Raw genomic sequence first — 260,101 nt, 5'->3', positions numbered from 1 at the left:
GCATGAAGATGTTTTCTTAGCAGCTCCTGTGCCCTTTTACATCTGGGATTGTCTGGGAGAACTGGTAAAATAAATAAACTTCTTCGAAAAGGGCCCAGCCCTTCAGCAAAAGTGCCTTGGGTTGGGTCTGTTCGCACTATTCAGCCCTTGTCCTCAAGCAGCACTGGCACCCCAGCACCCCATTTGTGAACAACCCCATGGATGGTCCCACAGCCCGTAGGGTAAACAGCTCCAGAGAAACCAGCATCAGCTCATGGGCAAAATGACTGCATGCTCCTGAACTACTGGAGCAGCTGCTGCACAAAACAGGGAAGCTGTTTTTTTTCCTGCACATTTTGCCAGCAAAAAGGAGGCATCCCCAGCAGCTTCAAGACACATGCCTTGGGGCAGCCTGCTTTGGTCTGCAGCATTCTGTCCAAAAAGATCTACTGCTTTCTAATTAGCACCAGAGCTTTCTAGAGGAAAGCTGACTACAAGGGAAACCAAACCCTCCCCGTTGCAGTGGCTCCTCAGCTATCCGTAGCTCGACCACAGTATTTTCCCCAGGGAAGAAGAATGCCAGATGGTTTGATAAATGCCTATTTGACCTGTTCTGTGAACTAAATTCAATGAGTTTGGATTTCCAGGCTATTTATGAATCCATTAATCTTCTTAAGTGCTAAATTCATCTGTGTATTATAAAAGGCTGTTTTTCAAACCTAGTCCAGCCCAATGCTGTAGAGGCATATTATGTTAAGGGTGCCTTTAGAGGGGCAATATTTCATCCTGTCAGGGATCAATAGGCTTGGCACAGATGGTAGGATATTGGGCACAAATAGTTGTATTTCAGTTCCTATAAGTAGGGATTGTTTGAGTGAATTGTTTTTATAACCCACATTTTCATTTTCTGTGCTGAAATACATTAAAGCTGAAGATCGTCTTACTGTGCAATTGTTGAACATGGCTTTCAAGTTAATTAGTGCTTCAAAGATGCTTCTGTTTTATCTGCAAGAATGGCAGATCTGAATGTGAAGCATCTTAAAATGTAGTTTTTAGCAGAGATGGCGCGGTCAGGTGACAGACAAAGGGACTGTATATCATACTTTACTGTGTGACAATGGGGCCAGTGACCTTGGGCATCAATGATTTAAAAATCTCTTTAGTCAAATGCCCTAACTGCTTGCCCCAGAAAGCTTTCCCTGTGCTGCTGTAACAGAGCTGTGGCTGCCTAGACAGTGCGTGGCTGGCATCGTGCTGCATGTAATGGGCTTTCAGCTTCCCTGCAGTAATGGGGACAGACTTCATGCTTGCCTGCTCTGAAATCCTGCTCTTCCCTCTGAGCCAAGAGATCAGCAATGTGTGGTTCCAGCAGGACAGAGCATCTGGCATGTGAGTGCTCTGAGTCAACCAGAAGTCCGTGTGTCTGTGCATTGCTCTCTCTTTGCTCCTCTCTCCTCTGTGTTGCTCTTTCCTTGTAACTCTGCTCAGCTTGGGCATTGTCTTTAGCATGTGCTTACCTCGAAAAGCAGAAGTATTCTGGGAAGGGCAGCGAAGTACAGCTGCTCAAAAGCTGTGGCAGGACTTCCAGCACCACAAAAGCTTGTATTAGTCTAGAAGTACCTGGTTCATTTTCATGATCCTGGTTTCTAAGCTCTTAGCAAAGGGCTTCTTGTTTCACTGAATAGATGTGTAGATGCCTCATAACCTTTTTTTCCTTAATTTTGCATCTCTTGATTAGAAAACAAGTTAAATTAGGGATCTACCTTTTGCACGAATATTTTGTTTTCTTAGACTAGACTCCTGCTCCAAATTGTGCTTCAGCTGGTAAACTTAAACCAGCTGTTAGTTACAATTCCATGGCACAGCAACCCTTCACAAACCAATTCTGTTTTCAAAATCTGCCCCTGGACTGAGACACCTCCAAAGATGTCACAGAACTGCAGGTCAAGCCCTGCCGAGATGCCAGTCTCAATGATGGGGGTGCTCTCTACTCCTGTCCTCAGCGTGAGATGCTGGGAATTTACTTGAAGCGGTGGGGATGGATGGTCATAAGTTGTCTGGTGTTAAGATACACTTCATAACTGAAGTTTATGGAGAGCTTGTATTCCCCAGCTGAAGCATTTGAGGTCCTGGGAGAAGGCAATTTGTTTTACTGTATAGTACCTGTTAACGTGTGCTCTTCACTGGTGCAGCTTTTTTTTATGCTTTACGACAATTGCTACTAAGTTAGAAGGAAGAAGTAGTCAAAGTAAATAGAAAACAGAAATTATCTGATTTTGGATATCATCTCCTGGTCTCGGAATTCTGCCCCTGATGCATTCCTAGGGGTCCTACTTGGTGTTTAACACTGCTTGGTTAAACACCTACTTGGTGTTTAACACTGCTATGCTCCTTTTCTTTTTTCTTTACATTTATAGTTACTGCTAGTAATCTCCTGTGAAATGTAGCTATTGTCTGTTTTGCTAATCTTGTGGAGTCTTACATTGTTTTTCTGCTTTGGAAAGAAATATGAACTCCAGGAGGACTCAGGAATCATGGTAAATAAAGATAACTTTTGCTAGAAAGGCAGCAGATAGTGACCAGTTGAGACTCGGGAACTGTTATGTATTTTAGCTAATTCTTGTCTTTATGACATCTGGCTGCTAGCTCTTAAAACCCCTAAATCTTGATTTGTTGAGTTTTCCCTTGATAATTTTTGTGGTCACAAGTTCAAGCAGAACCACATCCACTTAGTTAAAGTTTCTTATTGCAGAAAACTGCTGTTCCTCCTTTGGAGTATATGAAGCCTTGCAAGAAAATAACCTGCAATGATCACTGCTGCCCCAGTGTGAACTTCAGAAGACAGGGCTAGTTTGGGCAAGAAAAAAATACTTTCTAGGTACATGAAGCATACCTTTCTCAATGCCTGCTTTTGTAGATTCAAGGTATGGGTTTGTTGCACAAACACTAATAATATTGGTCCTTATTTTCCCCCCACTCAAATCTGATAGAGACCCGTGGAGTTTGAAGAATCTGCTGCAGTGACTTCCAAAACAATTTTAAAAGAGCTTTATGGAAAATGTCAACCATAGAATAAAGACCACAAATAATAATAAAAAACATATCACAAGTATTACTTTAAGGAAAAACACACAGTTTTGCTATTTTTATTAGCAGAACAAAATAATGTTAATGCTGAAAATGTGTAAGGTCTAAGAAGCAGCTGTGCCAAGGGACACTACCAAGTGGCCAGCTGTCGGGCAAACTTTAGATTTTACATGATGAAGAAGCACCTACAGGTCAAAACCTAAACATGCACAAAATCAGCACCGAAAGGTCTCTTTGTCTTGGAGCAAAGCTGGTCTTTAATACAAAGAAGAATACAAATATGGCAAATAAATACTTCTGGACAGAGTAGATCTTGCCCAAAGCCTGATGTTGTTGACCCTGTGGTTAGTTGAACCAGTCTGATCTTGTACTCTGTGGTTAGTTTTTGCCTTGAATGCAGAACGTTCATTACTTTGGCAGTTTTTCTCACCTTTGACCTTCACCACATCCTTTGATTTTTATTGTACTTCCCTCTTCACCTCTCTCTGTTTTAAGGATGGATTTAGAGTTAATTCTTAACTTGCACAGCATCAATCTTATATTCTCTATGAAGAATCCCAAGACATTTTAAATAGATCTAAAATTTCCATTACCTTTACTATACTCACTCATCCCATAGTTTACGTACATATCCTATTTATTTACTTATTTAGATTACCAGCTAATTTTAATCTGTGCTTGTTCAGCATCTAAGACAGGGGGTTTGACCTGTGTCAGGAGCTTCTTGTTGTAGCTATAGGTTTACAATGAGACAAGCTTAAGGTGTTTTTCTTCTGCCCCCTCGTTTTCCCCCGTTTTCCTGTTCCAAGCCAAAACTTGCCTGTGCCCTCGTTGCACTGTTGCAGCAGCGCTGGCTGTGCTTGAAACTAGATCACCAAAATGTCCCAGTTGAAACCAACAGCTGTCCCCTCTGCTTTTGGGTTAGGAGCCCAATTATTTCCCCTAAAATTTTATGAGCCAGGTAGGGCATAAGTGGGCTAAACTGGGGATAATAATAAGAAATTGCCGAGGTGAGTATCTCCAGAGAGGACGCCTTTAACACCGGAGCGGCGGGAAGCACAGCGTCCAGGAGCCTCAGTTCGGAGCGGCAAGAGCCACCGAGGGAGCCTCAAGTCCTCGACAGGACTTGCCCAGGAGCCGGCAGCTCAGCTGACGCGAGCAGCTGACTCACAGGGGGCGGCGCCAGGAGTGACGGCACCAGCCCTCAGTGGGGAAAAACCCATCCCAGGGAGCGCGGCGAACAGGGCGGGCAAACAGGGCGTGGCGCGTCAGTCAGGGCGTGGCGCGGCGTGGCGCGGCAGTTGGCGCAGGCAGGGCGAGCGGGCAGGGAGCGGGATGGTGAGCACTCGCCTCAGGACTAGGGCCCGCTCTGGGAGCTCTACCCCGGCGGTGGCCAGCGTAGGCACCCAGACAGAGCCGATGAGAGGGGAGGCTGCGGCGCAGACCTCGGAGTGTAGAAAGTGCCTCGACTGGTCTCTTGGGGCGAGGGTGCGCAATGGGCAGGGCTGCACTCGGTGCGCCCTGGTGGAGGTCCTCCTGCAGCAGGTGGCTGAGCTGCGGGAGGCTGTTGGAGAGCTAAAAGATGCCAGGGAAGCTGAGAGGAAGCTGGGCTGCTTGCTCCAGGCCCAAACTGTGCAGGGGCTGCAAACATCCAGCACTGCTCATATAGGAAAGAAGGAGGGCAGCAACCCAGGAAGCTGGGAATTAGTTACAAGAAAAACTACCAAAAAAGGAGGAAGAGGACAATTAACAACAAGGGGCTTCCTCCTAAATCTGATGTCCCCACCCAGAACCGCTTCGCAGTTCTGCAGGGGGCTAATGAGAAAGCACCCACCACACCTAATGAGCATCCTGCTGATGCACCAGTAAAGAGGATCACTACTGGTGCCTCCAGGAAAAAGCGGAGGGTCATACTAGCAGGGGACTCTACTTTGAAGGGCACAGAGGCACGCATCTGCTGGCCTGATCCAGTCTTGAGGGAGGTGTGTTGTCTGCCAGGGGCTCGGGTCAGGGATGTTGCTGAGAGGCTGCCTGCTCTAGTAACTCCTGCTGACTATTACCCCCTTCTAGTGGTCCATGTGGGTGCTAGAGATATAGATAGCAGTAGCCTGGAGAACATGAAGAAGGACTACAGAGCCCTGGGAGAGGTGGTTAGGGGCTCTGGAGCTCAGATAGTTTTTTCATCGATTCTCCAGGACAAAGGGGAGGGCCTTAAAAAAGCTAAGTGCATTTGACAGGTTAATAAATGGTTAGAATGGTGGTGCCATAGTCAGGGGTTTGGCTATTTAGAACATGGGGCTCCATTTGGGAGGCCAGGTCTGCTGGAAGCTGGTGGAGCTGGTCTGACAAGGGGAAGAGCTGCTTTGGTAGGAGACTTGCCAGGCTGGTCAAGGCAGCTTTAAACTAGATGTGTTGGGGGAGGGGAGCATTGATCCATCCCAACACTCCTGGTCAGTTGCCAGCACCTGTAATAAGTGCTTGGAGCGATGTAGAGATGTTCCAGCTGCTCCAGCCATTGAGTCGGCTTCATTTGGAGCTCGGCTAAGGTGCCTCTATACAAATGCCCGTAGTATGGGGAACAAGCAAGAGGAATTAGAGATGTGTGCAAGGCTACGGGAATATGATGTCATTGGTATCACAGAAACATGGTGGGATGGCTCCTATGACTGGAGTGTCGGAATGGAAGGTTACAGGCTGTTTAGAAAAGAAAGGCCAGGCAGACGGGGAGGGGGCATTGCTATTTATGTCAGTGATAGGCTGGAGAGTATGGAACTCTGGGGATGGGTGATGAGTTAACAGAGTGTTTGTGGGTCAGGATCAAAGGGAGAACAGCGATGGGGGACATTACGGTGGGGATCTGTTACAGGCCGCCTGATCAAGAGGACTCTGTGGATGAAGCACTCTACAGACAGGTAGGAGCAGCCTCACGCTCGCAGGCCCTTGTCCTCATGGGGGACTTCAACCATCCTGACATCTGTTGGAGGGACGGTATGGCCCGGCAGAAGCAATCCAGGAGGTTCCTCGATTGTGTGGAAGACAACTTCCTCTTTCAAGCAATAGAGGAGCCGACAAGGAGAGGTGCCATGCTTGACCTCATGCTCACCAACGGGGGGGAGGGCTGGTTGGGAATGTGATGCTCCAGGGCAGCCTTGGCTCTAGTGATCACGAGATGGTTGAGTTTGAGATCCTCAGGACAGTGAGAAGAGCATGCAGCAAGCTCACTGCCCTGGACTTCAAGAAAGCAGACTTTGGCCTCTTCAGGAACCTGCTTAGTAAGGTTCAATGGGATATAGTCCTAGAGGGCAGGGGGGCCCAAGACTGCTGGTCGATATTCAAGGATCACCTGCTACGTGCTCAGGAGTGTTGCATCCCGACTAGAAGAAAGTGCAGCAGGAGGGCCAGGAGACCTCCATGGATGGACAAGGAGCTGCTGAGGAAAATTAGAGGGAAAAAAGAAGCTTATAGAAGGTGGAAGCAAGGACAGGCAGCCTGGGAAGAATATAGGAGCATTGCCCGGGAAGCTAGGGACCAGGTTAGGAAAGCTAAGGCCCAGCTAGAATTAAGTTTGGCAAGAGATGTGAAAGATAACAGGAAAGGATTCTATAGATACGTAGCAAATAAAAGACAGACTGGGGACAACGTGGGCCCTCTCCAGAAGCTATCGAGAGAACTGGCTACCACGGATTTGGAGAAGGCTGAGATTCTTAATGACTTCTTTGCCTCAGTCTTCACCAGCAAATGCTCTGACCACACCACCCAAGTCTTGGAAAGCAGATGCAGGGGCTGTGAGAATGAAGACCTTAGGCCCACTGTAGGACAGGATCAGGTTCAAGACCATCTTAAGAACCTGAACGTGCACAAGTCCATGGGACCTGATGAAATCCATCCACGGGTCCTGAAGGAGCTGGCGAATGAAGTTGCTAACACCACTGTCCATCCTATTTGAAAAATCATGGCAGTCAAGTGAAGTTCCTGATGACTGGAAGAAGGGTAATATAACCCCCATTTTCAAGAAGGGGAAGGTGGAAGACCCGGGGAACTACAGACCAGTCGGCCTTACTTCACCTCACCAGGCACCTCACCTGTGCCTGGAAAAATCTTGGAGCAGTTTCTCTTGGAAAACATGCTAAGGCACATGAAAAACAATGAAGTGGTTGGTGACAGCCAACATGGCTTCACTAAGGGGAAATCCTGCCTGACCAATTTGGTGGCCTTCTATGATGGAGCCATGGAACTGATGGACAGCGGCAGAGCAGTTGACGTCATCTACCTGGACTTGTGCAAAGCGTTCGACACTGTCCCGCATGACATCCTTGTCTCTAAATTGGAGAGACATCAATTTGATAGATGGACCACTCGGTGGATCAAAAACTGGCTCGATGGCCGCACGCAAAGAGTTGTGGTGAATGGCTCGATGTCCAGTTGGAAACCTGTAATGAGTGGTGTCCCTCAGGGATCGGTGTTAGGACCAATCTGTTCAACATCTTTGTCGGCGACATGGACAGTGGGATTGAGTGTGCCCTCAGCAAGTTTGCTGATGACACCAAGCTGTGTGGTTCGGTTGATACGCTGGAGGGAAGGGATGCCATCCGGAGGGACCTGGACACGCTTGTGAGGTGGGCCGATGCCAACCTTATGAGGTTTAACCAAGCCAAGTGTAAGGTCCTACAGCTGGGTCAGGGCAATCCCAGGCACAGCTACAGGTTGGGCAGAGAAGAGATTCAGAGCAGCCCTGCAGAAAAGGACTTGGGGGTGTTGGTTGACGAGAAGCTTAACATGAGCTGGCAGTGTGCGCTGGCAGCCCAGAAAGCCAACCGTATCCTGGGCTGCATCAAAAGAAGCGTGACCAGCAGGTCGAAGGAGGTGATCCTGCCCCTCTAGTCTGCTCTTGTGAGACCTCACTTGGAGTATTGTGTACAGTTCTGGTGTCCTCAACATAAAAAATACATGGAGCTGTTGGAGCGAGTCCAGAGTTGGGCCACGAGGATGGTAAGAGGGCTGGAGCACCCCCTATATGAAGACAGGCTGAGAGAGTTGGAGCTGTTCAGCCTGGAGAAGAGAAGGCTGCGTGGAGACCTCATAGCAGCCTTCCAGTATCTGAAGGGGGTCTATAAGGATGCTGGGGACGGACTCTTCCTTAGGGACTGTAGTGGTAGGACAAGAGGTACTGGGTTCAAACTTAAACAGGGGAAGTTTAGATTAGATATAAGGAAGAAGTTCTTTACAGTGAGGGTGGTGAAGCACTGGAATGGGTTGCCCAGGGAGGTTGTGGATGCTCCATCCCTGGCGGTGTTCAAGGCCAGGTTGGACGGAGTCCTGGTCCACATGATTTAGTGCAAGTTGTCCTTGCCCATGGCAGGGGGGTTGGAACCAGATGATCTTAAGGTCCTTTCCAACCCTTACTACTCTATGATTCTACTATTCTATGATTCTATGAAAATGTAATTGCTGCATCTGCACCGCTAGCCAGGCTGGCTCCTGCACCATGCCTGGGGAGCTGCCTTGCCTCCCCTAAGACCTCTGCTCCTCACAACCCTCCTGGATGTGAACAGCCCTTGTGTCTGCCCAAGGTGGGCAGATAGAGCAGCAGACGATAGGCAGAGAAGTCTGGATCTGGCATGTGTTTGCTCTAGCTCTGGATGGGTAAGATGGGATTTTGATGGGAGGTCTGTAGGACCTGCCTGTAGCTGAGAGGACATGGGGACTGTGGGCATTAATTCTTGAGTAATGGTTTTATTTTTTTGTTTCTACATTGCTTAGACTGAAGGTTGACTCACGGGCACAGGAATATTGGGCAGTAGGGAGGCTTGGGCTCTGCAAGAGCAGACAATGGGACAAGCAGGGTTTCCTTGATGCAAGCAAGGAGGCACTGCATGCCTGGTGGGATGAAGATCTGCTGGACTCAGAGCAAACAGCATGCAGGCAGGTGTAAAAACATGCATAGCTTGGTGGGGTTTTACTTCTAGGCTCTTGATGCTGAAAACAAGGCTGAGTGCACAGTGCCAGGAGTAGGCAAATGGGCAAACATGATAAATCAGTAACAAAGGACAGCTAGCTGTGTGCTTATAAATTGGGATGGAGTTGGCAGCAGCAATTCCTCACCATGCTGAAAGATTATGTCTCAATGTGCTGTGACATTAAGATAAATATCAGACACTGTGCAGATAGGCCCTTTCTTGATGTGTAAGACTGGCAAAGAGTCAGAAGACAAAGTATAGGAAATAAATGATAAACTTGCAGTCAGACAAAGCTTGTTGTAAATATCTGTGCTGAAACAGGTGATTGATTCTTTTAATAGGCAAAAAGTAGTGCTGAAATTTGCCAACACAGAATTTTTTTAGGCCAGCAGAGCTTAAAGTAGGTTTTGATGAATTCCAAATTACTTGAAAGCCAGGTAATTTGGAGCAGTGTGATAGTTAAAATAGACGCTGACATAATGACATACAACAAGGTCATTTGCCGAGGTGCGCGGCTCCAGAGAGGACGCGTCCAGGAGCCTCAGTTCTGAGCGGCGAGAGCCACGGGGAGAGCCTCAAGTCCTCGAGAGGACTTACAGGAGGCGGCAGCTCAGCTGACGCGAGCACCTGACTCGCAGGGGGCGGCACCAGGAGGGACGGCGGCAGATTTAAACCCGTCACCGTCGGCCACTATCGGTCTTTGCCGAGGTGAGCGGCTCCAGAGAGGAGCCTTCAACCCCGGAGCGAGAGGAAACGCCGCGTCCCGGAGGCCCAGCTCTGAGCGGAGGGAGCTCCGACCCCCGCCGGGCCCTGCCCAGGAGCCGCAGCTCCGCTGCCCCGCGCAGGGACTCACCGGGGGCGGCGCCAGGAGGGAAGCACCGCCCGAGCGGGGAGAACCCGCCCCGGGGAGCGCGGGAGCAGCGCGGGGCGCGGCAGGTGGCGCCGGCAGCGCGGGCGGGCAGCGGGCGGCGCGGGGAGCGCTCGGCTCAGGGCAGGGCCCACTCCGGGAGCTCTGCTCCGGCTGCCCCGGCGGTGGCAGCGGCGGCACCGGACAGAGCCGAGGCGAGGGGAGGCTGCGGCGCGGAGCTCGGGGTGACAAAGCGCCTCCACTGGTCTCTTGGGGCGAGGGTGCGCAATGGGCAGGGCTGCGCTCGGTGCGCCCTGGTGGAGGTCACGGTCAAAGGGAGAACAGCGATGGGGGACATCACTGTGGGGATCTGTTGCAGATCGCCTGATCCAGAGGACTCTGTGGCTGAAGCGCTCTACAGACAGATGGGAGCAGCCTCACTCTTGCAGGCCCTCGTCCTTATGGGGAACTTCAAGCATCCTGATATCTGCTGGGGGGACGGTACGGCCCGGCAGAAGCAATTCAGGAGGTTCCTCGATCATGTGGAAGACAATTTCCTTTTGCAAGTGATAGAGGAGCCAACAAGGAGAGGTGCCATGCTTGACCTTGTGCTCACCAACAGGGAGGGACTAGTTGGGAATGTGACGCTCCAGGGCAGCCTTGGCTGTAGCGATCATGAGATGGTCGAGTTTGAGATCCTCAGGACAGTGAGAAGGGCGCGCAGCAAGCTCACTGCCCTGGACTTCAAGAGAGCAGACTTTGGCCTCTGAAGGAGCCTGCTTAGTAAGATTCCATGCGATAAAGCCCTAGAGGGCAGGGGGGCCTAAGGTTGATATTCAAGGATCACCTGCTCCAAGCTCAGGAGTGTTGCGTCCCTACTGGAAAGAAATGCGGCAGGAAGGCCAGGAGGCCTCCATGGATGGATAAGGAGCTGCTGAGGAAACTTTGAGGGGGGAAAAAAGCTTATAAAAGGCAGAAGCGAGGACAGGCAGCCTGGGAAGAATACAGGGACATTGTCTGGGAAGCTAGGGACAAGGTTAGGAAAGCTGAGGCCCAGCTAGAATTAAATCTGGCAAGGGATGTGAAAGATAACAGGAAGGGCTTCTATAGGTATGTAGCAAACAGACAGACTAGGGACAATGTGGGCCCTCTCCAGAAGCTATCGAGAGAACTGGCTGCCATGGATTTGGAGAAGGCTGAGATTCTTAATGACTTCTTTGCCTCAGTCTTCACTAGCAAAGGCTCTGACCACACCACCCAAGTCTTGGAAAGCAGATGCAGGGACTTGAGAATGAAGACCTTAGGCCCACTGTGGGAGAGGGTCAGGTTCGATATCATCTTAAGAACCTGAACGTGCACAAGTCCATGGGACCTGATGAAATCCATCCATGAGTCCTGAAGGAGCTGGCGAATGAAGTTGCTAACACCACTGTCCATCCTATTTGAGAAATCATGGCAGTCAGGTGAAGTTCCTGATGACTGGAAGAAGGGTAATATAACCCCCATTTTCAAGAAGGGGAAGGTGAAAGATCTGGGGAACTACAGACCAGTCAGTCTCACCTCTGTGCCTGGAAAAATCTTGGAGCAGTTTCTCCTGGAAAACATGCTAAGGCACATGAAAAACAATGAAGTGGTTGGTGACAGCCAACATGGCTTCACTAAGGGGAAATCCTGCCTGACCAATTTGGTGGCCTTCTATGATGGAGCCACGGAACTGATGGACAGGGGCAGAGCATTTGACGTCATCTACCTGGACTTGTGCAAAGCGTTCGACACTGTCCCGCATGACATCCTTGTCTCTAAATTGGAGAGACATCAATTTGATAGATGGACCACTCGGTGGATCAAAAACTGGCTCGATGGCCGCACGCAAAGAGTTGTGGTGAATGGCTCGATGTCCAGTTGGAAACCTGTAACGAGTGGTGTCCCTCAGGGATCGGTGTTAGGACCAATCTGTTCAACATCTTTGTCGGCGACATGGACAGTGGGATTGAGTGTGCCCTCAGCAAGTTTGCTGATGACACTAAGCTGTGTGTTTCGGTTGATACGCTGGAGGGAAGGGATGCCATCCAGAGGGACCTGGACACGCTTGTGAGGTGGGCCGATGCCAACCTTATGAGGTTTAACCAAGCCAAGTGCAAGGTCCTACAGCTGGGTCAGGGCAGTCCCAGGCACAGCTACAGGTTGGGCAGAGAAGAGATTCAGAGCAGCCCTGCAGAAAAGGACTTGGGGGTGTTGGTTGACGAGAAGCTTAACATGAGCCGGCAGTGCGCACTCGCAGCCCAGAAAGCCAACCGTATCCTGGGCTGCATCAAAAGAAGCGTGACCAGCAGGTCGAAGGAGGTGATCCTGCCCCTCTAGTCTGCTCCTGTGAGACCTCACTTGGAGTACTGTGTGCAGTTCTGATGTCCTCAACATAAGAAGGACATGGAGCTGTTACAGCAAGTCCAGAGGAGGACCATGAGGATGATAAGGGGGCTGGAGCGCCTCCCATATGAAGACAGGCTGAGAAAGTTGGGGCTGTTCAGCCTGGAGAAGAGAGGGCTCTGTGGAGACCTCATAGCAGCCTTCCAGTATCTGAAGGGAGCCTACAAGGATGCTGGACAAGGACTCTTCATTAGGCACTATAGTGATAGGACAAGGGTTAATGTGTTCAAACTTAAACAGAGGAAGTTTAGGTTAGGTATAAGGAAGAAGTTTTTTACTGTGAGGGTGGTGAGGCACTAGAACAGGTTGCCCAAGGAAGTTGTGAATGTTCCACCCCTGGCAACATTCGAGGCCAGGTTGGACAGAGTCTTGGGTGATACGGTTTAGTGTGTGGTGTCCCTGCCCATGGCGGGGGGGGTTGGAACCAGATGATCTTAAGGTCCTTTCCAACCCTAACTATTCTGTGATTGTATTCTATATGTAAGGTAATATCTATCAGAAGACAAAATCTGAACTCCTCACTAGCATGGCTGGGCTCTTGAGAGAAGAAAGACCTGGGAATTGCTGTGAAGGACTGAACTGGCATAAACCAAACAAAAATGCTGTAAGTAACAAAGTGGGGATTGGGACAGGAAAAATAGCAAATGATAATGCAATAGGCTATTGTGACTTTTCGTAGTACATCCTGATCTGGAACATGTCCAGCTTATGTCTTGCCACCTCAGAAACAATGTAGCAGAAATAAAGATTGGTGACAGAAGTAAATGAGATAAGTCATGAAACTAAGATTTCGCAGTAGCAAGAGTAAAAAAAACCAGCTTTGTTTAGGAGAGACCTAGAAGGTACTAAGTCTTGTTTTAATGGAGATACCTAGAAAGTGGTAAGTGTTATGGGAGCTAGGAAGCTCCCTTTGTCTCCTCTGAAAGCATCTGTGAGCAAGCCAGTTAACCAACTCTGCCCAGATCACAGGCAATGTGGGACACAAATGATCACAAATTCTAGAGACAAGCGAGACATCTCTGCTCTGTGCCACAGAGCACAATGACCTTCACCAGAGTATTCCATGGGGATGTGGAGGTTCACTTTGATTCCTGAGGCTTTTCTACTTTCTTCATCCTAGCTGTTACTTTTAAGAATGGAGCTGGGTTTCCCTGTTCTTGTCTCAGACCTTTTCTGTGATGGGTCCTCCAGTGACTGCTGGCAACCATTATAACTGAGTCTCAACTGTGGACACTGTTACACCTGAGGTCCAGCTCAGGACACATTTGACCCAAGATTCGCGGAGCACAGAAGGCAGTCTCACTCCCAAGGGCCTGCGTCAAATCCTTGTCCATCAGGGCTGTAATACTTGCCCATCTAATCACAGAATACCAGGTTGGAAGGGACCTCAAGAATCATCAAGTCCAACCTTTCTTGGCAAAAGCACCATCTCGACAAGATGTCTCAGCACCTTGTCCATCTGCTCTTAAATATGTCCAGTGTTGGGGAATCCACAGCTTTTCTGGGGAGATTATTCCAATGGCTGATTCTTCTCACTGTGAAACATTTTCCTCTTGTGTCCAGGCAGAATGTCCCCAGGAGTAACTTGTGCCTGTTACCCCTCGTCTTTTTCATGTGGTTCATTGTAAAAAGGGAGTCTCCATCTTCTGTGTAGCCACCCACTGGAAATGGTGATAAGGTCTCCCCCGAGCTGCCTTTTCTCAAGGCTAAGCAAACCCAGTTCTCTCAGCCTTTCCATATGGCAGGCTTCCCAGTCCTTGGGTCATCTTTGTGGCCCTTCTCTGGACCCTCTCCAGCCTGTCTGCATCTTTTTTGTAGAGTGGGGACCAAAACTGAACACAACATTCCAGGTGCAGCCTGACAAGTGCTGAGTAGAGTGGGATAATGACATCGTTATCTCTGCTGGTGATGCCCTCATTGATGTAACCCAGCATCCTGTTGGTTTTCTTTGCTGCAGCAGCACACTGTTCACTCATACTGAGCTTGCTGTCCACCAAGATCCCCAGGTCCTTTTCCACAGAGCTCCCCAGCCAAAATAATCCTATTGATGTATCTAAGTAATTTATTTGGCTAATATTGTTCAATCCTCCCTGAGAAAGTAGACAAGTGTAACAGACCACCAACTGTTTTTAGTCAGGTAATGACATAAGAAACATCTACTCTTACTACACTGGTATGAACAAGTTTGCTTATCCATCAGTGTGATGGCTGAAACAGTGTCAGGAATACAGATTTCAAGCAGAAATAAACTTACTTTTGCAGCTCCATTCAAAGAAACTGGACCTTTCCAAGAGTGCCCTTTGGGTGGGAAAGAAGGTGCTAGAAGAGCAGGGACAACTTTCTAGTGCACTATGTGCTGCTGTCATAATGGGTTAAAAATCCCATCTCACGAGGAGCTCAGCAGAAGACCATGAGCAGCTCTGGCTGAAGTTTTGTTTCCAGAATTCCCCACTGCCTCCCAAATTCCCTCTTGCATGGATGGTTAGCCTTAACCCAGGCTCTCTGCCCTTCTGCTGAAGCTTTGTGTGCAATGCTAGGTGCACAGCCCTTGTGCTGGCTGCTGGCACAGGAATGAATTTTGCCTTTAACAACCAATTCACAGGATAATGATCTGCATATATATATATTTAATAATGCCTACCTTTTTTGGATTTCCAGGCACTCTGTTTTCATTCTAATCTTATTTTTTTAGTGCAGTTGGGTGTTTTGATCATTTACTTCAATCTCAATTCACCCAGACACCTCACCTTCTCTTTCTGAAAGACTTAGTCTTTTCCGTCAGTTGTCTTCTCCTTGTCAGGCTATGTTAAATTTGTGAAGTCTTATAGCAATAAACCCATAATTTTATGTGAATTCATATGCTTTTATGATACAGTTCAATAAAAGGCCCCCAAGCTTTAAAACACGGCTTAAATATTTAAAACTTTGGACTTACTTAAACCCAAGATTTACATGTAAAGTTTCAACAGTTTGGTATTTATGGCAACATCAACCAATAAAAACCACCACATAGCCTTCAAGTATGTCATATATGGAACTGACCTTTTTGAGAGGGAATTTTTTTTCATTAAATCATTAAAACGGGACAAAGTTTGTCAGAAACACTTCGGAAAACAATGACAACCAGCCAGGAGGCAGATGCAGAGACTGTAGGAGAAGGAGCATTGCAACTGGTGGAGAAGACAAGACAGTTTAAAAAAACAAGGCCCAGAGCCCCAAAGCTGGAAATAAATCACAAAATGCTACAGCTATAAAGTTACCTACATCCCACAGACTATGAAGTCCCAGATTTTAAGCTCTGTGAGCAGTTTCCTTGGCGCAATGAAGCCTTCCTGGTGAGTGTCTACCCTGAGCCAAGAAAACCCTCTTCCCTTTTTCCAACCCAGTGGATTTCTCATGTCTCAGTCTGTGGTCAATGGAAGATCTTACACAGGATGCTGTCTGTGCAGCTTAGTATTAGAAGAGCTAGTGTTTAATACCTCTGATTAAAGTACATCTCATGGTGGAAACCTGCCTGTCCTTTGGGCACACAGTGAACATCACACCTGTATCTACAGCACCTACTGAAATACATATTTGAGCATTGAATGTTACTGTGATGGGGGATGAAACCCCAAGTTGCTTTACATAGGGCGTGCCTGCAAATGCTGCTCGGGGGCTGGGGAACGTTCAGCCTCACCATCAACTTTAAGCACTGGAAGAGTCGTTAATACCTGTGTGTTCTGGTACCACCTTGCAGCCTTCCTATACTTGACACTAAAGCACGTGGTGAATGTCAGGTCCTTATCCACATAGCTTGCAACCTAAAAAGATAGCAAGCACGATGCAGGAGGTACATGCAGGGAGAAATGCAGTGGCTTACCCTGTCTTGCACAGCAGATGACTCCTGGAGTCCACCACAGTTCTCATGTTCTCAAATCTGCTGCTCTGTTTCTCAGCCTTTGTCTGTTTGTTTTCTTTGTAAGCGACTTACTCTTGTCTTTGTTCATGCAATCCTCATGTTTAATTTCTATTGGCAGGTACCTTACAAATCCAAATAGGGTTGGGTATGAACTCTTAAAGAGAGCATGTGGATTACTCAAGTAAGGTTTGGGGATTTTCAAATGACGAGGGAAAAACGAAGGGCAATTAAAGCCTAAGCTTAGGCTGCCTTGCTCTGTGGATTGAATTTGGTCATTAACTATCACGTTGTTTCTGATTGCTGGAGTCCAGAAAGATGCTTAATTTTATTTAGTAAAATGTTTTCTGTTGCCATTTAAGTTTTGGGCTTTTGCTGTTGACTGTTGCCCTAGACTGGGGTCGAAAAATTAAAGCTTTTGATATATCCCCTGCTTTGTTAATTGCGACATTCAGCATAATCCACATGTTATTCCTGCTCTTTTCAGGACTTGGCCCACCACAACCATCTAGTGAAAAGCAGTGAAGAAGTCTGCATCTGGATGGCCAGCCATGGAGAAAAACAGACTCATGTTTCAGTTCCAAGATGAGTTACAACAACCAAATACCCTTCCCCTTTAGTATTTTCTTTATGCAGATAGATAGAAAAATTAGCTACTGATAAGGGAAAATTTGGAATTACTTTGCTAACACTCAACATGAACTCTTGCAAGGACACAGCGTGGAATGTGCTACTAGTTCAGTTCTCTTCCACAACACAAACCCAGGCTCAAGTTACACATTAATCATAAGAACATATGGTAGACAGGTGGCCAGATTCAGTTTGCTTGTTTCTGATCTTCCCATGGCAGTTGCTAAAAAGACAAACAGCAGAATGCCTGAACATGCATATACATCCCCCTCTCCCCTTTATTTTTTTCTTAGAAAGGTGTTAAGACTACATGTAAAGCAATTAACTTTCTAGCTGCCTAAAATCTTAATTGGATTACAGCTACGGGAAACATATTTCCGAGGTAAGAATTAGTTATTTACGTAACGTACAGGTCTGGGAAAGAGGCTTTAAAAGCCTTTAACTCTGAGGCTAAATCATAAGAAGTCAAAAAGATTCTGTATTTGCTTCAGTCCAGCTTTCACTGAATTGGAGGACTGCTAAAAATCACTTAAGGGGGAGAAAGTAAAAATGACTGTAGGTGCACTAACTTGTGTATCAGCAAGTAGAAAATCATGGTATGCACACAAGGCACAATCACTCATGAGAAGTTACTTCTGCCCTGTTTGTCTATGATATATTTCCTGTTGTGCAGGACTTTAATTTATATGTGACTATTTGACATAATGTGCAGCAGTCTCCTTGGTAAGAGTTGTGGGTATTTCTTAGCTCATTAAAAGAAGTGAAGAAACTAGTCTGAGAGACCGGCTTATTAAGAAAATGAATGTGCTTTACATAAAGAAAGCAGACTTTTTGTAGTATCTATCTGCTTTACCTCATACTCTGTTAATTTAACTTACAAAAACAGATGACTCTTATTCGAGACAGTCAAGAAATGTACTTTTCCTTTAGTTTTCACAAATCCTCTTCTACAAGTATTTTAAAGCCCGAAATTGAGTTCTAACTGCCTTCATTAAAGATGTTGAGAACTAATTGCAGTGGAAGAGAATGGGCTCAGAACTGCTTGCATCTTATATTTCAGTCTAGATTTGCAGAAAATCATGAGCTTTGGCAGTATTTCCAAGTATTTGTTTAAATAATAAATAATTTACTTAGAGAAAAGAATAAAAATGGAACAAATACTGAAGTTAACCTGTGCATTAATTTTCCCTAATGGCTCTGGTATCAAGTTCTTGAAGTATACACTCCAGTTCAGTGCTGCTCGTGCATCCTCGTCTATGTTGTCATTTCAAAATCAACTGAGTAACCTTACTAATGAAGTTTCTGTAGTAGGTAGCAGTATTTTTCACTTAGAGGCTAGTGGCACAGCATCTTTCTTGACCCAAATCAAATAAAAAGATAACTAATGCTAAAACATACTGAAGAATTCAGTTTTGGTGATGAGATTAAAAATGTCCCTCTGATTTTAAATAGTTGCATGACAGTGTCCAGGATTGTTTAAACTAGGTTACCTTTTCCATACAATAATCTTATCACTCTGAGACATTGAATAACCTAGTATACTTTTATTAAGAAAATGGAAGCAGAGGTTGATGAACATTTATTGGACTAACTTTAACACCTCGAAATCACAGGCATCAGTCAGACTGAGGCAGCATACCGATAAGACCAAGTTTTCTTTACAAATCTATGAACCCCTGTACAAAAATAAAGTATAAAACGGGCAAACAGAAATATTTGTTTCTTCCCAATCCCAGGGCTGCTTCTGAGGTCACATTTCAGCATGAATTTAGAGAAGTCCAAGAGATGCTCTAAATTATGCAGTGATATTTACAATACTAGGAGGACCCTTCTCCAGTTGGGGATTGGAAAAAAATTAAATATCATAACAATAGCTCTGCACCTGCATGAGTCTTCCCTATGCAAGTGAAGCTTCCAGCAGAATTTATGGCAGCCTTTTGCCCTCTACACACCACACAAAAACCAGAGATGCATCAGAAGGGTTTGGGCAAGGCAGGAGGGAGAGAAGGCGTTCATCGGGCAGACTGAGTCGTCCCTGGAGTTGCTCTGTGCTTTCCTGGGACTGTGCTGAAACCAGTTCACAGAGCTCACTGGGCTGCCTGGTTAAGCCGCAGTTAAAGCGTAGTGGGGGTTCCAAGTTAATCTTTTGCTACTGAAGGTTCCCACAAGGAAAACAGTCTATGGTAAAGAGGAGGCAGGACAGTATGCTAACTGATGTGCTTTACAGTTTTTGTCCCTTGATAAAAGGCTATACATGGGAATAAAAGAAACAGAGCTCTCCAAGTTAGTCTTTCTACTGTGTAATATTAACTGAATGGTAGCTCCACTTAAGAGAAGAAAAGCGTATTAGTTACATTGTATCACTACTTATTGTCATCTACATAAGGCAGAAGCACCCTCATGGGAATTATGAGTTTTCTTTCTTATAGGATGGGTACACAGAAACTCCAAGAAATTCACTTTGACAGAGTCAAAAGTGTGTAGTCAAAACATTTATGGTGGACTATACCCCAATTATAAAAATTATTTACCTGTTTAATGTCATAAACATTTCAGAAGAAGAAGGTGTCATTGAAGTCATATACCAATGCTTACCAGAGAAGAAGTTTGTATTTCTAACATCAGAAACACTCCACTGCTTGATTTTCAGTAGTAGGTTGTCCCACCTTTGTGCTTTACTGGGAAAAGAGGTAGTTTTGAGAATGAATGAATCTGTCACTTCGATGAGCTCAGCTAGCATGTGATACTCCTATTGTAACAGCTGATCTACAGGAACACCCAATAAGGTTCGTCCAGGACTAGAGTGACATGACACAACTACTTGAAGAAGTACCTCTTGCTCACTAAATAGTTCACAGTTTGCACCTATCCCCTTTTTTCAGGGGCTAAATTCAGAACACGCAAGCAGCTAGTATTACTCCCATAGGTTCCCTGTTACATGCTGGCTTGCTTACACAAGGCTCACACAGATTGTTTCTCATCAATTAGTTTCCAGCACTTCACAAACCACAAACTCAAGGACCTGGTTACAGTACTTGCTTTGAGATGCAGTCAGGTGGGGTAAAGTGATGGACCAACTTCCCTTCTGCGCTGCAGGCTGCAAGCTGAACTATGGGTGCTGCACAAGATAAACACCTTGCCTGACCTCGCTGGCTAGGAGGCTTAGCTGGACCTAGACTTTGCCTAAGGATTTTGCAAGAACAGAGATTTGACCACCCAACCTGCAGTAGGAGTAGGCAGAAGATTAGCAACCTATGTGCTATATGATGATAGAATCATAGAATGGTTTGGGTTTGAAAGGACCTTAAGATCGTCTGGTTCCAACCCCCCTGCCATGGGCAGGGATGCCTCACACTAGACCATGTTGCCCAAGGCTCTGTCCAGCCTGGCCTTGAACACTGCCAGGGATGGAGCATTCACCACTTCTTTGGGCAACCTGTTCCAGTGCCTCACCACTCTCACAATAGAGAACTTTTTCCTTATATCTAACCTGAACTTACCCTCTTCAAGTTTAAACCCATTGCTCCTTGTCCTATCACTACAGTCCCTAATGAAGAGTCCTTCTCCAGCATCCTTGTAGGCTCCCTTCAGGTACTGGAAGGCTACTGTGGGGTCTCCAAGCAGCCTTCTCTTCTCCAGGCTGAACAGCCCCAACTTTCTCAGCCTGTCTTCATACGGGAGGTGCTCCAGCCCTCTTATCATCCTTATGGTCCTCCTCTGGACTTGCTCTAACAGCTCCATGTCCTTTTTATGTTGAGGACACCAGAACTGCACACAGTACTGCAAATGGGGTCTCACGAGAGCAGAGTAGAGGGGCAGGATCACCTCCTTTGACCTGCTGGTCACGCTTCTTTTGATGCAGCCCAGGATGCGGTTGGCTTTCTGGGCTGTGAGTGCCCGCTGCCAGCTCATGTTCAGTTTCAGATAATTAACCCTATTATAAAGGTTCAACTGTGAGAACTTTTTCTGATTACATGTGCAGCAGTGCCAAACAACTGGAGCAGCCCACAGATCAGTTACAGCTGACAGTTCAACTCTGAGGATAAATCCTTTGAGAACACTGTATCATTTCAATATAAGCACTAAACTTCATACTACACAACAGCACACCAACCGAGCCTTGAAGATAAATCATTTGAAGGAACACTGCATTTCTGACACCTAAAAAAGAGGTGGCAATGCTTGCTCCTGTATCCATTTTCAGAAAAAAATGCAAACCACCTGGGCCAGTAAGCACATGAAGAAGGGAAACAAAACACCAGGTCAGCACATGGTTAAATTTTCTTACTTGGCTCTGCTCTAATTCTAAATTAGTTTAACTTGTGCTTGTACAGGTGGAGCAGAGCCCCTGGAACACGCTACAGGCTATGCCTTTCCAAGGGCCTTCCCTTAACAGACTGTAAGAAACCTTACTGCACGAGCCGCTGATTTGTTCTTGAAACTCCCTGCAATGAAATGAAGGACCCAAAAGCATTTAATTGTTGAACACATAAAAGGAAGTATATTTAAAATAAAAAAAATTGGTCAGACTGTAGAGTCAATTACCATTTTTAAAGGAATTTACAGGGCTGTTGTAGATGAGTCTTTTGGAATAGTCAGTTTATCGCAATGCCTAAACTGGTTTCTTCATTGCACAGTATTTTCTTTTAAAATGTGTGCATTTTTAAACAATTACATACATATTAAAAATCAGCATTTCTTTGCTTAAACTTAATTAAAACGTTAATACTCTCAGACAACACGGATCTGAAATGGTGAAACCAGTAATTGCCCCCTCCCACCTTACAACAAATTAAATTGAGACAAAATTACAAACACATTTCACTACATGATTATTATTAATAAAAATCAGTTTTGTTTTTTTTTTCTTTTTTTTTTATAAAGTTGCCCAAAATGCAAGGGATGTGCATAGGTTTACAACTTAGTCAGAATAATATTTTACTTTATTCCCTTGGGTACGTGTTCCCATGAACGGAATGTACTTTGCTGTAGATTACAGGTTTTATCAACACAGATACACCAACGGCATGAACGCTTGCGACTGTCCACATGCATTAAGAGTCAAGACCCAATTTCAAATTTCTAAAAGTTTTACAGAGTTCTTCAAAGAGACAGTATCACATTATCTGGATGTTACACAAAAGTACTTAAAAATGCTATCCTAGGAAAAAAAAAAGCGTGAAAAAAGGCCTTTAAAATTTATGAATTTGTTTCGTAACCACTAGACTAATTACTTCAAATAAATAAAGGAAAGCAAAGTATTCCAATCCATAAAATCAGACTCTAAAAAGAATGTAGTGTTCCACCCCCAAGTTAAGGTAACAGAATCATATTATTATTACTATTAAAATAGATTATAGAAAGCAGCATCTATTTTGTGCAGTTTTTAGGGGCCCTTGAAATAAAAAGCTATGATTTCCAAAAATATAACATTCCAAAGGACTGAATAATACATATATTTAAAGATACATTTTATTAAAGTTTAGGAGAAATGATTAAAAAAAAGATACTGTCTCTTTAAATTAGTGTTTGATTTTTTTCCCCCTCCTCCTATCTATTCGGACATGACAATAATTATATTTTAGGTCACACTACATCTAGGTAGTCTCTAGGGGCCAAGACCTGTTGACATAAGGTCAATAACGAAGAGGTTTTCCATGTATGAGGTGGTTCCCAGTAATGACAAATTTTTTCTTTTCAATTCTCTCATGACTGGTCTAGTAAACCCAGGAGACTGGGACCCACTGTGAGGCTGTACACACAAGCTCGATGGCTTCCTCCAGGTGCCTGATAGTTTCATCAATTTCATTGTTGATAATTGTTAGGTCAAAGTAGTGTGCATATGTTCTCTGTAAGATTTCAGACTCCTTCTGCAGGCGCTGAAGAGATTCATCCTGTTCGGGGGGTCAGAAAAGAAAATGAGAGAGAGAAGTTGGATCCTTTTGTACGCTTCTAAACCAGCTTTCTAACTGTTACTTACGGAGAAGGAAACGGGCAAAAAAGCCTTAGGGAGGCCTAGGTGGTTTAGATCCCCCACCTCAATCTATGGAAATTGCACAGGAGAAATGGCACAATCTCTCTCTTGAAGCTGACATTCAAACAGCACTCAGATATTAATACTGAGACAAAAAACAAGTCTACTGTTAACAAAGCAAGGCAGAGGATGGAAGCTTAGAAAAGCAGCACAGACATGAGCAACAGAGACCATATATGAATAAAATGTTTGAAGTGCAGAAGTATGAGCACAAGTTTGACCTATGTCCAGGTAAGAACATGAGAAACAGGATGAGTATATCGTCAGGTATCAGCTGTTCCAGATTTTGGCAATGTTTTCTGTTCAACATCAGTTTTCTGGGCCTACTTCCTTTAATAATCATTTTCTGATAAGGAAGTTTTCACTCCATATTACTTTGTGGTTCCTATTTCAGAGCATGCCATTCCCAGCATCTCTTAGTGTGAGATCGTGAAGATGAACCACACAGCCCATTCTCAAGAAGGGCCAGTGACAGAAGACTGCTGCTCTCCATGGCTTGGTGTCAATGTCTTTACAGAAACAAGCGCATCCTACTTTGTGGGTGTGCTACGAGACTCTGTGCAGCCAGCAACACTACAGTGATGGGCTTTGTTAGTGAGGTCTGCCTTTCTGAGAGAGCAGGATTGCAAACAGCTTCTTTCTAATGCTCTGCAACAATTATAAGTTTGAATTTTCTTCCTTCAAATTTCCTTCAAAATTAAAAAAAAAAGAAAAGAAAAGAAAAGAAAAACAAAAAGAAATAATTTGCTGCTTTCATGAACCTTGAAATAGCCACAGGAAAGTGATCAAGTCCGTTCTGCCCCACAGGTTTGGGGTGGATATGGGAAAAAATTATATATGAATATTATAAACTCCTGCTGCTCTGTATTATCTGTTAGGCCATCCTACTTGATCAGTCAATTGGGATACACTTCATTATAACAGAGTTTTAGGCTGCAGGAAGCACAGGCACAGTGCCTGTAGCTGTTTTCACAAGAAATTATTCTGGGAACAGACTTCTATCCATCTAATAAGAAATTCCCCTCCTCCCCTTTTTTTCTGTTTTAGCTTCCCAAGTATCTCTAATTACAGTGACAAGTAGCTGTGGAACAGTGGCTTTCAGGTCCTCTGAAGGGAACAACCTGCACTGAGACAGTTCTCCTTTCCTATAGCAATGAAACCAGCCACTTCTGGAGGAGAAGTTCTGCACTAAAGTTAACAGTTCTGCTTCTCTCCAGAAGCTGCAGGCTCAAATGAGGGGAGGGGGGATATGTCTCCTTCACGTGATAATCACTACAAATTTCATTCCAAGTTAGACAAATATTCCTTGTACTCTGTACAAGGGATGCTCCTTATATGGACAATTATGCATCGCCAGTGATGCCTGGAACTTCCGTAGAAAATACCAGTGCATGGAAATACGATTTCTTCTGTTAAGAAATTGGACAATATGGATCAATACTAATATTAAATATTTTTGTGGAATGTTTCATATGGCTCAGTGTCATTAAGCCAAAAACCTAGTTAGGTACACTGCCAACTTCTCGTGGATTCCGAAAGAGACATCAATTTGTATCAGCAGAGGATCTAAACTTTTTTGCTTAAATTAACCTACAAAGAAAAAAAATCATACTTGTCAAGCAGAATATTTTCAGTGCTTTAAATATATGTAGCTAAGATTTATTTTATATTTAAAGCCAGTCTTCACAAAGTCATATTGCACCTTTAAAAGAGTTTTAATCTCATGGCACAAGGCTAACAGTACCTGAAACCCCCCCATGAAGCCTTAGAACTCTTAAGTCCTATGTAGCTTTTTAACCGCTATTCAGATTTCCTTTGCCTACAAATATGAGAATGAGCTTTTCTCAGTAAAGCATCTATCTTACTGTGACTGACAATAAAAATCTGAAAAACTTACATTTTAAAAAAACCCCAACTAGAAGATAAAGAAGAATGAATACGAATTTTTACCTTGTACATCTAGATGTCACAAAACTAAGTGTTTCAAAAACTAATTGAATTTTAATATTACTCTGTCTTAGATTCTCCTAGATCTAACTTTATTTTGGAATATCTAAATTTCCTAGTCTGTTGGAAATGTAAAATGTTACTTCTTTCGTAAAGTTCCAGCAGCAGTAATAAGTTTGAGAAAGGCCATTGCAGCAGTTTTCAAATAGGTTCAAACTTTCTCAAGTTTTGCAAAAAGAGATTACAGTTCTTGATTTTTGTTTTTATTCTGTGACCAAATCTCATATGTGTTTGTGTTTTGTGAGTATCTATTTGTACATTCAAAACCACATCAGACTTTGCTGTTTCCTCTGTGTCTGTAAGTCTTAAATGCCAAAATGCATCTTTGAAGTTAACACTTCCTCCAAATTTTTGCTGTAGTAAGATCCTCTCAATTTCTCTAAAATTTCTGAATTAAATTTTGAATAGTGAACACCTCAGATTATTCTCCAAGAATACTCTCCATCAGTTGTACTCTCAATAGTGTCAAGAAAGAAGATATTTATTGAAATGTTCAGCTAGCTGCAGACAGACAAATGAGTGGCCACAACTTCATTAATTCCACATTTGAGAGCAGAACATCTCTGTCTTTTCTTCTTTCCTCAGCTCTCATGCAACAGGCCTTTTATGTGGGTTTAGTTGCACTGTGTCTGTTATTGGAACAGACTTTTCTTCCCTATCACTAGAATTCAGCTCACTTTCCTAATCTCCCTCTCCACCATAGCTGGGACAGAAAGGAGTGAAACATGGCTTTTATCCATTAAGTCTCTCCCATGTACATAATGGCCACAGGTAGTACCTTTAGTATCTGAGGGCTGGTTTTGGTTTTGTTTTTTTTTTTTTTGGCCTTAAAGTACATAGAACAATAGCTGCCACTTGTGACAGCCAAAGCACAGCCTACAACAAATCACTAATATTCCCTTCTAAGGCTGTGAGTAATGTATAAACAGACCATTAGGCCTTTGCCAATTTTGCTCCAACAGAAAAAAATTCTCCTCAATTTAAACAGCTGGTGGACTGCACACTTCTTGAGAAAAAAATACTTTTATTCTTTGGCTGTAGGAAGGGAGGATGCATAGCTAAAATTCAGAACAATTTGGCTCAATAAAGATTTACACATGGCTCAATAAAGATTTAGATCAAAAAAGTGGAGCCTGTCAACTCCTCTTTGCTGCTGCCTGGGCAGTGTGAGGTAGAAAACAGCTGGAGGAAAGAGGAACTACTCCATTGTTTTCTGATGTCCTCTCTTCTCTCTCTGTTTTAGCACTCAAATAATCTGATTTACATTTCCTTTGTGATTAGACAGGTGGGTACACTCTGGGAGATTTCCTGTATGATTTTTATTGGTTTCGTGCTTTGCAGAATCGCTCACAGTGCACTGCTATATTCAGTTGGAAAGCATAATACTTTGTCTCCTACCTCTTGCTGTGTGGTCCTTGGTTACTGAGATATTTTTTGTGGTCTCTGACAGGCTAAAGTGTCTCAAGAGAGATACTTTTAAGATCAGGCCTCTGCACTGATTTTACCACAAAGTTCAGATGTACAGCTGTAAAAGTAGAAATTTTACTCTCTAGTTTCTTTTTCACCAGCAGATAATTTTACTGCAGGTATCTGAAGTCATCATTACATTGAATTTTTATTCCAATGGTGAAAGTAACGTTGAATGGGAACAAGCATATCTACATTCTAAAACTACTGAAATAACCACGACTACCTTATCAGCCCCTAGCTGGTACTTACAGGCAATTTTCTGCACCATTTTGGCAGCTATGTACGATTAGTACAAGTGCAGGAAAATGAAAAGAAAAGCAAAGATGAAATTTAAGAAAACATAAGGGGGGAAAAAGGACAGTCATTTACAGAAGTGTTCTCAAAAAGCGTAAGTAAAACAAACAAAGCAGGATAAGAGGATAAACAGAAAGGGATACTCATTATGCAAATGAACCTTTTCATAAAGGAAGCATGAATGGGAAATATGGAACACACTCTCCGCCTTTGTTTGCTGCCTTGCAGGCTGCTCACACACAGACACAGTTTGCGTATCTCCTTCATGCAGCCCAGTAAACCTTGGAAAACAGGATCCTGTATTTGGGTAAGGTCTGTTGCTATTATGATTTCCTGCCCCTCCCTTTCCTTAAATTTAATTGATCCATAAATTATCATGCTTTATAAGCGTGGCCTCAGTTCAGCAATTCACGTGCCTGAGTGAAACCCTGTTTGCAGAGACTTTAGTCACAAAAGCTTAAAATAAAGACAGTCTTACAGCATGAATGCAAGTATTTAGAACATAATACTTCTACTAATATTTCTTTGGCATGAACAAGTAGTTCCCCACCACTACTATAAAAGGTACATTTCTGTCCTCTTCCCAGTGTACCATGGAAAACATTTTCTGCCTCATATGAGCTGCCCCAAATATCTCTATATTATATCCTACAGCTGGAAGATTAAAAGTTAAGTACCACTGGCAGATAAGTGAGGACAAGGAATACTATCTGGGAGCTGAGACACATGTATGGAGGCAACAAATCCAGGCAATTAGATAATTCCACAGGGTACCTGGCTGCCTGAGCATTGCTATAAGCACAATGCTTGCCTGACACATCCTAAGAACAGTTCCTTTTTTTAACTGCTGCCATGCCATTTGCTTGCACAAAGGCAAAGTCAGTGTAAAATACAAAATTTTAGTATTTTCTCATGATCGTACAAATTTACAGCATACACCAACACCAGCGGTTAGACAAACTGTCATTTCACTAACGCTGCAAATTGTGATGTTCTGAGAGATCTTCATCTGTACACTCATGATGTTTACCAGTTAGGGTATGGGTCCATAAAACACAGCGAAATGACGTAACTTACTGCTTTAAAAGTTAAAAGATCCTTCTTCCCCCTCTCCCCATCTTTCCACCTCTTTTCCTGGCTATATGCTTTCACTGCTTGTTCTGGCATTTGTGTTTGTCAGAGTCTTCATGAGATGCTTCAAAACTAACAAAAATCCAATTTAGAGCTAAAGTATCTCACTAAAGGATCTGATAAGTGCCATCGCCAGTGAAGACTGGCACTATGTGTCCCAGAAGCAAGTTGGAGAGAATCAGTCCCTTCAGCAACAGTGAACTAGTAGAATGCCTCAGCTGCTAGTAAAATTGCAGCTCAAGGCCAATGTTCTTCACTCTCCACTTGCTATTTTAACAATCATTCAGGGCACTGGCATTTAAATATGTTTGTCTTGTTCCTTATTTTCTTGCAACCCTCTGCATTAATGTTACAGTTTCATACTGTAATTACATTGCTATAGAAACTGGGCTTCTGAGTTTATTTTTGCGTGAGCAAGGAGCCATGTAGAAGATTTGGAACAGATTCATGGTCAAATCCAATTGATTAAATACCTTAATATCATAGTTTAAGAAAGGCTGAGCAGATAAAGTGTTCGTATAAATACTGTTTTCCCTGTTTTACTGTTGTGAGCTCTAAATCCAGAATTACTTGATAACATCTTTGAAATCAGTAGTAATCTGCAGAGTGGATACTCTAGAAAAACAATGTAGGAAATTCAGGATGTGGACCTCCATGAATACTTGACGTTGTTCTAGAAGCAACTAACCCTTTATTCAAAGCTTCCAGTTCTTAGAGAACAGTCTCTGAAATTCATAAGCCTATTTCTCATACATAAGTTTGCTGTATAGAAAAATACTAAAGATAAAGGTGGGATGACAGCACAGTCATGCGTGTCCATTTCTTCAGTTCAGGCCAGTTGTAATTTAGTGCTAGCATTGCAAGTCAGAATTGAGTAATTTGTGCTAATAACTTGTCAAGGATTTGGAAATGGATCTCTGAGATAGGGAATGAAATAAAAGAATATTTATTTTTAGAATACATCATATAGGTCCTTTAACTTGAAGTTCGAATGTCGAATTACAAAAATCTGTTACTAAACAATAAATACATCTCAATCAACTTAATAATGCTGCCATACAACTGTCTTTCTGCCTCTCAATTTACAGACAAGGAAACAATTAAAGAGGCTTATCTGCATACTTGAATCTCATCCTTAATTCTGTCTCTGATAAGACATTAGACTGCAATGTGCCATACCTCATTAATGCCTGGGGTAATCGTAGGTGCAGCAATAAAAACAACGAAAGGAGCAAACTCTGCAGTTCTCAGGACCTTCAATGCCTAGATGAAAAAAAAAATAATCAGATAGATACTTCAGAAGAATCCCTCAGCAATCAATGTGAAACAAGGTTAGTTGCACAAGCAAAAGATATAAAATCATGATTTACCAACACTGGTATTTGTTTTTAACTGAAGAAGAATCAAGACCTTAGTAATACGGACACTTAGCTTATTGCATTATTTTACATTTTTGGTGGTTGAACTGTATATTTATCCTTAATTTAAGTGAGTTTTCAAGACAATAAAAGCTTTAGCATTTTCAGAGAGGTTTCTCCCATACAGTCTCAAAGAGTAAGAATTCCGTTTGCATTTAAACTGAATGATTAACAAGTAAAGAAACTTAGTCATGCCATAAATGGGGAAAAGAGCCAACTGTATTTTAGAATAAGTACTGATTAGAATATAATTTTTTCTACCATTTTTTCTCGAAGTTTTTCTACTAACACTTCTTGATTATTATTTTCTGAAACAAATGAAAATGTGATGTGAGTGGTTTGAAGTTTTTAAAAAGTGAGCATAGCACTAAAGCAGTAAATGCAGCACCAATCCCCTGAACCAAATCTATGCAAAAGAAAAGAGTTATCATTAAAAGTTGACTTAGTAATAATTTACTCAGTGACACTTAGAGCTGCCATACGTAAAACTTTGGTACAGATCCAAGCTAGACTGAAGTGCAGGAAAAGAAACAAACATACGTCAGCTGAACTCAAATGGATGGTCAAGATAAAGTCAGTCTAAAGGCCAGACTTTTTTTGCTCCTTTTACTTCCTGTATTTTCCAAAGTTTGTTTTCTTTTTAAAACAAGCAAACAGAACCCACAATCCATCCTTTTCTCAAGCTAAAGAGGTTTTCCTCTCTGCTGCTTGAAACTGACCTATGTATATTATCTATGCCAACCTCCTCAAAACAAAGAGATAAATCCCATATATGAAAGTCAAGAAAACTCACATAACTAAGAGTACCTAAGGGAAAAAAGGCAAGTGGTGTAAGATAACTAGGAATATGTCCACAGACAGGCTGGTCTTAATAAGCTAAGATGGATGCATGAGGAAGCTAGTTAAGAAAGAGGCTTCCTATACACATGGCAGAGGAAGTGTACCAAAGGTGGCTGTTACCAAATGTAAATATATGCTAAGAAAGATTAAAATGGCTTCTGAGAATTGTAATGCTTATGAATAATGCAAGTTGAAAAGGTTTATCAAGAAAGTTTGCTTTTATCAGCTGCTCCATTTCAAGTAAGTATAAACGCTGCTCTCCCTGAGAACTGTTAAACATGGGATTTTGTTTTTCAGAACAGCAGCATACCAGCATACTATGTGAACAGTCCTAAATAATTTAGTCAGGTATCTTATTTCTGTTATGAAATTGTTAAAGAATTTGAACTTCTTGAATCCATTCACAAAAAAGAAAGAAGGCAGCAAATTTAAATAGGTAACACTGGTAACAATTTTAATTTGCCTTCCCTCCCATTTACTTCAATATCCTAGAATAATATAAACATCATGTTTGTCCATATTCATGTTGTTCTACCTAACAAAACATATAAACACATCCCTGTGAACTGAAAGTCATGACTACATGGATGTAACAAAGGAAACGTATCAGCATTTTCCACTGAAGATTTTATATAATGAATGAACAATCTATTAGCGTTTCTTAAGAGCCTGATTTTCCTTCCTGCCTTCTTCTGAAAAGTCTAATATTGCAACACAGAAAGGAGTTTATAAAGTAACAACACTGATCTGGTCACTGTGCAAACAGGATCAATATCAGTGATTGAACACAAATGTTTCTGATCATGCTCGATAGTGATATGGAGTCAAGAGTCAGTCAGGAACAAGATTACCATCTATAACAGCATCAAAGAGAAATTTTTGAAATACCAAAACATTACTCCTAGTAGGCAATGACAATCACTTGTTTTGACACGTTTCACTGGACATGAGGCTAATACAGTAAAAAGTTACACGGTAAGTAGATTTTCAAGCTACAGTGGTTGCATACCAAGCTAAAGTATTAACTCGTTTCTGCTGTATGTTCTTCTAACCAGATGATTACCAGAATTCTACTTCACAAATTGATACCCTGGTGGTCCAGAGATGTTTGTTTCATATTACTGTACACATTACTTATCTACTGTGCAATCAATAAAGATAAATGTATCTCAATAAAATAAGGTTGATTTGTGATGAGTCCATTTTCATATACTTCTCATTAGTTACCTGAGGTTCTACATCAAGTATTGCGATTAGTCCCTGCTCATGGATCTTTCGTATTGTTTCCAGTTTTGTCCCATACATTGCATCCTCATGGCTGCCATATTCCAAATATTCATTGTTTGATATATCCTGCATCATTTGGTCATGTGATACAAAGTAGTAATTTTTCCCGTTTTCTTCATCTTTCTTTGGAGGTCGGGTTGTATCTGAAAATACAAAATATTTTTAGTACAAAAGCAATATTAAGCTTATATATGGCGTTTTGCTTTATTTATCAATATTTATTTGCTGAATGATGACCTGTCAAATCACATATAGAACCATGAAGCATGAGCTTGAGGTAGGCAGAATGACAGGGGCTGGGTAAAGCAGGAGAATAAGGGATGTGGAAAAGGTAAAAATGAAAAGGTAACAGAGGAAGAATAGGTGGTCATAAATAACCTTTCCCTGATCAAGACTGTAAGATCCTATCAGCTGCTTTCAATAGCAAAAAAGGCCAAATTGCACAGTTTTTACAGTTTCTAATCAATTCAATTAACATCTCCATTTTATCCCAGGGGCCAGTACTGGGCCCAAGCCTGTTCAACATCTTCATTAAAGATCTGGATGATGGGGCAGAGCGCACCTGCAGCAAGGATGCCGATGATACAAAACTGGGAGGAGTAGCTGATACACCAGGCGGTCGTGCTGCCATCCAGAGGGACCTTGACAGGCTGGAGAAATAGGCTGTCAGGAACCTCATGAAATTCAACAAGGGGAAGTGCCAAGTCCTGCACCTGGGAGGAACAACTCCATGCATTGGTACATGCTGGGGGCTGACCATTTGGAAAACAGTTATCCAGAGAAGGCCCTGAGCGGGGTTCTGGTAGACACGCAGTTGAACACGAGACAGCAATGTGCCCTTGTGGCAAAGAAGGGCTAAAGGTATCCTGGACTGCATCAGGCAAAGTATTGGCAGCAGGTGGAAGAAGGCAATTTTTTCCCTCTACTCAGCACTGGTGAGGCCACACCTGGAGTGCTCTGTCCAGCTCTGAGCTCCTCAGTACAAGAGATACATGGACATACTGGAGAGAATCCAGTGAAGGGGCACTAAGGAACTGGAGAATCTCTCCTATGAGGAAAGGCTGAGAGAACTGGAACTGTTCAGCCTGAAGAAGACAAGGCTCAGGAAGGTTATCATCAATGAGTACAAACATCTAAAGTGAAAGTGTAAAGAAGATGGAGGCAGCCTCTTTTCAGAGGTGCTCAATGACAGGACAAGACGGCACACACTAAAATATGGGAGCTTCCACCTGAATGTAAGGAAACACTTTTTCACTCTGAGGGTGACTGAGCAATGGCGCAGGTTGCCCAGAGATGTGGTGGAGTTTCTATCCTTGGACATATTCAAAAGCCACTTGGAGATGGTCCTGGGTAACCAGCTCTAGGTGGCCCTACTTGAGCAGGGGGATTGGACCAGATGATTTCCAAAGGTAGGGATCTCAACCATTCTGTGCTTCTGTAGGCCATCTGCTTCTCTTTTCCACACAGGCATGCTGATATCCACTTGCTTCTTTTTCTTCTAATATTCCCTCACAAACTGATTTACTCTCATATTTTTCCACTATCATATTTATGTCAGTGACATATCTCAAACACCACATCTCTTACCAATCTAATCCCACATCTTCCAACAACCCTATCATAATTTCAAACAAGGTATCAAAAAATTGAGCTCATCTTCTGTTTTTAATTATACCTATTATTGTACTGAGGATTAATTAGCATATTTCGAAGATGAAAAGTTCTATAGACATATTATAGATCACAGTTATTTTAAGGAATTCAAGAACAATGGATTATATAAACCATATAATATCACTATATTACTCACTGCTGCCCTAGGTCTACTGAACTTATATACTCTTGTATTTCCTTCACATCCTTTTCTTTTGAAGAAAAAAAAAAAAAAAAAAAAAATCAAAAAAACCCCCCTGTATTTTCCTTTTTTTTTTACTTAAATTTTTATGAGGTTTTCTTCTTCAGAGTGTGAAAGTATAAGTCTAAAAAGTGGGTGAGGGCCTAATTACTTGCGGTCGAGAGAGATGAAAGCTACTTAGCAATAATATACTTTTGAATATATTGCTTCTGCAGACCTATGTAGTAAGAGATGTATGGCCTACTAATCCTTTTAATTAAATACTATTGTATGCGACATGATTTTTACAATCAGGTTTTCAGTAGGTACATATTTTCTTCATAAAGTACTCCCCAAACCTCCACACCCAACTTAAGGCTTATCTCAAAATCTACCTACTCCTAACACAGTTTTGTAAAAGAATGCAAAAAATGCAGTTAAATCCATCCCTGAGAGTTGTAGAGAATAAATTCAATTACCTAGAGTCAGCTGAAAGACAGATCAGGTTCCCATAATACTTAAAGGGTGTGTGATATATTTTATATGACCTATTTATACCACTAACATAACGAACTAATTTGGGTCTCTAAACACCAGCATAAAGTGCTATTTCAAATGCCCTAAATGCCGTAAGTCTGAAATATACATATAGGCACTATTAGATATAACACAGGAGTTAAAGGAGGCCATTGCTCTTCTGGAGTGGGGCTGGAAGTCAGGTGATGTTTAAAACAAGCATCTAAACATCATACTGATGCTTAAGCACCTGAATTTCATGCTGATTCGCAGTCTAGTCTCTTTAGCGTTATATAATCAGTGAAACAATTTCAGTGATACCACAGAGCAAGCAGGAACCTAGTGCAGGCAATCTAAGGCATGGTTGTCACAGTTTAGGCGAGTCCGTTTTAATAGGTATTTCAAGGTAAAGTCACTAGTTCAGCTTCTACCTCCTCACAGCAATACAGTTAGTACTTGAGAGAGACTGGATGAAAAGCATACTGTAAAGCATTTATTACTCTTTGTTTTAGTTCTTTGAAATGGAGAACATATTTGCTGGGTTACTATTCCCTTCCCCCCATATAATCTTGTCTACTGAATTAACAATAGGTACAACATTATGGAATACTCCTAGATATAAACAACAGTGCAACAAACAGTGCACTTTGACATTGCTGCTGGGGTGATCCAATGGCTCATGCTTTTAAAAGGGTTAGGTTTTTCTGTTTTCCTTCTGCTGGCGCTGGTCTTTGTCTAACTCCTTAGCAAGCAAGCCTGGGGAACTAAGATCAGCAGCCAACTAATCCTTTTCCCCTTCCAAATAGGTTTGCAGATAAGTTCTTAAAAATAATATTTTTTAGCAACAACAAAATCCTTATAGGTAGAGAACCACCCATGTGCCATTTCAGACTAAAGCACTAACCGAAGGTATAAAGAAAATCAAATTAATAGACAATAGTCATCAATGTCACTTCTGAGCCATGTATGGTGTCTCTGAAGTCAGCCTGAAACAGAGTGGACAGATTAAGCTGCTGGAACACTCTTGTTTCAGAATGCCTAGCTTGAGGCAAAAGAGTGCATCTCCAAGAGATTATGTAGTAGGATATGCAATTCCTGCCGTTGTATTGATAGAGGTTGTCATGAAAGGAAAACACCCCAGTGCTCTTCATAACAACCCACTTGTAAATAGTGAAGTTAATTGAGTTTTCTTTTTCTTATTGTCATCTCTGGAAACTTGAAGTTATTTTAGTGTAATACCAGTCCTCAAGGCTAGGCTGTGAAAAGTAGTGTAAAACATTCAGATAAGGTACACATAAAATCCTTGAAATCCAGTTTATATTTCTTCTCATGGGAACTATCCACAGTTTTAAATGTCAAGGCTGTTCCAGTCTTACCTAAACTGTAAATATAAAATTAGCACAAAAAAAAAGAAAAATGGTTTAACCTTCATTCTAAATTAACAAATCTTTATGTTAGAGAGACATAAGCTTAACAAGAACGTTTGTGAAGATTAAGAAACATGAGATGTAGAAGTGGTGCTACTTACTACACTTCCCCCTGAAAAAAACGAAGGAAGAAATATACCCAGTCCTATCATAGTTCCCACTTCTAAGACAGGATTCGTCTCAGCAGAACTGAACACATGTAGCAGTACAACAGGAGTGTTGTCAAGGATGATACAAAGAATTTTGCAGTACATTGAACATTGCTACTTACGAGGAATGGGGTAAGCAAATCTGTCCGGGTGTTTTGTGATGAGTGTGTTTTTTATGTGTCTTCTTCCAACACCATGTGCACCTAATCCACAACACAAAAATGAATTATAAATTTTACACCAGAAAAGATGCAAAACTATGCTATTGTGTTCAGAATAATAACTCAAAATTACCTAGTAAGACTAGCGTTTTCCTTTTGAATGCTGGCAGTTTTACTACTTCTTCGTATGTGACGAGATCTAATTGATCAAACACTAAAATACAAGAGAAACCCCCATAGGGATAAGAAAAAAAAGGCATATTAAAGGTAATAATTAATTGTACTACAAATTATAATTTTAGCAAGTTTTAGATTTACAATACAAAGTAATGTATTATGGAAAATAAAACCATTTCATTATGCAATTTTAACAAAATTATTCATTTAAAAAAACTGTTAAAAAGTAATAAAAAAGGTACTGAAATGCTCAGGAAAGTTTGCATGTCCTTTCATGCAGCATTCATCAGACCACAAAATTAGCTAAAATGGCATGCCATTCATGTTTGCATTCCTAAGAAATTGCAGTACTAAAGAAAAATCAGTAGACAGTGACCAACATGAATACAATATGAGAACATCTATTTACACTAAAGATAGAGATATTTTCATAATCATGTTTTAACAAGATTTATGAGAAATGTATAGAGAAGAGTGTTAATACTTTGTGGTATTTATTCTTCAAAACTACCACCATATTAATTGTAATTAGAGTTCTCTTTAAACACGCGTGCTAGTTAAATGGACATGCTTTAAAACTTGTGACAGAATGAAGAATTCTAATGAAAAGTGATGGCATTACATAAAAGAACCTCCACCATATTTAGGGAAAAATTGTAAAAGTACAATTTCAGAATTTCAACTGTAGTTGAAATTGGATGAATTCCATCATGCCTATCAGCCTATTGTCAATTGCCAAAGTACACAAGGATTGACAAATCAAGTTTTGTTCATGAAAAACAGCTTATTCCTCCTGTGCCCCATAATACATCATCTTTGTTAATTCTTGAAGAATTCTAATGAAAAAAGAAGCCAGGAGGTTGTTAAATACATTTATAAAGATTACAGCAATCAGCAATTGTGAGCAGAATAACGAACGAGTTTTCAGTTCTGTATTTATGCATGCTATGAAAAGAAGGGAGGAGAGACTGCACCTGAAGTATAGGATCTCTGAGTGTTTCCAAGGCCTAAGCTGGTGTATTAACCTCAACTATATCCCATCCATCTTTTAGGATAAGCCTGGATGTATCCTTCTCCCCCTTTCCAAAACCCCTTAGGAAAGTAGTGGTGGAAGCTTTAGTTTGCTTGCTCTAGAAGTCCCCAGCCACCAAGATCAGCATTAAGACTGTGGAGCGTACCAGAAGGCGCATGCTTTTTGTACCAAAGTCCCAGTTAAAGCAGCAAAGGATTTGATTTAATGAATTTCTTTTTATAGGGCAGATTTTTCAATTCAGTGGCAGTCTTTTTACCAAAGAAAAAAGTATAACTACTTCAATTTGGTCAAACTGCAAATCAAGTCAATTGACACACTCAGCGTTAAGACCTTGAAAAGATACAGATACAAAAACTTCCTAGTCCATTTGAAGCATTTTGAATTTCATCCTAAAGAAAAATCTCTTTCAACCTTTCCCCAAATACTAAAAGCAAGAATTTAGTCATATTTTTCCTCCATTCCACATACATAGAATTCTTACTACAGTCCTTTTTGCAACTTCACAATATTTAAACTAATTAATAATTCCTTTCATATTAGAAAGGGCTAAAGATCTGCAACATGTTAAATAGTTTTACCATTCTAACCATCTAGGCCTGCAAATATCTTTTCCCATTAAAGAAAATAAATAATTTAAAAAAAAAAAAAAATCAATCCTTTATTTTCTTCTTGAACAAAACCACAGTATGTTAGAGACAAACAACCGGAACAAACAACAGAAATGATACATATTAATGCCTTCATCACAAACTAGCAGCATGGAGAAGATGTGTCTCAGTTGACATGGATTTAACTAATGATTGTAGGGTTTTCAAATGCAAAAGAAAAATGATTTTTTAATATACGCAAGATATGAGGAATACAGGGCACATGTAAAGACTGAAATTTAATGCTTCTGTGTTACTAGCTAATAAAGAAAAGGAGATCTTGATAGGAGACAGTAAGAAGCAAATAAAGAGGCATTGTCACTTGACAGGTTACTTACATGCACAGAGGCCATTGGGAGTAAGACAGCATGAAAAATGTACAGGGGTCATTGAGATATGGCTTGTAATATATTAGTAAAATAAAAAGTATATGCACAAAATAAACTTTACCATGCAATAGTCTAAACACAAGGCAAATAAATCACATTAAGAAATGATAAACATATTTTATAAAAGCTTGGCAATTTTCTACATTATGCATAATATGAAGCATAGTTCTAGTATGTTCTAAAGACTGTTCTTTTATGAAGTCCTGCAATAACACTTCAGTAAAATAAATAAAAAAAATATATCTAGATATCACTGCAGTATATCTCTAGAGCATTTATAAAAATGTCAGTGAGACTAATAATGAAAAACAGTTATTTTCTTTTTTTTCTGTGGGCTTTGGTTTAAAACTGACTTTACAATGATAAGATGCATGATTGTGAAACTGTCTCTTGAAAGACACAATACTTTAATACGAAGTTTGGAAGAAAGAAAACCAGGATATTTTTCCTGTAAAGGAGAATATATTTGCATTTAATTATAAAGAGTAACTGGAATATTCTCTTCTTTACTTCATAAACTATGCCTGATCTGCAGAATAATTTAATTTCTAGTTCCAGTAATATCCCAATATATCTCACCAAAATCTTCGCTCTCAAATCATTACCTGGCCACAGACAGTTGACTATGGAATATTGTACTAGATCATTTCTCAGTACCCCAGTTCAGTCTCATCTCTAAGACAAAAATAACATGGAAGTCCAAATAGATTACACACTGCTGAACAATTTATTGAATTTTATACTAAGATGTAAGGGAAATAAATTCTACTTTATTGTTAGAGAAACATTTTGACATCTTGATTAGACTTCTCGGAGCCAAATTAATCATACTTATTTTGGATCCAAGAAGAGAAAATCTGGCTTTTGTTCTGAGACAGATGCACTGAAAGCTTGCAAAAGCCAGTGTTGCTGTATTTCTGACTAACAATATCAGACATGATAAAAGTAGTTCAGAGAAGGCAAATTCAGTACCACCTTCATTAAACTTAAGCGAACACTGTAGCATTTCAGTGAACCTCTTTATATCCTACGTTTGGCATCATTCCCTGGAATATTACTGGCACCACCTTTAGCACCTCAAGGACATGAAGATCAATGAACATTTCTAAGAGAAACTGTGATTTTAATCAGTGCTTTCATTAACCTTTAGACTTTTGAGGGGGAAGGGAAGGTGTCAGATGGTATTTGGAAAAGAACAGTTTCTTTCATGGTCATTATCATAGTTTTTAATACTTATGTGTCGGACATTGGAACAGGCTTCCCAGGGAAGTGGTGGTATCACTGTCCGTGGAAGTGTTCAAACCAGTGTAGATGAGGCCCTTAGTGACATGGTTTAGTGGTTGACTTGGCAGAACTGGGGTAACAGTTGGACTTGATCTTAAAGGTCTTTTCAATCTAGTTGATTCTATGATTCCATGTTTCTAATTTTTGGCAACCACCGTGCTCTGATGTAAAGTGACTAACAGCACTAACGGTGAAAAGCACTAAGGCAGGCAAATTGTGCAACTCAAAGTGCTGTCAACCTTCTCCAAAATGCACTTCCTATGTCAGGACAGGGAAGTCGAGATTAGCTTCCTTTCAGGGTTAGCCCCAGCTGGCAACTAAGCCCCACACAGCACACAGGGGTTTAACTGATACAAAGTCTTTGAGCTAGTTTTCCTCCTGAAGTATTGCCTGCTCCTTCTCTGTCCATCCTCTTTCCTTTGCTTATTCCTTTGTAGCATGCTGTGCTTAGTCACACTGACATTAATAACTATATATCTGCACTGTGAACTATATTAAGAAATGTATCTGCCTTAAAGAAAAAGAATCAATGTTTTTTTTGTCGGGTGGTTCTTCAGTTAATCCAGTTGACAGCATGGCCACACAAAGTTATACTGCCACAACTAAAGGGAGCAGCAGCGCTGAGGGAATGTATGCTGGGAGCAACTGATAATACTTCAAAACCAGTACTGTCAAAGACTTTAGGTCATAGAATCTGATTTATTCTCAACACTTTTTGTTAAGGTCATAATTAGTAAAACATGATTTAGAGCTATTGCGATGGGTGGAAACATTAAAACAAGCAAGGTCAAACAGCAAAAGGAAGGAAACAAGTTAAAGCTTTCAATCTGTACTTATAAAGGTTTTCAGGGTAACAAGTAATTTTATATTTAACTGTGAACACCTTAAATGTGATGGTGAATTAAGGAATATAAATGACTATTACTGTTCTTTGATTTTCTTAGAATTTATTTTCAAATTACTTTTAAGGAAACATAAATTCTGTAGCACTGATACATTGTGAGCTCTGATGCTGCACAAAGATTGCACAGGTAAGAAGAAATGTGAAAATACAGTTTTATATTATTTAATTGGTGCATATATAGCCTATATTAGGCTATATTATGATGCATTTATTTTGTTGCTTGCCTCTCACTGATTAAGCTGTATGTTTAAATAGCAAAGAACAAGCAGAGTTATAATGTAATTATTAGAATTTTACTTATATTTTCCTAAGTGCCTCCTGAGGTTTATGTAACAGTGCCAGCTGAACAACTAGTGGCAAGGTTTAGATTGTGAAAAATTTAACCTGTCGAAGATACTTGCGTCTTTTTTTTCATACCTGCATTGTGCTTTGCCAAATATTTGTCTTTGTACTGCTTTTTTTTCTTTCCAAACCAAGTACAGCTGGCCTGTTGCTCCTGTTTGGTCTTCTCCATGGCAATACAAGCAACTCGCCTGGCATATGAAGGAGAAAAATTTTTTTTGTTGTAATCAATGATTTTTAAGAAGCCACATAGAATGAGTTAGAAAAATAAGACTTTTAGTGGTACAAGAGTACAGTAAAACCTTTCAAAACCTTTTTTAAATGATTTAAAACCACTTTGATATAAAGAGTATCTTCTTAGGGGTAGATAATTAAAGCTCACATGTGAGCATGGGAGGAAGAGTAGCTACTAAAATGGCCATAGACCACTTTGCAGCAGATCAGACTGGAAGAACATGAGGCCTGAAAAGACCACTATGGCCTAAATTACTTCAAAAGTAAGTTATGTTGTGGAAGTGTTCTGAGTTCAATCTTTAGGATGAAGTATTGCAGGTGTTCCTGTTGCAATGTGTACCAGTGTTTCCCCTATGTCAGGGCTTGCAAGGGAGCTCTTGAGATGGAATGTATAGTCTACCTCTATTTCTCTTCTAGTAAAATCTCCCTTAGCCAGTCCAGGTGGCACAGGTGCTGTTAAAGCCTTACAGCACTCAAATTCTTTTATGTAGCAAATCTTGTATGAAATATTTTGGGCTATATTCTCCATATTGATACACTTTCTTGATTTATAACCATAACTTTCATGGCCCAGTACTTGTTGCAGAGTTTGTGCTGATATTATTTCGAATATTTACTAAACAGCTTCTGCAAGAGGTTGTTTAAAGGCTCTGCATTGCTTTTTTGTACTCAGTGTCATTGCTGCTCATTGAATCTGTCATTCAGGAATCTTTGCACTGTGATTTCTTTCTACTTTTTATCTTTCACATGAAAAATGAAAAGGAGAGAAACCATAAAACTTCCTCAGTGACCTTTGTACTTGATGTCTTGCTAACACTTTATTCCTGCAGCACTTGTATGCAGTACTAATGAAAACACAGTTTAGAACCTAAAATAGAAATTAATTTGGTCCTCTTACATAAACAATTTGTATGTGGCCTTCAATCCTAGTTTCCTGTGGTATATCAGAAAGCGCAAACAATGTTTACTAACACAGGTGTTTATTTTTCTAATGTAACCACACATCTCTTACTGCATGTAACCCTTACTGCTATGCATGTACAAAAACCCCCAGAAAATCAATGCCACACAAACTGAAGCAATATAGACACTTTTTTTTCCTGAAAAAACAAAAAATTATACAAAACCAAGCTATACAACAATGAAAAGCATGGAAGACAGAAATAAAAGCAAAGCCAAAATAATTTTTTAAGAAAGCTTAAAGTCATACCATTCTTGAAGCTCAGGAGAAGGAATAAGACCTGCAGTACCATTTTTTGAGTTTTCAAGTTTACCCTGCCACCAGTTATGATCATCTTTGCTAATGATTTGGATAATATCGCCAACTCGGAATCTGATGCCAGCTTCTTTGCAAGGAATGAGGTCATCCTTTGCTGGATCATATTCAAATTGTGCTCTTACATATATCTATAAAAAAGAGTTTATAAAAGACACTGCGATATTATTACTGGTACAGTATTAAGAGTAACACGTGGAAATTTGTTCTGTGCATGTAGCTACACACACTGTTTGCAACAAGCAAAGGAAGAAACAGAATGGCAAAAGCATGAGTGATTGAGTGATAGCTGAAAATGAAACAACCCCCCCAGCAAACAATGGAGACATATGATGTTATTTTGAAAGCAGTCTTCTACATACTGCAAAACCTGACAGCAAAAATGAACAAGTGTAATAAACTGCTAAGAGTCCCTAAAATCAATATTGACTATCATGAAATATTACAGACTATAAGTCAGAACCTTACAGCTGAACTGTGCTGTACTTTCCAACTGAAGTCCCATGATTTAACAATTTGTATGACAGGAAATTTTATTGGAGAATATAAAGGATTTAGGCTACAGTACTGATCTTTAGTATTTAGACTGAAAAATCAGTACTTTTTCTAAGATTTAACATGAAGTCCTCTGTTGCACCTACCACATATAGTTACTTGGGAGGAATCTGGGAATTCTCTGCATGGGTTTTTCAGTAAAAGTCTACTCACATATAAATGAAAACTAACAATTTGAGTAAGTTATTATGTAAGGAACATCAACAGAAAGAATTCAGATTCTGTCTTGACAATTTAAAATAATATACCAATCCTTGCTTTGTGTGTTAGTGAGGTCTCAACTCTAGAAAACAAAAATTGAAGTGATCTCCAGTTCTGGTTGCTAATTACAGCCCTGATGCATCCAACGATCTTAAAACTGGAATTAAATCTTGTGTCCAAGATGGGTAATTTCTACTGTTCATGAACTTCAAACATCACCCTATAGCATCTCAGACGGCCATGTTTACTCTACTGCTGATTTTCTTACTAAAAATTGACTAGATTAAAAAAAAAAATTACATTGCAAAGTCATATCTTTCATTTAAACTGCAACTAACGCTTTTCAACTTTGCTCAAATTCTGCTTCAAAAAGAGCTATAACTATGCAGTGTTAGCACTATTCATGGCACTTAAAACGGTGAATTTTTATAGTAGTCCAATCTGCAACCCAACCTATGAATAAATTAACATGTAATATACTAAATCTGACCCTTGTTCTGCTATGCATTGAGTGTGTGAGTTCAAACAAGCAACCCAACTTCTTTTAGCTATCTGAAAAATAGGATCTTTTGAAACCAATTACTTTTATGCAGTAATTGGCTTTCTATTGAGTAATCAGTAATGAACCAGTCTCTTATTTCCCCTCAACCTTATCTAATATAGGTCTAGAAATGTAAGCAGTATTTTTACCATCTAGAAACTTCCTTGATTTTCAAGTCCCTGCTCCAGTTTGGGCCATTATCCACTATATATTGGCAGTTCATGGAATGTAACAGAGTTTTGTAAAAACAGCAATGTATCTGTTATCCAAGCCCTTACTTTCTTCAAGGAATCCAAGCTACCACAAAAATATGCTGGTTCAATGGGAAAAGACTCTTGAAAAAAACAGGTAACTGTAAATGGTATAAGTACAAGGAACACCATTATTCTGATATTGCCTTGAACAAAGTCTCTTTTCCTGAAAAAAACACCTTATGAGAGGCAAATGAAAACCTAAGGCTTTTCAGCTGGAAATTTCAGAAGACAACATAAAGTTGAAAAAACCATACAGCTGTAAGCTTTAAAAATGGGAAATGAAGTGAAAGCAATCCATTCTTGTAACAGATATTCCAGCCAACTTAACCAGACAGTAGTATAAAAAGATTTTCAAAGACAACAGATCATGGAGTTAATGGACTCTTTTGAATGGAATTGCAAGAGTTATTATTAAAACCCTTGCTAGATTAAGAGGCTGAGTCCACGGTTAAAGATTCAGAGGCAGATTCTGGAAGGGCTATATATAAATGGAGAAGTTACTGAAGATGAAATGCAAATCACTTGATGGTATGCAGTGATTTGGAGGCTGCAGTAAAAAAAAAAAAAATTACTAAAATTACAAAAAGAATCAGAGGAAATCCTCTGAAGAGCCTTCAAGGGCTTTCTTGGAATTCTCTGGAGAGGGAAGATCTTTCTTTGGTCCATGATGACATGTACTACCATCAGGTCAAGTTAAGGGACTTTACTGAATCTAAGCTTTAGGACTGAAAATTTAAGAGGCTGTCTTCAGACTTATCAACCATTGATAGAAACTGTCCTGAATGTTTTTCTTTGAAGAGCTTTGTTAATGTTAATGATTAGTTATGGACCAACTTAAGCTTTAGAATCTTTGTTGGTACAATGTTTTAGAGTAAAGTATTAGACACTTGCCCTACTTGTCTCCATTTCAGCTAAAATATAAAGTTGAGCTTTCCTCTAAGTTGAAAATCTGCACAGGTCACTGCACAACAGTAAGTCTATTAATGCATTCTGAACTAAAACGACATCTCTAGTTAAATTTACAATGATTTTGTAACTTTCACATATATGGACACATGAAAAAAATGCTATTTTGAATTAGCCACAAACAAATGAGTTAAAAAGAAAAATGAAAAAAAAAAAAAAAAGGAACAAATATTCCAAGCTAAAGTGTTTTAGTCCAGCACATAGAGAAAAAAGATAAGCAGGGATGTTCACTAGCAGCTAAGTTTACAAAAAATTCCCATGGAGGATATATCTATTCACCTGTCGTCCTTTTGGTTGTGTTGTCGATGGCAAGTCCTGCAGAATAAAGTCAACCCAGGAGAAGAAATTTTCATTTTACTTTTTAAGGGTATACAACACCATTTGTTAGTGATTCATACTACATTACAGTAAAATGGTAAGTCAGACAAAAGTATAAAGCGTTGACCCATGTTTAGAAATCTTTTTTTTTTTTCTTAAAGAAAAATCAAACCCAGGCTGTTTAGCAGCAAGCTGAAGAAAGCAGGTAAAAAGTTTAAGCAGATAGAGAATGTGCTTTTTAATAAATAATTCAGCATCTTCAACACAAAAGCACCTGCAAGTGAAAGAGGCTCTTTATGTGAACGCCTTTTCCACTTAATAGTTAGTCTTGTATGTAAAAGAGAAGGTTGGCTACTATAAATAGCAAAAAAGTATTAAAAATATATGATTTAAGTAATTGTGCTGAGGAATAAGATTATAATTACTAATCATGTTACAAATTAAATTTAATTCACAAAAATGTCTTAAATTTTTCAACTATTTCAATTATTTTTTATTGTATTAATTAATAAGCACTTTACCTTGTGGCAAATAAGTTGTAATTTTTTAATAGTCAAAGGAGTAGATACTCAGGTTTTTTTGGTTTGTTTTTTTTGTTTGTTTTTTTTTTTTTTTTAGCTAGAACCATGAACTCATGATATTGACAGCACTCATACTGAAGAAACTTGTGTGTATCATTACTACATTGGTCCAAACGATGACAAATGATAAAACAAGACAAATTTTAACATAAATATACTGTAGAAAACCAGCAGATCAACAGCACCTTTCTATCTGAATACATATGGAACAGAAGTACTTTGTGTTAAAGATGTGATGATAACAGCTTGGTTTGTAGTGCAGTTTAAAGCCACTTCCTTTTGCTTTTCATATCCAGGCAAGGCTTATATTTCACAAAGTATGTGCACGTACCACAACAGCAGAGGGCACACCAATTCGTTAACTCAGATAGCGGAAACCAGTACACGTTCCAGAGGTCTCTCAAAACACAAAACTTAAAAGTGCCTAAAATATCTTGAAATACCAACTGCACAGTTATTCTTTCTTCAAACACTGCTTCCAAAGTTCAGGATGGAAACAAAACTTCTACCTTAAACCTTTGCTCAGTTTTGAGGAAAATGCTAAGAATGATTTAAGGATGACTGTCACATTACAGTTATTAACATTTAATTCACTATATGGCTTTTAATGAGAAGAGTATGTTGGAAAAAAACCCCTTAAAAAACAGAAAACGGGGAATTACATATATAATAACCCTGGTTCTATCATCAGGACAAAATATTCCACTGACCACACAATAAGTATCACAGTAATGGCAGATGAGCACCAACAAAACTTTCACACTTTCTCTGTGTGGAACTGGAAATCTTACCGAAACAGAATTGTTAGTGCTGCTATGACCATTAGCTGGGGACTGTCTGGATGTAGAGGGGGAATCTCTCTGAAATAAGACACAAGGTTCATTAACAACACAACACTATCACAGGAACACAGATATATTTAAAAGAACAGTTACATCCACAGCCTTATAACCATTTGCTTAGCTGCTTTATTTGTGAAAGTTTCCACACCATGAACTCCAAAAATCTGATAAGTTTTTCCACAGTTTAAGATTCAGGTTTGACATTTTGATTTATCCTAGATATTGCCTTAGCTTTTTAATTACTAAATATCTGGGACCTCTTAGATCTCATGTGGCTGACAATGCTAAAGGCCATTGGTCATACAGGTGTCTTTGTCAAAGGTAATAACCATAATTACCTGAAAGTTATATGCTGAGTAACACATTGAATAGAATGAGGTACATTCTATGAGGTTCCATTTTAAAGACGTTTTTAAATTCTCTTTCAGCTGTTTGATGGTGGTCAGTGTTGACCGATTTCTGCTCTGTAAGACACATCTCTCCGCAGTGCCTCAAAGACACTGAAGCTAGCACCTGAGAAGGAAGCTGGATACTCTCTTGTCCCTCCTCATCCATTTTACAGCTCACAGGGGTTTTTTCCTCCAACATTCTTATAGGCTTAAATGTGTTAAACCTTGACAAAATATACCACTTTTAAAAAAAGCCACCTCTTACGACTCAAGACTCCAGTGTCATCCTACACTTCAGTGAGGAGACAGCAGATGCAGGGTGCATAGCAAGAAACTCTACAGAAAGGATAATAGGAATTTCTGGCTAGGTCTTGCATAGGCAAAGAAGTAACTTGTACAGCAATCTTTTTCACATGCCATTTTGATTGTATGATACTTTATTACATAAGATCAGGTAATTGAGCCACCTCTTCAGGAAATAAAATAATTCAATAATTCACTCATACACTGTGGGGTGGGAAAATCCCGTTTATCCCCAAAAGAATTTTGGAATATAATATTCCATGTCAAAGGTCAACTTAGGAATGTCTGGTAATTTTTCATAGTGTCAAGGTTAGCAGAAAAAAAGGGTTATAGCATTCTTCAAAGAAAACAAAGTTATCCCTGTCACATTTTATCAATATAAGTGCCCTTTGTGAAGAAATTAAAATCCAGAATTGGAGCGAAATTGTCCATAAATGCAACATTAGTCAGACGAGGGTTTTCTATTAATATTCTTGAGCTTATACTAATCACGTGATAGCACTCAGCTATTTTAAAGCATCAAGAAAAGTTAAAATGACAGGCCATACTTTATCCCTCTTGCTACCTGTATGCTTGATATACAACCTCACGTAGGACTTCTGCACTTTTTTGTGGACTCATTAGATATGATTTCATAGAAAGTTCAATATGCAGTTGTCTAGATACTTGGTTTGATTTTCGTACAGTTGAAGACATATCTGACAATATTATGGCTCTAAAATCATTGTGGTTCAACGTATGTAGGTCTGTACACTTCTGCTACATGCATAAGAACAAAATGCTCATTTGCCTCCCACAACTATTTGCAACATGCAATGACAGACTGGGGGAAATCATCTCTAATTCTATTTACAAAATCACTCCAGCATAACAAGTTTAAAATATTCAAATGAGACCAAATAAGCTATTCATTACTGGGGGAAAAAAAAAAAAAAAAAAGAAAAAAAGAAAAAAGAAAAGCCTAAAGGAACCATTATTCCTATTTCTTTTTGGGTACAGGATTATCAGCATCACCTTTGTCAGACAGCAGCTAGGAGATACTTTTTTCCAAAAAAGCAGTGGCTTCCTTCTTTTATAAAGGGAGTTTCTGCTTGCTTTGCAATTCTCTCTGTCATTTTCTTACTTTCAAGAGGTGAAAAATTAATTTTACCTTTTTTTTTCCAACCTAGTTTGTTATGATCTGCTACTCAAGAGATAGTTTAGCAAGAGAAAGCTTTGGAAAGTGATACAAGCACCCAAGTAATTTGGAGAAAAACAAGTTTAGAGTAATGTGGAGAATGCCACTATTTCTGGACTCTTGAAGGCTTCTCCCTTTGAAGGAAATTTTCTCGGTTTGAGAATGTTTTTATTTGTATTCCTCCAACAATTCTCAGCAGAATACAGGATATTACTCAAGGCAACTGTTCATCATAACATACTGAAGAAAATGCACATTTTCAGTGCTACTGGTGATGTCAGTACTAACTGTAAGAAATTAATCTATCAAGCTAGTCAAGAGGCATGTGTACAATTTTTAAATAATTAGGCAGTTCAGCCTGGATTTCAAAGGCATTAAGGTTCTTAATTTCCTAAATATCAGACTCAAAAGTTAAGAGAAAAACTGCATTGTGCACAATTTAATGAGACAAATCAATCAGTAGAGAGATTCCTGTAGAATGCTAGGACTGCTTAGAACAGGACTGGAAAACTTCAGTTCTGGTTGTGAGTTTGTTTCTCCACTATATCAGAAAAAGCCCTGGTGTTTGTTGCTGGGGAGAAGATCAGAGAAACACTCGGAGGATCCAACTTCTGAGTACTGTAGAAGTGTTATCATTGTATTTCTGCAATAACTTGACTAGAGAGAGACTTTTCAAAATTCTGAAAATACATTTCAATTTCAGCCTTGCTCGAGGAACCTGCCTGGCAGTATTTTTAATACAAATGTAGAAAAGGTTTACGACTATAAAAATCTTATAATCTGAGCACTAATGGAAACATTGCAAGACTAAAGGAAAAAAGCCATGGTGGTTATCACCAGATTTTTTAAATATCATATACATAAAAGCATTTCTTCTTAACGGAACAGCTTGAGTGTTTCACAAAGATGATCTGAAACAATTTTTGTTTTTGTAAAAAAGAAAAAAAAAGCACTTCCCTTACCATTCTCGCATATCTGACACTAGAAAAGGTTGCTTGGAGTGTTTTGTCAGTACAAAGTAAGAATGCAAATGTAGCTGAAGCAAAATGCTTACTCAGTTGGATAAAGCTGAAACAGCAAATGCAGTCATCAGCCATAAGAAGAATGTGTTGCAATAATTACTTAAGTTTATATTTATGTAACTCTAATTTCCTGGGTATCTGAAGCAGAAAACATCCTGGCCACTGCGTGATCTCAGTATCTGAGTGACTCAAGTCATTTGCCACACCAATGGCTAAACAGGTCATCTCAGAGTAGATCAGCCGATCAAATTTTTATATAAGGGAATTCGTAAGTATTATGTATTCAAGCAAAATCTACTCCATGAAATTCAAGGCCTGGTAACTGAATGGAAGGCATGGGTGCAGGAAAAGCGACAAATGCCTAAGACATTTGAAATTATTCAGTTGAGATTTTGGAAACTGCCTAGTGACACTGAAGTACCATTACAGTTTGGAAGTCTGAAGTACCAGACTATAGGGACAAGACTTCCCTAGATATGCAAAAGTGGTTTAATATTTAGAAAACACCACTACAACACTTCTCTTAAATGCCTACAAAAGAAGAAAAATATGGCAAGTGAAATGTAATTCTCAATTACTTATAAAAAAATAACATCCTGTGCCCCCCCCATACCTTTGTGTATAGAGGCATATAGACATTCTTTGTAAAAGGCAGATCACCTGTGATTCTACTATATATTTAGTCTTTCTTATTCAAGATTAACAAGACGTTTTGCAATCCAATGACGTGATCATGGTAGGAGACTCAAAAATCCCCAGTTATCAATTTTGTTTTATACTCCTCTTCTGTTAAACTATACTACTTGTGCACCAGTCCATGACTGAAGAGGGGAGGGTGAGGGGGGACGGGACACCAAACATAAATTTATACTAAAATATTGCAAAAAAATACCTTAACTAGTAAGATTATACTAACAAAGACCCATATCTCTGAATTTATCCTGCTAGAGAGCATGCAAAGCAGGCTTTCTGTGTCTTAGTAAAGTGTTTCGACATTCATTTTTAGTTTTGACAATGGTTAAGAATTTGATTCATCATCTGAATCACAATCCTGAAAAATTCTGTGAAAAAAAAAATCTATTTGTACCAAAGGATTAGTGATGCTTTAATAAGGTGATTTAAAAATGTTGGCTTTTTGTGTACACTTGTAACATTTGAAAATCTAGCCAAAGTCATAGTGTGGCTGAGCAGGTGGCACAGATTCAGCCACCTCTGATTAAATGAATGCTAAATGCCACAAAGTGTGATAATTAGACATGCTTCCCCTCCCCCGTATTCGATCACACATTTCTAGTTTTGCTGTTTTTTTCCAAAGGAAAGTAAGAGTCCATTTTTCCTTTTTCTGTGAAATAAATAGTCATGAAGAACCTAAGGGCACAAAGCTAAGAAAAAGAGATGACCGGCTACTACTAAAATGACACCTAATGGTATTAATTTAAAACTGTATGCTGAGTTTTTTTTTTTTTCAAATCATCATCTTCCCAGCAGGTCTATAGTTTCATCAGTTTCTGTATTTAAATATTGGGAAGTCAGATATCTTTTATTATTACTATTTACAGGACAAGAGTTAATACATAAATTTGTCAGCACACTCTAGAATTTCTATTTTTATTTTTTCTAAAGCTTTTGCATTTCATGAAAATCTTTTGCTTTCATATTTATACATTTTAAGAAAATCAGCCTCAAAGGCAAAAATTTGTCAAACCTTCTATCCCTAAAACCTTTTAGTTCTTTTACTTCTATTAGAAGTATAGACGGCAACCAAAAGGCAGTAATTTTTTTCTTGCAAACAGATTGTTCTGATAATCACAATAGCAGTTTCTGTGTGTTCTAGCATCTGCTAAGACACAAAAACAATTTGGGTGAAATCACAGCTCTAATTAAGATAAGGTGCTTGACTTCAACAGGGATTGTGATTTCACTCTCAGAATTCTAATTTGGGAACTGTTTGCGCAGTTAAGCATGTGGCACAGAAAGACTGGCATCATCTACCTACTGCATATGCCATCTGTATGCTTAAATTGGAACAGTACTCTGAAGTAGCATTTTCTAGAATTTAATTCCCTTCACTTGCAATCTGGAACATAACTTTGTGAGCAGAAGGGAGTTAAATGTTACTGTGCACAAACCATAATACCAACTTTCTAGTTCAACAAGAACTCACTCCAAATCTGGTTTTCTTCTGTAATGACAATACCATTTTTTCGTGGAAACATAATATTAAGCCACATGTAACTGTTACAGACAACCATCACAAATCTACCTCAACAGGGTTATACAGAAACAAATTCTTCAATTAACCCTTAACAGCCCAAAGCAGTAAAATAATGTTTAGTGTCTAAAAAAAGGATTGTTCCTCAGCTTAGGAACGTTAATAGACTTCCTGGAGAATAAGTTTAAACGGTAATTTATTTTAAAGGGGCTTAAGGGGCTTCCTAAAAGCATGAGTTGAGGATCCCCTTTCCATTTTTTTTTTTCTAATTAAAAAAAAAAAAAACCAAAAAAACAATCAAACCAAAACCCAGGCTGTAAAGAGTTAGTTAAGGTGCTGATGAGATGAATATGAAGGCAGGGCTGAGTAGGTAGGTGGGACCTACTCGTGTTCCGTTATCTTTGTTGTAAAATTGGTGTGCGTGATCTAACAGGACAGGCAGAAACAATTTCCCAGAAAGCAGTAACATTCAGCCATCAGCAGGCAGTTAGTTACAGGACTGAGGAAAAAATGGGATGGTTCATTAAATTCATTACCTCACAGGATGAAGATTGCGTGCGATAACTTGGCACAATCTTAAAGGTAATACTTCCACGCATTTCCCTCTGCGAAAAGAGAAGCACTTCTTTAGAGACTAAGATACTGAAGGTAGAATCACCAAATCTCTAATGCTTGAAAGGAAAGCATCATAGTTTGAGAGCAGCAGTATGTTTTGCTAAAGTAAATATTCAGAAAAGCTAAAATGCTATGGCTAATTTGCCATTTCACTTATAAAAAAACATTTAAATTTCCTCTCATTCATCTAAAAGATAAACAAACTTTATTAGTTTGTTAACCTGGACATATTTTGAATGCCTAGAACCTAGAGCTGTATTTTAAGGTGAGAGATTCAGAGATGTGTAGGTTTCTTCCATGTCAATCTTTTCTTTGTAGCTATATTCTTGTGATCCAGAGTCTTTGCTACTAAAGTGACATTTTCTTCCTTTTCATCATGCATTTTAAATAGCAAAAGCATATTCGCAGTTTCTGAAAAGCTGCATGTTACTGTACTAAAGGTAGAAATATAAGAAATAGTCTTTCATCAAAACAGAACATGGGGTCTGCTAGTTTGCATTTACTATAGTGTAAGAATATTCATAACAAGTAGTAACTGCAGAGTAGCAGCAGACTGTGGCAACATACTTGTTCAGCCATATTTTCTCAAATGACACAAGTGCCACAACATGCCTGACAATTGCAGGACTTGATCTGGGCAGAAAGGTAAGCAGATCACTTCAAATAATCTTGGAGTTTTTTCCGTTTCTCTCTGGCTGGCTTATTGTGAGCCAAAAAAAAAAATGCTTTTTGCGTGGACTCACTTAAGTTTGTCCATATGGTTCTGGACACAACAAAAGGATTAGTGATATTATCCAAGATCCCAACGTGAGGATTGCATGCAGAAAAAATTTGCAAGTGTTATGCAATATCAAACTTTACTAGCAAGGCCCAAGAATGAGTTTTCCTGCAAAAAGACAGACTGTCTGAGCTCAAAATATGTTGTATTTTTCTTTCTTTTTTTTTTCTTTGTAACATCAATAACTATCAGCCACAATAATTAGAAATTAAAAGAAGGTATGTTCCAGCTACATGTAAAGAATATATTTTTTCTCTATGATGATAATTAAGTATTGCAACAGGTTGCTCAAAGAGGCACCTGTCCTGTCAAATCTCTCTCCTTTGATATTTTCAAGGCTTAATCTCGCAAAGCCCTGAGCAACCTGGGCTGCATTCAATGTTGACACTGCTTTGTGCAAGAGATTGCACTGGAGACCTTCTGAGGTTACTTCCAACTTGAATGGTTCTATGATTTATGGCCCTTTTATCTGTGTAACAACTATATCAATAGTCAAGAAAAGCTTATTTTCTCTCATAGTATACTCAGTGACTACATTTGATGTAGACTGAAGATTTAAAATAAGGGCATGAAGTTTACAGACTATGTTGAGATGAGTAATAGGAGGAAAGCAGTATTTTTTTTCTGTTATGACCACCAGAGAGAAGAAATGAAACTGCTGCATTTCAATAAAGTAAACTCAGACATTAGAAAAGCCTTTCTAAAACACGCAAGAGTTGTACACTAAAGTTAACTGCCTGGAGACTTTGGGGAACCTCCATTACTCAAATTTTTTTTTATGAGCTGGTCACACATACATCTCTCAGGAATGATTTGGTATCAGCGATCTTTTCTGTGGGACTAAACTGAACAAATAAAATGACAACTGGAGGTGCCATTCATGGGTATAAGGTGCAAAAAAGCCACTACTAAAAAACAGGGGAGAGCCTGTAGAAGGCTTTAACAGCTGAACACAGGAAGACTTTGTGTTACATACATACGTAGACTATCAAGAAGAAAAAAGGATTTTATAATGAACATGAGAATGATTTCAAGCACTTACAAGCATTTTTTGTAGTTGTTCTACAGTTTGATTTGCCACACTGATTCCGTTTATTTCTCGGATCTCATCCCCTACATGGAGTGTACCTGCGGAGTTAACAAAATACACAATCACCACAAACATGTTTTTACAAAATGAGATAATTGTAAGACAGTACTAATATTCATAAAAAGGCATAAATATGAAACAACATTAAAATAAGGACTTCGGTAGCTATTACAAATCTGTCTTTCAGAGTGCAGTATTGATTGCACATCTCATCACACCAGCATGAGATGCGCAGGCACCCCATAAAGTACATGTGAAAGATGTAAGTCCCTTATACAAGGACACTGCAAAACCCCTAACAATGAAAAGAAAGTCACCTGCAACTGGTCAGCTGGAAAAGTTCAACAGAGATATTCAAGCAGTATTTTATCAGGTGACTACTTAATGCAGTTTGGTTTCTGGAGACAGTCTTACTATTATCTGTCAGACTGCTGTATTTTTTCATTTCTCTGATTTTGATTTACCATAGTTACAGTATGCATTTTCTGTATGTACACTTAACGTCAGCTTGAATGTAAATGATTGCTGTGACTACCTACAATGTCAGATGATGAAACAAATATCTACTTATCTTAGGCAAGTCATAAACTGACCTGTTGAAGCTGGGATGGGAATGGCATGCTACAACACGGCTCTAAGACACTACAAAAGCTAAACAAGGAGAGGGCAGTGAATGAATGAATTATCCTTAGGATTAAAAGCAACCTAGGAGGTTCTTTTTGGATTATAATTTCTGACTTGAGTAGGTCAAGACCACCCAATTCTCTACCAGTTCTCAAAAAAAAAAACTTCCATGGTTTATTACTAGCAAGAAGATGTTTTTCGTATATAATGAATCATAGAATCAACTAGGTTGGAAAAGACCTTTAAGATCATCGAGTCCAACCTTTACCCCAGTACTGTCAAGTCCACCACTAAACCATGTTACTATGGGCCTCATCTACACAGTTTCTGAGCACTTCCAGGGATGATGATTCCACCACTTCCCTGGGAAGCTTGTTCCAATGCCTGACCACCCTTTCAGTGAAGTTTTTCCTAATATCCAGTCTAAACCTCCTGTGGCGCAGCTTGAGACCATTACCTATTGTCCTATCACCTGTTACTTGGGAAAAGAGACCAGCCACTTCCTTGCTCCATCCTCTGTTCGTGTAGTTGTAGAGAGCCATAAGGTCTCCCCTGAGCCTTCTCTCCTCCAGGCTAAACAACTCCAGGTCCCTCAGCTGCTCCTTTTCAGACTTGTGCTCCAGACCCTTCCTTCACTAGCTTCGTTGCTTTTCTCTGGACCCACTCCAGCAACTCAGTATCTCTCTCGCAGTGAGGGGCCCAGAACTGAACACAGTATTTGAGGTGAGGCCTTACCAGTGCCAAGTACACGGGGACAATCACTGCCCTGGTCCTGCTGACTGCGCTATTTCTGATACAGACCAGGATGCCGTTTGCCTTCTTGGCTGCCTGGGCACAAGCCGGCTCATGTTCAGCGGCTGTCAATCAGCACCCCCAGGTCTTTTTCCAGCGGCAGCTTTCCAGCCACTCTTCCCCAAATATGACAAGACCATTTACTTCACATGCATTTCTTTCCACTGTATGATTTAAATGATTTGTCCAAGTACCCTTTTCTAAATACTGTACCTAATACAATTACTGTACCTAGTATAATTAATCTTACTTGGAAAACTAGCAACTGTTAAACATTTCCTAAACTAAAGCATATATGGTAAATTACCTGAAAAAAGTCAATCAATTAGAATCCTCAAAAATCCTTAAAATTCTTTCCTGAACCAAACCAATCAGTTTTTCCAGAGAATACCACGCAAGTAAAACTTTCAGCTGGACAAATGTATGAAAACCAAACTGTGTGCCTGCTAAACACAAGCACGGCCTGAACCAAAGAGAAGACTCCCGAAAAGCTCTGTTGCTATGATTTCCTTTGGATTCTCTTCTGCAAAACAGAAGCTCACTTGGCAGTGCTACAGGAGAGAGCTGAAGTTCACAAAAACTTTTGGTAGTCTCTCTCAAGAGTAAGTCCTTCAGCCACATTAAATGCTCCAAACAATTCTTTACGGGCTGATCTGCTGATAGTGAAATTTTAAAAAGGACTCATCACAATTTTTATCACAATTAATGTGATATGCAACAGTTCTGCATCTGAATTTCAAATTAATCTAGTTCACATCTAGAATACTAATGACCAAATCTCTAGTGAAACACTTTGAAAGTTCATTTTTTTCATGCTTTCTCAGGAAGCCATTAAATACCCAATTCTTACAAAATATTCTAAATAAATGAGGTTCTTTGTTGACTGTATCATGTCAAAATTAAATTGTGTTTGAATTGAGCGTCATTCTTATTAAACAATAATACTGAATAATACTGCCCTGGAATACTATTAAGATTCTTTAGCATTGTTCAAAATATAAATCTGATAGGATTAAATATTAGAATGAGAATCAGAGTCAGTAATATCCCTGTACCAAATTATTTCAACAGTGCACTTAAATGAATTCCCCTCTTCTGGAGTATTTCCCATTTCTGTTACTCTGACAGAAGTGAATACTGTTTTGTTCGTGTCTGGAATGGAGCAGTATACATAAAAATTGGGAATAAAGCATGGATATTTAGTAGTAGATGGTCATTCTGTTTTGGGGAGTAGATGCACTAGTAAACCATAAGAAGACATTTTCAATCTGAGGGAAGAGGCTATTATTTTTCTGCAGAAACTTATTACTCTTTATAAATATTCTTGTTGGAGAAGAGTATTCTTGACATCTTTTAATAATGAGTGTTCTGTATCATTTGCAGGTCTCATGATACCTTTGATTAGCCACATAATTTTGGTTGCTTTTGGTTGCTTTTGGTTCCTTTTCTATTGACAGTGCAGTGTTTCTTTAGAACTTAAACTATTCATGACTTATTGATGTATAATGCATTTGTAACAATAAAGAATGGATGTATTTCTGGAACAAATTATTTCCTTCTTTGTCTTTGCAAGCCAGACTGAAGACAGTTTTAGGAAGTGTGTGCTGTTGATCTGCATAGAAGTAGGAGAAATCCTACCCTATTAGGAAGAGCACAAAACAAATTCTTGGAGTCACTATTCGGAAACATGTTTTGTAGCCAAAAGGAAATTCTGTAGCTGAAAAGTGAAAGGCTGTGAACATATAATCATATTTTCACCAAGTCCTCACATAGGTTTTGTTAGACTTGAAGAAACCTTAACAGCGGTATCAGTGTTTTAAAAATTAGTGTAAGATTTACATTAAGTCACTTCAAGAATGTAGCATAGACAATGTACCACTGCTGTTTTTCTGGTGAGGATAAATGGGCAGCCAGTGAATCCTCTCTCTTATTTGGAAGTCTTTTAAAATGCCATATTGGGACCTCTTCTTAAATGCATCTTAAGAATGATTTCACATTTAAGCACATACGCCCCAAAACCAGTCAGCAGCAAGAAACAACCATGGGTTAAGGTAATGAGAGCTACTGAGAACTCAGGCTATGTGAAGATCCCCTGAAAATAATATTTACAGTATGAGTAGTCTAAACAGAATCCACAGGTAAAAACTGAATGGACAACTGAGCTAAGTTAAGGCACAGACACAAAAGCGAAAGCCGAGACATAATTAAAAGCCTGAAATCTAAGGTACAATTCATGTACTTATCCTGAAAAAGCAAACAAGTCAACAAAAAGACAATTTTTAATGGCTGAAACTGGTGTTTCATTTTCATTGAGCTGAATCCTCTGGTAGGTGCAAGCAGACAGCATCTTTACAAGCCTATCTTCCCACTTCAACCTTTTGAACAGGGACAACTATATTCAGCAGGACTGGATAGAGCTGGCATAGAGATAGGAGGCACACATCACAGCAGCTACATTTTTGTGATTGAGAATTGTGCAGTTTGTACTTAATATTGCTAGACCTGAAATTATACAGTTCCAGTAACCCTCCCAGTAGATCTGTTATCTAGTCATTGGTGTTATTCTCTGGCAGTTTTCCATACTGTAAGAGAAGACAGGCGAAACAACAACATACCCCATCTCCCCCCCAAATAAAGCCACAGACCCTGTCAACAGGATTCAAAGACATGTTGTGCTCAAGATTACTGTCAACTTACATTTACGTTGTTCTATTCAGTAAAAATGTTCTAAACATAGGTATGTTGAATGAAGCAGTGAATGAAAGCATCTAGAGCACTAACAAAATTAGAAACATGCAGAAGAGCTACCTTAGATGAAGCACATATAAAATAGGTTAAGATTCCAAATCTTTAGAAATAAAAAACACTGTATAATTAAAAAGAAAATATCAGAGTGTTAATGGGCATGGTTGGATTTTTTAACTACTTTTAACAGGTTTTAGAAATTTTATTATGCCCATATTATAGAACACAGACTTGTGAAAAAATTCTCTGCAGAGATCACCACTACCTAAGTAAAGTTGGAAGAAAACCTTCCTGTGAATCTTAGAGCAATCTCCTTGTAAAATTCACTTTTAGAAGCCAAATAAATTTCAGTTCAGGGGTTCTCTAAGGGAATATAGAAGTCTATATGAATGGCATTTTTGCTTGTACAAAAAGTTTTATCTTTCCTGCTTATTGACAGGTTTGATCATATCAAGGAAACAGGTTTGATCATATCAGGGAAAGGATTGCTGTACCCTTTCCCTGTTTTATGTTTCGTTTCCCTAATTACCTGTTCCTACCTTCCTTTGAAATAGAACAGTAGGCTAGAAGGAACCTTGGTCTGACAAATGATGAAAATTTTTGTGTTCATCAAAAGAAGATGGCAAACTGGAAAAACTAAAGTAACACTTCCAAGGGTGCAATCCAACCTTGCAGCTAACAACCTAGTGGGAAGTTTATCTGTTTAAAGTAGGACAAAACCCAGCTATTTTTTTACGTCTGATCTGGACTTGCGAAATGGAAAAAGGAGTAGACTGGAGATGAGAAAAGATGGGTTTGCAGTGCTTGCTATAGTACTGAAAACTGAAAATAAAGACTCAAGTTCCAGGCACAAGAAATGTTTTTATTTCAAAAAATAATTTTTATGAGCCTCAACATCAAAAGTACAAGGATCCTCAAGAACTGTGTGAAAATACATGGAGAAATTTTTTGTTGTTGTTGTTGAACAAAGCTCTTTCATTTTTACAAGGAAAAGTACTGTAAGTAGTCAAGGGATTTTTTTTTTTTTTTTTTTTTAAACAGAGCATTAAATAAGTATAGATCCAGAAATTATTGGCATTTTAATCTCTTATTGAGCTATACTTCCATTACCCTAATCAAGGCCTACATGAAACATAGTGGGCCCTCATCTCAAAATGCTGGCAGACTGGAAGGTAACAAAGGTGGTCATCTGGAATCCATCCAGATACAGAGGTACACTACTATGGAGTAGTAGCAATCAAAATGAGTACAGCCATTACAGAGTTTGTACAAAATTATTTAAATAACTGTGTTTGAAGACAAAGCTGATCATGACAAGTGATTACCTTGCCGGTGAATCATTCCTCCATGCATAATCCTTGCCACAATGCAATGGTTCAGCTCATTCATTTTTAAAGTGATTCCCTAGAAAGAATAATAAAAAGAAAAAAGGTTGAAGGCAGGGTTTTAAATTTTAAGGTTCTAATAAAAACTTTGCCACTCACTTATATATGAGCAATGAAAACAAATACTATAAGTGAAGATGCAATACTTTAATGCACGAGCATACAAGATTCTGGTTTGTTAAAAATGCAATTTTGTATTACAGTGCAAAGTGCCTGCCCAGTTTGGTTAAAAGCCTAATTTGCTGTAAGTACTACAGGGTTGTTTTTAAACAAAACCAGCAGTAGTATGAATGCATACATAGCATTTTAAGTTATGTATATACACAGGAGAGTAAGTATCTACAATGGCTGCTGAACTATTCCAGTTATACTGGCAACCCCACTTCAAAGTGCAGAAAATGTCATTAAAATCATCATAATACTGATGTTTACCAACACAGAGTCAAGAATAATACTGAGGTGCCCTCCATACCATTGGTTCATCTGTGTTCTTCTGGAACTGCACCAGTCGAACTCGTGTTACATTCTCCATATCCATATCACCGTTGGCGCTTTCTGGAGAATCCCCGTTTAGGTATGGAGAGGTGGGAGGAGGTGTAACTCTCAGCGCTTCATCACTGTAAACTTCATGTGCCACTACATCATGAGTTTGAAGTAAGGCCTAGAGGAGATTACAGCAACAAAATATCAGACTTCCATTATATCTGATGCCACCCACTCATTCTTTATAAGTATTTTTGAAGCTTTTCAGAAATTAAAGGAAATCAAAGATATTTGTGCCTCACTGTCTATATAGGAACTTTTCCCTTAAAGGCGTTTAAGATAAACTTCAGCAGACTGCAAATGTATACACACCCCCCTAAGCCTTTAAAATCTGCATGAGCAAACCTGATTTTCTACTGTAGATGCCTCAATAAGAATGATGTTGCTTCCCTTTCCCCCATCTTCTTGACACCTGCAAGGTGTCAGAATTAAAATATTTTTATTTATGTGCCTAGACACACAATTAAGAAGCTACCTTTCTGAGCAAACTATTCTATAGTAATTACCCTAATAAGATGGAAAGCTATTCAGATCCCATGGTATTTTATTAAGACAGACTGTGCATCAATTTTGTTTGAAAGAATGAAATACTGTTTTTTTGTTGTTTACCAGCATAATCACTTCCGTATTCTTCCCTTCCTCTAGAGCATGGACCCAGCACAACAACACTGTGTTCAGAATGCCTGATAAAAATTATCATCTAAACCAATAAACTGCTCAAATACTACTTTGTTGGTTTTATTCTGTTTCTTAATGTAGAGAATGGTACAGCACATAATTGATTAAATGTCATTTCACATCTGCATTCAATTCTTAATGAGTATATTATAGCAAACTTGCTTCTGTCCAAAATCTAAATATGATTTATGTGTGAACATGCTAGTTCTACTCCCATACTAACTCATCAAGAACCAGACATAGATCCTACTTTTATACCCAAATTGTCATGTTTCTTACATAAGGATTGATAAATCAAGCCTAGTTCCTGCAGTACCTCCACAACAGTAGAGTTATCAGCCAACACTGCAGTTAGAACCATGTATATTATAGTTAACATCTTGTTAATTTTCATTTAAATGCCATAACTCTTAACTTACAAACCCCATCAATCTTGCAAGGCTTTAGATTGACATATAGAATTTATTTTGGCAGAGAAATCTGACTCTGCAACATCTTAGTCTTCAATTAAAATGTTGAAGTAGAACTTAAACTGAAAAAAAATGATAAAAGATGTATTTCTAAAGTAGAATCCAAGGCGAAATGGGAGTTTCATGGCCTCTACAAAATCCTGAATTTGTCCCCAAGGTAGGAATTCTAAAGTGTACCATGTTATAAATGGTAATTTCATAAACAGTTTCTTTTCCTCAAATCAGTTTCAAACCATAGTTTGGAATTCAGCATTATAATGATGGAATGGAATTCCCTAAATTAGCAAGACTCTGCCCACATTCTTTCCTGTTTTTCTAGTGTTTTTCTAGTGTCAAGCCCACCCACACAAATACTGCTTTTACTTAAATACTAACCTGTAGCTGCATTTTCTGTTTTCACCTTATTTTGTCAACCGCTAAGCTCAAATTTGCAACAATTCCTCTGCAGTATTCTGTACTACTAAAGCAACATTTTGTATTAGAAATCTGGAACATACATGTAGGTTAAATCACTTTAATTAAATAAATTCTTAATTTGATTTTTTTTAATTAGGCGTAAACGTATGTGTGAATACTCCTATATAGGTCTACAGATTTAGCTTAATTCTCATTCTAGCATCTGAAAACTGTTTGCAGTTGTCCCAAATAAGACAAGAGTAGCTGTGTGCAAACATGCCTTAGCTCTGGCCGTTACAAGAAACATCCATTCTAGGACTGAGTGTGGTCTTGGCTTTGCGCGCAAGCACTCTTTAATAGAGTAGGATGATCTTCTATGCTTCCTTCAGCTCAATCTACTCAAAGCTACTCAACTTCATGCACCTGCCTGTATCTGTTATACTCTCCATGCTTCAACATTACATTTTTTTTGTAATTCAGGGCCTTACATTTGTTTCACATCACATAATTGCCTTGCTTTATACTATATTTTTAGCAATAATATACACTTTGTAGGAGGTTAAAATACGGTAGTTTGAACATTTTTAAAGGTTCATAACTATACTAGATTATTTCTGAATGTGTTAACAAAAATTAACACAAATTCAGAAACACCAGATATTAAAACACAGCAAGCTCGATTTAAATATTGAAAACCTTTAATATGAAGACTGCTATTGGACTTAAAGATACTAATTTTCATGCATTTCTGTTAAGTTTGATAACTTAGATAATTTTTTTTCCTGTCTCCTTCTCCTTTGCAAAACATCGTAATCCTGCTGAAAATTAGTCTAGGGAGAACAACTGCTTTCTACTATATTGTAGGATCATTGTCTGTAAAGAGCAGCGTAGGAAGGCACATGATGATGGCTAAAACTTTAATATGTAATTAAGTAAAATTCTCCCAGTACAGCAAATATTTCAGTTGCTGCCACATACTAAACATACATAATAGAACCTTTTGCAAATAAACCTGGCACATTTGAAAAACTACTCAAAGTTGTCTAATGGAATAAAAGCTCCTTGAACACAACAAATGAGGTACTTGATAATCTTTTAAAGAATTCTTAAATTAATTATCTGCTGGAAGATCTCTATGCAAAATTTACATACATTTGTTTAAATTAAAATGTTAAGTATGTACAGACTAAATTAATAATTCACTCCTGTACCCATAAGGCACCCAAGGATAAAACAAAGCTAAACCAAGAAACTTTGAACTTGAAGATCTCAGTGCCCGTAAGAGTACCTACAATTGCTTTATTTGCTTTGGTTCTGTAAAGGTCTATACATAGTCTAAACCACTAACACTGTGTTTAAGCAAATGATTCAGACTATACTCCATTGTCTTCTGATTAGGTATACACATTAGATAATAATATAAATAATAGTAAAATACTATGTTATCATACAGGTGATAATACACATGATCCTTCTTACTACACCTTATTGCTTCAGTCTCCATGCTTCAGTCTCTGGTTAGCAACTTACTAACCAGAGTATTGCTCTGTAAATGCTTAGTAAACACACTGAGTGTAGGCTGACAATATTGTTTTATAAAATTATTTCCTTTCCTAATGGTATCTATTTTAAAGGCTTTGACTCTGAAGGAAAGTTTGGCATGATACAGAATAACAACTTTGTAAGGTCTGCAACCTTGCAAGAGGTGCATCCAGAAGCAGGACTGGGAATGATGGGAGAGGATGGGATTGCCTCTGACATCTGGAGACTTTTTGGTCTTTGGTGTCTGCACCTTAAAAGTATGGTTCCATAGCAACAAATGCTGATTTAACAGCTACTTCACATGCTTGTGCCATTCCTCCCTAACCTGGACTGTGTGTTTGCTCCCTTGCTTATTCAGGCTCTGGCAGCGCTCCAGTTGTCCCTAAATCTTTTTGCTAAATGGATCATTGTTTTGTTGGGGCAGTTTTCTACTAGTTTGGCACAGTGCAGTACCAAAGTGTAGTGCAAGGGAGAGGATGAAACATGGGGAGAGGGCATGTGACTACATCAACTAGCAGTTTAGCTTGGGATGCCATAGACTAACTTACTGAAATTATTCCTCATCAGAAATACTTGTTATGGATTTGCAGCTTATTCCATATAAAAAAAAAAGCCACTCTAACTTTTTACAAAATTGCAGCAAAAGAATTCTGATAGATGGTTTTATATGTAGGAAGATATCAGATGGAAACAGAGATACCTATAAAAGATTATTTCCAGCTCACTTTTCCTATTGCTTGATTTGATACATGAATATTTTATATGCCACAATCATTTTTATTGATGCCTACTCTGAAAATCATTCATATTTAAAAAGTGTTCTTTCTTCACAGTGCCTAATGTTTTATCAACACTGTGTGGTAATTATGAAAAAAGAAAAAAAAGGTAAATCAAATGAAAGTAAAAGTAGAGTACCAGAGAGTATTATTCTTGGGTTTTTTCCTTCCCCCTTTGTTTTTTCTTAAATATTTCTTACAATACAGCTAGGTACCATTCCACCTTATTTTATGTTCTATTTCAAACAAGTATTCCTTCCGAATGTTCAACCAGATTTGTTACAGACTGCAGGATAGGTCTCATCTCCAGGCAATAACATATCTGTGTTGCTAAGTACAACATAAGAAGCCAATGTCTGCATTAGCAATTAGTGTAACAAAATAGGAATGAATCGGCAAGTAAAACAATTGGGTTAGTTGGGATGTGATGTACACACTGAACACGTTGCAGGAGTGATTAATTCTGACCAGCTTCTATCTTGCCCTGTGGACTGAATGCCCATCAGACACTGAATTACACTGGCTTCTGGAGTACATCTTTGAATTTTATTTTATTTGAAAGGAGTCTAGTTTGCATGCTCTGAGGCCTTCACATGATACAAGCCAAAGCATTGTAAGGTGACAATCAGGAGGTTCACTTCAAAACACACTCCTAATCTGATTTTAAGTACTAAAATAAATGCACCCAAGGCTACAGTGGCCATCAAAAGAACACACTGGGACATGCAGCTGTCCAGATTTAATCTTATACCTGAATATGAGGTTGGTTTCAGCTCACTCTTTCCTGGAAATCAGGTTTATCCTTCAGACTTACTGTAATTCAGCTTTCAGGTGAGCAAATTCCACAAAGCCCCCTGCATATAATCCTTGTGTAAGGGAAAGTCAAATTCATGATTTTAAACTGACAATAGTCTACAGCAGATTTAAGCTAACACTTTTATTTCTGAATTTATGAACTTCATCCACAGCACAAACAGAAGAAATCCTTTAAGTAGTTTGAAAAGACTGGACTTCACTAACTTGAACCAAGTTATTAAGCAGTCACATCCCAGAACTTAGGACAATTACTGCCCGTAAATCAGGTTTGTGAAACAGACACAGTAGGAATTGATATGTAACTGGATTGTAGAAGCTATTGATTTATCGTAAAATAATGTTGAATAAACACTTATTTTGCAATGAATTTACGCACCTTTATCCTAACAAGACCTTGGAAAAAAGAAAAATAAGGATCCCAGCTCTGCCTATGGACATGCGAAAAGATTCGCTCTTCTTTCTAAGTGTAACACAGCTCCCCCAAAGACAGTGAAATTGTTCCATAATTAGATTATTCCAAACTGCTGACAGTTTTCAGCACAGTAATGAGGACCAATAGTAGTAGTAACAGTAACTATTTTGCCAGACCAGCAGAAATATTTATTAATAGGTATATTGTATTATATGCAGTTTCATCACTTGCAGATTTTAGGGAGAACTTACTGAACTTAAGTTGTCTAATGTAAAGAATATTAAAAAAAATAAACCCAAGAAGAGTAGCATTTGCTTACCATGAAATGAGGTTGTGTTAAAATACGCTTTAGCTCTTTTGCATCATTGTTCTCTGGGTAACATGAAATTTCTTCCAATACCTGCAAAACAAGCAGGAAAAATGCCCATAATAACTTTTTTAAAATAAAGCTATTAATCAAACAAATGAAAACCCTGACTGATCAGTCAGAATATCTATAAGAATATACAAAAGAATATTTTTGACAGGAGAGCACTTAGAAGAATGTGCTCCCCCTAAGAGAATAAAATACCTCATTTCAATTTTCTTTCTGAGAGAGATTAAAGCAGAAATTTGAAAGAAACAGTCGCTCTTTATTCAATTGACAGTATTCCTCCAACAGCTAAATATATGGAAACAGAAATGAAGCGCTAACAGGAGACACACATCACCACCACTAATTGCTACGTTCATGCATGGTCTCAATTTATTAAAATAATCAGTTTAAAAGCAGAATAAAAAAGACTCATAAAACCTTCTCTCCACAAATTAAATTGTTAAAGACATCAAGTGTAGGTAGTCCACCTGCTATCCCACCTCCAAGCTCCAGATTTTATAAAATTGGAGCCATACTTCAGCTTATCATTGGGGGAAGGAAGAGGAAGTAAATAAGCTTTAGCCCATTTGCCTGCAACCTGATACTTACACCTTTATTTTCACATGCAACTACTTGGAAAATAAAAGCAGAGTATTTTGCTTCTGGAAGCACCTTCCAGGATTAACTGCCAGAAAATTTTGCAGAATAGGGCTTCAGAGTCTCTATCAGTGTGACTTCAGCTTCTACACATTGTTTTAAAGTCTTCCTGTTCATGCTGTTTTAATAGAACTATAAACAGTGTTTCCTTATGACACTACCCTTAAGAACTGTACTTATTTATACTGATAATATATAATACAGCTATTTTGCTTTTACTACTTGTAATAAATAAAATACTGTCTGTCAGGTATACTTACGAACATCTGTGTCTATCTTTGGTCAAATGGGCCACCTTCATTGCATTTCTAGGTCTGCTCTTCTTAGAACTGTCTATGATAAACTTAGTTTTTGAATTTAAAGAGCTGATACCTAGAAATGTTTTTTTTTTTTTTTTGACTTAATCATATAAACATGAAACTTCTGCAGGTAAATAAACTGAACATTAAAGATACTGCATTTACTCAACAGGAGTATTCCTTTTACTGCCGCTATTGTTGCAGCAAAGGTTAAATGGTGAAACTGAGTAACATATGTAACACAGACGTAATTCAATTATGCACATTTATGTAACTTCAGCAAGCAACAGTAGAATTCAGAAATAATTCAGATTATACTACAAAATACGTATCAGTGTCTTAATGAAGAAAAAAATGTTCCACTTTAAATACAATCAAACTTTCAAAGTAAAAAAATATATTTTAAAGCCTTTACCTCTTTGGCTCTCTGTACAGCGTCACTTGGAGGATTCCTGATTTGTGGTGAAGATTTTGTGTTTATTTTATCATAAAGCTGAAATAACAGGAAAACAAACTTTTGAAATCATATGCTACTTTACATAAAGTAATGATGAGTGCTAACAATAGTCTGCTTATGTTACCAAAATTAAGATGACTGTTAAACTGCATGAGCCACAGATGTTTTATATACAAAATCTAGCAGCTCAGGGTTTTGGCTTTTCATTTTTAAACATTTCCAGATTTGAAGAGTGCCATAGATTCAGAGTTCATAGGATGACATGGGAAAGTTCAAGAGGTTAAGGGATTCTGCAAACCTCCCATGCTTTTTCCACAGATTTACAGAAACTATATTCTTCTACTAGAAGTGATCCTATGAATCTCAAATAAATGCTGTAAGCCATACATTCTGCTATAAAATCAAATTATTCTGCATATCGCGCTTGTCTCAATAAATCAAATCATCAAACATTCCAAACAGTAATTTAAATAAACCTCAGAATATGGGAAAATGCTCTTGAAGATAGAAGGCTACAAAAGCCAAAATCTTAGAAGAGAAAACCAAAACTTCCCAAGAAGGAGTGCTCACAAAAAAAAAGTACCCTTATTTTTACTAGGATTTCCTATTGGACAGAAGAATGCCAAACTATTTAAATAGGAAATTGTAAACCTTCCAGGTTAATTATTTGTTTTGAAAAATTTTTAAAACCCCACAACTATGCAAAATGCAATAGGAGAAAGATCTGTCTTCAGTTTCAAATTAGAGGTAGATATTACAGGCTTTCTATCATACAAACCTAACAGACTGTGTATGTTTTAAAGGTATAAATGATACTTAAGAACAAAAAGGCATTGTTATAAGTACTATTTTCAAATAAAAATCTTTTGGCTTACTTTTCAAATGATATGAAGATGGACATGCCTGTAATTATTCCTATTTATGTTAGATGACTTCTTTGAAATGTAAGACAGAAAAAAGATACAAATAACTATTTTTAGGATATTAGAGAATTTTTTATCACGGTGAGGATCGTGAAACTGCAACAGGTTGCCCAGGGAAGTTGTGGAGTCTCTCAACTTTGGAAATACTCAAAATTTGACTGAAATTCAAAATAGTGTACATAAACAAAGATTCAAAATACACAAGGGACTCTTAGCACCTTTGGCATTCCTAACACTGTAAAAGATGAGTTGATAAGAATCAACTCCATTTAGGCTGCTGAGCAAGGGTTGCTCAGCAGCTTGCATGGAGAAGCTTACAGCTGCATGAGTTGGCTGAGGACAACCTCAGATATTTGAAAAAGGGAATCTTGTCATGCTGCAGAAGTATTTCTCTCTTGTATTTCTCATGTGAAATACCATTCAGTTTTAGAAGAGATGCAAATTGCAATAAATACAATCCAATAGCATCATCATAATTTTCCTTGCGCTCTTTAACAATCTATTCCACATGCTGAACATTTCAAGTCCATATGCAAACAAATACAGAAAGAGGAAAATTAGAAAAGTCAAGCTAAATCAGTTTCTTCCACATCCAACAACTTCATCTTGTGCTGCCAAAATACTTAACAGTTTAAGCAGCCTTGACCACCGGTGAAGTCTTTAAATCACAAGCTTTTTGCTGCCTTATAGTTCAGGAGACATTTTAGCTGCGTACACAAGTACTTGGTTTTTCCTTTTCTTAAATAAGTAAACAGAACACACCCAAACTCCAGCAACTCCAAATTATTATCACATTCATACACCTGTTAAGAAACTGCATTAAGTACTGTATACAGCAGTAGAAGCTGAGACCCAATATGAATACTATTGAGTGTATTTTTCTAAGAGTCACACATACATCCTGTTTAATGAAATTACAGAAATGATTAATGAAATTACAGAAAAGTTAGCACGAAAATATCTTTATTAGTTATTTCTAGCAATTGGTTAAAAGCTAAGCTGCTGAAGACTCAAATTGCTGTTATTGTGATTCAAAAGAACCAGCAGTTTACAGAAACAATTTTTTTCTCACTATCATGGAAGAGTTATCTTCTGAGACTAGGAAGGAGGCAGAAAGGAAAGTAGAAAGCAGTGCCTCTAAGAATGTTTAGAAAAAAATCAAGGCAAAGTTCAGACTAAACAAGGGTGCATTCATTTTCTCATGCTGAGGCATGGGCACTTAAATTTAATCTTCCAGGAATGCTACTTACTGAGATTTGCTTCCAAAGCACCGAACTATTAGGAGGGACTCTGACAGTACTTAAAAGAAAAACCTTCACATCTGCATTAAGGCTTAAAGCCTATATATTACCCAAGACACAGCATCCATTCATTGTTTCTGGAGGTAGAAGACAGCCTCAATTAGAGAAACGATGTATTTTTAGTAGCTTCCATAGCACAAGCAGATCTCTTCTAGAGAATCTTGTTGGGTAATTTACCTCCAAAGCTTATTACAGTGGAAGGCACTCATTCCAGAGTCTAATAAGAAACACTATACAAACAGCCTACACCACATTACATTTACCCTGAGTATAATGTGTTTTTCTCTAAAGTTCTGTCCAATCTTAACTCTAAAAACCAAGAAGGAAACAAAACACACAATAAATCTGAAAAGAAACTCGGAACCTCTCCAACTTGAAATGCATATTTAAATGGTAAATTCCTAATTAAAACCAGTAACATGGTTGAAATGGTATACTCTAATTCAAATTAGTTCATGAAGTTTTTAGCTTACAACTGAGGCATATCTTTAAAAACACAGGAAGTAACAGTAAGTAAACCCAGAAACAAAGGAAGTGTTAGTACCTCTTAGTATTTGCTTTATATTTTAATTTTTTTCAAGATACCATTTCAGCAATGCTTTCACAGAATTTTTTTTGGCATTAAAATAAATCTGGTTCTAAACTGTCTTGTTTGGTATGTACTCATATAAACAGAAGGACACATCCAGGATATTATTCTGTTATCTCTCATTTCCAATTTTAGTAATTGTATGTGCAGTCTGGACAGAATTTTTTAGCGTTGTGAACCCTATTTTAAAAAACACATTAACGATAATTAGTCTTTACTGGTCACAGAAGATGATCAGAAGCTTTCTGTCAGAACAGCAGAATCTGGCAAGAGGAGCAAAGCTTATGCTATGCATTAATGCACCAGAACTGGTGAAGCAGTCCTACTTTCTTTGCAATCTTTGAAAAAAAAATTGTTTTGCAATACTTTTAAAATATTTTTGCACTTAAACAACAGCTATAGCAGAAGCAATTAAGAAAAAGAAATGTGTAGCTCTATAATTTGACTCTGAAGGCATCTGAATTCAGAGGTTCATTTAGACACATTAAGAAGAATATTTGTTCCATTGGACATAAGAATCTAACACACCTTTAAATGAATGTTTTACAAAATGTTTTAGAAAACTGAATAAAACCTGTTTGCACACATTGTAGGTTAAAGTAAACATTAATGACAATTACAGACAAGCCTTATATACTGCTGTGGTACAGAACATATTAACATGTGCAGTTAGCTACACAATTTTAATCACAGAAAACCTGCCCGTTTACAAAGCTGCTGTTTTTCAGCAGCCTTGCAACTCCAAGTCCTTCAGGGACCATGCCAAAGGTGGTTTCTTATGGAACAGAATAAACTGGTTCATTCTTCACTGGTTCATTCTGTCCTCAACAGAATGTTTTTCTATGTAATACCAACAGACATTCAGTGAGGTAAAATCTGTATGTGCCCTAATGATGGGCTTTCTTTTTTCTGGGATGCTTTTATTTTCCAGAAAATAACTCTGCCCCTCACTCCAGTAGCCCAACCTCTAACAATTTCACTCAGCAATAAGAATAAACATAACTGAAAATTTCTAATAATAATTAACAATAATTTTAAAATGCCGCAGCAATTGTAATATTTAGAATTTCAAGACTTCTGAATATTTTGCTTCTCAGCACCATTTCTGCATTTGCTACACAGAAAATCAGAAAACAGCTTGCTATAGAAAAGCTTAACAATCACAATGGATATATGTTAACAAAACTTGACATAACAAACACTAATTGACATTATAGTTAATGAATAGACTAGTACTGCTTCTTAAAAAGACACGTTTTGCTTAATTTTTGCATGCTAGAACACAAACAGTATGAAGAGAATACCCACAACAAGTCAAGTCGTGTCAGTATCAGTTGCCCAGCTTCGTAGGAGTTGAGACTTTTTGTCTTCTATCTGTATAAAGGGAACTCGTTTCTTCTGGTATTTAAAAGCAGACAGCCCAAAGCCTAATCCACAATCAGGCAGGCGAGACAAAACAACAAACTCATCTCTTCTGACTAGTTTTTCAGATGTGCAGAAATTCCTTTTTAACTATTTCCTGTAAGAGGAGCCAGAATATTGCCCAAACACAAGCTCCATTCAATGTCACACTGAAAAATTTAGATACATCACAATTAGGAGAAATTTAGCCTCACTACCTGGTCGAATCTTTAATGTAATCAAAGTTAGATCACACAGTGAAATCAGTAAGTATTTTATCCAAAATCTGGAAGTTACTGTGATGCAAAGGAGAAACTTTTGTTAAAACAAGAGCTACTGAACTGCTAGAGCATAAAACCCCATGATCTTTCAACCCAGATACACATTTTGTGAGGATTCTGTTCTAATTCAGACAGATACATACTGGGTTGCCAAACTCAAGTATTTAAATCTCCAAATTGAAACATCTAAAAATAATCACTAAAACATGTAATTATATATTTGATTTTTGCTTTGTGAACAATATAAATATATACAATACAGTGATATTAGAGGACTGGTTTTCATCACTTTTAGGTTTTATACCATCTAAAAATTCTTGGGTGGAGATGCTGCCCCTTGCACAGCAACATTTACTAACAAATAGGCTTGTGGCACTGTTACCTTTCACAGCTCCCTATCATGGAACTCCATTTACTCCAGAGGTTTCATGTGCTGCAAGCCTGAAAGAAATCCATGATCTACTAAATGAAATAATATTCACAAGCAGCAATATCAAAGAAGTGCTAAAATTAAAAAGCCAATTAGATAATTGATAGACCACCTCATTCTTTCTTCTGCCAGTTCTTTTTCACTTCTCCTTTTCTGTGCAAAATGTTGTAACCTTCCTATGGGCGTCTCTTTCCCTGGAATCCTATGCCATCAAGGGAAAACATCCCTGAAGGCAACAATTTCTCCTGAAAAACACACTGAGTAACAAGGTCACAGTTAGCAGGGGCTTTATCTTCAACTTTGTTTAGACAGTTTGTTTATTTAAACCTCCTGCTTTTCATTGTTAAGGTCTGTGTCTGAAGCTCACTGTTCCCATTTCAGCATCAGTGACCTAACATTCATTTATAATGCATAATTCTACAGCACACACTGCAATCCCATCTTGTATGAAAGTGTGAAACATCTTTAAGACTCTATTTTCTAGACTCTAGAGCATTACAGGTTTCAGCCCTCCACAGCTTCAAACTTCTTTGTGTGATACACTTACCATAGGAGTATGATCAACCTTTGCATTCAAGTTCCTTACACTGTGAAATGCTGTGCAATGAAACAGTGAACAAAGCTACTTCAGTAGGTTTCAGGAAGTAGTTTATCCACTAAAATGAAGACTCCCTGACACAGTATTCATAGAACAAGACAGTCGAAGCAGTACATTAATTCTGTCTAACCAGACAAATATTTGCTTCTGTCATGCCATAGAACTGACAGCTGCCATCACTGCAGCTTGTTAATTCAGGCACTCAGACTTTCAGTAACCCTGACAGAGGTTACGTTTATTTGAAATACTCAATTTCTTCCTACATATTCACATTCATGCAACATATGAATTATGTTTTATGTAAAAAAAAAAATCATAATAGTAAAGAGAACTCTGAACTTCACTTTACTTTTGATTATTTATGTGATAGAACTGAAATACGCATATTCTTTTAATTTTTAGAGGAAATTTTATCTGCAAAATGGAGGCCAACTGTAATTTGCTTTTAAAAGTCACCTGTATTCTTACATATTCATAATGTGCTACTTGTAGAACAGTTACACTTGCTGCTACCTGTGTCAGAAATGAATCAGATTTTCTTATGTCTTTACCTACAACAACAGGTAAGACAAAATTATGCCAGGTAAAGTCAATCAATGCTATGGAATTGTAACTTCAAGCTGCTTCCTTTTTTTTTTGGGACCATCTCACATTTGGGCTTCTTCACTTGTTTTATTTTAAATCAAGAACTTAACTTTTGGGGGGAAGAAGAGAAGAGAGGAAAGCCAACCAAAGTGAGCCAAATATTCTTCTCTGTGTATTAGTTCAATTCCCACTGCACATGATTGCAAACAATGTGACAACAAACAGCGCCTGTCAGCTGTGGTCCTACTGAGTTGCTAGAACAGCATCTCAGTAGCACAAACGATCAAGGTTCATTCTACTGAGGATGAATATAAATTAAAGGACAGAAGGTGACAGATATATTATCCGTTTGATAAAGGTGGAACCCTGAAATAATCGTAGGCTTCTTTTCAGAGGGAAGACACATCCCCCCCAACCCCAAAGAAGTGCACACCCAAAGAATTATGTAGGCATTGCCTTCATAGTAATCCAAGGGGTAAAAAGAAACTCAAAAAGAAATCCTCCTCATTGCCTTCATGGGGTCTGGGTATCGGTAGCAATTTGGTTACTTGACAGTGCCCTTGTTTCTGCTGGGATAGAGCTAATTTTCGTCCTAGTAGCTGGTTGAGTGCTGTATTTTGGCTTTAGCCTGAGAACAACGCTGATAACACACCGATGTTTTAGTTGTCGCTAAGTAATGCTTACTCTAAATCAAGGACTTGTCAGTATCTCATGCTCTGCCAGTGAGGAGCTGCACAAGAAGCCAGGTGGGAGCACAGCCAGGACACCTGACCCAAACTAGCCAAAGGGGTATTCCATACCATAGTATGTCATGCTCAGTGCAGAAAGTGGGTGGAGTTGGCCAGGAGCTGCCAACTGCTGCTCAGGATGGGCCAGGCATTGGTCAGTGGGTGGTGAGCAACTGTATTGTGCATCACTTGGGTTTCATTCCTTTCTCTCTTTTTCCTATTATTATTATTATATTTTACTTTATTTCAATTATTAAACTGTTCTAATCTCAACCTGCAGGTTTTACCTTTTCTGATTCTCCTCCCCATCCCACTGGGGAGCAGGTAAGGTGGTGATGAAGTGAGTAAGTGAGCAGCTGCATGGTACTTAGTTGCTGGCCAGGGTTAAACCATGACAGACAGTTGGAAGGCAAGCAGACAGTCATTTGCCAGTGTTGGCAATAGGAAAAGATGCCAAGTGACATTACATACGTTACCACTCAATGTTTTATCACCCAAATCTTGCATTGAAAGGTTAAAGTATGGGGCACTGATTTTTTTTTTTATTTTTATTTTTTTCATTCTGTTACGTAGCTAAATGTTGGGATATCTGTTGTATCTATCTTTTGATCAAAACTTTAAAAAGTGAAAATGTATCCACGTTTAAATTCTCTCAATAGGTTACAATTCTGTAGTGAAACTGCAGGCAGTTGCGAACCGTGGGAAAATCACACAAAGTTCAATCTGAAACTGAGACTATACAAATCTGCGCAGCTCAATAAATTCACTGTGCTTACATATGTGGGTGTAGCCATTTTTTAACTGTAGTTCTTATACTGCTAGTTTGGACAAGCAGCAATTTTAGCTTTTAAAATGATAAAGGAAATATTTCTACTTCTGCATAATACATGGCACATTGCTTTTTACAGTCTTCAATAAAAAGTAAAATATTTCCAGAGTTTGTTCTAAATCAATCTTAGATCTAATTTTATTTTTTTAAACTGATAGAGTTAAAAGCAGATTCAAAGACACATGCTTATACTGGTTCAGACCTCATGGTCACATGTCAAGATGTTCAGTAGTATCTGACTTGTATGTTTTATTTCTTTGCAAGGGACTAACTTTTAACCTTCAGCCTACATGAGCTATGAACAGATTTTAGCTCTATTGTAGAATGTATACCTGTTTAGCAGAAACTACCATGTGCTGTACACTCATCCTGTAAATTCGAATCCTTCACACTTCAGAGGTAAAAGAGCTAAGGACAATATTCTTACAGAATAAACTGCAGGGTGTGTGTGGTTTTTTCCCACAATCCTCCTTTTAAATTGTGCCAAGAAGGTGATTATTTTTCTTTTTGTGTCATAGATGTATCAATAATGAACAATTACGCTACTCCTCACAATCACACAGGACATTATTTCCTTCTGTTTAATTTCAGGTGTCCTAAATGCCTCATTCATGTGTAAGAAATCCAGACTCCAGTATCTGACATTATATTTCACTATAAATTAGGACTCTAACCTAGTAATTTATCTCATAGTTTAAGAAAAAACTATATTAATAATTGTCATAAAAATTCTATTGACTGTAAGTGGTGCAGTTCTCAACAAGTGATAGCAGATGTTAAAAGATACACCAGACAGTACATGTACATAGCTTGCCAAAGAGGATGAGGTTGCAATTTAGCAAAATTCTAACTCATATGTGATACATGTAGGTAAACATATGTTCTCTCAAATTGGGAAGTGTGGTAAGCAAAGCCTGGGATTGAATAATCTTAAATGAATACATGGTACACTTTAAAATCATAGTGACAAAACAAAAAATTATTTAGATTTAAGTAGACTGGCTAAGATGGTTTCCTACCTCCTTAAAGGAGGTGGGAACTCTTCAGTTTCTGCTGCCATGAGCTGACTGCAGATATCCAGGATACCCTTCAGTTCTCCAGTACACACTGCAAGACATCTTCATTATGCCATCTAATCTTTTTCTATTTCAGGAACTTTGCCACAAGTCCCTCCAGCCAATTTTTCTTGGGGCGGATGTGTGTGTGTGCACTCCGTTCCTACATCATAAACCAGATTTTTCTCTGTTCACACTGCAAACACTAACTTCTTTTGGAAAGATAAAAGAAGTAAAACTAGGATGAGATAAAGGTACTGTTTTGTACATCACAGTACCAAGAAAATTAGCACAGCAACACAATGAAATTCAGTGGTCCCAATAAAAAAAAAAACCACTCTCATTATGGAATGTAGCAGAAGTACTGTTGTGAAAGGCAGAGACTTAAATTGTTATTTCACAAGGTACTTTAACATATTTGTAATATCAAGGACACAAAACCCCTGTTATTTCAATAACATTCACTTAATTTTTTTTGCTGCATCAGGTATCTAATGGAAGCTGATCTCAACAAAACCAAGGCAAACCAACTTTTAAAGGTGGTTGGTTAAACCACCAAGCAGCTGGTCAGATAAAAGCAAGCATTAAAGACATTGAGGTACTGGATCATGTCCAAAGAAGAGCAACGAAGCTGGTGAAAGGTCTGGAGCACAAGTCTTAAGAGAAGCAGATGAGGTAACTGGGGTTGTTTAGCCTGGAGAAAAGAGGCTCAGGGGAGACCTCATCACTCCCTACAACCACCTGAAAGGAGGTTGTAGTGAGGTGGATGTCAGTATCTTCTCCCAAGTAATAAGCAAGACAAGAGGAAATGCCCTCAAGTTGTGCCAGGGGAGGTTTAGATTGGATATTAGATAAAATTTCTTCCCCAGAAGGGTTGTCAAGCACTGGAACAGGCTGCCCAGGAAAGTGGTGGAGTCACCATCCCTGGAGATATTAAAAAGACATGTAGATGTGGTGCTTAGGGACATTGTTTAGTGGTGGATTTGGCAATGCTAGGTTAATGGTTGAACTTGATCTTAAAAGTCTTTTCCAACCTAAATGATTCTATAAGCACCAGGGAAATCTAATCCCTCAACACAGGAAAGGCTATAAAAAGAGTTATGTTACATGGACAACATCTTGATACACCCCACAGAATAACATTTGCTCCTGTCTTTCTCCCACACTCTACCCCCTTCCCATATGGACTAATGACCTACAGCAGGAACTATAGACTCAGGTTAAGCCTTCTGTCAGTTAATTAACTCTTCAGGGTTAGATCACCACCTGGAAGAAAAGGATGAGAATGACCACAAACATCATTCCAGGGGGATATAAAATCCATACAAAACTAGTTAAACCCACAGTGATTACAGAAGGTTGGCAAAGGACACAGCTTCTCACCTGCTTTGTGACATGAAGCATATCTTGCACCAGGAGTTGCTAATGTTGGCGTTTCAGCCATTTTTGTTTTTCCCTATCCACGTAAATCTTTTGTAATGATATACTGAGAATAAAAACATACTGCAATGAGCTCATTACTACAAAGAGCAGTCAACATGTAACAGCCAATTACTTGAATAACTGGAAGTCAGAGCAGTGAGGCCTAACTGACTTCAAAGAGAGAAGGATAGCTTAGTGGGCTGTTACTATATTGCCTTGGGTATTTTAAGATAAACCAAGTGTAGACTAAAATATCATTCTGGAGAAAGCTCCCAGCACCAACAAAGCTGAAATGTTTGTTATTCAAGGCTTGTGGACTGCATCCCACGTGGTGTAGTGTTTCTCACAGTAAGTCCCAAGCTCCTGGAGAAATACTAAATTTGAGAATCTGAAGTTTTATAACAAGCTGCCCTCCCCAGACAACCCCACCCCAAACAGGTAGCCCTTATGGTTAAAAAGGAACTGAAACTAGCTTGAACTACACACAACATAAAAAAAGTGAAGAAAATCTAGAAAGCCAAATATGAAAACCATTCTCTTTACCTCAAAACAATATCAGTGAAGCTAATTAAATGTTTTACAGGTGCCAGGAATACACTTCTAAAGTACTTTGACAGATCAGGGCCCAGTAATATGACAATACACTGTAATCAAGGGAATTTTTAATTCCACATGCTAAGGTCTATGGATTTATGCTTTTGGAGTAAGATACGTTGGTGTACACAGACACACACTTGCACAGACACTCACAATGACACATCATTGACACAGGGAACAGGATGGACATTAGGCCAAGAGGAACGGGCTGAATAGTACAGTTCTCCTTTAAAGTACATACTTCATTAAGCTGAATTTCACCTCATGATTCACCACATCAGTACTATGTTTATAAATATTCAGAAATGACAGAACATTAGTTAGAAAGAAAACAGTCTAAGTGCAACAAAGCAACTATTACAGTGTAATGAAATCCAACCCAGAGTTATGCATTGTTGGAAAGTGGTGGATACATGCATTTATCAAAAATGAAAATCAATATAAAAGTTACTGTTATCTCTTCATTGTATGAATCTTAGGTTTAAGAGACCCAGTCATATACCAGTATTATATAAGATATAATAAAAATGTGGAACAAAAATTATTTCTGTTCAGAAGAGTAAATATAAGACAAATTATCTATATAAATTCATAGGACAGAGAAACAGGAAAAACTAGAAAACAATGAGATGATGCTGACTAGCACAGTAATCTACATATCCCAGGAACACAGAAAATGAAACGCAAAGATATGAAAGAAGTTGAAAATGGAAGGTATTTTAGAGAATGACTATGAAACAATGCAGAAGGAATTCTAGAATAGCCTCCGCTTTTAGTGTTCTTGCAGATATGGCCTCCCAGAGAAATTACCTTTCAGAGAAAAAGCATACTGCACTGGTGATGACGATCCAGCCCACCTGGTGAAGGAATTCTTCAAACAGTTCTCCCTAAGGCTTGGTCATTTTTCCTTCTATGCTACTTGGGAAAGGAGTTTCCATTGCAGTGTGAGAGACAATCCCTCCCACTCCCTGGGGTTGAGCATGCTGCCTCTGCTGGACTGGGATAAAGGCCAGATTTGATTCCTCAAATAGCAAGGTGCTTTCCTGCCAACACAGCTTCTTTTTCTTTCTTTTTTTTTTTTTTTTTTTAACAAATATTTTCCGTTTGCTTTTGTCTTAAAAACTTATCACTTCAATGATACTTACAAAAAAAGGAAAACAAGGTTTTTTAAAAATAAGGAGTATTTCATGTAAGCATAACATGTTCTGAGGGAGTTTAGCAAGACATCTAGCACACATACACTTTCTGAACTGTTTTTGCAAAAGAAATGCATTCATGTTTCACTAAAACATGTTCCGCTTATTAGTTTAAACATAATCAGTATTCAAGAGGGTAAGGACCAATGTTCATCCAAAAAAACTTGAACTATACCATGTGATTCACACAGAAAGCCATTATTATTCAAATAAAAATATATAAAAAATAGATGATTCATTAAAATATTTAAGATTTTTATACAGAATTGCTGGTTTTATTTCTTCACTACATCATATGATTGGTATTCCACCAGTCTATTTGTGATTTAAAAGAAAAGAAAGGAAGAAGAAAACGAAATGTCCTGAAAATAGAAATCAAACTGTCTCTTGTTTTTTTTACCAACGTATATAAAAGAATTGTTAAATCAATACACTGTGCTCAGAAAAAAGCAAATGGAGGAAAAGTGTAAAAACAATTTAAAACATTTTCAAATAGAGAACTATAGTATCAGTTATGGCTGGACACTGCTGAATAACTGCTACTTTTACAAAAGATGTTCAAATTTACTGTGCCAACATCCAACAGAGAGAGGGTAAACAGAACAAACCAAAACAAATCCAGTAGAAAGATTTAGCCAACCATGTAAGAGGCTAAACTGAGATTCAAATAACATTGATTCTAGGAAAAGAGAAAATATGTTTCTTTAAAAGTCTGGACTTCAGGACCAAATCTGTTTGGATGACCGAGTTCAAAAGAAATCGTAAGGGAACTCTGAAGTGTGCGCATGTTCCTCTGAAACATTACCATTAGCAGCAAAGGATAACAGACATAAAAGTCTCTTGAAAGATTAGTATAACTTAAATACATACACTGTGAATATACATAGAACTCTAAAGGAAGGAAGTGGCTACACATGCAGATACAACACATATAGCTACGCCAAAATTTATTTAATCTCATTTAGTTTAAACCATACATGTGTAATGTGTTATGCCAGCAAGAGGTAAAATCAACTTTCTTAAAAGTTCATAATGCTTCTATAGCAGATATACTTTCAGAAATAACAACACTTACCTTCACAATTCCATCTAAGAAAATAATATAACAAACTTCTTAAATTAACAGCCAAAAGATACGAGCCTAGAGAACTATCTGACTCAGGACAGACAGACACAGACAAAGCCAGTAGCATAGAGAGGCCCCAGTCACACAAAAGCTGATATTGTTCTCCTGCTGAGTGAAAATCTCACTTGTAAATCAAACGACATCTGCATTCAGAATCACACACAGAGAGTGTCCCTGAAGAGGTGACCAAAGTACTTGACTCAATAGGAGAATGATTTCTCTTGTCTTCTTTAGTGTAGGGAGCTGCATAAAATAGCAGCTTCTGGTTTTACTTTTTAGCAAACCTTGCTTCCTTTGATGCATTGACAGAGATAAAACATAATCTGTAAAGATCTTCCCCATTAGGCACACTCTTGAAGCCCAGTATACTTTTCAAAACAAATAATAAAGCAAAATCTTTTGTCATAACACAGAAAATAGCTAAACATAAATGCCTCCAAATTAGTAACCTCTTCACATTTATTTCCAACTTCTTTACCAGTATTGCCACACAATACCACAATGCCTCCCAGGATCTCTTTCCTGAATGTCAATAAAAAAAAAAAAAAATCCTAATTCAAGCATTTGATAAGGCTTCTAAAAATCTGTCAGTGGTAATAAAAGCTGCTTAACTACTGAAATTTAACTCTCTTTTCCCAGAAAGTTATTTATATCCGTTACTTAATTACCTTCTTTCTAATCTAAACAGGATACCGGAATGAAACCATCTATAAAGATTTACATAGGCATAAACTGAGACAGTTCTATGACACTGACAGGAATGTCCTACAGCATTTGCCAAAATTTTGATCATGATATTTCTAACAGAAGCAAGGAAAAAAAAAAAAATCATCCAACCCAAAGTTACACTTTTACCTTATAAGAAACATCAATTATTAAACAATTATTTTTTAATTTTTTTTTTTTTTTAGGTAGTGAATATTTCTAAATGGTTGTTTCTAGAAGGCCCTTTTCTTTACTCTCCCTAGTAAATAAAATGATGTTTTTAGTAATGAATTGTGCGACTTTTGTACAGGAAAAAAACACTCGAAGAATACAGGGATTCTGTAAAATCATATAACAAATATGAAATTAAAAAATCACAAAAATAAACTATTCAATAAACCCACATCAGGATACTCTGGTGTATTGCAGGATTTGGCCTGGAGTGAATATAAATTACTTCTAAGTAGTTGGCACCTTTTTCCCCCTTGTTTTGAAAAGCTTTGGCACCCAAGTACAGTGGAAGAGAGTCATGAGATAGCTATCTAAACAGACATACGTAAATGAATCAATTAAAAACAATCAATGGGATGACAGGAACGCTGCCTTCTATGGCCTTCAGAGGCATCTCTGTTCTCATAACACTGAAGTTAATGAATTACTGAGAAAGAAGACTTCCATTTTGTGACCTATATTGCCTTAAAAAAACAACATGTGGGGAACCTGCACTCTTAACACAAAGGTAGACCTTTCTTTCTTTTTTTTCTTTTTTTCTTTCTGGAAAAGAGTTAGTTCAGAAGCAAAAGATGGTATTTTCAGCCACAGGAGTGATCTATCATCAAGTGCCTAATCTAAAAATAAGGATAACTCTTGAGAAAGAGTAGGAACATGAGAACAAATTTAACTGTGGAAAAAGGCCAAGGAAGAGGAACAGTAGTTTTAATGCAAAGTGACAGCTACAACTTCACAACAGATTAGAAAATTCTTACTTAGTGGAATATAATGCTTTACAGGTGACTTGTTTTGATGGCCTCATTAACCCCAAATACTCCAAGAGGGGTAAACAGTTTCCCTGACAGAACTTCATCCAAGTACAGCTGATGATTTTTTCAGAGTTCAAACAGAAACTGGAGTAGTATCAATGTAATTCTATCATTCACCTTTCACATAGCAGAATAAAACAACACTTTTTGACAACATTTTGTTCTCACAAATATATTATTATAGTGTGCATTTACATGTATCCCTTTCTGTCCAAGAGAGTGACTATGACTTTTAAATATAAGGATGGCAAAATGTTATGAATTCATTGAATTTTTTTCTTGTTTAAAAGGATATGGTAGACCATTACAGAAATAATAGATCATTAGTGAAGTACTATGAACCAGACTGGTATTGTAAAGAACAGGAAAAAGTAAAAGCATTGCAGAAGCATGAGCTAATGTCTGGTAGACCTGTCATAGAGCAAAATGCTTAAACAGAGGCTATCTGATTTGTTAAAGTCCAAGAAGTTATATAACAACACAGAATCATAGTTTGGGTTGAAAGGGACCTTTGAAGGTCATCTAGTCCAAACCCCTGCAATGAGCAGGGACATCTTCAACTACATCAGGTTGTCCAGAACCACATCCAAGCTGGCCTTGAACATCTCCAGGGATGGTGCATCCGCCACCTGTCTGTACAACCTGTTCCAGTGTTTTACCACCCTCATTGTAAAGAATTTTTTTCCTCACATCCAGCCTGAATCTCCCCTCTTTTAGTTTAAAATCATTACCCCTCATCCTATCTCAACAGGCCCAGCTAAAAAGTCTCTCTCCATCTTTCTTATAGGCCTCTTTTAAGAACAGAAAGGCTGCAAATAAGGTCTCCCTGGAGTCTTCTCTTCTCCAGGCTGAAAAACCCCAGCTCTCCCTGCCTTTCCTCATAGGAGAATGGTTAATAAATACCTAAAACCTTTCTGCATGAGTGACACAAGTGTTTTAGTTCTTATTATTACACTCACGTTATTCTCTTCCTGTTCAGTTTTTTATTTCTCATACATATTATCTGATCACCTTTCTATACTGCAGCTTGTGATAGAAAAAGACAGAGCAATGTAAGCATGTGGAACACAAGCTAGATGAACTTACTGGGGGAAAAAAAAAATCAAATTTTAATGCAAATTGCAAGATGAGTTGTTGGAGATGCAATTCAGGAAAGTCATGAGCTGCTAATACCTTCTTCCTGCATGCTTCATATAATTTTATCCAATGAGTGTTTAATGTAAAACGCATAAGCAGTTATCAAGAACAAAGATTAGAACTGTAGAGTCTTGTGCCAAAGCAATGCACTCATCACTTAACAGCTAACTCTCTATGGTTCTTTGAGTCATAGAGCTACATTGTGGGGAAGCTTCACTAGAAAGCTTATGTTCCCATATAGGCCGATTCAGAACCCTGCAGCTGGGTCCTCTTCCGGAAGGAATTGTGCGTGGATTTGAATCTGTTAAACTTGAACGGTGCACAGAATCCAGGTGGCCTACTATTCACTAATCACTACACAAAGTGTAAGAAATGTACAAGTCACCTACTACATTTTAAAGAGTTTGGGCACCAGAGGAACTATGGCACCATTTACATTCAGATCATAACCCTACAAAGCTGCATATACAAACTAAAGCATTCAACAATTTTTCAGAAATTCTAAAGTTTCTACGACCACAATCATCTACCTCCAGATCAGATAGCTGGGTGTCTTCCACTGGGAAAAAACCTTGACATCTTGTTAGATTTGCGATATTCACTGAGGTATCCAAGCTGTTACATTTAGTAATAAAACAGTCTTCATCTATATGGTCACATGAGCATGTTCATTTGATTCAGGAGTGCATTTTTGAAATGCATCTTCTGATTATGCCCATCTCCCATTTTTGGTTTTCGTTGTACAGTGTTGGCAGAGCATATTTCCTCTCAAATGACGCTAAAACAGAAGATGCGGTTCATCCAGCAGTGGTTATTCAGTCCATAGGACTGCAGTATAGCTAATATAAAGTAAAAGCCCTCAAAATACACCATGAGCAACAGACAGAGAAGCACATTCAAACTGCTTAGCACAGAAAACTTACATCTAGTAGCGTGTGAAGATGCTGATCCTGGAAAACACTGTGAAGAAAATCTAAGTCTTTTTCACTGCAGTCCGTAAGTGCATGAATTTCTTCCAGGCTGTCCAGCACCTGTGAGACTGCTCCTATGGGGCAATAAACAGGAAAAAGAGAAAGAATAAAAATCAATAAAGCAAAGACTCACAGTAAACTGAACTTTGGAAAGGGAAACTTTGACTTCATCTGGTACAACTGGAACAGGAACTTTAAAAAGCTGGAGTTTCTACAGGAAAACTCACTGAATAAACTTTATGTATATCAACAGTGCCCATATATAGTGCAATTATACATAAGAAATGATTTAACTGAAAAGAGGTTAAAGCCTGCTTTTATTAAGCTTCGCTTTGCTGTCTTTTAGCATGGTTTCTAAGGATGTCTTATTAAGTTACTTGGGTTATCTGCCTGTTCTCACCCCAACCTTCTCTTTTTTCACTTTTTGAACTACTGGCCAACTTCAAATACATATTCCAAATCAGTAAAAATTTGAAAGAACCAAATGCCCTCACAAAATCTTTTAAAATCAGCATCTGGATAGAGGAGGGAAGAGAGAGAAAGATCTGACTGCTCTGTCCTCCAGAGAAGGTAAAAAAAGCTGTAACATGAGCTCCGTTTTTTGTTCTGTTTGTTCTGCTTGCCTACTTATCTCAGACCCAGCACTTGCTGCCTTTTGACCAGTGATTGTTCTGGGTCATAGAAAGGTGGGGATGATTTTTATATGGTGTACGGGTGAAAAGAGAAGCAAGAGATATGGGGACAGAAAGAAGAAACAGGAGGCATTCTGGAAGGTGGAAGTCCTTGAGGAGAGTTGAATTCACAGCAGGGGAGGATATAGAAACACAACACAAATCCAGAGTAAACCAGCCCATATTGGTTCCTTGTGGAACAACTTGTTTTAAAAATCAGGTATCAGTGGTGGCTGCCACTTGTGTGCATTACTAGAACAGTAATTTTGGCTTATCTAACCACAGCCCATGTCTTCAGTTTTTCCACAGTGGTATAAGCATCTGGAAAGATGTTAGCATATCCAGTGTTAGTCTAAAATGGTGGTGTCTGACAGTGAATGTATTTTCATATATAAATTCTTAATTCAGGGTATAGAATTCTATGCATTCTGTATTTCACTAATTTCTCCTTAATACGCTTATTTTGTTTACTTATTCATTTATTATTATTATCTGTCGAGACAGATAATATCTGAAGATTGACATATTTTTTAAAATTCCATTCTTCACTATATGAACAATTCTTACCAGCCTTCCTTAGCACAACCCCTTTTATAATATATTGCATTTTCAGAATGTAATAAAAACAAAAACCTAAACTTCTCTTAATCATACAAGGAAACAAGTTAATTATTTCTCTGAAAACTTTGAAAAACTGGAATAAACATAACAAAATACACAAACCCCACTATACAAGGCTTGTAACTTCATGGCTGGATGAGTAAGTTACAAGTCTAGAAACTTGCATCACACTTAGTACAAATCTCAACCTAGGATTCTCCTCACCATTCCTTGTACACCCAGGTTAAGAACTACAGTATTCTACTCACAGCTCATGGCTCAGGAGCAAGAAACCTTCTTAGTCCTCTCCCATTGAGTGTGTCTGACTACTTATGTATTAGTACTGATGTATTAGTTTAAGTTACATTCCTTTAAAAAAGTGGTGGCTGATGAGCAAATAAAACTAATGGTTTGTCTTGTAGTTGCTACGCAGGGGGTCAGGTGCACTGAAGAAGAGAAAAAACTGCTCTGTCTTTGATAATGAATAAGCATACTCAGCTGAAAGAAACTGTCCATATTCTTCTGCCTGAGCCACAGCTTCCACGCTGGGAAACACAGCAGGAAACTGAGAAAATACAGGGTCTGGGAATCTGCTGGTTTAGCATGGAGAGATCAGGGCTAAGCCTTAAAGGCAAAGAAGGAAAACACTACCTAGTGACTCAAAAGGGACTGTACTGAGTTTCTTTTAACATTTTCAGTATGTCACTTAAAGGTTGATGAACTCAGAGATCTTCAAGCCTGAAGGAAAGTGCGTGACTTTCCAGGATGGAGTTAGTGGAAGGAAATTTGTTAGAATTCTATTTCTGTTCTTGTCATGGTCAGAGTTCAAATTAATTATTTTCTTTTCTAACACGACTTTGCTTTCTGGATTCAAACCCCTTTCAAATTGTGTTTGGAGTGTTTAAGGAAAACTCAAGAGAACAGTTGAGCATTTTAAGGCTTGGCTATCTTAAGTCTCTAATATTGTTCAATGTTGCTCATAAACATCAAAACATGACCCAAAACCAAAACCAGTTAGAAGTATGTTCAAAGTTATCTCTAGTGCTGTATTATTGTGAAACACTGAATGCTCTGGACCATCACATTATCTATTTGACAATATTACTTTGGGAATTTTATTTTGTGGAATACTTTGGGCCTTTCAATTAGAACTAAAAGTTACTATTTTTTTTTTTAAATATTTGCATCTCAACAACCTTTTGAATATCTGGGAATTCCAAAACATTAAGCTTTGTTCATTAGGTATTTTTTCTCCTGTCCATTGTTTGCACTGAATAGATGGCTGTAAAACAAAGTTTCCAAGAACATACTTACTAAATTTGATGTGAAGTTCTGACAGTGACTTTGCTAATCAATCAGAATCACAGTTCTACCTTATAATTTTTTTTACCTAAAATCTTATGCTGTATCTACTGCCATGTCTTTCATGCTTTTATAAATAACATGAACCTGCATGAGAAAACAGCACAGTAGCAACATACTCACAGCATGTTATTGCATAAAATAGTGACAGAACGATTCTACAGGCATTTTTGTGAACATCTAAATTCTCTCTGTTACAGACATCTGGTTAAAAGCCTAGGAGTACTTTTCAGAAGAGTTTTAAATTCAGATAAAAGATACTACATAAAATATAACTAAGCAATCCTTACAGTGCACCTGTCCCTAAAAAGATTCATATTCCATCACATCTAAGTTAAATTTCTAACTACTGGGGAAAGTGTAAAAGCAATCAACATTTATAATTAAAGCTTGCATCCTCTAGAAATAGGATTTAATCTCTTTCATCAATGAATCCATTTTAGCCTCAGCATAGATGATAAGAGAAGGACTTAAATGAGCTATTATACAGCCATACAATCTAAAAGCTCAGACTGTTCATGGTCTGTAGCAGTTACAGACAGAATTTACAAATTAGAATGATGCATAAATATTAGGAAACCAGGAAAATGAAAGTTGAGTAAATTGACTGGCTTGCTTTGTTTGTTTTAAGACTTCCTAAAGTAAACTGTTAGAAAATGTTGCTTACTGTCCTGAACTTTCAAGTAGTCCCAACCACTAAGGTGGGATGAATGTCACCCTACGCCCTACACCTACTATAAAAATATGTACACATACGATTGCAAAGGAAAGGTGGTAATTCCAGCGATAGAGGAAGGAAACTTTTCTCCACAGTAATAGTAACAAAACCAGAACCGAACACAGTTCTGTGAGATCCTACTGTAAATGCATATATGTTCACAGGGTGCAAATGAGCAGTGATATTCTGGGCCATGCACAGAACCTTATCTTTCTTGTGTTCTTGTAAGACTACCTAAGAAAGGATGGCTGCAACTATTCGCAGTTCCCTTGGAGCTGACAAGTCTGAAAAGTTTATAACTATGGGTTTTCACTATAGTAAAAAAAAGTCAGAATGCTTATGACACTCTTCTGAAGTCAGTACTGGTACATATGTTTTTATAGTTAGTGGAATAACTTTTAATGATGATACCAAATTGCTTCTAAGAAGATGGAGATGAACTGAGTAGCTTTCTGCCTACTAAGGCAGTTCTATTATTTGTCAGTTTGACATATTTGCTTTATAAAGCAGTAATTTGGGATTATTTCTTCACCTGGTGTGTAGTCAAAGTTATCACAGTTATTTTCCTGCAGGTTCCGTTACCTCATTTATGGAGATGGTGATTCAGAAACAGTTCTGTCTTACAGCTGAATTCTAGTTCTCATACGGTGCCCTTAATACCATCTGAGATTGATATGGACACTGGCTTAATAAAGGTGCAAGCAGACAAAGCTTTGGTAAAATAAAGTGCTGTTATCATATCCTGGCATCTAACTATTCTAATCTGGAACAGATTGGTTTGGCTAGAGAAACTGAACTTTAGAGGTCAGTATGAGTTGCTTACTTCTTCCCCACAAAAGAGAGAAGAGAATAAAAGGAATCTTTAAAATATTGTTCCAAGAATTGCCTACATATTTTCCAACAGTAATATGTCTCCACCACAAAGCACCCCAAGCTGTTGCTTTTCCAAGGCTCAGCAAACCAGGCAGGTACAACTGACTTCCTCTCTCATGGAGCAGGCAGTATAGAGAATTAGTAACTTCTTTTCAGGCAGCAGTGATCTGTGACAATGTAGGACTAAAAGACTGTTTGGGTAAAAAGACTTAGATCATGCCGCAAAATACAAAGACTACATTCTGACTACAAATACATTCAAAGAGGGTAAAATAATTATTTGCTTAATAATTTTTTTTTTTTATTACTGAAGATTACAAATGCCTATTTAATTCTTGGTCAGTCATACATCTTGTCTGAGCAATGAAAACTTGTTATGGGAAGCCTGACCTCATTTAAATACGAAGCTATAAAACTGTGACCTTTTCGCAAGTCTCCTGCAACTAGTAATCCAGGAAATGACTCTGCAGAAGACCTTATGACAACCATTATAATAATAGTATATTTTTATTAAAGACTGATTATCTCTAAACCCCTTAGATTTGAGGAACCATATAAAATTAAGTTCCTGACACCAACTGGTCATTTTAAACCTGTTCATTCTTACAAACAACCTTAATTTGGATTGGCTTTTCAACTGTTCTTTATGTTGTACAAATAGGTAGGTAACTATGCCTTGAAGATTTACAGTGGTTTTTGAATGACTAACCAAAGCTTAGCAGCTATTTGCAATTTCTCTACATATCTCAATTCAATCCTTATGCCAGTCAATCTACAATCAACATAAGCTGATTTTTCCCAACTTCATCTCTTGACTGCCTTCTTGTGTGCAGCTGCTGTAAATGAAATTAAAAAACAACCCCGGCTCTCAAAGCACAGGCATTTCAGAAGGTAGGATTTACATTTCACTTTCTGAAGACATCTGAGGCACATACAGCAAGGACAGAAGAAAAAAATGTCAGAAATGGTTACATTTTAGAAAAATAAAAAATTAGAATCACTAAATAAAGTTGCTGGATACAATCCTATAAAATCAAGCATGGGCATTATCATAAAGTGCAGTTACTTTTAGAAAAAAAAATTTTATAAATATTGCAAGATTCTGACAGAGCACATCTGGTGAAGTGAGAATGAGGTAAGTTTTACCAGCTTTGTAATGTGAGATTCAAGTTTCATGGATTTAATTTTCATTTTTCATGTATGACAAATAAAACAAAGATTCTTTACTTCTGCTTCAAGACCACAGAAACTTACACCTTTAAATGACTATTTAGTATTTAGTGCTGATGTAACTTCTTAGATTAACTAACTGAGTATCAGATCTCTTCATCACTTTAAACCACATCTGCAAGAACCACTGGAGCTGAGATGTCTCCAATCTCACACAGTAATTCATTGCTCTTTGCTGTTTGCTACATTCTAAAGCAACTATCTCTGTAAGGACAGATGACAGCCAAAGCATGAGTGTGCATATCTATGTATATATATGCCTATAATAGTTCAAAATAAGGTGGGAGATACATATTTCACATATATAGAATCATAGAATGGTTTGAGTTGTAAAGGATCTTAAAGATCACCTAGTTCCAAGCCCCTGCCATGGGCAGAGACACCTTTCACTAAATCAGGTTGCTCAAAGCCCCATCCAGCCTGGCCTTGAACACTGCCAGGGATGGGGCATCGCAGCAGCTCTTGTGCATGGGCTCAGCTTGGGCAGGCATTCTGAGACAGGGAAATAGGAGGACAAGGAGCAACATCCCGCACAACCTGTAACATCAAAAGAATGAACCAAACAACAATCCCTGACTTAGATCAGAAATGGATCATGGACATATGTTGTGCTACCCTGACCTAGAATGGAAGAACTGTTAGCCGATAAATCTTAAAATGATGCAGGAAACCCCCCAGGTTTTACAGCTTCTGTTTTGAGACACTGAATTTGTTTTTGAAATGGTTGTGGTTTGTATCAAAGGGTCTAGAATTTCACACCTTCTCCTCTGTCTAGTATAGCCTGTAGGTTTTAGAAGTGTTTGCTTTTTCAATCTTCCATGAAGCGTGCAGCTAACTTGCAGCAGAACCTCCTCCCTACATGTCAATAATATTCCTTCATTAAGAAGACACATACTGGATAATTAAATCAGGTGTATGCATATACAAAATGCATACGCATATACCGTGTATCACATCAACACAGAATGGTCAAGAAAGTTCATGCAAGGGGATAGCAAGAAAAGAATGTGTGACTAATATTACAGTATATGTTCACTGTTAGAAGAAAAAAGCCCATTAGTCCATGAAAACATTAATTTTGGAACTAAAATGCAAACCCAAACCATCTTATCCTTCATTAATTTAATGAAAATTAAACTTTATTTCAGTTGTGTTGCAAATATTGGGAAAAAAAAAACAAAAACCAAACCCCCAGGTAATTTTAATACTGCCTCTAAACTAAAATCTTCAGAATTCCTTGGAAAACATATGACTCCTGGTTAATTATACTTTCAAAATTATAGACAGATTTAGTCAAAAATGTACAGGCTATTTTTCTTAAACAGGCAGTATTAAAACTGAAAATAGCAAAGAGAAGAGAAGAAAGCTGATTTTTAAACATGCAAAGACACACACCATAGCTGAATGATATGCCTTGAAGGAAAACAAAGGGATACCTACTTTCTGCTGCTAGAAGTCCTAGTAGGAAGGCAGCATTTGGACAAACAACAAACAGTATGAAGATTTCAGAACAAGCGTTTTATAAAGCTGCAACCTAGCACACTAGTTTAGCCACAAAATAGTATGAACAGAGTGACAAGGACCCCCCCGCCCCATTTTTTTAATATGGTTTCTATGTCTGAAGCAAATGGGACTTGCAGGCTGGGATGGGAGGAAAACAAACACTTGGCATTGGGAAGGTAGCACATGTATGCAGTGTTAGGTATCTGTAATACTAGACTTTTTCCAACATTGGTTAAACTATTTTAGAAAACTCACGGTCAAAAAATTATTTCAAGTAAGATTATCGTAAAAGGTGAACTGAAAAAACTAATTCAACATACTGTAAATGAAGCATAACATCATACTAATTTACTAATATTTACTAACTAGAATTTAGTAATGTTATATTGAAATTATTTTTAGCAAAGTTTCAGTGAGAACCAATATGAGAAACATTTAGAAACACAACCACTTTATTACTGTTTTTAATTAATAATGACTTTATATACTTAAAAGGTTTTGTATCTAAACATACCAGAACCAGAAGATTCAACAGCTGAAAAATTATAAAGACAATAATGGGATATTGGAAACACTCAGACTTATGATCTCAAACCTGATAGTCAGTTATACCTGTAATACTAGATAAGGAATTAATAACAGTAAATTATAAGGTGAATGATTTCCCCCCCCTCAAGCAGTCATGCTTAAAAAATGTTACACAAGGCTCCTTGCAAATATTTACAAAATAAGTGGTAATTTTTGCATAACAACAGGATTTCTTTTTCTTTCTTGTGTCAATGAGACTGATAGTTTTTAAGATACGGACTTATACTGCCCATTTTTCATAAAATCTAAATCCCGTAAAACTACTAAGCACTCACTGACTTATACATTAGGCTAGTTTAATGTATATTGGAAACAGTGATCTTACAACTTGGCCATACATTTGGTATTTGATCTCACTCTGAAATACTATTTGCTTTAGCCCATTATCATTACTTTCAAATTTGAAAATCAAGATCTCATACTGCTAAAATTTTCTCATTCAATAGGACAAGAGTAGAACAAAATATAAGAATGAAAATTTCAATTTACAGCAATCCTGAGACAAAACATCAAAATGCATTTGTAAAAACGCCATATGAAATTTATGTCTTGCAGTTGAGAAAACAAGCTAGAAACACTGATGTACACTTAACGTGTCTGCTCTCTGTGCAATGCAAAAGCACTGCTTCTATGTTTGTCACCTTTATTGTTACCACAGAGCTCAGAAAGCATAGAAACGTTCAGGAAGTACTGCAACAGTGCTATTTGCTAGCCTAAGCTAAGTAAGTACACTTGGTCAGTCAGTCTGTTATAAAATATGCTGCTGTACCTTCTTTGTGGTTAAATCGAAAACACAGCATTATAAGATGCCTTACAGGAATCTAGGACTTTTTGCAGCAAAAACGTGCTCTGAAACTTGTTAGTCACCTTTCAGAATATGAGCACTATAAACCAAGCAATTCAAGCAGGCATTATAGAGGAAAGTCCTTCCTTCAAATGGTAAGGTTTGCTTAAATCTAAAAATCAGTTATGCAGTTTTCCAAAGTCTATGGGCTATTCACTGGCTTAACTCCAACATTGACTCAGTAGTTCTGAAAAGGTGGCTACAAAAAAGTTTTTGGAAATACAAAGTTATAAACACCCTCTTCAATTTATGGTTTTTTCTAACTGTTGGCCTAAAAACTTAAACATCATAAATCTGCTTAAAACTCCAAAGTAAACTGAACGGACTTCCTGAATTCAGCTTCCCAAGTTAAAACGTCAAACAATTCCACAGCCTTTCCTTGGACCACTGCAGAATGGGGAAGCTGAAGAAGCAAAAGGAGGAGAAGTGAAAAGCTTTACACTGGTGATGTTTGTTCTTCAGCCTTTCGTCAAAACATTTGAAAATTATACCTCCGTAATCTCCCCAAGGGGACAAACAGTCACAGCATATGACATAAGCAGAGGAAATTCTCTGTCTTAATCTAATTTGCAGTCAGGTCATAGGAGAGCCAGGGAGGGTGGGGGAGAAAGAACGTGGATGGAGAAGGGCAGCAGGGAATGAACCAATTGTAAATTCTCTGAAACCTAATTAATTTCATGGTCCACTTCCAATACTCCCTACTGGGCCAATTTTTCTCATGTGCCAGATTTAGCTTTTAGGGCTGCTGATTGCTAACTTCTGTTTTATGTTTGTTTCAGCATATTAAAAATATCCAAAACATTCACTGACTTGGGAAATTGACATTTACAATGTCTTGAAGACAGGCAACCTGGAAGTAACATGTTTTACATTCTAGCAAAAAAATATTCGCAAGATGTTTGTCATTTGAGCTGTTTAGTGGCTTCACTAAAGAAGTTACTGAACACAGACTATCAGCAGCAAAGTAATATAATTTTAGTTTAAAAACATTTACCTAATTTTTCAAAACATTTTAAAAGCCTTTGTCATACTTTTTCAAAATTTAGTAAGACTGACTTCTGCCTTGTTACCAACAGAATGATAGCGGGTTAAGTCTAGTCCTTTGGAGGACAGCTGCTGACTAAAGAGGAAATAGATCACCCAGAACAAGCTGTGGGAACCAATAATTATTAATATATTCTATGAATGAAAGGAAGATGCGCACAGAAAAATACCTGGTTGACTTTATCTGAAATTTATCTGTGTTTATTGCCATCTAATTTAGTTATACAATTTGCTGACCCTCATTGGAAAGCTCTCTAACAAGAATATCTTGTGATTCTACATCTAAAAAAGTCACCTGACTTGCTACCTATAGTGCCTTCACGTTCCAGGCTGTCTGGTAGTATAGGAAGATGCTCAAAGGTTCCAACAATCCCAGGTTCACTGAACTCTGAGGAAGAACACCTCTAGATTGATCCAGAAAAAAGAAAGAACTGAGATTTTTTTGTTTCTGTGTTTAGAAAGACCTGGAGGAGGACAGGATATACAATTTGCATAACCCAATAAGCATTTATATTTTTTCCATCTTTATCTTGGTATGAGTTCCACATTTGCCCATTTCTGACAAATCCTTTAAATTCAAGGATAAGCTTCATGAAATTTTATGGGAGGATTAAATAGGCAGCAACATTTAAAATATTAAATGCTCTTCATTAGAGTTTATGGTCTGGAATAACATTATGAGCTGTTAGGAAGGAAACTTAAATAGGCTTTAAGATAGCCAAGTTTCTACTGCAATTCAAGAGTTTTATGTCTAATTTCTATAAACTAGTTCAGTTTAGAATCGTTACAAGAACCTATCTTTACAAACTAGAAATATTTGAAAACTTTATTAGTGTTCTTCTGAAGAGGATAGATTTCCATATCTAGCAATTTCAGAAGCTGAAAGTTGCAGTGTTTATCAGTGTTTATCCTGTGATATTAAATATTTTATCAGCTAATGTATTCAGTCAGGGACACATCATGAAAGCTACTCACTTAGTATGATTTCCTGATCACCGTGATCTCCCATCAGTGAGGTCAACAATGTTATTTTAGAGAACAACTATGCTTTCCTGAGAAATCCAAGCTATTGTTTCAGTTATTTCAGAGATGAACAGAAGATAACAATGGATCCAGCATAGATATTGTGTAGAATTTACATGAGTAGTGGATTCATACATTCTGTGAGCAGAAAAAATAGAACTTGTACCTTTGCTGTATACTGATATCTGCAATTACATCACTATATGAGGAAGACACATGCCCTGTTGATGCGAGACTGAAACTGGAAAGAGGAACTGCAGTTTTCAGATTAGGAAAGTTGCCACTACCAATCACGCTGGTGGCCTGCTTGTTTTATTGAAATGAGGGAAGTAACTGAAACAAGAATTAAAGAACTGCAAGTAATTCTGGGTGAAGTAAAACCGACTTATTCTTTGTTTAAAAGAATATATGGATCCTTACTTACAAGTACATCAAGTATTCAAGAGCTAGCTGCCTGAAGTTAGGCATTTTCAATAAATGATCTGAGATTCCCATTCACTTCTGCAGAAATGGTGAGCAGTGTGCATCTCTAAAGACAAAGTGATTTAACCGAATTCCAAGAAATGAAATTTAAGAATTTTAACCCAAAAAATTGCCCCCAATTCCTACATTAATGACACTGAAATAATTTATGAAAATTACTTGCTCATACGAAAAAGCAAAAAAGGAACACTTAACATATGCAGCCAATAAGTAATTTTCTCACCTATTAAAATATTGAGAAAAAGAATTATCACACAGTAGTTCAGCACCTTTAATTAAGTTCTTGAAATGTCTTCCAGTAAAGTTGGTATATACATAAAATATTCTGCCAGTACTATTCTGTTTAGAAAAATAAGAGAGTCCTATTTGCCTTAGATTTTTCTTAAAAGTTTATTTAACTTGATCCTAAATCCTAATTTTAGATCAGATAGACCAACCCAGACTTTTGCACTGCAAACCTTGTGAGTAACATTATATCAGAACTAAGATATGTAACTATGAGAAGGCTGTGTTAGTATAGGGACTGCCAGGTTATTTGAATTCCTGGACAAAAGGACTACTTGGCGTAAGATCACTGTCCTGTCCAAGGCCTAGCTATCTGCTCAGAGCACAGCAAAGGTATTATCTTCCCCTTTGAAGTATGTTGGGAGGTCCCTGAAGTACAGGTATTGTCTCTCTCTGAAGATCTGGGGGTCTGAGTTATAGTATCAGAAATACTGTCCAATGTATTCTAAAGAGGAGACATCTTAATTCATACCGTTCTACAAAACAGGAGGTCAAGAAACTCTGGTACACAATGTTTTCTTTCTATAAATAACTATTAGTAAGGTATGAGAACCTTGCTCCTGCCTAAGAATTCAAGACAAAATTTCAATAAGCTTTTACACTCGAGTAATATAAAGAGAAAAATGAGGTTATAGCACCATTTGTAATTAAATGTACATAAAACAAAAAAATCAGACAGATTTCTGTAGAAACTTACAATTGTGCAGAGATTTTATCTTCATTTTCTCCAGTCACTAGCACCATTATGAAAAACTATTTATACTTCCACATTTAAGTGTTAACTTAATATGCAACTTTACGAAATCATGAGAAATTATTAAATACTTGGTACTCAGTGTAGCATTAGGACAGGTTGACTGCAGTAAATATATTTTCTCTTAAAATACCTGAGGAGGTGGGGTCTTCAGAGAAGTCTGGCAGCTCTTCAGGGGGGTCACCATAGAAGGAGTTGAATTTGTGGCTTGACACAGCTGCTAGTACTGCCCCCTGAATAAAAATACCCATACAGTCTAAATTATGCAAAGATGGATAATGAAACATTTCCAGACATCTTGGATCACTCAACCTCCTGAGGTCCCTCATGTGTTGACTTTCCCAGTGAAGAGTAAATAAATTTTATAGTCTTCCGCTCTGCTTCACTATTACTGGTGACCATATCTAACAGAAAAGCTGGTCATACACTACTCTAATGAACAGTAAATATATTCTTTGCAAGAAGATTTATTTACTATTTTAATATAATAAGTGTGAAGCCTAAATTCTCATAGTATAATGTAATCAAAATTTCTAATTTGGAGTCATGGAACAAACCAGGTTGGAAAAGACCTTCAAGATCATCCAGTCCAACTGTTCCCCAGCACTGCCAAGGCCACCACTAAACCATGTCACTAAGGCCTTGTCTACATGGTTTGGGAATGCTTCCAGGGACTATGACTCCACCACTGCCCTGGACAGCCTGTTCCAATGCCTGACCACCTTTTGGGGGAAGGAATTGTTCCTAACATCCAGCCTAAACCTCTCCTGGCGCTGCTTGAGGCTGTTTCCTTTTGTCCTGTCCCTTGTTCCTTGGGACAGGAGACTTATTTCCATTTCCCCTCTTACCTAGACTGGGTGGCTTAGCAAGTACAAAAATTCACTCTTTAAAACAACACAATATGTTGTTGTTTGAGAAATAGCCAGAATCTGACACTGACAGCACTAGGATGTTTGACATCCATAGTATATCTATATGAAAATGTATTAATCTCGGACTCCCAGAATGAGTGTTACATGGGAGCAAGTTTTGCAGCAGGCAAAACAGACAATAGATAATTTCATGAAACATTCTGTAGAACAGTGCTTTGATTAAAATGGTAGAAAGCAAATAGCACAGGTATAAAACCTCTCCAGTGACTAAATATAGTTGCCTCCCCAGAACAAATCTGGGAAAGATCTGAAACTGCATCTAGAGCAGGAAACCAGGTCATATTCTGAAATGTACTAGCCAACATTTTAATGAAATCATTCCCTGGACATACAAACCACCTAAGAGAAAGTGCTTTTTGTGATGAACTATGTCAACTGTTGCATCCTAATGTTGTGGCTACATAAAGTTTTTGCAAAGCAGCAACTCAATCTGTATATCTGATTCTGTGTTTTATTACAAATCATAAAAACCACTCACGAATTGTAATGCTGCATGCTTCTGTTTCAATTTTCGCAACCTTTCAGTGAATTTTAAAATGTTTTTCTGTTAAACTTTCCAAGATAGGAATTGAGGGGAAACCATGTTGTCTTGGGCTAAAATGTTAACATTCTTTTCAATACAGCTAGAAAATAATCTTGTGTATAGTTAAACATAAAGGGTATAAACCGAAGAATACATCTTGGCTCTTCCTGAAAAAAGGCATTAAAACATTATGTTCCTTTTATTATACATGTAACACAATATTAACAGAATCCATTGTGCTATTCTCTCCTCTCCAATAATTCGTATTACATAGTATTACTGAATTAATTTAAAAGGAAGACCTCAAACACACCTGGGTTGATACCTGACAATTTGTGCTGAAATTTAGTTTGAAAAATGTGCATTAAGAAAGGATGAACACCCTTAACAGGACATTGCAATAAACAACTGTGAACTGTTTCAATTTGTTATTTTGTTGCTGACTTCAGAGTACAGATTTCTCTTAGCACATTTAAAATGAGTAAAGCATCACACAAAATTTAAGTTACCTAATTATATTGTTTTAGCACTACAATCACTTTACCTTTAGTTTTCGTCTTGCATTGAATTTTCTCAATTGTTCTACTGTTTCTGGAAGATGAATCTTGTATGCATAGCGATCTCTCTCCTTAAAAAAACCACAACACAAAAACCCCCAACCAAAACAAAAGAAACATTAAAAACAAGCTCTTAATATTCTCACTACATTAGGAAACTAGACAAGAAATGTACCAGCTTATAAGCATCCTAAGGAAAATGAAGATTTGTTGCAACTGAAGGAAAACTTTGAGAAATTGAGAGAGATTAAAATCTCTTGGAAAGAATTCTTAACTTGGGCCAGGAGTATTTTATTTTTGTAATTTTATTTCCCACTTTGCAGTAAGACCCTACCCTTTCATTTCACTGTTCTATTTTCAGTCAGTCTGTGGCTAGCATTGACGTTTGAAGAGGGCAAACATGAAGTAGTTCTGCTACTTCCAGAGAAGCAATGTGTTCAAGCACTTTTTTAAGGGGTGCTTGGTATTTCAGGTAAGCCTGGGAGATGGGGTACATGTCCAACATAGGAGGAAGTGCAAGCTTGATGGCTGATGACATCGGTTCCTTTCAAGTGGATAGGTTTCAACCCACAGTTTCCCAATATTCAGAGGAGTGTCTTAACCACTGTTATTCCCAAGAGGTGCACACTTCTGCCCTCCTTTTATAAGCTAGACCATTCTGCAGCTTGGAATACAAGAGTCAGAGCCAGAAAGACAGCAGAGAAGTGCAATAACAACTCCATTTGCTGATAGACCATTTACCTGGAAGGAGAACAGATGAGCCTGTGCTTCCCATGTTCTTTGTTTTGTGGTCTTTTTTTTTTTCTTTTTTTTTGTGTGTGTGTGTGAATATTTGTCTAATGTATAACTTTATATACAGTCCAGGAGCAGACATCAGAATAGCACCCTTTCCAAATAAGTAACCCGTTTAAGTTATTGATATTCTGACTCTCTACCCTGGGCTCACGCTATAGAAAATAAAGAGGATAACAAAGAAAAATAGTTAATTCTTCAGTTTCTGCCACAGAAAATTAAATGCTCTGAACCAGTACTAGCCACTTCTTAAATCTGCAACACATTCACCATTTTGCATTCCAGTGTCTATACTCTGATGCTGCTAAAGATGCCTAAGTGAGTTTGCTATTGCTGTTAAGCAAGAATTCAAATCTGGCAATTATCAAAATCTCAGGCTCTAATTGTATAAAGTATTTGAAGCATATTACGACATATTTTTTACAATGTCACATCTACTATGAAAAGTTCAAAGAAATAAAGAAATAAATCTTTTTCTCCCTTGAAGAGGAAGCTGGTATGTCAACAACTGCTTTTACTACCTTTAACCAGGGATGATTCAATGCTTCATATACTGTTATCCTTTCTGCTGGATCCAGCATAAGCATGCGGCGTACCAGATCTTTGGCACTTTCAGAAATATGGCTCCATTGCCTAGGATTCATCTGATTACAAGCAAGAAAAAATGAAATCAAATTAGTAATAACAATATAGAAAAGAACCTACCTTTTATGTAAAGTAATTGCAGAGATTTAAAAGTGGTTGGTACTTGTAAACATTTTATTATTATAAATATAAAAGGAAGATTCTAAGATTTTTAATAACTTACAAAATCATACATTAGTTGCTATTGAAATGGCATAAAAAAAATCGAAAAGCGAGCTCTGTGTTACATGACAGCTGACATATACTTGGCATTATGTTATAATCGCAGCACAATTTTCTACCTATGCTACGTTTTGTTCAGATAAAAGTGACCCTTCACTAGAAAAAGAAAAAATAATTAGGCTTTGTCTGACAGTTACCTATGCATATGATAAATGTAGAAATTAAGTCTACTCCTGAAATCACTACAAAGAATGGCATGATAGTCTGTCTAGGTCAACCCACAATTTCATGCCAGTGATGCTGAGTATGAGGGGAGTAAGCTAATGCCTGTTAAGGACTATTCTGGTCCTGTCCCACAGGTGTCATGGACTATAGCTCTTCCCAATAAATTCCTCTCAACTTTACAACAGTTAGGGATCTTCAGCCACTCAGGCAAGAAAGCCCGACGTGAACAACAATACAAGCAATTGCAACTCTTTTTAGAGCAGAACTGTAGGAGACAACAATGTGAAGGATGAGTTCGAATACATTTTCATCTTGTGCATATGCAGGTTTGTGTCCAACTAGTCAAGATCATAGAATCATAGAATGGTTAAGGTTGGAAAGAACCTTATGATCATCTAGTTCCAACCCCCCTGCCATGGGCAGGAACGTGTCATCCGATAAAACCATACTAAAGAAAATTCCTTCTTTGATAAAGGATTCTGTCTTTAAGCTATTTCTTGCACTTCTTCAATTCATGAAGAACTTAAGTTTTATTTAGATAGTACACTGCTAATTTTACAAGGTACTAAATGAAAATTCAGAAATATAACCAGACTCTTTCCAATGTTATAACCTGTTCATTTAAAGAGGTATATTTTACTTAAAATATATCAGTTTTTACTAAAAAATGATTGCTTTACATTGGAACACTCAGAACATTATCTGGCTATGAAATGCACATTTATAGTTGTGATTTGTAGTTTATTTTCAGCTCTAATGAAAGGAAGATAATTGAAAATTTGCCGCAAGATGGTTTTAAAATCCTCGTAGTATTTTCACTGAAAAGACATATCATTGTGGAAACAGGAACAGAGAAGGAACTGACAAGACAAAATGTACTGGCCATGACTTTATTTTTTTTTTAAACAAAGAAAAGTTAACTCGTACACTTCCAGAAGTTTTTAGCTGTTTAAGAGATTTCATAAAGAAACCTTCCATAAAGTGAAACTGGAACATCTACGAGTCAAAGCAATTCCAAAAGTAGTGCCATGAAGGAATCCTGTCGTTTCTAGGAATACAAAATTTAAAGGATGAAAATTCCTGACCAAGTGCAGTACCACTGCTGTCACTTATATTTTAGCAGAATACTGTTAAGTTCATATAATAAAATACTTTCTAAACCATACTACTGACTATCAGGCAGTTTTAGGAGTTTCCACTCTTAATTTGTTAATACACAACTCATGTATGACCTCAGTTGCAAACTGATCTTAGACAAAACCACAAAAAAAGTGAAGTCAAAGCTTTAAATTTGTCTCCACGATGGCTCTAGGATACTTATGTTGTGAAAATGCTTATCTTGCATGCACACTGATTTGCTTGCAGTTCTAAGTGGTTCCTTTTGAATCATCATCAGCACTTTACTACATACTGTACTATAAAGAAAAACGTGTAACTACATACTTACAGTAACATGCATTTTATTTTACATCAAGACAATATGATGACCAGCTTTTATGATAGTTCTTTCAATTGATTAAAAAATTTAAAGTATCTATAAACTTAAGGAAACATGCAGTATGTTAAACTTCAAGCTAAACCTTATGCAATCCTACTGAGCTAAATGTACAATTAGAGTGTAGTTGTTGCACCCATTTATTATTTCATCTGAGTAAATATTCCCATATTCTTACTACCAACATTAATACAAAACACAGCAGGAACAAGATAGACTGGAGACTGAAAATCATCTCTCTTCCTGTGTAACACAGATTTCTATAAGCTTCAAATTTTTATCAGGCTAAGCACAAAAATCAACTTCCAGAAATTTTACCAGCAGAGCTTACCTCACTGGAAAAGAATTCAGGTATACTGTCATTTACCTTGTATTTTCCTTTAATAATGCCTTCAAATAATCTTTCCTTGGTTCCATAAAAAGGCAAACAACCACTTAGCAGGATAAAAAGGATCACGCCACAACCCCAAACATCTACAGGCTTCCCATAAGGTTCCCTTTTTACCACTTCTGGGGCCATAAAATGAGGTGTTCCTACACGTCCTAAATGGAAATAAAACCAAAATTGAGTCAAAGTGATGTGTGTCAAATATGGCAACAAAGAATACCACTGCATTAAACTAAAACAGTTTTAATAGGTTTTGTTCACGGGTTAAGCTGTTAACACAATTCTTCTTTCCTTAAGTTTATTATTTATTAAACATATCCAGTAAGACAAATGAGTCATTTCCCTTTTGCTTGATATATACTTTTATAAATTAAGGAATATTTTATCCTGCCCTGCAGACTGTGAAATAAGACTTACATAAGAGCATTAAGATTATTAAGTGAAATATGACATATAAAAGTAAAAATATCAATCTGGACAACCTTTGAAACAGGAATTATTTATTCAGAGAGCATGTACAAAGACATTGTAGAGCTGCTTCTAACTGGCAAGAGCATAGTTTGGTCTGATGCTCTGCCCAAGCTTTAGCCAGTCTACTGAAACTGCCAACAAGAATGCAAAATGCTGGCAAATAAGTTGTTCATTTATTTGAAAGAAGACAATGTCTAACCACAGATAAGAAGATAATGCTAATTTGTTTCACACTGTGCTTTCAATAAGTGCCACACAGTAATGGTTCTGGGACGCTACTGATTTTGGATTGGTAATTAATGTACACCCATTAAAAAAAACGTATTTAGTACTGACAAATCTTTTGAGTGGGTAAACTGATTAAAATGACTTCATTGAATTTCTGTGTAACACATTAAGCTAAATAAAAGCAACAAATATTTTACCTCTCCCTATAAATGTTTCCCGTTGCAAAGAGGTTTGTTTCCACTGCAAAGAGTTTGCACGAATTAAGCTTGAATGCTCAGGGCATCACTGACATGTACAAACACTGCCGTATTTGGACTACCCTGGTTCCACTAAGTACCAACAGAAGAAAAAAATCACAACTGTAGCAAACTATTACCATTTGTACCACCTTCATAAATTATTCTTGCTTACTGATTCTATAGTGGAATTCAGAGGCTCCATTCAAGGCTTTCAGCACCTTTGTTCTGGCTAGGAGAATTTACAATTAAGCCTAGACAATCCGAGGTGTTCACATGGCATGTATTTAATTCAGTCTTGTCTTGTAAAGAGACTCTTGCTGGACTACCTTAGCCTATCCTGCACACCATTTGCATGTGAGTTAGCTACGTCACAGCACTGGTAACAAACACCTAGGACACCATTTCCTGGCAGAAGTTTACTCAGTAAAGACCATCCTTCGTTTTTACTACCATGCTCTATTAACTAGGCCCTACTCACTCCTTTTTACATCTACAAGGATTAATAAATTGAAAGAAGGCATTTCCTAACTTCCCCTCCCCCCACCACCCGCCCAGATACCATCATTTCTGACAACAAAAGCATCAACATTTCCAGCTCTGTATCAGGCTATGCATGTACATAAGCAGTCTCTTCAAACAGTATTTGTATACCACTTAGACTACTCATATGACATTAGTGGTATGCATACTACAGTCCGGAAATCTTTAACACAGAAGATATCATGCAAGAGTGCAGAGCAGTCTTGTTTATCTCAATGCTAAACATCCTGGCATTTGGGTGCAGAGGTACCCATTTGCAATTTTGGAGCAGGTATAACCTTACACATCAAAAATCCCAAACATTTGTGGTAATAAAGGTTGTTTAAATCTTTTTTATCAATATGAATGGAAAAATCACATATACTCTGAAGATTCTGCCTTCCTACCAGGCTTTCCAATCGCGGTGATGCAATCTGGGAAGTCTTGAGAAAAGTGATTTTTCAAAAGACAAAAAGCAGAAATCAGTAGAAGACAAGATATCATGGAAACAACGCAAGCTATTTAAAAGAGGCATTAAAATTCATTGAGATACACGGTCATCTGGATCATGTAGCTGATGACACTAAGAACTCTATGTATCAAATGATATCTAAGTTGACTGAACGCGTATTTTCAAGAATTATGTGTCATTCCTCTCAGCTCAGGACCTTTCCTGTGTTTTAAGTAAACAATTACAGAGATGAACATGGCAAAAAAAATGACTATGTGCTGCGAGAAGTAGACCTACAGGTTTTGGCGGGGTTTTTTTGCCAGTGCATTTAAGTCTGCTGGGCATTTGCAGTACAATGAAGGCCAACATCTTGTCCTGAGGAAAATGTGCCCTTGCAAACAATTACCCAGCCTACATTTTCTCATATGGTGTAAAATAGCATATTTAGCAGCAACACATACTACATAAGGAATACAATAGCATTATTGGGTGTAGATATTTAGATGTCAAGGTGCTGGGGGTGGGGGGCCACTGCAGCAGTGTTCCCTTTGATGGGAGGCTGAGGCTGCCCCAGGCTGAACACAGCTGTTTCCAATGAACTCACTGCAGGGTCACAGCTCAGCCCAGCAGTCAAGATGGTGGTGCCTCAGGCAAAGGGCAAGAAAGGGAAAAACATTGCCCAGCAGTGAGGAGTATGGGGAAAAGTGTGAGAAACAGCTGGCAAGCACCAAGGTGAGAGCAGGAGGAAGTAGAAGAGGTGCTACAGGGGCCCCAGCAGAGATTTCCCTGCAGCCCCTGGAGAGGCCATAGTGGAGCAGGTATCCACCCTGCACCCCAAGGAGGACCCCATGCTGGAGCAGGTGGATATTCCCTGGAGGAACTGTGGCCTGTGAAGGATCCACACAGAAGCAAGGGTACAGTGTGAGACGGAAGGTGAGGCAGACAGGGACTGTTAGAAACTGACTGCAGCCCCCTATTCCCCATCCTCTTACATTACTCTAGGATTGGGGTTAAGAGAGTCAGAAGTGAGGGAGTGAAATTGTGCCCAGGGAATAGAGGAGGTGGTGTTTTCATTTTTGTCTTTGTTTCCCACTACTCAGATCTATTTGAATTGACAATAAAATCAAATCTTTTTCTCCAAGTTAGGTGTGTTTTACCTATGATGGCAACTGGTAAACGGTTTGCATATATTTACCTTGATCTGTGAGCTTTTTCATCCTATTTTCTCCCCCCGCTCTGGTGAGGAGAGGGAGTGAAATGAGCAGCTGGTAAGAGTTTGGCCCTTAGCCAAGGTCAACCCACCACATATGTTATGCTGGTGTTAACGTACAGAACACTGATTGAATGGAGAAAAATAAGATTAATCTTCCTCCAAAGATACAGCTTGTTTCTTTCATTTTTAGTTTTGAAATATCACCTTAGATGATTTAATTACAGGCTGTATAAAATAAATACTCTACAGTGTCAAGAGAGTATCAAAAAACGTGTACTTTTTCTTCCTTCTCCCCTTTAGCAAATAATGTTTCAAATGAAAATTATTTTGCTGAAATTGATAAGAAAAATCCTTCATTATTTATATGCACTTATAAATATATGCAGAACAGAACAGTTTCTTGAAACTGAGCATTACACACCTTCCCTAAATTTTGTGAAGCAAGGTCTTGATGGTGGACAATTTCAGATTTCCTTTCCCCCTCCACTTCCTTACCACAACGCAAAAAAGTACCAAAATACTTACAAAACTACTGAATATCAACAAGTAGCAAACATAACTTGCAACAGTAAGCTTATCAAAATTGTAGACAAAACACAATATGCAAGGTTTTCTTATGCAGTAGCCATGCACTGCCAGCACTCTGTTCATTATCAGTGACGTTCATGATAATTTTTTTCTAGAGACACATTTTTTTCTAACAAAACAAGCTACTTGAGGTTTTTGTTTCCTACTTTCTATGTGACAATAAACAAATCATAGCCTCTTGATACTTCAAGGTTCCTATTTTGCTTTTTCTGGCAACCTCACATCAGAATGGTTAAACAGACAAACTGATTGACTTAGAAGTTATGGTTAAAAAACACCATCCCTCTCTGATCATCCCAAATTTTCTTTCTCCTCACTTGGAAGTTAAAGAACTTAGATCACAAGTAGAAGAATTGGATCTTCGTTGCCCTAGTTCAAAACTAGTACACCATAAAAATCCACTTTAATGAACTGCTTAATGTTGAGCAGGAGGAATAGACTAGTTCAGTAATAGGAAACATTCTACACAGCTGTTTAAAACCCCAAGAGACTGCTGCTATAAACTAGATGAAAAATGGATGCTACTTAATAGCATGCTGAAAAATCTGTACTACTAAACTTTAACACTCACTTTCAAATTTAAAATGAGAGCTCCATAAAAACAAATGAAATGAGAAAGAAAGCCAGGGTAACTTAATAAAATCCTGCCATTTACCACTGTTCAATTATAATTACTGAAAATAATTACAGAATTATTTGGTTTTGTAACCTTTTTAGTACAGATTACTGGATCCTGATACTTTAGACAGCAGGATGATGGCGACGTGAAAAAGCAAACCCAGAACTAACAGAAACTTAATTGGTTGAGACTGAACTGTCCATTTAAATAGGACAAGAAAATGCATGTATATGTGTGTACTAGAAACTTCAAAAGGCTAAAGTCATTTCTGGGGCAGGTGTCATCCTTGTGACAATGAACTGGGTTCATCAAAAGGAGCAAATGCTGCTTTTGAGGTTATTCTAAAAAACTGACTTGAGCAAGGACTGCTGAACTGCACTTCTGGTCACACTTAGCTCAGCAAAATGAACGGCATGCACATATGCACGTACATTGATAGGGATTTTTCCTATGTTGCAACTACAAGAACTGTAAGGTGAGCAGCAGCAGCAGGATAAACAAAATCTGTAGACAGCAAAGTTTTTTAAAATCATGGATACTTGCTGCTCTTTAGACCAAGTATCGCTTCTGCTGAAAATAATCTAGTACAAAATTTGCCTTCTAAACTTGTGCAGTGTAAAATTTTAAAATTGTTCCAAACAGTTCAATTGTTTTAAAATATTTTTGAAGCTTTTGAATTTTCTTTGGTGTTCTGGGAGAAGCTTTGCATCTTTTTGGAAGCAGTGTGAGAAAGAATAGTAAGCAAAGGCATTTTTCTCTCTTTAGCAGGTAACTTCTGCCTTCTATGGGTCTTTTATTCTTCAGGATACAAGAACACTCATGGATATATTTGAATGACTGCCCACAAAAATTAACATTAATTTATTTAAATATTATATGCATAGTATTATTGATATAAATAATTATTATTAAATATATAAATAATATAAACATGATTTTCAGTTGTATCTGTATGTGAGAAGAAATCGCGTGGAAGACGAATCAATTTTTTGTCTATATGCTTCTAGGTTCTTCTTAACTGTTCTAGAGCAGCATTAATGGAAAATCATCACTATATGAAGACTCAGCAGTGGTATGCACTCACTGTGATACTTGCATGCATCCAATTTATTATAAATAAATGCCTACATCAAAGTGTTTGCTGACCTAGGAAGCACTCAATTCCTGAATAGGTACAGACATTTGATATCTTATTTCTAGGGGTAAGCTTTCTTATCAGCCAGTTTTGAAGCATGATGATAGTCTGGAAATTTATAAATTGCTAATTTTACTGATTTTCCCTGTGGATAAACAGAGAGCTTCAGTCTTCAGATGTTTCAATCTGACATCATTTACAAGCACCAAAGATAAATGTTGACTTACCTTTGATAATTTAGTTTCTATGACTCTTTCCATATTATTCCAGACAATATGGCTACGCTTTCCACAAGAAGAAGAGTATATACAGAGACCCAATCAGATTTTGTCATCCCTAAGGCAGGGGATTGATGACCAAGATATCAGAAGGAGAGTCTTTCAACAGCAGTAGTATCTGAACGATGTATAAGGAAACAACTGGAACAAATAATTTTTAGGAAAAAAATGTGAGGTACTAATAAACATCACCATCTGACCTCTCACAATAGTGTAATAAGAAATATGTTCATAAATTAAGGAGTTTCTAAAAGAGTGAGATGTCCAGAATAATGTGGAAGGAATCAAAGAATCACACACAACAGATCAGATAGGTCAATACTTTACTGCTTTTAATTCCTTTCCACATTACTCCAGACAATAGAGATGTTTAAGGCAGGTGTACAGAGAAGATGAATAGGAATAACAAAAAAAAAAAAAGAATAAAAGAAAGAGAGAGAGAAAAAAAAGGCAATTCAGCTTCAGCACAGAAGGCTGCCTGAAGAAAATGTATTTTAAAAGATGCATCAGCAGACAACTGGACAACTGGATATTAGTGTCCGGAAAATGAACAAAGCAAAGATCTATGTCAAACAGACAAATTATAATAACTGGTTCAATGGCATTTTCAGCCATAAAACTGTGATGGAGGAAGTAAACCTAAATTGACTTTTAAACACATTAGCACTCTTGTAAGTGCTCTCAAATTGACCCAGATGTGAAGTGAAATTTCTGAGAGACAGTAAACCACAGTTGTATCTTTTAATTTTATTTTTTTATTTTATTTTTAAAGTCTTCCAGAGGTAAAAATTTGAAGACTCTCACATTTTTTTTATTTTGCAGGAAAAAAAAAAGTGAAATAGTGCTCTTGCTTTGCAGAAGAAAGAAATGCTACCGTTTAATAGAAAGAAGAATACTAGTGTAGGACATCAGCTTACACACATTTACTTCTTGGAAAACAAAATAAAGATTTGCTGTATCATTCAGACAATAATGATGAAAAGGAAAAAAGTCTATGCAGTGTATAAACACAACAATTCAAAAATATGTTTTTTAAACCAAGAAAAGCCAGTTTGGTGAAACACTAGAACAGGTTGCTCAGAGAGGTGGTAGATGCCCCATCCCTGGAAGCATTCAAGGTCAGGTTGGATGGGGCTCTGAGCAACCTGATGTAGTTGAAGATGTCCCTGATCATTGCAGGGGGTTGGACTAGATGATCTTCAAAGGACCCTTCCAACCCAAACTATTCTATGATCACTTTTACATTGATGGGAAGAAAACAGAAAAAAAAGGAACTTAAAAGATCCCTCCCCAGTTCCACAGTTTTACTTGCAGAGATATTTACGGTAATGCTTTCCTTCACTATTTTTTGCAGTAAGTCTGAAAGGCTAGTGGATGAAGAACCAAGAACACTTGATATTTATGTGCTCTACTTCTATTGAGAACATATCAAGATGTTTTCCAGTAAGCCGATGATGGTTGTGATAGGATAGCTGAAGATATTATGGGATTCTTAAGCAGCTTAGGAGGGCTAACTAATAATACATAAAAATCAATACCGGACTGGATTAGCATCATGATACTGGTGACATTTTGCTGCTAAAGGTAAAAAGTGAAAAGGAGTCAACTATCCATAAATAAGACTTGACAGTATAGAACCTCATACAGTTATCTTATTTTTACTAGTGGAAACCAGGAGAAAGTAAGTAGATTAAGTAGAGGAAATAAGAACTTGTGGACTGAATGGCTTTTGTTCTTTCAGACTTTTATACCATATACTAGATAAAACCCCCAAGATTTAGCATCTGAGATATTTGATATCTGATAAATCTGATGTCACATTTATTTAAGAAAATACTGAGACTATTCATACCACATCCTGAAAGAAAATCCTTTACGGAAGAAGACAGAGATAGTAGTATGAGATTGCTCTATTAAATCACTGACTTCCAAGAGGTTCCACTACTCCAGCTGCATGATAAAACCATGCAAACATGGGCAGTTTCCTGTCTACATCCTGTTCCACAAAAGAGTTCACTTACAAATTTGATGATCTGTAACTACTGAGCATAGAGCCAGAATTCCATCTTAAAGTACCTACTTCGAATACACTTCAAATGAATACAGTTAGCAAAACTTTCCCCTTCTGATATAAGAACTGCAAGAAGAGACCTTCAGATATTGGTAGCTCATGAAAACACTTTTCTATAACTTGGAAGATGACACATGCTGCTTATTCATTGCATTGCAGCTTATGGACAAACACAGTGGAACTAGAAGTATTCCCTTACATTTTCCCTTTTGATCTTATGAAAAATCAGCTATGGCTATGTTCCTTTTTCGGGTACTTAATAATAATTAAATTCTCTTAAAAATAAACTCAGCTGGGTTGTTAGCTGATAAAACACAGTCATGTTCCTAAAATCTATTCCACAGACATTTTCATTAATGACATCTAGTATGACATCAGAGCTCGTTGTCATAAGCTCCCTTACATGTCTCTTAAATAATCCTGTATCTGCTCAAAAGAACACTGTAGTTATAATCCTTCTAAACAACATGAGTCTATCTTTGACTTACATCAAAAGATTGTGACTGGTCTACTTTCAATACCTGGGACTTAGTTTAACTTTATCACAAAAATCCCCTTTCTCACCAAAAACAATTCACACACACTGGAAAAAAAGATGTCTTTTAAGTTAAAAAAATTCTGTAGGCCCAAAGAAAGCAAAAGCTGTACCCTAGAAGGCAGGCTTTGAAGACATTGAGGGAGAAAATTCCCTTTTATTTGTGTTCTCCTGGGGCTACATGCTACCTGTGCTTGCCAAGCAATGTCAATATAAAAAGGAAAGCAAAATGGTACAAACACAAACACTTGGAAGCAAGAAAAAGTTTCTAGAACACTAGTAACCCCTGAATATTTTAGATACAGCAACTTCTATTTCAGGAGGAAAAGAGAGAGTGATCATCACAGATATTGAAAAGGTTTTGCATAACGGCTGGGGGTTTAGATTAAGAGAAGCGTCTTGTTGGTTGAACTTTACTACAGTTACATTACTTTCAGTGTTGACATGCTTTTTCTAAAGGAAAGCTGTCCTTTTCTGGTTTAAATGATAAATTACTCCAAGCAACATAAAGAAAGATAAAAGATTTCTGCTCTTGAACACAAGGGTCATCTACATAGGGATTTACACCAGTAATTAGTATATTCTGCTAGGGTACTGTGGTAATACACATTACCTAGATACAGAAAGATTAATAAGCATTCCACTTCCTGTAAGTACAAGGCAGTGTGTTTTCAGTGTTGTAAAAATTTTGAGGTGTACTGAGCACTGAAATGACTTAGAAGCACAGGGGGTTTTAGGTCAGTAAAAGAACCTTAGTGCCATAATAGGTTTTATTAAATATTTTCCTTTTAGATGTGTTAAACACCAAATATAGGAACTGCCATGCTGAAAGGGAAATAATTGACTATGTTAAGCTGCATTAATGTTCTTGACTAAAAATTAGGAAAAGCATGCAAAAGTGAACAGGTTGGGTTTTATACTGCTCAAACCTATCTATACAGAGAGCTTCTATTTAATTTAGGAGACAATTGAAAAATAGGTAGTGCCTGTAATTTATCATTATTATCATTATTACAAAACAAAACTTATCCATAGAGCATATGGATAACTTAAATGTGTAGATAAACATTTTTTTACAAGGAATTTATAGCCCAGTTCAAACAGACAGCATTGTTAACTTTCATATAACACATATGGGGTGATATTGTAAAGTTGAAGAAATAAAATCTTGCAAGTGAATCATAGAATAGAAGTGCTGTAGATGGGACTATTGCTTCAGGTAGGACTCTAAAAGGGAAAAGAATTGCCAGATAACAGATGTAGTTTGCTGTATAAAGATTTAAATGGAAGGTGGGAAGAAAGAGATATGGAGTCTGTTAAGGAGAAATCTTGAAACAAGTAGTAGCAGTGTGACCTTCCATGGTATATAAATGAAGTGGAATTACTCTGGGTATCCCTGAAAGTGAGAGGAATTTGAAACTGAACGTAGCAAGTGCTAACAAAAAGGCTACAAATTGAAAGTGACAGTTGAGAAAGAGGGAAAAAGAAAGAATGAAGGTAGACTGATATAGCAGAAGTTGAGATGGATGAGGCAAAAGATACAGAGAATTATTATACTGATGATGCTTAAGAAAGAAGCTTCTAGAAGTACTGTAAACAGAATAGAAAGGAATGAAAACATTTTCACATAAAAAAGGAAAGACTAGACCAGCACTGACGACTGCATGGAGATTGAGCACATGAACAATGTGCGGGATCACGGAACAGTGAATAGTAACAGAAAAGGAAGGATATGAGAAATCTGGGGAAAAGCACAGTATTTTTTTCCCAGTTGAACTTGAGGTTTCTTACGAGACAGCTAGTAGTCTGAAAGAAAGTACACTATATCTGATTGCCTTCAGAAGAGCAGCTGATACAGAAGAAATGGATAAAGTTGCTCAGTGAGAATATGAAGAAGAAAAGTGAGAGAATCATAAACAAAAGTGTAAGAACTCCCATTAAAAAAAGCAGTGGTTGAGGTACAGAAAATTTGAGAAACACGGGAAAAGTAAAGAAAGGAATGTGACCTTTTCGTTAAGGAAACAACAGTAGCTTAACTGACTGGGTATTCTCTTTGAAAAGATGTATCTAGGTCTCTTAGTTAATAAGATACTTGGATATTTCAAGGGTATTAGTAATATCAGGAAGGGAATGGAAGCTGTTGGCACGCTTATGTTGGATTTGCTTTTTAATTTAAAGAGCATAGAAAAGCCAAGTTGACACAGACCTTTAAGCAGTTAGATTAAGAAATCTGAGTTTCTTAAGAAACATGGTATTAAGAGGAGGTTACTTGTTTTGAAGAAAAAATAATAAAACTAACAAAATCTTTTGCTGTGGTCTCCTACTCTGGCAATGAAAGCACCAGAAAATTGATTGGGTCTTCATCTGTGCAGGCTGATTAAAGCATAACCCTATTGTCTGGAACAATATGGAAGGCAGCTAGAGGAAATAAAATCCACAGAAAACAAAACACAGTCAAAAAATATACATACGCATCAAAATATTGATGTTTTATGCAATAATTACAATGAAATATTAAAACACAGAAAAGAGTCACGTGAAAACTAGTAAGATTTTGCTATTAAACAGCATAGCATTCTGACAGAAATTGCCTAAGAAACGTAAGGGAGCGTTGATGATGCTGTAGTAAGTCCTTACTCAATTGCTTTCACATACGTTTCAGTCCTGATAGCATTTTTATTTGATTGTTTTGTCAAACATGGAAGAATTATGTCAAAGACTGTATTAAAGCGGAAAATTCTTCGCTCTTTTCAATTCTATTTTGATCAAATCAGCATAAGTACCTACTGAGTAACATTTAGAGGGATTTAATAGTCAGTATATGTATGCACATTGTTACACACTACCAGCAATTTAGCTTAACAGCGTGCATTTATAATGTCAACAAAGTCTTTAGTGAAAGATTGTTTTTGAGTTCTTGTTTTGCAGGCCAGTCTGTGTGAGAATAACAGAACTCTGCAATAAAACATGCATAATAATATATAACTTCAAAGGAAAACTTACCTCCAGCAACTAGCCCAGACTCTCCTAACTGAATTGCTACCCCGAAGCCACCAAGCTTCACTGGGGCTGAATTCTCTTTTGAGGCAAGCAGTACACAGTGTGGCTGAAAAGACAAAAATCCAGAAAAATTATCTTATTATTTGAGAAATAAAATTGGCATTTTAGAACTCGATTTCATAAATTTGCAAACAGAAGCTAGATTTAATTAATTAATTAATTAATTTCTTAATCTCAGGTATTTTTTTCCCTGGCATCGTCTCCTCTTTCTTCATTGGCTTCCCTTTCAATTGTCCCAGGCACAGCAAAATCCTTTCAGGACTTATCAGAATTCACAATGAACACAAAGTGATAAAATGGAGATAAAAATTAACACCTATAATTTCTTACCCAGTATTATTATTTCTTTTTACCTTTCATCCTTAAGCCTTACACTGTTTCAATTCTCCAGCAGAAATATTCTACCTATGATACACTTTGTGATCTGCCTTCATACAGAGAACATAAATCACTATTTTGAGCCTTAATCAGAATTCACTGATCACTTTCCAATGGCAGGAAAGAAAAAGAACATCCCTGTGATGTTTCTAATAAATATTTCGGGGATGGGGGTGGGGTGGGGAATTGTTTAGGCTTCTAAACTGGATTCCAGGTGCAGTCATCCATACCTTTGATTTTCCACTGTCTTTCCACTAGTAAGAGTGAGGTGTAACATATAAAAATGGAATAATATTACACAACAATTTGGATGGCTACTGACTGGTGTAGGATGAAGCAACATATAGACATAATCTGTTAGAACACAATTTAATATATAATACACATAGCCAAAATACTGCATTTGATACAGAATGACTTCCTGCCTCATTTTGCAGTCAACCACATTATTTAAAAGGAAGAATGTCAAATGTGTATACTCCTTCTTGAGAATACATTACTGCTTAAATTACAAACCTAGGACCTCAAAACAGTGCAAAGGAGCTACAACAAGCTCAATCTGACTACTTAAAATCATTATCTGCAGCCACCCATGTTTTCTTCTAAAAAGTTTCAATTGTACAAGACAAGCGCCTTCAAGTAAGAATGCATAGAGCCTGTTTACAAGTCTAACTGTAATTTGCAGAATAACTGTAATCAAGCATAAAAGCTTGATTCCTAAAGAGATGACATATTAATAAAGTTAACATGGAAATTGTCATTTCAAATGCTAAGAAGAATACTAAGCCAAGACAATGTTCTTGAGATGATCATTAAATTTAGGCTACCATATATCAGGACTTCTAGAATCCATTTCTAAATTTACAATTTATAAATGTAACTTTCAATCCCTTACACCCTATTTAAAATAATATTACCAGCTGGTATTATCTCTGCACATTGTATTTCACTTCTGGCTCATTGAAATTCTTAAGCTGCACACTTAGGGCGCTTTCATAATCTCTCATCGCTATCATTTTGCGTGGAAAAAAGATCAACCTCAAACTTCTAACCCCAGGCAAGAAGGTAGATGGAAGAACTACCCCAACATAAGCAAAATGTACTGATTTACAGTGGTGTTGGTTTATCTTTAATCTATTTCCATGACAGTATTAAAAAGATGACAGGCTGCACCAACATAATTGTCATCCAAAAAGGAAGGAAGACACTGCTCATCATAAACACAGCTTCTGAGAAAAAAATCCAAATCTCCAATTCAGAGTGAAACTCAGAGAATATTTTATTATAGGACCTCTCCCAGCAGACCCTAAATTAACAGAAAAATTGATGTTTTCAATAAACTGAGTTTTGCTACTTATAACACATTTAAAAAAACCAAACAGTTGCAACACTAAACTTCCCCTTGTTGCTAATTGTACTACGTCAGCTGATTCTCATCACTTTCACAGAGAAGCTGGTGATCTAGCTTTCTAATAAGAGGACTTGCATGTTACTCCTCCCTGTCTTCACTAGTGGTTTTGAAAATCAGCAGAAGTTCTCAATATATAAATGGTAAGTGACTTCTTTTATACTTCAGCTATATTAAACCAAATTTTACTAAAATTTCTCTTAACTGCAAAGGTATTACTGATCTCCAAACCCTTTCTTAAATATACCTAGGGTTAAGCATGCCTGTTTGCTTACAGATGACAAAACTTCTGACAGTGAAAAGTTGTTTCTAATGCATCTGCAATGTAATAGATTTTTCTCTTTCACTTACCTAAAACTTGTCAATACTTTGCAAGTTGTGATGTCAATCAGTTTTACAGAAAAGCAATATAAACAAGAAACTCTAGTAGTAGATAGGTTTCAAGATGTATTTGAAAGCATCACATTTTTTAATGAAACTTCTAAAACTACTTCCTGCCTGGACAACATGAAAACAGAAATATTTTTGAAACTGCTAACATATTGTACAAATTTAATACAATTCTAAGGTCAACCAACATAGCGCATTTAAAATATTTCAGTCTGTCCTCTCAATAATTCAGATTCTGTATGTGCATTAATTCTTACTAAGATTTTTACCTAAAGTGCTGGCATTTTTACTGCTGTAGCCATATCATATGTTTAAATGTAAATTTCCATTTTTAAGACCTAGCATGCAAATGAAAAACTGTTTTAAAACCAATTCTAAAGTTTTTGTGAGATTAGGAGAAAAAAGCTTGCCCCTTTAAAATGAAAAAATCAAAGTAAACTTATTTATGGAATCTTTTATCACTACAAAATACAAACTGAGCACAAAGTTGTATCATTACTAATCAGTCAACCATGTCTCTAAACAACTAATTGTGATTCTGCTCTCTTAACCACACACTTCTTTGTTTTTCCTTGTTTGGTCAAAACTGATTTCTATCTTCCACATTACACCTTCCTGACCAAAAGTAAGTTAGTGAAATTAAAAACTTTGAAATGAAAACAAAGGAAACAATGAAAACAAGGAAAATGTGAAAACAGTGTTACTGCATTAATGTGGTTTCCAGCTAATACTAGTTTCTTTGCATAATATTGATTTGTGAACAGTTAAGAAAAGGAAAAAATACTTAAATTTACATGAAGATATAAAGCATTAAAAACGAGCTGACTCACAGTGTTACTTCTAACAGATTACATAGCCAAATAAATACTAATTTACAATTGCTTATCTAATTGAAAACTGGTGACTTGCATGTGAGAGATCCTGCGTACTTATTTAAAATTAATACTGATGAGTTTAGAATTGTTTTGATATATTTCTATGTACTTTGTATCAACACTGAGAATACTTCACTTAACTATGCTCACCCATTCTTGCATCTTAATTAAAAAGTTTTCTGTGTTAGAAAGACGAATCCTAATGTCTGAACTTAAAAAAATTATTTGCACTTATAGATAAAACATTAAAATTTATAAAGTTTGCAGCAAACCACAATAGATGATCTTTAAAACAATAAAAACAGTTATAAACATATAATTACAAAAATGGTTATCTGTGTGATTATTCTATACCATCTGTTCTTGTGTACTTCTTGTGAAGAAAAACAGGGAACTGGTTATTCTAGACTTACACTGTATCATGATAGCCATATGAAAGTACTTCTACTCAGCTACAATGATACTTTGATGCATTTACTTGTGTTAGCGATTGCCTTTTATGTTTATATCACGTAAGACTGTATGCAATAAAGCAAGCAAACACATGAAAATGATCCAATGGTGATTTCATTTCTTAAAATTTCTCTTTGCATTCTTACAGAACAGCTAAAAAAAATCCTCACAAATGATGGGTGCAGCTTCAGCTGATTTACTGACCATTATTCCATACAAGGAGGACTTTTGGAGTAACCAAACTAACCTAGCCATAAATGCCTCAGAAATTCAAAACAATGCCACTTGTTCGTTAGATGACAACTCACTGTCACTTGCTTTGATAGTTTTTTACTCTATTATTTTTGTTGTTGGATTGGTTGGAAATATTATAGCCCTGTTTGCTTTCCTGTGCATTCATCAGAAAAGGAATTCTATCCAAGTTTACTTGCTAAATGTAGCCGTTGCAGACCTTCTGCTGATCTTCTGTCTTCCCTTCCGAATACTCTATCATGTTACCAAAAACACCTGGATGTTTGGACTGATTTTATGCAAGATTGTAGGAACTCTATTTTATATGAACATGTATATTAGCATAGTACTGTTGGGACTAATTAGTCTAGATCGTTATGTAAAAATAAATAAGTCTGTGAAGCGCCCTAAAATGTTAACTACTAGACGAAGTATACAAATTTGTTGCATGGTGTGGGCAATTGCACTAACAGGATTTATAATAGTAGTTGCACCAGCTTTCTTTAAGAATGAGAACAGCAATTCTACTATGTGCTTTCATTACCGAAATAAGCAGAATGCAAAGACAGAAGCAATTTTAAATTACGTTATTGTAATTATTTTTTGGATAGTTTTTTTCCTTTTGATACTTTCATATGTTAAAATTGCCAAGAACCTTCTGAAAATTTCAAAGAAAAGAGCAAATTTTCCCAACGCAGGAAAATACACCCAGACAGCAAGGAACTCCTTCATTGTGCTCATTATTTTCACCATCTGTTTTGTTCCTTACCACATGTTCCGGTTTGTCTACATTACATCCCAGTTACAAGATCCATCTTGTCATTGGAAGAAAATCATTCACAAATGCAATGAGGTGATGCTCATATTCTCATCTTTTAACAGCTGCTTAGACCCAGTTATGTATTTCCTCATGTCCAGAAGCGTCCGTAAGACTGTATTCCAACTTATCTGCAGAAGACTTCATGGAGATTCAGGCCTAACACTGGAAAGTACTTCAGAAATAAAACTTGGACAATATACACAAGAGCGATTTTCTAGCACCATTCCCCACTCAAGCTCTTCAAAGAAGAGATCTCTGATTTGATTGTTTAAAGGAATGGATACTAGTTTCTCTCTGTTGCTTCAGGATTTACATCAATTCATCGTCATATCAATTCAAGATTACCAAATGCTATACTGTACAGCTACTAATCATGCCTCTTTCTTCCTGGTAAAAAAAAAAAAGAGAAGTCTTACTTCTGTTTGTGAAAATGAGAAGTTGCTTTTCAGAAGTACTTCACTCATGTTTATCCAAGAAAACAAAATAGGAAGTTCTCAGACATCTTTTGTTGGACTAAACTAGAACACTAACTCTTTCAGGAGATTTCCATTAAGTGGATTGAACCTGTATAAGGAATCTTGTATATAGACATTAATATAACAAACTTCTGTATGTAAATAATGAATTTTGCAAAAATAATTTGTGTCCTATTCAAAAGAGCTATATAAATCATTACAGATTTTATGTACTTCTCTGTTTTAATCGGTTTCAAATACATCAGCATTTTAACTGTATTTATAGAAGTATATTTTCCAAGAAAATATTTGACAGTTCAGTAACATGTGGTTTGAAAATGAGGTGAAGAATACAACTGCCATTAATTCAGTTATAATTACAGAGGATACAATCAATTTTATTAAATAGCAAACATTCTATCCCAAGAACAACTTAAATGTCTGGCATGACAGGCCAGAAAGGTGAACCAATTAAACACTAGGTGTTAAGCTCCATAAAATAAGGATTTATTATCCTGAACACATACAAGCAATATTGCTCAAGTAGGCTGATGTAAAGAAGTTGGTTTTAATATTACTACCAGTAACTTCTCTGATGGGTCATGTCACTTTTATGCCAAACCTCTGTCAAAATTTGTGGATTTTTACTAATTCTGTACAAGATTCTGGTTTTACAAAAGTTATTCATAAAACTCGTACTGAACAAAGTAAACATAATACTTCACTTCTGTTATATAAACTTGGCTTAATTTTTATGTGATTTTACTTCATTCAGTTTTGATGAAATTGAGTATAAATGAATTACAAATGACCAGCCAGTGAGGGTTTTTGTTTGTTTTTTAAACAAAAAAGGGTAGGATTTCTTAATCTTCAAGAGAGAGATTCCTATGAGCATGTAATTTTTATGTAAGCACAATGGTAACTGTTTTTTTTTTTTTTGGCAAGTAAGATATTTCCACAATAACTTCTGATTGATTCTCACAATAATTGCATTGTATTTTTTTCACGATCTTTATCATCTTGTTGTCTTTTTGTATGTATGCTGAAGTAAGAACTGTTTTGGCTCTGTATTTGTACAGTGCAAGGAATAGCATGTTCCTCATCCTTTGCAATTCTCCTATGCAGTATAGTAGTTCTACATAGTTACATCAACTCTGGGAAATCTAGTGGAGTTTATAAACCATCATTTCACAAGATATATACATTATCTCATTATTCTTTCCTTGCCTGTATTTTTTCTACTATAAGTAGCTGATTGATGACACTGATCACCAGGCCAGGGTGGGAACATGGGAGAGGATGGACACGAACATCTCAGTGCGGCTTGAACAAAATTTGAATTCTAAAATTCTTTTGAAGAAAGCTTTCTGTTAAAACCAGAGCTTTCATTTATAAAGACTGCAATCCATGAACACTACGTGGTTGCAAAAATAGACTAAGAGCTCTTCAGAAGATCAACAGTACAGGGCTTCAATGAAATAAATGAAACTTGTAAAGCCAAAGGCACATAGGAATATGTTCCACAGGACAAAAAAAGACTTCAGTATTCTGGGCTTACTTCTGTAAAATAAGTAATGGTTATTTGGTTACTATAACACTACTTTGTAAGAAACTAAATACATAAAGGACAACAGGAAAATAGTCATGCAGTACAAGTTCAAGATTCTGGTCCATCATGTGAATAGTACTATGTGGGTTTTTTTGTTTTTAGTGATTTTAACAGTGAAATCTAGTTCGCATGTTCTTCAAGAGGAAAGTGTTAAACACCCCTACCTATTTGTATTGATCAGATGTGTTCTGCATTACAGCTGTCCTCTATAGATTGTAGAGAAGGAGCACCAAGGAAGCGATGCACAGTATCAATGGACAAGGTTTCAGAAAAAAACATTTTAGAAGAAATATTGAAGAGTAACACTTTCCCAGGACTACACATTAATGCTATACATTAAATACTTCAATACAGAATCATCTATTGCTTAAATCAGCCTCTGTACACAAGCAGCAAATATAACCCAAATTTTACAAAGGCATTTCAGGAGCTAGGAGTTTGTATTAGGCAAATCCATAGCACCTATAAAGACAAATAAAATTAGGCAAGCTTCTATGTATAAGGTACCCTAGGCAAAAGTGAGTAGATTTGTCTGAGGGAAGCCACATCCCAGAAAAATCACTAACAGAGGAGCTCTGTGGAATAGCTGAGAAACACCGGGATAAAGGTGATACGGTGCAATTGGACTTCAGCAAAGTCACTTAATAAAGGCTCTAAGAAACCCTAAGATGTTAGATGTTAATGCTTGCTTTAGAAATGGTTAAAAATTGGAAAGAAAGCTTAAAAATACATAGTCATTTTTCTTTATCATATTCCCAGAGAACCTGCAAATAGATACATTTAAGAACACATTAACACTACAATCTGGAATGAGTGAGAGTAAGGAGATGACAAAGTTTTCAAACAACACATAGTTATTCAGGGTGGTCAAACCTAAAAAAATTTCAAGATATAACTCTCTGCTCAACAGCAATGAAAAAGAAAAGAGACTTAAAATTAGGAGGAAAACCCTAAGAAGTCATCATTGTGATAATAATTTATGTGATACAGATTCTATACAGACTATTTTAAATAAATCAACTCTTCACCTCAGAAATGAAAATCTGAAAGGAAGCACAACTGTATAACAGTAGGTATGGCACAGAACAGGGGAACAGGTATGACTATATTATCTTTATCAGAGTATGACATTAATTGAGTAGCAGTCAGAACAAAAAAACAACCCTAAAAAGCAACCAGACAAGTGAAAATACTGATGAATTTCCACAGCTATGTAAATCATTGCTTCAAGATGTTAAAAGTCGGATGTATCAACTGGCTCAGAAAGGGATCTGAAACCAGACAGAACTGTCATGTAGGAAATATCTCCCCCCTCCCCTCCCGACTTATTAAACCCTATCTTAAACTACGAATTTTCTTACTTTTACCTTACCAATTCTTTCCCCAGCCGACTGTTAGGGGAGTAAACAAGTGGCTCTGTAGGGCTTAGCTGCCTGCTGGGATTAAACCACAACAACCCATTTTGCACCCAACGTGGACTCAAAGGGCCCACGATAACGACAGATTTGACCACAGCATGTAAGAGGGAGCAGGAGGGAGCATCAGAAGCAGCAGCCTGTTCTGCAGCAGAGCAGCCACAAGAACAGGAGGGGGAGAGACAGAAATCATAAACAGGTTTTCACACTTTTACCCTTCTGATTCTCCTTCCACTGAGGGGGACTGAGTGAGCAGCTGTGGGGCTTACCTGCCTACTAGGGTTAAACCACAACATCAACTTTTATTTTCACACTAAAATTAACTGTAATTATGGGTTTAACCTGAAAATTAATGTTTTTCATGAGGGCAGAGAAGGGTTTTTTTGGGGTTTTTTTTTTTTTTTTTGATAACATAACGAGAAAATTTAGTTGAACAACTTCCCTCACAACATCAGTCAATGAAAACATAAAAGAGGAGTGCAACTTACATCACTGATAAACAAGTGAGAGTCACATTAGACCTGGAAATAGAAAGTTCCCATATGGATGCTTTAATTTAATGCTCTCTCTGAAACCACATACAGAATCAGGGTGGAGAGGAGGGAGCTGTGTTGCACAATACAGATGAAGCATATGGAGGAAAAGAACCCACTGATAATGTTTTACCAATCCAAAATATATTTTCAACGTAATCTCTGTAGCACTGGGAACCCTCTGCCAGCCTTTTTTCCATCCCTTATGCAAAATCCCAACTGTTGAATCCAAGAGAAAGGAGGAGGTGCTACAAAGCTGTCACCATTCACTGCCTGTAGAGTGAATCAGTAGGAAAAATCCTCAAATAGGAAGTTGCTTTTACTGCCACGTTTTAGCTTTTTAGTTTTGCTTTATTACTTTGCATTTTCACAAAGGCTTAAGAAGAACCTGGAAAAGCCAAAAAGCTGTTACACACAAACATACTTAACTTGGAAAAATACAAATGATAGTATGGTGCTGAAAAACACAGTGAAATCTTCCTATTAGACTATGACGATCAACACAGTTTCCACATTAAAAACTGATTCCTGAAGTTAAAAATAAAATATCATCATGAACAATACTGCTTTTTTAGAAGCAAATACAAAGAGACCTCTGGGGGCTGTACAAAGAAAGTCATTGGGGAAAAAATACAAGTATAAATGTGTTGGAAGATTATTTTTGTTAGTACTGTCAAGGTGAAGCTAAATTTTCCTGCCTAAAAGACATTGTTTGATTTGTGTTTTGCCTATGTAAAACAACTACCCAGAGCCTGTGAAACACTTAACTTTGCATATTTTATGACAACCAAAGAACTGAAGCTATGATTATAACATATCCCCCTTCCTACATCCCTAAGGATGCCACAGAGTTACACTGCATATGCTTGTAATCCATCAAACAACGTTAAGAACTTTCCTTCTGGGACTAGTTTGCTGAACCTAAACTGATGAAAATAAATCATTAGTGAACAGCAAGCACAGATTCAGCTCAAACCTGCTGAATATTTTATCTTCACTGATTCAGCATAGAGTCAACAAGAGTAGATTTAAACATGATCTTGGATGATTTTGCTTTGATAATCACTTCTTACAATATGCAACACAGTGACTATAGCTAAAATCCTCGTTATATCAAGTCAGAACTGCTGCCCACACACTGGGTCATGCCTGCATGGAAAGCTGACAAGCAGGCAGAGAGGAACCGTGGTACTCTGCAATAACTCTCCTCATAGAGATGTCCAACTGAAAATGGTTATTGTGCAGTGCATCTTAGAATTTATGCAGTCAAAAAAAGCTTTCAATTGTAATGTTTAAATCCACAACAAAACTAAGCACCAAAAGCAAAGTTCTAGGCAAGCTACTTGGTAATTTTATTCTTTTTTTTCTGAAAGAAAATATGGATTGCACTTGTGTAGTAGCCAGTGCATCTTGAAGACTTCTCTTGGTATTAAATGCCACACAGTAGTTCAAATTCCAAGTATATGAAATTAAATCTCAAGTTACAGGCTGCTGCATGTTTGGTGCATGCTATACCTTTGTTCAGTACGATTCATCCTCAGCGCCCACAGTAGACATGCCCAGGGTAGCACACTTATCTGTGCCCTCCCCTCAGCATTGCCTTCCACCCTTCAAGATACAGAAACTGAGTGCATCTCTTGGGTCTTCCACAGCACAGAGAGCCAGGTCTGCTACGGGAGCCACAGGTAACCAAGCTGCTGCCTTTTTCCACCCTATAAGGAGCAACTACTGTCAAAAGATTATGTACTCTGTTGTACAACAGGAACAGTCCTGTTCTCCATTTGGTTTGCAACAGGCATAAGGAGATAAGGGGTTGATTGGGCTGTCTTCTACCATCTCAAGCAGGCAGAGGGAATAGGAAGTGGCCAGGCAGCCTGCAAGTGGACCACTCTGTCATATATAATTATATTACAATACATGCTAAGTATGGGTTACAGAAGGCTAGTTTAAATACCTTTTACCCCTGGGAATGTCCCTGGTTTTGTGGTTTCAGGCCACAAAATAAGCTGCCTTCATACATTGGCAAAATGCAACATATGCTGCCTACTGGCATATAAAATCTAGTAACATGTTTAACTCAGAAAGTGATCAGTAACTTAGAGTACAGAAAATACAGATAATTGAGAAGAAGAATGCATGTGAAAGTCATTATGATGAACTTGAGTGAATTGCATGAAAGATGCACTTGTACCATTTGAATATCATCAAATATATTTTAGATAAAATATGCCATTTATAACTTAGGTTGTAATGGAAATAGTTCACTAAAAGAATAATGAAGCTGATCACTACAGCTTAGAACCAATTGTAACTGTATTTCTCAAGTTGGTTTTTTTTTTGGTTTTTTTTTGGTTTTTTTTTTGTTTTGTTTTGTTTTGTTTTTTTTTTTTTAAAACCCACTTATAATATCCCATTCTTTTTTTACTCATCTCACTAATCAGTTACAAAATGAAATCTGACAGACTGTAATTCACTATAGTAACCTATTAGAATGATTCAGTGAAAAATGTAGCATTATCTCTTTCTTCATCAAGAGTTATGGTCACTGAATTATAAATACTACAGGCTACTTTTAATAACCAACTGAATAATAATAATTAAAAAAACCCTGGTAAATGCAATTGCTCACACTATTTTTTGACATGCCTCCTCTTAGCAAATGTTCAGGATATGCATGTCTAAACCCGGATGGAACACCACAATAACAAGGACTTCTAAGACTACTTAAAAGACTATAAATGTTTAATTAATACAAGACTCTTTCCATTAGAACAAATTTTTATGTAATTATACATTCAAAAGTGAAAAAATGAAAATAAGATATAACTAAATCTAACAGGAACAAGAACTAAAGCACATGCAAATTAACTACAGCATTACAGACTAATTACTAATACTCCACAGCAAGTTTCTCTCACTTAAATTTAATCTTACATAAGATCAACTATGTAGTCTAAATAGGAGGCTAGCACACATGTGAATCATTTTAGTAAAAAAAAAATTAAATTAGTAATGAGACTGAACAATAAAATTCATAGTAGATCACTGAAGTGAATTCTCACAGTGTATGTTTAAACATAAAGCAAAACTAACAAATCAAGAACCTTATCAAAATTGCAGAAGTTTTTATATGGTATCTCTTCTTTTCTCATAAAGGAACTTATTTATAGCTGTAGAAAAGCAGTATCTGATAACCACAGATGTATCAGAAGGAAATTCAAAGGCCTCAAGTTCTGCAGAACCAGATAGAATTTGACTGATCTGTGATTATACCTTCCCTGTGGAAGAAGGTAATTGTCCTGTGCACACTTCCGGGTCATTTATATAAAATAACGTATTTCTTGGACACAGAGTCAGTTTTCCCCAACTGATGCTTAGAATCCATCAGCTGTAAATTACTTCCAAACAATACATCACCTGACTAGACATGTGAGATGTGTTCATTTGGTCACCCACATGAGAACGTACATGGTTACAGCATTATTACATGTGGGCTGCAGGAATAGAAGGCGACAGCTCTTTGCGATAGCTCTTCGAGCTGAAGAACAGTTAAACATCAGTGAAAATACAAGCTTTCATGCATAAAATAGCAACTTTTCCCCCCTCCCCCCTGAAAGTGGGCAGTCCTAAAGAGAACAAGAGTAACAATCCCTCCACCCCCCAAAAGAGTAAAGCACTATATAAAAGACTGTAAGGTGCTTCTGTACCATATCTACATGACCAAAGGACTGTTACAATCCCTCTTCCACATTATCTCATTCTTTTAATTTCTCTAATGGAGCTGCATCTTGACCTAATTTCAAAGTCCTTTTTTTGCACAGATTATCATCATCTTGACTGAACTATAAATGCCTAGCTGCTTTTTGACACTGTAAAAGAAAAGTGTACATTCTGAAAACTTATGTCAGAGAGATACTGGTCTAACTATACTTTCCAGATTCAAGTATTGTCCTTTTCAGCGCAACAGTGGAGATAAAAAAGACATCAGACAGAAAAATTTCCTCTCTGCAAAGGAAGGTGCCTGCAGCTTGTGTAGGTAAGCTTAAATCTACTACTTCTTTGTTTCACCTGACAAATTTGGGCATTGAATCAAAAATGATCATTAGACTTCTAAATGACTGAATTAAAAAATACTCTGTGAATTTAACTCAGTTATAATGACAGAATTTACTACCTTTGGTTCAACTATCCATATGAGACTTTGTGTCTCATATATATATAGCAAGAGCTATAAAAGTTAGTTTAATTTGCAAGTTGTCAAGCATGGTCTACAGCATAATTTTTAAATATGACTTTTGCAACATTTTGCTATCTTATCAACGTTGTGTCTGGGTTTTTCATTGTAGCTCCATAGAATCCTCTTTGATATCCGAGTTCATTTGGTTACAGCTATTTAAAATAAAATATTATCAGTCTAAGTCTGAAATATTTTAATTTTCTCAATATGATTTTGTATGGGACAAAAGCTAACTATGATACATTTCACTGAAATAGTACCTGTATGACAATAAAACCTTTCTTCACTACAGGTCAGTAAGATGAAATTCCAGTTTTTATGTGTAGTCATTGTATAGAGCTTTGATTTCTTATTTTTAGTTGGAAATTAGGAAAAGATGGAAAACTGAACTTGGAAAAATTAAATATATTGCCATTTTCAACAACCATTTTGTATGTTTAAAAATACAGACTGAATTATTTATGCAAAATGCACCTGCAACATTAGAGCTCTGAATGAAGTAATATTAGATACAGACATCAGCAAAAAATAAATGCATCTAGCCAGATTCCTGCATTATGCACAGTTTAATTTGTACTTAAATGGAGATACTGGATACTCCTCTGCATTTCGGCAGTTAAAGTAATACTTTGCACTTATTTTACCTATTTAACTTAAAATAGCCTAGAAGTGGTTTCCAAAGTAGGTTACAGATGTTGCATAAGACTGAGAAATAAACTAAGACCACACAAGTTATTATCAGACCCTAGCTTGAACCTTCTGTTTCATAGTTTATTTTATTAGATTCTATGTATGTAACATCTATGGGGTTTAACATCAACCAGCTTTTGTTCACAAAATCTCAGTGAAAGAGAACACCCCAAAAGTAACCTTATGCAAACTCAAGATGGTAGCCCCAGAAGACAAACAGCAGTTAGTAATACTGAAAAGCGAGCGGGGGGGGGGAGGGAAATAAGGGAAATGAAATAAAAGAGATGTTAGATGCACGTTACAGAAGAATAATTCTTTTAATTCTTTTTCAGCTCTGATTTTTCATTCAAGAAACACCAGCATAAATGAGAAATTCAACATGTCTTCTTCAGCCATCGTTAGCTACTACTGTAGCTCTACCAGTCATCTACTCTTGCCTATTTCCTGCTGGAAGTTTTGGAAATATTCTTGCTGCCTGGATATTTTCAAGGCAAGCACACACAAAAAGAACACAATACATTTATCTGGCAAACCTCATCACTGCAAATTTACTTATATGCAGCACAATGCCTTTTCTGGCTGCCTATTTTGCAAGAGGGTATCAATGGACTTATGACTCTGTAGCATGCAGAATAGCAAATCATCTTGGGACTCTTATTATGCATGTCAGTATGTATGTTACGATTATAATTTTATGTTCAATTGCTTTAAGTCAGTATGCAACACTGAAGAAAAATAGTGATGCACAATACTCTCAAGCAGTTAATGAAAACTTTTACAGACATGTACTCGCAAAGTTTCGTCAGCCAAAATTTGCTAAATATTTGTGCATCATTATATGGTTTACTGTGCTCTGCGTAACAATAATAGCTATAATACATAATGTCCAGGCAAGGGCTAAGGAAGAACTTCACAGTTGCTACAACACCAGGGTAGAAGCTGGTGAATTCGCTGCAAGGATTGCAGCTTTTCTTGCCACTTCATGTTTTTTTGCATCTTTTATGACAGTGGTGTTGTCATACTATTCTCTTACCAGACATCTGAATAAAATACAGAAAAATACATGTATTGGAGAAAAACATCTAATTTACAGTACAGTGAAAAGAAACATTTTTGTCATCCAGATGATACTAACTGTCTGCTTTCTTCCATATCATATTTTTAGGCCCATTTTTTATGTACTGCTTACAAATAATGAGTGCCCAAGGTTAAACTATTTAGTGGAAATTAAGAATTTCCTTACTTGTCTTGCTGCTGCTAAGAGTAGTTTAGATCCAGTTATAACCCTTCTGTTAGATAAAACATTTAAGAAAAGTCTCTATGGCCTGTTTACAAAAACCACACCACCGGAACACCACAAACGTAAAACTGGTATTTTCACTGAAGAGACCCTCGAAATGTGAGGGAATATGGAAAGGTTTTATTAGAATATAAGTAACAATAAACTCATTTTAACTACCTATAACCAGACTTTGATATGAAATGGTAAATATTTAAATAAAATGTTACATGTATTTTTTTCCAAATGATTTTGCTTGCTATATCAACGTTAGCCATAATAAATCCCATGTGTATATCCAAGTAATTTATACAGTGAACTGTGTAAACACCTTTATCCATGCCATGCAAAAGACATTTTATGTTTGACCTATGGACAGTGGAAGTCAGAAATGAGGCTGAAGTTGCTCACCCAGTTCTTTTTTATTAACAATAAAAGAGTCCCCAGATTTGGACACATGTTTCCTTTATAAAAAAGGGTGAACAAAACACAGATGTTTTCTCTGCAATTGCTGAATCACATATCAAAGGCTTAAAGAAGCAGGGACAGAAACCTACAAAATACATTCAAGATTAACATGTATTTTTTGTTCATGAGTATTTAGACAGAAGATTGATTCCTTTTTTTTTTTTTATATGGGGAATTTCAATAATCCTAGTCTAATCTTGTGAGATCAATTCTACAGTTTAATTAGGAAGGCATAAATGCTTATTATTTACAGGTATACAAAATATATTCAATGATAAACATTTAATGATTATTAACAATACGAGAGCAGTGCAAAACAGGAGATTTTGTGGTTGGGTTCTAACTGTAGAAGTTAGAATGTTATGATGTCTTAAGTAGAGATTTCAGTTACTTTGAATCATTTCTACAGAAGACACTTAAGATTACATAACAGACTTTTCCCTTGTACAGTCTTTGCGACTGAGATCCAGAGGAGTTCACAGAGTGAAAAGATGTTATGAAATACTAGATATTCTGAGAAATCCTACCACTTACCCAAAACTTCAAAATAGCAGTGAGCAATTCTGTCTTCCCAACCCCACTACTGAGTTCCATGACAGGTACGCTAAACTGACCCAAGTGCCAGTAAACACAAAATATTAGGTCTTCTCTAGGCGGGACCCCAATACTTCATATCATCTGACAGCTGCTTTGTATTTTGCAGAAGTTTAAAGTTGCAAGTGAAAAAGACAGAAAATCATAGGAATGTAGTGTTTCATTTAATACAATGTTACCCATAATAGAATTTAGCGATTCCTTCTTTCATAGGATTCCCACGTGGTGTTTAGCATATGACTTGACTTACAGAAAAAGCAGAGGTGGGGAGCTTCGGGGTCTAGACTGAATGAGGAAGTGCTCCAGATAGGCCAGATAGGACACCTTAATTCTACCTCTGCTATTGATTTCACAGTCTTAATAACATTTTAACAATTTAATAGGTTACAAAATCCTCACACAGCAGTTGCTGTTGGATTGCAAGGATAGCTTCTAGAAAATACAGAAAAAGCACCAGTGGTTACTGGCTGTTCTCAGAGAGCATAAAACAGGTTCCATGCCAAAGTGAAAAGAGAAGAAGGAAAGAAACATGCAAGAAATTTCTTGATTTGGATATTCAAAGATTGGAAAGAGCAGATGGTCTTAAACAACATCTTATATTCTGGTTATTTTTTATGTAGTTAAATAAAACCTTACACAAACACACACAAACACATATGTACAAGCCTTAATCAGTTTCTAGATACATCTAAAAGCAGAAGTATAGGAATCTTGAACTCTACTGGCAAAATCTGAAGTGCCAAGCTACAAGTAGTTTAGGCAATGAATGATAGAAGTGGTAACTGAGTGTGCTCTCAGAATTCATGTGGTTAATTAAAGTTTTGTATAGTGCATAAATTAACATGCAAATCTATCAACAGATCAAGTCTCAGGTCACCCGGACCAACTGAGATTTGTAGAGGCCACATAACACTGTGTTATGCTCAGTCCTACTCTCTGGAAAAAGAAGGCAGAATCGGTATATTTTTCCACCAGCAGTTTCATCTATTTAGATGATCACATGTTGGAAACAAACATTCATATCTACTGAGATAAACCTGTAATAAAAATTCTGGATACCCACATTTAGCCAACAAGCTTGCTCTGACTCCAGTTGCACACCAATCATCTTACTGATCACAGAAACATATAGAAACACCCAATTTATATGGATATCATAGAACAAAGTTGCAGCATTTGGACTGAACTAAAGATAAAACCCCTGCAACTAAAGCTCTTGATGTGATTAAATTACTCTTGTATCTGTTACATTAAAAGGTATTTTTATAGGAGGAGTTCTGCAACTATATAAAATGCTACATAAGCATCCCAATATAGGCTAACTGAAGACTGACTAAAACCTCTCAACGTCTTACTGATAAAAAACCCAACATTCAGTTGAAGTTATTGCAAAAATGAACAGGTGAAAATATCTGCAATAAACACTGAAGAAATGCACTTTTTATAGAACCCTGTCCTGCTTCATGAGTTATACAATGCTTAAACATTCTATTTCTTGAGCTGAACCACATTCTACTTTAAGTAACTAGCACAGACGTCTTCCACCAAGATCAGTGTTAGTCTATCCTCTTACTAACAGGTAACTCAGTGAAACTGTCAAGACAAGACAAAGCAACTTTTCTCACATGAGGAGAATATAACCACTTAAAATATTGAATGGAGACCAAAAGTGACTATCCTAAATGCACAATGATACTTCAGGTACTCTACACCACATTATCTGCCATACGAAATGGAAATATTCAAGTTCATCTGTTTATAACAAACCCACCACTTTCAGCTTTTGAAATCATAATTATTAAAATAATTCTGTAGCACAGAACTTAAGAAAGTTCAATGACCAGTGGTATCCTTCACAATTAAGAGTAGCAGAGGCATACTATTATTTTTTATCCTTCTTGAAGAAAGATTGCAGCTACAGAGCACATTTTGGTTACCTGTTTTTAGCCCCATTAAATCTTGACGCGTGCATTATTGGCTGTAATAAATATGTTGTCATATATAAAGTAACTACCTTCAGTTGTATTTATTTTAAGAGAAAAAAATACTTTAATGCAGAGTTAACCCAATTTGTTACTTTCTTATTCCTGAAGGTGATGTAAGAGGAAACACTATTTTGCAGGACAGAATATAGCAAAGTGGAAATTTGGAAGAAAGATATAAGCTATTTTTCTCCTATTTCGTTCTCCTGTTTCAAAGATTCTCTCCCACTCATCACTTTTTAACAACCATATTAAGAAACCACTTTAATTACTGTCTAATACTGACAGCTCAAGAGAAAATGACTTCAGTGACAAACGGTACTCAAAACTCTAGCAAGGGTTTTATGGAAAAAGACAAGCATCTCATTTCAGACACACATTCCTCCCACTTCCCTTTTTTTTTTTTTTTTCTCTCACATAAAGATAATTCTGTATACGAACTACTGTGTAATAACATTTTATATTGGAAAAGATCCCACTTCAATGTTGCTACTTTTGGTAGCCATCTTCTGGATATTTCTGACAGATTCGGTAAGAATAAAAGGAACATCTGAGTCCTATGTTACTAGGATGGCAGAATAGGAATAAATGTTGTGGTAAGGGAAGAAGTTCTTGACATTCACATTTCTGATGCACAGCTATCTTAGTTTTCTACCTTGCTGCATTACTGAATGAACACAAGATCACATTAACTGAAGGTGAAGCAAAGGTGCAATTGTCACCGATTATAAAGCCTTTAAACAATGTTGAAGGGGGTCAAATGATATAGAGAGGCTCAAGAAACATCTGGTTTCACAGAGCAGTGAAGGAAATTAAGACAACTAAAGGCTGTCTTGTGAAAGCTTTCATGTTTTTATTCTGCCATCAGAAGTCAACCTGGGGCATATAGAAATTTATCATAGGCTTCAGTCATAGTGTTCCAGAAGCTTTGGTAGATCTTGTCACAGAATTCAGTTGAAGTTTCTGGCACCAGAATTCAGCAAACTTAAGTATTCCTGTTTAAATCTCCTAGTCAGTCAAGAGCTAAGGGAGCACAAAACTAGCTAAAAGACACCTAATTCTTACACAGACTATAAGGTGCAAATTTTCCTGTGCATCAGATAATGATAAAACATTTTGCAGGTCAAAATAATATTCACAGAAAGCTTAAGAGGGAAAAAAATGTAGTACGACAATATCAGCATTACAGATTTTTATTAACAGGTTGACGAGAACCTCAACATGAGCCAGGAGTGTGTGCTTGCAGCCCAGAAAGCCAAATGTATGCTGGGATGCACCAAAAGGAGAGTGACCAGCAGGTAAAGGGAGGTGATTCTTCCTCTCTACTTCATTCTGGCAAGACCCCTCCTGCACTACTGCATTCAGTTCTGAGCTCCCAACATAAGACAGACATGGACCTACTGGAGCAAGGCCAAAAGAGGGCCACAAAAATGATCAGAGGGCTGGAGCACCTCTCCTATGAAGACAGGTTGAGAGAGTTGGGCTTGTTCAGCCTGGAGAAGAGCAGCCTTCCAGTTCCTGAGGAGGGCTTAAAAGAAAGCTGGAGAGGGACTTTTTACAAGGGCATGTGGTGACAGGACAAGGGGGAACGGCATTAAACTGACATAGGGTAGATTTAGATTAAGTATAAGGAAGAAATTCTGCACCATGAGAGTGGTGAGGCACTGGAACAGGTTGCTCAAAGAAGTTGCGGATGCCCATCCCTGGAAGTTTTCAAGACCCGGTTGCATGGGGCTTTGAGCAACCCAGTCTAGTGGGAGGTGTCCCTGCCTGTGGCAGGGGGGTTAGAACCAGATAATCTTTAAGGTCCCTTCCAACCCAAACCATTCTACGCTTAATTTACTTTCATTCATTCAGATAATTTGGAAAGTGGTCATTTGGTCTACTTTCTTTCAAAACAATGTCTACAGTGACATCTAGAGCTGGGACACTGCAGTTAGCTTAATATGTTCTACAACCAAACGCTGTAGTTCTACGCTGCTTTTGCCAAAATGTTGGTTTACACTACTTTAAAGCAATACATAAAAAAAGTCTTACTCGCTTATGTAATTGAACAGGTTTCTTTCTAAGGATGGTATTTAATAAAGCCAGTGATTTTAAAGTTTTCAGAATCTGGATAAACTGCAAAACAAATTCCCATTTTACACTCAGTAAAATGGGCCTCCCTTAGAGGCCCCTGAAACTGAAATTTGTTTTCGTTCAAGAACACAGTCCGACAAAAACAGGTGCAGCTTTCAGGAAGACACACCAACACATAAAGATGATGTTAATCCTGAAATTCTCAAGTGGTACCAAAAATGAATAATTAAAGGAATCTAGAACCTTCAAGACAGAACAAAATGAGAAACTCTACCATCAATTAAGAGACTTTTTTTAGAATTTCCTATAAGAAATTACTTGTAAAATATCAAACTTACAAAACCCCGAACAATCTATTACATGGAATAATTTTCTTGATTTTAGAAAAAAAGAAAAAAGAGATTGGGAAAGGTCTGTAATGCCTGTGTATACAAAACCAAATGACTCCTTGAATTAAAATCATCAGTTCAGTGACCACAGTATCTTCTGTCACAGATTGCCTGTAGAAGTTCGAAAGACAGCTTACCCTCTCTCAATCTTCTTTATTCACTAAACCCCAAGATTCACTTCTCAAACTGCACCATCAGAGCTTGTTAGAATTCTTATTAATTCCTATAGTGCTTGACTCTGGATAAAAGCAAACTCTCATAGAAACAAGTGGGAATAACTATCTTAGATAATGATATTAACAAAGAATATGTATATTCAAATTAAAGGGAGTCAAACCCACTTAGGTTAAAACTCCTAATTACTTACATAACAGTTACTTTGGAATAAGCTAGTTCCATAAATATCCATAGAAAAAGTACAAAATTCACCAGATCAAAAAGACTATGTACCTACATTGTTCTTAAACACTGTATTTCTCCTCCCAAACTTGTTTGTATTAGAGAAGTTTTCATAATAATAATAATAATAAATGTTTAAGACTGCTTGCAAAAAGTAGATAATACTACCAAAGTTGTAGCATTTAAGCATGCGCGTCTCTCTGAAATCTTAGTCTGGATGAAGACCATCATTATGCTGTCAAATGATGCCATTAATCTACCAATGCCAGTTTAATTTATGCAATTAATTTATACACACATTTTTCTAACAAGAAAAATATTGAAGCAGATTTCATATGAATATTCAAAAACTGGAAATTAAACTGAATTTCAAAGTAAGTTGCAATCAAATGCATATGTAATCTGTGAATAAAGACCTCCTAAATGTTCTATATTGATGAAATTAGAGGTGGGCTTTAATCTTACATGACACATTAGGAGTAAACACACACTTAGCAAATACAGCTTCCTTTTCTAGAGCTTCTCCCTTCGTCTAAATTACAGAAATTAAAATTCAGTAGTTTGTACTATTGTGCCAAAGAAAAATATTTAAACCCCTTACCTTCACATCCCTGTGAATTATATTATTATCATGACAGTAACGTAGAGCTTCCAATATCTGTCTCATGTAATGACTGAAAAAACAAAGACATTATACGTGACAAACCTGCAGGAAAAACTACCATATGCACATAACAAACCAAGTTTTGGGAGTCTAAGTATATAAAACTAATCAATCAACTTAATCTTAAATATACAGAGTTCAGTAGAATGGAGTTTGTGTTTATAAAAATGAATAATAAAATCCAAAGTTTAACGATTATTCTGACTGAAACCAAGGAAAATTATAAAAGAAAAACCTCCATTTTCTCTTTATGTAAAGGTTTCAAATGCTCAGCAATACTGCTCCATATGAAAAGGAACTCAGGACTCTTCAGGTTTTTTGTAACAAAAAACAGACAGGAAAAAAGGAAGTATTAATGCCTGATTTATTTAGAAAGGGATAGAACCGAGATCTTGGCTTGCTTGATGCAGACTAACTTCTTTCTCCCCTGTGTCCAAAGGATCCCCTAGCATATTACTGACCATACTAAAAAGCCAAGAAAGTCAACAGCAATCTGTGCTGCATCAGGCATAGCACTACTAGCGGGCTGAGGGAGGCAATCCTTGTCCTCAGGAGGTTCCAGCTGGTCATATGGAAGCACCTTTCCCTAGGAACATAATTATGTACTGGATCAAGTTGCCCACGAAGGCTGTGGAATCTCCATCCTTGGAGGTTTTCTAGATGCCACTGGACAAAGCCTTGAGCAACATGATCCAAATGCAATGTTGACCCTGCCTTGAGCAGGATGTTGAAATAGAGGCCTCTTGGTGTCTCTTCCAACCTGGTTTCTATGACGCTAAAAAATCTAAAGTGTCAAGAAAAGCAAATAGAGAATCTCATGGGCTTTGAGCTCAATTACCATGCCATGACATTGGGTTTTGTTGTCCTTTTTGCAATCACAGACTCTTTGATTTTAGTTCACCTCATAAGTGAAAAGTTGAAGCGACCACAAATATGTATTTATATATATATAAAAGACGACTCCATCTAGCAAGAGCAGCAAAATACACACCTGTAAGGCAAGTCACCTAATGCCATTGTCTGAGGGATCCATAAAAGGCAAAGAATTAATCATTGTATGTGGAATACTATTTTATTCAATAATCCCATCCAAATATACAACTAAAAGACAAAACGTTCCAAAATTCTACCTTTGTTATGCTAATTATTGTAATAAACACTCTGACTGTTGAAACAGGATTATTTATAGCATTCCAACTTTTAGCTAGTACAGTATATTCCATTCTTTTCCATTTATGTGTCTTGCGTGATTAATTAAATTTACAATACATACCTGGCTACAGCCTCACTGTACACAAATCCAGCATCTGCTCTCTTCACAATTTCAAAACACAGATCTGCTCCATCCATACTGCAGGTAAAAATAGGGAAAAGTGCTTAAGACAGATAACTACAATCAATTATGTAAAAAGGCTCAAAAAGATCTATTTACTCCAATTACATAAAAGACTCTGGATACATGTACAATGTATTAATAACTAAAAAAGCACTTAATAGGTAATCTAATACAATATGGCTTGCCACAGGTTAACTGTTTTATGGTCCTCATGTCATAAAACAGTTCACTTAAAACAGTACACTGTGCTGCACTATACATGGTACTATATAGCAGCAACGGGGTCAGGTTCAATGAGAACAACGTAAGTGGATTTAGCTAGCTCACTGGGAAAACACCCTCATGTCAATCTCCCTTTCAGTGCATCCTCCCAACAATTTATTACAGCTAGATGGGAAAGAAAACTGAAAGCAGAGCCCCACACCAAGCACTGTAGCACATACAAAATGTATGTTTGACTACCAAAAATTAGGAGGCGTCATTCTCATGAAGCAGCAGAACCCTTTAGAAGACTAATTTCACTCTGACTTCTTATAATATACAGATGAATAAAGATCCGAGGCACTCGAGATTTTTAGCAGTATCAATAGTTGCTAAGACACTGAGCCAAGACTGTCAGTTACATTAACTTTTCTATTAAACTGCTTATAATCAGAACAGTCTTTAACATTTTTGTAACAGTAAGTGGCAGCTTGAATTTTTTTGCAAATATTTTTCAATTAGTTTAAATTATGTTGATATTAAAAAGCTAAAGCTTTTATGTTGATATTAAAAGCTTAATGCTACAGTGAGCAGTAATGTTTGAGAGTTTTATTTCATTATGATGAACTCTGTTGATCTGAAAAATCACAAAAATGTGGCAGATATATTTAAATCTCTGACTTTGAGGACTTTTTCAAGACCTTATTTTAAGTGTAGATTTTAACTTGTGTATAATTAGGGCCTATACCACTCCAGTGATACTGAATTTACCTGAAAACTTTTATCTAGCTGAGACTTTGTCCTGGTTTCAGCAGGAAAAACAAGAGTCAGCCTCAGTTTTATGAAATCTCAGAAAATTCAGCGCTCTTTTTACTCTGTTAGTGCACTAACAGAGTGAAAACTCAGCAATATCACAACCACATAAAAGATGACTTTGCAGAAACTGAAAACCCTGGAAGTGTTCAAGGCCAGGTTGGATGGGGCCTTGAGCAACCTGGTCTAGTGGAAGGTGTTCCATGGCAGGGGGATTGGAGCTAGATGATCTTTAAGGTCCCTTCCAGCCCAAACCACTCTGTGGTTCTAGGATTCTATGATATAAGAGCATTAAAGATTTGAGATAGATCTGGCAGTCTCAAGGTTTCGTGAAGACTATCAGCTTTAGGCAAGTGAAAACCATAAAAATAAAAGAGGTAAGTTAAAATCCACTAAAGTAAACTATATACATGCTGAAGACAAAAAAGGTTGGTAAAATTACAACACACTCAGAATTTGAGAGACTCACCTGATACCAGTAGAGGGCACTCACGGAAGCCACATAAACTGGGACGGTTTATGTTATTTACAACACTGGAAGTGGCAGCTAAAGCGCCTCTGAACAGGAACTTAACAGGAACCACCACCGCATTTGAATTGTTTTGGGTATCACTAGGAGCCATGTCCCCCAATTTCCCATACGCTAGTATTGTTTTTTCTGTAATTTTAGCAGAACTGTGGCTGGATCTTGGCCTTTTAGATAAACGTTTCTTTCTATACAGCTCTGAATAGTACTACTGTGCACCTTGAAAATCGTTCTATTATTCTTCATAAAGCTGATGATAAGTTGCAACCTGCCCAGAAAGTTTACTCCTGAGTCATATTCAGTGCAGAAATCTGTTCTGAGGCTAACAGTCACTCTGAAGAATAGACAGCATACTCCAGAAGAGATCTAAATTTTAATTTGCAGATGACCTATTAAGATGTGGCCTGCAACTTTATTTATTTATGAAGAATCAGCAAGCACTACTTTAGGGAACTGAGTTATTACTTTAAAAAAAAAGAAGACGACTTGGCATGTTACTCGTAGCTGAATTTACTGAGCTTTGTGTATCATATATGTTCATAGAATCATAGAATGGTTAGGGTTGGAAAGGACCTTAAGATCATCTAGTTCCAACCCCCAAAGGTTAAAGATTAAGGGTTTGTGTACAACAGCATTTTCTCCTTCTCTTGGACAGTTTTTATACACTTGCCATCTTCACTTACTACAAATAAACTGCCATAAATTAAATTAAAAATTACAGTATTTAATTTTTTTTGGAGCCCTACATGGTAACCTCTGAAAATTAAGACCAAAAAGTACAGAAACTCTTATTTCCTATACACAGCTCATGCTTCTTGAGAGCAGCTGGGCTGCATGTGGGGGGAATCACTTGACACAGGCACATACTCTCTCATTTATGATGTAATAACATCTAAATACTTTTAAAATAATAATTCCACTTTAGGAATAAGACTTTCCAGTACAGCATCTACTTCCTACTCTACACATGCACTTCATCTATTATAACCAACTGCTTCTACCATATGGCTAATGACAACCTACTGAAAACATGACATAATAGTCCCATTCTAAACACTGCTTGCATTTGTGTATAAATAGTGGTTAAAAAAATAGCAATTTTTTTTGGTGTTAAACTTCATTGCTACTGTTCTCGTTCATCAGTGCTTCTAAGAATTGTGACTTGATTTTTTAAATGTTTATTGAAAAAAATAAAAATCTAAATTGTGCACAGATTGTGTTTTCTTCTGAGAGGTACAATCTCATTATCAGATATATGCTGCATTTGCTTATTTAACTTGTACTTTTTTGTAACAATAGATTTGGCCAGATATTCAGGGTCACTGTAGCAGCTGCTCCATGTAGTTTACAGCTCAGGAAAAAGTAGTGGACCTATGTATCATCTATGTGCAACTGATAGCACAAAGTTTTAGTTTTGGCTATTCTGTACATCCTGCATTCATTTCCATGCAAAGCACCTGCCGGTCCATTAATACCCCATCACCAGGTGGGCTTATAGCTCCTTGCAGATTTGTGCTGTCTTCCCTTTTTCTCTCATTTCAGAATAAATAGACCCTAATAAAATACACTTCATTACTGTAGACAACTTTGTTTCAAAGCAGGTAAGTTTGTTGTAATAATAGCATAATGAACAGAAAGCAGTATGCGGGAAAATAAGTTACCTAAAATACAGAGATGCTTTCCTACTAACTACAAGTTTCTTATTATGCCACTAACCCAATTAAACTCAGACAATGCAGTCTTAATCCACAGCAAACACTGGTCTTCTGTTGAATCTCTTTACCAAAGCATCCCCTCCAGCATAACACATTGTGCCCACAACTCTTCTGTTCCCTGCTACATGTTGAGAACAGATGTTCCTCCTGTCTCATTTTCTTTCAGTGTTTGTTACAAAAGAGTAATGTTTTGTAGTGTACAAGGCAGACAAGAACTATGAAATGGTAAAGAATTATGATCCTTCACATCATCTAGCCTCATATTTTCTTCTTTCATGTAGCCTGAAGTCGGGTACAGTATTTGTGTAGTAATCCTAATTGTTCAGACTTACTTTTTATGTATACAAACACAAATGATAATAGGCCTGTCATTAAAAAATAATTACTGCTTTTGTCTCATACTTCTGAACTACCAGCATGGTAAAAATAGAAGCAAACCCTTTCTTCCATTTCAAAATCTTGTTAATTATCATAGTATGTCTCCCCAAGGTGTACATAATTATTTCATAATAGGATAATTAAAGTTCCTTGGTCCATGCTTTGGGATTTACAAAATAAAGACCAAAGTATTGAATAAAACTTACAGAAAGGAAAGCATAAAACAGTTATTTCATACAACCGTAAGTTTATAAATTCATCAAAACAGACAACGACTTTCAAGCAACAGTCTTCAGCTTTACATCATTTGTTTTGCTGTTACTGCCTAAATTTTTCTCTACCTGAATGGCAAAACTAAGACATGAGAATTATTAAGTGCACATCTCAAGACAAATTCTTGGGTCTAGCGGACATGATAATTAGACCTAACACACTGGCATGATGTGGCTTGCTCCAACATAAGCAGGACAAATGCATCAGAAACCATTATGCAGAAAGATCAGAGAAGTTAAAGAGGTATAAGCACACATGCCCAGGCACACTAGAAACGCATATATAGGGAATATAAACAGAAAAACTCATAGGTACACAGAAGAGAAGGAAGATCAAATATGGAAAATGCACAAATTAGCATTCTGCATGTTTGTTTTTGTCCTTCCCAGTCAGCTAACACCTAAATGAAGGAGGACAGATAATTTTCCCTGAAAGAAGGAATGTGTCAATTTAGGGGCTGCCCTCCCTTTTGTTTTTCATTGTCTATTAAAAGTACTTGTCCACTGCTGAAAACTCATGTTTTGTTCACCCTTCCATATGCCAATGGTAAATAAACTGTTACATTCAAGCTTCCAAAACTTATCTTTTAGTCAAATGACTGTTTCCATATGATGTGAACAGATATATTGATTCACAAGAATACCTAAATACTCCAATAAGCTTTCTTTTCTTATCTAGTAAAAGGAAAAGCAGTGCTAAAGAAACAATAGTCTGGAAAAAAAACCCCACCACAACAACCAAATAAAAGTTCACAACTGCAATAGAATATTACCCAATCAGTTACCCAAAGATGATGACTATCAGTGGATTTTTAACTCTTTCTCATGTACCCTATTAGGGACACAGCAGCCATCAATGAGCCATCCATGAAGTCTGCCCTTAGAAAGCATGCCATAAAGAATCAGCCTGACGTCAGCCACTTAGCCCCTGTGACAACTTGTTTTTATTTGGGACAACTTGTACTTGCCAGAAATAAATATTTGATAACACTCAAGACTTCTGTCACAAAACAAGCAGGTGAAAGCAGACATACATTTAGGATTTTATTTAGCAAGTAACAACAAAGAAAGGTAAAAATCAAAGACAGAAACTTACAACTCAAAGACCATATAAAGCATTCCATCTGAGCTGTACGTCTCCAATAGTTCAACAATATGAGGATGCTTCAGCATATGACAAATACTGGCTTCTCTCTTCAGATCTGTGGAGGATAATCAGGTAGTATATTAATTATATATTCAAGCTGTTGAATTAAAAAAAAACCAGAAACAGTTAGAACACAATGCTAGGAAAGATGTACACATCTGAAATTATGAAGATTAAAGAGTTTATTAGAAAAGAACACTGATGAGATGATATTTAACTATTACTCTTCAGAATTTGAGCTTCATTTCATACTTAAAATCTCCCATAGATCTCAAAATATAAACACACAAAACAATGGGTTTTCTTGATTTGAACTATTCATAAAAGATCTCCTTGGTCATAATCTGAAGAACTGTACAGTAATAAGTTCCTTTAACGCACATATGCAGATTACACCAAGATTTTAATCCCAAACATACAACATCACTGCGAAATTATCTCCAAATATAGAAGACAGGCTCTTTCACCTCACTACAGAACTATTAAAACCTGGAGGTCTCTAGGACGATACCTCTGCTCAAAGCAAGATTAACTACAGCAGATTGCCCAGAACCACATTCAGTTGGGTTTTGAACACCTCCAAGAATGGAGGCTCTACAGCCTGTCCAGGAAACCTATACCGGTATCTGATTACCCTCCTAAGTAAAGAAGATTTTTTCTTATGTCTAAAGTTCTTGAAGTTTACTTCTTTAATAGTGATTTCTTTTTTTTAATCACAATATATGAAATTACACTGGCATAAATTTTAACCAGCATATATTAGCTTGCAGGTCTGCTCTATGTAAGAGGGAGAAAAGCAGAAACAGTTCTGAATAAGGAGCAGAAACCACTGTGACATGTTTCAAAGCTTTAGAGATTTTAACAACGCTCTACTTTTTCTGATCACAGATCAATCCTTCTGCTAGTATAGAAATGCAAAAAATCAACCAGTGCTGAATCAATTTTCTTTCTTCTTTGTTTAAACCATTTGGTATTTTTGCTATTTAATCATCCTTAAACTTTTTTTTTCCTTTTAATTTACCACTAATATTTGGAAAAAATAGCAAAATCCTGAATGAATAGCCATGATGATAATTTGAAAAGAGAGGAAAAATATTACTTCATTAATTCTGAAATAGACATTTTCATTTTTCTATTCTTTTTCCATACAGTTGTTCTTTGTTCAAGAATGACCTACATATGTATTTACGGGAAAATATAAATATGGTTTCTTCGTTTGAGAATGGTTACTGTTGTGTTGTTGTGCTACATAGAAATTTATAATGCACTGTTTTCATATATGCCTTACTACATTTCTAACATGAACTAATAACATTAAAACATATGAGCAGCAAAATGCGAAGCATTTAACAGCTTACTCACATTTATGCTAGACTTTTGCTCTCTTACTCATCTATAAATTCAACAGAAATGCTCAGAATCTGGAGATAACTGAATTTTTGGAAAAAAAAAATCAGATTCAGAAAGTGCAAATTTTGTTACTAGAACTTTCATATTACAGTGGCATTATGCGCTACTTTTCTCACATCCTTGGAAATATAATCTAAAAGCAAAATGAGCAGAGCAACCCCTTCAAAACCATTACGTAATGTCCTCTTGGGAAATGCAAACAGAGCAGCAAAAAGCGAGTAACTGTCTTTCGCTGATGCAAAAGAAATTAAAACAAAGACACCAATGTAAAATTTGTCATTTATACAGAGATGAAATTCTATCAAGAAAGAAAACAGCAGTATGTCTTTCACTATTCAAAATACTGGCATATCAGTTTTTATACCACCTTCATGCAGAGTAACTACTAAAACCACATTCTAACATTCCCTTCCATCACACTTAGGCATTGATTTGACACTAAATGATTACCACCTCTTTTCTAGGTAGTGAGTTTCTCCTTGTCTTTCACTGAAGTACATATCCAGTCTTTCTTAAGTGGAATCACAGGTAAGCGTAACAACGGATAGCTTAAGAGAATAGAAAACTTTGTGATTCTGTGAATGATGACAGGCTTCAGAAAATACATTGCTTTTTTTTCTTATTGTATAACAGCTTTAATGTTACCACACTTCACCATGGTATCTGATACCTATTTTAGATGGAAAGCAAAGTGAAAGTCCAATGGAAAACTACAGAAAAAGTCTGCTTTATTTACTAGCAAAAATTGTGTTCAAAATAGTTTATTTTGGCCATTTACTTTATTAACTTCTTGTGGGCCTTATTTATATTTTGAAGAGAAGTAGAACTGTGAGGAAGAAAACACATGCTGCCATTTACCTTGTTCCTTTGTGTAATACTGCATGAGTGAAACAATTGCTCACAGACTAAGTGTCAGCAGCAGAGGAAGGAGAAATGGAAAATGGAAAACAAAATCTCCAAACAGAAGAAAACACAAACAGAAGTCACAGAACAAGGTTTTGTATGACTAAGAGGTCTTGGAGCCAAGAGAAGAACAAAGTCCTATTTTAAGAACAGCAGGGACTTGTTAGAGTAGACCTATTAAGGAAGAAGAAAACTAGGTATAGAAAGACAGATGAGTACATACCACATTGATTCAACAAAGCCACAGGGTAGAAAAGAGATGATGGAGTCTGAAGTCCATTTGGACTGTGACCCAAATGTCAAAATATGTCATATTTAAGACCAGTAAAACGGAAAGAGAAGGGGTGAGAAAAGGCAGAGACGGCACTTATATTTAATTGTTTTCACTTAAAAAATGACATCACCATGTACTCAATCCTTTATCAAATGCTTTTACCAGACTGAATTGAAATTTATCTCCACACGTTCCTTAGTAAAATCCCAGGTGCCTACAGATACTGTTCCAGTTCTGAATGCAACACAAAACCAAAGAGATGTTTGGCTGCAAGGATGTGACTGAAGATTTCCTAAGAAAAATCCCACTATTATCTTGTGAGCCATTGTAATACCTGTAACTTGTCATTCTGAATATAACATTGTAAGAACTATTTGCTACCTCCTGTTAAGTTTTCCAAACCTCTGCTCAGTATTTTAGCCAAGTTGTGTAGTAATAAAGATCCCACACACTCCATATCAGAATAAGCCTATCATATTAAAAACACCTAAAAGAGCTTCAGGACAGCTCTAGAATCTGCCAACAAAGTAAGCTGGCTTTAAAAGTTGGCTTTAACCAGCAAGTGATGACTTGTACCATTTATTAATGGCTATGTATCTCATTTAGAATGGTCTTCTTTGCTAAGAAACAAAATTTACCCAAAAGGACATACCTTAAGGCAAGACAAGGTCTTAGAAACTAAACAAACCAGTCATATTTTAATTGCTGGACTATTTTACTTTACATTGGAATCCTTTTTGAACACTTTATTTATTCATGTTTCTCTTGTTGATATGGCTGAAGAAATTACTTTCTGGTCCATACTTTAAAGCCTCCTCTGTCAGCACTTCTTTCAAAATGAAACATTAATGACAACAGCAATAAATAGAAGAGCAAGGTTTAAAAGTGCAAGCCTTAAAAGTTTCTCTGCTGACTGCATGAAAGGTATTGTTATAGAAGCAGAAAAAGGAAGAAAAATTAGGTGTTTCATTTAGGTTGCTTAGCACACAGTTTGATACTTTACATCATAATTTGAAAAACATTTAAAAGGTCTCATTTTACACCACTGTTACCAATAAATATTCTGGAATTTCAGTCTATTCACAAAACTTTGAGGTGTTTTTAGTAACTGGAAACACATTCAAGTCTCCATTTTACACATGGCTAATTATTTAGAGTCACTGAAGTTGTTGAAATTGCATGAAAGTTCAGACTTCTGTAACAAATGGGAAAGTATAAGATGGAAAAGGGAATTCCCTGTGATAATTGCCCCACACAGAAAATGCAGTCTTGTGTTTGGATAGCTATACTCAAAATTACTTGCTGGAAGCACTAAAAAGGTACATGTTCTAAATAACTGTATAGAAAGATATACTAGTCTTTGATATAAAATATAACACATGAGCATCACTTACAATTTGCATGGGAGTTAACTAACGAATACCCTACACATCTCTGACAATACTGGAAAACACCTAATTTCCTTTAAAATCTGATACCCAAGGTTTTAAAACATCTCAAACATACTGAACATATTTGAAAGTATGCTCTTGGTATCCTACAGCATGGAAGAATTAGATGCTATCTAGCAGCCTGGGTTATAGTGCCATTTTAACATCTTAAAACTGACACGCAGAGACTGTAGCATCCACATCTTTTTTGGGGAAGGATGGCATCAAGTTAGCAAAATGGAAGATATGACGTTTTTAAACATACAACATTCTGATTCTCCAGGTTCAGTCCCTTAAAGGATTAGTTCTCCAGCCACAGCTTGGGTATAACATCCTTTCCCATGCTCAACTTCCTCCCTTCTCTGTAGACTCCTCTACCCCAACTCTGAATGACGCAGGGGGTGGGGGTCAGCACACAGTGGATCCTCTCTGCTGCTCCTTCCTTCTCACACTTTCTGCTGCTCCAAAATGGGTCCTCCACAGGCTGCAGGGGATATCTGCTCTGCCACAGCAAACCTCCTTCCCTGATCTTGGTATTCCCCTCTTTTTGTTCCAGACTCCCGAAGCCTCATTCCACTGTTCACTACCCTTCCTCAAATATATCTTCCCAGAAGTGCCGCACATATGTCTGAGGGGTTCAGCTTTGGTCCATTGGAGCTGTCAGGAACTAGCTGTATCCAGGCACAGGGCAGCTGTAAGCCTCTTCTCATGGAAGCTATCCCTGCAGCCTCCCATGACTCAAAACTTGTAACTTACATTTAATATAGGTTTGCTCCATTTCCGAGTAGCCAAGACTGCACTAAACACCATGCTTCAAGGGCCTCCAAAAGAGTTGACTACCTCTGAGTTGAGCACACAGCCATACACCTTTGCCTCAAGACAGCACGTAACAAGCACACGACACATCCTGCACAACAGCAAACTGCAGTTTAACCGATCACATTGTACCTGACGTCACACTTCCAAAACCAGGTGAACTTTCAGAGCAATACTAGCTTAAAAAGTCTCCTTGTCCCCATTCTATTTGCTCATCCTTGCTCCTCTGTGAAAATTACTCTTAGGCTTTATTCTTCTAATAATATAGCAAGGAAGTCATAAAAGCTCTCAGCACAGCCAACATACTGCAATAGGAATGAGCAGCTGGAGGTGAGAACATCTTACATTGACATCAGCAATGAAGCTCCTATACTACAGAACCACAGCAATGTTTCTGCCCAAAGATTTCTTTTTACATGCCCACCCCCTTGCTACAAGGGAGTATTCCCCTTTCTCTTAATTGAAACCGCACTGAATGCCTTCCCGGGATATGTGACTGACTCCTCATCACACAGATACATCTGACCAGTTAACTACTCCTTGTCTCAACAAGTAGTAAAAGCTTTCCTGCCTCCCCTCCCACACACTTTAGAGTGGCTAAAGCTCCGTGGTAGCCAAGCTGAGTTAACTGCTGGCTGTTTCTCCCTTCATCCCACACACATTCTTGCCCTCTGTTCCACTGTGCAGCAGCCTGGAGCTTGTCACACCACACAGCAAACCATTTCAGTGTTAACTCTGTTAAAAAAAAAAATAAATAAATAAATAAAATTATTTTTTCCCCACTGGCTCAGTATCATGCAGTCTTGGCATGTGAAATGGCTCAGTGAGCAATCTCAAGTACAGAAGCTGGCTTAAAAGAAAGGAAAGGCACATGGAAGGAGAAAGTAAATAAGACTGTGAAAGCCAGCACTTCGAGCTCCTTAGGATGTCAAAAAGCACAGGTACAAGCACAAGTACACACCTTTCCCTGTAAAGTGTCTCTATTGTTACCAATTTTTTTATTGCATATCAATCTGTACCTTAACAAAAACATTTAAAAAAAAAAAAAAAAAAAAAGAGAGAAACATGCATATAGCTTGTGAATGGTCCTTGATAAAAACACCATGGTAATCAATAATTACAATGACATTGTAAGGCGCTCCATCTCCTGTTAGTATCTTTTGTTTTAATGCTACTGGAGCATTTGGAAACAAAAGAATGACATGAAGAAAGAAAACCAAAATGCAGTTACAGCTAGTACTCAACAACCAGAATCCATTTCTCAGCATGAAATGGATTCTGCATTCCATGCAGAAACCTATGGAAATCTCCATTTTGCGGAATCAGACTTTACAGATGCCCGCTAAATTCTGAATAACTTCCATTTTCCACTCTACTCTTTCTCAGTGTTTGGACATAAATATAAACATGTTAATGGCTTTTTAGCTGGAGCTGGTGCCTCGGGAGACTTAAAAGGCAATTTCCCTTCCTCAGTTTATACTCCATCAGCTATGTAGAACACGAAATTGGGTGTGAAAAAACACTTTCCTTGCCTTTTCTCTCACGACTTCTGATATATCCACCAGACTTGTCCAGAATCACATATCTAACAGACGTTTTAAGTTAGTTTGCATAGTCATGTCCATGAAAGCAAACCCTGCCTTTTTTTACTTATTTCCTAATTTTTATTGGCATACAAATAAGGAATGCTTCATAAATAAGATGGTGTATTTTAGGTAATGAATCAACTTGAACTAATAAAAATGTTTAGGAATGTCTGAAGGAATATTAACAGCTGCCTATTGCAGATAATTAAGCCCAAATAATTTCATTCATTTAATTAAATTATAATTCTTAGCAACTTTTTACAAAGCATCCACAACAATTAAAAAACCCCTCAAATCTAATCTTTCTCAACAAGAAAAAGAGATTGGATCTCTCTCCTGTGAGATTTTCTACATTCTACATCCTCTCAGTTTATACTCAACAGCAGGTTCAGTGAGGTAGGGGAAGAGAGGAAGACAAGGGAAACACAGAAAAGTGAAACCAGCACTTCCTGGATTTTTTTGTTTTAGATGCACAATCTGTATTTTGAGCCACTGCAATGTAGCAGTTTCAAAAGCATTTCATAAACTCAAGAAGGGACATGATAATCAGAAGTAGTGTTATAAACGCCATAAATTAATTTTAAAAGGAGTAAGGAGAGCTCTCTGTCACAAGCTTGGACTGACAAACAGAAATGGAAGTTGCTGCTACAGACATTTTGGAACCTCTGCTGTAAAGTCTGAAGCACTTTTCTCCTAACATTGCCTGTCTTCATTAATTAATGACAGGAAATTGAAAATAGTCATTGGCTTTCAGGCTGTGATCAATCAAATTGTGAAAGTGGGTTCACTACTAATAACCATTATATTAAATCCCATGTTTCCACCTGTTATACAGCACTGCATAATAGTCTGAAACACAGCATCTTCCCAATAACTATAGACCACAGGTTGTTATACTACAAATCAAAATTTTAAACACTTTGTGATACAATAAATTCTTTAACAGAGGGAATTGGAAAGGTATGTGCAGCAGCACCCTGTCAGAACATGTTGTGAAACTTCTTTTAAAAATAATAAAAAAAAAAAAAAAAATTAGAAAAACAGTTAGACACTGTGTGTATTTGGTATAAAGAATGTTATATGCTGGCTGGAGCATTGAACTGGCAAAATGATCAGCTGTAAGGTCACAGTGGTCTTTATTGAAATGACTGAAAGGTCATCATTTCATAGGTACACAGACTGTTCTTTCTTGTAATGAAAACTAACTGGTAAACTCTTAAAACCAGCAGCTCCATTTAAAGCAGCAATTGTTCCCTCTCCTGATAATCCATTCTCCCCTCCTGCACCATGTCTCCCCATCATGCTAGTGCAACTGCTTGTGCAACTGCACAATAAACAGAATCAAGGAATTGATCTGACTGCAAACAATCATTTTTCCTCTCCCCTAAGAGCTATTTTTCAACCAGAGTAGTTCTGGCTAGTTCTGGGTATCTGCACAAACACGAGCACAATAGTGTTGACAGCAGAGAAATAGAAACAAATGGCCAGATTACAGCAGCATTGCTCATCTCAACAGCAGCACTGGCTTGAAATGTTTGACAATATGTCAAATCACAACTGTCTATAACATTGCTCTCCTCCTCCAAAGAGTAAAGACATCTGACAACTAAGAACGCTAGCATTTCCTTACAATACTGTGAAATCTAACTTACAGTAGCTTTATACCTTCGTATATTTAACTGAAACTCGAATTGAAAATAAACTTGTAAGTCAGGTCCTATTTCTCCTCCCTCTCCGTAATTTCCTGTTTGTGCAACTCCAAGCCAACATGCGTACCTACAGATTTCTCACTAGATGGCAACAGAGCTCCTACTTTGCTCTGGTATGTAGTCAGCAACTGAATACAAAAGGTGGCTGCTTTTATTTAACCGCAGAGCGCTTTAAGTTTGGCCAGTTTTATACCATTGATCTGATTAATGATGATTACAGTTCAGACCTAAGAACAACAACAACAAAAAAGTATGCCACCCTAAAATAATTAAGGTATATCCACAGCTATGCACCCTTTTATCCAGATTCTCTGGAAGACCATTCTCTCCTCTACACCTAAGAAACCATTCAGAGCTAACGACTACACCAGTAATCTACACTGCACACATCAATAACTGTATTACATAACTACAACACATAAGTCCTTTTTTTAATCCACAAAACTATAACAGAAAAGTGTGTTTATTGCTTTGAAGTCTAGCAAAAAGCTTTAGAAAGATGGCACCTGCAAGTAGCACAGTTTAAATCTCTGCAATTTCTTCTTTTTAAAGGTTAATCACACAGGGTGGTTTTTATTGGTTTGGATTTTGTTTGCTTGTTTCCAGGGATATTTTTGCTCTTCAGGTGTGTGCGTGCATGTATGTGTGCATTTATGTTTTCTCTTCAGCCTTTGGCCAGAGTAATACAGGTAATGTATATCTCAGAATGTGCTAAGAGCATCATTATCAATGCTAAATTTAGACTGGTAGAAAATTTTTACACCAAACTTTGACATATCTCTAATATTTTGGCTGAAATTCACTTAGGCAGATCGATTTAGCTAAAGATTAGACTTTGCAGTCCTTTAAATGAATTTTTAGTACTCATGTACTAAAATGTAATGACATTACATCAAGTAAGCGCCCTTGAAGGCAATGAAACATTATCAAGAAAAGAATGTCACTTGATCCTGAAAAACGAAAAGGTTTTTTTCCGTTGCTGATCATTCTAACATTTGCAGTTTTATATTTGTTTGAAATGTCTTTTATCTTGTTGTTTAGCCTTTACCTAAACATAATGAGAGAGAAATTTACGGTTTTATATTAACAAAGGATCTCAATTTTAGAGGAAAAAAAATCTGGAATTTCAAAGACACAAAAGAGATCTACTCATAATTCAGCTAGTTGAGATAAACCGTCCCTAACTCCTAGGAAGGCTGAAACAATCCATTACACTGTTGAACCCTATAGGCAGAAACTGATTGCCTGTCCAAAGGCACTCAGAAGAGGGAAGTGACTGCTAAAGACACTTCTCATACAGACAAAATTTGCTTGTTTGCTTTGATCAAAGTTTCTTAGGCCCTGAACTGTGGGCTCCGCATAGCTGATATGAAACTAGTTGCTCACTAATGCTAGAAAGGAAATAGTCTGCTTTGCCCATATCAAGTCTAGACAACCCAGGCAAAACCAGCATCTAAAATATCAGTCTACTCTGATGAAGTTAATTCTGCAATGTCACATAGCTCAGTGAGTGACAACATTTTACTTGTGGCAGCTGTGGCAGGCCACACAGGTTACTTGACAGATTTTTCAGGTAAACAGCACAAGCTGCATTATATGCTGCTGTACTGAGACAGCCTGAGTACCAAAATCTCCCTTCAAAGCACACTGAACTAGAGGGCAAACGGCATCTACAGTGCGCTGCGGAGACGCACCCTAAGTAATAGATAACTCTCTAGCAAATTTTAAGGACGATACCGATTCCGTCCAGCTAGGAAATCCTGTAGCAGAGTGATGTCTGAACACCGGAGAACAATTACCCTAACAAAACCTGTTTTCTGGTTCAGTGACAGAACAATGTCAGGAACAAGAAAACTTTTCAAGCAGTAGTAATCCAGGATAAAAAAAAAGAAGTTAGCTTTGGTCTGTTCCACTTCTGCACATGCTTCTCTTTGCAATTATTACCACAAGTCATAGATTTTTTTTTTTTTTTTTTTTTTTCATTTTCTTTGTTAACTGACACTAGGTTGCTTTGAGCAACCCTGTCCATGGCAAATGGGGTGGAACTAGATGATATTTAAGGTCCCTTCCAACCCAAACCATTCTGTGTTTACAAATCCAGTTTCATAAAACAGTTGTGCAGCACTACAGAATGTATTCTTTACCAGAATTTCAGGATTTCATGCTAAAAACCCAAAGATTTAACTAGACTTGTTACTTCCACATATTCATAAAATACTTTTAAGTACTGTCTATTAAAGTTGCAATGCTTTAAAGAGCATTTTTTCCCTTTTCTGCTTGTGTAGTTGCAATACTCCTCCAAGCCTCTGAAACTAGTGCTCTTAAAATATATTCCCCCTTTCATTCCATAAAAATGTAACGTTGATGATGAAATCAGTGCACTTGAGCTCAAACTTGTTTCTAGCAACATTCAAGTCACGGCTCTAGGAACAAGGCTTTAGCTTGCCTAACTTGGATTGTACAACGGGCTGAAAATACTGCAAGATTTTACAAATCATCACTCATGCTTTTTTCTGACAGACATAACTGACAGAGGTAACATATCCCTGTAAAGAACCTATCCAATAACAACTTTGCCTGTAAACTGATTTGAATCACAACTAAAGGTCATCTGAAAAATATTTTCTTTCATAATATTCACACACTTCTCATGATATTTAAAGAACAATTCCTCTTCATCAGTACAGATACGAAGAGGTTACTTCTTAAATCTTACCTAAGCATTAAGAAAGCAGTATTTCATTTCCCTTCTTTATTATCTGGTGATCAGCAAAGAACGAAAAACACCTAAAATTCATACTTAGGAAAAATTGAGTTAGAAACAGTTAGGTCACCTAATCCAGTCTGTGAGCTTGGAAATTATATCAGAAAGCAGCAGGTACAGACTTGGAAACAGTGTATCTGCATGGCTTTTTAACTAAGTTCTGAAGGAGTTTCCAACTGCCTCTGAAATTCCAGGTGATGTCAATGGCAAGAACCACATACGGAATATACAACAATTTCCTTCACTGTCATAGCGAAGGGACACAGAGGGACTGACATCAATCTATAAAGCTTTGCAGTAACCAGCTGGCGATAATGGATTCCTCCTCCTGCTTGACAAAGCAAAGATTATTTAAGTACTTACACTCATAGTACTTGTATGTAAACACTCTCAGAACTGAATGAACATTCTTCAGGTGTTAAAAGGCCTGACTCAAATTTGTTCCAACAACTAACCTAACCTGTACTATCTCACTCCTGCATGCTCAGCATGAAATCCATTTTTTTTTCATTGGTATCCAAATGTGAAATGATGATCGATTAGAGTAAGAACAGAACCTTATAAATTCTGCTCATTTTTCTTGCTCTGAAGTGCATGAGCAACAATAAGCTTGCATATATTAAATGGTCAAAGCATACGTCCACTATCAGATTTCAAAAGCCCACAAAAGTAGAATAACTGATAATAATCTGCATCCTCTCTGCAAAACAGAGCTTTATAAGAGCACTGGAAAAAACAATTAAGAAAATTCTTTTGTTAAAAGAAAGAACCAAATTTCCTTTCTTCACAAGTTAAAAAAAAAAAAAAAAAAAAATCTGTCTACATTCAATACCACCAAATACCACCAGGATTAAGAATTTCATTGACATGATGGGTTACTTGGAAATGTAAAACATAACACTCACATAGGTCAGCTGAATTGAGAGATCCCACAGATTCTTTAGACCACCTTTCCTGTCTACACAACAAAATCAAACCAATGTCTTAACATGACAACACATGACTCTCAGGCTGAATGCAGCATTGTCCTGATCCTGAAAATAATCTGAAGCACACTTAGTTGCACAAGACGTACACTCCTTGAAGGAGGAAACAAATACTAGTTCTTGACCTGCCTTCCCTTACAGGTCCCACACCTCTCCTGGTGAAACAACCTGTTCAGTGTGTCTCACAATGCACAACCATGTTCTTATTTTTCCGGAGTACTACAGTAGGCAGAGAAATACAAAAAACAGAGGCAGGGAGGGGTATACATGCCACTACAGGAAGGGGATGAGTTATGCACCTGTGTCTTTGACATAAAAAGTCAAATTTGCAAATCCCTGAGCTGTTTTTGCAGTTCCTATATGCAACTGCAATAATATTAAGAGCCAGCTCAGGTCTAGCAGAATTTATTAGTTTAAGTGCAGTAAATGCATAACAGCTATGCTGCTTCAGGGCGTGATGATACAGTATAGTTTTTCCCAGTCAATACCTGAATTAATAAACCATGATGGACTTCCAGCTAGCTCTACGTAAGGTCACTTGAAAGTCACAGTGGTGACCCTGGTTCTTGAGGATGTGCTAATAAACACTCACAGAAATGGAATGCTGAGAAAACAGGGCTGATACTCTCCAAAGGGTCAGTTCTGGACTGGTGCTAAGAAAGAGCTCACAAATCTTAACAGATACAAGCATGCTGTACAAGTTTTGCACGTCCACATGCTTTCTAACACATCCCACTGTACCTGTATTATTGCACTTCTTTTTTCTTATTAACTACAGTATCTCAGTCTCTATTTACCAGAGAAGTAAAATTTGGCAGCTTAAATCCTCCTGTTGCATAAGTCTTCATTCATGAAGAACTAATTAGGGAAATAAAATGGCCTCAGAGCACAGAGAAATTCATACATTTTATATAGATATCCTGGGTTTTTTTACACATACTACAGTCAGTTTGGAAAGCCTATTTGTAATTTTTAGGTAAGTAGGATTTTAAAACAGAATAAACAGCATCATAGCATTCTTCAGCTGGGGAAAAAAAAAAAAAAAAGGAAAATCAAAGCTCTCAACCCATTTTTTAGGGGCTGCCACCACTGCAGGAACCAGCATGTGCTAACCCCATCTCCCCCCTGCCCGCTGCACCTCTTCAAAAAGACTGAATGTTACACATGTGGCCAGGGGAATGGAGATGCTTGTGTGTGTTTGTTTCAATACCAGAAACAGCAATTAAAATTTTGTCAACTGATGATCAATTAAATTGATTGAAATACCCCCCAAATTAGTAAGCTCTTCTTTTGGCCACGTGATGGGGAAGGGAGGGGATGATGACACTAAAGCAGCATATCTGAACTGAATGAGCACCTTCAGTAAACCAGGCAGTGCCTGTAAGAAGAGCTAATCATACAGACAGCTCCACACCACCAAGCTATTTTTGGACATGACCAAAAATAGGGGAAAAAGCCTGGTAGTCCAGACAATTTCTAGAATGGATCACATATCTTCCAATCCTTAATTGATATTTAGTTGTTCACCAGTCCTACCAAATGGACAGGAACACTGATAAAGATAGCAGCTTTGATAACATCTGAGGCTTTTTCTTCTCACTCTGCTGTTAATGTTACCTTGTGCATGCACTTTCTCCAGCTAATTTGCTTGCTTGCTTGTTATTTAAGGTAAAAAGCAAAACCAAACAATGCCTATGAGCTATTTAGGAAGGAACTGAGGTTGCAACCACAGCTATTTACAAGACATGCTTCTACAGTTCCTTGTCCAACCCCAGCTTGCATTCATGTGTTAAAGTCACTGGTTGTCCTTAGAAGAAGTGCACCTCTATTCTGTTTTCTAAGCATACCACACTGGTTTATTATCTCAACTTCTAGACTAACACACAACATATAGAAATATTTTCCTCTAAAGGCACCATCAAAATTCCCAGCTGAATAAAATCAAACTATCCTTGCTTACATTTTCCTTTTAACAAGGTAATCCTCCTTTAACCCTAGCAGGTTAAAGCTAGGGTTAAGCTGTATTTAAAAAAGTAAGCAAGCCAATCAAGAGAAAGCAAAGACTAGGAGACTGAGGGTGCAAGTCCTCTGTTCACTTTTTTCCCCAACTTGAGTTAAAATAAATCAGTCCAAAGGTAAAAATAGTACCAAAGCCAATGCAAATGAAGCAACAGGGCTGCACTGTAAGGAACCTGGGTTGAAGAAACAGGGTTTTCCCTCCCCCTTCAGCAGCCAGGAGCTGTTAAATCAGCTCAACCAGTCTTACCAAGGGGAAAAGAGGAGGAGATGCAAAGCAGTGAGACTCACCCACGCACTGCACAGATGGTAAGTGGCATCTAATAATCCTAGATGTTAGCATCCTACATTTCCATGGCATAGCAGTTTCTTTACTGGTTTCCCATCAAACAGATAAGCTTTAGAGAGAGAGAGATGGTAGGTGCTCTATCACTCTGTAGCACAAGAAGAACAGAGGTTCTTGTAAACCTACAATATCATAGGTAAAACGCTTCTTTCCAAGCACAACCACTACACTTGTCCAGCCCTGCGCTGGAAACACAGGCTCCAGTTTGGCACAGCTTTTCAAAGAGAATTACAAGGACAAAATAGAATACAGCGATGATAACCTGTACAGACCTGAAAACAGTGATGTGTAACACATACATACTGTAATAAACATTTATGTGGTGGCAACTTGGATTCAAATACTTGTTCGACTAGGCAAAGCAAAAAAATCTACCTTACTCAGGCAAAGCAATATTTCATAAGCCATTTTCGCTATTTATGATGTTATAAACTAAGGCAATATTTTCACCAGGATCTGCAATTGCTAATTGTCACTATATCACAAGCAATGTTAAAAGGGACAGATATTAAGAAATGTACAGTAACTGGTTCTGTCACAGTAGATAAAACAATATATTTTTTGACATAACTTTATTTAGTTAGTCTTCTGGGAAACCAGAGAAAATCAAGAAGCTTGGGTTTTATATCACTGATTCTGCTAGTAACTTTCCGTAGAATTTGGAATAGATCTTTTACAGTAATTTCTCAGTTCTGTAAAGTTTTAACTCATTTATTTAACTCATTTATGTGCCTTAACAAATGATAAGACATTCTGAAAGAATAAAACATTACTTTGTAGCACCAGTTTCATTTGCGATCGGGATTTGTCTTCTATAGCAACTTCAAAAAAGAATGAATTTGAACACTGGCTATTTTAGGCAAAATAAATAGATAGAATAATCACCTCCCCCACCCAAGAAACACACTGTAAGTCTTACTCATATATGAAGTGATCTTAAAAAACAACTTCCAAGACAAATCTCTGTCATAGATTTTAAGTAAACCAACTATAGATCACTGTATTTTTATTTACATTGCCAATTTACTTACTGTCATGGTGTATACTTACTGGTTGGATTCATATTAGGAAATCAAGTACATACAATACATTCAGCATGACTACGCTACCCTGGTGTCCCTGGTAAGTGTCGTCATTAAAATAAATGACTTGTAGCTGGAAAATGCCATGGCAGTAAGCACTGTTTCAGAGTGCTCAGACTGTAGTAATACATAGAACTGTTAAAAAAAAGGTCTCTCTCCTAAAGCCCTTGGCACTTAAAAAGCCCCCCAGATTGCTAACCGATAACCTTAAGTAAGTGCAAGTATCTTGCAGTGCTTAGTTAGATATGCTGTAATATTCTCATGCTTCTATCTTCTAGGTACTTCAGTGTAGAAGTGTTTTAAAACCATACATCTTCCATTTCATTACTCCACAGTGGAGAGAATGACAGTTGTCTCAGCCAACTTCTTTAAAGTTACTGGTTATACATGTAATACTTCTAAAAGGTAGAACAAGGAGGAAATGCAATGCAATATTAAAGTTAAAGATAAAATTGATGTTTTATAATGTATGGTCATTCAATTTTTAAGTAGCTTTTTAGCTTAAATTTAACTGTATAGACAATCACTGTACATAAATTCTTTCACTCTATTAAAATAATTAACATAGTGGAATTCAACTGACAGGACAATAATTGATATGATAGAACTAGAATACCAGATAAAACATAGAAAGTCTTTAAGGAAGAGATTTAAGTTCATAGGTCTTCTCAGGACCTCCAGGTCTCTGATTTATTTAAATCAAAATGCTTCTTTTCAGTGAGAATCTAAAAATCTCCAATATTCTACTCTATATGTTAACCAAGATCTTTTATTTAAATTGTTTTACAAGATAGCTTCCAAACAACAAACATTTCCATTTGCCTTTATATTAGGTAGACTTCATCATTTCTCTTAACATTTCTTTTTCTCATTACCCCAACATTTTCTTTAGTCAAAAAGGTTACGAGATTTTTTTATTTATTTTTTCTACTAAAGCAACTCTTATGCTGGAAAACACAGCCACTGTTTGGCACTGTTTATGACTGGACTAAACCCATTGACTTGCACTCAAGAAAGGCAGATACCTTCAATTGTACAAATAACTTAAACTGTAGTTTCTATAAATGCAGCACAGATTGGGATAGTGTGTCACTGGTCTTTTATCTTTACCATTTTTTCCCTACTTAATTTTTCAGTTTGAAGACCAGTTAGGTGTTAGGAGGATTATGCTATGTGTTTTGACATTAGTAAACTGTTTTATAATTGCCAGTGCATATGCAGCAAATTGACAAAGAGCTTCTATGTCCAAAGATTGATACTACTTAACAGCAATTGGTATCAACTATTAGGTAGCTCTCTTGTATTTTCTAAAGCAACTCGAGATCTGAAGCACTCGAGATCAAAAAACATTTTTTGATTTGATTAGAGTCATGCATTCTTGTTTATGATGAATATACATGTTTATTAAGAATATATATATTACATATTAAAAACATGCACCTATTTTAAAAGCTATCATTCTTTCTCCCATCCTATTATTTAGGCAGTCCTTCAAGGTTTGCTAATATAGCTTTACTTTTGCAAATTTCCATTGCCTCTAACTCAAAACCATGTTCATCATCATAAACACCAGCACATGCAAAAAAGCTCCAAGTGGAATATTTGTAGCTGATTCGTGGCAAGATTACCCAAGATCATAATGTACTTATTTAACTTAGCAGAAATCTCAGGAAAGCACAAAAAAAATAGGAATCTATGGATCACAAACCATGAAATCTCTCTTTTGGAAAAAGAAAGATTTTAGATAGGATTTTCACAGGATGTAAAACTATCCCAAGCAAAAATCACATTACCCAAAGACAATTTTTGCCAATATCTTATGCTGTGGCAGGATACAGGTTTGCTATTCTGACATGAAAAATAGTTCTAGAAGAGTGATATTTTACAAAAATCATTACTTATCATATCACCACATTATTTGATTAAAAAACCCCAAACCCCAGCGTTTAAGAGTCAAAGAAGGTTCTCCCTGAACCAACGAATAAACAAAAATTGCAGCTCAGCTGCAATTAATCTTGAGTTTTGTTGACTGAACAAACCAGAATAGAATACATGCTCACATCCAAATAGAAAATATTTGAAAATACAGCTGATGCTTATTATCTTCCCTATGTTTGCAACCAGCCTGAATTATGGCAAGCACAGTTAGAAGCCTATTTCTGGACTATTGGCAAGAATCACGATTCGTTAGATGAGTACAGACTGTGTAGAAAGAGAAGTCTTTTGGAAAGCGTTTTCATTTTTCAGAACAGAAGTTTGGACTTACCTCATTCATTTTGCTAACAGATTAAAGACAATCATGTTTAAGAATGAAGACTTGAGAGCATTCTCAAAATAAATCTTTTAAAAAGCGTATTTCTAGATTTCTTTGCATAAATTTAAGTATGACTTTGCTTTGCAAAGAGGGTGAAGAAACACACCTTTGAAATTTGGTTTATTGTACTCGTAAAAGCTGCAGGCATTGCTTACTACTTTAGGAATACCAAAGCAGGAACATTCTTGCTTCCTTCGCCAACCTAGATTTCTTTTTCAAACAAGCTTGCTTTCTCAAACTCTTTCTCAAAGAGTTTGCTTCCTTAAGCAAGAAGACAGCTATAATTAAACTAGGGGTTTAGAAAAGAAAAAATGTTGTTAGGTTGTGTGATAAAACCTTATCTACATGCTCAGCAAGGAGTACAGAGAGACAATGGCATGTGGAGCAGAGGACATCCCAAAGAGTACCCTGGTCAGCTGCTCCCAGACTCATCACAGGAAAGCCATTCACCCTTCAAAAAAGTATCAAAGCTGCCTTTGTAGAATCACAGAATGGTAGAGGCTGGAAGGAACCTCTGGACCCCCCTGCTGAAGCAGGGCTACTTACAGCATGTTGCCCAGGACTATATCCTGCTGACTTCTGAATAACTCCTAATGATGGAGACTCCACAATATGTCTGGGCAACCTGTGCTAGGGCTCAATCACTCTTTTAGTGAAAAAGTTTTCCCTCACGTTCAGACGGAGCCTCCTGTGTTTTAGTTTGTGCCCACTGACTCTGGTCCTGTCACTGGGCACCACTGAAAAGAGTCTGGCTCCATTTTCTCTGCACCCTCCCCCTTCAGGCGTTTGTACACATCAATGAGCCTTCCCTCTGGCAGAGCAGTCCCAGCTCTCCCAGCCTTTGCTTGCAGAAAAGATGCTCCAGTCCCTTCATCATCAACCTGGTGGGGCCTTTTGCTGGACTCCTTCTAGTAGCTCCATGTCTCTTTCTTTCTGCACTGGGGAGCATAGAACTGGACCCAAAACTTCAGGTGTGGGAGAAGGACCACCTCCCTCGACCTGCCGGCAGCACTACTCCTAAGGAGGCAGCACAGAATACTGTTAGCCTTTTTTGCGGCAAGGGCACATTGCGGTCTCATGTTCAACTTGGCGTCCACCAGGACCACCACAGGACCTTTTTGCAAAGATGTTTTCTAGCCAGGTGAGCCACAGCATGTGTTGGTGCATGGGGTCATTCCTCCCCAAGCGCAGGACTTTGCACTTTCCCTTTCATGAAGTTCCTGTCAGCCTGTTGGGGACTCTCTGGATGGCAGCATGACCCTCTGGTTTATCAGCTACTCCTCCAGTTGGTGTCATCTGCAACTTTGGTGGCTCTGCCCCATCATCCAGATCATTAATGAATATGCTGAAGATGACTGGACTCAATATTGACTCCTGGGTACAATAGTAGTTACTGGCCTCCAACTAGACTTCATGCCACTGATGAGTATACTCTGGGACCAGCTGTTCAGGCAGTTTTCATTCCACCTCACTGTCTGCTCATCCACACCATATGCCATCAGCTTCTCTATGAGAATCTTATTGGAGTCTAGGTAGACAAAATCCCTTGCTCTCTCCTTCATCTACTAGGCCAGCCACTTCATTTTGGAAGTTTCTCAAGTCAGGCAAGCATGACTTCCCCTTGGTGAATCCATGGTGACTACTCCTGATGACATTCTTGTCCTACACATGCCTGGAAATGGTTTCCAGGATTAGTTGTTCCACCACCTTCCCAGGTATGGTGGTAAAGCTGACTGACCTGTGGTTCCCCAAGTCCTCCTTCTTGCCCTTCTTGAAGATAGGAGTGACATTTGCTCTCCTCCAGCCTTTAAGCATCTCTCCCAATCACCATGATCATACAAAGATTACCCAGAGTGGCCTTGCAATGATACCTCTTAGGTCCATGGGCACTTTTGGGCCCTAATGTATTAGACCTGCATCTCTGAAAATACACTGGGACGCAATGAACACTTTAACAATACGTCATCCTCTTAGGTACTTCAGTCCTGTTTCTGATTGACTCAAAGCAGAGAGTTCTTAGGCATCTCCAATAGAAACACTTCACAGTTTTAACTACCAAATGTAAGCACATAAATCATCATACTCTTAAACTACCCTACGCATGCAACTAAATATTTCGTAAAGGAACAGTCAAGATTTAAATAGCATGAGATTTTAAAGCTTGATTTTGAATAATAATGAAGTGTGTCAGTAACATTTTATTTTCTATGTTTTTTCTGGGGAGACATATGATTAGTATAAAAGTTTTTTAGAACCCTGCTCAACTACAGTCTTTCTCATTACCATTTGGGTGATACGGTTTGGAAAGCAGAATCAGGTTCAAAGCGACTGACTGAGGATGCAACCATAGCTGACTGGGATGGACTTTTCAATGACAGGCTTACCACTGGCAAAAAAACCCACAAAACAACCCACAAAACAAACCTTGGACAGTTATTTCTGAGACTTTTGTAAGGCATTCGGTATATCACAAGACGTCCCAATTACCTGGCAGGCATCATTTTACTAGCCTACTTGAAATAAATAGTATCAACTGCAGCTTACCATTTGCGTTCTGTGAAGTATGCTGAACCACAAGCACTATCTGAAAATGTTTTTCCTAAATTAAAAAATTCTACTAAGAATTTAAAATATTTTCCATTTTAATTTTCAGTGAAAGCTGCATTCTAAATGTCTGGTTCAGATTAAGCAAAAGTGATGCATTAAGTACAAGTCTGTACAGAAGTTTTCCTCAATTAGTAAATATCCTTTATGACTTGAAATGACTAAAACGTGCATAAATTATGTGGGTTTTTTTTTTTTTTTTTTCAGAAAAATGTCTTGATATTATGTATTACCCAACAAGAGTCACATATTTAACAATACTAGTTATTTCAGAAAAGATTTTAATCAAATGGTCACTAAGTCCTATTTAATATGTACTAAGAGGAATTAACTTTTAAGTTATAGATCATATTCACTGATGTTCCCTGACTGAAATGACAGCAAGTTTAAAGCAACTTTTCATAACAAGATTCACTAGCATAGGTCTTACTTTCTTTTTCATGCATATGAAAATATTTTCTTGTTTCACATATATGGAAGTGGGATGTAATGTGAGAGAAAAGATTATAGCAATGTTACTTCTGGAGCACTTCTCAATCAATTATGACTGCTTTTTAAAAAATCCAGGTCAGTTACATAACAAAGAATAACAGTTAAATTACATATTATCTGCTCTATTAATTGTTTAGTGCTAATTACATAATTACTTCATTATATGTGTTCTAAGAATTTCAAGATACAGCAATTTTTTAATTAGTATTCTAATGTTATTCTTAGAATGAATAATTATTACAATGACAGTCAAAGGCACTTCATATAATTGCATTTTGCAACCTGTAAAGGGTACTGTTTACATTTATAAATCTTGCTGCTCATACCATCATCAAAAGCAATTTCATGTTAAGGTTATATAAAGACCTAACTAATCTGGCAATGTGCAACTAGTTCACAGGGGTTTCAGCCATTAAATGCAAGTCATTTTTACACTGTTGTCATTACAGTGAAACCAAGAACAGGTAAAGTTATCAGAGCAAAGTGTAGTCAAGTAGTAAAGATCAAAAAAGAAGGGAGAAGAGGTTATGTTTTCATGCATTCTTGTGATTCATTGGATCTATTATCTGGTTAACATGCACAAACACAGAAACGTCTTCTGGGCAAAAAAGCTTGGTTCCATCTCTCATGTTATATTTCTGCACAGAAATATTTGATTTGAATGACACTTTATGACAGTTATAGGAGAAATATAAAGCAGACATTTATGAAAATTATACACAGAAATTAGTTACACTGAATTTATAGCCAGACCAGCCTATGTCTTCTCCAGAAAAAGAAAAGAAGAAAACTCAAATCCTTCATTAAGTTAAAACAAGCAAACCCCTCAGAAAGGCTTAGGAAACATTTCTGTTACCAAAACAGTAACAGTTCTACGCATGTGCACAAGAAGTAGAACTATCCTAGAAACAACGCATTCCCCAGAAAGGTAGACTCTTGAAATGACAAATATCAGATGTGGTTTTAAGCGTCAGTCTCCAAGTTCTGTTGATAGGCACAAACTTTAGTACAGGTGCCCTTCCTCATGACCTTGACACCTTACCTCTCCCCCAAGCATTTGTACAGCATACACAAAAACTATAGTGGTATTTAAATCACCAGCAACATAAACTCCATGACAGGCAGCTATCAACATTTTAAACACCTTCACTTCAAAATTCCATATTTATGTATTTTCTTATCAACAGAGGTGTCGCTAATACCATCTGATTTTTGCAGTCTATAAACAGATGCCTCAACCTCTTCAGTACCAATATGTACATACTCAAAGAATTTTCAAGAAAGCTCCTGTATAATAGAGTTATATCTGCAACACTACTATCACTAAATACTTTAAGATTTCTCATAGGTTTAAAATAATACAGGAAAAAGCAGAGTCAAGCTGATCTAGTTTTTCATTCTCTGAAATATCCTCGTATTTTCTACTTCAGTGAAAGTAAACCTATAATGGTGCCTTCCTCATATTCTCACTAAATTACGGAAATGCTGGTGGGAAATGACCTCTGATAGTCATCTGATCCAACTCCGACTCAAAGTGAGGTTACTGCTATCATTAGACCAGGACAGCTGTGCCTTCATTAGCAAATTCTTGAAAACCTCCAGCGACAGAGGTCCTATGACCTCTGTGGGCTACCTGTACTTGCTGCACCATCCCCCAGTGGACAGATTTTTCCCCAAGTTCAGCCTGAACCTTCCAAGCAACAATTTTTGGCCACTACTCTTTGCTGTAATAGCTGTTATTAAAGACAGCGTGGCTCCGCCATTTTTTAAATTTTTCAAATAGTTGTAGACTACTATTATATTAGCCTCTTAGCCTCCTCTTCACCAGACCAAATAAACCCAGCTCCCTCAACCTCTCTTTGCCCATGATGTGCTCTAAGGTCCTGACTATCTTGATAGTCCTTTGCTGGGACCCTTCCAGTTCTTTAGATTGTGAAGCCCTGAACAGGACACAATAGCTCAGGTGTAGGCCCAGTAATGCCACACAGAAGGAAGCAACTTCCCATCTGTGAAATATAGTACAACACAGAAATCACAGCTACTAGAAATTCCAGATAAGCTGGTATTTCCAAATCAAAGGCAAGAAGTCACTCACTCTTTTTTCAAATCCAGTCTGTGTATGGTATAGTATCATAAAATTTGATGCCATACAGATTTGCAGTACCTTTTACTTGAAAATTTGAGCTCAACACTGACACTGCATTTGTTTTCTTAAACCTTTGAAAAAAGCAGGAACATAGGCACAGAATTTTACGCACAGATACTTTTGCAAAAATAATGCGATTCACCACAGCCTTCCAATATCAAAAGTTAAGATACTGTCAGGCATCTTTATCTAGAATTAAACAAAACTTTTAAAATTAACTGCACTGACCAAGTAATTTACAAAACGTAAGTCTAAATAATAATAATCATCATCATCATCATAATCCCCAAACAAATACAAAACCAAAACAACAACCAACCCTCTCTCCTCCCGCCAAAAAACCCAAAACCCACAAACAAAGAACAAGGGTAAAGTATTTCAGGAAAGGAGAACAAGAGTAAGGTCTCAACTGCAAGTAAAAAACTCACAACCCAAAAATATGTCAGGGAAAAGATCTGTGGGCCTTTTGTGGAAAAAAAATAAAATAAACCAAACCCAAACTAATGCCAACTTTCACATTCCACACACACACACACCCCCCCCCACATCCCCCCGAAATAATTTTGGAATTCTTCTCCTAAAATGGATGATCCATAGCAACTCCAGTTTTGATTCGATTATCTTGCTGTTCTCAGTGCTAGAAACAGTCCAAGAAGTACATTCAAAACGCTTCTTTCTTGGCTACAATTTTGCTCTTTGTCACAGCCATAAGATTTTGCAGAGACTTTCTTCACAGCTTCCAGTAGAACCAGTTGAGGTTTTAAAGGAAACCTGAATCTTTCCTTATCAGCTCACCTATTCTGTTTCACAGTGGCTTGCATTCATACAAACCTGTACAGATGCATATATCAACCTAATAAATACAGTCTAGCCTATTGTAAGATTGTGGAAGTAATTCTAATTACTTTCTTTGTGAGGACATTTCTATCAAAATGAATTACAGATAACTGAATCTAATATACAATGAATTAAATCTCGAAAAACAACTTCAAAGAGACATTGTAAGCACAGGGCACTGCCATTTAAATTGCCTTAAAAACACTCAGCATGTTAAAAGAGAGCAATCTGACATTAAGAAAAGGCAGACAAATATTGTATATTAGCCTTTACTAAGTATAGTAAGGAACCCATCACCATTCTCTTCCTGAGAAACAGTGTTTGCACTTAAGAGATATTTGGTGTTAGAACTGCTAACTAAAAGATATGCAAGCCATATAGAGAATTATAAAGAAAAAGAAGCTGTATGGGATGTGAAGAGAGCAGCAGAAGAAATTGACAGTAAAAGATACTATGGTGTGAGCTGTAACAAATTCAGAAATAAGGAACATGCTTTTTACAGTTTTCTATACCAAAAGTTCTGAGTATACCACCTAAGACCTGTGTTTGAAAGTAAGTTTATTTACACTATTTTTATTAGACCTCAATGAGTAAGTCTGCTTCTGAGAGCATCAAGTACTCTTCAACATGAATCCTCTAAATTGAACTGTACAAAATTGTATCTTTTGTACCTAAAAATATTCAAGCTTTGCATTTTCTTGTGTATATTTTTACTTTTCTGTGATAGGAAAGCACAGTGAACTGTAGTAGAATCTGTCATCATGTAAAATAGTCAACATTAATCCAGTAGATCATGCAGCCACATGAACAGTGACAAGGAGTCAATATATTTCATTAATATGCTTGAATTACAATACTACAGAGATTGATGACACACCATATGCAAGACCATGAATACTAATACTTAAATCCAATGGAATTCAGCCTAACTTAGATTTGTTAGCTGTCAGGCATTGTTACGTAGCATTATTTCCCCCCTCCCCCTGCACTATCAAACCACTGCAGAGATGCACACAGACATAAAAATCACTTGAGATGTCCATATCTATACACACTACATGTATTGAGCAGCCTTATGGAAAGAATGTTATACCAGATAGAAGTTTGCCTTGCAAGCTAGTGGCTCACAAATGCCCATGATATTTCAATTGATAATACAGACACCTTAGAGAAGTATCAATTTTTCAAGCTTGATTGCTTTTGTTACTGTGGTAAGACAGATACCATTATTGTAAGAAATCAGTATAATTTTCTTTTTTTTTTTTTAAATGAATTGTTTAGACTGTCAAATAGTCCTTTTAAAACATACTAAATGCCAACCTTAAAAGAAGTTGAAAGTTAAAGAGTTAAAGTAATTGAAACATTGCATCGAAACCAGGTTTAAATTAAAATATTGTATCAAAGGCAGTTTAACTTTCCTAAATCGAAACATTGTGTCAAACACAGTTTTAATTTTACTTCTTAAAGCACACCTGAATTTCTCCCTGTACAGTATTAAAACCATATTGCCCACAAATTACATGTAGACCATTACTACTAATACCACAGAATCACATAGGTTAGAAAGAACCTCTAGAGGTTATCTTTTCCATACTATTGCTCAAAGCACGTCGAAGCACATGAGGCAACTCAGGGCCTCGTGCAGCCCAGTTCTGAGCGTCTGAGGGTTCTGCCCACAGTATCTATGCAACTTGCAGCAGTTTTACCATTCACAGGGTGTTTTTTTTTTTCTTGTCTCTAACTGGAATTTTCCATGTTGCAACTTGTCCGCATGGGTTTTTGTCTTTTCACTGTGCACTGATAGGCAGAGTTTGGCTCCATCTGCTTCGTACCCTTCTATTAAGTAGTTAAGGACAGCACTAAATTTCACCTTGGCTTCCCTTCTTAAAGCTAGACAAACCCACTTCTCTCAGTTCATCTCTGCTGGACTCATGCCAGTACAGCATTGTTTTTCTTGTACTGGGGAACCAAGACTGCACACAGTGCTCCAGATGCGGTCTCACAAGGGATGCACAATCATTTCCTTTGACTTTCTGGCTACACTTCTGCAACTGTCTGCTATGCAGTTGGCTGCCTTTGCCACAAGAGTACACTGCTGACAAATATAAAGATGAAGTTATTGTCCATAAACACATGTTATCCCACATGGGCACTTTTAAATTAAAGCACTCAAGAACAGACACTTTTCAGATTTCATCATAAATGTGGAGACATATTGGGCCCTTTACCTCTCAGCACTCTACATATACGTGAAATTAACGGAAGGAACTGTCATCAGCTCCCTCGCATGCAGAATGTCCTGCTCTCCCACTCGTGTGCCTCAAAGAAAGACTGGAGGTACAAAGTTGTACAAAGATAACAGATGGCAAAACTTTGAGGTAAAGAATGTTTCTAAGGATCAATCTTACCATTCCATTCCAACTTACACTTTAACACAATTTACAAATATAGCTTCCTCCCAGGTAAGTTATGTAATATTTATTTTATGCAAGTACCACCATCATTAGGGACTGTAGTGATAGGACAAGGGGTAATGGGTTTAAACTTTAACAGAATTCAGGTTAGATATAAGGAAGAAGTTCTTTACTGTGAGGGTGGTGATGCACTGGAACAGGTTGCCCAAAGAAGCGGTAAATGCACCATCCCTGGCAGTGTTCAAGACCAGGTTGGACAGAACCTTGAGCGACATGGTGTATATAGTGCGAGGCGTCCCTGCCCATGGCAGGGAGGTTGGAACTGGATGATCTTAAGGTCCTTTCCAATGCAAACCATTCTATGATTCTGTACAATTCTATGATCATGGCTTCCTACCAATGTGTTTAAGGAATAGCAGAAATAAAAAAAAAAAAAAAAAAAAAAACCCCAAAAAAAAACCCCAACAAAAAACCCACAAAAACCCCAACCAAACTAGAACCTAGGAAAAAAAGAAAGAGAAAAAAAAAACAAAATAAACAGTACACAAGATGGAAAGAGTTGGTGAAAAAGAGGTTCAGATTCTTATGCAGAGTTAAGAACTTGCTCCACATTCATTTATACACTTATGTGTCTTAAGATTACACATCTAATGCCTAACAATTCAAAACCTTAAAAAACTGCAACTAAACAATCAAACAAAATCCCAACAACAATCCACCATCAAAACCAAAACAAACAAAAAACCTCTAAACCCAAAAAGTGTTTATCATCTGTTAACCGGATGACATGCTATCTTGAATTACAATACTACCAATATAGCACAAGTGGAATCCAAAAAAACCTGAAATTTCTTAGTGTACTCCAAAGCCTTTTCTTTATAACCAGGCAGCAAATGCAAACCACCAACAGCTATTCTTCCTTTTTTCAGTGAATCTATTATTATTATTGCTTTCTCTTTTCCTCCTGATGAATCTTTTCTCTTTTGCCTACTATTTCTCCCTCTCAACAATTCTTTCATGGCCCCAAAATTACTCTCCTGGAGCAAGGAAAGCAATACTCCACTAGAGATAGAAAAGTGTCCTAGCATCGGTAGTTAAGATAAGGCTCAAAGAAAGGCTCAAAAATTAATAATTTTAACTACAATACGGACAGAACTTCTTTAAGAGATACCAAATCATTTTAGTAAAAATACACTAACTCAAAATGCAGCATTGGTATAACCTGCCAAAACCATAATGCAGCTATACACAAGCTGAATATTATGGAAAGTGCTGCTCGTACTTTGTTGGAGGTCTAGGAAAAATAAAGTAGCAACGGCATTATCAGGTTTAAAGTCTGAAGTAAGACTTGTGATTTACTTTGTAAATCAAACTAGGTACTGTTTGCTATAATTACCAACAAAAGTCATTGTCCCTTTTTTGCTGCTGAACCTGGGACTAAGTCATAAGGATTTAGATGGCACAAGTGGAATCCTCAAAAACCATTACTGTACAAAAGAATATGATCTCTGGAAAAAATACACAATGATTGTCACTCAGTTACCGTACTCTTTTTGATAGAGTGTAAAAGAAACACTCTATGCACACACAGGTTGTATATTCAACTTAGAAAAACAGCCTTTTGTTTACACTGTAGCAGTTCTGCAGCATTGTTTTAAAATCCTGGCTTTATGAAAAATGTATAGTTTTTTATATCATTTATATCACCTGAATTGCAAGTCTTCACCCATTTTGTAGCAAATTACTTGCTAAACTTACACTAACCAAAGCTGATGTGTTCTTACTTTACTTCCTTTGCATGCTTTTTTTGATTCAGATTTTTTTTTTGTTTAAGAAATTCTTATTCTTAAAAAAAATAAATCCAAACAGAAATAGCAATGGCTTAGCATTAGTATAGACCTCTTATTATTTCCAATATTTATTATTGCAACTGAACAGCCATAGGAAGTACTAAATATTAGAAATGCATGCATGAAGTTGAATTTGCAATATAAGATCTCGCTTTAAAGCTTCCGCAAGATATAAACCAGAAAGGATTTTACAAAGCATGCAAACATAGAAAAGATCGACAAATGAAAAAAAAAAAAAAAAATCTGCTTAGAATTTGTTAAATTGCTTGTTCTTACCTTCTGTGCTTAATCCAGGACTTGAAGTGAATTTTGCTACATCGACAATCTTTACAGCAAACTGTTGCCCTGTTTCCCTGTTGATACATCGCCGCACAACACTGAATGGACCCCTGGAACACACACAAACAGAAAACAGCAATATATAACCCATTCTCTTTCATGTGTTGAGCTACAATTCCATTACTCCTAAACAAAGTTTAGATTCCAACATTCAAGTGTAGTATTTCCACGGAAGCTTACACCTCTCATACTTGCTGCTCATTAAAATGTAAAATTAATAATTTTAACTACAGAGTAGTATAAGGAACACTAAATGAGTTTTGTATTTTCCTATATTAAAGACATACTCTCTTATCCTGTTACTTTAGAAAGGCTGTACTTTTAGAAACCTTGTGTAGCATACTGACATTATTATTAAAAGTGCGCTTTCTTTTGATGCATAATCCAAATAGGGGAGGGGATGGGGTGAACTCAAACCCAAACAAAAGAGGGGAAAAAAAAAAACCCAACCCAACGACATCTCCGAAGAAGAGGCTAAAGTTTAGAAATTACTATTTCAAACACCTGAAAGGATATTCCTTCTAAACAATGATAAGAGAATTGTTGAGCCATTCTGTTTGGTTTCATTTGTTTGTTTTACAAAAACTAGGTTTATTCTGAGCTTATTTGACATCACTAGATATAAACAACCTCCATAACAGTACTTCAAAATTCCACAAAAACTTACAATCTCTCATCTATGGCACTTAAAGAACCCTGACAGAGTTACAGATAAAAAGACTTACTAAAATTAGTTCAGACAGGTGTTAGTACTGCACTCAAGCAATAAATTATGAATGAAATTACATTTGCCAAAACATGAGTTAGAACAATGGCAGCCTTTTAAAAACCATCACCACCAATACATTTTTGTAAGCTTCCTTTAGAAGATTATGTAAGCTCTTGGTGCCTTGGCGAAAACATGGACACTTCCATCCAATATTAAAGAACAAACAATACAAACCAGACAACTATGGCCAAACTTCCAAACATAAAAAAATTAATAGGCTATGAAAACAGAAAAGGATTGTTTTAAGACTGCAATAGTTGTGGCAAATAAAGCCTTTTTTACTGCTACTTATTTAATGACTGACAAGATAGTTCTAAAGAAATCCATTCTGCAGTCTTTTCAAAAAGATGTAAGGGAAAATTTGAGGATGGAAAAAACCTTTGTTCAGAAGTTCATTTACTGAGTTAACATTCACCTGCTGAGTGAAATAAATGCTTAAATATAGCTTAAAAGACAAATTCTTCTATTCAAGCAGTGAACAGGAAGTTAGCTTACAGGTTTCTGAGCAATAAGATTACAAAGCAACACAATTCTTGAAATAAAAGGTTCCCTGCAAATGGAGGAATGTCCCTCTGAGGGCACTTATGAACCTTTGTAACTGGCTTTTGGTATTCCTTTACATACCAGATGATACAAATATGTAACTCAGCACACTACCAAACCTGTACTCCCATAGCTAAGAACCAATTCCTGTATTCCTTAAATAACAGATTTGCAAAGATTTCTTTAAATTAGATCATTTCTGACACAGAACATGAATACCAAAACCAGTCAATGAATCACAATCTAAACATTCACAAACAAGAAAAACATTTATTAGCACAGCTATATACATGCGAATTACGCTGATGTGCTCAAACAGAACGAACTATACAAGAAAACACATGGGGTTTTCCTCTTCCCTTGCTCCTAACATGCAACAAAATCCCCCTCTGAATCCATACTCCACTGTTATTCAGTATCTGGCCTTTTACCAACAGCTATCACAGATATTTTAAAAAAGATGTTCAGTTAATACTCTAATACATAGAAATCCACTTACATCTGTAAATGCAAAGGCTCAACTGACTTCATTTGGTATTGGAAAGACTACAGCTATTGACTTGTAATCCTCCCCCTCACATTTCAAAAAGTAATCTTTTATTAAAAAGTCCCATTTTACATAGATCAGTGTCACTTTCTTATCCCAAGTCTGTTTACTCTTTTAGCACCTGTCAAAGTAAAATTGCTTTAAAGTAGTATAAACATATTTAAATTATAGTAATTTGGAAAATAAGTTACTAGAAACCAAATGTGTTTCATTAAAATGATTCTTTTTCTTTTCATTCTCATTGTTTTTTCCCCACACAAGGCCTTTCTGAAGACATTAAATAACACTTCTAACATAATCTGATACAGAATGGTAGATCATTAGAATATAGGGATACCTTTCAAGACCATATCCTTACTTATAGGTAGACCCCTGACTTCTGCTCATTCACCTAAACTCTATGAATATAACTACGTTTTGCTGTTGACCAAGCTACTTCTAGATTTCCTAGTTTCCTCAAGTCTGGGCTGGAGAGCCTGCCCAGCCACCTGAATATGCATACATACTTAGAGCAGATAAGGAGCAATAGTTGGAGGAATCATAAATTAAAAAGGAGCATACGAGCTGCAGCTCCAAGAGGGATCACACTTGTGGTCACCCCTCCCTTTTCTCTCTTAACCATTACTTCTTTTTTCTTTGCGTTATATATTAACATTTCAGAACCTGACTTGAGTGCTCTGCTTCCTGCATATTAAGTCTGGGACAAAAAGATTTAAGCATTCTATTCAGTTCTATAAGAGAGAAAGGGTACAAGAGACATCTGTACAGTCTCAACCTTTATGGCATATTGAAACTTAGCTATAGTTTTAACAGAGCTTTCTCTACTTAGAATGAGGAATGTGAAGACTCTGTAAGTAAATCAAAGGTGCTGTAAAGCACAGAAAGCAAGAATTCAGTGACACCGACAATAAACTGATTTTATTACCAAAATACACCAATTTAGAGTTTCATACAGAAATGAAAAGATTTTTAAACATAACCTGAAGATTCAGCTATTTACAAGCCTTCGACTCCCACCTTTTTCAAAACAAGCTCTCTCATATTAAAGCCACAGACAATCTCAAAATAGATTACAATAGCAGCACAATAAAGGCTTGAATGGCAAGACTTCTGAGGAGTGGCTGTCACTTGGTTTGTTCAGCCTGGAGTAGAGAAGGCTGAGGGGCGACCTGACTGCAGTCTTCCTCAAGTGGGGTGGTGCAGGGGGAGGTACTCTGGTGACCAGTGATAAGATTTGGGCAAATGGAATGAAGCTGCATCAGGAGAGGTTCAGGCTGGACATTAGGGAAAGGTTCTTCACTGAGAGGGTATTCAGGCACTGGAACAGATTCCCCAGGGAATCTGTCGGTCACAGCACCAACCCTTTCAGAGTTCAAAGAACCTCTGGTTAATGCTCTTAGTCATATGATTTAGTTACAGGTAGTCTTGTGAGGAGAAGTGAGTTGGACTTATTGGTCCCATTGAGAGAGAACTCATTAAGGATCCTTATGGATCCCTTCCAACTTGAGATATTTTGTCATTCTGTGATTTTAAAACACTCACGACAGGTGCACTCATCATTTAAGCAGACACCATTGCTTCCACATGCTAAGTAACAGAAAAGAACTTTTAAATACATCGTTTGCTGTTAGGTTTTTTACTTTTTCCTCACAGCTGCAATGACCCACAGCAATTTTACAAACAAAGTTATAATAGCCCATGGTGATACTGTCCGAGTCGGAAAACAAAAGTCCATACTTCCTAACACAGTAGTTTCAAACCTTATTTGCAAGTTAAATAGCAAAAGTCTTTCAGGCCACCCTCAGTCTCAGCACTAAAATCCCACTCTTCCCAGCCCAGAAAAGGACTACAATATTTCATGTCTCTAATAAGACAAGGAGCTATTCAACAGTTGTGTCTGCCACTGGGGAAACATATATCATATCGTCACTAAATGACAATTTCTGTAGCCTATTTTACCAACCCTGCAGCTCAAATTATACAGCTCTAAAACACAGAGGTAACGTAGACAGGGGAAGGAACAACTGTAACGCTACATACAGATCTTCAGAACTGTTAAAGACAGATCAGACTGCTATTTCTTTATTTATTAAAACAGAGGAACTGAGTTAAGCTGCATAGTAAGACTTCACCTTGTAAGTCATACAAACTAGAACTATAATGTTGTGTGGTTTATATTTTGTTTCTCTCTGTGCTACCCTTGACAAACATTCATGCTGATATGCACAAATCTTTGGTTTCAGACCTATTCTCCTGCCTCCCCCAAGCTTTCAAAATCTTTCACTGCAGTTGGCATGCACACAACAGACTACACTAGCTCAAAACATGAGAATCATTAAAAAACTCAAGTAGTAAGGACAGATGTTTTTTTCACTGATATTTTGTCAACATTGGTAGAGCACATTCCAACACCTACAATACTTTAAGTCCCACTTGCAATGTATACCAAAAAGCAAAATGTATTTGCTTAAACTGAAGTTGGAATGCATGCTGATTTTTGCTGTCTACTGCAAATGGAAATAAAAGTATACCACCACATTATTAAGGATGTTATTGATTACATGTAGGGCATAAAAAAGTGGATAGGAATGCTGAAGAGGTGCCTCATAGCCACTTCTTTTCATGCTTTCGAAATTTCGAATAAGCAGGGCAGGTCCTGATATAATTTTAACTTTACTTAAACTGTTTTCTGGTGATTAGCTTTACTGTCTAGCACAGAACAATTACTTTTATATCAGCTAGATGCCAACTTGAAGAAAATCAATTATATTACTCTCTCCTTCAGAAGCATACCACCTAAATAAGAATAAAATCCTAAAAATTTGAGATCATCAAAGCCCTTTTTATAATCTCTTTCACTTTAAATTAATTTACTTAGTGTATGTCATTAGGACTTCAAGGATAAGTATCACAAACTGATATTTTGCAAACTTTATTTTTTATATTAGAATCTTGTTGGTTTATCTGCCTGTCTTGCACTCCAATCCGTGTTGGTGTGCATGAATGAGAACTGATCGTGATTAAAATATACCTTGCTGATTCCTAACAAGCACAAATACTTGCAACCAGAGGCATCAGCCTCTTCCCTTCCCATGTCTGAAAAGAACTGAACTGATCTGTGGGAAGGGAGTTGCTACGGAAGGATACTATAAAGACACATTCTGAAGCTTATTTAAGATTCTAAGTAATTTACGTGTCAGATCACCAAGAATTTACTCAACATGATTCTATGATTCTATGATGTCTCCAAGCAAATTACAATTTTTTGAGTAACTTGGTATAAACTAATGCATTTTGGCTCTCAATTTCAGTTTCATTAACTTAAAAAAAAAAAAAAAAAACAAAACAAAAAAACCAACCAGCCAAACAAAAAACAAAACCAAACACACAAAAACACCCCCCCCCCCAAAAAAAGTAAGAAATAAACATTTTGTCAGTAAAACCAACAACACTGAACATCATCTCCAATGAACAGAGTGCTCCTTTAAAAATGACCTTCCATTTGGAAGTAAAACGCCTTAGATTCTCCTTTTCCCTAAGAAAAGGAATTAAGAACTTGAAACATGATTAAGAACTTGAAACACGCAATACAGGTCTTAAAGTAACCTTTATTCAACATTTTAAATGGAAGATCAATATTTCCTTAAAGGGATTATGTCAGCTTGCTGCATGAAGATACTATAAATGAATACAACATCACATAAGAAAAGACATATATACACAGATTATTCGTTTTTTCCTATTTAAAGGCGATGCTTCCGCTTACCTAAGCAACAGACAACACCGCTTTTGTCCTAATGTGCTTCATACTTCCAAAACAACTGTATCCAAACTGATAAAAATTGTTGGAAATAAAGGAAATTGCAGTCACATTTTAAAGAGATAGATCTCTTCCCTCTTCACTCACCCATGTCATTTATAATACATAATTGTTCTTTAATATTCCCTTTGATTGAAGTGAACCTCTTTTGAAAATTAAGTATTTCCAAGATGAATTACACCTGCAATTAGTCATTATATCAGCTCATTTGCACATGGAACTGCAGCTTAAAACAGTGACTGAACCTCTCTGTGAATTAGCATATTGGATTAGAGGGCATCCACATTTAAAAAGCGATCACACAATTGTTGGGTAGACATTTTCTGTTTTATTCTCAAAGCAAAATTTAAAACACTGCATTATTATGACTGTGGCACAGAAGAACACTTGGGTTGAAGATCTGATACTTCTTTGGAAAATCTGATACTTTTAGAAGATCTGGTACTTCTTTAGAAAATTAGATATACCAGAACAAGTTGCAAAACTGAGTTCTGAAGCAGCAACATTTCTATCAAAAGTATGCTTCAACAGGTCATACCATGGAAACCAAGTCTGTGTTTTAACTCAATTTTAGGGCAAAACTTACAAAGGACAAAGCACAAGACAGCAGTTCACGGGATCTCAGCCCAATATACATAGATAAAAGTAAAAAATATACTATATATAATAAATATTATGTCCTTACTATATTAATGTATATTAATAATATACTAATATATATAATTAGTGTATAGTATATTATATATATTGTGTATATATTTACTTTCTAATATTAATCCAACAGAAAAGAGAACATACAGAATACTGAAACTGTGGTTCTAAGGTAGGAAAAAAAACCCTAACAACTTACAAGTCTTCCTTCAACTTCATGATTGCTTTTATGAGATGTGACCACTTAAACACCTTTGAAAGTACTGAATTATAGTGCTTACATAATATTTGAGTAGAATACAGGTTTTCTTTTGTAATGATTTTGTAAATAATGAAACAACTGGAGAAAGGCTACTGAGTAAAGCGGTAACATTTGAAACATTTAAAACTGGTGAAACTAATGTGAATAGAAAATTGGAAATGGCAGGTATTTTTTAAATAACAGCATTTAAAGAATTTAAAAGTATTAGCCAAGTGATAAAACATGTTTTATAAATTATTGTTACAATTTAAAAATATTCAACTACTGTCTGTCTTAGAGACTTAAGCAAGCTTTTATGCATAGGAACGAAAGAACCATCAAGGAAAATACTTGTCAAAAATCCTAGACAAAAATCCTTAAACTTCATTTATTCAACACAGAAATACCTGATGGGGGGGTGACAATGCTTTAAAAAACATAGTCATATCAATGCAGTACAGTATAGGAGCTAATCAGACATCCAGAGTGACCTTTGCATTCACACTTTCTACTGCAGACCTCATTGCAGCTCCAGTCAGGAGTGGCTGCTAGTGTGGACCAGACATCCAGTCACGGTCCTCCTTCCAACCTACTGCCCTACCAGCAGCATTCCCCTCCTTGTAGTATTATTAGAACCCACTTTTTCAGCCCTCCTCAAAGCCTTATCTGACTGAAACACTCCCCAAGAAAACCTTAAGTTATGCTTAGAATTTATGCAACGTACCGAGAAAATATTTGCTTTCAATTTTAAGATTTTATCCTATAATTCAGAAGCTTGTTTACATATTTTTGTAACTATAAAAGCAAAACACTCACAGGAAGAGATCTCTTCTGCTATCCTGTCTTTCCTATCTCCAACCTGCAAGGGGGATAAGCTATCCAGCTGTCCTTAACTGATCTGTAATAACCTCTATCAACAGAAATGGTAAGTTGTGGCCTGATTTTTCTTATCAAGCAAAAAAGCAAGAATGAATTTATCAGTCATTCTACATTTTAATATATGAGGTATTTATCAAATGTCTTAGGCATGTATATGCTATAAACAGATGCTGGTATGTAAAAATATCTTTAATTTATCTTTAGTTTGTAAACAACTCGTTTTATGTTGACTGACTGAGAAATTGAGGGGATGGGAAAGGAAAACCATTGAGACAAGATACTCACTAGATTCTCTATTCTATTACCATGAAATAAAAACTTCAGCACGAGTCAAAACCAACATTCTTCACATGCAAGCTATGCTATTCAGAAAATATTTTTATGTTCACATATATTACAACACCCTTAATTTTCAGAATTCCATAACTATCTGTTAACACTGACCTTATCCTTGTAAACTCCACTACCTTATTCACAGACTCATGGAAGAACTTAGGCTGAAGGGTACTTCTAAAGGGACATGCTTGATAAATTTTACAGAACATCTACTTGTTCCTATCAAAAATGATACTGCCATGTTACTTTTTTCTTTTTTTTTTTTTTTTTAAGAAAACAGCAGAAACAACCTAATTTTCTGAATACAACCATTTACAAATAATTATTCACCTCAGTATACAGGCTAGCAAATTCTGCTTTCAATAAATATTGTAGTAATAGATTTCGCAGCCTTAAGAGTTGGTCCAAAAGCTGCAGCCATAGCAAATATAGTAATGGTAAGGGTACTCTCCCTCTGGTTCACCTTCAGGTAGGTGAGAATTTACATTTCATGCAAGAAGTGATTTTGCACAGGTGGAAACTGGTAATCAAAGCACAGGATTTGTGCTCCTTGAACAGGAGAGGGGAAAGCTTTGTTCACTGATAAATTCCCGCTGGAAATACTTCAATAAAATTATGGAATCAAAATCCACAGAATTTTTATTCTGTAACACTTCACAGAAAAATACAACACACCAGCAGCTGAATCAACAGCACCAGTTCAAGAAAAAATGATGCTGTTCTCCTAAAAGATACTTTAATATCTGAAGAAATCTTTTGCCCCTTTCTCTTTTTTTGTGAAGAAAAACCTAGTGCACAAAATCAGCAGGCAGTGAAGGAAATCTGGAAAAAAAAATTTTAAAACTACATTAGGTATGAAATCGTTCAACAGTGAGAAGAAAAGCAGCAAAATGAACAAATGTGTTTAAAAAAGTACTGCAATCACAGGAACAAAAGGGAGTATATTAAAAATAATAGCTTTGCCTCCAAAAGAATAGAGAGTATCTTCAGTCTCATCAGCTAGAGACAACGATCATTACTTTTCTCTTTCCCCGTTCAGAGAACCTTTTTATCCCTTTCACATCTTAACACAGTCTTGTTCCATCTTAGGCTGTGCCTTCACCAGCATTTTCTCAGCAGCAGTACTAGCCAAACCAGCAACCCTTCCAGATATTATGTTGTTCTGAAACAGCTTTGGCATGGTTATGCTGAACCAAATCAAAGCAGCAGCGAAAACCACCCAAATATCCCACACAAACTGCTTCTTCCATTTTCTACTGTGTTACTTTTCATCCAGAGCGGTTGCTTGATTTGGCTTAAAGCGAAGCTATGCAAAGAGCTCTCTCAAGACAGTCAAAACCAGGGACAAACGGCTATGACACAGGTTGAGCTTAAACAGCATTGCTGCTAAAAGTGAATCTAGTCTCCGAACATGAAGATTTTTCATATGGTCCTACAGCCACCTGTAGGACCTGCACTAATATAGCATATATGCACTCATGCAATGAAGCAAAGGAACTCATCTAACTGAGAAAGTCTCAGGTAAATCCATACATAGCTGGTTCCACTGTACATAGTTTATTTTGCAACTACAAGTGCTTTCCATAACATATAGCACACAGAGCAAGATGAGAAAGAAGGATGGGAATATGTCATCTACCACTGTTGCCAAAATATCCTTCATGAGATTACATCCTCAGGTGAATTATCACGCATTAAGCGCGCCTTACACCATCTCTCCCTCCTGCATTGTGGTTCTATTTTAAATTTTCCTTTTAAGATTATTAATTTCCACTTTGCATCTATTCGGCCTGCTAACAAAACTGAGCTTACATACTACTTCCTCTTCCCTCACTCACAGCTTTTACCAAGCCTAACAAAAATGCACTTTTTTTATCGTGAAGTCTCTCATTTCAGTATCTCTTCCCTGCATCTGTTCCAGTTTTAATTTTTCTGAACAAAAGCAACCAGAACTGTATGTAGTACTCCATATGAGGTCTTATCAAAAGTTGGCACAATGTTAACAATGTTTTCTTCTCTGTTGGAAATATTGTGCCTGCTACAAACCTACACTTGCCATCATAATACATACATCAAATAGCTACCTAATATAGCTGCATTCTTCTCTTCAGTTATTTCCAACCAAACAGCCTTAGCCTACTCCGAAGCCTGTTACTCGTTCTTCCATTTTCATGTGGTGGATCCTGTATTTAGAAGTTCATAATTTCCACTACTGAAGTCCTTGTTTTTTTCCCTCTCTGGATGATGTCCAGATCCTCCTCTGCAGCAATTATCCTCAAATGTTGCATCAAAACCCCCAAAGTTTAACCATTACATTTCAATTTAGTGTTTTTTCTTTTAAAATAACCTGGCAGACAACTAAGCCAAAACTGATGAATGACAAACCTTCACCTTTTTCACTATTTCCTCTTTGAATGTCCCATTTTAATTTCTTGTTCAGTCCAATATAGAATACTTTGAATTTATCATATTATAATCTTTTTGATTGTTTTAAAGAAACTAGCAACCCAAACTACAAGAGGGAAGTGAGAGGGAAGCACTAGCATATCTGACAGAAGGGGTTTTCTCATTGTTTCGAATACACCACCACTAATTCAGCTGCCCCAACACCACTGCGTTACAAAAATCGTAAGTTTGCTACATGTTCATGACAATAGAGAAAAGCACACTTAACTTGCATGGACCACTGCAGAAGTGGAGATGAAACTTAACATTTTAAATGGAAATAGCCTTATTTAAATACTCTTATTATGTCTGTGATAACATATAACAGTTTCTCAAAATTGAAAATTCATCACCTTTATACTGTAATATATGCAAATGGTTCAGAGACTCTTTGAGGGCTTGTCTCTCCCCCACACCTGAGTAACAACAAAACTCATGTTTAATTTGCTACCACTACACAATAGCTGAGTCTTACGCTTGAAAGACAGCAATGGCCAAAACCCCAATGTTTTTAAAATACACACATATACTAGAAATCAGTATCCCCCACAAAACCGATACTTGAATCTAACCAGAATTTATTTTGGTAATCAGTTCAATCAAAATTGCTTCCTGTATCACTCAATATTGAAATTTTGCTTTAAAAATAAATAAAATACATAAATCTCAGTTTAGTTTGCCTGTCACTTAAAATCATAGCCTCAAGAGTATTTGTGTGTGCATACCAATTCACAAGACCCTTTGGAACCAAAAAAAGAAGCCAGAGGTTACTGAGGTCAGCAAGGGAGTTTCTAAGTGAGAAAGTCTGCCACTGTAGTCCTGATCCATAAAGCTAAATTATCCAAGGAATCTTGATCCAGACAGACAGCTTCCTGTACTTCTTACAGGAGTTTGGACTCTGAGCTGCCAAATACCTCCACGTGTTCGGAAACTGAAAACTATCCTGAAAAGAAAGTCTGTTTTGTATGTTTCAAAAGTATGCAGATTAGTATTAAATTTCATAAATTCTCATCAAGATCATGTATGAAGTGAAGGAAAACATAAATATTTGAGGTTTTCTTTTAAAGATGTTGGAAGACTTCCAATATTTCAGAAGCAGAATTTATGACTCAAATCATCAGCCTTTAGAGTGATTCATAACATTTTAAATTACGTAGGATTATGGGATTTATTAAGAACATTCAGCTAAATATTGGGAAAAAAGTTCCTGGTTATGGTATTTATAAAAGGTTGTTGCATTCTCTGTCCAGGGGAGAAATGAATTAATTCTGACCTCTTGAAATCTGAAGCTTTCAACTATGTATGGGAATGAAAAATCTGACACATGACATCTATCTAGATCTGTTAGGTTTCTGAACAGTAGTTCTTTGTATTTTTATATGTTTAATGCATATAAACTACTGTTGAAAGTCAGGGTGTGTTTTTGTTGTGGGGTTTTGTTTGAAAAAGAGACGGCATTTCAACAGCCTAGATACCTCTATGAGAAAAACATTTGTCTATGCCATTTGTACTAGTTCAGCCTTTTTCTAAACTTTAAGCAAGTTATGTTTTAGTAATTTATTTAAAAACATTATCTCTCTTGCTAACTTCAAAAAGTAAAGATATCTTGGAAAAAGCTAATGCAGCTACAAGAAAAACCTTTAAAACTGAACAGAACTATGCACCTTACTAAATATTTGGAAGGTATATTGTTATATAAGTATAGCAGGAAAATTAACCACTCGTTTGTAAAAGTATCAAATACCATAAGTATTTAAACATGAAATACCAGCTTCCTTTAAAACATCTGTTCATGAATTTTAAATTCAACTCTTGTCTTCATGTGCTAATTTAAAGTTCAAGGTCTCTCTTTAGCATGATCTTACTATTATAAAGACTCTACCATAAAAATGCCTCATATTAACTACAGGACAATTATTTCTATTTGAAATATAATCACCTACAAGACAATTATTAACACACATACAGCATAAGGTATTGTATGATAATTTCAAAATTTCTTTATTGAAAAAACCCACATTATTTTTCTAATTGCTAAACATTTAATAGAACTGTTAACAACCTGAAACTAAATGTAATGCCTTTACTTAAAAGACATGTTAAATATTTTTTCTTTTTTTCATTTCATGAAAGGAAAAGCTGCCTAGATAATTTCCCACTGAGCTCCGAGACACAGTTGTACTAAAGGCTGTGCCAGTACCAATGTGAAGATAGCACAGGGATGCCCGCAACCTGCCAGGAGAGGACAAGGATTTTAGTACTGCGTTTTTTTTAAAAAGACCATAGAATCAAAGTAATTTGCTAAATCACTGTCTCCAAGCACCAAACCACCTGTGCACTAACATTCTCAAAAAAACCAACCCAAAACAAAACAAAAAATTATTCCTGGAATTATGAAATTAGCAGGAACTAGAGCATTGACTCCATCCCTGCATGACCATGTAAAGTGCACACACTGAAAGGTCCCACACTCCTCCTGCAAGAGATTATTTGACTTTTAGGACATTGACAAAAATAGGAAGTTAAATTCATGGTCCAGGTCAGGAGCAGCATCTAACATTTCACCAGTTTCCAGATGCCCTTTATTTATTTTATTCAAGGACTGAATAGTGAAATGAGGCAGACGTGCAACACCATGGGCCCAAGATTAGATCTCAGTTTGTTTCCTTAACATATTCTCGCTCCAAGGAAAAAAAAAAAAAAAAGTCAGTTTCAGTTGCATCACTTCATTAAAATCAAACTAAAAGTGATTTCAACTGCAGTGATAAATGCTGTGGCCCTTGATTAAAACCATAGAATTAAAGTAATTCCCTAAATTACTGTCTCAGAGCTACCTGTGCACTGATGTTCTCAAAAATAAAATAACCCAAAACAATGCTGTGACACTGGTAAAAGTCCTAAAAAATAATTAGGAGACTGTTCAGTAAGAAACTTGCTGCTGCCTGTTTGAGGCATTCCCAAGCTTAGCTTGCTTTGGCTGCCACAAGTAGCTGGTGGCAGCTGCTACTGCTGTCACCATAAAGGAGCCCAGTAGTAGAAATGCAGCTTCCAGCTTTGTTCTAGGCTATACACATATGAAGGAGTAAACACATAGCCGCAACAACTTCCCTATCTTTACAAGAAAAAAAATTAGAGAATTTAGCAACTACTGTGGTTTGAATGATGGTACATTCTCGGAGCTACGAAGAATCCCAAGTATTCAAACAGCGAGGTTACAAATTTGAACAAAACTACAATTTGAAACTGCCAATTGTTTTTGGACTAAATGTATGAACATGTGCTATGGAACCCTACCACAGCACCCTCCTGCTTTATACTAGAAATTTCATTGTAAATTTAAGTCTAACCATATTTTTAGATTAATTAAGGCTATACAAAACACAACCAGAAGTTAACTGTTAGGAAAAGCAACATTCAGGAAAAAGTGAATGAGGAGAAAAGCACTGGCAGTTGAGGATGGAGGAGGGGAAAATAGGAAGAAGAAATCAAATTATCATACAATTTTTTCTTCATTATGCTTCTCTAGACACCCCTCTTGCCTCTTTTGGGACATCACTGCAACTTGGTGTCTTTTTGAAGTGCCTGTGTAATAACTCACACCACATGGAGAATTAACATGAAGAATGAGAGGTCTGCATACTGGTGCAGGGCCACAGTCTCATTTGGTTCACAGAAACATGATGGGCTGGCTCACTGAACTGGAGTGCTCTAATGTGTGGGTACAAAGCTTTAGAAAGGACAGGGTGGCACAGTAAGGAAGGGGAGTTGCTTTTTATGTAAGAGAAGCTTTATGTATGGAACTCTGTCTTGAGACTGATGAGGAGCCAGGTGAGAAACTATGGGTCAGGATTAGCAAACAACCAACACGGGACACACTGTGGTGGGTTTCTGCTACTGACTGCCTGGTCAGGAAAATTCAGAATCATAGAGTGATTTGGGTTGAAAGGGACCTTTAAAGATGATCTAGAGTCCACCCACCTACCGTGGCAGGCACATCTGTCACTAGATCAGGTTGCTCAAACCCCATCCAACCTGGCCTTGAACACCTCCACTTCTCTAGGCAACCTGTTCCACCACCCTCATCATAAAGAAATTCTTCCTTATGTCCAGTCTAAACCTATTCTCTCAACTTAAAACTGTTGCCCCTTCTCTTGTCATCACGAGCCTTGGTAAAAAGTCTCTCTCCATCTTTCTTATAATCCCCCTTTACATATTGAACGACTGCAATAAAGCCTCACTGGAGTCCTTTCTTCTCCAGACTAAACAACCCCAGCTATCTCAGCCTTTCTTAGGAGGGGTGTCCCAGCTCTCTGACCATTTTCCTGGCCCTCCTCTGAACGCACTTCAACAGGTCCATGTCTTACTTGTGCTGGGGACACCAGAACCAGATGCAGTACTCCCAGTGAGGTCCCATGAGAGCAGAGTAGATGGGGAGAATCACCTCATTTGACCTGCTGGCCACACTTCTTTTTATGCAGTTCAGAGTATGACTGGCTTTCTGGGCTGCTAGTGCGTATTGTTGGTTCACATTCAGTTTTTTTGTCCACAAGTATTCCCAAACCCTCCTCCACCGGGCTGCTCCCAATTCATTTACCTCCCGGTCTGGATTGATACACACGATTACCATGACTTGGGTGCAGGACCTTGCACTTGGCCTTGTTGAACTTCATGTGGTTTGCACAGGGCTACTCCTCAAGCCTGTCAAAGTTCCTCTGGATAGCATCCCTTCCCTCTAGGGTATTAACTGTATCACTCAGCTTGTGTTATCTGCAAACTTGCTGAGGGTGCATTTAATCCCACTGTCTATGTAATGGATGAAGATATTAAACAGTACCCATGCCAGTATGGACTGTTGAGGGACACTACTCATTACTGGTTTCCACTTAGACATTGAGCTATACCATATATAACTCTTTGGTCACAGCCATCCAGCCAATTCCTTTTCCCTCTAACAGTCCATTCATCAAAACCATACCTCTCCAATATAGAGGCAAAAATTTTGTGGGGAACTGTATCAAAGGCCTTAGCAGTAGTCTAAGTAGATGCCATGCATAGCCCTTCCTTTGTCCGCTGATACAATTAGTCCATTGTAGAAGGCCACAAGATCAGTCAAGGCATGACTTTCTGTTGGTAAAGCCATGTTTCTAATCACCTCACTGCCTTCCATATGTTTTGACATGTCCTCCAGGAGGTCTTTTTCAGAGAATTGGAAGAAGCCTCATGTTTACAGACCCTGGTCCTCATGATGGACACCCTGACATCTGCTGCAGGGACAAAGCAGCAGAGTGCATGCAAACCAGGGTGTTTCTGGAGTACACTGGTGGTAAGTTCTCACACGGTTAAGGAACCAGTAAGGGGGAAAACCCTCACAAACAAGATTGGAGGCAGCCTTTGCTGCAGGACCATGAGTGGTGGAATTCAGAATCCAAAAACAACAGAGCAAGGCATAAAGTGGCATCACAATCCTAGACTTTAGCACAGAAATGAAAGCAGGAAAGATACTTTTTGTAGCTTACTAGAACACCTGGCTAGGCATAAAAAAAAAAAATAAAATAAATCAAAGGATGATGGCAAATACTGAACTACAAAAGAAATAACTGATATCAGAAAGCAGCTTTGACATCCTGCAATACCAGAATTCAAAGGGAATTTTAATCAGGCTGTTTTGGTTTTAGTCATTTAGATACAAAAATCTACTTGTTCAGATAACTGTCAGAATAAGAGTTTTGCTCTTAACCCAGCTGTATATTTTAGTTTCCAACTTCCTTTAGTGTCTGTGGCATCCCCAGATGAACTCTCACAAAAAATTATGGCTTCATTAGAAGCTTAACAATACCCTTGCAGACAAACTTTATTGGCTGATAGTACTAAACTAAGTTTCACTTTCAAATGAACATGTGGCAACATATTTAGAGCAGTGATTCCTGCATACCATGAGGAATTAATATACCCAATTCCCTGGCAAAACAGCTATAATATTCAAAACTCACTCCAAATAACAGCAATTTCAAAGAGATATCCAAACTGGATATAGCCTTTCCAGGGAGTTTCAGTTGAGGTAGTTGAATGGGTACATCACTAATACTATAAATTGGCATAGAGATACGATATACGCACACCCATATATGTACACAAACACACAGTTAAACTGTGGTATGCCAAAGCAATTCCAATATATGTTCAAGTAAAATCTTTTGCAAGCACTTTTGTAATCTAGTTTTCTCCTCTGAAAATGAAATGCTTCTGCGACTGCCTTAGTGAGCCATCATTACGTAACTCAGATTATTCTTCTGTATTTAATTCTACTGGAGTTCTTATTCTGCAAAGCTCAAGTAGGCAAGCTAACCCATGGTCGTAATAGAAAGTTACCAGATAAAAGTTGTTTTATTCTGGGGGGGGGGGGGGTAGAAAGCGTTTGATAAAAGCATCATTATAAGTTTCAAGTTTTCAGTTCTATCCACTCTTTTATAAAATCCAGGTATTAGGGTATAAATTTTCACTACCTTCAAGTTACATATTTTAATTGTTGTAGCACACCAGCCCAAAACCATCTTGTGCATTAGGTCAACCATGAGGCAAAAGCCAAATAATTTAAGACCTGATATTAAATTTGATAGTCTTCAGAAGCATTTATCACCAATCTCATTGCTGATCAGACAATAATTTAATCCATCCTGTAAAAAATGCAGCTGAGTAAAACTTACAGATCTTAGTTTGCTGGAAGACAGAAAAGTGCTCTTGTCTATGAAGCACCTGATGATTTACTTTCACAGTACAGCAAAAAACAATTCAGCAGGATTGACTTTGATGCCTTATCAGCTTGTCAATTGCTAAGACAACTAATGAAGAGGTTTTATGTTCTTTACTTTTTTCACCTATTAGCTAAAATCTGTGCATTAGTACAAACACAAAAACAAGGATCGAAATTTTCTTGTTTCTTCAGAAAAGTTAAAAAAACTAAATCCCAATGAAACTGTAAACTCAGTGCATTACTGAAATATACCGTTCGTCCTGGCAATTACTGCTGCGTAATTCTAAAGAACCATCGTCTTTAGGTCACAGAAAACTCCACTTCTACAGATTACAAACTAAACAGCAGCACAAGGAGCCCATTCCAGTTTTGTGAAGTCTATATTCACGACTTACAAAAAAGACTTACTTTATTGTATTTTAGCCAAGTGCAGATTTGGATTTTTTATTAGAATGCAGAGTTATGTTCCATCTCCTCTCCTTCCCTATCCGTCTTTCCCACCTATTGAAAAAGGTTTAGCCTCAGATCACAATCTTTCAAAAGACAATCCTACACAAATATTTTAATCAATGTTTTTTATGCTGTGCATCAGATCTTTATCTACGAACACCAAACACTGAGTTTAAGTTAAAAAAAAAAAAAAAAGAGATTTGTCTACAGACAGCAGAATACATTTTGAATACAGACTATTTTTATCAGCTGACAGTTACTTAAATCCAGAAAAGAATTTAAAAAAACGAATAAAACTATCTGAGTACCACAAAAGTCTTATTTCTGAAGGTCTTACAGAAAAGGTATGCTGAGGTCTTTGATAATCAATTATGTTTCTAAGTTGATATGCATACATATTCACAAGAGCATGCTGTAGGTATGATATCTAGGATTCATGTTCCCTCTTGCTAGGCAAACCCTCGATACCAGTTACAGAAGAAAATCACAATGGACATTGCTCCTCCATCTCTCGATTTTTCAGGAGGTGTGTGTGAAGTGTAGAGTTACAGAAGTTTACCATCTACCAATATGATAAAGGAGAATCCCCACATTTTTCTTAAGAAATTTCTCTAAAACCCCCCAAACATTTTAAAAGGCATATCTGCCTAAATTAAGTTTCCAATTGCTCTACTGAGCGCAAATAAGACCACTTTGGGGGAAGAAAACATTTATTGAGCTTTTAATTCAGAATTTAAGCAGTCCTGTGATACCAACAGAGAAAAAGCTAGCTCCCATGCTTTCATGTACACTGGGAAAGAAATACGGATAACACAAATTTACCAATAAAAAGAAAATACTAATGGATGATGCTCCTTTTCTCAGAGCATTCTACTCTTCTACTGTTTGCCAAAGTTATGTTGAAAGCTAGGAAAACAAATAGAGCTGCCTAGCAATTAGAATCTGCTCAGACATTCTTTATATTAGCAGAACTTCATAACAAGCTCTTAAAATTCTTCTCCTCTGTATGGTTTGACAGAACCATGACAATTCTGTTACCCACCTTGCAGCATTCTCTAGAAATCTTCAAAGCTCCTTCAGTAATCAACTAATGTTGCCTTATTAACAGAGGCACTTAGCAAGAGCTACAGTTTCAGTATATGGTTTTCACATATATTCTAGATATTTTAAGTATAACAAAAACAAATTCTCCGTAAAAGCTAAACAACAAAAAAAGTGAAAGTCAGAAAAAAAATTAGTCACTGGTAATTAACTACAGTTCGTGGAAATATTTTAATTTCAATTTTAAGCTGACTTGCTTGCCTTACACAGAGCATCTTGACATCTTGAGGTCAACGTAGGCCACGCCAAAGTGGTTGAACATTACCCTGTGACTGAATGACAAAGTTTAATAGCCTTCACAATTCAATATAAAGCGCAAAAACATTTACTCTGTATCTGAATAGAAGTCTTTCAAGACCGGCTGCTTTCCCAGCAACCTTCCTTCCCAAGTGCAACCAGAGAGCGGGTCAGATGGACTGTAGGAGCAGCAGTCTATCAGTTGATATCAGGGACCTCTAACCCCCTTGTACAATCATTCTGGCAAACACAGATGGGGTATGTATAATAAAATGCTAGGCATACTAAGTCTCTGCCTGTACTACTGTTTGACAGCTCTTCACCCTAGTCCCATACATAGATATTGCAACAGGACAAAGACACCTTCTTAACGCAGGAACAAGTTGAGAGATTCAAGCTGGCTGTGAAAGCCAAATTCTCTAACACATAATTATTCTCCTTCTTCACCAACTGTATCTTCCACACTTGTATTCATAGCTCTGCCAAGAAACAAGGGTTAAAAAAAACCGCAACTGATGAAGTTGCAAATCTTCACAGTTCAAAAAATTATCAAGAAGTTCAACCTAGATTAACACCTACAGAATATCCAGTTCCTCTCTGGAGAACATGAATGAGTCCTGTGTTGCTTCTGGTGCTTTAAATTTCTTACAGGCAATCTAGTTCATTTTCACACGTAAAAGATTTTTTTTTAAAAAAGAGTTTTTGATCTCTTTTAAAAACTCTTTCCAGGTTCTGCATGTTTCTGCAGCTTTTATCACTACCTTGCCTCTACAACCATCTCTCTGCAGAGGCTGACAAGTGGCTTTTGCAAAGCACTATTCAGTGCTAAATATTAATAAAATGATCTATGGCCAAAGCATATTTAGCCAATTAGCTATCCAGAAATTAAAACAAAAAGATTATTCCTGGATAGCTAATGTAATTAGCACAGCTGAGAATGTAATGCTTATATATGACTTTATACTAAGATATTTATCTAGACTAAAAAAATACACTCCATGCTGTATTATTTAACAATTTTGTACGTTAGAGTTCAGACTGCTTCTTTGCACCTAAAATACAGATAAGTGCTTTCGCTTTATTTGAAAGCATATTTCCTGCCCTCAATGCATCAAATAACACAGAGAACACACACCCACCAAAAAAAAACCCACTTATAGCCACCATAATACATGCCTTACTGTAATTTAAATGTAATTTAGGTAACATATTGGGTCAAAACCAAACAGCACCAATTAAAATAACCTATTACTTAACATTAATTTGCAGTACAAGCAGACAAATGCTAGACAAGCATGCATCTCATTTACACACAAGCAGATTATTTTGGCGGGACTTCAATAACTCTTTCCTGTGCTCTACTGTACCTCTGGACCTTTTTCACGAGCAGAAAAGCTGGGGAGGCACCAAAAGTGACTCTAACTGCCACCTGGACTATGGCTTGATGATTGCTTTAAGATGAACTATTATGCATGTAGTCATCAAATGATGAAATCCTGTTCTTCCAGGCATGCACTTCTGCCAGGTTCTTTGTATTAGCATTGGCAGTTGTGTGGCCACAGGAGTCAGGCACGTAAGAAATGTACCTAGCGAAAAACAGCTCGTCAAAAAGAACTGGGCTTAGACAAGTTGGTTTTCAGTTCTCTTCTGGTCACTGGAAGGATCACCTTTTTCAGAAATAGATGTTACTTCTATCAGCTTGAAATAAAGAAATTAAAGCATAACTCAAGTGCGTGTCAATGTTTAAGAACAAAATATTGTTAGCAGAATCAGACAGGTCTTAAAAGAATCCTATTTACAAAACAGGCTTGGCTTCTCTTTTATACTTGATACTCTTCTATTTTACACAAATCAAAATTACAGCTGCTATCACTAAGATTACTCCAGACAGAAACTTAAATATAAAAGTAAAGCTAAGATCTCACTTGTATGAAAGCAAAATTGTCATTCCATGGTTTCCTTTTTGTCAAAAGCTAATTCATTTTTGCCTAGCTTAACTGGAAAGAATTAACTTATCATTCAAAACTATTTTTGAATCAGTTGAGAATCACACAACACAAACCACTGAAACAAAACCCTTTTGCTGTTCGTACAAACTATTAAAACGGTAAAGAAATCTTAATATGCTTGAGTATGAATTAGATGATCATAAAAAAAAGCTCTCCAAAACATGTATTACACTCTCAATTGGATCACCCACACTGCACTTTTGTAATTATGCAAGTTTAGAAGTTATTTTAGGCATAACACCTACCCGAAATAACCTTGCAAGTCACATGCCAAATGTGGCAAAAGGAAAATAATTTTAGGTGAGCAGCATTTGGTCAAGCTTCCAATATATACCACCATTTAAATAAGTTTCCTAAATGATTTCCACAAAAGCCTTCTTTTAAAGAAGCAGCAACTATTTAAAACAATGAAATGTTACTTCCCACAAATTTCAGACTACCTGCATTTTCTACATTTGTTTCCACATTCGCTTTTAACTATAAAATGTATTTAGCAGGTTGATGTCTAGCAGGATCTCTAGACATCATCTGGTCCAAGCCCCCTGCTCAGACAGGGCCACCTACAGCATGTTACCCAGGCCTGTGTCCAGGCAGCTTTTGAAGATCTCCAAGGATGGTGACTCTAAAACCATCCTGGGCAACCTGTGCCAGTGCTCAGGCACCCTCACAGTAAAAGAAGTGTTTCCTCACATTCAGACGGAGATGTGTGTTTCAGATTGCGCCTACTGTCTCTCATCCTGTCACTGGGCACTGCTGAAAAGAGCTTGGCTCTGTTTTATTTGCACCCTCCCTTTAGGTATCTGTACACATCAATGAGATCCCTCTTGAGACTTCCCCTCTCTGCCTGAGCAGTCCCAGCTACCTCAGCCTTTTGTCACAGGAGAGATGCCCACCATCTTAGTTGTGGCCTGTTGCTGGTCTCCCCCCAGTACTTCCATGTCTCTCATACTGGGGAGCCCAAAAGTGAATCTAGCACTCCAGGCGTGGCCTCACCAGTGCTGAGTAGGGGAGAAGGATCACCTCCCTCCACCTGCTGGCAACGTTCCTCCTAAGGAGGCAGCCCAGAATACTTTTTTGCAGCAAGGGCACATTGCGGTCTCAAGTTCAACTTGGTGTCCACCAGGACCACCACGGAGCCTTTTCTGCAAAGATGCTTTCCAGCTGGTCAACCTCCAGCATGTGCAATAGTCCCTACCTTTAAATGGTAGTAGTTGGATATCTAAATCAGTACAACCTAATATCCTTCATACTTTATTACCACTGCAATCACATGCTCTAAAATGTTTTAGTAAATCAATTTGTATCAAGACTTTGTTACCATATGTATCTGAAAAGAAAGACAACTTGTCAAATTCACTAGGACAGCTAAAGATGAACAGAAAATCTTTTAGGTTAGGAAATCTTAAGATTATTGAGTCCAGCTGTTAACCTAACACTGCCAAGTCCACCACTAAACCATATCCATAAGCACTACATCTACACATCTATTAAATACTTCCAGGGATGTTCGACTCCACCACTTCCCTGGGCAGCCTATTCCAATGCTTGACAACCCTTTTGGTGAAGAAATTTTTCCTAATTTTACTACATTTGTAACTGCAAGAAATAATTAAAGTGTTTCAGCTAATAATTTTGTACATTCAAAACGTATGAAGTTAGAAAGTGACCTTTGAACTGCTGAGCAGCCAAATAAGAGACAACCGAAGGCCCATTCCTGGACCGTAGGTCAAGCAACACCGCCTGGCTCATAAATGCAATGTTCACAGCTAGCCAGCTCTACAGAAGGTTTTTATTTTTTGAGAGAGGCAGTGTGAGCAATCAAAATCTAAGACATTAAGACATGGGGAGAGTTAACATCTACGCATTTAAACATTTTCGTTTTATATTTGAACTTAATTACTGGTTATTTTTCAGGATCACAAGTATATGCCCTGAAGCACAGGGGGCAAGATGCAAGCAAGTTGCACGAAGACTATCCATATTCACTGTATCAGTGTTTAAAAAAATACTGGCTCACATTCTCACTGTTAGTTAATAATGGTACTATGTTGGGAACCATCATGGTTTAACCCAGCAGGCAGCTAAACACCACTCAGCTGCTTATACACACATACACACACGCACGCACACACACACTCCCCCCTTCACCCCCCAATCCTGCAGTGGGATGGGGGAGAGAATTGGGAATAAAAAGTCAAATTCATGGGTTGAGATAAAGACAGTTTAATGGGACAGAAATGGAAGGGAATAAGAATATACAAAACAAGTGATGCACAATGCAATTGCTCACCACCCGCCAACCGATGTCCAGTCAGCTTTACCCCCAGTTTCTATACCAAGTGTGACATTCTGTGGTATGAAATATCCCTTTGGCTAGTTCAGGTCAGTCCTGGCTATGCTCCATCCCAACTTCTTGTGCAGCTCCTCACTGGCAGAGCATGGGAAACCAAAAAGTCCTTGATTAGGGTAAGTGCTACTTAGCAGTAACTAAAGAAAAAAATCGGTGTGTTAACAACATTATTCTCATCCTAAATCCAAAACACAACATTATACCAACCACTAGGAAGAAAATGAACTCTATCCCAGCTGAAACCAGGACAGCAACCAATACAGAAAGAAGTTTCAAAAAATGACACTTTAAAAAAAGTTAGTGGAATTTGTTTAGCTGTACACTGGAAGTTCATAGAAGTTTTGATCCCCGATATTTCTGCTCAAGTTACAGACTTAATCCCCTCCTAGTCCACGTCAGGATCTGCAAGAATATGCTACCAGCAGAGGAGATGTTTCTGCTACCTAGCAGAAGAGCTAGGATGCAACTTAAATACATTCCACAAAAACAACAAAATCAGCAGACAACTCATTCTGTTCTTCAGTTTGACAGGTCAGACTCAAAAACAAACAGCAAGCTACTGTAACCAGTGCTCAGAACAAAACTGAGGTATTGTATTGAATGCTTGATCAGCTTTGAACTGCATAGGTATGTACAGATAATACTAGCAAGACAGTAATGTTAGAATGTTGGAAATTTAAAATACAGTTCCATTTTGTTAATAAAATCAATAAGCTAAATTTGCAGGACATAACATTTCTCAACTTATTCATAATCACAAGTATCAGCAGGGCACAGTTTTTAGCAAAAATGACACAACTCCAGAATTCTTTAACAGTGAAAATATTAAGCCTAAGTTATCTGCAAACATAATCGTAGGTACATCATATTTACTTCTGTGTATTTAGAAAAGACAATACGGAATCCTATTTGAATAAGGATTTGCCTTATTCAATTTGCCCAAAATGCCAATTTGCCCAAAGTATTTTAACTGCAGGAGCAAAGAAAGCCATAATCCATAAATGGTGAAATCTACTAAACACTTGTATATATGATTAATAGTTTTACTGTTTGAATGATGGCCTTAATATTACCAATATTACAGAAATTAAGCAATTAGTATTTGTAGAATGAAGTTACATAAGTTCTACTCAAACAGTTTAAAAAAAGCATTCAGACAATACTTCCTCTAATGAGCTCTGACAGTAGAATTTAATATAACTCTAATCCCATAACAACATGCATATTATTGATTGCATTCCAATTTTGTTAGAATATTTTAGCATGAACAAGCACTTATTCTAACAATATTAAATTCCCAAAACACACACAAAGCATAACACCAAAAAAACCCATTTGTTCCAACTAGCAAAAAATTCTAGGCAACCAATATCTTTGTCTTGGACACAGAAATAAGTAGCTTTCATTAACTCTCAAAATTTCATAGGCAGGAATTATTACATCACAAAGTGGGGCACTCTCTCCTCTGGACCAGTTTTAACCATTTGTCAGTGACATGGACATGCTAGAAAAGCTACACGCTGTTACAAAAGAATAGCTTAGATAACCATAGTCTGTGTATCTAACACAGAAGATGCTATTCTTGGCGGCCACAACAAAATAAAGCCTCTTGCAGAGCAAAGTTTAATTTGAGACACATTTAAAACTAAATACATACAACTAAGTTCTGCACATATTCCTTACGGTAACCATATTTACTTAATGTTATTTCATTATGTGAACCACTAGAGAACTTCCATATACACAGAACATGGCCCTTCAACACAAAATGTGTATTAGTTTGGAGAGGAGACTGTAGGCTGAGTGTGTTTGTGAGGTTTTGGTTTGCTGTGGGGTTGGTTTGTTTCGTTGATTTGGCTCTATTGTGTTTGGGGTTTTTTTAGTGGTTTTGTTTGTTTGTTTGTTTTTAAATAGACTAATATTTTGGTCCCACAGTTCCCACAAAGGAGTATTATAAAAAACCCTTTTAATTGTGCTTTTAGAAAAGCATTTCAGTATTACTTTGAGATGCTGGAGAATACATATGGATATCAGTTTACTATAATATACAGTAGTAGTACAGCAATTTTTACAGCATGCAACAAAGTTATCTGGAAAACATACAGGAATTCTACAGCATTTTAATGATTGTTAGCTGTTTGGTACATATCTGCATCTACTTTTTTACAGTATCTCAAATTATTCTTCAGTTTTGAAAAGAAAGATTAACAGATCCATAAGGAATATAACTAAAGCAGTTACAGGTACAATTATAAAGATGAAAAATTCAGAGTTAAGAAACTTGTCATTGTGTCTAACTTACACAGTTCTGCTTGCAATCAAAAACAGTAGCACTTTGTTTTATACTAAAGAATCACTGCTCACTGGTAGTTGAATTTGAAATTATTTCATTTCTATTTTCATTTAATTGAAAATGGTGTGGTCATTCATAAGTAGCATCTGCTCAGGCCACAACCTTGGTTTAGAGAACGTTAAACAAAAGAAAGGAAACCACTAAAATTAATGTTCAAGCACTGTGCTATAAAGTATTACTGCACACAGGATAAACTCCTTTAAACATTGCCCATATTAGTAAGTTACAGCATTTCCAAACCAATAGAACCTGATTATTATAATACTTGTTTGCCTCTGCTAGTGATGCTCCTGTCATGAATCTCTCTTGCATGTATAGTTCATACATAGATCGCACTGATGAAAAAATGGTATAATACATCAGTTAGGGAAAACATATAAAGCAAACACCACATAGTCATGTGCTTTTTGGAAAAACTCAAGCCTCACAGAATATCTAGTATGGTTCAATTTTAGGTACATGGAGTTCCCGTTGCAAGGAAGCAATGACAGACATTAATTTTTCCCCATAATATTCTAAGATGAACCTTCCAACAAATTTGTATTCCTCATTTTTCAGAGATGTTATTAGATACCCTATAAATTATGTTTACACGCATACAGACTACATACTATAGAACACAACTCTAGAATACTGTGCATGGTGATATCAGTGTAGAGCCAAGCCTGAGAAATTCATATCTCTATTTCTCACTTATGTTACACTAAAAGAAATTTAAAGTTCTAAGTAAAATGCCCAAATAAAACATTCTCCAGTTATCAGTGAAACTGATTTATTTAGCTCTGTATTTGCAAAAGCAGTACTTTTCAGGATTGGGAGTGGGAATGTGCTCATGAAATTAATTTTCTTTATGTACTGATATTAAAGTACTCGCCACAATTATGTTACAAAACAGTTTTGCTATAGAATAATAGAATTTTCTGTATCATGGCTGGTATTAAGGCAATAGCCATCTCCTAAACCCCAAACAAATCATATTCAGATGAAATGCATGCATGCATTAGTAACACTCTTTGCACAAAGGAGCACAGATAAAAAAGATAAACTTTTCTCAAATTGTTATTTGCTGTCATACTATTTTTCATCTCACCAACACAACAAAATACTATTAGATTCCCAGCTATTAGTTTCAGTAATTTTGTTTTCAAATTAAAATTCTGTGTGAATGGGTTGGAAATCAGAAACATGCCTAATGTCTTAAGCAGTCAATCCTTCAAAACAAGTGGCTACTACAAATGATTCCATTATTAGGCACAAAAGCAAAACCAGCTTACAGACTGCATATAACTGACAGGTTTCAATACTACTAGCAGTTAAACAGAAATCTTGGCACTCTTAATCAAGAAGCTGCTTTGTCTCTCATGGAATTCCTCCCTCCATTTGTCACTGTACTCTGCAGAAAACAAGACATGCTGCTTTGTATAAAACCATCACAGTGTACAGAGTATCATCTCAGATATCTTGGGGTTTTGCTGTTACAGATAATATATTATACAGAGCAATTTTGATGCACTTCAGCCACTTCTATATATGTATGTATACTCATTTTAAGCAGATTCAGAAATGAATCTAAACATAGTCTTTAAGATTTAATTACTCATCAAATGCCTACAAGATCATTTAAATGAGAGAAACAGCATCATGCTCCCCTGAAAGATTTTTAAATTCTACGTCTCGGTAAGAAAATTATTTCAATCTGGCACACACACCCCCCCCCCCCCCCCTTACTTTAACATTTCTCTAAAAATTTAAATTATGTATCTAAACCAGTTAAGGTGATCTCTGGTCTTCTATTCTAGTATAGCAAATTCTAAGACCATTCATTTCAGTTACCTCATTTGTGCCCTAAACTGGGATACACATCAAGTATAATTTAACTATAGAAAGGGTATTTTATGTTTTCCTGAGTAGCAAGTTTGAAGCAGGTGATCCTTTACGTACTTTTACATATCAACTTTTCACTTGTGTCTCTTTCAATCACTGAGTGAATTATAAATTATATCAATTGTGATGTGTTAAATATGGTATACTCTGAGAAAACCAGGAAGCTTTGGATATTTGACAATCAGTTTATTCATCTAATTACTGAGGTAGCAAAGGCATGCTGTTAACTCTTGAAGATTTTAGAAGAAATAAAAATCACTAGATGGATCCAGCCCTCTCTGTATTTTCTCAAGACTATGAAATTTACTTTTTTGCTTATTTATTTTCAACATTGAAAAAAGGTCCATTTAAAAAGTGAGCTTACTCACCAGGTGGGTCTCCCAGACATTCACAGCTCTAACTGTAAAGCCACACAGAAGCCTGTTAAGCGGCCTGATGCCAAGGACTGGCTTTAGATATATTTATAGCATAAACATGGTGAAAGCCAGATAAGTCTTATTATCCTATTTAACAGTTATTTCAAGATTTGTTTATTTGAGATGCAATAACTTCAAAATAACTTTTTTGTTAAAGAAGCCTCAGTTTCTTCAACATATTTTAAAGCTTAAGCAACACCCTATTAAATTTGTTACCATAACTACTCTTGAAAGCCCATCACGCCTTTAATAACTACAGAGTATATGTTACATTAAAGGATGTCATGAATTCAAACGAACTGGACAGTGACAGCAAACAAGCCATTCATTACATCACCTTCAAGTAAAAGCCTGTATATGCTTACTAAATCAGCAAGACAAATTCAAGAACTAATACCTTTCTGTAACTGGATTTAAATAAGCTAATTTTGGTCTTCGGCACTGGGTTTAAGTAACAGGAGGGAGGATTAAATTCAGACCCACGTGGCTAAACCAGAGAAGAGTAAACATTACGGGGGGGGGGGGGGGGGGGGGATAATAAAAGGAGAAGAATCTGAACTCTGTGTATGTAGTGGGGTGAAAAGGAAGACACTTGAAGAGCATGCCAAAAAAAAAGCAAAGAAAGCTCTCAGAATCACTCATGGCCACACGAGTGTAAATCAAAGTCTTAAGAAACAGCTTCCTCTCAGGAAACAGAAATTGTTAATTCATAATTAGGAAAGAAGAAAAAAAGAAAATAAAATAATAAGCAGAACTGACAACTATTCATGAACTGCTAGCAGCTGGGCACATTTTGTTACAGGAAATTGAACAATTAATGATGACCAGAGTTTACTACATTGCACTTTTAATGCGAGATGTATCTTGGTGTAACATCCCACTGATCTAACATTTCTGTTTAAATTCCACCATCATTTGAAGGAAAGAGAAATCCACTTCATAATTAAACAAAATTAAATAATGGTTTTAAATTAAGCTAATTTTTTCCACTCCTGTGCAGAAGGATATTCACTTGTGGTTTAGTAAATGTGGTCCAATGATGTAGTCAAATGTCTACATTAATTTAGTGGAGACTGAAGCAGAAAAGACTACCTTGTACCCAAGTGTTTCAGCTATTGTTATCTCCCTTCTTTATAGAAATTGACATGGAAAGCCACCAGGAACATTCACTGGATCTGTCCCAGAAACATGAATGAATATGCAAGACTACCTTTGAAAAACATTCCTCTTCTTACTTCTCTGTACAATGCAAAATGAGAGGAGACTATGAAGCCACTAAAACTTTAACAATAATTTGGTTTACCAGCGCAATAACTGTGCAAACCTTGTCCATGCTTACAGCTTCTATTATAGCAAACATTAACTGGAATGTAGTGTTCAGAAGGGGGAAAATATTAGGACCTTTCTTAGCTGTCACTCTATTATCTTATACCCTTTCAGAGAATTATTAATTTCAGTTGTTACTAGCTTTACAGAGCTAAAGACAATAGCACCACGCTGTGGGAGAAAGCATCGCTACACATGCATAGTGAACAAGGCAGCAACTAGGAACTGAGGCAGTGATAGGACAAGTGGTAATGGGTTTAAACTTAAACAGGGGAAGTTCAGGTTAGATATAAGGAAGAAATTCTTTACTGTGAGGGTGGTGAGGCACTGGAACAGGTTGCCCAAAGAAGTGATAAATGCTTCATCCCTGGCAGTGTTCAAGGCCAGGTTGGACAGCCTTGGGTGACATGGTCTAGTGGAAGGTGTCCCTGTCCATGGCAGGGAGGTTGGAACTAGATGATCTTAAGGTCCTTTCCAAACCAAGCCATCCTATGATTCTATGATCATAAGAAATGTTTCCAAGTATTTTGGAAGTTGTGTGTGCCACCCAGGTTTAGAAGGATATGAGGTCTGGAATGCTGTCTGATAGTTTTCGGTACTAAATGAAAGATCCAATTTAAGACGACAAACTTAAAGATATATTACAGCCAGATTTTCAACATATTTCTGATCACAGCAAACCTGAGTATGTAGAACTGGCCATCCCGGTTCCACTTTTTTTATAAACTGCAATATATTGAATATAGTATCAAAGGCTATTCCACTCTCAAAAAACATTAAAAGCAGCTGTGACATGAAAACTTGGGTTGGATCCAATCAAAATCTCGAGCCTTTAGACAACTGCTGAGGAAACTTGCCACAGAGCTTGTTAAAAAAAAAAAAGAAAAAAAAAAAAAAAAAGGGAAAAAAGAGGTACTATCTATTACCCCAAAGCATGTACACAGAATCACAGAATGGTTGAGGTTGGAGGGGACCTCTGGAGGTCACCTGGTCCAGCCCCTCCTTGCTCAAGCAGGGCCACCTAAAGCTGGTTGACCAGGACTGTGTCCAGGTAGCTTTTGTATACCTCCAAGGATGGAAACTCCACAATCTGTCTGAGTAATCTCTGCCAGTGCTTGGTCATCCTCACAGTAAAAGCCCCCTGTTTTCTGATGTTCAGACAGAACCTCCTGTGTGTGTTTGTGCCCATTCCCTCTCTCACCTCCTTCCACCTGCTGGTAACACTCCTCCTAGGAGGCAGCCCAGGATACTGTTAGTCATTTTGTAGCAAGGGCACACTGCGGTCTCACATTTTACATGGTGTCTACCAGGTCCGCCACAGGGCCTTTTCTGCAAAAAAGCTTTCCAGCTGGGCAGCCTGCAGCCTGTATTGGTGCTTGGGGTTGTTCCTCACCAGGTGCAGGACTTTGCACACTTTCCCTTGTTGAACTTCATGAGGTTCCTGTCATTCCATATCTCCAGCCTGTCAAGGTCCCTCTGGATGGCAGCATGACCCTCTGGTTTATCAGCCACTCCTCCAGTTTGATATCACCTGCAACTTTGGTGAGTGTGTACTTTGTCCCGTCATCCAGACCATTAATGAAGATGCTGAAGATTATTAGATCCAATGATTACTGGTTTCCGGTACTGAGGTACAACACTGGTTTCTGGCCTCCAGCTATGCTTGCCACTGATGAGTATTCTCTGGGCCCAGCTGTTCAGCCAGTTTTCAATCCACCTCACTGTCTGCTCATCCATCCTATACACCATCAGCTTCCCTATGAAGATGTTACGAGGCACAATGTCAATGGCCTTCCTGAAGTCTAGACAATATCCCTTGCTGTCTCTTCGTCTACCATGAATTTTTTTTTTCATAGAAGAAAAAAGATGGTGATGTGCCGTCTGCAAATAGATCCTTGAAAAAAAGTGACAAATACAGCCTCTGATTTCAAACCATTCAGCCCATGAGGACAAGCTGAGGAAAATGAGCTTATATAGCCTATAAAAGAGAGAGCATAACAAGGTATCCAGCAGTAGTCTTTCAACCCGTTAGAGGTTATCAAGCAGATAGAGCCAAACTCTTTGTCAAGGTATACAGTGAAAGTATACCTTGTGCCACAACAGTCACAAAAAGAAACAGTGAAAGTTTCATCTGGATAGAAGGAAAATATTTCACCCTAGGAAAATAATTAAACACTGAAACAGGCTGCCCAGGGAAATTATGGCTCTCCATCCTTTTCTAGACCCAGTTGGACAAACCCCTGAGCAATCTGCTTCAAGCAGATCAGACTGAAGACCTCTCAGGGGCCATTTAATCTGAAAGATTCTGTGAAATGAATTTTACTTTATGTTTACAGTGGCCTAACACCACACATGTAGTGAGCATACACAGCATAACTCATTCATCCCCAAAACCTCATTCACTTTTCTGAGTCTTCAGGGTTTTTTGCTTTACCAAAGGAACAATGCAGCACACATATTATTTATCCATCATGCTGCCTCTGGACTGATGGGTCACCATATGGGAAAGAAAACTGCCACAGCATCAAAGGCTTAAAGAGATATTCTTCATTTTCTCACCCATAAATCTTCAGACATTCAAAGAGGCCAGCAGCAAAAGAATTTGTACTGCATTCATACTATATAATACATTAAGCACCTCCAGTCTTATTAGTCTGAGGCAGAGAGCTGACCACCACCTGCTTCTTTCCAGCAGCATACAGGACAGAAAAAATCCGTGGGGAGGAAGGATAGAGCACCATTTCCTATTGTTGACTGAATATAAACAACTGTCTGATTGACACAAAACACCATCCTCAGACTACATCCATGCACTGGAATCTTCTTTTTCAGTGACAGATAAGACCATCACACAATTCTGTAGAGACATGGAAAGCTGAGTGGCATCACACTATCTTGCATATTTTTAAAGAAAGAAATGTAAGAATTACAATGCTTGATTTCTGTCAAGTCAGTATACAAAAATGCGACATAAGCAATGGCTAAATTTTTTATTGTACCTATACAGAAGGTTCTTTTACAGAAAAGCAGGACTTACGTAGAAGGTAATTTCTAAGTTTATATTTATAAAACAGGTATTTCTATATGATAACATCCTTCCAAGAATGTTTAAGCAAGTATTCTTTCTTTGCAATGTGCCATCATCAACAACAGCACTGCAAGCTGAATTCTCTCTGCTGGTAACCTTGTACAATCCTATCTTTACTCAAGGAGACTGCAAGGATATTATATAGGAAATCGTTGCCAGTTTAACAACCATATGCTGACTTCTATGCAACTCATTCAAGCCTAGACAATAGATTTAAAAACCCCTCTCGTTATAGTATTTACACCGTACATCACAGGAAAGGTGGAAAGAGTCACACTTACTAATTAATCCTGGCTAATTTTAAGTTTGCAATACTAACAGTATTCTTTTCTTTCCCCCTCTTCCCCACCCACTTCCCTTAAACCAAAAACTTAACTGCATCAACTGAGGTGCCGGGAGGAGCTGTGCTTCAAGGCAAACACTTCTGAAGCAGCTCAAACCGCTTCACAGGCTGCCAGTATCTCTTTTTCAGTCGGAGCATAACTGGCCTCAGATCCTCTGTATCCCTGACTCCAAAAGCCAAGGGGTTGACCTAGAGTCTCCCCTGGAGCTTTCTGCCAGAGGCTCCAGGTAGGACCATTCTCCCTGGCTGCAGTGTAGAGTGCATTTTTAACATCTTGTCCAGTCCAGACTGGCCCAAGAGCTACTGCATGAACTACCTATAACTGTTACAGCTTAAACCAGGGCACTGATCAAACCAATCTGACTCTCTAAAGAAAAAAAAAAACCCAACAAAAAAACCCCAAACCAAAACCAAACACCACCACACACATACACAAAAACTGAAAACCAAAACCCAAAACAACAACCCAAACAAAAATCACCAAACCAAAAAGCAGCATTCATGAGCTGAACTGTACACAAACAGCCAGAGCTAGAAGGAGCAGATCATACATTAATGGATATACTGAAATCCTACATGGGTCTGACACTTCTCCTGCTCCAAAGACTTACATATTCTTCACTACAGCAAACTGAACAAGATGCATAAATAGTACTAGAATCTCCAGACTGTTCAGTGCAGTTCCCTTCACAGGCAAGAAAGCAATCTAAATTCCCTACTACCTGTAGCCCTGTAACAGTGTATTTTTGGGTACAGAGTTACACAGCTAGAACAGCAAGATTGTAGAGCTCCACATCTAAATCCAGCTTCCAGCACAGTAGTCGGGGCACTTGGTCAAACTCAGGTCTCCAACAGCCAGTGCTGGTGCACTAACCGCACACTGGGCTAAAGGAACTTGCTTCCTGCTCTCCCTCCCCACCCCTCCTTCAACTAGTTTTGATCAAAAGTAACCATGCTTGATGAGCTCTGCTCCAAGTTCAAGATATTCTAACATGGCCAGACTTGACCTGAAAAAGCTTATGTCAAAACATTCAAGGGTTGAGGAGAGGTTTTGCACTGTTGCCTTCACTGCTGCAACATAACAGAGCTCAAACCAATCCTAAGCAACTACCTCAGCAGATCAGATTTAAGCATGAGTTTGTAGACTTTGCTGAAGCACACTGCTACTTTATTGCTCCAAAATGTATCAATTATTTTCAACATCATGTGAAATTAAGATACACATGAAGATTTAAATAAACAAACTATACTACTACTACTACTAGAACCATTATAACTGACGCTCTGCTAGGCTTCTGAAAGTAGAATTTGGGCAAAATCCTTGATATGAATGTAATCCTGAGTCAATTCTGTTTAACACACAGATGTAGATTTTTTTTATTGACAGTTCTACTCAAACAGTGAGTGGAACTGACCAATAATTTTAGAAAGTACATTATATGACTAAAGCTAATTCGACCTGGGGGAGGTGGGAAGAATTAAATGACACTTTAGAAATACTAAGCAGTATTTTTTTCTTTGATGTAGAACTTCATCCCTACAAACTGCACATTTACCTTTATTAGGACAAAAAGCCCAATGATGAACTCAATGCCATTAAACAACAGATAATAATCCCTTTAGTTTGTCATAATATAAAAGCTCAAACATTTAATTTGCTTTTATACCTTATAACCCATAAGAGATGCGAATATGCTTCAAAAACATCTGTGCTGTGATATTTGGTAAAACATAATTGTTTCATTCATCTTCAAGCAGCAATGCAAAATACTAATTAAGATACAATTCAGCAGCTCAATATGAATGATAGGTACAAAAAAAGGCAAAAATTGCATCTTTTGACTAGGCAGAATGAATGTAAGGTATCTAACAGTCTTCAGTCTTTGTTGAGACCTTCAGACAAGTTGGGATTGGGGTGGAGAAGTCCCAGAAATGGACCTAAATTCCCACAAAACTTAATAAGCAGTTACATTTTTAATAGAAAAAGGTTTGCAGATACTACAGTGAGGGCGTATACCTGCCTCAACTTTGCGTGCAGACAAAGCTCAGCCTTGACAATGAGAAACTGACAAAAGAATTGAAGCATGCATCCTAACTGACAAGAGAATTGAAGCATGCATCCTAACTGACAAGAGAATTGAAGCATGCATCCATGCATGGTGGTGAAAGCCTTCTGTAGACATGGTAGCAGATGATAAATATGACATACCCTTCTGCAGAGATGAAACTTCAGTACAGCTACAAGCATAAAAAAGTTCAAAGGCTGTACTGCATGAACCTTCACAGCTGGAGTAAGGTTGAATGCTGAAAGAAAGAATTTGTACAAACTGCTTGGCAGTAAAACTCCCATTTCTTTTTTTCCCCAACATACTAAAAATAATGATATGCATATACTTTAAAAATAAACAAATGAACAAACCTTTTCTCTCCCCAGACAGCTATTAGCTTATTGTGAAACTCTCTTAGGTAAGATTAGGCCATATTTCAGAAGTTAATGTACTAATTAAAATAAGGACTTGCAGCAGCTAAGCAAAGTTTTCTTTAATCAGGTTGCCCAAGCATTCATTTAAATCTATCCTACCTTGCAAAACACAAGTCTTATTTACTTTTACTTGAAGGCCCAATGATATGCTAGTAGGAAACTAGGCAGAATAGGTCACTGCTATTACTTGCTTTTTCTCTCCACATTCAACTGAGAAGCAGCTGAACAGGTCTAGAACTGTCACTTTTACTAGCGCCTGCTAATGGAGATCCCATTCCTGATTCTCAGTGGAAACACACACTACAAATTGAATCAAAGCCCCCTTTCTCATTTTTAGGTTAAAGCACAATTGAAAGAACTGAAGTAACCCTCTGCACACCTCTTCACATCTTGCTTCTTTTCTCCCCTCTGGTTGCAAATTTGGAATGCAGGATAAATATGGTCTCCTCTATGCCTAGGATTATTTTCCCTCTGAATACAGAGGCAGCAATCACCTCATTTGTTATGGAAATCTTATTCAACAGCAACTGCTATAGCCAAAATCAGATCCTTTTGTGGCCAAAACCAGAACATGTAATCCACAAAAAGAGTGCTCTAAGGTATCTAGAAATCATTTTACATAGTTTGTGGATGTCATAGTTAAATTGTATGTCTGGGGTACCTGCTTCCCCCCCCCCCCCAAGAGTTGAGGCATACTTTCAAAATTGATTCTCTATTTCCAAATGATTGCTCATTTCCTATCCTAAGGAGAAAGGAGTCCATAAGGCTAGAAAACTCCATCTTTACAGTCTTCTCCTTTCTGCAAGAATCTGCCCTGAATAAAGCTTTAAAACCACTACTTTACTATTCAGAGTCTGAATGTGATTTAAAATACAAGCTGGAGGAAGATTATACCAAACTAAAAGAAGGGGGGTTTTAGATATGTATATTCAAAACTGCTAATGATATCTTGGTCCTCCTTTTCCTGGGTGGTTGGTTTTATTATTTTTTTTGGGGTGGTTTTTATAGAATCATAGAATAGTAAGGGTTGGAAAGGACCTTAAGATCATCTAGTTCCAACCCCCCTGCCATAGGCAGGGACACCTTGCCCTAAACCATGAGGTCCAAGGCTCTGTCCAACCTGGCCTTGAACACCGCCAGGGATGGAGCATCCACAACCTCCCTGGGCAACTCATTCCAGTGCTTCACCACCCTCACTGTAAAGAACTTCTTCCTTATATCTAACCTAAACTTCCCCTGTTTAAGTTTGAACCCAGTACCCCTTGTCCTACCACTACAGTCCCTAAGGAAGAGTCCTTCCCCAGCATCCTTATAGACCCCCTTCAGATACTGGAAGGCTGCTATGAGGTCTCCACGCAGCCTTCTCTTCTCCAGGCTGAACAGCCCCAACTCTCTCAGCCTGTCTTCGTATGGGAGGTGCTCCAGCCCTCTAATCATCCTCGTGGCCGTCCTCTGGATTTCTCTGGTTTTGGTTTTTTGGTTTTTTTTTTTTTGAGCATTCAAGGAAGGTGCTGGCCTGGTTCTCAACAAAATTTCTACACATGGGATACTTAAGGAACAGATAAATCTGTTTACTACATGACACTCCCCTGTGAAAAACTAAATTCCAAACATCACTAAGGTAGCATCATTAAAAGGGAGCCAACAGCAAAAACCCCTTCCCTCATTAACATTTTCCAGCATGTTGAAACTACACGTAATCCACTGAGAAGCAGAAAATATTTACCCACGAGGTAAAATAATTGATGCTATATGCACTTTCCTTCTTAAAAACCAAAGAAGTGTAATCTTCTTTCTGACGAACTGGTTTCCTGGTTTAACTGTTTTCATGAAGACACACGGCTCTTCAAACAGCAATTTGCTTTCTGGTGCTCCCTGTTTCCTACCCAGGTAAAGATGAAGGTTTTCAGAGTAATTGCTCTATAGTTCGAAAAGTGGCCTAAATCCCTGAAGAGAATGACTCAATGGGAAACTTATGAAAGGGGTGGGGCGAGAGACACACTCTTTTTAGTCCTGGGTTGGGTTTTTTTCTGTCTAGTTTAGGCCCCAAAACAGTAAGAACGTGAACACAGCTGACAGGGAGGGGAGTAGCACATCTAAAGGAACACTACTTGACAGGTTTTTTTAGGACTTCATTATATGCATTTTACTATGAAATGCAAAAATCTTTGAAAGTGAACACTCGCACAGAAACTCTTTTCTGGGCAAGACAAAGATGAATTTGATCTGCAATATCAATATTGTGAACATTTTCTACTACTTGCTGTCAACTTCCTCACAAGGAAACGATTCTCATTTTACAGAATTACCTATGTAAATCTGTAAGATTTTCATATACTACATAAACATTACAAACTGTTTACATAGACCAACATGGTCTATAATTTAAATAAACTGTTTTTATGACAACTGTCTGACTACAGTCAGCATCTTCTACTACTAGACAGATTTTTCTCAACTATGGAAATTGACAAACCATTTTGACTGATGAAAGAGCATATGCTAATCTACTTTAATTAGGAAGTCACCTCCAATATAATACTGAGAAGCTAAACATGTTTTTTCAGCCCACTCAGAATGGAACCAAACATTCGTAAATACACTGACAGTTTTGGATACTGGATCATTCCAAACCATATCATCATATTTTCTTTGTTGATTACTAACTCGCTAATACTGAGCGTTAGCCCTTCCCTCTTTACCTCTTGGAAAAGAGGAAATAACAGATTACATATGCTTTACTGAGAAACAGCACTGAGGATATAGAAAACAACTGAAACAACCGGCAAAACAAACACATAAACCAAATATTCTCACGTTACATCAATACTGTCTACTTTCTCATTTCTACTATATGCATTAAGTATGCCAGGATCAAAAATTTACTCCTGAGAAAGATACTGACCATAACAACTCAGCTCATATCCATTAAAGCAGAGAAGAACACAGGTTGTTTGCATGTCTCACAGGGTCTTAACTCCAAAGAAGAAAAACACTTAATTAGCAATTGGTCAAGCGTGAATTTGGACTTAGTGCACCTCTTAGTGCACAAGTGCACTTAGTGCATTTGAGCCACTCCAAAGAATGCTGACCAAGAGATTTTTTACATGTCATTAAAGAATAATACACTTTCCAAAGGTTTTAACAAATTTCCAAGTATCATTTAGGTTGATAGGATGGAAGATCGTATTTATGTTTACTAGAAGTGAAGGAGAATAGGCGGAAAAAAATTGAAGACTTTTACCACCAGCACACTTACATGTGGATAAAGATGATGATGATAATAATAATAATATACAGTGTTGATATCATCTCTCATTTAATAACACGGCAGGATCACCCCCCTTCAAAAGAGCTTACTGGACTAACATTTTACACAGAACACATACACTTCTGCAGAAGATATGTTATAGTTCCAGACTTGGGAGATACAACTTTCTCCTTTCTCTTGGAGGCTTATATTTCTGAAAGTAACCAGGACTTTGAACAGGGGCATTAGGCAGTTAAGTTTCCATTTCCTGAGGTTTTGAGTGTTATCCTGTAAAACAGCAGCAGCTTAGCAGGGAAAAAAAGAGAAACATTTTTTTAATCATTTTTTGAGGACCGTCCCCTGACAAAATCACAGAGATTAGATACCAGAAAAATGTGAAAAATATAAAAAAATGTTTCTGCTAGTTACAGTACACAGGAATGACTGAAGCAGACTTGTGCTTATTAGGTGTAAAACATGCTTGTATGCTAGAAAACCCTTCTTTTCCCCAAAAGGGATTGGGTAGGGAAGCATGGTTGTGCAAACAAGGTGGCCAAAATCTTATCCCCTCCTGGTGAGAAAAGATGAGGTAAATTTCTTTCTTCCACACATGCTCACCAGGATACAATTTGAGTGTGGAGAGCTACCTTTCTTCCTTGAATTCTAGGCAGAAGCAGTGAAGCGACAAACTTTACTTTTTCCATGCTGCAGACGCAAAGTCAACCTGCTAAAAGAAAAGCTCTTTCCGCTACAGCTTTTACAAATATTATGGGGGGGTGGAGAGGAAAGACATATCACATACTAAGTACCTGAACTGTCATGAGGACTTTCAAGAGACAGTAACAGAACAGGTTACTGTGTACCACTCCCTCTAAGGAAAACAATCCAGCTTGCAACACTACGGTTTGCAGCTGACTGCAGATTCAAAGATAAAACTATAATGATGACACTTTTCCAAAGGTTCTTGTAACTGAGCACTAGAGAAACTTTTTGTTAGTTTGATTTCAGACACCAAAATTGTAGTTCAATTCTGCATCAAGCCAGTTTCCATAGGAGCAAAATTCTGATTAACAAACGTCGTACAGTGTGCTGAGCGGCCAGTGACTCTGAAGAAAACTAAATGAGGTCTCAGTGTAGGCCAGCAAGTACAGTGTGAAACAATGTATAAAAGTATCACTATGAAAAAGAAATGGAAGACAAAGTGGGGGAAAAAAGCCAGAAAGAAGCTTTGGCAGAGATACTGAGGAGCTTTATATTATAAAAGAAATACTAAACTAATGAAAACTGGCAGAGAAACACTTCAAAAGCATTAAGGAATATTGACACTCAAATTGGAAATAAAATATTGGTACTGAAGAGACTAGCCGAAAATAAAACTGTGTTCATTAACCAAGCAACAGAGAAGGCAGAGTCAGATCCAAGATATTCTGAAAGAATATTGAAGATATTTCTTCAAGATATTCTGAAAACACTCCAGGGCATAGGAAGGAATAAGATGAACAAAACTATATTATTTTTTTTTCAAAATATGTAAATATGCATAGAAGTGATACAAAACAGTATATTCATCTCTAAACCCAAACTGTAATTTTTCTGAAACAGCTTTTAAGATTACAGAAAGCAAACAAATATGAAAAACTTAAGGTATTGTATCATAGTAAAAACAGCAACAGGAGTGCGACATGTAAATTTTTAACAGCCAAAATGAAAGCAAAAAGTGCTGAAAGTTTGCTCATTAACTATGGCTGTATCTGAAGATGAGGCAAGCAGGAATATAAGATATTTCTCTTTACGGAAACTCCCTAATTTTTTCTAAAGAAAATAAACATGAGACAGTTTTCTCTTTCTCTGACATAGGCTTTACAAAACAAATTCTTGTAACAGCAGTCAGTAATGAAATCCAGCCAAAATTTGTCTTTTTAAGAGTACAGATGAAAATGCAGAACCAAATAGCAGCTCAAGATAAATTTCATCAAGAAACTAGAGATGGCAGCAAAGTCTCAAGCTATCAACTGAGAGTAAGAGAAAAAGTTAAATGAAAGGAAAGTTCTGAATAATTCTTACTGCCTTGTTCAAACCCATCAGAAAGAAAAGGTATAAACCACAGTTAGGTTTTATTTTTAAACACAAGAACTTCACAGATCAATTTTTTAGCACATATCAGAAAAAACATTTTTAAGCAGCTTTCAAGAAAAGATGCGTGTTTAAATCTACCATGTATCAATGTGCTCAGAAGGCACCACTGATTTCCAACCGTGTATCTGAAACCACATTTCAGGAAGGCATGTGTCTCATGCTTTTCCTTGGCTTTGCAACTATAACAAATACTGAAAAATTTGGTATAGGCTCAGTTTCAAGAAAAGAATTTCAATTCTTAGTCTTCTGCAATACTCTCAGATTTTTAAAAAATACATTACCAATATAGTAAACTAAGCTCTATTTTGAAAAACAACAAATATTCAGGGAAAGAATCATAAAAGTTTCACAAAGTGAATTCAGCTTTCTTCTAAACTGCATCCTGAGAATACTCTAAAATTCTACACTTCTGAGTTTGCTATTTAATTCCAAAACAAAAGGATCCTAGCATACTGAAAAGTGCTGTCTCAACAGCAACAAACAGCTCAGTATCTCACAACTAAGGAGAACACCAAAACCAACAGTTCTGCTATGTATTTTGTCAAGCTACTAACTGGGATGTGTTCTCACAACCAAACTGCCAGTCCATGCCCAGTGCAGCAGCATCTACTACTCTCTCATCAGTGCTTGGAACATTCACTCTGAAAGTGGGAGGCAGATATTCAAGACCTTCCCTAACATACAGGACCTGAAAAAGCACTCACCAGCCTAGAATACATGGGAAACAAAAATACTCTCAACACTCCCAACTGTTGTTTTATGGAGACATTTAATATTCACCAGATCACTAAAAAGGGAAAAGCAGCATCCATGATGATCACACTCACTAAGCAAAAAGAAATCTGATTCCCAGTCCCTGTTGTGAGAATTTTATTTCATACACAGAACACAAGGAAACCAACTCTAGAGTCAGCAATGTATTTGAAAACATTCCTAACCTGCAAAGCAAACAGACAATTCAGACTTTTGAAAACTTCAGACAACTAAGAAACTAAGAATTCAAGAAAGAAGATACATCTGCAAGAGTTCAGAAAGCATCCTGCCTCAATGACAGCTATGAAGTATTGAATACTTTCCAATTGGAAGTGCTTGCAGCTGATTAAAAAAAAATTGACACACTTGAGATCTAAGATTGAGAAAGAGTTCCTGATATTTTAAGCATCCTGTTTAATTTAACAAGAATAAAGAAGATAAAGGAACATGTTTTAAAGATAATTGAACCTTAAAGGCTGAACATCTGAGAAACCTATCCAACAGGTACCATTTTTCGGGGGGGGGGGGGGGGGGGGGGAGGGGGGGAGGATAAAAAAATCTTCAGCTAATAGCTGTAACTGAGCAAAACAGTTCTGTCAGACATTCAGTTTTGAAAGCCCCTTTTGTTGCTTTCATCTCTCTGGTGCCAAAGCTCTGGAATTAAGACACTTGTAGGAACACGCTAAAGAAGAGATTAGCTTTAGTTTAGGGGCCGTAGAAAGAAAAAATAGTGTTTTCTGTAAGCAGAAGTTGGTACTTTTCGATTTAAATGATCTAGATATACTAATACAGAACATTCCTGTATTTAAAAAACAAAAAAAAAAGTACAGGGGGCAAATATTTTAATTGAAACAAGTTCTTGACTAATGCAATACATTTTAGATTTAGGCTTAGAGCAAAACAAAAACTGAAGAAAAAGGTGGCTCAGGAATATTTTGAATTTCTTTAATTTTTCTAAATATTCTATCAGTACTTTTGCACACAATCACACCAGAACCAGCAGAAACACACACAGATTTGGCTTCTATAAAAAATAGAAGCGCTCACAAACGTGAAGCATGTTTGTGGTTCAGAGTACATCCAACTGCTAATATTCAACTCCTGAAGGACCCAACAAAACACATGCACACTTGAAAATCATCTAACCATGTCATAAGCTAATATGCTTCAAAGACTTCATTCAAACATGCAAAAAAACCCAAATCCCACATTCACAGTTGCCTTCCTAATTTTAATTTGACTCTATTGTGTATGCAATTTAAATCCTGAATGAGGTGAGGTCCTGACAAAGTTAGTGCATGGGGAATGTCTATGTGTATAGAAAGAAGGAAGAAGCAAATTAATAACATAAAAGCAACTAAGTGATTTTTTTGTGTATGTTAATAATTTTTTGTTAACTTAAAACTTATTTTTTCCTTAAAGAAAACCCAAAACACCCAAAAAAACCCCAAACACCAAAAAAACCAAAAAAAACAAACCACAAAACAAAACCCCTCTTTCCTTTTCCTTACTATTTTTCAGATTACTTCAGAAAAGAGTTTGGAAGCTATCCTTCTGCTTAATATGTAAAAAAGTCAAACATGCTTTACAAAAGCAACAACAAAGCGTTTTATGATATGGCCTTAGTAGTTCATTATTGTCAAAGGAGAGGAGCGGGAAGATGTCCTGCGCACCTTCTCTCCCTCCATTCCTAAGTTTCTGCCTTGAGCTAGCCCTGACTGCTTTGTAGGTCTGGTCAAGCTAGTGAAATCAGCAGAATAACAACCCATTCAACAAGTAAATATTTTTGTAGTGCACCTGGCTTACGTAGATCAGATGAATACTAAAGCTGGCACAGAGGAAGGGTGGATATCACAGGGCATGGAACCACATAAACAGAGCAAGACCTCCCACTTCCAGCAGCAGCAAACTGAACTCAGCTCACATCATAATTGCACTCATATGCTCCCACAGTGCCTCACACAGATGCAAAAAGAAGAGAAAGGCTACTACTACCATGTTTACAGAATCTACAGACTTGCTATAACTGACACCGCATTCCTCAGGAATCATGGTATTCTTAAAAAGGCTTCAGGATTACGGAGATGCAGTACTTAACCTCAATTCCCTTAACCTCAATTAGCTGCTCTCTAGTTAGACCAGTGCTGGCCAGACAGATGTTATCTCTAAAGCCACCTGAACCCAACCTATCTCATTCTGCTAGATTCAAGTTCAACCCTAGCAAATCTAAAGTGCTCCACAAAGATCTGCTCTGTTCTAGGAAAAGTTACTAGGTCAGATCAGTATTGATGCAGGAAAGATCCTATTGCTAAAATAAATAATTTCCTACATTTTTTTTTTTTTACTCTTCCCAGGCTATCCTCATCCCTATCTTCTTTTCACGGAGTGGAGGGAAGGTTTGGAGAGGGAAGTAGGATTGCTTCCTCACTGTCCCTTCCACTTACAGGTGTACAGATCCCTCTAACCAAGTGCAAATCAGTGCTTTCCCACTGTTCAGAACTGTTCCCCTCTGTTCAGTAACCAGAACAACATCTGGAGCAAAAAAAAAAGAAAAGAGAAAAGTGGGCAGCTGACCACTACATTTGCAGCAACAGCTGAAGTATTTCCCTGGAGCAGAGTGGAAGTAAAGTAATAGGAGACCATTTTGACTGGCTTCTCCAAGCTAGAACATCAGGAAAGCAGTCAAAGGTTTTATTCATAGACCCTCTCCCCAAAACAAAACTGTGAGAATAAAGAAGACAAAGGAACATGCCTGAAGACCTTGTCAGGACAAGTTAAACTTCCCTTCAGGAGAAATACTTAGAACTTTATTCTTTTGTTTGGTTTTGCTTGTTTGTTGGGGTTTTGCGTGCGTGTGGTTTTTTTCCCCCCTCTTGAAAGAGCAATGAACGAGGGACCATCTTTGTACAGACTGCCTTTTTTTTTTTTTTCCCCCCCTCTTTAAAGACAGAAGATTTAATACTGGGAAAGCCATAATGACTTCTGTAGGCACAAAAGATAAATGGATACTTTACATATCCACATAAGAAGACATCTAGAAACAGATTTCATAAAGTTCTGAATATCTTAAAGGCCACTGTACCTGCAAAGCCTCAACCTCGCTACTGCCAAGACATCTTCCCTTACCCCTAGAGCTCTTTGGATCAAAAAATTTGATATGTGAACTACCTTCCAAACCCTGGTAACAGTAAGTTTAAATGAAGTCATGAGTTACCTAAGAATCATGTGTTTCCTAGAAAAGGAACACTTCAAAATTGTGTTTCTCAATCTCAAATACAGCAGAACTAACACTTTTTCAGCTGAGCTGAAAGTGCTTCCTAAACAACTGAACTGAAACAGAACATATTTTATATCAGTTTAAATGCCCATATAGGACTTATACCCCAGCTTCTACTTCTAAAAATTTTGTTCAGAAGCAAATTCTTTACAACTTTCTTAATTCACATAGCCTAAGAAATGTACTCAATGTTAAATGCTAGGAGTAACTGCTTACATCCAACCAGAAAAGAAAATGGGGGTGTTAATAAAAATACGAAATTGGAGTACCTGGCAGCAGTTACATATGCCATTGGGTAGCCGAAGAAGCAGGTGAAGCAGCCACGTGAAAATTTATTTAACCAAATGCTATTTAGAAACCTATGGTGGAAGGAAAATACACAGAACTTCAGGGGCACAGAGTGAACTTTGTAAGTGTGTAAGAACTATTCATCAACTATAAATGTCTCCACATGGTGAAGACATATTTTAATTATTGGTTTCTGAAACAGCAAAGTCAATATGGAAATTGACAAAATATTGACAATACAAGAATACCGACACATCCCAAGACTGGAAGGAAAGTACAGCTCCATTGTACCTTGGATATTGCAATAAAAGTCTGAAGGTACATAGTAACTTTCTGGCTACCCCTTCTTACACTATTTTAGCAAAAAGATATGAAAGTAAAAGAGCAAGGCACTTGTTAACCGAGGTACAGTCACTTCTGTCATTTGAGAATACATTAGGAAATAGTCCTTGGTCCTTTTAGTCCTAAATTTATGGTGTAACAGATCTCTAGTTGTTTCTCTGAAAAAGACATCTTTGCTTCTCATACAAACTGAAGTGAAAAATTAAACCCTTACTATGATGCAAAGGTCTTTTATGGTCAAGCTCCAAAAATTATTCCAAACCCTATTTAGCTGTTTTCATTTCAGAAAAAGATACTGGCTAAGAATGGGACTTAAACACTAGTAACATTACTGTAACAGAAATGCCAAAGCTTGTGGTGCACTTCTTTTTCTGACAAGGGAGGCATTATTTTCACTAACAGACATCTTCCAAGAAACACTATAACTCACTCTGAATACAGCAGAAGTTTATTATAAGAAGTTACTAACCTGACATTCTAAAACACAGTTCAGTTTACAGCTACATTGAAGTGGAGGCTCTCTCTTCCCATGCTTTGGATGCCTTACCTAGGTGCCCCCTTACATGCATATCTGATATACACAAAGAAAAAGAAAAGGGGTTCTTGAGGTTCTTTCGATGGGTGTATTAACTGATTAGTACACTATCTTCAGAGATTAGTCTAACTTTTTAAACGACTAGGGATGACAATCCTGGCCACACATGTAATGTATCCTGTATACATGTTTTCACACTGTATATTTAAAAAAAAAAAAAAAAAAAAAAAAGTACTCGCTACTGGAAAGGGACAATTCATAAACTTATTTTTATCAACTTCATCATTTGGCATAAAACACCTACTTTTAACAACAACCACTTTCAATTCTGAAGTCACCATTCTTTAGATGACGCACTACAGGTTTCTGAATAGTGATCTTTGGAAATATCATATTAGGATTAATACTGCTTGATTACCTTTCATTGTCGTAACATCTGTATGAGATTATAAAAAGAACACTGTATCAGACAGAGAGCTAAGTAGAGGAGTGGCTGTTGCCAGAATATGTCTTTTCTTTCCCTAATATTTCTTTATCCTGGAGCATTTTATCTCAAGCATTGTACTTGATTGAAGTGATTATAACGGATAAAGCCCCCATTCTTGAAGGCAGCAAAGTTTCACATTATTTCAATAAAAAGATCAAACTTCTAGCAAATCTTCAAGACAAAGTAGCTTTTTTAGGATTTTTTGTCCCACAACTTTTCACAGACAGCTGCTCCAGAATCTTAGTAGTAAATTGATCTGAAATCTTCTAATTCTCAGCCTCAAATTACTCAGGACTAGTCTGCACACATTTGCTCATCTGTTCAGCCATGGTTGAACCTCTGAAGTATAAAGAAGTCACTGTTACAGTTTCAATCCATAGCAGAATAACTTAGCTAAGGAGATATTCTAGCAATATACACTTCAAGCAATCTAACATTATTTTCCTGAAGCAATGCACATTATGACCTTATGCTTAAATCAAATATTCATTATCATCTGTTACACTTCAATGCTGTAATACAGAAACCAGTGTACTAATAAAACATTCCCGTCTATTTCAAAGAGTCTTAAAAAACCCTCAAAAGCTAAACTAGACAAACCACTTTCCATACCCCAGAGAAGTTCCCTTTCCTCTCCCCGCTTTCCAAACAGTGAGTACATAATACAGTTGTTTCGCATTTTCATTTGGTTTGTCAAAATTATACACATCAGTTACCTGCATCACTTCACCAGGAGATGCAAAATTTCAACAGTGTATACAGAAAAAGTACATTTGATAGTCAACAGTATTCTCACTCCTGTGCAGAGAAAATGGAGGCAATAATGAAAAACAGCATCACTGAAACCATCAAAATACTTCTAGATAGTTTTGTTATCACAATACTTTAAATTATTAACATTTTTCTTGGACAAGGAATCCATGAGCTCTCTCCTTCCTTTCCTAAACACCCCCAGTCTGGAGCATAAATCTAAAGCATCTCCATCTCAAGGTAAGAGCTTAGGATGAAACTGCAACCACCATCCTCTTGCCTGACTGCAACAGGATACAAGCCTTCATACTTTAATGCAAAAAAATCCCATCCTGCCTAAAGACCTTATATCCTCCCGCACATCTTTCACAGTGTTCCAGCAGTGCTAGTAGGCTGCTGAAGAGAGAAACACCTGCAGGCTTTAGGCACTTTAACTCCTCTTTACCAGATGAGCCAAGCAGAGAGAATTATCCCATCAGAGGGGAAGGAGAGATGAAAACAAACTAAAATCCTCAAGTGTGCAGTGCAGAAAAGGAACAGACTGATCCCAGACATATTGCAGAGAACATCCTGAAAGCTACAATAGTACTAGCACCAATCATCACATTACACTTTGATACTAAAAACAACTGCATTACTATTACGCACAATGATTGTTCATATATAGTCCACAAAAGGAAGGCAAAATTACAAAAATTACACTTTAAGTGACAATATAAAGACTAACGATTTCAGCTGGGATCAATGCTCTTCTTAACAAGAGTAAACTTTTATCAACTTTTTCACATAGTATTTACAACTTAAAAATGTGGAGAATTTTTTAAGCAGCCTGCAATTCTTTACGGTACTTCTCTAATGTTAATATAATTGGAGATGAACCTTAAGAGGTACAGAAACTCAAAACCAGACTATGCAAAACCAAGTCCTTGCAGAACAAGGACTCTATCTCATGCTCTTGTCTTCTAGATTCAATACCAACTAAACACAGGCATTCTCTCTTTGGCATAAATAAAACTATTGCTATGTGTATGTGGAGCTCCTATGATAAACTCAGAACAGTTTTCACCTCAGAGGAACACCCAAGATGTTTCAGCACTACACCTACTATGTTTTATAAACAAATAAATGCATTTTTGAGTGAAAGTGTTATTAAAAAAATAAAGTAGTACACTTAGAACTAGTATCTGTGAACTGTCAATCAAATGCATGGTCTGATCAACATAACAAAAGGCTTAAATATTTTAGATTGTGCACTTATCCAACCCTAACTATTCTATGATTCTATGATAATATACAGGGAGAACCTCTTCAAAGTTACCTGGAAGAAAGTTTGGGGGAAAAAATGGCACACCTGTGTTTTTCACCACTACCAGTCTGTGTTTTTCCCCACCACCCATTATCCCGAGATATGTTAACACATTTTTGAAGATTAATGTAGAAATCCCAATTTACTTTTTGCTTGAAGTGTGTTTGTGTCAGTCAAGTCTGAAGACAAGACAGTAAACCTAGAACATAACACACCTGGAAAAGTAAAGCTGCATCACTAATGATAGGGTCATAAATGCCACTTTAAAAGTTCAACAAGAAATTGGTATTATTATTCCAATTTTTACCTTCATATAGCTTTCAGCAACAGAAAGGTACGCTGGAAATATATGCAAATAAAGATTCCCCCCCCTTTTTTTTTTTTTTTTTTCCTCTGAAGGAGACAAACTAGAAGTTTTCTTTATCCCCTGGCCTTTCTTTTCAAAACGAAAAATGCATGCTTGCAGAACTTAAACACATTAAATATCACATGATAAACAGTTTATCGCTGTCACTCCAATCATTTCATTCATATACTATTACATTGTAATTGTTCCACACTCCAGCACACCAAAAGCTATCATCACTGCATTTACACGAAGTAAGTCCTACCAGTTTATTGTAGTTTAAAGTGTTTAAAGTTTATCCTAAAGATCAGAATATGCCTCAACAAGAAGAAGAAACCATCTCCTTATTTATCTTGTGAACTGTATGGGAACTTTGACTAGATATTCAGTTATTTTACAGGTGAAGATCTCTTTCCCACACCCTTTGTGAAAATACCTTTTACTACCTTACATGACAGTGGTAACTACCTATTTAGAAAAGATAAATTACCTGGTTTAATATTTCATGTGTCCAAAACACAAATAGGGGCCAGATACGCTATTTGCAAGAACTAAATTACTGTATCAATCAATGATAAATCACTAGAATGTACAGATATTTAGTGAATGTTTCACTGAAAGAGGTTTAGTAAGATGCATACGTAGCAATTTAAAGCAGATTTACAGCATCTTTCCTCAAGTTGCTTCAAGGTGGCCAAGGTGGTATCCAAAATCTGTAAGCTAAATAAAGATGCTGCATTCATAGTTCCCTGGAATTCACCTGCACAGTATTGCAGAGAAATCGGAATTACTCCTTATACAACTGTACATGAAACTGTGTATTTATTTTAAATGCCTTCTTTTTCTTCTTTTTTTTTTTTTTTTTTTTAGAGGACTGGCATGACATCTGTGCAGAAAAGCCTGAGCAATCACAATGAGCTATCAGCCCTTCTCACCATCACTGCTGCTATTTTCAGTGATCCACCCTGTTTTTGCTAGTGCTCTTGGCGGCATTGTGCTACCGTGATTCAGTATTTATCTGTTACATCTAGTTTCATCACAACATTATCTATACTACCAAAATCTCATGTGGAACTTCTGCAGCTAATACCAAATTCACAGTTTTTTAGCACTTTCTTCAAAATTCTCCGATCACAGAACAAAAAGTCATTTGAGATGCGCAAACATCTAGACTCCTGTGAATCATCTATTCTCTAAACAGGTATGTGGTCACACATAATCACTGCACCTTCTTTCTAACAATAATTAGGTATGAATAAAAAAGTGTGTTAACTGCAGTGGTTAGCATAAAACCACTTGTAAAATGAGTGTGTCAAAAATTGTCTTCAAAACATGTTTAATAACAGAGTTTTGTTTCTGAGCTACAGAAGCTCCTCACCAACAACCAGCATGAAGCTAAAGCAGTTGCTTACCATTAATGGCAGCAAACAAGGCCCTTTAAGCTCACTATATTAAAAAGTTGTGTTGAGAGAGGTAGCAATAGCTTGTGAAATGACACAACTGAGTGCTGAAACTTCTGGTGACAACAAAGACACCTGCCAAGTCCAAGACTCACATTTTTGTATAATCCTTACGAAAGATTAATTCGAGAATATTTTCGGCCCCAGCTTTGAAAGTAGGCAGCACTTGATATAAACTGAAAAGCATACCAGTGGAGAGCAGGCAAGAGAATACATGTAGAAAAAAAATCCTTTGTTTATAATCAAAACATGGTGAACAATTATTCTTATAAAATTAATTGTCAGGAAAAAAAACTCCAAACACACCGAATGGTGTCACTACTAAGGCTTCCACAGCAATCTCAGCTTCGGAATCAGAAACACACACAAAATTACAAAGTCACAATATTGCTACATCTTTCATGTCCATTTTGCAACACAGACACAACTACAGAAAATATGTGAATGACGACAAGTAAATGAAAACGGATTTTGAAACTGAGCAGTCACAAAATTGGGCCAGAAATAGAGTTCAGCTTTAATTCGTTATCACCATCTGATTTGGGGGACTCTGCATTTTCTTGGTGCGATTACACCGCCTGAGACTTAAACTGTCATTTCCATCCACCCTACAACAGTGGCAACCCGAAATAGGCAGCTGGGGAACGCCAGCAACCACCTCAACTCTTAGGCTGGATACAAGCCTCGAACATCGGTTTAATAGCAGTTGCATAATAAGACTCAAAAGGCCAAGCACTCCTACTGCCTTACACATCTCTATTTCCACACGAATGAGAGTGGAGGGAAAGATCTGGACGAAAACCGAGCACTACCCGAGCGTCACTGTTGCTGCCACTAAAAAGCTGGCTATTATGCAGCACAGAAGAGGAAAAACCAACACCTGGCGCACAAACATGCAGACAGCCAGTGAATAGGTGGATCTACGGAGAGATATCTTCCCTTTCCCTTCCCCAATAGGCAATCCTCGATGGGTGTGCCAGGAATGGGATATAGGGGGGAGGAGAAGAAAGGGGGTGGGAAGTGGTTGCCGCTTGCTGCAGCCAGCCTGAGCGATGGTTAGGTGGTTAATCATGGTGGCTGAGGAAACACCGGGTCACTTCTCCCCTTTCCGCCTCCCCTGTCATAACGACGGTGGGCAGCGCGGCGGAGGCACCCGCCGTGCCACCGCCACCAGCCGAGGCGGGGACGACCCGGACCCGGCACCGCTCGCACGGACCCGCCGGCGGCAACTCAGGTGGGTCCCGGGCAGAGCGAGCATCCCTCGGCCCCCGCGCCCGGCGGGAGGGGCCCGGGGCACCGCCGCCCCCTCCCCCGCTCCGCCCGGCCCTGCCCGCCTCCCGCTCCCCGCGGGACTCACTTGCCGATCACCTCGCAGAGCTCGTACACGTCCTCGAACAGCACGTCGTCGTCGGCCATGGTCCGGGCGGGGGGGATCAGCCCGAGAGGCGGCGGCCCCTGGGAGGGGGAGCAGGGGGGAGGGAAGGAGGAGGGAAAGGGGCGAGGGAGGGGGGAGGGGGGGCCGCGGGCACGGTCCCCGCCGCGCGGCGCGCTCCCCCGCCGGTCAGCGCCAACCGCCACCACCACGGTAAATCCCAGCCGCTACGGCAGCTCCCGCCGCCCGCCCTGGGGGGCTCCCGCGGCCGCGCCGGGACTCCCCGCTCCTCCTCCCGCGGCCCGCAGCCGCCGCCGCCGCTCCCCGCGCGTGTCACACACTCCGCGACCCCACCTTCCTCCGCCCCCCACCCCCCTCCCTCCCTCCCCTTCTCAGCCGGCTACTCCCCAGCGGCAGCGGGCAGGCGGGCAGCTCCGGCTTAGCGGGGCGGCGCCAGCTCCATGGAGGGGATCGGCGCGGCGGGGAGCGGGCAGCGCTGTCTCGCTTTCTCGCCGAGCGGGCGGGGGGTGAGAGGGGGCGCGCGCCGGGAGGGAGGATAATGGTGGGAGGGGGAGAGGCGGGGAGCTGCAGGCGCGGCCGTTGATTACGCTCCCAGGCTGGAGGAGGAGAAGCGGCGGCGGCCGCGATAGGCGCTGGCTTTACTGGAGGGAGGGCGGGCGCGCGCGCTCCCCGCCACCGTCACGCAAAGCCGTCACGGCGCGCGCGCGCGCACGCACAGCACGCGGGGGGCTGCGTTCGCTTCCGCTCCCTTTCTTCCAACCTCCTCCCGTCCCGCCAGAACCGCGCGCGAGGCCACGCCCACCACCCGTTTTGGAGGGGCGGTCGGCGGGGGGGATGGGGGTGTCGGGTCGGTGTGCGCAGGCGCGGGCTGGGGTGACGTCATGGCGCGGGGCGGGGGTGTTCGGCGGCTCGGTTGCGGGTGCTGGCGGTTGCCGTGCGTGAGGGCGCGGCCGGGCCGCGGGCAGCGGGCAAGGCTGGGCTCAGGTACCCGCCCTCCTTATCTTCTCCGCCGCCCGGTCGCTGAGCGCCAACGGCTTCCCGCGGGGCTGGCGGCACGGCCGAAGGAAGGACCGGAGGCTGTGGGGTGCGGGGGAGCGTGGCCCTGGGGCTGTGGGCGCGTCGGCAGGTACGGGGAGGGGAGGGAGGAGGCCTGGTGCGCCCTGAAAGGGTGGCGAAGGCCGCCGCTTGGGCGAGGGGAGCGGCGTTGCGGCCGCACACTCGCGTGTTTCCTACTGATGGGCGTCCCTTCTTGTTTTCGCTATAGTAATAAAGAACCTCTGTGCAAACTGAGCTTGGAGAGCTTTGTCCAGGGGCAGTTGAAGTGGCCTTTTTTTTTTTTTTTTTTTTTTACTTTTAATTTTTTTCTTTTTTTTTTTCACAAGAGGATATAAGCATTTTCTGGAGCACAATTTGAGCCTTCTTTGTTATGAGGAAAACAGTCATCTTATTATTAGTGCTAAAAATGGTGAATGAAAAGAACCTCTTGGAAGTGCTCTTAATGCTCTTCCGGTTGGGCAACTAACTGGCGGCTGTCGTTTCTCTTAGTAGCTACTTAAAAACAACATCTGAGACATCTGGTGAATTTCAAAACACTAAGTACTTCACCTGATATTGTGTTACATGATTTTTAACATGTTGCAAAGAAAGCTGCATATGAAAGATAGGTGCCAAGCTGCAGCTGTGTGCTTTCCCAAGTTTTGAATCGAGTGGTTTGTGAAAGAAAGCAAAGCCCTTTTAAAGGAATTAGTTGGGAACTATTGCAGTTTACAAAGTATCTATTTTTTGCCAAAGTAGTTTAGCACACATGCAACTTCTTAAAAGTCATTAACAAAGCTAAATTATACAGTTGTTCCCCACACAGAGGAAAATAAAGCCTGTCACAGCAGAATTATCTGATGAAATGGTTTAAAGGTTAGCTTTAAAATGCAGAGCTGACCACATTTCACCAAGAACATCTTGTTCCTGTCTCCAGATAAATTTAAAAGAAAAAAAAAAAGAAAAGCAGTAAAAATTACTACATCTCTTGATCGTACAATGTTAAGACACAAGGCAATAGACAATCCCATGAAGCTGTGCTCTATGTCATACAAACCTTTAAAAAAGATTTAAATGCTATCTGCTGTTTGGAAAAGCCAATATATTTAGGTTGTTCCCCAAATTTTATGCAGCAAATGTGGGCAGCCATTTGGCCTCACATAGGCCTCACAGCAGTGAGTTTTATAACATGGGTGAAGATTAGCTTATGTTTTCAGCTGAAATTGTCATCTACAGTATACTTTTGGTGCCACCAATATAAGAAGGACATGGAGCTGTTGAAGCAAGTCCAGAGGAGAGCCATGAGGATGATCAGGGGACTGGAGCACCTCCCGTATGAAGACAGGCTGAGAAAGTTGAGGCTGTTCAGCCTGGAGAAGAGAAGGCTGCGTGGAGACCTCATAGCAGCCTTCCAGTATCTGAAGGGGGCCTTCAGGGGTGCTGGAGAGGGACTCTTCGTCAGGGACTACAGTGATAGGACAAGGGGTAATGCGTTCAAACTTAAATAGGAGAAGTTCTTTACTGTGAGGGTGGTGAGGCACTGAAATAGTTGCCCAAAGATGTGGTGAATGCTCCATCCCTGGCAGTGTTCAAGGCCAGGTTCGACGAAGTCTTGAGCAACCTGGTCTAGTGTGAGGTGTCCCAGCCCATGGCAGGGGGGTTGGAACTAGATGGTCTTAAGGTTCTTTCTAACCCTAACCATTCTATAATTCTGCAATCTGGCTATATGTGGAGCTATTATTAGAACTTAACAAAAAATAATTATACAAAGACGCATGAGAAAGAAGAATGCTCATAGCAGCTTCCTTCCCAAGCAGAGGCAAATACTTCTGCCATCCAGCAGCGTCACTTGACAGACGTCTTGCCTCTCTCTGGGTGCTAAGTGCTGAGGGTCACACTAGGCCACATCACCTGTGTGCGATAGATTAAACTGGAAACAAGGAATACCAAGCATAACGCAAGGGAGGCTTTGAGCCAAAGTGTTGTAATAGAGCAAACCCTTTAAGAACTTTAGACGGCAGTTGGGTCCATTTGGGTGTGACACAGCACATACATAGGGTGGTTTTCTGCTAAGGGACAGGGTTTCACAACGCAGGTTGGAGAGTTATTGTGGGAAGGTGGTTTCTTGAGGACACTGAACAAAAAATGGACTTTCATGAAGAGATGTGGTTCATTTCATTCCCTGGCATCTAGCTTCCCCGAAGGGTCCTACTACCTTCCAGGCTGAGCTTCCCATTTCTTTTACTGATTTTTTCCTTTCTAGAGCAAAGGAGACATGCTTGTTAGAGCAGCAGCAGCATTTGTTGCTTAGGCTGACAAGAAGCAAGGTGAATCTATCAAAGCCTACAAAACTGTGTCAGTTGTCCACATTCAGTGTAGAGGGAGAGCAAAAATGTGTGTTACCATTGGAGTTGCACGAGAAGAACCTGTCTGAACTGGGATTTGTGTGCAGATAAGTATCGTAAAAAGTTACACACTGAACCAGCAAAAACGGCAAGGATACCACTGCATCAGCAATTGCTAGAACAAATGAGAAGTATGCTGTAATTCAGGTCCAGATTGAATGGGCTCGAGAAAATAGGAGCATTCGTTTGCCAGCAGTCAATACCCAGTAGTATGACCATCCAAGCAATGCATATACAGACATGTTTGTGATCGTGAACACATGCCCCCAACATAAGAAGGATGTGGATCTGTTGGAGCAAGTCCAGAGGAGGGCCATGAAGATGATCAGAGGGCTGGGGCACCTCTCCTGTGAAGACAGGTTGAGAGAGTTCTCCAGACTGGAGAAGAGAAGGCTCTGGAGAGACCTTATAGCAGCTTCCAGTGCCTAAAGGGGGCCTACAACAAATCTGGGGAGGGACTTTTTACAAGGGCATGTAGTGATAGACAAGGTGGGGATGGTTTCAAGCTGACAGGAGAGTAGATTTAGATTAGATATAAAGAAGAAATTCTTCACTGAGAGGGTGGTGAGGCCCTGGCACAGGTTGCCCAGAGAAGCTGTGGCTGGCCCATCCCTGGCAGTGTTCAAGGCCAGGTTGGACAGGGCTTTGAGCAACCTGGTCTAGTGGGAGGTGGCCCTGCCCATGACAGGGGGGCTAGAACTGGAATATGTGCATTTAACATCTTATTAAAAAGTATGTAATAATGTTTGTCATACAAGCAGAAGAAACTTTACATTTGAGACATGGAATGATTTACTGGCAAGGATAATGGTTGGTCTGAACACAGTTCAGGGCATCACTTGTTTCAGGGCTGGAAGAGGGACTTGCTTCTAGGTGAACAGCAAGAAAAAGGCACTGACTATTCACAGGAAAGAAATGCTTTATAATCCCCAGTAGCCTTCCCCAAACCTTTGCCCACTGCCTGTCTGTCAGATTCTGGACTGCTAGGTGAAGGTGGTGGCAAACGACTATTGTTTCATTAGAAAATTTATTTTGAAGTCCTAAGAAAAAGCTAAGTGTGGGCTTGGGCACTAGAAGACTTATTTCTTAAATTTCATGGGATTCTCAAGTTTTATTTGGCTGTGTCCTGTGCAGGGTGTACACATACGGTCTGCACACTGTTGGTGAGTGTCTGCTGAAACCACAACAGTGAGCCATAGGGGAGGTAAGTTGTTCAAAGTTTGTTTATGGAACCATAGTTATCAGTTACACCCAAACAGCCCTTATAGTGTTCTCATTTAAAAGTGTGATGTAAAAGGTACATGACAATGAATAAGAAATTTTAATGGTTTGACAGTTAAACCTTCCTACTAAAAGAGGTAGGAAGCACAAACTTCTGTGCCTTAGATTCCAGGTATAATAGGGCCTCAGTTACTTTGATCTGTAACCCATGTATTAACTCACTCCCTCTTACAAAGTTTGAGGATGATACTGGCACTGAAGATGAGTATTAACTGTTAGCACTTCGTGAGAGAGAATGTTGGAGGCCTACCAGATTTCTGACAAGCTGCTGTATTGTTTAGGAGTGCAAATTCTTTGAACTGAAAAAAGTTCATATTTTGGACAATAGAAAGGTATATTGGTTGCAATGAAAAGACAATGTTTTGATTATGATTGATGCAGACCTTTTCAATCCTCTTAAAAAATATTGGTCAAAATAACCCTGAAAAGCCATCAGCCAACCCTGAATAAGTCTGGATAACTTCTTAAGAAAGCATATAACTAAATCAGCTTGGAAATCTACCGTGTGGCCGGGCAATCTGCAGCCGCAGAGCTTGGATGTAGCACACTGCACAAGTCATGCCACACTGTAATTAAGGAGGCTGGTTTCTCACGACTGCATGTCTTAACAGATGAATGATGTTTGTCTAGGAAGAGAAATCTCCATTTTTCTTCTTAGTGGAGGTGGGTTTTTTTAAGTTCCTCCACAGTGTCAATTCTCCATTGTTCAATGAGAAGTGGACTTTCACTGCCACCCTTCCTCATTGAAGACATTATCAGGTCTCTTTTTTTGCAGCCCCCTATCTTCAAAGGAAAGTTGGAGCTTATCTCTGAAATCCGTACCTTGCCCCCATCTATTTCTGTTGAAATAGACACCTAGGTCCAAAAGTTCCTGGGAAAGATACAGGCTTGTATATGTGTGTGACCATGGCAAAGCATAAATGTCATTTCTCAGGCAACTGGCTAAGAGCTGCCTCTCTTGAATGAGGAATTCTTTTTCACTGCCCTTCAGACATGGGGACCACATCCCCTTTGCCAGACAGTTGGCTCATTCTGACCCAGCCACCCAGCTGGGAGAGAGTGCCACGTCAAGTAATCAGCCGAGTCATGGTCAAGGGATGGTAAGGGAGAAAGTCATGTTCCTCATCTGTAATTAGGCTGTCATCATAATTAAACATAAATTACAGTAACACTACTGAAGAGAGATAGTAAACTAAACCAAATCCAAGCCTATCTGACACTGCCAAAGAAGCTCACAGTCACCCTTTCAGAATTGATTTCCGAAGATTAAGCAGTCTCAGGTAGGAGCAGCTGGCAACTTCAAAAAAACCCATAAAAATTACACAAACCCCTACTTAATGGAGCTTCTTTCTTCACTATTCCTTGCCATTCTTGTTATTTTTCCCTTCCTTGTGTACTGTGTACCTGTGAACAATCTTGATTGGATTACTGGCGGTGCTTATTTCTTTTCTCCGCTGTTGCAGCTTTTCTTCATTAATGGGTATGGATTAAATATGAATAGTGGAGGAACTCTCTCCATGTTGCTTTTATTGAAACTTTTTAAAATAAAAAGAGCTTACAAGATATACAGGGGATAAAACAAGGTAATAAAAACAACTCATAATTTGGGTTATCTTTTCATTATCCTAAGCAGAAAATTGCAACCATATGCTACAGTTGTGCACCTATATACAGAAAAATAACTAAAAATCACATCACAAGAATAATATCAGAATGCTACATACTAGCACTGAAACAGAACCAACAAACAACAACAGAACACCTTGTGTTTTCCTTTTATATCTTTCTTTTCTTCTTTGTTGCATTTCTTGCCCTCTTACTATGTTTTGTAGAAATGTATTAAGCTCTTTTGAGTAGACAGGTGCCACCCTAATAGTTAAGAACTCCAGAAGGGCCCTGCAAAACAGAGGAATCTCCCAGAGGGGCTTTGGTGTAGATAAATGGCAAGGAATACTGCATCTAGAGGAAATCCTCACCTATACCACCCATGTGTGATGATGAATTTGGAACAGCCAGTTGCAGCTCTGGAAAGAGCCCTCAGACTCGTCCTGGCAGTTCTCTGAAACCATTGCTGCAGTCTTCAGTGACAGTCAAAAAAAGCCGGTAAAACATCAGGCATATCAGAACAGGCATGAAAGTAAGGCATGAGGTGTGTTTTTGTGTCCATGTGAAGCTCTTGCTCAACCAGAGCTGGAGGGCTGGGACATTTCAGGACCCTCTGTCTCCAGAAGGACACAAAGGAGTTATCAAAGGAACAGAGAGAGAAGGGAAATGAAATGAAACTGAGGATGAGCCATCTGTCTTGCCAGGAGAGGTCAAAGGGCTGGGACTTGCCAATTTTAAGCGGAGACACCCGAGGCAGGGTATAGTTGAGGTTTACAAAATCTTGAAGGTGGTAGATAAAGTGAAGGCAGAATGGTTGTTCACCAAATCCTGCAATACTAAAAGTAAAGGGCACTCAGTAAAACAAGTAGGAAGGTAGTTTGACAGATACATGAAATAAATACATATTTAAAATAAAAAAGCCCATACACACACACTGGATAGTGACCTTTGAGAACTTGCTTCCACAGGAGGCTGTGGACACCAATAGTGTCAGTGGGTTCGAAAAAGAATTATACCATTTCAGGGGTGACACATTGCTAGAAACAAATACTGAAAGGAATAGGCAGGCGTGGGCTACGGAGCACCCCTACTTAGTACAACAAATGTAGACACTGGGGAAGTGGAAGGGAACTGACTGCAGGTAGTGACTAGGCTTTCATGCACTTTCTAAATGATCTCCTACTGCCACTGCTTTATTTTTATTTTTAAAGGTGTAAATATAGTCTTTCACTACAAATTATGCTGTCGGCTTCTCCACATTCAGGGAAATCACCAGAGTCAGCATACCTGGAATGCAAAAGATATTCTTACCCAGGAAGGCCATGTTATTGATCTCAGTCTATGCCCCATTGGGTAAGTAGGGCTAGGTGGACTCATTAGGGCATTTTTAACATTTTCAGCTGTTTAGTTTCACTGGATGTTTAATTTTTCATTTGCAACTTTATCCTTTATTTTGTCCTCATTTTGCCACCAATTTATTTTCCAAACCCTGTTTATGCAGTTTGAGATACCTATTTTTTCTTACTGCATTTCCCAGGTAACTATTCTATTAATGTGCAGTAATACAATCCAAAAGCTGACAAGGCTTACAGTCAAAGACTTGTAAGACACAGCTATGGCTTTACCACTTACCTTATAACCCCAGGGTAAGGCAAGTTTACCACATTTTATAATTTCAGAAGAGAATACGAATTCTGTAAATAATTATTTGCCAAGCATTCTGTCTTCCTCTTTGTCACGCAGCTTTTTTTCCCTTTCCTCCTGGTTTTCTCAGCCTACTTTTTTTCATATGGGGTATAGCTTCACGGAGGACAGCAAACACCACTCTGCCTGGCCACCTAGTTATTTCCTACTTCCCTCTCCCTCTTCCTTACACTTTCCCTTTCTGAAGTGTTCTGCTGACACTGCATGATTATTCACCCCCAAACTTCGAGGCTCTTTTACAAGAACAACCCCACCTGCAGTAGAAGGAGTTAATATTGACTTCTTGATTCAGACCGGCCAACTTACCATTGGAAAAGCTTCTTGTGAATCTTTTGCCTACAGAAATCCAACTCATAGGTTGTTTGCAACAGATCTTTGAAATTTAACAGGGAAAATGTCCTAGAGGGCAAAGATGTATGCTATTCTGTGTCCCATGAAATTCTATTCAGGTCTGACACAGGGAGAAGCTGGGAAAAAAGTATTGGTTTTTCCTATGGCTTATGTTGGCAGCAGCACTCTGGCAGGCATCCAAGGGACCAGCCATGGGCATTCTCATCCCAGGCATTGTCCACTTCACACAGGATTGTTCTGGGAGCCTGACGCTCTGGCTATAGCTAAAAAGCTGTCACGAAAGTGAAGATTAGAGACAGCAGAGAGAGAAAAACAAAACCACGCTCTGTAATAGCTCTCTCTAAACCCAGCACATATTATCTCTTTGATCTCCTACTTTATAGGCTCAAGAGCACCCTTATTTTGAAGAAATTCAAGCCATAACTCCCCTGATAATCACCTGTGTGCTGCACATGGTCCAAATCTCAGCAGAGATTTTTAAGAGTTGTTTGGGGCCTTTTCATTTAGGAGGAAAAAATGTTTCCACAAAAGCAAAATATTTTTTCCTTTGGGAAAAGGTTTTTGTGTGCTATGTGTGAGGTGGGAAGAAGTGGGTGGGGGATCTTGATGTTAGGAAGGGAGATTGACGCATAGGTGAACAAATTGTTATTTATGTAGTAGTAAAATGTGGTCCCTGATGATGCTTTGCTCACTGTTTACACATGAGGCCAATATGCTCAGCTTCAGGTTTTTTTCAGCCATCAGCACTCATCTGGAGACAAGACTTTGCCCTCAGTTTTCTCACAGCTCTAGGTGTACAACAACATCAAACACATCTCTCTTCACCAATGTAAAATCCATATGATAGAAGTATATAAACAGTTTTTAAAGAACTGTGAATACCTATTCTAACTTAGGTTGTATTTTACAGATGATAGCTCCTTATCAGAAACTCTGTCTGATGCTGGTAATGTCCGTAGCACAGGTAACACAAAAGCATCTAGCAGAACTAAATTCTGAAGGTTATATTTTTACTGTAAAATAAGGAGGAAAAAGCTTTAGGAGTAATTATGTTTTCCGTGAGGAAAGAATCAGGAGTAACACTTTTTGATGAATTCTGAAAAAAATTCTGATTTAGTTGCTGTGAAGCTCATCTCCAGGCTGCATTGCCTTCTTTAAAAAGAACTTCAGAATATTAGGGCTCTGATGATGAGTAAAGGGGAATCTACTTTAACATTTCTTTTTTTCCTCAGCCTCTGGAACAGATAGCTGTGTTGCCTGTCACTCAGACTTTGAAATATGCACTTACAGTGCAGTGTTTTAGCCTAATTAAAGCCATTCCTGTTGCTGACAGTCCACCCAAACTGTGGGATGCTGTAACAGGTACAGAGAAGCATCTCTGAAGCCAGCCCAGAGCAGGAATACACACTGGTGTCCTCGCCATGCTGTCACTATGTGTCACTCAAATCCCTCTGGCTCCCTTGCTGTTTGGATTCTCTTTAAGGAAGATTTACAAATACCATGGTGTATGTATATGTGCTCCACACCCACAAGCTTTGGGCGTGCCTGTGCTCAGCCATTACAGCTTTGGATAAAGGACAACTCTGAGACTGGAGGCTCGAGTTCAGTCACAATAACTGATTCTTTCAAACAAGAACAAAATGGAATCAAGTGTTTTCTTGTTTCAGAAGAAAGGAGATGCTATCTAAAAAACTTCCAACTTAGCATTGATAACTAATAATTAACTATTAAGTACTTATTTACAGTAATTGTCAGAACAATGGGTAAACCCCACCATGAGTGGAAAGGCTGTGACACATAGTGCTAGGCCTGGTGCTGGTTGTATGGTCTGTCCTTTGGTGCCTTTGGTTGGAAGTATGAAGATAATCACAGAGCAGATGTGGCCCGCGGTAGTTGTACCTGTCCAGAAGCATGTCATCTTGTCAACTCAAGAATGTGGACAGAATGCGCACCAAGAATGGAATATATATAGGGAAACATTATTATTACCTCTGCCGTATAGCTACAGCCAGTGCCCAGCTGTTACCTCAGGTAAACCAAGATTTTAGCAAGTGGTCATTAAGTCTGTTTTCTCATCTGGTATGTTTCTAACCCAAATCATCTCATATAACTTCAGACACCAATTCCATACAGGTCTACATGTGAGCTAGTTTTCTGGGCTTCCTTTACAGCCAGTCAACAGACAAAGGCATGTCTGAGGCATAATCACTCTGGATATGCTGGGGAGGCAGCGAGCAGCTCCACCCAAGTTCCTATGTTTCCCTTAAGAAAAATAGGGATATTTTGCCTTTGATCTTTCAGAGGGGATGCTTTAAACTATTCCATTAATACAGTAATGAGTGCCATAAAAGAAAACAAGAAATTACTAGCTTTTTAAAAAGTAATGAGAAATGTACTATTTTTCTCCTGGTCTAGCTTTCACTTTCCACAGAAGTGAAAAAGATGTCTCCATATGTCTGGGTTGTCCTGCGACCAGCAGGCATCACGGAGTTTGATAGGGATCTGCTGTACTTGAGGTGTAAGCTCTGAACAAGAGCTTGCATTTTGTAGCTTGTATTTAATGACTGGTTCAAGCCAGAAACTCTTAAAGTCATGGTTCTCAGCAACTTCCCTCTGCATCCTGAAATTAAGCATTAACATAATAAGGAAGTTCAGATACTAACTTAATCAAACTTAATGAACAAGCACACATTCAATTAGTCTCTGAGATACTCTGCACTGATTCATGGAATTGGAAATATCTCCTAGAGTATCAATACTCTTGCTGTCAGATGGCACCAAGTCTGTTAGTTCCAGTTGTGCCGTGTTCTGAAACTAATTCATCTCAACCTGCTGTGGCTGTTGACTGTCAGAATTTCTTAGGTGCAATGGCTGTGTTGGTACTCGTCCTTTGGAGAAATTGTCACTTACTCATCTGCATAAGGAGCTGCTGAGGAAACTTTGAGGGGTGAAAAAAGCTTATAAAAGGCAGAAGCGAGGATAGGCGGCCTGGGAAGAATACAGGAATGTTGTCCGGGAAGCTAGGGACCAGGTTAGGAAAGCTAAGGCCCAGTTAGAATTATATCTGGCAAGGGATGTGAAAGATAACAGGAAGGGCTTCTATAGGTACATAGCAAATAAGAGACAGACTAGGGACAACATGGGCCCTCTCCGGAAGCTGCCAGGAGAACTGGCTACTCTGGATTTACAGAAGGCTGAGGTTCTTAATGACTTCTTTGCCTCAGTCTTCACTAGCAAATGCTCTGACCACACCACCCAAGTCTTGGAAGGGAGCTGCAGGGACTGTGAGAATGAAGACCTTAGGCCCACTGTGGGAGAGGATCAGGTTCGAGACCATCTTAAGAACCTGAATGTGCACAAGTCCATGAGACCTGATGAAATCCATCTGCAGGTCCTGAAGGAGCTGGTGAGTGAAGTTGCTAAGCCACTGTCCATCATATTTGAAAAATCATGGCAGTCAGGTGAAGTTCCTGAGGACTGGAAAAAGGGAAATATAACTGCCATTTTCAAGAAGGGGAAAATGGAAGACCCAGGGAACTACAGACCAGTCAGTCTCATCTCTGTGCCTGGCAGGATCATGGAGCAGATTCTCCTGGAAAGCATGCTAAGGCATGTGAAAAACAACGAGGTGGTTGGTGACAGCCAACATGGCTTCAGTAAGGAGAAATCCTGTCGGATCAATTTGGTGGCCTTCTATGGTGGGGCTACAGAACTGATGTACAGGGGCAGAGCAGTTGTTGTCATCTACCTGGACTTGTGCAAAGTGTTCGACACTGTCCCGCATGACATCCTTGTCTCTAAATTGGAGAGACATCAATTTGATAGATGGACCACTCGGTGGATAAAGAACTGGCTCGATGGCTGCACGCAAAGAGTTGTGGTAAATGGCTCAATGTCCAGTTGGAAAGCAGTAATGAGTGGTGTCCCTCAGGGATCGGTGTTGGGACCAATCTTGTTCAACATCTTTGTCGGTGACATGGACAGTGGGATTGAGTGCGCCCTCAGCAAGTATGCCGACGACACCAAGCTGTGTGGTTCGGTTGATACGCTGGAGGGAAGGGATGCCATCCAGAGGGACCTGGACACGCTTGTGAGGTGGGCCAATGCCAACCTTATGAGGTTTAACCAAGCCAAGTGCAAGGTCCTACAGCTGGGTCAGGGCAATCCCAGGCACAGCTACAGGTTGGGCGGAGAAGAGATTCAGAGCAGCCCTGTGGAGAAGGACTTGGGAGTGTTGGTTGATGAGAAACTGAACATGAGCTGGCTTCAGTGTGCGCTCACAGCCCAGAAAGCCAACCATATCCTGGGCTGCATCAAAAGAAGTGTGACCAGCAGGTCGAAGGAGGTGATCCTGCCCCTCTACTCGGCTCTCGTGAGACCTCACTTGGAGTATTGTGTACAGTTCTGGTGTCCTCAACATAAGAAGGACATGGAGCTGTTGGAGTGAGTCCAGAGGAGGGCCATGAGGATGATAAGAGGGCTGGAGCACCTCCCGTACGAAGACAGGCTGAGAGAGTTGGGGCTTTTAATGATGCTACCTTAGTGATATTTGCAATCTAGTTTGTCACAGGGGAGTGTCATGTAGTAAACAGATTTATCTATTCCTTAAGTATCCCATGTGTAGAAATTTTGTTGAGAACCAGGCCAGCACCTTCCTTGAATGTTCAAAAAAAAAACCCAAAAAACCAAAACCAGAGAAATCCAGAGGACGGCCACGAGGATGATAAGAGGGCTGGAGCACCTCCCGTACGAAGACAGGCTGAGAGAGTTGGGGCTGTTCAGCCTGGAGAAGAGAAGGCTGCGTGGAGACCTCATAGCAGCCTTCCGGTATCTGAAGGGGGTCTACAAGGATGCTGGGGAGGGACTTTTCGTCAAGGACTGTAGTGATAGGACAAGGGGTAATGGCTTCAGACTTAAACAGGGGAAGTTTAGGTTAGGTATAAGGAGAAGTTCTTTACTGCGAGGGTGGTGAGGCACTGAAACAGTTGCCCAAGGAAGCTGTGAATGCTCCATCCCTGGCAGTGTTCAAGGCCAGGTTGGACAGAGCCTTGGCCCACATGGTTTAGTGTGAGGTGTCCCTGCCCATGGCAGAGGGGTTGGAACTAGATGATCTTAAGGTCCTTTCCAACCCTAACTGTTCTATGATTCTATGATTCTGTAAGTCCACCTGGTGTGTCAAGTTTCACCAAAGGATTGTGACATTATTGCTGTTTGCAGTCATTGCTTTTCATTACAGATAGTCTCACAGCTGTTTTTACAAAATGGTGACAGCTCCTGTTACCCCAGATTTTGTTTCCCTTTTACCTTCGCCCCACCCTGTCTTTTCTTCCGTATATCTGCTGGCTGCCATGACTTTGACATGAGTTCCTAACGGGCGCTCAAGAGCAGGCAGTCTTGTTTTCAGTTTTCTGTTGAATAAAATGTCAGCAAGTAACAAGTCATGTTACATAGGTACCACTCTGTTATTTAGCAGTACCAAGTACAGATCAGAATTGGCATCAGTTCCTGTATATTCTTTAACATATTTTCTGGTAGTCTTCAGAGTCTAGAGATACTGGAAGTTATGGTTATATGACTAAACTTATATTTCAGAGCAGAACAGTTAAACACGTACCTGTTAAATGTCAGACATTACTATATCACATATACCAGGCCTAGCATATCGAATCAAATTTGGGATGTCATCTTTCTAAGCTGTTATGTTTTCTATCAACACTATCTCAGGAAAATGAGAATACTCTAAATACATATTTAGGAGTAAGCAATTGCTGACTGTATATTTTCCTTTCGAGCCAGGACATATAAGTTTGTTTCTCCTTTGCACTGGGAATAAGAACTTGCTGTGCCATGTGACAAGTCTTACCACTTCCTTACTGGCATTGTTTGCTTAGGTTCAGGACAAATCTCTAGTCTTTCTCTTAGAGTTTTCAATCCCTAAGTGAGTTTCCGCTGACTATTTTATTATTTTCCAATAACATCTTAAAAATGACCTCTCTGGTGTCTTCAAGCATCCATCTGGTGCTAAGAGCTTCCTCCAACTTCCTCCAACTGCGTAATAAAGGTTATCAGTACAGACAGTACAATGTGTTGGGCAAGGTATGTGAATAGTTTTCATTACATTTTGCAAAAAACTTGTTTGTAAGAGAAGTTTTGACAATCAAAGTCTGTATTTTGTTTTTACTGTTGCTTAAAAAGCAAATAAAATCTGCCAGATTCATGTAAAATCTGACTCTGGACTTTGAATCACAGCCCTATTGTTAAACAGGAGAGCGTGTCTCCAACCACTGAAAGTTTCCAAGGTTTACATTCAACTTGAAAATCCCCTATCTGTAGCTGAATATCCCTCTTTAAAGAACTATTTCCCAGGTCCCTGTGGCTGACAGTCACTTTCAGCTAAACCTGAACTCTGGGGAATGAGAGTGTGAACCGCTCTAGCTGCAGGGCTGTCAACCATTGCTTTCCTTGCCTTATGAGGGCACTGGCATTTTGCTGACACTTCCAACATGCATGCCACTGCCATGCAGCTCAAAGTGGACTTGTGCCACTGCCTTTCTTGGCGCAGGTGGCACAAAACTGTGTTGTGATTATTTTTACAGGCCTCTCTAACTAACTCCTTTGGTTTCTCAAAAGCTTTGCCACTAGTGGTGGCACTCGTTTCTCAAAGACTTTGCTATGTCCTCTGTTTTATAGTGTGGCAGGCTTAGAAAGCTGGTTCTGGCAGCTCCATCAGGCACAAATTTGCCTACAACATTCGTCTCTCCAAGGAATCTTGAAACCCTTTCTTGTCTGTCAGGCTAGGTATACTAATGATAACACCAACCTCCCTCGTGTGATCGTTTCCTAAACCATTCTAGAGAATGAGCTGGATTAATGAAGACATTATTTAAATTGCTGAAGCTACCCCGCTCATTCTGACTTAACACATGAGCTTCTGCCACAACTGCTACAACCAGAATGAATGTCTATCGGTCCCAAAGCATTCGTCACATCCCAGTTGCAAGATTATATATCTTAGTTTAAACGTCATAAGCTAAAGTAGCTATGACAAGATTTCTTAAGAGTGCTCATATCCTAAGCTGGTTGCATATGACAGCACGAAACTCTGCATGAGTTAATTTGTTCTGTTGAAAGCTCACTACTTTAAACTTGTCTCAGATATCTGTGCTGTCCATTGAAGTCTTCAGTGAAGTTATAACCTTAGCTGATTTGATTTTTGGTCCCAGGCTTTGTGCTGAAAGCATACAGAGCCAGGACATTTGAATGAGATCTGATTCATTCCCTGTCTGATACCTCACTGAACACCATGGCTTAACCTGACTGTCAGCACCAGCTCCTGGCTTTTTCCGGAGCTCTGCAAAGCTGCAGTTCCCTGTGCTGGCCAGCCTTAGAGTTGATACTGTCAACTAACAGCAGCTGTGCTTCAGAAAATGTTCTCAGGTCTTGGACTTAGAAGTCTATGGGTGGCACTTGTAACTATCACTCATCTCTGAAACATGCTCCCCAGTGCTGAAAATGTTTACAGAATAATTTGGTGTGGATAGGCAAAAAAAGCTGGCAATTTAATTGTAATTAAAAAATTTTCATTTCAGCACTTAAGGGATTCCATCTTCAATGTGAAAATATCACAGGTCTCAGCAGTCCTGTCACCCTTGGCAGACCTGTATGCTGTTACTCAGCATACCCTTGTTTTACTAGAATTACATTTAAAATCCAAAGTCCAGATTTTCAAAAGAACTTCTGCTTTTTGTTTTCTTTTTAGTTTAACCTCTCACTTCAAATAAGAGGAGGTTGGTAATATAACTAATCTGTTTCTTAGATGCTACATTATGCATTTGCTTGATTTTTCATTTTACCTTTTCCTCATTATGCTTTGATTTTTCATGTTGCACAAATGACACAGTAGCCCTAAATATAGCAGATGATTGCTCATTAGACTCTCTTGAATTAATCTTATTAAAAGAGTTGATTAAACTTAGTTCTTAACTAAAATTTTTTTCTTTTCTCTTTGTCTCAAGGTCAATTTTAAGCACCTTTGTCATTCTTTGACAGATTGGCAAAATATTTTGGAAAATATATTGAGGAGAAATAGTATAAAAAAAGCTTTGTTTCCACACAGTTTTAAACCCCTGAGGTTCAATCCTACAGCACACTGGAAGATCACATCTATAATTTATTCCTTAAACTTGGTAACTCTCATATGTAAGGTCAAGTGTGTGTTTAAGTATCTGAAAACTTTGGTTTGTCTGTTTAATCGAATCAGACTTCTCTGTATGGTGATACCAAACTCAAGTGCACTCCAAAAGCATGCCTGGCTCATTTTCAGCCACTGCAGTAAAAAGACCTGCCTCCAAGGGAGAGGTAATGCAGGAGAGATACTAACCCGGGAATCCCTCACCAAATTCAGCATGTAGCCTGACTTGTATAGTTACTTCTTTGCTGATGTTTCTTGCTTCAGAACACCAAGCCTTTAGAGTAGGTCTCCAGGTCATGTAGACTGGATATACAACATGAAGAAAACAATACTCTAAAACACAGTTCTGTGTGTTTTTACCCCTATCTTCTTAGTGTGCTTATGGGAGAGATGCTAAGTGAAAGTTGACCCAAGCAGGATCTTCATTACAGTACAACAGGTCATTGCCAGGAATTCCGCATCAAATAATTTTACTCTTCTGCCTTTACACAGCATTCTGAGATAAGGAGAAATAGTGTTCTACAAAAATATAGTACAAAATCAGAATAATGTTTTCTGATTCAAGTACCAGCATGTGGAAAAGAAGAGAAAAACTCTGTTCTCAAGTCAGTCATTTAGATGGTGCTTTGGCAGAGAGAAAGCCAAGAGGTCTGCTAAAATAAGGCAAGAAATACATGGAACTGGGAGGCCAAAGCCAGCCTACACTGTAGGAGGACCAGCCGGCATTGGCTGGTCTCTCTGTGATGTGTTTATTTAAATAAAAATTTAAATACATATGTATTCAAATAGTAGTAGTTCTAAATGTCTAAAGCTCTCTCTCTTTCATTTGCATGTTGGTCTTGCATAATTTTGAATGAGACTAAATTGCTTCACTAATTTTGAAGTCAGCTACTAATATTGTAAATGAAGCTGCCAACAAGTTACAACCATAATTTACCCAATAGAATTACTATGAATTTTGTTACAAGCTACTGACTGAGTAAATAAATTCAAAATTCAAGTGGTGTAATTTCTCTCAGACTTACTGCAGTCGGAGTTCTACGCAATACTTCATGAAGCTGAAAACCAATACAGTGTTAAAATGACAATACTAGAACAAGTTAATCAGATTCTCTAATTACTTTACATATGGTAAGACCTTGAAACTAATAGCTGCAGCAGGTGTGTTAATCTAAGACTAGAGTTCTGGCTTTGAGAAAGAAGATAGATACACATTTCACAAAAAATGTTTCTATCTGTGATTACAATTATCATTTAAAGGACAGGTTAGGACAGGAAACAATGGAGACTACTGAGACAGAAACCAGAAAAATTAAAAATGAACAGTGTAAAAGATTTATGCAGCAAGAAGATTTGGGTGGTTATGAAACTTCTCCCCAGCCCAGCCTTAGAATGCTTAAACGTAAACTGAAATATTTGGCAACTGTGTCCTGCTTGGAAATATTTGTAGAAGGCTAATACTTAGCAGGTGGTAAAATTTCCCTACCAAGGATCTCCAAGTTACAAAATATTAATAATCAAGCTTCACAAAAAATTAATATGTAGCTTTTCCAGATGTGTCTGTTCCCACAGGCAGGCTGTTTGAAGCCCCACTACCTGGCCCCCAGAGCTAGTCTCCACTCTGTGCCCGCAAAGTGTTCCCTGTCCTACCCATAAAGGAAATCCTTGGAAAGCTAGTGAGGTATTCAGAGATGTACAGAGGAGCAGGATGTCCTGCTTGCTCAGCACTCATGTACCCCGACTTCTAATGCTCTGACGGAGACATCTAATAAGCCCCCAGAAATTGGCACTAAGACAAACACAGAGACCTGTCAAATCTATTCTGTGATGTTGTTAAGCACCATCTATGTTGGAGAAAGGAGAGAGATGCAGAAAGGTTAGAAATCTTACTTAAGGTTACACTGCCAGTAGTTGGCAGAGCTGGAGCAAGAATCCAGTGTTGACTCTGAGCCTTCTGCCTGCATCACCGGGCTGGCTTTTATTCCAGGGAGGCACAGCACGAATGGGAAATGAGACATTGCAAAGGTATTAGACAGCTGAACAGATTGTAAATGCTCTGGACAATCTTGTGATTACAGCCTTTGTGAGCTTTGCTTAACTGCTGGGTAAATTGGATTAAATAATTAGGAATAGGTACGAGACACCTAAGTGGATGTAATGTGGTAGAAATAAACATTTTTCCATGAAAGAAAATGCAAGATTTTCTACAGAAATTAATATAAAAAAGCATTTCTGAAAAATCCTTTGTAGGTACCAGGAACCTGTGAAAAATGCTCATAGTTGTGAGGGAAGAAAAAGCTGTTATCAAAACGTGGTAAGACAGATGAAGAAATGTCAGAAGAAGTGGTGGAATGGCTTTAGGCTGAGTAACAGTACTCAGTGATTAATATAACTCACAGTCTGTAAAAGAATGATCAGTGATGTGACAACATTTGCAACATGACAAAATTGTTTGGAATAATTAAAACAATAGAAGACTGAAGAGCACTACTGAGGTAGCTAGGTCACTGAGCATCAGACGAACATTAATGTGAGTATTACATTTTGTAAGAATTGTCTGAACTGTTTAATACAGATGTCAGAGCTCAAAGTTTATGGCAATCAGTAAAAAAAAAAAGTTTGAAGTGAAAACTTCATTGCAAATCTAGGAGTGGCATGGAAGAAGGTATGGATTTATATGCTAAATAACTCTCTGGTATGTTTAATTGGAACATTTCAGTTCTGGTTATCATGTAAAAAAAAAGAATGAGCAGTAGAAAAGAAGAATTTAGAAGCTATTGGGAAGAACAGCATGGAAAAATTTCCATACAAACTGGAAATTAGGATTATCTCAATAAAAAGTGAATGGGTAACTGTTGAATGGTACATTAAAATAGCTAAAGGAGGATGTTTCATGTTCTTGTGTTTTTAATTATAATACAAGGGCAAGGAGATGTTCAATCAATGCAAATGTCAAACAAAGAAGATAAAACTTATCATATTTAAATGAAGACAGAATGGATAATGGATAGCAATGGATGCAATATTAGTCTATAATCCCGAGGCCGGGAGCAGAACCAGATGGCGGAAGTTAAAAGATATTCATGTCCTCAATTAGAGATACTACAATATGCATAGGACTGAATAGGAAGAATAGTAAAATGATCATAATTAAGGGACTTAAAAAAACCCCATCAAAATAAGGAAATGGACTGGCTGTTTCATCTTTGCACAACGAAGAGGATATTGTTTTCCTCATCTGAAGCATCTGGGACTGTCAACTGCTGTTGACGTGATCCTAGATTAGATGGTGTCATCTGGTCTCCCCATTTGGAAGTCAAAAGTGCTAACTGGAGGAATCAATATGAACAACAGAAAAAAACCAGCAGATTGTGTCCCTTTCGTATTTTGGATGATCAGATGCTTTGTTTTATTTAATCGGGAAATTTATTTTCACAGGGGGTATATAAAATTGAACATAATAATTAGTTTAGGCAGTATGTTTATCCTTAGATTGATATATTTCAGATTATAATGAGTGCTTTTATAGTTACTCTCAGTCTTAGTCAGCAGGAGACAGACAATATATAGGCATGGAGGAGTTTCCTTTATCAGCATTGAAGAGCACATGACCTACATATCCCTGCCATCTGTCCACCCTTTACCCTAAGGTAAATCTGCCTCAGTAAAGTACTTCACAAAAGAAAGGAAATACAGCTGTGGCAAATTTATTACTAACCAGAAATCCTCAACTGTCATATGAACATCAGAACTACAGAACAAAGTGGTTCTGGTGTTGCAGCACTAACCTTGGCTGTAGCTATTTGAACAAACCTGAGGTCAGAAATATTTCCATTTAAAATAAACAGTCATTTGCAAAATGACAGGCTATTCCACAGAACCATGGAGACTCCTGTCTCCACCTTTGCTTTGTTCACGTCTGCTGTAACGGCTTGGGTTTTTATCCTGAAGAACAAAACCAGAAAGTGCCTGAGATGTGTCTGAATTCATAGTTTTGTCCTTTCGTACTGCTGAGTTTCATAGAATCATAGAATGGTTTGGGTTGGAAAGGAGCTTAAGATCATATAGGTCTAATCCCCTGCCATGGGCAGGGACACCTTCAACTAGACCAGGTTGCTCAAGGCCCCATCCAACTTGGCCTTGAACAGTGCCAGGGATGGAGCATTTACCGCTTCTTTGGGCAACCTGTTCTGCGCCTCACCACCCTTATATCTGACCTGAATCTCCCCTGTTTAAGTTTGAACCCATTACCCTTTGTCCTATCACTACCTGACCTTGTAAAAAGTCCCTCTCTGGCATTCTTGTAGGCGCCCTTCAGATACTGGAAGGCTGCTATGAGGTCTCCACACAGCTTCTCTTCTCCAGGCTGAACAGCCCCAACTTTCTCAGCCTGTCTTTGTATGGGAGGTGCTCCAGCCCCTTGTCATCCATCTCATCATGTCTTTTCCATTTCCCTAATAGTGTGGATGTCCACAAACTAAGTCTCATGTTCTGTGTCTTGTCAATTGATCTTAAATTTTGACGGGCTCGATTCAATGTGATATAAAGTCCATATATTTCCTGGAAGACAGCTTTCACTTTTTGATGTAATTGGAGTGGAGGCAAAAATTAAGCAGTACAGACTGTGAGAGGATGCCAGTTACACGGTTTGGTTTGAAAACTTTTTTAGCAAGTGGAATACATAACTAAGGGGACCTGTGTGGTGACCTGAGTCCTTTGGTCATGTACAATGCAGCAGGACCTCAGGTTACATAATCACACAGAAGTGGCTGCCCTGGCTGCAAGCTGTGAGCCCATTTGCCTGAGGCTGCCTCTAGCTTAGTGTCACTGGGTATAAGTAATGACAAGTTTCCTAATTTGGGTGTTATAGAAATGTTTGCCCACAACCCACAATATCATTTAAACACCTTATTGAAAGTAGTCACCCCGTGAAAGGGTTAGGTTTTGTCAGAGTCGGGTTACACATGTACCCATGGAGAGCAAAGTTTTTAGAGACCTTGCTGTGCAATGAGGAATAGTATTGAGTTTTGTGTTTAAAACATAGATCAACTATCATTTAAAGAGTTGTATTGAGGTAGCTTACTGACCTCTTCAATCCACATTAATATCCTTTTCTTTTTTTTTCTCCCTGAAAAAAAACCCCTACTGATTCCTATCTTCTGCTATATTATCCAGTATGCAGGGACTTCTGCTGAGGATGTACCAGCATTCCAGCTTTCCAGACATGAGTGCTCAGGTGTAGCTAACAGCTGCACCACGGTGGCTGAACTAGGAACCTTTTGCTCTCCAGCTAGAGCTGATCATGCTCTACCTCTGCAGTCCGGAGACAGTGGAGTTTTCTCACACTCCACCAGGGTGAAGAAAGTAAGAGATGTCAGGCAGAGGAGAAGACATGGGCTTATCTCTGCTCAGCCAGTTGCTGCTCTATAGTATGAAGCCACACTGGCCAAGGGCACTCTACCTTTGCCAAAACACCAGTTAGCTATTTCCACAGCATCCGTGGAGGCATAAAAGTGTCATTCCAGACCTCCTCAGGTGTTAAAGTGTATTTAGAAACATCTTCATCCTCTATTGCATGTTATAGCTCCTGCTCTAGAGACCTAAAGTTGATTTGACATACACTGGTGAGAGTCTTTATTATAGGATGTTCACAGCCTAGCTCCTTAAATATGAAGGGACTCTGAGAGTTCAGTCTTCTGTTATGGAAACAAGGCTTATATTTATACCAAGCCTTTTGTTAGTTCTGTATTTTAAAACCAATACTTACAGCCTTTCAGAGTTTAATTTCAGGCTTTTAGTACTCTTAAGTTTGCTTTGTCCTCTTTTTGGTCCAAAAATATATAGCTTTATTCTTTTATTGGACTTATAAATAAAAAAGCTTTTCTTCCTAATTTCAGAGTCTATGGCTCGATGTCCATATCAGTCCTGATCAAATGTACATCTTTGAAATTTCAATAGAATATTCCCATGTTATTCTGTGTGCCTCATTCTGATCTTTAACTCATTTCTTACATTCTTCTCATAGCTACTTCTGATCCCTCCTTTCTCTGTTCAGTTTATCTTGCAGTCTGCATGAACCTCACCCTACTTGTGTGGCTGTCTTGTCACACTTCACTCCCACTGCTGGGAACCTTCTCTCTAATGGACAGTTCAGGTTTTCAGAGTTTCCTAATTTCCCTTTGAGCAATCCTTTCTGAGAGTATCACCCCTTTTAACTCAGCCATTACCACCTACCAACAGTAGGGTTTTGGGGATTTTTTTGGGGATTTTTTTTTTTTTTTTGTTAAGGTATACCTTTGTTGCATTCAAAGTCTATAGATTTTAATAGCTGAACAATTAAAAAGTCACAGAGTGAAAGCTGTGAGTGTAATATATAGAATCTCAACTTGGCTATTAAAGGAAAGTAGTTACCAAACATAAGAAGTATTGTCAGTGAGACACTGCCTGGGGCCCTGGAAACACTCCATCCTACAGTGTATGGGTTTTTTCAGGGTGGCAGCAGGGTGTGGGCAATTACATCCCTACCTACAGTTCAGCTTAGATGATTGTTGTGGTTCAGTTCAGCTAGCTAGCAGTAACAGACAAATGCCATGAGAAAGAGGTCACAGGCCATGATAATTGGACAGTCACCTGATGTGAGGATATAGTAAAGACCTTCCAGCCTTGAGGGCCATGGTGCATGTGCAGTTCTGCACACCCCTTACCTGTCCTCTTCTCTCACAGGAGAGTTTCTAAGATGCTACCACGGTCTTTTTTATAACAAAGTGAATAGAAGATGAGTCTCACCTGCTCTGATTAAATCGGGTTCAGCAAGGTTAAAGCAGCTGTTTTAACCATTGCCTGGCAGACTGGGGGAGGATGTCCCATTTGTCTGGCTGGGCTGACTTCAGATGTTCCCTTTCTGGAAATCCAAGTGATTTGATAAGGATTTGGGACATTCTGGGGTTTAGAACTGGTTAGCCTGGCTTTTGTGATCTGAACCAGTGGATGGTACCAACTTGCTGTGCATTCAAGGAACCCCTGGCCAAGGTGGACAGTGCAGTTCTGGACTGAAACAAGACTGTAAAACTGGTGACTGGAGGGCTCCAGACAGACTGCCTTTGTTGTTCCTATGTCAGATAGATGTATTGCTTTGTCAGATACCAGCTTAGCAAATTTATCTTGCAAATTGAGATTGTTCTTCTCTATAGCATGTGAATGACCAGTAGGAGGGTTTCTGAATTTGGGATGCAGTTAATGGGTTTCATTGCAATTCTTGGAGTCAAATGATTCATAAAGACACTCCAGTTAAGGCTCCCAGAGGTATATGCAATACTTGCAATAGCAAAAAATAGTAAAGAAAGACTGACATTTTTCTATAAAGATTTGGTAATGCAATCTATAAACAGAGCAGACAAATTCAACTGAGAATTGCCATTCCTAGAATAATTTCCTTCCATAACTGTGTAACAGGTTACTTTATTAGAAGATGCTGTTTACTCAGAAATAAAAACATGTAATTTCATATTTCATATCAGGCTATTTAATTTCATAATAAGCAAAGACAGAAGTTGAAATATATGTAGAATAACTCGTTTGCATCAATGTGCAATAGCAAAATACTGAAACCCATAAAGTCCCTTAAATAAAGGTTTCAACCCCATGGTTGAAACACTGTGCTTAAAAAGCCAATTGCTTTTTGATGAGCCTGAGAAAAATGTTGTTTCTTTCTCCAGCCAAAATACTGTCCAAAAGATATTCATATATGTATGCTTTCTGGCTGTTTGGTAGGAAGATTGCTACAAGCCTTGCTTATCTGGGTATTTGTGATGTATGAGTTACGACATCACCTCAAAATGTATTGCCAGCAGTAATGGAAGTTTGTAGAAAGTATAGGAGTTTATGTTTATATTATTTAAATTTTTCTGATTTATCCACTAAACTTGGGGATTCTTTTGTCTAGCATCCTTGGTGATGTTTCATGCGCATGCTGTCGCTGAAGATATAATGGTGAATATCTCTAATGGGCAGATTGAAAGAAGTGCCAGTAGTATTTATGGTATCTTTACAATACTGGATGACTTGCGGGTTATGTATTCACTGTTAACCTACCTAATATCTAACAGGTAAATCAGAAGAGGGCAGTAAAGGAAACTACACAGGAGATAAAACAATGGGAAAAATATCATTCCCTAAGGAAAAATAGCAGAGTGAAGGAGAAAAAACCCTCAAACATATGCCTGACTTCATCCGGTCTAGGAGTGTTTACTCTTCTAGGTGCTTGAAATAAAAGAGAATGCTTAAACCTCATAAATTCTCATTCCAGGAACAAGACGTGGGTTCTCAGGAAATAGAAGATGATAGCCACAGAGAGAGAGAGGTGGGGAGGGAGACAGATACAGTGAATATAACAGCTTGTTAATCAGAAGTGGGTAGAAGTGGGTCTCCTGGACCTAAGGGTGGTAGAGACAAAGCCAGGGCAAGGAGATATGCATCTAGGGACATCAGTCACTGTGTGAATGCACTTTCCCAAATATCTCCTACCCTTCAGAAAAATGAATTAACAGTGCTGTGTTTCATGGGGTCAGTTTGGGATGATATTGTTAATGTGGTTGGGTACCTAGACCCCTTCTGGTTCAGTGATTTGATTACCCGGTTTCACCTGCGTGGGGATGTAGGGGGCCATACACATCACCTACCAGTGTATTCCAGAGACAAAATAAGCATTGATTCCCTAGGATAGATACCCATATGAAATTAAATCCTGTGTAAAATGATGTACTTAAGGCACTGCAAATGTTTCAATAGCCAGTGATTCAAATTCTAAAAGAATTTGTAGTTTCTTTTGAAAAATTAAATTACAATCTGAGAGATTTATTGAGTAACAAGTCATATTAAACCACTTTTTTCCAAAAGTAAAACAATAATCATGATTATTATTATTAAAATGGGATCTCTGCATCATAAACCTTCATAAATGCAGTGCAGTTTAATTTATAAAAGCCTGCATGTAATTCCCTGTATTCCAAGTAATAAGCATTTGAAATAGAAAGAGGAAGATTTTAATGAGAGCACTTCTACTGTAACCAAAGTTCCACTTTTTACCTCTGGAGTATATAACAAATGCTAAGTTGGGTTTGGTTTTTGTTGTTGTTTTTTTGGTTGGTTGGTTGGTGTTTATTTGTTTGTTTGCTTGTGGTTTTTTTCTTTTTTTCATTACAGTACTTCTTTCAGCAGCCTAGTGTTGTTCTGACCTTTGTGCACATGAGGTTATTTGGATGTCATCCTTGTTAGGATGCAGGAGACATTCATCGGTCAGTCAGAAAGGGGAAACTTCTTTGCAGAGTCTCATGCAGGACCTGAACCTGGGGACTCAGGCTTGCAGATGCCAGATCTCTCCTGAAAGGAAAAATTTCTAACAGAGGAGAGCCTAAAACTCTTGTCTCTGTAAGGATTTTTGTTTGAAGAAACATAGCCTTTATTCAGGCAAAGTCTCATTCACATTCTGCCCTGGCTATATGGTTCCATAGCTTACTCTCTCATCCTTAACACTACATCAAGTTTACTCCTGTCTCTGAATTAGTAGACCCATGTTGGCCTGTTCTTTGTATATGCCTTACCTCTGGGAAGAAACTGACCAAACTGGGAAGAAACTGACCAAACTTTCTTTCCCAGCACCGCTTCCCTCCCCATGGCACATCAATCCCTCTAGACAGGCAGCAGCTGCTTCAGTGTTGATAGTTACTGCTTGTATATATTTGGAAATTGCAGCCTGCTCTACAAGCATTGCTATCACCATGCAAGTGTTAGAAAATGGAACTAAATATTTTCGACCAAATTACTGACCACAAATAAATGTGCAGGGTTAGGGAGAGGGTGAGGTTTAGCCTGACCCCTGCCCACTCTCATTGCCATGTACACAGGGACACAAATACCACTATATTTTTCCCTAAACTCGATGGTAGCTTTGGGCCTGGAGCATACACTCTGCCTTTCAAAGGCATGGCTCTTGCTATTCCTGAATTTGCTCTCTACTGAGCATCACTAGAGTGTCAGCAGAAGCATCTTGGGGCTTAGTACTTTTAGGAACTCTAACTGCCTTTAGGAGCTATGGATTAACTTGCCTCCTTATTCTTATGCCTCATTATTGGATCATGCACTCCAATGAGAAGCCACAGTATGGCTCTCTTTGTTGAAAAGAGTAATAGTCCTATTTAAAGTCTAGAGAACAAACCATTCACTACTTTATTTGATGCCTAAGCATTTATTTATGCTGTATAAAGTGGCAATTATATGCTTGTCCTGAGAATATTTACCCGTATACACTCGTTGGTGCTGCAAGAGGCAGTTAGCAATGAACCTAGCTGTAAAAGACCTATTGAAAACTTTTTCCTTAACACAAGATTACCCCAGACTTCTGACAGAAATTTCACTTTCTTTTTTTTCTGGAAAGGATTTCTTCCATGTATGATTAAATTGAATGCACTTGAGCTTGTGTTGTGTGGTACTGAATGTTTAAGCTAAATATTGAGACTAATGCACATTAGTTTTGTAAGTTGCAGTTTACTATTTAAAGATGAGGTTGTTGTACCTCATCTGAATAATGGCTTTGTTCTTAGTGAGCTAATGGCAGTGCTGTCCCAAAGCATCATATTATAAGCAGGAGAGCATGTAGGAGTTTAATTTGTAAGTTTATGAGGAAGTACAAAACCAGCTCATCTGTTAGGAACACACAGATGAAAGACAAAACTGGTGGATCTAATAATCATGTTCAAGAGTAAAATGTTTGGGGACTGTAGTAGTTGGAAAATTGCAGGAATCTCAGGTTTCCATGAAACCGAAGCTGCTTTGGAGAAGGAAAATATTTGCATTCATACTATATATTCTGCAAAAGGGAAAGGATATTGGAGTTATGATTAACAGGTAAATTTTTAGAGGGAACAAGTTAGTAAGGGGTTATTTTTCATTTTTCAGATAGTAATGATTATTTCTAGACTTACTAGCTCAGTAGAAACTAGTTGCAAAAAATGTCAAAACACATTTCTATGTCTTACCAAGGCAAATAATTTGTGTAAGATTAATTTGGCAGAAAGTACTAACCGTGCTAAATGTACCAAATTTTTATTGGTTTCAATTATCATGTTATAGTTGAAAGTCCTTTTTTTCTTCGAATCTTCTATCACACATGTAGGAGCACGGCCTCTTGTGTATGGCTTCAGCCTTTTGGTCTGTTTGTGAAGCAAACATCTGCTTGTGAAACTGCACATTTGGTTACAAAGACTGGTTTAATGGTAGTATTATTTGAGGTTGTCATGACCTCCAAATATGTTCTAGTCATCTTTTTGAAAAGTAACTGAAATACTGTGCTGAGTTTGTTAATTTCTGAAAATGTGATACTTCGCCACAAAATAACACGGGGGTAAAATGCACCCAACCATTCAAGAATGGTATTCCATGTCATTCTTACAAGGAGAAACAAAAAGTTCATGACAGGTGTCGGAACTGACAGAAAGTGCATGTTCTTCTTTATGGGCTGAGCACTTCTTGTCTCAGCTAACCTGAGGAGGAATAGATAGGGAAGAGAAACTACTCCTAGCTTATGTTATGAATTTTCCAGATGAGATGAGTTTTTAAATGCAATAAAAGAGTCAAACATCTCTGAAGTTTGGGAAACATCAAGGCTCCCTCTGCCCCCAGTCTCCATCTGGCAGTGTGTCATTGCAAAACAAGCACTCTTCTGAATACAGAGACAGCTAAATGCTTCCTGTATTTTCAAAAAACCCTTCAACATTGGGGAATTCACTCGTGTTGCTTTACAGCTCTGTCCACCTGTCAGCACCTTCGCTTGAACCACAACGACAGCAGGTAATTGTAACAGAACAGTCCTGTCAAAACAAGAAAGATACGTTATGCCAGTAGATAGTGAAATGGAACAACTCATGCAAGCAATAAAGAAAAAGCAGCACCAGAAAGATGGAAAGTCATATTCAGACCTTTAAAGACTATAAAAACAATACATTAAAAGAGTGAGCTGTTGAGTGTATCACTGCTCAGCATCTCAGAGCAAAAGGAGAGCTGTGTTCACAAGCAGCTTCTGTAGACTTGCTTTGCATCTGGGGAATGCTTGCTGGGCAACTGTGATGATCATTCTCAGCATCATCAGCACCTCCCATACCAAATCCCATATTGGGAGCTCCTCTATTCCAATATGCTGGCAGCTTCTGAGACCAGCCCACACCAAACAATTTAGGAAATAAGAAACAACTATGAAATATATTGTTTGTAATCTTCTTAAATCAGAACAGTTAAAAGAGTTTTTGCTGTTTGTTTTAGCATTAGTGTTTTTCAATGTCTACATGGGATTTGTCTCTTTTGCTCTCTTCTCAGAGTTCATAGAAATCTCTGCCCTTTTTTGGAATACTTCTGATTTGTTTGGTATAGTAATGTGTGCTAGAGAGGAACTCCACTAATTAATTATGCCTCATGTGCTAAAGTCTAAGACGTGTTTGTTTCCTATTTTACTGACACTGTCCTAGTGCTGTTTTATGCAACGGAGTATATAAGGAACACCCATCTATCTACTGTACATTAATCCTTATTTTATATAAAATATTTTTATTCCTTTGTAATACAGCCTAAACAGTACACCAAAGTCAGTGCTATCACAGTGCTATACTGGAAGGATGCTCAAGCTAGTCTTAAATTGACTCTCACAGCTGCTGCCTGCAGCTCAGTGGTAGCTTCTCTGAGTACAGCTTGGGCTGCCAAACCCACCCAAGAAGCAGTTTGCACGAAGCGAGGTCTGCACTGATGCATTTACAGTAGCAACTGCAGCTTTATCACAGGCAGCAGTCTGGGTATACCTTGAACTTTCCAATGCTTTCCCCTGCAGTGGCTTTGTCACCTAATTCGGAGCTCATTTGTTAGCAGCTATCTTTCTTTCTGGGAACACGTTTGCTGTATGTTTATGTACACTTCTTTTTTCAAGAAACATGTAAAGACTAAGTTTTTGGGTGTTCTAGAAGTACTGCAGATAAAGTATGAGGATACATATACATGGGTAGAAAGGACTATCCTTTTATCCTTTCACTTCATTACTCTCAGTATCTTTTCCCTCTGGCAAACCACAGCGTTTTTTTAAACCTGTGCTATGCCAAGGACCTTCCAGTGACAATAGACACATCCTCAGGATATCAGCAGGAGCTGATGACTGTGACATTGCAAAAGGAAAGAGGTGAAGGCAGCCCAGTTCTTCACCCTCCGAGCTGTCCTGTCTCTGCTCTCCCTGGAGTTTCTATTTTTATTTTTGCCCCTGGGACTTAGAAACAAAACCAAGTGTTGTGTCTCTCTTCTTGCAGTTGTACAATAACATTTCCAATAGGATCCTCTTGTGGACCGAATTCTTATCAAAGATTTGGTGTCAGAGGCATTAGATATTATATTATTTGCTATGTAATGACAGTAATTTTTTAGTATTAATTGCTTTTTCTACTTCCTGGCATTCAGGAGTCAGAAAGTACCAGAAGAAGCAAGAAAAGGGAGAAAAAAAAAAACAAATCTATTTTTCTGTGGGCAACAAGCTAACTTTTATTTAAAAGTTCATGCTATATATATTCTCATGTGTTTAGCTCAGGCAGCCTACATTTATTACAGAGACAGTGTCATCACTAAAATCTTTACAGTTTTGCCTTTGAGAGAAGATTACCGTACTATTCCTTAAGTGTTCTCTTTCCTTAACTGAAGAAACGCTTTCTGTATATTAATTACCTGCGAAAGCATTTGTATCGATTTAAAATGTTAACAACTATAATGTTGATAATGTTTTCATATGATTAATTGCACTTTGGCAATACGTGTGTAATGGGATATGAGTTATAGTCAATAATATTTCACTATTTGAAGCACGTTTCACAAAAATAATTGCTTTCTGTATTTGTGTGTTGGCCTAACTAAGTGAACAATCTCAAAGAATAGGGCAACGTCAAACAAAGCGCCTTCAGCTGTGTCTGGAAGACACCACTGGAGAAAATAATTTATACTGCTCCCTTCTCTTTGGATGAAAGTACATATGGAGTCTGTCTGTCCCTTCTTCATTTTGTAGCCCTGCTCCCTCTCTCTTTTCATTATCTCTTGTTGCTCCTCTCTTGCTGGCATGGGTGTTACGTAGCTCTGTTGGGTGAAGTAAGAAAGGTGATACATACATTTACCTAGATAAATACAAGTTACAAATTGGACAAAGGGTACTTTTACGTGCCGTCACTTGGAAGGTTTAGTCTGCTCCTGGTAGCTGTTTTCAGATACGAAAAGAACACGGCTGAGAGGCATAATTTTTCCTTTTTTTTCTTTTTTTTTTTTTTCATTTGCAGCAATTCTTATAATTCAATAAAGCTAGGAGTTTGTTTTATTTAGTGTCAAAAAGTGCTGGGTTTAAAAATGAATCTAACTTAGGCTTCGAGGAGTCTCCAATGGCAACTTCCTGGAGTGGAAGAATATGATGGAGAATGTTTGTAGAGCATTTGGCCAGTAGCCCTCAGCACTCACAGATTAAATGCCTACACAGCCTTTTGGTTACTGTTACGTTATTGATGTGAAATGTAGTGACAAAACCTGCCAGAAATGTGCAGAGCAAAGGTTGCTAGAAAAACACCACTCACTTGTCATGCGATTTGTATATTTTCTTAAAGATGCTTCTGCAAATATCTTGTAATGAGAAGAAAATACAACTATAACATGAACAAGTCATCTGTCATGCTGGCGGTATGGACAGTCAAAACTTAATATAATTTAGATATGAGCTATAAACGCCTGGCAACAATGATTTTAGATTGACAATGTGCATTACTTTGCCATACAATTCTGCATCATATCTGAGATTGACACCATATAACCTTTCTTATGGTTGCAATAGTCAATATTCTTCTGTTAAAATCAAGAATTCCTAAATAGAGGAGAAAAGGAAGCATTGGAGTGCACAGGATCTTCTAGTTGTCAAAAAGGACTGCATAAAAAGCATTTCATACGCAGGAAAAGAATTTCACAAATCATTCCCATCTTCTGCACTGCTTAAGCAGCCAGGTCATCACTGGGCTGTGGCAATGGAGGGAAGAAAGAGAGGATAGCCAGCATGAGCAGACTGCAGCAGCGCTTCCATGCAGTGCTTTGTTTCTTTTGCCCACTTCATGCAGCTCAAGTGAAGGAATAAAGTTTAGTCCCTTCTCAGGTCTGCAACCAGGTACTTCTTATGGCACAAATGTGTCAGGTGCTATGGGCGGTCTCCTTTCAAGATCCAAGTTGCAGACTATGAAGTGTTTTCTCTGCCTTCCACAAGGCACCAGGAACTGACTTTCAGGAATGGGTGTATGTTCAAGAATGCACTTTTCCAGTTGAACTTCAAAACAACTACGGTTGGAGGTGCATCCTCCAGGTTCACATGCAAAATATGGCTAATTATTTCAGACAGAGGGAAAAAAAAAAAAGAGAGAAAAAATTAAATCTAAAAGTTAAAAAGAAAACTAAGAGATATTCGGGACTACATACACGTCAGGGGAGTTTTAGGTTGGACATTAGGAGAAGATTGTTCACTGAGAGGGTGGTCAGTCACTGTAACAGGCTCCTGCGAGGAGAAGGGAGTTGGACTTGATGATCTTTCTGGGTCCCTTCCAACTTGAGATATTCTATGATTCTATGAAATGTTGAGCTCTATTACACCATCAGTGATCTGGCACAGATCTGTCCCTTTTCTGAAAACAGAATTACCATTTCCTTTATGATTTCACCCATATGATGTAGAAATAGGAATCTTCTCTTTCCAAATTAGCCATCGAAGATGGAAAAATCCACCTGTCTATTTAAATAACCAAAACAATAATACATGAGAGATATGGATCAATATATTGGCATAGGTGCATACAAGTCACGCTCTTATTCCCCTGCATGTAGTAATATTTATGTTGTCATCCGTTTGTACTTTATTATTTCTGATGCTTGAATAACCACTTAAGTCCCCTGCTATTTAGTTTGTTCTGTAATTAGATGACTATCTTCTTGTTGTTTACAAAAGTGCCAGTGCCTTCACATGAACTTGCAAACATATTGGTTGCCTTTGTGGAGAAAAAAAAAAACCTTATATGAATATTTACAAGGAACAAAGGCACTGTGAATATCAAAGCACAAGAGGGAAATGCCCTTTTATTTGAAGGATTTCCCAAGTACTGAGCACCTCTGAGCAATTAGCAGAGACTGTACAGGGAAATAAAGTGGTGGAAGCTATACTCTATTCAGTGCTTTCTAAAATGAAAACCAAAGCATTTTTTGCTCTTTATAGCATTGATACTTCGCAAGTTGTCCCCATCAGTGACATGACGTCAGAAGTCCACTGCTCGCCGTCAGTGCCAGAAAGCTGATTAGATGGCAGGAAAAAATAAGAAATTTCAATTCCTTACAATTTGAAGCCAAAGGAGGGAGGCCAGGGAGCTCTGTGTTTGATGAGATGTAAAATCCCAAGTTTGCTGAAGCCAGAAGTTGTATCAGCAATTAATTAATTTAATCTCCAGTATTCTGTTTTCTCCATTTGCGTGTCTGCTGTAACCTATCATTATTCCCTATGAAGATGCCCCAGGCTAATACGAAGGGAGTATTGGGTTGAACCTGGTTTCAACTGGGCAGTGAAAAGCAGGTTGGGGTGCTGAGTGAGACTAAGATGTCTCAGAAGTGAGGTCTTGAAATCTCTGTTAATACCAGAGAAACTGTATGCTGAGTACGCCAGAACCAGGTGACAGTTTTGTCCTGTCTGTAAGCAGGACATACCTTGAAGACAGGGAAACTAGAAGACTCCCCTGCATGCTTATAAAGCAAAATAATATCTTTACTTTTTTACATTAGATGCAAAGTTTATAAAGCACTTTGGGTATTACTATATGGTAAAAAGAAGTGGGAATTACAGGGCAAAGAATAAAATGATCAGGAGTTATATACACTCACATGCAAGAATGCTCTCCCAAAAACCACAGCTGAGCAATTAACAACACTCCCACGCCTCATTATAAAATGTGCGTGCATTTTGGAATTTGAAGCAGGGCTCATCACAGCAGAAAATGTTGAGCTCAGAATTGGCAATACTAACAGCACCTTAAAATACTGTCAATTCCTTTTGATGGAAAACAGACATTGATCGCCTATGCTGTGCATGTAAAGGTTTCGTTACCTTGTAGCTCCATCTCTCTCTAACCTGGGCACTGTTCTTGCTCTGACTGAGGTAAGGAAATCGTGACATATACATTTCTCACACTGAAAGTCTAAGTGCTCCAATGCTAGTTTTAACTATATTCCAGAAAAAAAAGTTATTACTGCACACAATTAGTGTTGCAATAGTCCACAGACACCTTTGCCCAGACTGGTCATGCCTGGGGTTTGTGCAGTATGAACACACAGTGACTGACAGCTCCTGCTCAAGAAAGGGTATTGTACAGGAACAAAAAAGCCTGGAGGCCTGTGACACTGTGTCCTCATGTCACTGCCCAGTCATCCGGAAGGTTCACACTTAATTTTCCGAGGCTCTGGCTTCACAATGATTGCTAGTATGTCTGTATCACAGTTTTTTGGATTGCTTGTGGAAAAATACCCTCCTCTCCCTCCTCCTGATGAGGTTCTGTGTGTGACCTCTGTTGGTTTCTTGCGTTTTTTGCTACAGAATGGCTGTTGTCCCAGGCAATGTTGCAAATCCCTTCCATAGCACCTACTTCTTGCCATTTTATAACCCATCCCTTAATTCCTCTAGTGTTTATTCCTTCAGATCAGAAAGGGAGATTCTTGTTCCTGAAGTGCAAGACTTGCAGGGATGACACTACACGTCATCTCTGAGGAGCAGCAAATATCATTCCAGATTCCTGCTGGGGTTTTGATACCTTTCCATAAAGACTTATTTCAAACATTACATTGATTTTGAAGATGCTTGTAAGAAGCACAAATTATTGAATAATATTTTAAATAAGAAAACCTGATTATGTTCTATAAATATTAATCTCAGAATGTAATTGCTCTACTACTCTGTTATATTACAATAAGCCTGCTGGTGCTGCAGCATTTTAAGTGCGTGCTAGATGATTTAGTTTGTTCTTATGCTCTTTGCAGCAGCAATCTTCAGTCTGAAACGGGATTGCAATTTGCTGATTAAGGATGTATCACCTAATCAAATGAGATTGAGGATTTTTATTTTTTTTTCTACACTTTTTTTCTTCTTATTTACTCTTACTAAATGTTTCATTTTTGGAACATTTTATGGCTTTTCTGCTCTTGCTGTTTAATTGGCATTAATAAAATGTTCCTAACCACATTTGCCTAGAAGATATTGCATATCCAAGGCACATGATGAAGGTTTGGTTTGGAAATACTAGCTCTGAGAAACTACCCAGAGTGACAGCAGTCCCTCAGGATGTAATCTGATTTTATGAGTTCTGATGCAGTAATGTTCAGCGTTTGTTTTACTGGATGCACATGTGACTAATTGTGAGACTTTGAGAAGGGAGGCTGAGAGAAGTGGCTTATATTTAAAGCTAATTCAGCTAATTCTGCATTAAAATGGTCTCAAAGAGCATATTGGAACTTGTCTTTGGTAAAAATACCATGGTATCATTTGATTGACAGGGGGCATCTGGCGCTTTTTTCCATTCACGGAGGAGGAGCTATATATAAGACATGAAGAGAAGGCAAGTTTGTAGGATGAAGAAGGCCATAGTGGGTTTTGCTGTAGTAAAATAATTGGTTGAAGTTGGTATTTGCTTGCTTCAATCCAAAAGAAAGCAGTGGTGGAATCCATGCTAAGAGATGTGATTCCCATCACATCCCATTCAGTTTAGCATCTTATTAGTAGCAGTCAAATGTTTTCATAACTCATGCCTGTGCTCTTAACGATCTTTTCTTCACATGCAGTTGAAGTGAGAAATGAACCTACATATACAATGAAAACGAGTTTTTACTTTTAAGTAGATGCTCTTATAAACGTTCATGCACCATTCTTTGCCCTGTGGCCCACACTATTTTTCAGTCCCCACAGCCAAGCTCTTCTTTCAAGCTAAAGACACATTATTTGGAAAAGATAAGTGAAACTGGCCCCGTGGAAGTGACTCAGAATCAGTTGGATTCTGGTATGGTGGAGTACCTGAGGCTTTTAATCTTCTTGATAGAGCTTCTCCTTGTCTTTACTTTCCCACTTCTCTCTTCACATTCACCATTCTATATATGCCTTATCATCAAATTAAAATTGCTCTAAGTACTGCAGAGCACTTCCCTCATAAGACATCATGTAGCTTTTACATCTCTTTAACAAGTGATAAATATGTGTCCCCGTGCATGTGGGTGACCTCACCAGAGGACCTTAATGTCAAGGTGGAGTTTGACTCAGATGTGAGGGCAAGTGCAATCTAAACAAGTGTCAGGTAAGTGCCATAAAGCCATGTACATAAGACTTACAGTTGTTACCACTGTGGTTCTTTTTAAATTTCTTAGTTTTAAATTCCTTAGGATAAAATGTCTTTATATATAAAATGTTTTTATTATCTTTGCAGAACACCTGGCCTGATGGAGCCTTGTTTATGATAGCAGCTTAGCATGTGTCACAAACCAATGAAGAGGGATCAGTGCAAACATTTTTGCAAACAAAATGAGAGTTGCGCAAATACTCACAGGATGTGAAAATGCTGTGGATGGACTTAGAAATATGTGACAAGGGTCATAGTCAATGTATTTTCTTCTTTGAGAGCTTGCTAATACCTGTGTATCAAAATTTACTTTCTTTCTTATGGAATAGTTTGAATATTCCTTTATTAATCATTAAATCACTAGATTCTTACCTGGGCTATAGTCTGCATTGAAAACATGGGTATGAATGGAGAGCAGAATAGCAATACACAACCTAACTGTATATTAACAGAATGTAGTAGTCTGGCTGTAGCAGTGTCAAACAAAGCCCAGTATAGTTGTCTCTGGTGATACACACCTTTGAATTGTAATGGACAATGTTTAATGAGACAAATTATTTTAACTATGAAAACCTTAAAATAAGAGAATTGAAAGTATATCTTAACTGTTACTTACCACTGGTTTTCTAGCACATTGCAGTTAAAACTAGGTAATCTTAGCTCTATGATAGCAACCTGGTGGTGACATGGGAAGACAGATTTCTTTCTTAGGGTTAGTTATACTTTAAAAAGTCTTTATAGGCTATGTAACAAGTAGGCGCCACTGCAGTATCACACATATTTATGCTACAAAACACCTAGTAACTGAACGTATTTGAAAGCAGCGATTTTGATCTTTTGATCAGAGAGACCTAAGTGTCAACTGGTGGATAAATACCCTTTTTTTTTTTTTTTTAAGAGCAGTTTGTAATTTTCTCTTGGAATGAAAGATTTTCCCAAGTTCAAGCACATTTCCTTGCTGCAGTTAAAAGTCGAGTGAAAAAACCTCTCTTTTTCAACTAATAGATCCTCAAAAAACAAAATCTCATTAGTGTAATGAATGCATTTAATGGTTGTTTGCTATAGACAATTAACCTCCATTAATTGGAGTGGTGTGCTCACAGAAGAAGGATTGTTTATTTGACAGAATGACTTTTTTTTTTTTTTTTTTGGTGAGAAGAAGACATTTCAGATAACTTGCCAAAATAACTTCCTCTCTGGCTGATGGCACTAAGTTACTGCAGGCGGTGCAAATGAAAGCTGTCTGGAGAGTTGCAGAAGGGTTTTGTGACACTGAATGGCCACGTAGTAAAACAGCAAGTGAAATTCAGCACTGGTGGGTAGAAAGCAGTGTAAATGGAGGCTTTCTCAGTTTTACATGTACAACAACAGGGTCTGACCTAACTATTACTGCTTGGGAAAGAACTTGGGCTGTATCAGGCAGTTTTATGAAAACAGCAGTGTTCAGCAGCAGGCAAGGAGTCTGCCTGGAATTGCTGGCAGAGGCACAAAGAACAAAACAGAGTTCACTGTTACACTGTGGTGTAAATCCTCAGTTTGACCATTGAATGCCGACCACCGCTGTGCTCTCCCCAGCTCAGAAAGCTCCTGGGCTGCTCAGTGGTCCAAGCTGCTGCAGCGCATGTTCCAGTGGCCAGGACCAAGGTCAGTTGCGTGCATGGGCTTGGCTTAGCTGACAGGACTGTGCACAGGTCCAGGCCCAGGTGGACCTGCAGGCTGTGGTTTCACTGCCTGATACCCTCCTTACCCATTGTACTTCATGCTCACAGTCCCAATTATCTGCATTTAAACAGGCATGCCTGTGAAATCAGCAAATCAGACACAAATCAGCATAGACATCCCTGCATGAGCCTGAGGATCGAACAGTGGGGTAATTCCCAGAGCCGGAAACTTACTGTTACTCCCTGCTGCGAGAGACAATGACTTTGAAGGGATTGAGGGGTGTTCAAAGCCCACCTCCTGCCTACCCCAACCCACTCCTGTCAGTGTGCAGTGTCACTGCCATGTCTGGTTCTCCTATCAGGGAGATATTTTGTTCAGTTTGGGATGTTAATATGGGAAGATAAGGGGAAGCAGGGTGTTACAGTTCCATTGAGAGCAGTGCCAGGGAGATGTCTAGTCCTACAATCCACTTACGTCCATGGGAAAAAAATGTTACCATCTCTGTCTCCCTCTAATTTAGTGGCCCTTGGGGGCAATTGTTCAGTCATAGCAAGATGAGTTTCAGAGACTGGAGTCCTGATACCATAAGCTTTCCTGCTTTTGCGAGCACTGCAGTCTGACTTATACGCAGTGGAATAGAGAAAGTACTAATTAATATGTTTTTGCTATTGATTTTGCTTTTTCCTCTGCTGCTGGGTCATTTTACTAACAATCAGCTTTATGATTTTATTGGTAGATCTGCATAATTTCTTTACCTCATGTTACTTTTTCCTTGTTTGTGAGATGGAATTGATGCTGCTATTAAGGATTTCTGTTGTTTGTTTTCATCACATGTGTAAAGAAGGAGTTATTATCTTTTAAAAGCTTGCATTATCATTTACTGTTGCAGTTAAGTCTTAGGCATTCTGTATCAGTGTTCCTGCTTATTGTGGAGCTGATAAAATGCTCATGAAAAATGGGCCAACTCTGAAGTACTGCTATCAATATGCAATACTGCTTACATGTTAACCTTTACTGTATGGATTTAATATCTCATCTGATTTACACCTAATAAAACAAGAGTCTGTCTCCAGAGTAATGTTGTGGTTTTTTTTAAGAAGATGGGGCATTTTCCACTTCAGGTGTTACTGTATGTCACATTCTGCTCAGGGAGCCATCCTATGGTCTCACCCAGGTCTCCTTACCCAACTAATCTGATTTCAGCAAAAAACTTCCTGACTTCAGCTATCTGCCAGCCATGGAAAGAGCTGGATTCCTTGTTCCAAATTCTGCTTGCAGTACCAATGGTTTAAACCTGGGCAAAAATGATCTGTCTAAACAGAAGTGCTCAGTGCTTACTGGAGTAAACAGTGTGAAGATTTACCACACCATTTCTGTAATATTTTAACCAAACTCTTACACATTTCTGGCTGTGATCATCAGATTTAATTTGTACTTTTGACAACTAGAAGTGGGCATCCTGCTGTCCTGATTTGTAAGTCTGTTCAGCCCTACTGATTTCAATGGGATCAGATTAAGAGGTGATTCCAGGGCAGGTCTGACCAGCTAGCTTTACTGCTAGCCTGTGTGCCTCAATATTACAGATATGTTTCCCTGTTTCCCTGGAGCTTACTACATAAGGAACACATCACAGAATCATAGTATGGTTTGGGTTTGAAGGGACCTTATAGATCATCCAGTTCCAGCCTCCCTACCAAGGGCAGGGACACCTTCCACTGGATCAGGCCCATGGCTGCTTCCTTGGAGACAGCGATGCAGTTAAATGGTAGAACATGTCTGCAACCAGTACATCCTGTTTCAGAGTCTGGGTCTTTTTAAATAGATACTCTGTGATCCTCTTCAGTGTTTTGTTTTGTTTCTTTCAGTTATAATCCTTCAAATGTTGACTGCATTAAAAAGATATGTATTGATTTTCTTCTATTCAATTAATAAACATTTAACTCCAAGCCACCTATGCTCTGGTAGCAATGAAATGGTACTTCAAATGGTGACAGCAGGTGCAATATCAAATAGTGCTATCAAATGGTGATATCCAGGTGAAGGACACCCATGGGCACTAGCAAAGCACATACTGCAATTTCAGGATACCTGTATTTTTTGAGAACAAATTTTCCTACCTACATATCCCTGTCTGTAAATGTGGTGTGCACAAAGAAGCAGGTCCTTGTCTTCTCCAGAAGTTGATGTCAGACACTATGCATATGCCATGTATAGGCAGAAAATCTAGAAGCCAATTAGAGGTTTTTTTGCAGCCTGCTGCTACTACATTTTTTGTGAAGCCACAATACTTAGAGACACATTGCATGGGTGTGGTGGACTGCAGCAAGATGAGGGCCTTGCTGAGGTACTCCTGCAGAACTGGAGCAGGCCAAAGGCATCACATTTAGTATACATGTACTCTGAAGGGCCAGTCCCCACCAGTTCCAACCTCCCATCTTAAATTTCCATGTCTAGAAAACTAATTCGCTCCATAATAAAGACTAGATGTAACATGTAACATGTATGTGCTGTGGGCAACTGGGATTTC

At 38.0% G+C, this 260,101-nt stretch overlaps 3 protein-coding genes, 1 long non-coding RNA gene and 1 other non-coding gene across 12 annotated transcripts; 2 read left to right on the top strand and 3 right to left on the bottom strand.

Annotated features, from left to right (window-relative positions):
- Positions 1 to 18,372: 18,372 nt before the first annotated feature.
- CASK (calcium/calmodulin dependent serine protein kinase) lies at positions 18,373 to 220,565 on the bottom strand. 8 transcript variants are annotated; one of them, XM_030477067.1, is made up of 27 exons: positions 219,851 to 220,565; positions 168,480 to 168,592; positions 140,174 to 140,279; positions 135,110 to 135,187; positions 133,774 to 133,846; positions 112,432 to 112,534; positions 101,061 to 101,236; positions 98,688 to 98,810; positions 97,362 to 97,445; positions 95,496 to 95,595; positions 90,279 to 90,296; positions 83,337 to 83,458; positions 66,429 to 66,506; positions 65,022 to 65,102; positions 59,542 to 59,730; positions 59,010 to 59,088; positions 53,476 to 53,561; positions 51,577 to 51,645; positions 45,887 to 45,955; positions 44,476 to 44,511; positions 41,614 to 41,810; positions 40,245 to 40,360; positions 35,527 to 35,607; positions 35,355 to 35,435; positions 31,247 to 31,449; positions 28,941 to 29,024; positions 18,373 to 22,719 (listed from the first exon to the last, which is right to left on the bottom strand). In XM_030477067.1, the coding sequence occupies exons 1-27, from the start codon at positions 219,907 to 219,909 to the stop codon at positions 22,543 to 22,545; spliced, it is 2,781 nt and encodes a 926-aa protein (XP_030332927.1). In that variant the 5' UTR covers positions 219,910 to 220,565; the 3' UTR covers positions 18,373 to 22,542. The 8 variants fall into 8 exon arrangements, with proteins under 8 accessions (XP_030332927.1, XP_030332928.1, XP_030332930.1 ...); XM_030477068.1 differs by having other exon boundaries at positions 35,527 to 35,592; positions 219,851 to 220,564; XM_030477070.1 differs by lacking the exon at positions 45,887 to 45,955.
- Positions 114,248 to 119,046, top strand: GPR34 (G protein-coupled receptor 34). Its single transcript, XM_030477075.2, has 2 exons — positions 114,248 to 114,417; positions 116,141 to 119,046. Exon 2 carries the CDS (start codon positions 116,165 to 116,167, stop codon positions 117,305 to 117,307), a length of 1,143 nt encoding a protein of 380 aa, XP_030332935.1. The 5' UTR covers positions 114,248 to 114,417; positions 116,141 to 116,164; the 3' UTR covers positions 117,308 to 119,046.
- GPR82 (G protein-coupled receptor 82) lies at positions 125,047 to 127,440 on the top strand. Its single transcript, XM_030477077.1, has 2 exons — positions 125,047 to 125,091; positions 126,315 to 127,440. The coding sequence occupies exon 2, from the start codon at positions 126,348 to 126,350 to the stop codon at positions 127,383 to 127,385; it is 1,038 nt and encodes a 345-aa protein (XP_030332937.1). The 5' UTR covers positions 125,047 to 125,091; positions 126,315 to 126,347; the 3' UTR covers positions 127,386 to 127,440.
- On the bottom strand, positions 198,630 to 213,052 carry LOC115604197. Its single transcript, XR_003990149.1, has 4 exons — positions 213,034 to 213,052; positions 211,692 to 211,693; positions 200,907 to 200,912; positions 198,630 to 198,731 (listed from the first exon to the last, which is right to left on the bottom strand). It is a non-coding gene; the product is annotated as an uncharacterized LOC115604197 (long non-coding RNA).
- A 6,852-nt stretch (positions 220,566 to 227,417) lies between the features above and the next one.
- LOC115604642 lies at positions 227,418 to 227,573 on the bottom strand. Its single transcript, XR_003990365.1, has one exon. It is a non-coding gene; the product is annotated as a U1 spliceosomal RNA (small nuclear RNA).
- Between the last annotated feature and the right edge of the window lie 32,528 nt (positions 227,574 to 260,101).

Source organism: Strigops habroptila, chromosome 2, assembly GCF_004027225.2.
Source record: "Strigops habroptila isolate Jane chromosome 2, bStrHab1.2.pri, whole genome shotgun sequence".
Lineage (NCBI taxonomy): Eukaryota > Metazoa > Chordata > Aves > Psittaciformes > Psittacidae > Strigops > Strigops habroptila.
Note: the sequence above shows the minus strand (reverse complement) of the source record. Positions and strands in the feature narration are given on the sequence as shown.

Bases quoted from the DNA above. Each gene is read 5' to 3' on its own strand.
- GPR82 (XM_030477077.1), top strand. From the start codon at position 126,348: ATGAGAAATTCAACATGTCTTCTTCAGCCATCGTTAGCTACTACTGTA.
- GPR34 (XM_030477075.2), top strand. From the start codon at position 116,165: ATGATGGGTGCAGCTTCAGCTGATTTACTGACCATTATTCCATACAAG.
- CASK (XM_030477067.1), bottom strand. From the start codon at position 219,909: ATGGCCGACGACGACGTGCTGTTCGAGGACGTGTACGAGCTCTGCGAG. The intron at 53,562-59,009 runs GTAATCACTTGT...TTAACTCCGCAG, and splicing joins AGGAATGATTCACCGGCAAG to GTACACTCCATGTAGGGGAT. The intron at 35,608-40,244 runs GTATGAAAAAAA...CTTGTATTTTAG, and splicing joins TTTGGCAAAGCACAATGCAG to TGTTTGATCAATTAGATCTC.